At 37.3% G+C, this 283,173-nt stretch overlaps 1 protein-coding gene and 1 long non-coding RNA gene across 2 annotated transcripts; both read right to left on the bottom strand.

Annotated features, from left to right (window-relative positions):
* Nucleotides 1-9,785: 9,785 nt before the first annotated feature.
* Nucleotides 9,786-10,917, bottom strand: B3GALT1 (beta-1,3-galactosyltransferase 1; the record flags this gene model as incomplete). The annotated part of the gene is made up of 1 exon (XM_084209416.1): nt 9,786-10,917. Exon 1 carries the CDS (start codon nt 10,764-10,766, stop codon nt 9,786-9,788), a length of 981 nt encoding a protein of 326 aa, XP_084065542.1. The 5' UTR covers nt 10,767-10,917.
* Nucleotides 10,918-52,779: 41,862 nt separating this feature from the next.
* Nucleotides 52,780-178,411, bottom strand: LOC311155833. Its single transcript, XR_014616304.1, has 5 exons — nt 178,274-178,411; nt 98,587-98,726; nt 56,739-56,842; nt 56,541-56,592; nt 52,780-53,246 (listed from the first exon to the last, which is right to left on the bottom strand). It is a non-coding gene; the product is annotated as an uncharacterized lncRNA (long non-coding RNA).
* Between the last annotated feature and the right edge of the window lie 104,762 nt (nt 178,412-283,173).

The following is a 283,173-nucleotide window of genomic DNA, read 5'->3' as shown; positions in this document are numbered from 1 at the left end:
TGTATGGATTTATATTTTTTATACCAAACATGTAATTTTGGCCTAAATGCAGTGATCTGAGTTCATTGGAAAAGATGTTGTGGGAAGAAGACAGAATGTGTACTACTCCTCCTGAAAATGCTGTTTTTCATCATGGTGTGGCTCCTGATATGATTAAAACTGCAGTTTCACAAATAAGTACTTTCAGAACTGTTCAGATAAATCTGTTGCCAATTGTCTGATGTGTTCCAGGCAGCTGAAAATCCCACAGATGATGATGATGATGTCTCACCCATTGTGAATTAAAGCAAATACATGTCCCGGCATTACAGCGAACTAAGAATAAACATGCAAAGTAGAAGCAGTGGTGTACATGAAATTTCAGAAAGTGTTTAATTTTCTAAAGCTTTGTTATCTGACATAGGTTTCAAAGAAATGAGTATTTTTGCCATCAGCAGTGTGTCGCTTCCACTAAAATTTCTGCAGTTCTCAAGTTTTTTGTCTAGTCCTTGTACATAAGGCCCCTTTGCTCCTCCTTCTGTCCAGGGGTTCTTCACCTCTGGGTGGTGATGATGTGATGTTCTCTTTGCTTCCTGTCATAGAATGGTTTGGGTTGCAAGGGACCTTTAAAGGGTCATCTGGTCCAATGCCCTGCAAGGAGCAGTAACACAGAATCATAGACTGGTTTGGATTGGAAGGGACCTTTAAAGGTCTTCTAGTCCAACACTTGGTCTTTGATTAGATCCGGTTTCCTTGCTCTCCAGCAATAGCGCAACTAGTGAAAGTAATGCATGGGAAAGGGCAGTGCTGCTTGCCCTAATGTCTCCTCATGAGCTGTCACCCATCCTCACAGTACTTGCTGAGGAAAAAGCAAATTTTTCTCATTTTATTTCTGTATTTCATGTCCATGTTGCCAGCCAGCCATGTGCATGCAAGTACAATTTTCCAGATGGATTTTTTTCTGGTTTTTCTTTTAAAAGTTTGCATTACATTAAGCTTTTTTTTTTTTTTCATTTAAACAAAATGCAGCTTTACAGAAATTGTGATGCATTAAAAAACAGTAAATTTTTATGTGCTATTGAAATGAAAGGCATAGAAAAGAAAATAATGAAATTATTGCTGGAAAGGGGAAACATGGCTCGATGGTAGTATTAACATTGACAATTGATTTTTAGTTTACTCACTGATGTGTCTGTCCCAGCATTTGAATAAAATGTTATGTACTCCTTTGAAGTGGTATATCTCTGGTGTTTAGCAGAAGATAAAAAGTGTAAGTTTGTTTTCAATGACATTTCATGCACAGCAATTTCAAAACCATAAAAAAAATTCAAAAGCATTTCATTTTAAATAGTCAGGAAATAGAGGATTTGTCACAAATGAGGTAACTGACTGCTAAAGGTTCACTCTCCTTGGTTCATACAAATCCTAAAATGTAGTATTTTGGGCCACCATAATCTTTTCTCCAAGTTAAAATGTGCTTTTCCCAAGTGTAAAATTTGTGCCAAAGTGTAACCAAAAATCCTGCATGGTTTTTTGCCTGTTTATGCTAGAAAGCTTTTCTAAAATTGCTGCTACAGAGTTTGATGACCATTACTGCCCTACAGATTTTGTTTGGCTGTCTGATACAGGTGTAGTTTGCTGTGGTACTTAATAGGCTAGACATTTTTCTACTTGTTGACTTCAGGGCATTTTGGGTATTCCTGGAGTTCAAGATGAGAAGCAACATCCAGAGCTTAAACCTTAAATTGACTAGAGTAGAGGCGTAGATATTTCAAAAGCTGTTACATGTGTTTGTGGACCTTCTTCCCCGTGTCTCATGTTTCAGTTAATGGCTTTGTCCTAAAGAAGGACAGCAGTAATCATCCCACACTAGATAAACTGCACAGAGCCAGTGGGGTGTTTTTTGGGAAAGTAAGGGTCACCTATTTACATTTACTTAGTCTGATCATTCTTCTGGGCATATGGCCATATGGACATACTGTCTTCAGCTGCCTCTGAGATACAATTATACATCAATATCTATCATGTTAGGCACATTGTCTTGTGTGAATGGTGGGCTTTTTTGATCTTGTTTATGAATTGATAAAACAAACAGCCAATAACTATTTTGTCAAATACTAACTTGGAAGGCTCAGTTTATTTTCCTATAGATACTACATGTTCTAAGTCCTTTTTAATGGAATCTGTGAACCATTATGTAATTTATTGCACCAATTAACACAAGCCAATACCTTTGCAAGTAATTAAATCAGTTTAAAAATGTTGCACAACTCATCCATCTGTTTGAAGTGACAGCTAAATTGCAGTATAATACAATTTAAAAAGTATACTTCCATAACCTCTACTTCTGTGACAGCACCTGCAGTGTGCTTGTATATTCCCCTATTAAAAATATAATTTTAATTACATGCTGTATATATTCTTTATTCTAGCCCATTGCTTTTATCCCCATGTGTAGAAATGCTGAATCCAAGAAACAAGGTAGTAAATATTACTGCCTTTTAATGAGCAATTAAAGCAGCCTATCATCAACTTTGACATCAGCTGTGTTACTAATTCAGAGTACAGCAATGCTTAGAATGAAGCGGTGCTGGGGAAGTACAGGCAGGCTCATCCTAACAAGATGCCACTCTCCAGGGGCAGCAGGGCTTCATTTCATAACCCATCCTGCCAAAGTCATGGTAAATGTAATGCAGAGCTGAGTGCACCTTGCACAATTTGTCCTGAATGCTCTGGGCCTTTTGTGGCCTTTGTGAGGGGAAAGGGTGTTCTGTATGAAACTACTTAACCGCAGACTTTGAAGAGTATGGGTATGCGGGCAGCTGCTGGGGAATTCCTGGCGCGGTCGCGGGGTTGAGGCTGCAGATGGAGCTCAGGGGACACAAGAGGCCGTGAGCCGCCAGCTCCGTGTGACAAGGGGCGCTGGTGCCGCGGGGATGGACGCGGGGACACGGCAGGAGCCGGGGCTCCCCGCGCTGGGGCTGCCAGGGGATCAGAGCCCGGCAGGTCCCTTGTTGGGAGCGCTCCGCCGAGGCGCCGGGTCCGGCTGCGGCTGTGTCACCCCGGGCCCGGCTGTGCCTGTGTCACCTCAAGCCCGGCTGCGCCTGTGTCACCTCAGGCCCGGCTGCGCCTGTGTCACCCCGGGCCTGGCTGCGGCTGTGTCACCTCAAGCCCGGCTGTGCCTGTGTTACCCCGGTCCCAGCGGGGCAGGGTGGCCTTGGAAGTGAGAGCGCCGGAGCCTCGGAACGGGCGCGCTCAAAGCTCCCTGTACAGCACCTGCCTTGTCCGTAGCTACTGCAGCCCTGTAGACTTCGTGTCTGTTCCGGAGGCTAGCGGAAGTTCATCTTCTGCTCTAAATGTGATATTAGTAAAACAAGCTGTCCTGTCTGGTGAAACGAATCTGATAATGCAATTTTTGATAGCTCAAAGACAGCGACAGAGAAAAGTACTGCAGTGTTCAGCCTTCATGCAAATACTCTGGTAACAGATTCAATACCAGATGTCTGACTATTAGGGAGATTTGAGGAGAGCAGAGGCAACACAGAGAGCAGAAGCAGATAAAAAAGTTAAAACATTGAAATTGTAGAAAAAAGTATACTTGATTAAGTGGGAGTTAAAGTGAAACATGAAAAAATGCTGGTTTGAGATCTGATGAACTATTCAAGGTTGTGAGGAAAGGTAAAAGGAATAAGGAAAAAAAGCCAAACAACCTTAGACTTGTGATAGTGATCTCTGCAGGCAGAGGCAAGATGAAAGATGATAAGATCTTTTTTTTTCTCCATATACCTGAACTAGGCAATATCAAAGAAAAGATTTTTGAAGGAAAAACTTCAAGTGCTACTTGTCCCTTGAAACTTGCTGAAATCAGTTTTCCAGGTATTAGACAGTGTAGGACTGTAAACCTGTCAGGTAAGGGCCCTCTCTTCATAGAAACTCTGTGTTCTTATCTTTGTGGCTGGTTTGAATTGATACTTTAAGATGGGAGAATGCTTAGCTATGCAAAACCACATAAAGAAAATGGAAAGAGTTTTGGAAATAACAGGGAAATGTACCAGACTGAAGCAGATAAAAAGGACAGAGCAAGGCTTAGGTGACTTCTGTAAATCAAGGGAAAAGCTTGTAATGATGCTGTAGGGTGTTCTCTGCTTCCCTCTTGCTTTTACTGCTATCCTGAGATACCTAAAGGTCCTGTTTCTCTTTGGAGAAAGATGTCATGTTAGAAAATAGGCCAGAGAAAGGAGCTCTTAAAGAGAAAAGGGATGCTTGATGGATGCAGATGTGGTAGGTGTTAGCCAGCACACCTCAAATTTGGGGTATTTGCTTCACCCAAATAAAAGTTGTCTGCCTTACAAAACCACTGCACTTAATTCTGTCCAGCTTGATATGTAATGCTGCCTTTGCAGAACAAGTGCTCAAGGATAAATCTTGCTTGACTAATATATGCCTCTTGCTCTTGGCTCTTTCAGGTGAGGCAGAGATATAATGCAGATTCAGCTAATGTGCAGACCTAGCAGAAAAATGGATTTTTTTCCTGTGTTAGGCAAGTCATCAGAGGAGATACTTGACACAACTTAATTGCAGGTGCGGTTGAATAAATAAGGTACATTCTTTCTTTTTTTCTTCTCCCCAGATGTCTCCTCTTCTTCCATTTCATAATTTCATATTTTTTAACAAGAGAAAAGGAAGCAAGTGCTGTTCAGTACAATGTTCTGTGTCATATAGATCTTCCTTTTTTGGTGCATTGCTGCTCTAACAGGCCAGTGTCAGCACTTTTAAGGTTTTCTATATACTATTTTCACTTAGGGCACTGCAAATTTCTCTGGAAAATCTATGAGAATCAATTAAGTAAATGAGAAAATAGAATGCTTGTAATTAAGATAATCAAGCTACATGAAATCTGCCCTACTAGTGCTAATATCTGTATATCTCCAAGCTGTCTATTAATTAAACACCATGTAAGTGTTGCAATTAGACTCAGGCTGCTTTGGTGGAAACAAGAGAGATGAAAACGATTGGAGGGGTTTTGCTGTCTGTGAAACTCTTGGTTGCTTTAAAGCATCTCAGTGTGGTTTGTAAGGTTGCTGCATTGCTGCAGACATTCCTGGGCTGCCTGAGGACTCTGTTGCAGGCTTCAACTACTTCTGGTGACCACTTTGGTTTGCAAAAGCTACTTTTCTTCTCAGGGGTGGGGTTATTTTTCCCTCCTTTTCATGAATGAGTTTCAGATATTGAGCTCTAAAGCCAGTGGGAAAGAGGTTAGATGCTTGTTCTATGTAGGAAACTGCAGGGGAGAAGGGGGAGAAGGAAGAGAAGAATGGGGAGAGATGAATTTTTCTGACATTCTTACAAGAAAAAAGGGACTTCTTCCTACTTTTGTATTACTTTGGTTTTTTGCTTTTATTTTGATATGAAGACCCTAAAGTTGCCCGGACTTCCCTGAGAGACAAAACAGTATCTTAAGATAGGTGTGTTGGGAGACAAAGGCTACATGAGACTTACTGGGTAATCTGAGTGTACTCAGACTGTGATTCTTCATTTATTTTCTCGTGCTTTGTGGGATGTGGGGGAAGCATAAGGCTCTGTCATGGTCACTGTGTCTGTGAGAGACCAGGGAGGACCCCTTCCCTCTGTATGGGTGACCCAGGTGGTGGCACAGCAACTTCAAACAACTTTATTGTGGTTTTATGAGATGTGAGTTTTGGGACATTTCTCCTGTTCTCCTGTGCGCAGCTTTTGATGGCTGCAAGCCCTCACGCTAAGACACCATGCCCGTAGCAGAGGAGCCCGGCTGAGGGCGTCAAAGAGCTTTGCCACCTCAGACCAGCCAAACCTGGCTCCACTGGCTGGGGGTGCCAAAGCAGCTAAATAGGGCAGAGCAGAGGATGAGCCCGTGTGCTGCTTTGCCAGATGTTGCCATGGCTGCATTAATATTACTGCTTTGAAGTTCAGAAGCTTCAGATGAAGTAGTACAGCTGATCCGTGTGGACATCAGTTCGATAAAGTTGTGGCACAAATAATGAATAAAAGTAGTATTTTGTTGGGTTTTTCAAATTTTTTTCAATTTTTTTTTTTAAATCTGCTTTTACAGCACAATATTCTTCCTCATGACAAATGAGCCAATTCACTGACACTTGTTTTCAGGAAATACAATTTACATTTCTAGAAAGAGGTGAAGATGAAAATTTACAGGACACCTTCCATTTTTCACTTGATTTTTTTTTATTATTATTTGACATTGATACAAAAAAATAGTATCTTGATTAGCAGCTTTGCTGGCAATCCCACAAAACTGTAAATAATACATAAATCTAAAAGAATGCACTCCTACAGACACTACAGGTAAAACAATATATACAATTTAGACAAATAAATACATAAGTACAGCCAGTCATATATAATGATACACCTAAATTTCGGTTACTGTTGACAAGCTTTTCTAGTTAATTACACTCTTCATTTACAAATTGCCATTGCCATCTACATTATAAAGACAAAAACCCCTCAAAGAATCAAAATTGATCCTTAACATTATTATTAGGAAATGTGGAAAATGAACCTTGAGGCTTCTGTTTAAGAACTCTCACAGTTTTAGCAAAATAAAAAAGGAAAATTGCTTTTGTGAAAAAATTCCTCCTAAAGAGAGGCGCTTCCCCCCCAGCTGCTTCGCTCAATGTGCTTTTTTCATATGCATTTTGAAATCAAAATGTGATTACAATCAAACTTTTGAAGTGACTAGAAGCCAGCATATTTAACCAAGTTGTCATTTGTCCCATGCCCAATGAAACAAAATGACCTTTAAGTAACGGAAATATTTTTTTGATTAAAGGAAGTCTATTGAAAGCATTTGTTTCTTAACAGTATCCCACATGGCACAAATACTGCTGAGTGGAAGGGAGAACTGTCCCTATAAGTAGGGGTATTGCTACCTTTCCATATCCAGGTTCCAATAGTGAAATTTCTGAGCAAAGTGAAAACAATAAATCTAAGTGTAACGAGCTAATGAAATCTAATACAGAAAATTAATAGAAGTAGAAAATTAGGATTTTGTTGTGTTGTTTTAAATTCACTTGACAGCAAAAGAAAAAGTATCTTGTACATTCAAAAGTTAGGGCACACATGCTTAAGGCTCTTGAAACACTCGACAAATATAATGCCTCACTCAGCTCCATGCATAACAGAATTCTACATAGCAAGCAGACTGACACATATATACAGCTGAATACAGAAGAAAATGCCTTAGAAATATGTACATCAGTTTCAAGATGAACATTTACATTTCTGTTGAAAGTCTGTCTATTTATAAATGGCAGGAAATACACTTTTTCAAATACTATTTTCAAGGTGTACCTTGCAATTATTAATGCAGTCTACTTGTATTAGGAGAAATTCAAGGCTACCATGCTGCTTGAGCCCTGAGGTATCTGGATTGGGAGCCCTGCTGTCCTCCTGGTTACTGAGCAAAGGCCACAGAAGCATCAGCAGAAATAAGGCAACCGAATCCATTTGTTTGTGATTCAGAACCCCCAAATTGCTGCACAGTGCAGAGGGATAGCAGTAGTGATTGCAGCCTGTGGGTTCAAATTATTACAAAATATGTTCTGGGCAGGATGGCATCTGTGCTATCTGATTAACCCAAGGGCTGGGGATGAATTCCTCCCACATTTCCATTTATAAACAAGAATATTATGGGACTTGTGTAAGGAAATCTGAACCTTGCCCAATCAGCATGTTATATATTCACTTATGCAATTAGTTGTACCTCGGAAGTTCTGGATTTAATAGGGCATAGCAGCTTTAACAAGGACTAGATCACCTAGGGAAGGATAACTCTTTAATTATGCTGCAAGATTTAGCGTTCTTATAAAAACTACTGGGGTTTTAGTTTGGGTTATTTTAATTTATGAAGGGTACACAAGCTCCTGTTAACAGTAACTCCTGGGCTGCCATTTGTGTAGCTTCATCTTCAGATCTGACATAGATTTGCTTGAGATGGCTCCTGCTACTGCCTTAAAAACCAGGTACACTTTACCTTATTTACAAGTAGTTTCTTTTGAAATGATAGTGCTGCATCTGTGAACAAGACTAATAGATTGCCATGAAACTGCAAACCTTTTAGGATAGCATCTTCATTCCTCTGTTACTGTTGTAAAGTGCTGTGTACATCTATGGCAAAATCAGGTCAAAGTTTCCCTTTAAATTCTTCTCCAGTTAATTTCTTACAACTTTATAGACATTCTGAATAACATACAGACTTAACAGTTTTGCATATGTTACACATAATGCCAGCTGCAATGAATGAGATTTTGTGTGTGCTGAGCATGGTGTGAGTAATCTTCAGCTGATAGTATGTGTGGTGAGTTTTGTTTTTTTGTAATTTGTGTGTGAGTTCTTAGTTCCAAGTTATTTGCTGAGCAATACCATGTTTCACCTCCTTGTTATAAGGTGGTACTGAATAGAGATGGCCTGAATTTATCAAAGAGTTTTCCTGACATTTCATAAACATTCATATTCAAAATATATATATAAGCATGTTATGAAACTTGAGTAAGTCTTGTGTACTTGATCTCCTGAGTGGGAACTCAGGGACTATTGACTGTGATGAGTAAACGGAGAACTTTAAAAGGTTTTTAAAAAGGATAGAATTTATATAGTTTTAATAGTTTTTCCTGAAAAACCCTCTATTTTGCTGTGAAATTTGTACATACATGTTACCTATTCTGTTGTATGTCCAGTCAACAGAAAATTCATTGCATTCTTTAATTGGACTAAATTCCTCTTTCCTACACCATTAAAAATCTGTTAGAATCTTGTTTCTATATGTACTGCAGCAAAAAGTAAAGCTTCCCCTTAAAAAGCTGCTTTTGTGTTACTTGTTTTCAGGTAAATAGTGCACTGACTGATGTTAAAATATGCTGCTTATTCACAATTTTAGCATTCAGTATAATTATATATTGCTATTCAATGTGTTTAATGGAGAATCCATCAATACTAATGAGAGACATTGCCTTGCTTTGAAATTAAAAGTTAAGATAGTCATGCTTTTCTCATGTATTTTAAAGATAGTTTTTCATACATCTCCTCTGTCTTATTTCACCTACAGATTTACTTAATTTTTAAATTGTGTTACGTATTTTATGGGCTATTTTAAGAAGTGTAAAGAAATGGGTTATTCTGAAATAATTTAAAGAAATGCCATTTGGTGGATAAAAATATATTTCAGCGTGTGGGTTTGTTTCTAAGGCCAATGAAACTTTAATGTTCTTACCTGTCTAAATTCTGCTATTACACCATTAGTAAGCTATTTGGGAATTGCACACATACTATAAAATACACATGTCAAAGTAGGTACATAATTTCAGTGCAAATGTATGCTGCTTAATTTATTAACAAGGCTCTAAATAGAGATGGTTGTAGGGTGTCAAAAGAAGAATAAAAGTATGTTTGTAATTCCTCATTTCTTAGAGCCTGAGTCTTATCTCAGAGGCTGGGGTGTGAATTGTTAAGCAGCTCATAATAGTTTATTAGTGTCCTTTTACACACAGATGCAAGAATGGATATGTGCACTAGATGATAATATACAAAATCTGAGATTTGACTCCAGATTCTTTCAGTTGGCATAACGTCCTTATGAAAAAGAGCTTGAAGTTTGTAAACCAGTAGTCAAAGTGAGAATGAAAAATCAGTCATTAAAAATCCTCTCACAGTTAATATCCCACAGTTTAACCTGTAAATCAGCAGATCACTTTGTCAAAAAATAACCAAACTCAACCAAAATTTTAAAAAAGGTATTTACATCTGTAAAAATCTTAACATCTAAGGTGTTTCTTGCTGGACATGTCATTCCAAATTCTGTGCATTTCTTCTGGTGTTATCTGGTGCACTGTGATCACCCTGCGGTACCTGCACAAGCTGTAGGCCATTTTCCAGTGATTGAAGCCACTGTTTTGGAAGGGGTGAATGCCCAGCTTCCGAAGGCAGAGTCCAACGTACACATCTTCAAGATGTAGAAGTCTGGTATGAAGGGAGGTTTTGTAAATCAGTTCTGCTACATCAGCTGAAAAAATGTAGCCAGTGCCTGAACAGAAGGGTGGGTAATTGCTGTCGGGATACAAATCTCTGGGCATGTACCACTTACTGCGAACATCTCTTATTGGTCCTCCATTTATAACGTAACCTGTGAAGTACCGTCTCCTTGGCTTGGTGTTAGGTTTGAGCAGCTTATAAATAAGATTGTCCATATTTACAAAAATATCACTGTCTGTCTTCATAACATACTTCGCTTTTGAACAAAATGTTGCTACCCACCTCATCCCCATCAGCGTTTTCAGAGTGAGGTTATGGTAAGAGTCGATAAAATCTTCCACAATAATGTCATGAAAAATTTGGCTTTCTTGCTCTACCATTTGATTTAACACAGGATCTGCATTTTTTCCAAGAAGAAATAGTGTGGAGATTTTAATTCCTTTGAAGTTGTTTTCATCCCCCCAGGTTTCTCGAATGGCTTGCCTTGCATCAAACTCTTTGTGGGTCGTACTGATAAGAATGACCAAGAACGGGGCGCTCTTCTCGCATTTGTTGGGTTCATTGATAAGGAAGTCAAAGGAATGTGGATTTATAGGTCGAGTTCTTATGTTGCCAAATGAGACGTTTTTTCTGGCTATGGATATGCTACTGACCTGTCTGTGGCCCGTGTAGGAAGAAGTAGGACGAGTTATACTCAAGTACCAAAGAGCACTTGCCCAACAAACTACTGTCAAAATGTATAAACATGAGACCTTTGAAGCCATTGTTCCTCGAGCTCTTCTATTCCATGTGACGAACCGATAGCCTTTGTACCGTGTGTGCACCTGTGTCCTGGAGAAGCCGCATATTATTAATGAAACTTGAAAGTTCGATATAGAAAAGTAACTCTGTAATCATTCATGGATCTCAAATAGGAGCTATTAACCCTGATGATACTCAGCTTTTCTTCTTTTACTGGCAGCGGCTTCCATTTCTTGGAATTTTCTGTTATTTCTGAAAAATATGAAGAAAAATTTTCCATTGCGAGACCATAAAAGCCTAGGGCACAAAAAATGAGCTTATATATGGTTGGCCATTAATAAGATAAGTGTCTTAATGCATTTCTCAGATATTCTTTTTTTCTCCTGAGGTGCCAAAATGCAAAATGCAAGGTAGTGTACTGGAATAGAGCAGTGTAACTGAAGTAATGCTTTTATGATTGGTAATTTCTCAAAGATGGTTTTATATAAAAGAAGATAAGCATGCATAGCATGTTGACCATTTAGATAATTTTAAGGGCATATGAATATAATTTCATGGTTTCTAGCATTTTCTTGATTCTTAGCATTTCCTCCGGCCAATCTTTCAAAATGTCCTGCGGAACATTTTAAAATTATTTAAAGAATGAAAAGTAGTGTACTTTGTTCTAAGATCGGTAGCATCTGTGGCAGCTATGCACACAAATACAAATCTAATTTAGTCTAAATGTTTATGTATGTCCTGCTAACAAGAACACACATTTGGTGAAAATTAGAATGGAGCTGATTGGGAAAGGTACAGAAGAGAGAGAGAGAGAGATTTGTATGCTGTCTTACCCATGCAAAGATCAGCGCTCGAGTAGATTCCATAAAAGTCTAAAAATAAATTAACACAGTTCAGTTATTCTTACTGGTTTCCTTCTCCTCTCCCCCCAAACCAGTCTTTCCATGAGCAAATGTAATTTGTGGACCATGTAAGATGAAGCACGATGGCAGCCTAGTAATGGTGGTACTTCACTGGCTGGTGTGCAGAGAGTTATCTGCCTGGACAGGGTTCTGGCACAGGCAACCCTATTTGGGCTGTTATAGTCTTGCCTCCAGCATGAGGTAGTTTTGAGACTTTCCTGGATCGAGGAAATGTGCCAGCCCCAAACCTTCCATTGCTCTTGGCAATTTTGCTGGGAACCAGTTCAGTTTATCATCATTTTGTGGAAATGAGACAAGCTGCCTCAAGCCTGCCGGCTCAGTGCTGACTCCTCCAAGGCACATCAGTAGCTGGAGAGTGCCTGCAAGCTCCACCTTCCTGAGTTTTACTGTTGCATTACTTCAGAGCTAAAGGATAGTAGAAGCATGCAACAGAGGAGCTTTTTGCAGGAGTCTCAGAAATATTTAACATTTACTTTGGATGGAAAAAAATATGTATTCAGATAAAAAGATAGAAGCCTTGTCTTAGAAACGTCCTCTCTGATTTCACACCACTGACATGTTGCAGTCACACCACTCTCTAGGCAGGCCATCGGAATGAAAGGACTGTTAGGTACCCTGTGCATTATTTCACACTGAGGTTTTAAGAACAGAGAAACAACCTGAACAATTGCTAAATCTGTACAGACTGTATTCTCCTTATAAATTCTTATAGTACTGTTCTGCTAGTCTTCATTACATGCACTTTTAATTGTTTAATGACTGGAACTCACATGCTGCTCTTCCCTTTCACAAACTAGGGTAATGTGAATTTTTTGCCTGTTTCAGAGCTTCATCACTTTCAATTTGCTTTGCCCTATAACTGGGGCAATTTGATTAGCTAGAGGTGGGCTGTGATCGCCTTCATTGCTTCATTGTCACAGGACTCAGAGTTTGCAGTCTTTTCCCATCAAGCAGTACCAGCAAATGTTTGGGAGCAGTGCATTTAAGTGAGACCTTTAATTGCTCCACAGGGCTGCAGAACACAACAATCTTGGCAGGGCAGACACATGTACATCCTAAATAAATATGGTTGTGATAAATTTATACACAGATGCTACTGAAATGCCCGGAGAGGGGATGTATCCTGCTTTAACAACCTGTTGTGATACAGTTCTAAGAAAGGCAAAATCCATCCCTGGTCTGGTATATTGGTTGTGTTTCTGGCTTCACTGTGAAGCTCTGCTAATGCTCCCACTGGAAATGCCAGTGAGGAAAACCATCAAGTATGGCAGAAAGCCATAATATAATGAAGACACAAGAGTGTAAAGTCTAGAAAACTGCGCTAATAAAGAAAGAAATGCAGCAATCGTGGATTGGAGCTGTAGAGCGAGAGATATGTAAGTCAGTGTGTTTAATGGTCTCCAGCATTAGGGTCTCACAAGTAAGTGTAATATTCTGCATATGATGTAATATTTTAGGAAACTGTATATTGCATTATCTAAAAGTGTATGATGTCCTACATCTTTTCTTTCATAAGGATAGGTGCATTAGTTACCATGAGCACTGTGCAGATCTGAGGGAAAGGAAAATTGTAACCAATGCCTCTTACAAACTACAAAATTACATAAAATTGCTTTTCAGTCCAGTAATGGCATGGCTGTGATATCCAATCTTGTGTGCTCTGAAAGGATTAGAAGAAACAAAAACCTTACTCCATTTTGAAAAAAGATTCTGAGCTCTTATAGGGAATTTTTTTCACAGTTATGAAATCTATAGGTAGCTGTGTGGGATGAATGCTTCTTATATTGACCCTTGGATTGCTGGGGCTTGAAACAAATGTACCTTTTTCTGTTGCATATTTGGTGGGGTTTTTTTTGGTTTACTTTGTCTTTTAAAAAGGACAATAGGAGTTGAGATGGTTTGCTTTGGTTTGGAGCGTTCTACACCAACCCTGCAGAATTTTTGAGCAAAGTGCAGGTGAAGTGGTTAAGAGTACACAGGCTGTAGTTTTCCTTATGAGTGAAATTTTGTATTTACTTATTTTTTAGGAAGATTGAAGGGAAAACCAAAATGAGAGCTCCCTTCCTATTCCATCTCTTGTAAGGTGAAAATGTAAAAATTAAAGTTCATATTCCTTCTTTACTTGAGCTTTGTGCCACTCATAGGGAAGAGATTTGAAAGAAAAGAGCATAAGCAAAATTGGCAAATGGTGTGAATACAACACCTGTACAAATAGCTAATGGAAGTAGCTGAGAAGTCTTGGTCTGTAATTTAGGTGTGATTATTTTTGCATCCAGGACTGATCTTGCTTCCTCTGTGTACAATCACAAAGGGGTTAGATAAGTAGCTACGTTGTGTATTTTTCTGGCCACAGGGCAAATGCTCCTACAGATTATTTCTGGTAACATTGGTCCTGCCCAGTAATTTCAATAATGTGTATTTTGTATTTGTATAAGAAAATGCCTAACTTGATTAGGCCAGGAAATATGAACTAAGCAGTGAAATACTTACTTTGTGATGATTTAGCAATCAAGAATTTCAGAGGTTGCCAAATTCTGTTATTAAAGATTATGCTAATTAATCAAGATCCTAAACTAGCACCTAACCCAGGCTTAGCTGCAACACAGGAATAATTCTAGGAATTTTGCAAAACTATTCACAGTATCAGAGTCTGTGACAGCAGACCTTTTTGTTGTCATGTGTTGTGACCTGTAACAAATTTACAGCCTTGTGGGACTTGTATATTAAGGCTGTGAATTATATGGAGTGAAATCAGTGTAAAACTCATGTACTCAAATGATAGTGAATTAAAAATTTTGTGTTAATTACTCATTTGGAAAAGAGGAGGAGTAAAGTATGTGAACTGAGATCACTCCGATCAGACTAATGACTGAAAGCACTTCAATGCCCACGTCACTGTACTTTCTTTAGCAGTTTGCTCAGAAGTTATTCAGAATATTTTTTAACCTGATCAATCGTAAATATTTCAAAAGTTGCTTTTAATATTTAAGTGTAAATTCATTTATATATTGTATTTTAATCCATTTAGATGATGGATTCAGTATATCATCGCTATAATGATGATTTCTTTTTTCACTTGTGCCATGATCTTCTTTAATTTTGTGTTGAAATTTGAAGACTTTCTAACCAGGAGGATATGGGATGTCAGAGGGAGAGTGGAAAGCTTTTATCAGCTTTGGATTTTGTCTGTTGGAACAGACTATATCACATTTGAAGATAATTACACAGGCAAAGGAAGATGTCATGTCCTTTCCTTTCTTCTTTTGAGTGAAAGAAAGCTTTCTAGCAGGACAGTAGCAATGTTTAAGCTCTTGGATCATTGTTTTTAAAATGGTTTTAATTCAATCTGTCCCTTTTTCTAACCTGGTAGTCATACTATAAGTAATAAAAGACTCAAGCATTGAGGATAGATGATGGCAAAAAGCAAATGTTTAGCATTGTGTTTCCGTACTGTGACATGAAGTTGTGCATTTGATTGCGCTATTCACAGCTCGTGCTGTGCAAGCCAGAGAAGCCAGCCTCTCGGAGCACAGAAAGCTGTACTGTGTAACTTCTGTAAGTAATTGTCTTGATGAGGACTGTATTTGCAGAAAACCTTTTATGAGCTGACTGCACATCAAGAATAATCCTCCAGATAATGAGCGCATTTGAGAATCTTGCTAACTGTTCTTGGGCAATTTTCAGGCAGACACCAAATGAGTTCAGCTAATGTCACTCATCAAGGGCAATATTTTGCCAATATTTTGGAAAGAGCTGCTGTCTCTGTGAGAGGCAGTTGATCTTTCTTTCAGGAAAGCCTGCCTATGTAAGTGCAGTTGCAATAACATGTCTAGATCACAGTGGATGCCCGTGGTAGAAGCCACAGCTCTTGAAGCCTGGCTGGTTGCCATAGCTGTAATCCCTGCTGTGCCACTACTGCTGAGAGACGTGCTGAGTGCAGCAGGCAGGATGCTGACTGAGTCCTGGGGATGACCCTGGGTGAGAAGCCAAGGGAGATCACAGCTGTTCATTCTGACACCCAGGAGTCTGTTAGGCAGAACACAACTGAGTCAAATTAACACTGTGCATCTCTGCGAAAATGTACCTTTTCCTTTCCCTGGAAAAAAGAGGGAATGCAGCTGCTAAATTATTTAGTAAATGTAGCAAACTCTTCTCAATTTCCCTGAAGAGACATTTTTGTAAGTTTTCTATGATCATGGCTTTCATCTGTATATAGACCAAGATGCTGAAATGTTTTCAGCATTTATGAAATCTGTAAATTACCTAAGGAAAAGTCTGTGACTATTACTAAATCTTGTTGAGAAGATAATTATACTGAACATTAAGAACACATCTACATGGAAATCCAGGGATCTGTTATGTTCTAGGCTGTATGTTTTCATAGTTTCTGGGGGAAATTTTGGACAGATGGCACAGGTGATTTAGCAGAAGATTGCAACCTCCTTTCTGGGAACTTCATTTGAAGTTTCTTAAATATTCTAAATGCTTATTCTGCCTGGGTGTAATGCATCTGAAACCAAATCAGTGCTGCAAATAAAGACTTTCTTCTCTGTAACATTATAGAAAGGGGCTGTAACAGATGCAGAAGCCACAGTCTTGGGCTGAACTGAGGAAGGTACAAACACTCATTTCAGGTCCGTGTTTTTTAGAAAAATAAATTCTTCTATTAAGAAGGTTCACAGCTGTCATATCTTAAAAGAGGCTGGCTCCTCTTCTCTTCCTCAAAGACAACGAGGACAAATATTTTCTAGATCATTCCTTGTTCACAAATATATTGATGATAGGCTTTACCCTAGGCAGGACCTGAATGTGAAAGCAAGTATTTGCACAAGTACATATTTCATACTAACAGTTCTCTTTTTATGAATGCTGACTTGCAGATGTTTTTTACTGTAGTTCATCATTAAATTGAAGAATTGATCTCTGGAAATAAATGTAGTATTAATAAATTGTTTTTCAATATTTACTACCTGCTTGTAATGTGAACTAAGAGGAAGAATGTACTTTCCATTGGGGAATCTTACCAAAAGCTTCCATAGGGAAAATGCAAGTTATAGAATTTTCAGCACAAGGTCCTGTCCTACTGAAACTTCCCTAATCTTTAAAGAGCTGCTGTGGTCTTTTAAGAGTTAAACGTTCTCTACATGAAAGTAAATCTGCCCAAGTGGGTTTTCTGTATTTTCCACTTTAGATTTTTTCAATGAATCTATGTCTATAAAACCAGGATTTTCTCTTCGTTTTGAAGAAGTGCTGAAACAGCCCACATAAAACAACTAAATGGCAATTTAATTGCTTTCTTTCTCATGTTTAAGAACAAATCATGCAACTCATTTTGGCAGCTGGTTAGTTGTGACTGAGATCCCCATTTATTGGGGCTCTCCTGGTCAGGGCTTTCTGAAAGCATTGCCTTAAGCCTGGCAGTTGGAGCAGTCTGGGCTGTACCAGGTGGGCAGGGCTGGCTGTGCCCCCTCCTGTGCCCCCTGCCCTCTGCTGCTCCCTGTTCTGGGGGCTCTGTCCCACACTGCTCCAGCTGCCACACCCAGCACCTGCAGCTCTGCCCGGGCTTCCCAAGAGAGTTACCTTGCAGAGAAGGGACAGGCTTGGGAAGGGGACTCGCTTGCTCTTTGGCTGAAAAGAGGAGTTGTTGCCTTGGATGTTTGCCTTAAATACCTGGAGTGGCACTTTTCTGCAGAAGTGTTGGTGTGGCCAGCAGCCAGTGTGGGTGTTCACAGGCCCACTGACCTCAGCACAGCTCAGGGCCAGCACTTCTGGCTCTTAGCTGTACATAATTGCTTTAGAACAAAGAAGCAGCTTTCTTTTCACTTTGTCATAACTAAATGATAGATGAGATTTTTCTCAAACCTAAATCAAAACCTACTTTTATTGGGGATTGAACAAGAAAAATTTCTGCTGCAGAAGAGAGGGCATTGTTTTTGCAAAGCTGTTAACATTTGAGAGCAAGCTAGCATCAGATTCAGCTAGCACATATGGAGCATTTCACAGACATGACCCCAGACTATTTGTCAGCATTTAGTTTTCTGAAGCTTGCAGCTGAATAGATGGCTGGGCAATGTTACACTCAAACATTCACTCAGCACAAGATCCCCTATCTCTTATGGCATGATTTTGAAATGGGCTCATAATAACTGGAGTTTCTTGGATGAATCACATAAAGGAGTGCATGCTGTAGTTATTTGGTAAATATATATCCTGGCGAATCCATAGGAGTAAAACTGTCCTCATTCTTCTATGATATTTCAAAAGTGCAGCAACTTGTGTCCTCAGCTGAGAGGATGTTTTGAAAAACACTGTTTGGGATCCTAAATGGGTGGCTGCCTCCTTAGCTGAAGTGAAAACCCATTGTGGGTTACCAGCTATGCCTACCTAGTCCACCCTCTTGCTTGAAAAACTGTTTCTTTATTTTTCCACTCTGTCTCCTTTATGAAAATTGTGAAAACTGTGTTTTAATATCAGTGAAAGAAACTTGGGTGTCTCTGTAGAAGGCAACAGTAAACAGCTTGTCTGTGCTCAGATCAGAATTTAACCTGACTCCTATGAGAATTGTTAAAAGCAAAAATTTAGGAAGTTTTCTTGAAAAGTGTTATCAATTAATATTTGGTAAGAATTTCTTTGTTAATAACTCTTATCTCCCAGCTGGGCAGAATATGGCTGATAATCTTAGGTATCTGATAAAGCACCAGGAAGAAGTGCATTTTGGTAAAGAATAAATCTGAATTCCTGTTCAACTTATTTTTATCACTTCTGTCCTTAGAGATGTCCTCCATGTGTACTTTAAAAGCTTTCTAGGGAACATAAATTTCAAATCCCAGATACTTCTGCGAGCAGTCAGATTTCTTACATCTTTTGTCTGTGGGCATTGTTTATTAGGGGTATTTGCAGTGACTGGTAACTAGGAAAATAGCTAAACAAACTTCTTCCTAATGTTTGTCCATATGTGTTTGTCTGTCTGTCATTAAATGCAATGGGCCATTTCTGTGGGCTCATTATGCTGATAGCACATTTTGTTTTCTCTTTATCCTATTGCGATTAAGGAAGCATAACAGAACTGCCCAGAATAATTGGGAACTCTTCAGCTGGCTCCTCCACCTGTAATTTCATGGTCTGTAGTGGGCTGATGTAGGTATAAATGTAGACTCATTTGTCCATTACTGAAGGATTTCTCAAAACAAAGGCAAATAATTTTTATATAAAAGATAACCTCAAGTCTATTCAAGATTGAAAAGCAAGGAAAACAGTCTTGTTCCTCTGTACTGACTCTTACTGAAACTCTGCTGTGGCACAGGTAAAGTGTGTGATTACAGGACTGCTCCAGAGAGGATGATGCAGCAACTTGTGCACAGTGTTGCTCAGCATTTTCTGTTCCCACTCTTGGCCCTGCACAGCACACCTCAAGAGTCGCACCATGTGCTTGACAGCATTGTCCAAATGTTTCTTCAGCTCAGTCAGGCTTGGTGCTGTGAACACTTCCCCAGGGAGTTTATTCCAGTGCTCAACCACCCTCTGTGTAAAAAACCTTTTCTTGATCTCTAAACCTCCCCTGACTCAGCTTCATGCCATTCCCTTGGGTCCTGTCACTGGTCCAAAGAGTGAGGAGACTGATGTTTGCCTCTCCAGTTCCCCTTGTGAGGGTGCTGAAGACCACAGTGAGGTTTCTCTGCTTTGGTGTCTTGTGCCTTGATTCTGCCTTGACTCTGCCTTGATTCTGCCTCGATGCAGCTCAACAAACAAAATTCTCTTTTTATCACCCACTTTTCTTTAGGATGTGTTGGCTTCTGCTAGGATAGGAGTGTAGTGCACTACTGATAGAAATCAACTTTGTGAAGCAATAAACAGAAAATATATTCTGTCACTATGCCCAAGGGAATCATATCAAACCTTAGTTATCCATGTGTTCGAGGCCAAGCCTGAAGGAAAAAGAGGGTACATGAATATACAGTGTAAAAATATAGATTGCTTCTCTTCACTCTCCATCTGTGGACCTTCAAGAGCTCTATAAACACAAGCTCACTGAGCAGCTGTATACCCCAAGGAGGCAGATAACACAGTAATAAAATATGCCAAGCAATTTAAGGGTCCAAATCTTGATACGTACCACAGGGTTGTAAGAATTAAATAGAGTAGTTTTAACAGAGACACATTCTTTTGGGAGACTTTTTCTTACAGAAGCAGCATAAGATCAAACGCCCCTTTTGATCATTTTCCAGACTTTGGAGGTGCTTAATCTTTGAGCAGAATCAGAAGAGATTGCTATATAAATAATGTGAACCAAGACCTCTGGAGAAAGGTGTTTGGTTCATAAGGTGGCTGGAAACAACAGGGATTCTCCTGAGCTTGTTTTAACTCTTGTGTAGGGCTCCCTCAGCATCCTGAAACCTTTTCTCACTTTCAGCAGTCTCCTTTCAGCATTATTTTAATCTGAAAGATCTCTTGAACAAAAGAGATTTTAAAGCAGTCTTCAATTTTTGGTTCTATTTATTTCCTGGCTACTCTGATATCAAGGGCAGCAGGAAGCAAAAGCGAAAAGAAATGTTGTAATGCAGCTGTAGGACCAAATACTGTGGGATCACACAGGAACCCTGCTTTGCTATGTGACCAAGTGCTCGGTGTGGGACTCAGTTCCATGACACAGCCGGGGTCTGTCTCCACTGGCACTCTGTCCATCAAGGAAGAAGGTGTGCTCAGATTCATTCTCCTCATGTGGAAAAAGGGCAGCAAACATGAAAATTGATGCAAACACCAGTAATACTTTGTCCTGCTGCTTGGGAGAAAAGGAATGACTTCCTGACACTCTCAGGAAAGTGGGGCAAGAGCTGCTGGAGGGGCAGGTGGCTAAAACCTCTTGGGTACAGAGAGGAAGACAGGGAATCCTGCGGGGATTGCAAGACAAATGATCTAAGTGTGCAAAATTTTAATTTATTCTTTAAAAACCTTTCTTGCTAGATGTAATGAAGAGTAATGCCACAAAACAAAGGGATGTAAATAATTTCTTGTTTGTCTCGTGTGTGTGGTAATGTAACCAAAAGCTACCCAGTACTTCTAATGAGAACTTCACTGCTTTGTTATTGTTTCTCACTCTTCCTTTGTGTTTTTCGTTGAAAAAAAAAATTTCCCTGTCTGTATAGCTAGGAGTGTGTGTACTTTGCGAAGATGCTGCTGCTATCTGCCATTTACTTTCCTTTCTGAACTGTGATCTTAGACATATATTTCAGGGAAAAGGAAGTCAAATGGATGAGTTTATTTTCCTTTTGTGTGAACGACAATGCAAATAATTCCAGAGCCAGGCAGTAAGACTGCCTGAAATGCCAACTGCAAATCCCCTTTTCAGCAAGGCATTAATTCATTCTGTGAAAAATATGCTGGGTAAAAAACTCCATTTCAATTCCTCCTCCTGTGCACTGGCTGGATCAATTAAACTCCATACAACAAATTTTTGAGATAAAGTCAAATAATTTTGTACATTTTCTAACCCTTATTCCAGATCATTTTCCTCTCAGCCTCTTGCTACAGGTGCCTCTTGCAGCAGACAGGGGAGCAGTGGTGAGTGCTACTGGACACAGGGCCAAGGCTGCCTGTCCTTGGGTCACTCCGGGCTGCCACGAGGCAGTCTCTCACCTCCAGCCAGGACATGGACCTCTCAGAACCCAGGAACCCCTCAGTGGGTGAGGTGGATTAATGGTTCCCTCCTTAATAGGGAAAGTGAGAGTGTGAGAAAGGGGCTCATCTTGCTCCTCCTCAACTACTTGTGCCTTGTTTTTGGAGGTGAGTTCTTCAGGAGCTGATAAAAAAAACCTACATGAGATCAAGATGGAAAACATTTCTTTGCATCTGGGAAACTAGAGCCATTGTGTCTGTAAGCTGCTACTGCCACAAAAATATCCATGCATTCATTAATGCTTCATGATGATTTTTAGTCAGATCAGTTCCCTGGTCAGATGAGCCTGATGGTCACACAAAAGCCGGAATCAGCACAACCGAGGGGCATCGTCACTTTGAAACGAGAGGACAAAATGGGGCAGGCCCATTTTCATGACCACATTCCTGCCTTAAATGAGTATTAGAGAGCTGAGGGCTCCCCATATTCCCTTGGGAACTGTAGCAATAGCCCCAAGATTTCCTTACACAAAAGTAAGACCAATCACTCAGCTATTTCCTCCTCTTGCAGCAATTGCAAACAAGTAAAAAAAACAAAGAACTTTTTTGCCCGCCTATCAAATATTTAAATTTCAGTAATTACTGGGAAATTTTGGAAAACAATTCAAGGACTTGTGAAGAATTAAGAAAAATACTCTCCCTTTAATTTTTTTTTTGTTTTCCCAATACCAAATAAACTGTTGGATCTTTTAACTCTCCTGAGATCACTCTGAAGTAAAACTGGAAACCTAATTGGATTTTAACAGGAAATCTGATCATGCATCTAGCAGATTTAAGTGGCATGAATAGAATAGCATTTGAGAATGTGCTGCTATTTTGAAGATGGATGTGATTTTCTGATTTTGACAGAAAATGAAAACATAGTGAGAGGCTGTCACAAGCTTCTGAATCAGCCAGATTCTTCTTAGAAGCCAAAGACAGCTTGGCTGAGGCAGGCTATTCTCCCACACGTGTCTTTGCCAAAACAGAGTGTGTGCCGAGGCTTTTTTGCTGTTGTTTTTTTCCTCCAGATGGTGTAAGGAGGGATAGACTGCTGGTTGCTTGCCAAGGGTTGTACAATATTGTGGCAAAATGCAATCCCAGGCTGCAGTTTTGAAGGTAGCATATCAATCACTTACTCATCAGGTTCCTATAGTTCTTGCATGTGGGGTCAAACCTTTGTCATTGGGCCAAGGCTATTAACAAGTTTAGTCCAAATGTTTTGAGAGCGACAAAATTTGGTATGGTTTTCTCTCCAAATGTTGATTAAAGTGTCCACTGCTAGGAAGGTAACAGCCAATATGCAGCTAATCCTTTTTAATAATCTCTGTCTCAAACCTAAATTGCTAAATCCCTCAGGTCAGCCAAAAATAATAAAACTTTGGGTTTGCCTGTGATTTTTTCTATATACATCCGAAGTAAAAGCCAGAAGTTACTTTGTGTCACAAATTATTTTTTTTGGTTATGGTTTGAAACAGATTGAGTTTTTGAAGTTTTAGAAACTTTCTTGCACTTAAATGAAGTTATAATAATAAATAGAGCTAAAGATGAGGATTTTTTACTAAAAGATTTTCACCAGATTGATATCTACATCTTCCTCCTGTTGGCATGCATTTTCAAAATAAACCTGATATTAATTGCACCTTCATTGGGTCGCACAGTGGCAGAATGATCCACCTTCTGGCTGTCAGGGCTTTGAGTGGGATTAAACGCTTCTAGGAGCCAAGTTACCCCCTGAGAGTAGCGCATACACACTATTCAGTCACTGTACATGGGAAAAGCTCCAGTCTAGGCAGGGTTAGTGACCAAAACAGTTGAGGAAGTCAATACACCTCATCATTTTTCAGGTGTAACTTTATTTTACATAAACTGTTCTTGTTCTTGGTGTTCCCTTGACCTTGCAGCAATCCAAGGTGCCCAAAGTAATGGTGACTTAAGTGCACTGGCATTTATGATCATAAAAGTAATTTTAATATGGCAATATGTTGCCATTTTAATAAACTACTACAAGTAGTCTCTCCCTTGTAGCAGGAGAGGGCAGGGTTGGTGTTGGATGACATTTCTTAAAGACTTCAGAATGACAGCATGTATGAAAAACACTCGTCAGAAGATTGCTTTGCTATGAGTTATAAAACATAGGAAAAACTTCTCCAAAAACCAAGATCAGTTTTTAAAAGTGACAAGCTAAGTATGAGTAAGCTTGCTCTCTAATTCAGGCTGTTTGGAAGAAGCATGGGTAAGATTTTCAGTGTCTTAGTGATATGACAACAGACAAAAATCTACAATCACTCTTTAGGTGCCCAGTACACTGTATTTGGACCACCAAAAGTATTTTCTTCCTCAAGTAATAACAGATTATCATCCTGGCTGGCAGGAAATAACCTGTAAATTATATCTATATCTAGCACATATGGAAGAAAAGCCATCAGATAGTATCATACATGAAAAATGGTTGCCTTGCTCTAGTAACTAAAAGTTTAGGCATAACATTTTTAAATTTGAGAAATGATGAAACCAGCAGTAACAAGAATAACATTGCTAGTTTCCAAAAGTAGATCTATTAGATTGAGAGGTAGGCCATTTGTCAGCCACCCCTGTAGATAAAAATGACAAAGACATTTGCTCAATATCACAAAGCCAGAGACTGCAGCACAGTCATTCCATGTCAGTATATAAGACTCCATATTCTAAGGCATCTACCTCTTTTTCTGTATAACTCTAGAGTCACTGAAGAAGGTCTCAAATTTCAGCATGCTCCAGCATCTCAAGTTCTGGAGGGAAAGAGAGATTGCAGGGAGTTCTTTATACAGCTGGCATCCATATCCTTGAATGCCATTCATAAATTAGACTCCTGTTCAATAACAGTGCCCCAAGGCACCTGCTTCTTAAAAACTGCCCTTCAGAGGGACTGAGGAGTCTTCTGCAGGATGGATTAAGCATTTTACAGTGCTCATAAGAAACTAATCTGAAAAAGAGGTACCAAACCAATTAAATCACCTCTGCTGGTGGATCTCTATGTTTTTAAAAACCCACCGTGTGAAGTTCCTTTTGCAGTATGTTTTAGAAATTAGTTTAGCTATAACTTTAAGTGATAGATGCAGAAAAGAAATGTAGTGGGCCATTTCAATTCTGCCTTTCTTCTTTGTTTGGCAGTTGATCTTGAGTGCCCACAGAGCCCATTAAATTCATTTTGCCATAGCTTTACTGTAGACATTTGAGATTAAATGCCAGGGTATATGAAGGAAATTTTTTTAAGGACTATCATTTTTTGTTTCAATACAGCATTGTCCGGACCACAGGACTGTAACAGCCTGCTGTGGTGTGTTATTTCAATCATTTCTTCTTGCCTAGGGAAAATATTTCTGATTAGTGTAGTCCCTTTTTGTTATAAGGTTTATACAAAATTCAGCAGTGTTACTGCAACTGAACTTAATAGGAGCTGTGAATGCTTGGCCCTGGCTTTTTCCTGTTGGCAGTACTCATTTATCTCCTCTTGTCTGATAAGCTACAAACAAGAATAACTCCTTTCCCAGAGCAGTTGTGAGTCTTGGTGCTACAATGCTACAGTAAAAGATTTTTCAGTCCTGAAACAATGGTATTCTCAGCCACCCAGTTGTCCTTAAGTCTGACAGAGATGGAGGCTGGAGTCCTGGGGTGTGGGGAGATAGAATGTAAGAGAATAGAGATAGTGCAGAAGGCAATCACACCCCTAAGCAGTTGCAGCTCTATTAATTACCAAAGATTAGGAACAGGCCTGCCCTTAATAGGTGTCCAATAATGTGGGTTAGCTGGTCGAGGAGAGAGCTGGAGTTTGTTGGCCATGCTGCGAAGAAGTTAGTGCTGTGAGGAGCTGCCCCTGAGAAATCACTGAGAAGGTATGGAACTTTTGCAATAAGATGAAAACACTGGGGTACTTTGGAGGCTGGTCCAAGAGTGCCCACCTGGACTGCCCTCCCCACAGCTGGCAGTGGGAGTGGGTTCAAAAGGAGCTAGAGCCAATGTCTCATGGTGGTTCTGGGGCAGCATCCCAGCATATCTGTCTTAAGGCCTGGGAATTTAGTTCTGAATCTTTCTACAAAATACTCAGGAGAGCCCATGGCAATGGACTTCTGCAAGTGTGGGACACCCATGTGTAAGCTGAACACATTTTTCAGTGTTTTTTCATGCTCTGAAATGATCTGAAACTTTCAAGGTCATTGTGTGGTAGAAGAGGTCTCATAAGGTGTTTGTATAATTGTGATAGTATGCAGCCTAATCACACACTTTCTGCTCTCCTGCTTGATGGAAGCTTTTTCTGATGTCCAATGGATATTAAGCAATTTAATGACTTGATGAGTAAGAACAAAGTGATTGCAGAAGTAGTCTCAGCCAGCTAAAAGTGAGCATGCATCTCTTTGCTGCTCTGCCTTCTGTTTAAATGGTGCATTTAATCATAGGGATTGCATTTGGGAAGAGATGCTTGGTTTGCAGCATATACCTGACAAAGTCATCTGGAGTTTTCTGTTACAGCAAAGACTTTGCTTGAGGGTTTGTCTGAACAATGTTATATTTTGTATCCCACCCAATGCATAAGAAAGGACCTTCAGGGAGCAAACCTCCCCCGGTTCACATCTATTGCTGAGGTCACCTAGACCTAACAGCTTGCATGCAGCTTGGAGCACAGTCTTTTGTTGCTTAGTCTTCTTCTTGAAGGAAACCCAAGATAGTAACAAATACTTCTGAAATGGCTCCACAATGTGTTTCTAGTATGTGTTTTGGCCTTTGGTTGGCTTTTTTTTTTTTTTTTTTCTTTGAGGTATTTTGAGTAGCACCTAGATTTGTTTGGTAGATACAGTGGGCAGTGGGAAGAAATAGAGTTGTTTACTATTTACTATGCTTGCCCCATGGCAGCATAGTTAACTACAGATCAGCAGCTACAGCTATTGACTCCAAACATGAGAAATCCAGAACGTGTTCTGAGGAAAGGCTAATTTACCAAGGATCATTTCAAAGTCCTGCTGATGCCTGGTTTTGTCTCTGGTGTCTGTATTTGGCCTGGGCAATGCACGGCTGTCTGCATCTCATACCATGCCTTGCTTTATTTCTCTGGTAAAGGTTAACTGTTTAACTGATTAATTATCCAAACAGACTAGATTTAGCAGTGGCAGCTCTTGCTCAAAAATGGATTTTGAGAAGATGCAGCACATTGACTTTATAAATGTAGCATCTGGCTTTTCCTATTTTAGCATGCGATAACATTTAAAGAGCTGGTCAGGCTTCTGGAATTTTAAATACCAGATGGGAATTTTATATTCCCTCTTTACTTTATTATGTCTAGTAAATACTGAAATAAGTGGTGGCTGTCTCAAAAAGTGGACCTGTGCTTTTCAACTCCCAAATGACTGGGCATTTATTTCTGTTACTGCTTGTAGAATTCTCATTATCACCTCTGTCCCTTCACCACCCTTAGCCTTGTCCATGTCCAGCATGTCTGCTTATTGTTCCTAACACCTTTTTTAGGGGCAGGAGTGCTGCCTTCTTTTGTTGTCACAGGAGCTAAACTTAAGAGAAAATGGCAGATAGGAACTGGGCTGTGTCCAGATGAAGTTTCTAATGCTCTCAAGCATTTTAATATAAACACAATTATTTTCAAATTAAATAAAGCTTTTAGAGTCTTTACCTTAGAAAAATAAGATAAAAACCAAGCAGACTGCAAGACAAACAAAAACTCTTAAATGCCAGTGGACTTCTGATGTTCCCACATACAAGTCAACTCTTTTGTGTTCTTTGTTATGCTTTACAAGCAGCAGAGAAATCAACTTTACGTAGTCAGGATAAAGTGACTCTTAGATTCTCCTGAAAGAATCTAAGCTGCAGCAGGGATTGCATCTGCAGCTCCTTTATGTCAACTGCCGGATGGAGTCTGCAGCAGAAAGAAAAATGATCTGTTTCTGATGAAATGGCTCTTTATGATGGGTGGTGTCAGCAGTGGAGATGCTGAGATGTTTGTAAAAATAACATATACACTCCAATAAAAAAACTCATTAGATAGTTGCAATAGTTGTTGATCAGTGCAACTGGAATATTTTCTTTAATTTTCTAGCTAAAGATCTACATCTTCCTTAATGAGGATATTGCTTAGAGAGAAAATTAATGATCGGAATTTTGATAGAAATGGATCCCTCAATATTATATTAATTTAGATTTGAATGTGTAGATGTAGAAAATTTTGGTTTAATTTTTAAATATAATAATTTTAAAGGCTTTGAAATAAATAATTCTTATTTTTTTCTTATTGTAATTAGAAATGTAAGCACCACATAACTGGAGAAAGAGTGCCTGTTCACTTAAGATTTGCAGCTCACTATTGCATGCTCAGAAATAAGACCCTCATCTGACCTTCAAACTTTTAAATTTTTGGTTTTGCCTTCTGACATACAGGAATTCCTTTGAAAATATGAGATCACAAAACGTGCATAAGTAGTGCTGAATTCCCTGTATAAAGAACAGTAATCTAGAATTTCAGACTATAATGCCTTTCCCTCATGGTAAATCTGCTGCATAGCCATTAAGTTATTATAGCATTATATAGTTAAGCAATTAAAATAAAAATGAAACTTGTATTATCTGAGATTTTTGAATTGTGGTTTTGATGAACAACACGTAAACAGGAAAAGTGAAAGAAAAATTTTCTATTCCTTACATTTTGCTGACCCTCATCCTTACTTTTAGCTTTTCTGTTAAATATCAAAAGATCTGGCATAACTGAGGATGACAGGAAGCACATCTGACAAAACTCTCTCTTAAGTCTTGTTGAATAAAACATTTGGTGGAAATGGTTCTTGGTACCATCAGGCTAGCATTAGAAGTGTAATAGCTTTGAAGCAAGCCTAAACACCCCTTGACAAATGACAGTTCCAGATTTTAACTGGATTCCAGATTAAGATTACAGATGCTGCTGAAGATACCAAAAGAAACGTGGCCAGCAGTTGCCTAGTGCACTTGCTCATGACAATACTATTTGTCTGTCAGAAGGTCACCCATGCTGGTGATCTAACACTGATGATGCTGCTAATTTCTATATTATGAAAAGTAGGTGCTTTGATAATTTTGACAGTCAACAGCCAAGGTTCTTGGCTTTCTTTTCTATACCAAAAGTTCCCCTTTTAGATTTCTCTAGCGTAGTTGGAGGGACTGTTTGAGTTCTGAATTAACAAATTATTTCCATTTACTTGAAAAGTAGATTAAGAAAACCCCAGCCTATAAAAGCTATTTTATTTTGCTTACTTGTTTTCAATAATAACCATGCTAAATACCATACAGATTTTGAAAGATATAATCCTGGACAGAATTCAAACTACGCTAGGTTGGACCTAGATGATCTTTAGGGTGTCTTTTAACCCAAAAAAATCTTATGTTTCTAAGTTGAAGACTAATATAAGAGAGTAAATTCCAGGCAATTGTTTGGACCTAGCTGCACGTGTTTCCCACACAGGGGTTTAGCGTATGGTTTGAAAAACCATAGACATGGTACGTGCTGAAGCTGACTGCTGCTATGAACTAGTCATTGTGTTTTCATGAGTTTTGTAGCACTTTCGAGCTCCTCCAAAGCCACACCACCAGGAAACATTGTGTCCTTCAACCTCTGATGCTGGCAGAAGTGCCTGTTCATTATGGGCAATTATGAATGCAGAATTCTTTTTTTATTGCTGTATCTAGACACTTAAAATGAAAGACTCCTAATCTGGTCTCCTTGGCACTGGTAAGGTCAGGAAGCATTCAAGGAGGGTCAGAGTCACTGGAATGAGAATGAAGGTCTTGTTGTCACTTATTTTACATTTCTCTTGGAAAATTTATCTTCTGGTAATTATTTTACCTCCATTTTCCAAAAAGGAATATCAATAAAACTCAGAGATCTGAATGTAGATTTCAATGATTTATATTTAAAAATATAAAATCAAGTTAATTGGGCAATCCTGACCAAAATTGTCTTTTGTTTGGTTTCTTGATAACAGAGTTTGGAGATAAATTGAACAGAACATTGCTTAAATTGATAGATACAGTTTTAGATTTAGAATTCTTTTAAAACATCAAAGGAAAATACTTCATTTTGCTCTTAAATGCTCTGATATCAGGCACTTATTTAAAGGTAGGAGTATTTCTTATTCAGAGACAGTTATGGTCTCATCCTTATTAGACACAACTCTCATTGGAATCATCCTGAACTTTGCTTCTGTGACTAGTATGGGTTCAAATGAGACACTGACATTTTCAGGATGCTCACTGTTACACTCCTTCTGTTTTGCTGTATCTTCCCTTCCAGTCCTTTATTGTGGTAGACCTCTTGTCCACTGTCCAAAAATCTATTGATTCTTTTTTTTTTTTTTTAAGAAGAAAAAAAAATAGGGGAAAAAAAAATCTCTGTTTCAAAGGAAATGAATATTTGTGTCTCAGGCAATACTTAATTTTGAAAGTTCCTTGAAAAACTTCAATAACACAAAACCTGAGATATAGTCTTGGTGGACTGTGGTGTATAAATATTTGAATTTTGACCCAATCTGTTTCAAGTGAGTCCATTAACAAGAACATAATGTATTTGATTTTTACATTGGTATAAAACAGCAATCAAATTAGCTAGGTGCTGAATGTATTTAAACTCTAATTTCTCCTTCCAGTAATTCATGTGGTGAAATAATTTTCTCAGAGATCCCTCTCCCTGCCTTCTAACAACATTCTGGTTCTTGCTACTGTTGCAATTAGAAAGTTCTTAGAGAAGAGAAAGATGAAGCTGTATTCTCACAAACATCATCATTTCATGTAAGAAGAGTTTGGAAAAGAAATTCCTTGTACTCTTGGCTATAAATCATGTATTCAATAGATACTTTTTAAATGATACATTGCAGTTTTCACTGTAGGACATCCTCAATGTTTCAAGGATAATAATTAATTAGTTATCTGTCAAGCTTGTCCCACAGGACCTAATAATCTCCATTTTTGCTAATACTACTTTCTTCTCCAAAGGTGCTTTTTCTTTCAAATTTAATAAATGATTACCATAATTAATTTAAACATGGAGATTTGTTTGCAAGCTGCCCTGAGGCTGAAATCTGTGGCTTGTTTCAGGCCTCGCTGGTGTTGTGTACCTAAAATCACATCTGTTCTTTTGTCTGCTATATAAAATCATCTCACAAGCAGTGCTACCTCCCTCTGCAAACTCAGGCGTACTTAGAAAATACACTAATTAGTTTCCATTATCTTTCTACTTTGCATATTTTCCTCTCTACTTATAGTTTTATGTAATTTGCTTTGCTGGGCTTTGGTTTTTTTCATTATGCTGTGAGCTTTTAAGTTTGGGGATATAACTTAATAGGATCTGATTTAATAAGATGCCGGCAGGTAGTACAGGATATAAATAGTTGAAATAATTGTTCATAAATGCTTTTAATGCAAATATATCTCCAGTACTTACTGTAGAGCATTTTATTTCAAATTTTCTATTTTGATCTGCCAGTTCCCTTTGTATTAGACTCTTGCACATCCAGCTCTGTGAAGTTAAGCACTGAAAGTTCTGCTGCTGCCAGGGGGTCAAGGGGAGATCTCACCAGCTAAAAATCTGAGTGGTTTTAATTGCTGTGTGCTACTAATTTGGTGACTTGCCACATATGACAGATGTAATAGGATGTTTATTCAATGCTCCCTAGCTTTCAGGTATCCTTGTCACGTCTAAACAGAGCACTGAAATATTTGTCATCAAGTTTGGGGTTAGAATCTCGAACTTAAGCTAGTTTTAAGCAAACAACTTTGTGAACTTTATGATGATGATTAAAGAGAAAAGAAGTTCTGTCCTCTCCAGATCATTAATGACAGATCAGATAACATCTTCCATCCTAGAAATGAGGTTAAGCACTTTGAAAGCTAAAGCATATCAACAGAAGTGAAATTGAGGTTTTCAGAGCAGACTATCCAATCATCTCACATGGCAAGTGAATCACTCTGTGCAGTGATTTTTATAATGTGGAATGTTTTTAGAGTGCTATTGCAAACTTCATATCATCCTGAAGCAGAAGCCACCATAGGCCTGCTACAGAAATGACCCTATTAGGAACAGCTGAACAAGTGACAGATCTGCACACAGATTGCCAAATGAAGTAGTACAAATTCTGTGAGTAGCTGTGCTATTTAAACCTTTCTGTTTTGTGAAATACACTTCTCTGATGATGCTCATGTTGTTATTTCCATCATAGATTTCATCCAGTCACTTTAGGATTTTAAAGTTAGTCTGGGAAAACATCAAAAAATGGTAATTTATCATGCATTTGCAATCAGCTGTAGTGATTGAATTGACACACATCTCTACGTTCTACAATTTTTTGGATAATTTTTAAAATTTGGTCATGAATTTGGGAAGAGCAGTGCCAAGCCATTCTACGCTCTTCCACAATTGTGCTGGTGATGTTTGCTATCTTTTCTTAAAGAGGAATAGAACAATATTTATCTTCCCAAAATTGAAGACCCACTTAAACAAATTGCAACCAGTTTTTGCACCTCAAACCAATCAGATCTATGTTATAACAAAATTCAGTGAACAGTCCTCACTAAATATCCCAGGTCACTAAGCCTCTGGGTACTTGGCTTTTTAAAACATTCTGATAAAGAAATAATGACATTTCAGCATACAATATTATTTAAATCCAGGCTTGAGCTGCAACTTCTCATGTTTTTGAGGTTTCATACTTTAAAAATCTTTATCTTCCTATTCATAGCCAGGTAATTTTGCAGAGTGGAGTGAAAGGAGGCTATGGCAAACTCGCCAGTAAAAGAAGCGTCATTGCTTTTCAGGATATAAAACTGTGCTGCAAAACTGGAGACTTGTGGAAGCTGTGGCATCTCTTTAGTGTTACTCAGATCTGGTCTTCTGTTTCTACTTTGTGGCCAGCCACAACCATGTGGCTCCAGCGCAGATGATGGACATAGAAAGCTTGTTTGTTTTAGCCAGTTGAGGTTGTATCTGCAAGCTGACTTGTCCTTACTGTGACCTGCTTTATTCTTCTCAATTCTGTCTAAGGAAAACGGGTCTCAATTCCGCATGTATTCTCTAAAGGACTTTGAATGTTTGTTTCATATTTTCATTGGAGCCTTACTGGAGCTGTTTTTAATCCTTTGCAAACATGGTTTAATAGAAAGCATAGAGAAGACAAGAAAGTAATCCAGTCTCCGTGAGGATTTGCATCAGCGATGTAGGATAGGCAAAGGACACATCCCCCAAAGCTGTAGATCCCCAATTACAGGACTCGCCTTGTGCATGCTGGAGCAGCAGAAGCTTTCAAGTCTGCAGCAGCTCTCTGCACCACTGCTGTTGGCTCACAGAGCAGAAGTTGTGTTTGCTTTGAGCTTCTCCTAAAGTTTGATTCCCAAAGGGATCTTCACCCTTTAGTGTCTGAGAGAGGTGGTGGGTGGAGCAGCTACTTCCTTGCTTCTCCTCATTGCCAGGCTGTGCCCGTGTTGGAAAGCACCAGTAAATAGATGTCTGTGTGGGGAAGGCTGAGGGATGTTCTCTTTAAGTGTCTTTCAGTTTTTCCATCACTGAAGCCTGACAGAGACTTCATTATTTATAATGACTGTAATTTTCTGTTGCTGAGCTATAATGCAAAATGCCTGTGTGGATATTTTTATACATTTACACTATTGTCTGGCAGTTGGGGACTATTTAAGGATGCAACTTGTGAATTCTGGGTGATTTTATGAAGCCATTGTATCATGACTGGTTTGATATGCATGTGACCCATGATAAGCTGTTAAGACAGAACAGGACTGAGGGCTGGGTGAGGAGGAGGTGAAGTGGCTGCTGAGCATGTTCTTCAGGACATGGGTATGGGGATGTGAAAATTCAACCTCTAAAGGTTGCCTGAAGAGACTGGAGCAGTTATATCTGGTCACTGGAGTTGCAATAAGCCTAAATTGTACTCATTATTTAGTATGCTAATGTTTGCCTTGAAACACTGTTTTCTTGGTTAATTTCATAGCATGCCTGTTATGTGTTCTCTCTATGTATAGAAAATATTTCCAAGAAAAGTCATAAGATTTCCTTTTCCATTTCCTGATTTAAATTAAACAGGAGAACCTTAATGTGCTGTAGCCATCTTTTGATCTTGCAGCACAGCACTGTGGTAGTTTTAATATTTTTTGTGACCTTGTAAGTTTTCTTCAGTACTAAATTAAAATGCTAACAAATAAAAAACACTGAAGCAAACTCAGTAACACATCATATGTTACTGCTGCTCCTTTGATGAAATGATCTTGTTGTTCTAATGCAGCAGGATCAGCTTTACCTTTCACTTCCAAATGTGATCACATTGTAAATAGCACATGCAGCGTTCTGTGTACATACAGTAATTGCACTTAGGCTTGACTTGTTCTCGTGCTCTTTGTTTCACTGAAGTCAATGAGGTTATGTGGTTCAATGAGAGCAAAATGTACTCCTTTCATTTAGACTAAAATGGCAAATTACACCTGTGAGTGCTTCTGGGAACATAGTGAAAGTCACAATAAAATTTAAATATAATTTATGCATTGATCTGAAATAGGAAACTTTGAGTGCTCACGAATGTTACAGAAAATTGGAGTGACTAGGGTTGAATTTTGGTCCTGCTTCTTCATTGCATTTTCACCACCTCTGTACAGCTCATTACAGAAATTGAGAGCTGGTATTGCTTCTTACAAAAGAAGAAAGCAGTTTTTGTCTAGTGACAAAAAAAAGTGGTGGATTCACTCTTTACCAGAAATAATTTTTTAAAAAAATAATTGAAGGGAATAAAATTATTTTGGTAAGATTTTTTTCTTTTTGAATGCAGATAAGGACTGAAATGAACAACATTTTGTAATAAAACACCAGAGCAGTGACTTACTTCATCATCAATCATCATTATTTTAAATCTGAATGAAGAGGGGCTGTGATTTGCACAAGTCAATACATGTTCATCTGCATCAGATGTGCAAGCAAGACATGGCTTTTTCCTATCTCAGCTTCCTCTGTTCATACTATGGTATTTTCTGCTGTGACACATTGAATAAAATGAAAGATTATATCTTCAAATTCTAACACCCAATCTAAGTGTGAAAAATCACCTCCGTGTAAGTTTTAAAGACCAGATTGTAGGATATCTACTAGCTTTTTTTATCTAGAAGTACAAAGCACTAGCAGCATTTGTGATTTATCAGCCACTCCAAAGAGGCTGATTTCTTAAAAACATTACAGCACTTGTCTGTCGCAGGCCAGAGCTGGTTCTTGGTCCACTGCTGAATTTTCCAATTAGTGGGATGGATGCTGCATCCTCCAGGGGGACAGTGAAGTCAGTGTCCTGATGATGAAGTGAGGAAGGCTTAGACAGCCTCTGAAAAGCAGTGTTTGGTATGATGGGACAGGTAATGCTCTGGGGCATTTGTGAGGGATAGCAAGTGAGGGAAGTGGTGCAGCAAGGATTTTATGTAGATCTCAGAAATCTGGGGAGTTTGGTTTGAGGTATAACTTATGGTAAATGGAACTGAGATATGAATTGGTGATGTGTCAAAAGTTACAGAGATTAATGTTGATTCTCAATAGAAAGGCATGATTATCTCCTTTTCTTTATGTTTTTAGCTTTATGTAAAAAAAAAATCTAGTTCTGAATATCAGTGTAATATTTCTGCAGTAGTGAATATTGCACATAGGAAAAACTGCATGGATAAGCTGCACTGACTCATCTCTACATAAGTACCTACTATTAATACCACAGTGCAGGACCTCGCAGTCAGTGGTGGATGGGTGTGTGGCACTGACCTGGTTTTGCATGTGCAAAAGTGGAACACAGCACACTTTGGGTCCAGTTGCTTTCTCCTGCACTCTCAGAAGCTGTGTGGAGCTTTCTGAATGCATGCTAGGGAGCTATAGTTTCATACAGGCAACTTAGTTCCTTTTGAGAAGCCATAGAACAAATAAATACCCCAAGCTATGGCTCTGCTTTTCACCTCATAGAGACTGGATGTAGACTGGTTAAATGGATGAAAGGGAAATGTAGCTTTTTCTTGTAGCTTGGCCACAAGAAAAATAAGTTTTCTAATTGATTGGGTGAAGAGGACCTCAGGAACCCCTGCTTGAATGAAAACAGAATGTGATTTACAGCAGAGGCAGGAAATCTGATCTAACATAGCTTAAACAAATCAAGAGCTTCAGAGATTCAAGTTAAAACTAGAGGTAAATGTGAATAGCTGAAGCTGTGGTGGGCCAAACTTTGTATGCTCTGAGGCCATATTCATTCCCAAGCTGATAGACAGGCCAAACCACTATAGTTATACTTTCTATGAAGAGCAGCTTTCTTAGGAAAGTGTGCTCAAAACCACCAGAATCTCTCACTGGCTTTTTTAGCTGATCCCTCCACCTCGATGCCAAATCTGGCAGGCAGATAGGTAGAGTCAGGGTCCTGAACTGATTTGTTGGCAATTTTAAGTTGAAATCAATATGAATGGGTGAGGACAGGTGAAGCAGCAAGAATAAAACTAGCCACAGCTTCCTGTACAATGGAAATTGAGGAAATCATTGTTTAAAGTTACAGTTTTCAGGGAATGCTCTTGTATTCTTTCAGCTGCATTTTGCAGAGGAAACTGAACAATGTATTCTTTATGCACTAAGAGCAACCTGGAGTACTGTTGATAATGTAAGCAAAAATCTAAAATCAGTTACTATGCCCATAATACCAAGTATTAAAGCCTTTTATGTCTCCCCATCCCATACTAATGTTTATATCTTTTTCTACAAGTGTTCAGGTTCAAGCCCCCAGTAGGACTCTCCTGGCAGGCAGAAATTGATGCAGCTGCCTCTTGCAGATGCTCATAAACATCTTGTATTGGTCATGGGGCTGTGGCAGGTGAACAGGGTGGTTATGTATGATGAGTTATAGTCTCCACTGATGACCTCGTGGGAGGAGCACAGTCACCTGGAATAAATGAGTGCAAGCAGCTTTCATGCGTTCAGGAGGTGGGGCAGGGAGCCCGGCCCAGCCGGGGGTGGTGTGGCTGCCGGGGAGCCTGGGCAGCTTTGTGTTCTGTCTGAGAGGTGAGCGCTGTGCACAGCAGGAGTGCAAGGGAGGGAAGAACCAGCTGCACAACTATAGAAAAGCAAAATATTAACTCATTTGTATTAATTGTCCACACATGTTTGTGTGGGACAATATAAGTCACTAAACCTATGGGTAATTACCTATATAACACCCTTCTGTGTCTGTGTAGCTGTAGAGAGAGCTCTCTGTAAGTATGCAAATACTGAGGCTTGCTATGGCTGAATGGTGTGACCCTTTATTTTGAAATTTGAATTTTTTTTTTTTTCCCTAACCAGAATATTAATGAGCCCACAGGAAATGCCTCCTTTTCAGAAAGTCTGTGATTTTTACAACAGTTTTCTGTGAATTAATTGGCAGAAACTGATCTTGACCTCATTTTCCAGACCTTGGAAAAAATGAATTTCAAGCAGTTGACAGCTACATAAAAACGACAGCTTTGCACAATAATTTATTAATTAATTTTCCTACTTGGAGATGACTGTCCTTGTACACGAGGGTTTTTAGTATTTTTCTGTTACCTTCATTTTCCATTTAGCCATTATAAGCATGCTATTAGTGTTCCATACACTGCTCTAGTCACATGAAATTTGTTTTTGTGAAGCTGTTAATTATTATTTCTACACAAGTTTTTAGTGGGCCTGCAGGAAAGAATGGTTCTGGTTTTGATTTATTTTGAAGTAAGATTCCTGAGGGCTGGATTCAATAATACAATCCATTTGTCTTAAGCACGGCAAAAGCTCGTGGCGAAGCTCTAGAAATCAATTTTTGAGGGACAGAGAGAAAACGTAGAGCTGTACAGCGGTTTTAGCAGTCCAAAAATGTGAGGTATTTTTTTTAACTAGTCTTTAAATGCTTATAGATTTGTTTGTTTTAATAGGATTAGAATCAAATATTTAAGTCTCAGAATATTAGCCTTGTAGGGAGAAAAAAGTGGCCATCATTTATAAAAGCAAATAAGATATATTAACGAATTCAAAATAAAATCCCGTTAAAGCACATTCATTAGAGTGTGAGATCTCTCCTACAGAACTGGACATAAAACCAGAACTAAAATGTGGCATTAATTAGAAAGAATTTAATTCTGTGGTTCCATTCTGACTACATATGAAATATGAATGGCCTGACTGTCAAGAAATGAGCTTGGAACCAAATTCTGGGATAATTTGAAAGGCTGGTGGCCCAGCACACATGCAGACATGGTGGGGGGAAGGAGATATTTTTTTCCTTGAGTTCAGGTGTGTCTCCAGTGCAGAGCTGCTCGCCCTAAAAGCTCAGCTGGTGGCTGGGACAAGGGAACCTTTGCATCCTCTCAGGTGTCTGAGAGGTGAGGCCCTCCCTGCCTGCCCCTCTGCTGGGAGCTCTGCCTGTGCCTGTCACCCCTCTGCCGCTCTGCCAGGCTCCTCCAGGCGGAGGAAGGTGCTGGCCCCTTCTTGGGGGCTCAGCCAAGTGCTGCTGCTCAAGTGGCCTTGCTTGGTCACCAGTGTGAGCCCCATCTCACAGGTTAAATCAAGTTATAGAGGTTTATAAAGTAAGTCACTTCATGAAATGGTTTCCAAATTTGTGATGCAAGTTTGGGAATGCAGATGAGGTTCAGGGTCCTTTGAGTTATTCAGCCCTTTCCGTAGGGAGAGGAGCTGTGATGTGTGACAGGTTGATTGATTGTAGATTTGAGTAAGGCCTGACTGTAGTCATTCTGGAAAAAAAAATGGTGAAGGTTTTATGGATAACGTTATACAAAACAGAACGAAAGAACTGAAGTATGATTCTGACTTCCAATACAGCAGGGGATCCAAAAGATTGTTTTGCTTTGTTACTGTAGGACAAACACTGGATGTGCAGTGAGTATATTGGTAATATTTACATAAGTCCTGAAAATGTTAATATTGGAGTGGATTTATTTGAACAGAAAAGAGATATGTTCAGTTCATTGAAAGACATTCATTTATAACAAAGCTGAAAAATAATTTAAGTAGACTTTTTACTAAACATGAGAGACCTAATCCATGCTTCAGAAATGTATTTGCATGGTTTGAGAGAACTTCTGGGACTGAAAGATGGTGAAAAAGAGGCTTAAAAGTAAAGAATTATACAATAGTGAGACTTTAAAAAGGCACCAAATTTAATCCTATAAATCCTGTAGGAGTTACAAGGCCGGACTTCAGCTGATAAAAGTTTCTGTTGCCCCATTAAAGTAATTCTTGTGTATTTATGGAGGAGATCTGAAGGTTTATACTTTCAAATTGTATTTCTGTATAAAAAAAATAATCTCTGAATGGAAGTCTGTGATCAGAGATTTTCCTAAATACAGGCTATATGGCACTGCTGTCTCCTTGCAGAGCTGCCCAGGGCTGAGGACAGGGGCTGGGCAGAGCCAGTGCTGAAGAGCAGGTGAGGAGATAGACCTCAATGCTATTTTAGGGCAGGGAAAAGTCAGATTAATCTGAACTAATGATGCACCATCCTCAGCCCATGAGTTTCCTGTAGGAAAGCATCCTTCTCTTTTCCCCCCACCTTCTCAGCTTGCCAGCCCTGGCACAAGGGGTCTGTGGCTGGACATGGGATGGAGCAAGAGCCCTGGGCTGTGCCCCCTGCCCAGGGGGTTCTGCTTGGCAGGGTGTGACAGACAATCCCACCTTGGGCTTAGGGTGGGGGGTGTGTAATGGGCACTTGCCTAATGCCTCAAGAGCCTGTGGCCACTTGCAGCTGGTTGGAAGGGCAGTGTTGCTGTGGCCAGCTTTTGGAGATGGAGCTCTGTGGCTTTTCATTTGTTCTGTGAACTTTATGACTGGTAGAGATGAAGCAACTCAAAGAATGAGATGAAGCTGGAACTTTTAAGATCAAAAATAAACCAGTTCAGGTACTGACTTGCTGCAGGGATTTGATAAGTAAGGATAGGTACTTTTGCTTCCATATCACACTTCTTAAAGAGAGATGGATGCCAGGTAAAAGTTGATATTTAGCAATGTATTATTTGCTAAATTATCAATGGGTTTGCTCCCGTTATCTTGTTAATTTTGAGGCACTAACTGCTAGCAAATTCCCCTTTTTTTGGACTGGTGGCTACTTTTAAAGGTACAAGTTTTGTGAATCATAGCAATACATGAAATTACATATAGATGCTAAAAACTGACATTTTAGTTTGCCTAAAAATTATTAAAATGAAATTCCTGGATATGTATCATCCTAGTTGTTCCTATAACTTGTGGAATGAATAATTTATCTAATTAATGTAGTCTTTTTTCTGTTTGTGCAATATCAATATTTAGGTCATGATTTCTTAAGTGTTCATGTTTATTTGCCAAAATATCTTTTGAGTTTTTTACCTCAAAGAAATACAATTTAAAAAAAAATTGTGCAGTGCTACTCAATTGCGCCTGTTTGCATAAGCAAAAGAGTAGTTCTTTATTTTAACCACTGAATAAATTTATGTTGTTTGTGTGTCTAAATTTACTAGTTTATTTCTATGTATTCCAGTGCATTTACTTTTGAAACTTTTCTTCTGTTTCTGACAACAAGTACCTGAATATTCTAAAAAGAAAATGCTAAGTAGATTGGAGAAAATCAAAAAGGTGATTTAGACTCTGAAATAAAGAACTGGTACTTTTTAAAAGAAATTACAAGAGGGAAAAAGTGGGGTAATAACTAAGTAAATGTTTAGCCTCCAATATTATGTTTATCTCCTAATTAGTATTAAAAGTGAAGAAATTCTGAAAATAATTCAGAAAATGTGAATTGACAACATAATCAATTACTGTAACCCTTAGAAACTGAAGAGAGTATTGAATGCATTTTTTGCATTGATTATAAATTTTCTGTTGAGTTCAGATTCTACTGTTCTTAGTCCTTTGACTGTTGATTTTTCTTCTTTTTGGTGTAGGATTTTCATATATTCTTTTCTAACTATCTAAATTATCAATTAGGTCTCTGAAAGATCCCTTATAAACTGGAATAACTTTACAATATGATCCCAATAATTTAGCAGTTGCTGAAGTAAAATGAGGTTAGGGGTTTTGTTTGTCTTTATTGGGAAATCTTCAACTAAATTAGAGATGAAAGTAATAATAAAAATACTGTTATAACCTATGGTATAGAAATATCTGTTATTGCATATATATGTTATTTTAAATATATATAGAAATGTCTCTTATTTCAGATAAAAAGGTGGGGTTTTTTGCTGAGGACCATTGTATAAGGTGGATCTTGCTTTGATGCTTGACAACAGCTTGAAATGGCTTTGGATTTGCTGGGACAGTTTGGAGCTGTGCTGACTTTTGTGGATGCATCTATAGGTGTTTTTGCTTGTGGGATCCTACTCTGTGGTTTTTAAACCACTCAATTTTATAAATTTCTGATTCTTGCATAAATATTTCATTACATATTCATTCACTATGCAAAAATTTAATGAAGTTAACTTTTTTCCCTTATCCACTCGTGTAGATTTGCTTATCCATATTCCGCCTGTGTCACTTGGAGCTATGGGACACAATGATCACTGACATCCTGCTTTTTCTGTGAGCATCACCTAAAGGACACTGCAAGGAGAAGGACACTTCACAGGCAAGACACCTTTCATGTCCTCTGGCCCCACTTCAGATGGGAAAATCTAAAGCATCAGGTGAGTCAATGAATGACTGCTTTACTATCAGATATATATATCACAATTAGGAAGCCAAGAACAAATGCAACTGTTTCCTGGGCAATGAGGCATGAGATTAAAGGCTGATGTCCAAATGTAAGAATCCAATTAGCAAGTGACTTATGTCTGTGGTACAAAATCAAAATGCTCCTATTTCCGTTACATATTCCAGTACTGCGTGGGTTCCTCTCCTCGTCAACTACAGAAGAGTTTTTTATGAGTAGTTAAATGTGTATCTGGAATAATAATATGTGGTGTTATAAAGAAATGGCATGTGAGAAATAGTGTACAAGTGGTGCTTTCTTCCACTTCATGTTTTCCACACTGAACACTGTACACCGGGGCCTTTAGTGGTGCAAGTTGTTATGGATACTGACAGCAGTTTCATAGCTTCTGTAAGTTTGGGGATAAACCAAATCAGTAGTTATACACTGGGTAGGAAAAGCATGTTCTTGAGAGGATGCTTGCAGTATCAGACTGCTGCATTTTACAATGGTAACCAGTTCCCTACAATCTAATGGTGCTTTGGACCTTCCTGTGATGTTTTTCATAAACCTAAAGTAAATAGAGGGGAAATTGTACTGTTCCTTTGATATATTCCTTGAGGAATGAACCTATGAAACTTAGAGATTAATGTGACCACATTCTTCTCATAAAGTAAAGACTTGAGATTTTGGTGGGGGAAAGACTTGAAGGTTATAGACTAATTTAGATAGAGGCTTATTTCACAGGTCATTTATTTGGATGATTGGGATTTTACAAAAGGAGTCTGGGGAAATACAGTAATTTCTTTGAAGTGACTAAAGTGTATGGTTTTATGATCTCACTTTATTGGGTAATGCACCTTTCTGATTTCCTTTTAACAGCTCCCCAGAATGTATTTACAACTTATAGGATCGTGCTTAAGCTCAGTACCTAAACATGCATGTTCATTGCCTGCATGTAATAATAAATGGTAATGGAAGAAGAATATTGAGCTGTTAGTTGTAGGGATTAGAAACCTCTTCTTTCATGACCAAGAATAAATACAACTGATGGAACGTGAGTTCACACATCTGTTTATCCTCACAGGTGCACTGGGCATAGATTGAGACAAATGTACACATAGAGAAGGGATAATAGAGGACATATGCTGGCCTTTCAGACAATGTAGAGAATGTGCATTTAAACATATTTACATGTAGGTCTGTAAAGTTGACCTAAACACCAAATAAAAAAAAGTCAACCAGATGTGACCCTGTATGCGTCGTAAACCCTACTGAATAACTGCTTTTATTGCTTTGCACACAGTGCCTTGATAAATATGATTATGAGATCTTAAATCCACATTGGTTTAGGGTAATGCAAGAAGAGCTCTGTTTAAAATCAGCAAGTAAATACATCCCATGTTAATAGAACCTACATCATCTAAGCATGGCCTTGTGGTTTTTATTATCATGGTTGCCTTCATCCTAAATTGTATAATTAAAATATTCCTAATTACTTGTGTATTAGAAGGGGCTTTGAATGAAGCAGTTGAGAAATTTGGATGAGAAAATAGAACAATTTCACTCTTTCATTGTTCTTTATTCTTAGTGATGCTTGGTTCATCCTCACATGCTACCACTGTTTGTGGTCATTTTGCTCTGCTCTGTTCTCATCTTGTCATGACATCTGCTCACAGTCTGTGTTATGGATTTCATTAGTGTCATGTATCCTGATGCTGTCAAAGTCTCTTTAAAAAAAAACCAAAACAATTCAGAAGGTAACAAAAGTGAAAGTTAGTGATCAGTCTTTTATGTGAGTTTTGCTTTGCTAGATTTTCTGGTTTTATACCACGAAACAACTTAATTAGAGAGCATGTAGTTACTGTGACCTCTCCTGACACTGTTTGCTGTTTTACAGTATTGCTGCAAAAATTTATAGTGAGAACCTCCTGAAAGTATTCAGTGTCAGTATTAGTCACCACAGTACCATTGACTCTATAGTGCTGTCAGAGAATAAACCCCATTTTTATGGTCCTTTCCTGCTGCATTTTCTGAAATTAAGACCACTGAATTTTCTAGGGAAAATGTAGGATTTCATGCTAAATTTTACCTTACTTCCACTCTTCCTGTTATAATTTAGGGAAATGTACTCAAGAGATTGAGAAGGTGATTCAGGTAAGGTGTCAGATGGAAATGAAAACCAAAAAATTTGACTCTGAACTTAGGGATGAGGTTGTTAAACCTCATAGATAGACCCTGTTCTATTGGTGGTACTGCTTGTACTGTTCACTATGGCTTATAAAAAAGCATAATAGAGAGAATGAGCGGATTGTTTTTTAACTCTTTCCTTCTTTATACCTGGTACTTCATTCTTACAAACCCCTTCTGCTTAAACTTCAGTTTTTAAAATTCCCAGTAGATAATTTTCTTCTGCTAATTAATGTACCAAAAAAAGATTGTCTTTGGATATAAATGCATGAATCCTTGTCTATACAGAACAATTAATAAACTTCTCTGTAAAGGAAGATGGATAAAAACTAAAGATGGGGGAAAGAGCAAAAAGTTATAGGGAACAGAGAGGACAGACTTTCTTGTTTTAACCATCCCAAGTATGGAATGTTTGCAATATTCTCTGTTCAAGAAATTCATTTTTCCAAAATGCCTGGTATTTCAATATCTATGGTAGAGTTAATGTCCTTAATTTCCTAAGATTTCTGCTGTTTCTTGAGATGGAGGGGAAAAAAATAAATTCCTTTTAAGATTCATATTTTCTTCATTTATTGAATAAATCATCCTGACAGGAGAGGAAATAGCTATCTCCCTGCTGTGGAAATAAAGGATACAATCATCTTTCTGCTGAACCTCTATCTCATGCATGTTATTATAATAGACTTTGTTACTGCTGAGACATGAAATAAAGCTTTCACCAAAAGTTTATTTGAAATGCACTAGTTTTTGAAGCCTAAAGTAAGTGTTAAAGTAATGAAATGTTTTATATTCAGCTTTAACACTGGACAGTCATGGCAAAAAGGAAATATTGCTGCATTCAGCCAGGTATTTTGTAATTCATATTACTCATGCTAGTCAGGGGGAATAGGAAATGCAGAGATAGCATAGAGATGCCTATGATTTTCCTAGAATTTTGTTTCTTGGTGGTGTCTGTAAAAGCTAATGTGATTTTAAGATTTTTTCATTATCATTATTAATTTTGCAACTTGTCATTGTTCTGTTAAATATGAATGGTGAAGCTCTGATTCATTTCAGCTTTGTTGTAACTTTCTGCAGAGACGAATCTGGCACTAAGTGCACATCCTTCTGCTATACCTGACTGTATCAGCCTTGAAGTCCTTAATGTCAAGGTAGCTTCTATAAATAGCAACAGTAGTAGTGTGAACAGATGGGAAATGTCTGCTATTCCCTGGAAGTTCACAGTAATTTCTTTCATTCATTGAGATATTTTACCACTTCTTTAGAGAGGTGTGCCTCTATGCAGTCTGCTTGGCATGTAAGGGTGTGATACTGGACAGCTGTAAATGAACCTTTGGTTTAAAGGAGACATTAGGCAGACGGAGAAGTCACTCCTGTTGGACCGTCTGCTACATAAAAACAGAGCTGAATTAATGCAGACTTGAGTAGCTGGACTGGTGGAAGCACAACTTATGAAAAATAAAATATGAGCATTTCATTTCATGGAACTCTTACAACTGGAAGTGCAGAGAATACTGGGAAATGACAGTGCCTGGAGGGGCTGGTACCTCTCAAGGGTTGGCGATTCAGTGCAGCCATCACTTGAATGACTTAGATTTTATTAAAATCAGCAGGCATTTTACCACTCATATTCACTACACTATCCCCTGTGGTATAAAAGCTCTCAGAAAAGTACAGAGCATTTGTCAAATCTCACCATAAATTGTACATTTCTGTGAGCTTGTTGCAGCACATAGTTTCTTTAGAATTTCAGTCATCCATAGCAAACCAAAGCATGTTATCAAACCTTTGGTCAAATGAGTATGCAGTGATGCACAAAGCATGTATTTTAGATTCCGGATTGTCAGGAGATTATGTAGGCTTACATGGACTAATATGAAAGTAAGCTCTTTCACATCTGTCCAGAAACTAATGTTATTTTTAAGTAACACTTCAGTATTCTTGTATGTTTTTTGCTGGCAATGCCTTTCCTGCTGTTGCAGATATTTACAATGCAGTCTTTAGTAGTCAGTGGCTGCAGTCATATAGAAAGTGTGAAAAGAGTTGTGTAAATTTGGTCTAGGTTACAGTACTAGAAGTATTATGTTAAAGGAAGTAGAAGTTTAAAATTTGACATGCCATTGTTCCTGCAAATGTTTAATTTACGTAGACAAAATTTTAAAAGACCAAAAAAAGAAAGCCCATCAAAAAAGCCAAGGAAAACAAGGAAGAAGAGAGTCCTAAATGCTTGGGTCCTGTGAGAGGCAAACTGATTTCTGTTACACAATACATCAAAATAAATTTAAAAATTTCTTGATAAATTCTCCTTTTCCAAGGAACTTGGAGGACTCGGCTTTAATTGCAATCCTGGCTTTGAGACACAGGTAGATTCAGTAAAGGGTTGCAGTCAGCTACCAACAAAGAAAGGCTCTATTGCTGTGCAGTGTGGCATCCCCGATTGCCATCACCAGGCTCATTCACTGAATTCAGCGCTTCACTGTGGTGGTCATGGTCTGTCTCAGACTGGTAACATGGGAGATGCTGCACCAGAGGAAAGCTGCAGATCTCGTATCTGTCCTATGTTTGAAGCCTTTCAGTTATGGTATTCATGTGATCCTTTCTATTCTAAATGTAAAAAAAATAAAATAGTCCTGAAAGTGAAAATTAGAGCTCTGTTCTTAGACAACAGAGCTCGTGGGCTACAAAACTCCTCCTCACTTTGCTTCATATCCATAAATCTCTGCAGAGTGCAAGAGTTTTAACTGGCTAGGTAGGCACTGGGATCTCATGAGATATTGGTGACAGGCCTGGATTTAGGGTGTCTCTAATGCATTTCACTTTGGAAAAGCAAAAGTACACAGCTGGGCCAAACTCGGTTCCCAGGAGGATGTGCTGGACGAGCTGGTGGGGCGGGGCAGGGCAGGGCAGGGGGGCTCTGAGTGCCCCGGGCTGGCCCCGCAGTGCCCCGGGCTCCTCGGGCCCCGCCGGCCGGGCTTCTCCGCCCTCGGGAAACGCTGTCTCCCTTGGCTGCTTCAGGGCGAAAGCCATGAGGCTGCAGTTCCAGGTGTGAGGGGCACCAAAGGTGCTGAGTAGGACCAGAAGAGCCCAGCTCGTGGGAGCCATTGGAGTGGAGTTGTCTGCAGCCCCATGCTGGGTTTGCAGGCTCTGGGCTGAAGTAGTGTCATAGCCTGCTGTTAGGTAGTGAAGATTTTCTCTTAGCGGCTGAACCAAAACCCTGCTCGTTAGCACACACCCAGACCCGGCTTTCTCCGGGCAGACACAGCTTTATTTCAAAAGAATCCACATAGGTGCTGCTCAAGCTGGTATCCTTAATAAAAACCTCACTAGAGGTCTCTATTAAGCAGTGAACTGAACCCTTGCTAACCAGTGTCTGTCAGAAATAATAATCTGAAAAATGGAGATAGCTGCTGCTTTAATAAATATTATCTTTCCTAGAAGCTAAAACAGGAATATATTTTAGGAGATATTAATTGTGCTGTAAGGTTTCCTGCTGAGTTGGTTTATGGTCCCTGCTCTTCTCTATCTACAAAATGTAGGTGGTCTTACTTCATTCAGTGGTTCAGTGATGCTCATGTCATTAATAATTCTCAGCTGCTCCTTGGGAAAGTTGCACAATAGGATAAATCTTATGTGTTGCTGTACTGTTTGTCAGTAGGGAATTCCAGGCTTTTAAAAGAAAGTATTTCTCTATTAAAATGAAGATGGGTCAGGAACACTGATTTTATGATGATGTATGCTGGATGAAAAGCTTTAGAATAGCTAGAGATGTACATAAGTTATGTGCTGTTACCCAGTTTCTCTTGATTCCCCCTCCCCATAATTTCTGGATGGATCTCTTTCTTTGGCAGGCTCCCAGAACAGCAAGTAACTAGGCTGTTGGACATGTGCTGTTAAAACTGATTGTCCATGGCAGTGTTCAGACAATTTATATATTCCCTAAAACTGATTTTAAAAGGTCTTTTTGTTCACTCTATCTTAAAAGCCAGTTTCAACAAGCATTACTGAGATTTTGATTTACTGTTATGAGTGATGTTTTAACTGTGCTGGTGCTACCACAGCAAGATGAAAAATACACTCTTGTGTTATTTTTTTTCCAACCCTGCCTGCGATTTCAGGTGCAAAAGGCAGGTTGTGCTTTTGGTCTACAAATTCCTAATGACATTTAGGTATGGATTAATATTTTGTTGATTGTTTTTGGGCTAAGCATGACTAAATACCAAGTCTGAACATGTTGAAAATCTTATTCAGAGACTATTCATTCTTATTATCTGTAAAAGTATCTCCATTACTTCATTACAGCAAAATAATCAGCAGTTATCTTCCTGAATGGGTTTATAAAATACTAAGAATCTATGAATGCTACAGCTTTGCTAGTAATAGGATTACTAAAACTCTCAGGGTTCTGTCCATCAATTGTTCTATATAACATGTCAGAGGTGACAAATTTGGAGAATACTGAATCAATGCTGAAATATTTGCACTAGGAAAATACCAAACTAAGTTTACAAATATTTTGTATTCATTAAGAATAAAGATATATGGGTATACAGAAAGATAATAGTATTAATCAGTCACGTGCCTCTTCCATCCTTTTTTCCAGACCTTTGAATTATGGACCACCCTGTAATATGGAGTTAGACACTCTTGACCAGCTACCCTGTAACCTTACCATGCCTTTGTCACATTTGCTAAGTCAACTAATAGTCTTTTTCAAATACCTTCTGCTTTCTTTTGACAGAGAAGCAAATGCCTTTATGGTTCAGTGGTGCAGATTTTTGAATAATGAAATTTCTAATCTGTGTGTATTTAGACAAACTTAATGACTGATAAAAGTAGGAAATACACAAAAATTACAGCCCACTGAGAAGCCCAAACATCCAGTCACTTGTGTTGGTGCCTTTTGCTTAATTGTTTAATTCTCCTAAATGCTATGTTGTCCCTGAAATGCACATTGAAAGTGAAGATCTCCATGGTTTAAGTATTTATAGAATAGATGTATAATGGCTGATTCTTAGCACCTTGACTGACATAATCCTCTCATGCAGTGGGCAGAGTTTGATCCTTGGAACCACTGATTTGCATGACCTACTTATGCACTAACATGCACAATAGATGTGCTATGGAATGACATTATAATGACAATATAAGACTCCAGCTACCCTCTTTAGACAAACAGAACTTTCAATTTAATACCTTGGTACTACATATGGAATGAAAAGAAAGACCTTTTCTCTAATAATGTGTACAAAACCTGATATTTTTAACTGTGTGTGTGTGCAGTAAAATGAAACCTAATGTTGACATAGCTCTGAAGTAAAAGAAAAGATGATTATATCATTGCAGGTATTGACTAGTGTGCATTTAAATGACTTGCAGATTACATTCCTCTGAATGTATTCTGTGGTATTCACATTCTCTTTGAAAAGAGAGAGACATGATTCTCTCTCCCAGGATTTTTTCTGGGGAAGGCAGTGAGAAAGCTCAGAGAAAGAAGAAAAAACAATTCTTATCTCTATTTGCTGCTCCTGTTGTTTGGCACATGTGAAATGTGTTGTGGGGGTTATTCACTGAAAGGGATTTGTTAATTGGACTCTGGTTGTTTGGATTGATTGACCAATTAGGTCAAAGCTGTGTTGTGACTGACTGAAAGGGTCACTGGTTTAGTATTAATTTAGTATAGTTTTAGTATAGAGTATGGTGTGTAGTGTAATATAATATAGCTTAATAAAGCAATTGTTCAGCCTTCTGATATCTGGGAGTCAAAGCTCATTGCTCCCTGCATCGAGAGTGCCTTGCATCTATATATTCTACAACAATTCTAGTTGGTTTATGTTCCTTTAGATTTAAAAAGAAATTCCCTTCATCTCTTTTCCTAGGCTGTTTGCAAAAATAGAAACATACCTAAATGTGAAAAATTTAAACCTTTCCAGTAAACATGATCATGCATCTGCCAGAAGCTACCCTGAGGTAGGACATACATACATTATGGTTAACCACAATGTTATCAAATGTTTCTAATCAATACTTTTGTTCTGAGTCACGGTTCCATTAGTGACTTGTGTGATAGTAACTCAATTTTTTGAGCCAAGAAGCCTGTGCCGATCTTAAAGTTTCAACACCTTTCCTGAACACTTAACAATCTATTTGTGCAAACCAGGAGTTCTGGCTCTATGGAAACATGAAGTAGCATTGCAAGTTTGAAATTAGAAAATGACAAATCAAAATTTTTATATCCAGGTAATCAGGCAAGTCAAGGTAGAGGAAGGATGTTAAATGCTCCCCATTCGTAATCTCACTGCTCACTAAGGTCTGTCAGCACTACCTTCAGCATGTTCAGTCACTATAATGGGAAATGTTTTCCTTCATTGCCTATCACGTCCTGATGCAATTTTAATTCTATAGTTATAGTCAGTCCCTTTAAAACTGATGGGTCAGATTCTGTTTTCTTTTTCAGAAATAGACCTGGGATATGTGTTTAAGCCATTTCCATATAATGGCAAGCAGGGCTCATGGGGTCTGAAGTACTTAGTAGCTTCAGTGCTTGGAATAGGGATTAAAACAACGTAACTCTCACAGCACACTGGGAATAAGCAATGTTTGTGCATGGCATATTTCTTAATTATTAATTAAAGGGAGCTTGAAACTGAGAGTATTATTGGTGAATGGTAATGCCCGTCCTTGGCAACTATACAATGTTTGCACCCGGGTGGGAGTTTGAAGCAGGGTTCTCCATGGGCAATTCTGTGAGTTTGTCATTGTTCTGCCCTTTGGTTATTTCATCCAGAGATGCTGTGATACGCTGTGCATTCAGAATGACACCAGATGCACCAAGAATTAAGATGGAATTGTCAATTTCTTTTTAAAATAGATGCTTTTCAATTTCCTGGAACGTTTGTTGATACTCTAGGGGAGGATATATCTTATGATGGTATTTCATCAACATTGTTCTGTAAGTGGGTAGGCATTAATCTAAATGTAATTTATTTTTGTGTTTCAGGATCAGTGTCTTGCACTGTCCAAAATACTTAGGCTTTAGACTTCATCTTTGAGCTTACATAGTAGGAGACATTAAGAGCATTGATTAAGGTTCATTTCATACCTGTTATGAATATTCTTAAGTTATGGTGTTGTGCATTTGCAATGCACAGGAAGTTATGGAATGAACTAAAGATCCAAGTTCTGTTAGACCATTTCTGTGCTAGCTTTACTGGGATAAAAATAACCATCTGCATACAATTAAAAACATTCAGTTGCTCTTTTGTCTATAAAACTAAGAAGGATGTACTGAAGTAAAGTTATTACTACATCTGAAATGTGTCTTTGAGTGTTAGTGTTGCATTGCTTCAAATTCTCTTTTGTTTTTTCTCGAATTTTTCTTAAATAGGATTTCTATTATGTCTGTAAAGAAATATTTGATTTTCCTTATTTGGATTTTGAAATATTTACTTGGTAGTGGTAAAAATGCTCATTATCTGCTGAAAATTAACAGCAGCAGGAGTCCTGTGCAATTAATTTCACCATGGTATTTGATTCAAGATGAAGTAAAAAGTGAATCACATGTCCAATTTTTGCTCTTATTACTTTGCTTCAAATGCTTTATCATATATTGCCAATGCATGTTCTCCTAAGTGAAAACAGTAGTTCAACATACCTTAGCCTGAGGATATTCATCTGGGTGTGATGGATATGCAATACTCCTGGAAGGAATGTCAGCTAGTTTATATCTGAGCTGATGCGTAGTTGACTACTTTTTAACATACTCTTTCTTTAGTGTCACTTTACTTGGGCCAAAATCAATTTTGTATGGAAATTTTTTTACAGCTTCTGTGGAATGAACTTGTGCTCTAGATTTGTTTCCTAATAAAGTGGTCTGGGTTAGTAACTGTGAAAGCTGCCTTTACCTGGCACATTTTATGGTCCTCTTGTCAAGATTAAAGAGATAAGAAAGGCAAATCCTCAGGGAACTACTAAACATGCAGAGTTTTTTAGATTACTGGTGAGAGATGAAGTGGGTAAGTTTGATCCTCATGATGTAGTGTCTGTTCTGTAAACAAAGAAAATCTCTCATCCACAATGTTTGTTTGGACATTTTCCCCAAAAGATGTTTTTATATATGAAAACCTCAGAAATCTGAATGTATTTTGTACCTTGGCAACCAGAAGATATGCAGGCACTGTCAGAGAAATGCTGATCCTACGTTTCACTATCCTGTCTTTAAAGCAGAGGATGCAGTTATGCTGTGGTGTAACTTTTACAGAGACATCAAGGTGCTTTTTACAACACGGGAAGAAGAAAGAAAAGATTCAGCAGGACAGGAACTTTTTAATGTTAGTAGCCAAAACAATAAAATCTGCCCTAGAATTGCCGCTTTTGAGCAGCAGTAATTCTAACAAAGACATAAAATCACTGTTGATCAGCTTATACATGAGTAGATAGGGATATAGATTAGTCCCTTCTAAGGTGGAGGGTGGGGGAAGGGGGTAATGCTTAATGACTGCTACTGGCTGGCAAAATGTTGTTTGTAAATAAATAGAAAGGAGTAATCACTGGTTGACATGTTGCTAGGGTTGTTTTGTTAATTTTAATTTTTTTAAAATTTCATCTCATCTGTTTCCTAAATTTATTCTAAATGTGGAACCTTTTGAAATCCACTTGTAAGTGGTGTATGTACTTATCCTATTATTCATTAAAAGGATTGAGTGTACCTCTTGTTTTAAGCTTTGAAAATGTACCCTCTGGATCCTAAGCCTCCTTTTTTTTTTTTTGCAAATTGATTGTCATAGTCATCCACTTATATGCAATGAAGTTGTAATATATGAACAGACATGGCCTTATGCTGTCAACACTGCTCTGGCCACAAGTTCAAAGCACAGACTGCTATGAAGAAAACTGGCTATGTTCCAGCCAAAACCTGAACAGTGTCTGAAAGGAAGGGACAAAGCCAACTGACAAAGAATTAATCCAAAATAGGTTGTAGTACTTGCCTGACAAAAAGAGAGGTACCAAGCAGTTGTACGTTACCTATAAGTGCTTTGGCACAACAAGGGAAAGAACAGACTGGCCATTAGCGTGGTGTATTTCAGTGTGCCACCAATGGTTATCATGGATGGATATGCAGCCTTGACTTTGCTGAGAACTGGACCTATCTATGGTTCTGTCTTGGACATTTCTGCAGTTCTCTTTAATATATAATAGCATTCAGTGCTCATTTTGCATGTATGGATGTCGGTGTCCTCTGAACTTGTATAAATAAACCAAGGAAATATAGTTTCTTTCTAGCAGAGGTGACACTTGAGTGAAGTGAAATGTCACCTCTTTGCTCTGCAGTGGAGGCATCACCATTATATTGAGTTGAAGATCAGTGCATGTTTGCCTAACACGCTGAAGAGCAATTTCATGCCAGACCTGTGGCCCTCTGCAGAGGACTAACCCCACCATATGTACGTACGCTAAAATTGTAGTTATGTATCTCCTCAAGTTGCCATCATGAAAACTGTAATGGGTTTATTCTTAAATACCTTGATTACAATAGATTATTCAGAAGCAGAGAGACCAGGCACAGTGGAGGTTGCCATCTCTTTTGCCATGCTTGTGGCATCTGGACTGCTGTTTGTAACTTTGAGAAGGTACAGAATGACCTACTGATAATGTTGAATGTGATGGTGCAGAAGTTGAAAAGGAAGAAAAAGACATATCCCTCTGATGACTAAGAAATCCTATTTAATCCTTCCAGTTTATTTTCCTATCTTTCAAAAGGCTATGTAAACACATTGTCAGCATTTCATATTTTTTCTCTGAATCAATGCAAGTGGCTGGTTTGTTGCATCTCCTGCCTTGAGGATTCTCCTCTTTTTCTTCAAGTTCTCCAAGTCATCATTCACCCAAGTTGCTTGATGTGATTACTGTTCTGTTCTCACCTCCAAGATGCCATTTAGTTTGATCTTGAACAGGGAATTTTCCTTTTTGTAATGTAAGCTAAGGTTATTTCAGTTTGTTTCCTTCTTGCCACTCCCCCCTCCAAGGTTTGTATGGTTTTGAAATCAACCTTCTGAAAGAACATGAAACACCACAGACAATCACTGTGTAATGAAGTTATTTGTCAGTGAACTATAATTCTGAAGTGAAATTTTTAGTTAATTAAATACTAGAAAAATACCAAAAGCTGCAACAAGCCCTGCTATTTTAAGTTCCATCTCTTTGAGTCTCAGTTTTTGGTACTATGCAGATTTTCTGCATTAACAATAAAGTTTAAAACCAAGAATCAATGAAAAGCATGTTCTGATCGGTTAACCAAGGAAAGGTGAAATCTGGTAGTTTAGCAGCTGTCTACAAATCAAAAATCATAGAATAAATTTTCAGGTTGCAGTCTCATAGTATTGAGTAGTTTGAAATTAAATAATTGCTGCTGAAATGTATTTAAATGCATTTTCTGTGGTCTAATTTTAAAGCTTTAGCTTTAAATGATCATCTGCATTCCTCCTTTACCATGCCCAATGCATCCACTTAGACTTAGTTGCATAATTTATTTTGCCCTTGCTTTAAGGTAGACCAACATGATAGTGCTGTTGCACTGAATCAGGAAGTTAGGACTAAGAATGAGTGATTTATTTGAAACTCAGCTAAATGCTATTTAGGTTAAGGTCCAGCTGGTGTGAAATCAGTCTCTGAAGGCACACACTGGGACTGATCTAGGCTGCAAGTGCCTCTTGCTGCCATTCAGGGTTCCTTATATTTGTGTAAATATTCTACACTTCAGGGTAGCAGTATATCGCAAACTGAACACGTGCAGTGGGTTGTGTATTCCACCCTAGGCTCTGCTTTTTTGCACATTGTTACATATTCAGTTGCTGTGGTTTATTTTTGCCACAGAAGATGTATATGCCAAACTGGAGTGATTTAGAATGGTCCCTTTTAAAGTGAATGGTGGGGGGAAGGGATAATGCTTACTGCTGCTGCTGGCTGGCGAAATGTTGTATGTAAATTAATGTATTTTGCCTTTTTCTGTGGACAGATGGTATTTTAGGGCAATCCTGAAGGTATTTCTTCCCATTATGATTTTTGTAAAGCAGCGTAGCTAATTGTCACTTTGTACACCGCTCTAATGGGACACGGTTTTTGGCTGCTGGGTTGCTGTGCAGCACTAAGTGTGAATTATTGCTCAGTGCTGTATCCTGGCGAATCAGTGTTTACAAGTGTCTGCAGTCATACAGATCAGATCTCTGAGTGACCCTGCCTGTGAAGAATAATCATTTCAGGCATCTTAATCTCTCCTCCTTTAACACAGGTGTCTAAAAATAAAGGCCATGGTTGTGCTTAATTTTGTGAAATCCAGCATGCAACGTTAAGCTTGGCTGACTTCCTTCGATCCATACAACCCTCTTCCTCTCAGCTTGCAAAGAAAATATTTTTTCCTGACTCAGGTCTGTTGCAGTCCTTCTAAGGGTTCTTTCCAGCTCTGAGTGGCTGAAGGGTCTTCTATTTTGTCCTTTGCCAGCCTCCTTTTGCTGATATATGAAGAGTTGCTATTTGCTCTGAGAAACAGCTTGATATGCACTTCTGCAGTGACTCTGGGGAACATTGCTGTCCAAATAGAGCAGCTGAGGTACGCTTTGAAACTGAGGAGCCTTAACACCCACCTTGGCAGGATTGATTCAGCGTGTTTGAAATTTCAACCTCACTGCTGACCCCTATATTGTGTCAGTTTTGGGGTTTGAAATTTAGCCTTGGATCAGACCTGTTTCTGAAATTATATTTATAGCAGGAGAAGAAAGCAGGAGAATAAAATAATATTAAAAGAAAACTTTTATAAAATTCCTGGGAAGGAATGGATTAGGTTGCCAAGTACTCCCCAAGCCTCTGGTTTTTCAATTATGAATAAGAAAGCAATATGAGCAGCAGCTGATCTCTGTCCTCACTTAAAAGTCAGAGCTCAGGCATTAATTTAGAGGGCTGAATGCTTTTTTTCACTAGAGCCTTTATTAATTCTACTATTCACAGTTAATATTGATACTCTGCAGAGCAGGTAATTTTACTACAGGAAGAATACATCAAGGCTCATTCTGCTTTTAATGGAATTAGTAGGAGTTTAACTGTTTCTCGTAAAAGGAGGAAGATTAGACCAAAAAAGATCTATTTGTTAAATATGAATCTGTATGATACAGATTTACTCACACCGTTTTGACTATATTTGAAAAAAGTTGCCTCTTGCTAGGGCATTGTCTTGGTTTCAGTCTCTCCATAATTAGTTTCTATTTATGTAAGAGATTGAGATAAGTAGCATGCAGATGTCTAAAAGATAGATGTTTTTGCATGTGTTTTCTTGCTTTAGCTTTATGCAAATGCTTAATAATTAATGCTTTTTAAAGACCATGGGAGGTATACAGACTTAAAATTTTTTTCTGTATAGTTAATAACAGCACTTTAGTTCTTTGCTTTCATTTGTAAGTACTTCAAACTCTGCCATAGAAAGGAAGAATTGACTTTTATATATTTAAATACACATAAGGATTAAAAGAATTGCAATGCTCATTTTTCATGATAATGGATCTGTAATATGAAAGCTCTATTTCACAAATACTATTACCATAATTTGTTTCTATTTTTCAACTTGGACAAACATTTTATTTCCAGCCTAAATTCTTACCACATGTTTTCAAGTTTCCTTGTATTATAAACACTTCTGTATCTCAAGCAATAAACTGCATAACCTCTTTTGACTCAAAAAAATTCTTTCAGGCAGTTTTACTACGGAATTTTTAGTAAAATAATGTATGAAATTAAAAAAAAAATTAGAAATGGGGCTACTATCACCCAGATCACAAAGTCGGGTGTTTAAATGTGTCTTCCTGTGCACTGTATTCTGTATGCTAGTATTGAATATTCTGTTCTATAAACTCAGTATCAGTTTAAAGACCTTTGTAGTGCAAAGAAAATTTAACTATTCCCTTTTAATGTGATGCCAATAATGAAGTGTTAAATGCATAAACCGAAGTATTTAAGGCATGTAGGTATTCAAGGTACCACTTTAGTGTGGAGCTGAAGGACCCCATGAAGACTGAGATACTTATAATAAAGTGTGAGCCCTTTTATAGAGTAACAGCAACCTCCCTTCTTGACCAACTTCAACTGACCTCGTGTACCACACTGCCTTAAAGATGGGATAATAATAGAAATAGCCTTTGTTTATATTTTCCTGTAGAACAAATGGGTTTTAGTAGTAGCTTTTGTATTTGTGCTATGCAGAATTTCCAGTCAATTCGTTTCAACCTTTATGTTTTTTGTTCCATTTTGGATTGTAGGAGGGAGTGCTTTCTTAGGTTTTCTTTTCCTGTTAAACACTTACATTTAGGGTAAAGAGTGAAATCCAAATCTTTAATCATTAAGAGGCCAAAGAACTGTTGAAGAATAAAAAAAGTCAGTCAACACAGTTTGATAAAAGCTATATAATCAAATGACATTATATATTAGTGTGCATTTTTACTGTTGTATTGTCTATAAAATAAAAGCAGTCTATAAATTTTAGAATTATGTAGGTACTTACCATTTTAAAAGCAGTATCAAGTGGAATTGGTGAAAATCCCCAGGGTGTAATCAATAGTTGTTTAAAAGAATGAGCCTTTATGGTATTATTTCCAAGTGTACCATCTGAAATCAGAGGAAATTTACTGACAGTTGTATGTTTTGTTGAAAAAGCCATTCAGACCTATATTAACCACAGAATTCATGTCTGTTGCCTTCTACAGAGTACAAGGAGAGTGATTTATTTTTGAAAATGTCTTTTAGCTGGGTAACTAGGTAACTTACACTGTGCTGCATGAAAGAGTTTGGACTGCATTTTGTGAAGCTGAATTCCAGTGCAATGAGTGAAGGAAACAGATGGAGTAAGAGGAGGACAGATGGGTATCAAAAAAACTACAGCTGCCATTTTCAGTACCTGTGCATTTACTGTCATAAATCAATTTATTTTCATTTACTAAAGAAGGAAAATCATAAATTATGAAGCCAAAGCACTTCAGGTCCCAGAATCATTGTCTGTTGACAGCATCTATTTGTAGTAGGTTATTTGGGTCCTAAGTGAGCTACATCTGAGAATAAGTTTCTGTGGATAAGAATGTCACCACCAGTCCAGTCATTCCATTCTGCCAGGGAGATTGAAACATCTCTCATCCCGTGGAGGGAGGATTAGTTGGTTATTAGTTACTATGGTGGACAGCTTTAATGTTTTCCTTGTGGACGAGGGCTGGGCTACTGAAGTGCTGCAGTGAGTGCCAATGGACTGCTCTGCCACAAGGCTTCAAACAGCCTGTGAGGCAGCTGAACCTACAGAGCCCAGAAGCAAGGCTGAGAGTGCAGGAGGCCACTTGCTTTCTCCTGTAGCAGCTTTGCATCGGGAGACATGAAATGGTGGTTGAGAAAATCAAAACACTATTACTATACATATATCAATGCACCAGCGGCCCTTATTTGCTGTGTGGCACAGCTGCTCTGTCACATACTTGACCTTGACCTAATTTGATTATCCCTGTGGTTAAACAGGAAGTTCAGCTGAGAGTCAAGTCATTTCTCTCTGCCCTCACCCCACTAGTTACTGCTAGCTTGTTGCTGGTCCTGTTCCATTTTTATATGAGCACCTGTCCATTAGAAATTGGATGGTGGCCGTCCAGACAATTTGCATTTAATTTAGAATGCCTTGCAATTAGCAGACTCAGAAAATTGTAAAATGCAAATAGAAATCAGCCTTGTATTAGAAATACGTGAGAAATGAAGAAATTCAGGTCAGAATGTGTAATTGCTCTCTATCTTGTTGAATTTATATCAGGGAGTTTTATGCCTAGAGGCACTGCATGAAGTTGCCACTATATTTTGATGCAACTTCTACAAGAAGCAGGAGTATGAAAAGGTCTGTAATTTAAGTATCTTGGAGTTGGTTTTCTGTGACATTTTTATCACAGTTCCTTTTAAATTTTCCTACGAATAGTTTGAATTAAAAATTCACACTTGAAAAATTCACATGCCTAATTTTCTAATTGAAAAAATATTAGGGGTTAGAATCACTACTTTTTGTAACACAACATAACTGAAATGTGGTATTTTCTGGTCATATGTAAAAAGATTGGTTAGCCTTTGGCCCTTAATCTTTTTAATGCAGTTTAGAGCCGAATGTGGTAAACCCTGGAGTTTTTAACCTTTGTTAGCTGTTTGTAGATTACCTTCCCAATATTGCCTCCTTCAAGGTGAGCATTGTAGTGCCAGCAGTTACCCATGCTGAGGCTGGACTACAGTCTGTCAACAACCCTGTTTGAAATAACATTATCTTCTCACACTGTTAGGCACATTTCTGTTGGATTGGGATGTAGCCTACAAATTGGGCAAATAGTTCAGAAGGGGTGTGATGGGATAAAAAGGATGCAAGATGGTTTGCCTTCATTTCATAACTGAAGTGGAAGGGAAATCAGGGGTTGTTTTCCTTCAATTAAGAAATATTAGCAATTTCAATCCATTTTCAGAATGGACTGAAATTGCTCTATTTATTGCAGATTCAAATATAATAGATTTTTTTTTTTGAGCTGAGAATTATAAATTCAGTTTGTCATTATTTTTTTCATTGAGGCTTCTTACAAAATTCTGTCTCTCCATAGTAGTTGAGCTGCTTCTGCTTCCCCACCAATCACTCACTTTCCAGTCTGAATTTCAAATAAGTGTGAAATATTTCCTTTAAGCAGGTGGGAGATAAACTGTAAACTACACAGCATTTTTAAGCTCTGCATCCAAAAGAGATGGTTTAAAATCTTGACCAGGGTCAAAAGAGTGAGAAATTATTTCTGATTTTTGTAGTTTAAAGATGGAAAGGAATTAAACTTATTCATTCTAAAAGCATAGAATTGCTTTATGAATTAAACTCAGACTCGTATTTACAATTTACTGCTGTAATTCTTTTGAAAACAAGCATCCTCACAACACACAAAGTAGTGACTGTTAAATTCCTATGAAACATAATGGCCACTAATGAGTCTGCCCTAATAGATAACCCTTCAGCCCATTGAAATCTGGGAGTATGTAATGTCAGGAGCATCTTGATAGCAGTATGGAAGAGCAGTGTAATTATTTTGGTGTATAAAATTAGACTCAAAGAATCCTGGGAAAGGGAAAAGGCCATGCTGCTGTCAATACTTCTCATCAGTAAGTGTAAGTGATGTGCAATTTCATTTATGTATTTGATTTGTGTTCAGCCCAGGCTGAGATTGCCATTTCTGAAACTGCCTGATCGTTTTGAATTCCCGGGAGGGAATGCTTTTAGACAAGACAGCAATCTTGCACAGTCTCTTGCTGATAGCAAAATCTGGGGCTTCTTACCCTGACATAAGGACTGTAAAAATGTATATGTAGTGCAGAGAAGAGGGCTCTTTCAAAGACCTCCTGGCAGGCCTCAGCTATGATGTGCTGAAGACTGTTTCACAAGGACTCAGACTAATCTAAGTTGCAGTGGAGGAAAACTCTCTTAAGTGGTCAAAACTCAAGTGCTTGGTTCTACCCACTATGAAAGATGGAGTGCTGGTTTAAATGTTTCTTGAAGCTCCCATCGCTGTGGGTTTGGTTGCACTGTTCTGCTCAGGGAGAGGCCATACACTTTAGCTTGTTAAGGTAATATAACGTGCCTGTGAAACGGCTGTGGGGCACTCATGGCAAAAGAAAGGTCACAGTCTTCTTATGAGTACAAATGGTAATGCCCAGTATTCACTGGTTTTGGAGCATCTGTCAAGAGTTCAGTGTCCAGCACAATTCCCATGTAGGGAATTACTCTTCCCAAAGAGTTGTTTCTTCCTGTATTTCTGTCAGGCAAAACTAGTCTAAGGGACTAGTTAGTAAGTTAAGCAAACAGCAGATTCAATTCTGTATATGAAATTAGAATTTTATATTTAAGCTGTAGGTATCACCTGTTAAGGGTTTCAGGGCTTCTGCCTGCAGTTCATAACGCAAAAGCTTCTGGCACTGTCAAGATCCTTTTTGTGCTGGCTGGAAGTCCCAAGGCAGAACAGGCAGGGAGTCAAAATTGCTGCAACAGACATGAAATCCTGGCTCTGCTGACTTCAGTGGGAGTTTTGCTGTAGCTGACAGTGGGCCAAAGCTTTAATCCAGAAGTAGTCCTCCCTTGTTGGTAATCCCAGTGTATGCCCTAGGGGAAGCTTTTGCTTTGTTGCTGCCACCCAGGCTGTGTTTGAGCAGAGAAGATGTAAGTCTCTTACCGTGTCACACTGTGCCTTTCACTATCACAGCATTTCTGGGAATGAAATTGGGACAGAGGAGAAAGAAAAGCTGAAGTGTGGACACAGGCTGTCTAATTGCTTGTGTCCTGAGTCATTCCCAGTAACATGGATCAAGCACCCTGACCTGAGCAAGATTAGCTTCTTGAGACTGCAGAGGAGGGGGTCGTCAATGACTGCAGCCAGTGCGCCTCCCAGTCCCTGCTTCTGCATTTGCAGATGATCCCTTTAGCCACGCTTTCGGTATGTGAAGCTACAGTACATTCATTAATTCAGTCCTACTTAGCCCATGCAGACTGAGTTATCCATGAGATGTGATCTAGTGAGTTCTTCTCAGAGACACTTTATAAATTTTTATGTTAAATGACAGCAGCAAATGGGAATTGTTTAACCCTTTTTTAGTTACGAGGAAGGTGTGTGATGCAGAACATCAGAATTTGTGTTTAATTGGTGCTGATTAAAAGAGGAAATGACCTCAAGTTGTGCCATGGGAGGTTTAGATTGGGTATGAAGAAAAAAGTCTTCACTGAAAGGGTTATCAAGTAGTGGAACAGACTGTCCACTTAAATGGTTGAGTCACCATCCATGGACATATGTAAAATATGTAGATGTGGCACTTCAGGAGAAGGTTTAATTGTGGACTTGACAGTGATAGGTGTTGATGGTTAGACTTGATGACCTTAAGGTTTTGGTTTTTTTTTTTTTGTGATTCTTTAAGAAGAAAACCAGCTGAAAAGTAACTCCTTGTCCTTTGGGAAAATACATTTATTTTTTTTATTTCTGTCAGGTGAAAGTCTTCCTGTTAGAAATACTCTCAAGTTCTCTGTTTTCTGAAAGTATTTATTCTCTTATGCATCCTGTCTAAAACATCATTTTGCTGCTTTGTGAAATAGAGTCAGAGACTTTCAAAATACAGAATTGTTTAGAGTTGTAAATAATGCTCATCCTATCAAGTGCAAAATACTAAACCATTATTGCTTCACAGTGCTGGAAGTAAAAATAATGTTTTCTATGTGTAACTGTTTTAAGTCTACATATAAAAAAAATCAGAAAAGTAATGAAAAACATTTTGGGGACTTTTTGAAGAGTTGGTGTTTGCTGCCTGTCTTAATATATCTCAAATGTATGAAAAGAAATTGCTGTTGCTGCTTCTGTGGTACCAGAAATTAAATTCAAAGCTTGTTTACACCGCTAACAATTATTCATTTCATACTGAAGGTGGAACTCAGTATTTTTATCTGTAATGAACTGGGAAGGCTCGTTAACTTCAAAGCATTGCTACAGTGGTTTATCCCATATCAATGAGAATTTATAGGCACAATACGTGTATCCATTATGCTTATACAAGCCTTGTGATAATTTTACAGAAACCCAAAATAAATAAGTAATTTTGCTATAATTAACTTCACAGAAAATTATCATATTCCTTCTCTTCAGTGTTCACAGAACTTACTTCCTTTCTACAAAGATCATAGGTCGTGGCCACCCAAAGAGCACTTGCATGTTCTGTAATCATAATTTTGGGGTCTGAATGTGAGATACTATGCTAGGTGAGCATTATTCTAGATTTGGATCTCAGTCAGTCCCTTCAACTGCTCTTCAATCTTTGAATCCTACCAACATTCAATTCCTTTGTAAAATTCAAGTATTGATGAAGTAAATAAAATATTTTTGCATCATGCAGAACAATTAAGTGTGTACAAACATGAAAGATGTATTCTGAGATAATGTTTCTGGATTCTGCTATCCTTAGGGTGTATTTTGGGAGCAGAAATTAACTGCTGTTTCTTCACAAGAAGTTCTGTTTGCATTTTCCTTTTCTCTAGTTTATAGAAAAGGCTGGTCTTTGAGAGGACATCCTTCCAGGAAATAGTTTTTGCTTAGGGTGTAAGACCTCTTTCTCCAATATGTCCGTGTGTGGCTTTTACTATTATGTATTTTCTAGTCTGGCACCTCTTTTTTTTTTCCCCCAAGACTTGTCTGCTTATCAGTAATTCCTGTCTGAGCACCTTGCATTGTAAAATGACACTTCAAGTCTCATTAGCAAGACACTGGATGTTTATTCAGAATATTTAATTGCATTTTTTATTGTGATGACCAGGGGATAAAGCAGTTCCCATTCCAGAATAATTTAACTCGTTCTGCTTTTCATGTCAATTCTGATTTCACATGCCTACTCCTTGAGCTATCTGCCTCAATTTAATTTTTGTATGGCAAAGCACTGTACACTTCTATGCAGGTCTATAAATAAAAAGCAATAAGCTGACATCTTTCACCTGTATCAAATGTATTTCATATCTTTTTTTCTGGTATACTTGCTGTCTCTTTATATGTATTGCCTGTCTGCATTTCCCATGTCACTCTGCCCCTTTTCTGTCAATTGACAGAATTTTCAGCTGCAGATGGAGTGCAATACCTCTTCTACCTCTGTGCTGATGGGTTCACACACACATTGCAGACAATTTCTCTGCTATGGTATGTAAGATAAACAGCCACATATTTGCTTTCACACATACACAGTATTGCTTCTTTCAAGCAATATGTCCATATATAGGGAGAAAGTTCTAAATCTGACTAAAATCTGTCTCTGAAATGAAGGAGTGAGTGGGCTGAGATCATTGTGAGCTCAAAAGCTCTCAATAACCTAATCAGGCCTCTTACTACATAACAGTATCTAAGATATTTTAAGTGTTCATGTTATACTTGTACATGGAAATTGTCCTATGTTTATAAAATTCCAATGGAGATGCATATATTCCTTTTTAAATACTAAACTACAGAGGTGACCTGCACTGAACTGGTCTCTCAGGAAGGAAGACTGGTGTCAGACTGACTGATAGCTGCCTACCCATTGGAGCAAATTGCACTCATTGCTCTGGGACACTCAGCAGGTTGCATTTGTCTTACTCACACTGCATGTTACTGTTCCTTGTCCTTGTGCCTTGGATATCATCCCCAATCTTTAGCCCCTGATTCCTGCTCTTACTCTTGAGCTCCCGCTTGCAGTGCAGTCTTGCTCTGGGTTTTGCTTGCTTAGCTCCCTTACTGGCAGTACTCCTATTTCTCATACTCTTACCATTCCATGATTTGTGCAGTTCTTGACTTAAGATCATCTTAACTAGGTCTCTCATCTATTAAACAAAACAGGAAGTTGAGCGGAGACTTTGATGAAGTCTCTGTATAAGTAGTTTAACGCTTTCTTCGAGTTACTATTGTAAACTGTTCTGTCAATCCCTGTTAATGGTGCTCAAGCATTCAGGCTTTTTATAACTTTAGATATTTTGGCCTTAAAAAAGTAATTTGCAAGCTCTGCAACACCTAAAAGGTGCACTTTTAATTTACAACCAAAAGAGATTGACTTGCTTGTAAATGTGTTTGATTGAAGGATCTGTAAACCTAAGACAAATACCTTGTAAGTAGTGTGAGATTTTTAAGAATAAGAAATTATGGTGACAGTGTGGTCTGTTACACCAATAAAAGTGTCAGGACTTATAAATCCAAGTAAAGAGTTACAGAGAAGTAAGAAAAGGAGTACATACTTTGGGTGTAAGCAGAAATATCTGATGCATTTCTGTTTGAATTTTATTCTGATTTAGCAATATATATAAGTAAAGATGTGTCTCTGGGTAGTTTTATAATGTAAATGTGTCAATATTAAAAAAAAATTTTATCATATGAGAGGATGTAGAAAAAGACAATGAACAAATTCTCAGTGATGAGGTAAATTAACATGTCCTGAAGTGGTAACAATCAGATATTCAGGGGTACTAGATCGCTTCTTGTGTATGTGTCCTTTTTTTATTTCCTTTTTCAGATGTTAAGCAAAAATCCTGTTAACTTGGAGGGAAGAATAGCTCAACTGCAGAAACACTTTCTAATTGCAAACATCACTGTGGCTGCTTTTGATATCAATTGAATTCATGGCATTCTTCACTATTACCAGGAGGGGCAATAACACAGAGTATTGCAAAGCCTGGCAGTGTCCAGTATATTGTATAGCATTGGTGTGGATGCGGTGCCCGGGTTTACCCTCAGAAACACAGATCTGAGGCTTCTGAGGCTTCAGATTGATCTGTGATATTAGGGTCCCATGGGCACTACCACACAAACTTCTAATCTGCAGAACTGAAATGTGAGACCATAATCTAAACAAAGAGAAAACGCAAAACCAAACTCACATTAGTTTAGGGCCTGCTTGTGCTTTAATACTTCAGTACTTTGACTAAGTTTGTGTGTGTGTGTCTTTATGAGATGTAGTATTTACTGTGGGCTTGTTTTGTGTAACAGAGTGCTGTGTCACTAATTGTTATTCTTAGTGGGTTTTTCACTTCCTATTTTTTGAAAGCTGTTTGAATGCCAAATAGTAGCAATCATCTGTTGGATAATAGGAATCTGGGATTGCAACTAAATGTAGCTAGTGTACATGCACTTAAATATTAATTAAACCACACTGAGTCTGAGGTCGTAATCTGAGTGATTATACTAGACTCAAATAATGAGCAAATCTTGTCAATATAAATTTTTTTTCATTCCTAATTTTTTTCTTGCATAGAAAATAACTAAGTAGCTCTTATTCAAAAGAGAATTTCTGTTTCAAAATTCTTAAAACATAAACAAAGCCTTTTGAAAAATTTGATCTTCCACCATTGGAATGCTATTTGAAATTGTTCTTGTGTTAGTTTGCAAAGTGTTTCATTAGTTTTATCAGGATTTTTGTAATAAATGTGTGTTAGATCTAAGGCAGGGAACAAGGCTATATTTACAGTTCCCAGAACTTCTCATTGTAACAGTTTTCATTCAGTTGCTAGGAGCTTAGCCAAACTTTTAAGTATTTGGGCTGAAATGTGTTGTATTATGATGCAGACTTTAATTATGTGAGAGCACACTATTCTTGTCCAGCTCTCCCTGCCTGCCTCATTCAGGTCACAAGATGGACAGTACTGATTTAACAGACATTTTGCAAATATCTCATTTAAAGATGAGCTTCATTTGGTTTGTGGCCCTCTGACTCACTGCAGCGTTCCAATCTTTCTCTGAATATGACACTGTTGATTTTCTCATAAGACTGGTGAGCTCCATGAAACTACAAATGTTAGTGTCTACATTTTACAATATTCTTGTGGAATGAGTATTTACTATTATTTCCATTTTTACAGTGTGGTAGTGTGGCACAATAATATATCCTCAAAGCACAGACCAGTTTGAGTGACTCATGTGAAATACTCATTACCTAATTTCTCAAAGAACACAATTTTTAATATTTGTCCAGAGCTGGAGTTTTTTAATACGAGCAAGTCAATTCACTTAACTTGTACCTATGAATTGTTAAAACTTCTGCAAACCTAAGCCTCTGTGTGCCCAGAATACACAGCAGTTTTCACTGCAATGGCGGGAAGCAGTGGCAAAACTTAAAAAATTCTGGTCTCTGCTCTACTTTCTTTAGTATAAGACCTAGACCTTCTTTCATTTCTGTAGAAAAGGAAAGTGGGATTACAAACGTCAAGGTCAATCTCTGCACAGCTGTTTCATCCTCTGAATCTCATATTTTCTGTGTACTGCAGTGACAAGATTTTTCTTTTAAAATTATAAAGTGCTGACTCGATATTTCACAGATGGGTAAGAGTCAGCAAGACATGTTTCATTTTCAATCTTATACCCATAGAAGAAGCTATTTTATTCAGGTAATACGGAAGTCTTTGTTCTAGAGTTAAGCTTAAAGCTCCTATTGACATTTTTGCTCCATATGACATACTCCAGTCACACACAAAATGCATATGCTTGGGACCTACATGAAGAGCAGCCCATGCCATTTTTGTTTTAAAGTTATATCAGTATTTCAGGTCCACATTGATGTACACTGGATTGACCTAATGACACATTCCAGAATTCTTGTCTGGAGATATCTTCAACACTTCTTTACTAAAAAAGTGATTTGATGATAGAAGCTGGAAATTTTTGAATAAATTGCCTTTTTTTTTCCCAGTTCTCATGAGAGCAGCCAAGTTTTGAAAATTTTGAAATACAGAGCCAAGAGCTTCTTTTACAAGGTGGAAAAATGGTCTGGATATGGCGGGCTCTACTGCTGAGACTGTTTAACCACCCATGACCATGTGGTCCTGCCCTTATGTGGCAAAGGACAGCTCTCCTAACTGTATTGTTGAAATGTATACTATACTGATGAAGGCATACTAATTTGGGAAAACAGGTTTTTTCTGGAGAGTTACTCTTAACGTGGATCAGTTCATTACGTAGTTTATAGCAGGATTTCACAAGCATTTACAGTGCTTCAAAGGAAAGGCAGGAACTTCTTAAGCCAGCTTTTCTCAGAAGTCCATTGAATGTGGAATTAAGAGTTAAGCATTGCAGTATGACACTAATTAACATCCTAAATCCTGTCTATTTGTGTGGTTGGTTACAAATTCTGTCCGTTCAGGTCAGGATTAACATTTTGTCTTCTCCAAACCCACTTAGATGCAATCTGTTTTTATGGCAGCAAAACTGAACTATCTTGCTCAGTTTTTATGTATAAAACAGAAAAGGACGGAGATCAGACATTGGATAAATCCAAAGGCACAATGCTGCTGCTGCTGTTGTTTGGTTTGTTTTTCCAAACAGAACAGTATGTTCAGGGACATAAAACCAGTTACACACGATAGTATAGTAACCTAAATTAAGCTTCAGGGAAATGAGTATCAAGAACAAAATGAAAAATTTTTATGCCTTGTCATTGGGAGAATATGAATATGTTGTCAGCTGTAATCCGACTGAAAAGAAATCTGGTCCATGAGATAAAAATGAGAAAATCAGTTTTGTGTGTGTTTTGTATTTGGAAACCTTCATAATATACATCTAATTAATCTTTTAAGTTGTCCCAGAAGACTTTGGAATAAGGCTGCGCCCTACACTTGATTATGAACTGCAGTCCAGGGAGGCACAAGCATGGTCATGAACAGAATATTCAGTACTGTGTGAGTAAACTGAGCCCTGTGGCCTCAGAACCTGGCATTTTGATATTGATAGGTGGGCACAGTGGATGGGTGAAAAGACTTCAAAGTTAACTTCATTTTGGGCAATGATCAATATCTCATATGGCTTTTGCCATCTTCTGTGCCTGATTAATGCATCTCTAGGTCACCAGGGAAAAAGACTACAGTAAATAAGTACAAAGGTTGTTCTAAACATTAAATATCAGTAGGAAGCAAAGACTGGAGAACCTGCATATGTTAGGCAGAATGAAGAGTTTCCTTTTATTCTTTAAACGGTAGTATGGAAAGATGGCTGGCTGTAAAATTACAGGAAACTGAGAAGTTATATTCACATTCTAACAGAACTTTTAACAGTACAGAAAGGATAGGAGAAAATACATGCATTGCTCCCTGGATGCAATGTGGTTGGCACGATCGAGACCTACTCCACAATGATTCCTCAGACCCCCAGTGTGAAACCAGAGCATCTGCTAAAGGGGATGAAATGGAGAGTGGAGCAGAGTGGAGGCACTGTGGTCAGGCTGTGGTGAAATCCTTGCAGGGAGGGGAACTCGATGGTACTTTGCAGCTGAGAAGCCACATAGCAACTGTCAGCCAGGGGAGAGGGGGGAGGATGTCCTGCTGCTGAGCCAACAGCTGTGCTGAAATCCCTCTCCTTGGATGAACTTTGTTCATTACAGCCTAACTGTAATATCAACACACCACTTCCATTCCAAAGTGGTCCCAAGGTACAACCACCCCACTCTGGGAATGTGTTCTATATTTTTTTGACTGTATCTTTAAAAGCAGTGAGAGAACTTTATACCAGAAGTTATGTATGGCTAAAGTCAGTCAAACACCACCTGAACACCAAGAAATTGTATTAAAGTAAGCCAAGAATGGGGGAAAGGTTTGGGAAGACTCCATCATAACTCTTGGGATCGTTCAACAGGCTGAATGTGTTTTCTTACCAATAGGAATGCCTATTGGGTAAGAGCCATACTCTATATGTGCCAAATACTTTTATTGTTGATTAGAGCTTGTCTGTATATTTCTTTAAATATGTTTTTGTGGTCAGATATTATCACTGAGAATCCTGGAACCTTAATCTGTCACAATTTTTATTGATAAAGAGTGTTGTTCTGTCAGCTGCTGGTGTGAGTCCTTCACAGGCACTGGCAGCTGTTGGCAGGGGGTAGCTTACTCAAATAAAGAGGAGCACTCACTAAGGGGTCCTAAAGTGGAAAGACCTGCTGAAGGGTTTCCCCTATGTTGTAGTTGTGTCCCTGAATAAGTCAATTGAGCCCCCCTCCACTCCAGCAGGACTGCTCAGTGAAGGGTCTCCATAATGGGACACTGACAGACTGGCTGGCTGGGCACAAGGGTCTCAGCTTCCCTGGGGTGCAGACAGAGAAATATGAAGAGTGGAGTAAAGGAAATGGTAAAGGAAATCTCCCCTTTTCATGTGACGTGGTGCTAGAATCTGAAGTTTATTACAGCTAAATAGAGATGGTGGTACTAAAAAATAAGCCAGCAAATCATACTGAACTGCACCCTAAAGCAAATGTTTTACTAACAGAGTTTTTAAACTATTATTCAGAAATTCTGCTATTTTTCAATTTTATGCAACAACTTAGTTTTGTAAAACTTTATGGTTTTGTTTTGTATATCCTTTGTCAGTTTTTGTATCAATATGACCATACCCTTCATAAATCATAGAATAGTTTGGGTTAAAAGGGACCTCTAGTTTTAACCCCCCTCTATATATATGTAGATTAAAAATATTAAAAGTAATCTTCCTTGCACATTTAGATAAACCCATTACTGAAGCTGAAAGAGAAGGAGAACCCTAATTTCTCTTTCTCAGTAACAGCTTTCATGAGACTGCCTGAAGACTCTGATCAAATGAAGAGATTTTGTCCTGCTGAGCAGCTGTCAGTAAGAAGGTTCTAAACTAATATTAAATGTCTTTCAGCAAAATATTGTCTGCATCTGAATAAGAATTTAAATTTTCTGTCCAATATTGTAACAAGAAGTATTTCTCTAGAACTAATCCTTCAGCAAGGTTTGGAATTGCCAAAAGCAACAAGAAATCATTTAGACAATATAGAATTGCAAGGTAATACACCATTATAGACCTGCAGCAGTGTCAGCCAGTTAGATATTATTAATTTTTGATAACTTCATGGAGCTTGCTTTAATGCTCAGGAAAGAAGACTGCAAAATTGAAAACACATAACTGGTTGCAAAACCATTTCTATAACCCAAGGAAAAATAACTCTGTCCTGGAAGATTCAAGTCCCAAATGTCTGAGGTTCATAATAAATAAAATACAACTCTCTTTTTCCAGTGAAGCATGCACGTTAATCCTGTGTGTATTCTTCACCAGCAATTAGAAGTAAGCTTGGTACAATTTTCTTTCTGTAATCAGTGTCACTTACCTACATCTCTATGGCAGAGCTATTACAGGATTGTTAAAAGGTTTTTAAACTGCTGACAGATACAGATTGTCCTGGTGAACCTCTCCTGGCAACACTGAGAAAAATACACCTCAAGGAGGTGGACCACTGGACCACTAGAATTTATTTCAAAAGTAGCAGTTTTCCCTGATAACTCCTATATTTCCAAAGGGAACCATAAGTAGGAACAGCAGGAAAAAACCCCAGGATGTGTATTTTGCTTTTAGTACTTTATCTCCACTGCCTGATGACCTGAAGTGGTCAGCAAATGCACCTGAAGAAGTCTAAGCTAACAGACCATCAGATACCCATAGTGAATAAAGTATTTGGAAAGGAGATATAAGGTCTGACATGTTGTGAACAAATACTTGTATTTGTACTAGAAATCACTGTGGTTATTTTTCTTTTAAAGAACAACCGTATTAAAGTACTTTTTAAAGTACATTTTTCTTCATCTTACACAGGCACTCACTAAAGCTTTTCTTTCTGCTTATATAGTGAAAATGATGTGTCTCTTCATAGCATCTTTAACATTCATTGCAAGATTCACAGGCATTCATAGTGTCTTAAAAAATGTGGTATGAACATTAAATCCAATGACAGCACAATCTAAAGTGAGGTTGCAGTGGTGGTACCTTGCTTTGCTCAGGAGCTGATATCAAAATTGAGTTAAAGATACCTATGTTAGACAAGAAGCTTAATGAGGCTGTAAAAGTTTGGAATTTTCAGAAATTGCAGCAAAGTGCATGGAATAGTTTATGATGTAGCTTTCACTAGCAGCCTGTAGTTTCTTAACTGTGGCTAGCTCAATGACATGAAATGTATTACAGTTCCTTGGGGGATGCTGTGTGTGCTATTTTCTGTGGCTTCATCCACACCAAGATGACACATAAGAAAGGGAAAAATCTAAGCTCCTAACCCGGAAGGAAAAAGATCCAAAAATTATCTATATGCAATGCACCTCTGAAGTGATATTAAACAATGTAACCAGTGCATAGATTTCCAGCTGGAAAAAAAGCCTTAACTGTTATAAGATGTGAGGAGTGATGATACTAGATTAATTATTCATATTATTGGGGGAGAGATAATGGCTACAGAATATGTAAAATGTACAAAATTAATACAAAAATATCTCAAAATATTTTTGACAAAAACCCCACAAGTTCTCCCTTCTGGATTGATTTTTTTTCTCATTAAATATATTCTAATTATGGTATTTTTCCACTATTCTGAATCAGTATTGTGCTTCAAATGGTTTTTCATTCTAAAATACTTTTTCCACTGCACCATTCCCATTTTGTAAATACGGCTGGTGCTAACACAAAGGACAAAGCACACTGGTAAGAGAATGTAGCTAGCAATTCCATGAGAAAATGTGAATCAGATCATTGCTGGTATTAATAGTATTACTGCCTTTGACTTCAGATTAAATTAACCATCAAAGGGTAGAATTTATCCCTCTGCAGAAAAGTTTTAGTGAGTTTATTTGTTATTATGATATTATTTCAGTTTTAATTCTTAGTGCTACAGTCCTGAGCAGTAATTTGATGTGTGTTGTTGGGTTACTGTGTGCAGTTGGGCAAATATTTCACCTCTCAAGTTTGTAAAGGAGCTCTAGAACACTGCTGCTTTTCAGCAATGGCAGGTCTCTCGTATTCATTGCATATCTCTCAATACCTGGTGTTTACCTTTAAGTCCCAGCAGCTAAACAAGGATTTTAAAAAATTGTTGGGTCCTTCAGACTGCAAGAAGTTTGAAGATATAAGCAAATGTATGCCAGGTCTCAAAATGTAATAAAACCAGAAAACCAAGTTGAAAAGACTTTAAGTTCTTGGCATGTGATGAGAATCTCTACAAATACTTGGAGGTGGGTTATGTGAAAATTCTGGGGCTCTGGAATAGGTGTGTGATGTATAAACTATACATTCTCATTTTATGTATTTCCCTTTTCCTCTTCTCCTTCCCACTAAAACTCTAGCAGTTTTAGAGTCACCCCGCAATGATGTAGCAATTAAATAAATGATTGCCATACTGCTTCAAGCAGTGCTTGGAATACTTGGAAAAACTTGGTACAAGAAACGTGCAAAAAAAAGCATCTACTTCTGCTACTATGGTGTTCCATATTTTGACTAGGAGGAGAAGAATAGGACCTTCTTGTTAGGTCGTTTTAGCAGGTCAGTAATTGAGATTGTACTGTCTTTTATTGGTAGGCTTAGTTGGTCCTGAAGACAAAATAACCCCCAATATTTATATAGATTTTAAAATTCAGTTGTTTCATGCTGCTCGCTTGTGATAAATGTTTTAGCAAAGGAACTTCACAGGAGTGTTCAAGGAAGAATACAATTTAAGTTCATACTTGAGAAGAGGGTATTTGGAGAACTCATGCTGGTTATGAAAATAATGTTCAGGCAAACACTGAACAAAGTCTAATACACGGCTTAATTAGTTCTACAGACTAAATTTTGAATAATAAACATTCACAATGGGATTGAGCTACAAAAGAGGAACTGTTTGCAGAAATTATTCAGCAAACGGTTGTAATGAATAATAAATACGAGAAAATTGTGATCCACTCATAGACATTTTATTAGTAAGTAAAAAAGGCAAAAAAAATGAAGTAAATTATGAATGGCAAGTAAATTATTAATAATTTCCACAATTTTACTGTTGAGATGATGTGCTGACTTTGAATCAGTGTACATATGTGATTTCTTCTCACTGGTTTTGTGTTATTTTAACATGAAAAGTTCTGAGTTCAAAATGCAGATACTGTTGACATGAGTGATAAACTCCAGTAAATCTTAAATCCTAAGCACCATTTTGTTCTAAAGGCATTTATGTAAAATAAATGGAAGGGATTTATCTAAAATGAGTGGAAGGGTGTATTTGCCTTCGAGCATACAAAAGTGCTGGTTGACTGTGCTGGCCTGTTTATGTATCTGAAGGTAAGCCTGTCCCCAGGTGTGTGCTGGGTCCTGGGCTGGATTGCACACAGGTAGCTGGGACAGACTGGCTGGTGACAGCTAACGAATGAGAAGAGCATGGCCCAAGTTCTCGTTTGTGAAGTACCACGTCAAGTGAGGTACCAATTTCTGGTAGTAACAGTGCATTTTTCATGTACTTTAGCAAGAAGGGTTTACAGCTCTCATTTCACAGAATCTCAAAATAGTTGAAGTTGAAAGGGGTCTCTGCAGGTCAACTGGTTCAACCTCAGGGCCACCTAGAGCTGTTTGTCCTCACCACATCCGGACTGGTTTTGGCTGTTTCCAAGGGTGAAAGGTCTACTTTCAGTGCAGTTGGGCTTTCATGCCAAAGGGGTGACTGCTGCTGCTGGATCACCGTCCTTGGTGGATCCCTAACCATCGTTAGGTTATATCCTACTTACGTGCTACAGAGTGAATATGGAGCTATTTACTGCTTGAAGATCATTCAAGGGAACTTTAGTGTCATAGGAAGTTTCTTTATGCTTTCTTGGCTTTTAATGAATTACCTGTAAGTGGAATGAGTACACACCTGTGGTGCAACGATTTCTCTCTATTTATAATGTTTTTTTGAGAAATCATTCTGAAAATTAGGAATTTGTATATAAATATTTATTATACTACAACACTTGAATGGAACGGTAGAAGAATTCCATTGCTTGAGTCACATATTGCACATAAATAAATAAAAAGGATGGGTTTTTTTCCCATGGAAACATTTATCAGTAAAAATTATTTCTAAAATGTTTTACTGGAATAAACTATTCAGGAATTGGAGCTCTACAAAAATGAATAAATAGTTAAATAACATTCCTTGGGAAATTCACAGGATTTATAGTTTGTGAATCCATAAATTCATCTATGATTATCAATAGGTGGTAGATTTTTGTGCTTTTTTTCACATTCTTATATGCAATAAAGCCAAAATGCAGTTTTGAGGCGATATTTCTTCCCACATGGTACAAGGAGGTATGCTGGTTTTATAACTGACTCTATTACTTTCAGATGCCAGTTTGTATACCACTGAGAGTAAAATGTGTTATTATACATCTATATCACACATTTAGAGAGAATGATAAATGATAGTTTACCACATGTCCTTGAGAATTACTTTTTTCTCAACTTCCAGAAGCATTTATCACGTTACAGTTCCTGAAAAGCTTCTTTGAAAGGTTTAACTTCTTATGCTTTTTACATCTTCCTATATTTAAGAAAGTTTAGATCTCTAGATTAATGTGTTCCATGTCTCAACTTTGGATTTCATGTCTCTACGGTGTTTAAGATGGAAATAGTGGTATTACCTATTACCTGAGATCTTTCTGTGCATTCTTACTGCTGTTATGCCTGTGAACGTTATGCTAGGGCTAGATGAATTTGGTATTTAATAGGAAGGATACATGTTGGTATTAGTGAACTAGAGTTCTATTCCTGAAAAAACTTTCTATTATTTTTCATCTCTCACAGTGGACTGTGATCACAATTCTTTTCTTCTAGTGGAAAATCTTGTGCATGAAAACTTAGTACACATAATGTTCATTACAAGACCAGGTTCTGAAATACACATAGAATGCATGAACAGGCAACTCTAAACTCTGCTTTTAAACATGCATGACAAAAAACAAAAAAAGCTTCAATTTAATATATTCCTGGACTCACTCCACTGTTAGAAGCATGAGAAGCAGTCATCTCTTTTGACTGCAACAAAGAATGAGATAAAAGCTTTTCAATTCTGGGTAACAGAAACTGATGTCAAGAGTGCCTGGCAAGTTTTCTGTTCTTATCTGCTAATTCCCAAATGCTGATCTTTTCACTGTTGAACTGTAATGTTCTTACACAGAACAGAAAGAAAGTGGATGAACTTAACACTATTTTTGCCTCAATTCCCAACTACATCTGTTGATGTTTTTTCATAAAATCTTAAGATAACATCTTAAATTTCCGGCACTGATCTTTGGCAGTTAGGGAACTGTTTGTGTTTATGCTTTGAGACAGTCATCCTTGCTTCTGAATAAATGGAACAGTGTACCCACTTTTGCTGGTAATATTAAGCATTACTGAAGACCAGGACTAACACAGTTTCCCATACAGAAGATCAAAATGCCAAGTTATATTGAATTGTAAAGTTATAGAAAAACTGTACTATCTCTTAATTTTAGATATTGGTAATTACCTATGTTTCTGTTATTATGTCTGTACATAAGACCCTAATAGCAGTTATTTGCTAGGTGAAATGGTGATGCTGCTCCCAATGTTATTTAGCCATTTTAGCCAATGAAACTGTAATGATGTATGATGATTTTAGGTTTGGAAAAATTTCCAGTGGCTAATTCAACTTAAATATAGCCTGATGGATAATGTCAGAAGTCAATGAAGAACTTCTTTCATTTTGGGAATAGTATATATTGGGCATTTTTAATTTCAGTGTTGTGACTTTTAAGTTATTCAGTCTTATTCTTGATACACTGTGTGAAGAGATGGTAAATGAAATACCTGCATGATTCAAACTGGGCTAATTTCTATGTTTTAGCCTTCAGCAAGTTGCTGGCTAAGTAGGTAAATGTGCTGACAGAAAACCAGGGAAACTTCCTTGTGAGAAGCTGGTTCTCTTAGCTTCCTCAGAAGATCTGCTTTTGAATTCTGCTATTTTATTGAAATCATTCAGTTGTCTACATAACGGTTTAATTTTGACAAATTGGCAAATTCTCATTACAAACCTCCAACTTCTGGTTCTCTTTCTCTTTTCTAACTTTGATGCACTTTTAAGGGACGGCACAGTGTAGAGGTAGTGCTGTTTTCAACTACCTCTCCTGTCAGCAGAAGTAAATATTTAGGTGGTAGTTGTTTTCATCAGTGCACACCTGACAAGGCTACTTCTTTTTAAACAATTGTCAGAAATACATATTCTGAATACATACTGAAAAATAAGAAATTGCTAGCCAAAAAGGTGTCAGTTTGATGAATAATATATGGGATATATTTGACATGTTTTCAAGGTTCCATTAAGAGGAAAAATGCTGGGCTTCATAGCATATTATATTTAATCTTATGGCTATGTCCTTATATATTTGAGCTGATAATTTAATAACATACCTAATGAAAGTTCTTTGGAACATTTTTCATCCTAACATAATCAATTTTCAGCCTAGCTCTTCATGTTCATGAATGACTGCATTAGATTCCTGCTATTCAGACTGTGAGAACAGCCCGAGAAGGAATTGTCTCAATACTAGCTTTTAATTCTGAGCCACCTACTCAGGATGAGGGTTTAGTTATTTTTCACAAATAGTTTTGTAATGCAGACCTGATCTCAAAAGGTTACTCTTATAAGTTTCTCACTCTTGCATCTCTTTGCTTTAATTTAAGGCATTTCCATTGGGATGCAGCAGTCAGCTTTTCTCATTTGATATTTACTTTATTTCCGCTGTGATTTAAACCTGCCTACGTGTCAATTTTCTTACTGCTTTTGAAAATTCAGTGATTGCTTTTTCCCTTCCACTAAAATGTCTTGTTTCTAGGATTTTTTTTTCCTCTGGTATAAGTTGGCATGTTTCTAGTGAACTTCTTGGTTCATTGCTTCTTCAGTCATTAAAAATCTCTTCAAAGTTTGAATGTAGGACTGACTTGTTACAATTATTGTGTGCTGAGAGATTAATCAATGCTGAAGTTATATTCACTGTAAATTCCCAGATTTCTTTTTACTGCATATCCGGAGAATGTTAAATAAAGGAGAGACATTAGAGTTGCAGTAAGTAATATGGTAGCAGCAAAATAACTTAAAATGAAGTATAGGCTGCCTTTTTATAGGAAGGTTAAGCTACAGTATTATCCATTCAGCTTGCTGTAAGAGAGAATGAGCCATTCTAGGATTCCTATGAAACAGTTAACATAACAATGTTAACTGTATTGTATTCAGACACAAAGGTGTCTGAATACAATACTTTCTTAAACATAGCTACATACACTGGTTGTGGTTTAAAATGGATTTTGTTGTTGTTACCTCCAGGGTTTGTGCATTGCAGTTGCTGAGAGTTACTCAATATTTAGCAGGTGGGTCATGATACATTTTTTTACCTTACTTTGCTTAAGTTTTTTAACTTTCATTCTTTTTAAATTGACATGTTTCTGTTTTACAATTTCAAAAATTCCAGGTGATAAGGAAGGGCTGACAGTAGTGTAGGTGACAGAACTGCTTAGTTATGGATGCTTTTGCCTTCTGGCTTTTATATTTATCAGTGTACGAATGACTTTTAAGACCTAATGTTGATTACTCACTGGTTCTTACTGAGAAGTTGGTTAAAAGGTACTGCCATAGCCAGTGGAACTTAGTAATAAATACTGGTTTTGTTTTGGTGCTGCTGTTGTGCTCTTCCATTGGCTCAATGTGATAATTTTGCATCTGATTTATATATTTCCTTTTGGCAACACAGACTGTTTCCTCTCCCATTATGAATTTGTTTCAACATGGGATTTGGGCAGATGTGTGTCTTGACTTTGTTAACCCTCTGCACTGGGTGTTGTCGCTCTGTAATGGCCCTGCAAACTTAGATTCTCTTCATTTAAGAGACGAGGCCATGTAGAAAAGGCATTCTGGAGATGCACAAGTGCCCAAGAGATCACTTGGGCTGTGAAGTCACGTTGCTGACCAAAATATACTGTCACCAGTGCTTCAAGTAGGCTGCTGATAAAGATCTACAGAATTGTTGTCAGTGGAGGACACAGCTTACTGGTAATCTTTATCAATCTCCAAACTCAGAAGGAGTGGGGGATAAACTATTGTTTTGTAACTATTGATAACATTTTAGTGCTAGTCAGTGCAAGTTCCATTTCATTATGAGCAGAGTCAAGGTAAGAATTCCTGTTCTACCTTTGCTGTACAGGATTTAGTGGAATCCAGACCATTTCCCTATTCTTATAGCTGAAGTGTCTGAGGCTTTGTAGATGAGTCTTTCTTCTTGCTTGCTGAAGGATGAGCCATAACCACATCAGGTTTTTGGAGGGGAGGCTGGAAGGGTTTGGTTTTGTGTTTTTACTTTTTTTTTTTTTTAATCTCAGCACCTATTTATCCCTCAAAGCAGCTTTATGCATTAAGATGGTTGTAAAAACATTTCAAAGCAATTCTCTGTGGGCTTCCGCCCCTCTCGTAGTTTTTGCCTCCCCTACGTATAGATCCTTATTTATTATTGGTCAAATAATTAAAACTGCCTGTACCAAAATACTTCATTGTTGTAAACTGCTATGTGTCATAGTGATGGATTGCCAAAAAATGTTTTCAATCGTGTAGTAATAATTTTAAAAATTACAAATGGGCATTAAATGAATAGCTAGGAAAGTTAAAAGATTGTACAGTCAAAGGTCAGAATAATTGTGGGGCTGTGAGTACTTTTCAAAAGGTTAACTCATCCATTTTAACTTCAGTGGCATTTTGGTGGCCTTTTAGAGAAGCAAGGAGGTCTGTACCAGTGCAAGATTAAAATACGCTTGACTTGGATTTGAGAATACTTTGGAAGAAGATCATGAAGGAATTTTTATATTCAGATTTCCATGTAATTTAACAGCAGCGTCCCTACATATTTCTGAAATTAATTTAACTTTCTTGGCAAGCTTTTCGTGGAAAAGGGAGAAATTATAATTTTCATAATTGCGCCTTGAGATTTATTTTCCACTCAAGGTCAGGCCTTCTGTTCTTTAGGAAACAGGTTTTGGTCTGGCAGATGCTAAATCTTGTAATTATGATAAAAATCATTAACTGATTGCTCAACCAGTGCCCCTGATCCTTAAGGAACATTTTTAAAAATAAAGCAACATGAATAGGTTATCTCAAGCTGGCTCGTTAAAAATGTTCCTAGGTGCTTCTGTTTTGGCATGAATTAAATTATAAGCAAATTATCATATTAAACAACATATGCATTGTAAGAGATCTTAAAAGTGTGCATATGTATCTGTTCATAAAGAACAAATGAAGCAACAGGATGAAGAAAAGTAAGCCCTTTAAAATATATATGTTCTTCTTTTCAGTAGAGCAAATGAATTAGATTTCTACAGACATAAAAGTCCTGGTCTGGACTGTAGGCAGGCAGGAAAAATCTATATTGTTAAGATAGGAATAATTATAGCAGTTGTGTTGACACTTTTCCTTACCAGGGATATCTTGTTGAAAGGAACAAGTACTGCCCCCAGCTGCAGATTTCAGTTAGGCCTGAAGGAGAACTACACAGTTTTCTAAGGTCACAGAATTTCTTGTAATCTTGCTATTGTTTTGGATGATATTCAAGGACCTTTCTAAATTGTCTTTCTGAGCTGTCCTCATTATTTGTGTAATTCTACTTGTGGTCTGCATTGATGTTGCTGATATTGCAAGCATTGGAATAGATTAGCGCTGATTGCACATTGAGTTCAGTATGCATGTCACAATATCAGTGGCAAATAAATTTCAATGCTTGCTGAGACATTTTAATTAGAATTTTGTGTATCATTAGGAAAATCTTTGCTTTTGCTCCTGTTTCTCCTAGCTGATATTATCTCTGCCTCATGTGTCACTAGAGACCCAAAACTGGGATGGCATTGCCTGGAAAAATTTTACACTTACATATCCTTAAGGCACGGATTGAAAAATGATTCTTATTCCTTGGATGAATGCTCTATCTACACTGCATGGCAGCAAAAGGCAGTGAGTGCAGCCTGTAAAATCTGCTGTTGGACACTCTCTGATCTATCTTATTTGGCCCTCTCCCTGACCTGACAATGGATGAAGTTACAGATCATTGGGAAGCTGAGAATGGTATAAGCTGTTCTCTGTGTCTGATGACTTCCCTTCATATCAAGCTAGGATTTCAGGGATTTGAATTTGCCTAGGGTGTAAGCTGAATGCAGCATATGGAGGCATAGAAGCCTCAGCAAACAGAAAAAGTATTCTTTGCTGCTCAACCAATGAATAAGTGCAAACCCTGTATAAGCACCATGGAACAGGAAATGTGCAGGGTGCCTCTTGACTCAGGACGTGTTGGTCTTCAAACAGATGAGTGAGGTCTCTTTTATCTAAGTAGCTGTAGCTTACCAAGTTCATTTGCCTGAGATGGTGCTGCTGGTGTCCAATCAGCAAATAGTGAGTCAGGCCTGTTTATCCTGGACAGGAGCAAAGTGTAAGGCAGATATATGTTTCTTGAATTTCCATATGCTTGCAGTGTCAGCAAGCAAACTCTCATTTGAATGTTGTCTTCTCTGTGTTGTGCTTCACATACAGTTAGTGTGTACCTGAATTTAACTTGGTGTTATATCCAGACTAGCCATTAAAATGCATGTCCAAATAGACATGGGTAACTGTAGCGTAATGCAGTGTTCTGTGAATTGCAGTCATGGCAGCAGAACAAGGGAAGACTTATTGAACAACACTGAATGAGTGAGAAATGAGAATTGAGAGGGGTTGCTGTTAAAGGTGACCCAGATTAAAAGAAGAGTTGCTTCTATAAATGAAACGTCCTGAGGGCTGCAGGAGGTTCTGTCTAGGGTGTGCAGTACAACCCTGGCAGGATATCATGCCCAACTCATGCTTTTGGAAATACTGCCCTATCCACATGAAATTAACATCTTAATCAATTACAACACTGTAATGAAGAGCAATGATATCCAGCTTCCCATCACTTCATCATTCATCTCTTACTCAGCTTCATTATCCAGCTATTTTCCTTGCAATTCCTCTATGTCCTGTCATTACCACAAACTCACATTGCAAGCAAAGTTCATTTGCCCTTCCTCATGTTTCACTATCAGTTTTTATTTCCAGGTCTGCTGCTGGCTTTTTTCCTGACGTGTCATGACAGGACATTTTCCATAGTATTTTCTTCTCTCCTGTATTACTAAAGCTTTTTTTTTTCTTGTTGCTCTCACTTGTATCCTTGCTGACATCTTGAAGAGCAAGCTCTTTTTTAATTCCTTCCCCCAATCCCCATGTCATACCTGTCTACAACAGTTCTGTTTCCTTTAGTTTTTCCTCTCCTGCTAATCAGTCCTCTCTCCTTCCTTCTTTTTTGATTTTTAAATTTTCTTCTAGTCTCTTCAAATAGACATTCCTGGGTCATGGAGGGGAATGGAGCTAGTGGCAGCTCACCTGAAGGGCCTGTGCTCAAGCAAGAAGGCATGGCCAGAGCAGAGCATTGTGTAAGCAGGACAGACTTTTGCATCCAGCTCCCTAAGAGCATGGGCAGAATGAGCTCAGGCTGCCTGGGGGAGACCCAGCCTTCTGTTTCTGTGTGTTAACCACACAGTAATAGGCTCAACTCATGACTATACCTCACATCAGATGGGCCTAAACAGGAAGGAGAAAAAGAAAAAAGAGGTTTGTTAAACACTGTTTTGGAAGCATGGCCACACTGATATGACTGTAATGCTTCTGTTCTGCCAGGTAGCTAAAATTGCTTTGCATCTTTCTGCAGCAGTGCATCTTTACAAACACACCTGTATCCACACAGCAGTCAATTGGTACTATGTGCCTTCTGGCTTCAGGTAGTAACCAGCTGTGACACATCTGTCTAATCCTTGTTAGGGTCACAGGTTATCACACCGGAGCATCATTTCACATGACGGTGTAGATTAGTCTGTGATAGAATAATCAGTGTCACTGCCCTTCCTCAAATGGCAGTTATGAACATTTTCTATGTCATTGTAGCACAAGTCACTTTTTACATTAGCAATCTCACAGAAGCATTCTTCTGTTTCATATTTTTCTTTTTTTCCCAGGTTCTGTGACAATGCCATTCCTGACACACTTTAAAGGGAGGAATGGAAATGCTAATGTTGCTTTTATTCTCAACGAAATAGAAAGTTTTAACTTTTGAGATAGGACTAGTATTTGTTGGAAAAGGCATGTAGGCATGACAGACTGGATTTTAAAAGTACTTGCATCCCTCTTAGCTTTTTACTTTTAAATAATTGCACAGTCACGGAGGGCAGAAGGTGGAGGATGACTCATATCTGGGAACTGGAATATGTAATGGTCATGAAGTTACCCCTTCCAAGTGAAATGAGTATTAACAGACAAAAGGAGAGACAGTGCTTTAAAATAGTCATTACCATGGTGGCTAAGGTGATGTCTGGAAGGGAAGGAAGTGAGAGCAAATAAAGGTAGTGGAGAAAAGTGAAAATTTTGTTCCAACAGTTTGTCTGACTCCAGCTAGTGAGTTGCCCTGTTCAGTGATATATAGATGTTTGTTCAGGGGGAGCTTTCGGCAGGGAGGTTGACAGTCATGGAGCTGACACATCAGTAGTTCTGATTTACTTGAAAAAAACAATTAGATTATTTTAATCTTACAGTCCAGAAGTGGACACAGAGTTAGAATGAAGTTTCTAATTTGTCTGAAACTTCTTGCTCAGCTTTACTGAGGAATACTGGGCAACACATGAGTGTTTTTTGTAGTTTGTCAGTATTAGATCCTTTCAAAACTTTCTTCTTCACCTTGATGTGATTTTTTTTTTTTACATTTTTTATCAAATAATCAGATATATGCCATGTTTTTTCTTTCGGAATGTAAAACTCTTTATCCATGTTAATAATGTATTTTAGCCTTGACTCCCTAGAAAATCTGTTTCTTGAAAGACTACTAGCATTAAATCTTGTTAGAGCATATTGTAAAAACAGAGTTTAGTGAACTTAGATGGTGTTTTGAATATATTACATTTTTTCAGAAATCGTAATTGGCCTAACAGCATATGTTGTGCTAGATTAATTATAGTCATGGAACTACAGCTATCTTGGAGACAGCGTTTAGTGTTGAAGAATCATTAGCTTTCAGGCACTTAAAATCTTCCTGTCCGTAAACATTACTCTGAAATTTTAAATTTTCCACCTTTCACCTCAAATGCAAGGTTCTTTATGGTTTTAGGCCCTTTAAGTCTTCTTTACTATATCTGTTTCCTTCAACATAGAAATAGCCAAAATTCACTTCTCCTCATTCCGTTCCTTACATATACTTCCAGATATTTTATTTAGTTCTCAGATGAAAGGAAACAGATTTTACAGAAGAACAAGGGGTTCTTTTGGGCATCTGAAGAAATGTACTTTAGTATAAAAGTTGGAAAGTTCAGCATAGCACTCAGAGAGACAGGTTAGGCCAGTTATTCAATGGATAGACAGTCTAAGTGACAGAATGGGTTTTCTGTGACCATGTGGTTCTGTTCAATTGAATGTTTGGACTATAGCTTTAAATAACTGTACCTGCTGCAGGCTGATTTAAAATGACATAGAAAAAGTTGTACATCTTAAAGCAGAATTCCAGGCAATGAGCACATGGAGATGATCTATAGAGACAAATTATTTCTTCAGCTCTCAAGTCACCACTGTCCAGTTAGAAAAGCCAAGATAGCACTACAGTTGCATCACAGAAAAGATGTCTTAATGAGATGTTCTGCAGGGCTACCCTGTTGAATCTTTTCTGTGGAGGACCCTGAATGCAAAGGAATTCTAAAATAGCTACTTTCCTTCAGTACAAGGTCTGTCTTACACTGTTGGACCTTGTAAGGAGGCCAGGATGTCATCAATTACTGACTTATTTATGATCTCCAAGTAGCTTTTATACATTAATTGCTACATTTATGTAAATTCTTATTTGGTTCTCAGCAAATTCTATCAGGATCCTCCAGCTGACTGTGCTGTTGGATTTTTAGGAGTTGGATTTGTTAATTCTGTCTTTGTAGAGACAAAAAATTAATGCTATTTGAAGGTACAGAACTGCTCTATGATCACCATTTTTGTATTGGAGTAGTTAGTTGGCATCTCTTGCCTCCCTTCTTCTCAGAGTTAATCAGTCCCATACAAGTTACAGTGTGCTGGTCCTTCAATTCCTCTGCCCATTTAAGCACAAGAAACTCTTATAAAGATGAACAGTCCTTGTGCTTCATTTGCACAGATTACCTGTAGCCACACTAACTGGACAATGTCAGCATTTAGGAGCTCAGCAGGGTTGGTCCCTCTGGGCTGAAGGGTGTTAGTGGCTGCTGAGAGACTTTGGAGAGACTCTCCCATGGCAGGAAGGTTCAGCTGCTGCCAGGGATATGATTCACCCTCAGAAGTGGTGGCAGTTTTTGAAGTTAATTTTGTTTAATTGGATCTGACTCTGCATTTTCAGATAAATCAAATAATATGTTCATTTGAATTTACTATCAAACTTCTAATTCTTGGTTTAAAAAGCCAAAGAAATTGCATGAGACAAAGTCTTGTGTTGTAATTACTGCTGCATTTAAGTAGAGTTAGGAAATTCAATTCCTGTTTCACAGATAAGTTTTGTTGTTTTTTTAAACAGAAACTTGGCCATAATGTATATAGAAATTTAATTCATAGCAGAAATAGAAGAGCTTGAAGACATAAAAGAAAGCTTATGGGAAACATGAAGACATGATATTAAAATATATCATAAGAAGATAAGAACAAGAAATAAGACAAAGGACAAAACTGTTGCCTTTTTTTGACATATATTGACTTTGGAGAAAAAGAATGTATTGAGCTATAATATCTGTGTGTATAAGAATTCATGCAGTCATACATATGACTGCATTACTTTTGCCTTCCCCAGTAAATACATTTTTATGAACTGCTGCCATGGAAGTTAGGGGTAGAACCCTCATCAGCTTTAATGGCAGTGAATCAGACCTTAATTGTAGTTCATCATAAATATTTTCCAACTTCCCGCATGAGGATCAAGGATGTATGTCTCTATTGAATTATTTCTGTATCATCATAGCCTCAGAACTCAGGTTAGCATTATTTTGAAGCATTTGATAATTTTTATTACTATTTCCTCATTTGAATCTTTAAGGAACATGTTTTCAAAGGAAAAAGTCAGTGGGACTTCCAACACTTGTAGCTGCCTGCCAGTCCCACACAAGCAGGCCCTCCTGTGTGTCAGAAATAACTGTTTTGCACAGCTGAAAGCTGCTGGAAAGGAGTCCATTGCACCTTCCTCTGTAGGTGAAAAAACACTGATCAACGTTTATGGAAACAGTAAGCCCATGGCAAGTCCTCCTGCTGTGGGAAGGGAAACAGTAAACCTGTGAGAAAGGACTACAGAAATGTGCAGTGCAATACTTTCAAGAGTCTGTTTTACTAACTAGCTATTCAAGCAAAATACAAATTTAAATTAAGGCTTGAAATGTGTACCCTTGCTTTATACAAGTTTAGCCTTTTTCAGTCTGTTTCCCTGTATTGTTCATGCCACCTTCACACAGGGAAATCTCTCTCACATTACGTTCATCATCTAGAATGAATAGTTGAATGGGGTCAAAGTGAGATTGTTTTCTGCAAGCACTCAACAACACTTAGTGCACCTTATGCCCAGTTTTTCTTTAGGGTATATGGTGGTAGAAAATTGTAAAATTTTGCAGGGGGACTAGTATTTGCCAAAAATGCTTTTCTTGCACAATATTCTCTCTGAATTCTCTTAGGGAAAGATGAAAATGATAGTCTTATATAAACCTGACTTAATATACTTGTTATTCTAGAGGCAGAGGGTAATTGAAAGGGTTTGAGTATTGTTTTATACCACCATGCAGTGGAACTTGCTGCAAAAATCCTCAAGACAATCCTGAAGTCAGCTGCATTAGTATATTTTTGCTTGGTCTTTCATGGAGATTCTAGTCCAAACCCTGAAGCCAGTTGCTCTTAAACAAGGCTAATTATTTCAGACCAAGCTGTGCATGTTTGACTTTTGGATCCAGATGAGCAGCTAGCTGAGATTTCTTTCCCTATAGTCTGTGATAAGGAGTGTGTATGCTTGTCCTGGAAAGCATCTTCAGCTGCTCCTACATCTTGTCATTCAGTTCTGCCTTGAGGAAGACAAGACTAGATTTACTTCAGAGGCTTATTTAGTAGTGTCACTAAATTTTTGTTTAATGGCAGGTTTTTGAAAAAAAGTTGAGGACTTTTAACCAGTAAATTAAATTTAAAAATGTGAAAGACTATAAAGAAATAAGACCTATGTACATGCAAATACTTTGTTTTGTACCCTGGTTCTTTCTTATTTTGGTCCATTAACGCTACAGCACTTGCAAAAAAAAATTTATGCCAGCTCTTTAACCCCTCTTTCTTTAGTCACAGCCATCAGGTAAGTGTAAGATGACCAATTTTACATACTTTGCTACATCTTATTTAATTTACATGGGCAGTTAGACATATCAGCATGTGAGAAGGCCACCTTCTAGAACAGTTTCTTAGGAGGGGATGCTGTTTCATAAATTGTCAGCAGTTGAGGCAGCCATGGGTGAAATGGTCTTTGTTATTAAATGTCACAAGATTTAATGTCACAGTGTAATTGGAATGGAGGGATAACTGAGCAAGGCTCAGCCTGTCTTTTTCTGGTAACACATTATTAATCTACAGGAGTGTTGAAATATGTCTTATAAAGGACCTATTCTATTGAAAATTGTTGGCTCATAGGAAAAAAAACCCAAACTGTTTTATTGCAGAGCTCATGAGCAACAATTATAAACTTATTTCACAGATAATTCAATTTTTAAGTCAAGTATACAGCAAAATGAGGCCCAATAAGGAATTTATGAAACACATAGTCTTTTTTAAAGAAGCAAAAAACCTACACATATAGCACCCAAGCCCCATAAAACAGGTAATAACTGAAAACTGATTTCCTTTGGAAGTGTCAGCCTTTAACCCTCATTTGAGAATTTTATTTCAGTAATTTGACTTGATATAATTTAGCAAATAGTGTATTGGTGTAATGAATTCCTGGAGAGTTATTAGAGTTATCACTAACCAATCTGCTGATGACGACTTTTCTGTCTGAATAAAAAAGCAATGTAGAACATAAAAGACACTGTTGTGTCTTGAAATTTTAGATTTTTCCATTGCTTTTCAAGTAAAATACCAATAGAGAAGCCTTTTGCAGACATAATTTATTTCTGATTGTTACTTTTTGAAATATAGTTTTTTTATGGGAAGGGTTATATCTTAGAATCCTGGATTTAGGTTGGCAAAGACCTCTAAGAACATCAAGTCCAGCCATTAACCCAGCACTGCCAAGTCCACCAATAAACTGTCCCAAAGAGCATCTACGCATCTTTTAAATACCTTGACATCTTCTGGGGAAGCACTGTCTTACGTCATACAGATTTTGCCATTAAGAAAAGTTTTGAAAGAAAGTTGAAAAAAACCCCAAAATTCCCATATGCCTTTGTTACTGTTTCTCATTTGAAAAAAAAAAATATTGACAAGCAGTTAAAGTACATTTATTTTATTTTCTCTCAGAAAACATTCTTACCAAAGAATGACTTTGCAACAGAAATGCTACATTTCTACACTAGAAGTCAGAAATATTTCTAACCAGAAATATTTTGTGATGAAATTGTATTCTCTAAACAAAACAAAACTACTTTTACTGAAAATTTGAGTGCCACTTCACTTTGCTGTAATTCAGAGGGATACAAAGTCTGTGTGCGTCGTGATTTTCTTTGTTGGTGGGAATATATGAAGTTTTTTATAGCCAATAACTTCAAGTACTTAGGAAGTTAAATCTTTATAAATGTTCTAGAAAAGCAAGACCTACAATTTAAGAGTAGAGACTCTAATTTTAAATGAAAAATAAAAGAAGGTTAACCAAGCAATATATTCTGTCTTCTTCCCTTCAGAGAAATAAAAGAAGCAAAGGGTGCCTGTACTGATTAATCAAAATGATAATTGACAGTAAAAATGTTTAGAATTTGATGCAAATTTACTCACTTTCCAGTTCTTTTTGCCCCTTTAGCCATTTCCTCATCAATTATGTTCTGCATATTTTATCACATTATCTTAATCTATATTCACACTCTGAGTTTACAAAATGTCTTAGTCATGCAGAATGGCTGAAATAAATTGCAGAGAATGTAAGAATACTGCCTTTTCTAAAATACCTGCAGTAGAAAAATATGAAAAAAATAGGAGAGGTTTATCATGAGAGATCCTTCTTACAAAGTAAATGTTTCTATTAAAGGACTTTTTAAAATCTGTCTTTCAAGAGGAAATAAGCAGAGACCACTGGCCAATTTGATAGAACATAACGCTATGCTGTTTAGTATGGTAGCAATTCAAATCTGTTCAGGACTCCAAGCAAGTGGGATGCCAGGCAGAGCATGTAGGTAGAAGAATTCTAGAAGCTAATGTGTTATTCTGTTGAACTGTAGTGCAGCTTCCCCATCTGTCAGTTTTTTATAGGCTGAAAGAACTGAATACAGCCAACCTTAAATGACTAATTTCAAAGTGATGTTTCTGAGTACTGCACATTTAACAGGTATTCTGTCTTTCTTGTTGAACTGCCAGACAGTAGCCCAAAGTTTACACATACTTTGTCTAGGAAGCCTATTTCTACAAGAAGTAGCTAAAGGAAGATCTCCTCTGTAAGGCATCTTCCAGTGATGTAATTCATTTCACTCTGAAATATTGCATAGTTGAAACTCAGAAGTGTAACTCCCTACAGAAGAACCATACAGAAAACTCATTGTTTCTGGGCACTCATAAATTACAGTGCAGTTCTCCTCCTGGTATTTGCAGCTTAGCATTAGAGAAGATGAAGAACTTTGCTTGAAAAAAAAGAAAAATAATAAAAATCAGGTATTTCATTCCAGCTGGCTAAAAAATTCCTTAAAAATTTTGGGCCAGCTTGTGTCCTTGTGAATTCAACTGGAAGAACCCTCATCAAAGTCAAATCCCAATGAATTATAGACAAGGTTCTAGTGGCTTTGGTTGTTTGCTTTTGTGGTATTTTGTTTTGTTTGGGTTTTATTTTTCTTGTTTGTTTATTTTGTTTTAATCTTGGAACAATGTAAATACTTAATACAAATTCTTTGTATTTGTAAGTATTTGTAATGAGAGGAGGGAGAATTCAAGGTGCATTTCTTCCTATTGGAAGGAAAAAAATATGGCAAAGTATCTCAGCAGTAGCTCTTCTGTGAAATAAGGGAGATAAAGTGAGAGTTGTTCTCAGAATTAAATGACTGCTAATTAAGCTCCCTATCTAGCATGAGAAGAAAAGCCTTTTATTCCCCTGTGTTCTTATCTCTACTGATAGTCATACAAATCAGAAGATAAAATCTGCTCTTGTAGAAACAATTTGTAACTGACATAGGCATATCAGGTAAACTTAACAAAGCTGACAAAAAATTTGGGCAAAAATTATTTCCTGAAAGTTGCACTAGTTCTGTATCTGAAAAAGCATCTGTAACTTCTTTTGTTTGGGATGGGTTTTATTTCTTTTGTTTGTATGATGACATAGCTTCAGTTACCTGCAGAATTATAAAGGCTTTAAGTGGCCATTACTAGAGTCCAAAATTTGAAGTACCTCTTAGAGGTCATTCTCATTATTACTTTGGAAACCAGATATGGAAAGTGGGAATAATATGCCTTAAAAAGCTTAATAAAAGAAGATCTCCATTTTGCATGAATTAATCCCAGTCTTTCTCAAAACATCGTATTTGTTCAGAGCTAAAAAGAGCTGAAACATTTCTGTATCTCCTGGAGCAACCTGTCAGGTGTCCAGACAGTGATCCTATTAATGTGACTTCCATTCAGTGAGAATTCATAAAATCCAGAACGCTTCAGGAAAATACTCCTGGTTTATGGAAGCAGATCTTGAAAAAATCTGTTTGCTGGAATATTTCCAAACAGTTCTGTTTATCATGGTTTCCAAGATATCTGGGCATAATTTGCTTAATGCACATAGATGTCAGCAATATTTCTAGTAAAAATGGTGAAAGCACAATTGTTCTTTTCAGTGTGTGCATGTAAATAGGAGCTATTGAATCAAGTCTGGGGAATGATAACAATGTAGTCTTCAACTTTCCAGATGAATGAATTCAAGTGGTACATTCCTGGCGCTGACAGTGTTCCAAGACTGGTTAGTTGTCTCTCACCAAGACTGTCACTTTCAGTAAATGTAAGCAGAATTCAGAAGAGTGATTGATTAATTATTGACTCAGTTATAGTTGTAGGTACAGCCCCTTGTAGGAGTGCATCAATAGTTTTTCCATGAGAGGAGTGGGGATAGCTGCCAGTGTTTGGTGCAATTGTTCTGGTCATTGATACAATCAGTGAACATCGAGTCAAGTGCCACCTGCAATAAAAGTCAAGTCTATAACTCCCTCTCCCACATGCCAAGGAAGTAATTTGACCTGTTTAAGTATGTGTGTGTTTTCAGTCCATGTTCTTCTAGGTTAAAGCCACAAAATTGTTTCACTCTTTAGGAGACTTAGTGCACTTGCAGTTCATTAATAAACTATTAGCAAGTGATGTATGTTATAGTGCTGGAGAGGAACCTGCAGAGAGTATAGAACAATTACCTCCTGCTAGAATAGCTCAGAGGAGCTTTTGTCTGCTTATTGAATGTAAGTTATAGAAAGTAAGAAGAAGGAATCAGAGATGGTTTATGTGTGAAACCCATGCACCTGATAGGCATAGCAATGATGTTAATATAGCAGCTGTGATACAGACATCTGTTGAAAACAGTATAATTGTGTGGGGTTTCCTGCTGTGAAATTATGGCAAATACTGATGAGCCTTCTATTGGAAACTGTAGCCGAACTCTTTTTGAAGTTGTCGTTTTTTGTGGGTTTTTTTTTTTTTTTTGTTTGTATGGCAGAAATAGAGGAGAGGGAATTTTTACACCAACAGTGTAGGCTTAAAGAATCTTGTGTCTTCTGAAGTTCAGGAATGAAGCTACAAACTGTAAGCATAAACACAGCAGGAATAAATTGTAAAGTTTTTGGTTTCTTCTATTAGGTCAAAATTTCCAGCGCTACATTCATTACAATGCTTACGAGTAGTAAAAAAAACCCAAAAACCCCACAAAGACTAAAAAATGCATAGGTTTTAGAGTAAGGGTTAAAGATAATCTTTATCTCTGATGTCTAGTTTCCAGAGCATGTGGGGGAATTCTTTCCCATTTCACTTCATAGTAATATCATTATTTTTCTGCACAAAGCCTAGAATATACAACATCCTCTGAAAAGATGGATCTGCTAATGGTTTAGTGACAGCTTTTCTAGCAAATGTTTTGTCCGAGTTTATAAAACATACTCAGACAACCTTGATTTCATTTGAACAAAAGAGCATTTGTGTGGCCTATTCCTCTTTTCTGCTTCCAGCTTATGTTCTTGCTTGGCTTTGCTGTGCTCAATACTTACAGGTGCTACTCATAGTAAAAAACAAAACAACAGACAATTCTTCAAAGCAGGAAATGCATGTTTCATCTTCTAAATTTTTGCGTACGTATTCTGATGAGTTTTATGCTATTGAATATATGCATATTTGAATTATCTTATGGGCCAAGGCATACTAAAACTGTTGGGCACTTGAGAAGGAGCAAGGCACACAGAAGCTGGGAATCTACACTCTGGAGTTTACTTTAAGGAAATATCTAGTTCCTTTTTGTGTTAATAAATAAAATACTATCTATTGAAAATGATAATTGAATTAACGATATGCATTATATGATGTTGCCAGAAGTTCTTAAGGAAGGCCCACCCGATAAATTCAGTGTTGGATGTGGAACACATTTTATAGGACTCTTTGTTGATATTATCAAACCTGAGCGTTACTGACCGGTGAAAATGATTTGTCTGAATAAGACATTCGAATTGTATCTACAGGCATTGCAATGCCTGAATTTGTGTTTTACAATGGAAGGATTAAAGTTTCATTCAATTGGATCAAAGACTAGAACTGAATTGCTTTTTTGAACTCCCTTGTCCTTTTCCATCAGATTACCAATATATGTGCCATGTACTTTGTTCTTCTTAGTTATGATGTTTTACATCATAATTGAATTTAATGGCTTCTTTTTTTCTTTTTTAAATTTCATTTTCCACATAGCATTGGGAATTGGAAAGAAATTATAAGAAAAACTACTGGTCTAAAAAGCCACCTAATCTATGCTTAGCCAAAATTTACTTTGGGAATTGCAAAGCTAGTTACTTTTTTATTTTAGTCCCAACTTATTCTGCACTTGTTTTCACCTGGTCTCTGCCAAAGTAGAACAAATGCTAATTAGAGCTGTGAAGTGCTAATATACAGCAAATAACTAATAGTTGTATTATGAAAACATAAGAAAAAATATTTTTGAACAGATAGTTCAAAGGCCACAAGTAAAGTAAGTCAGAGAAGTTTTACAATTATCTCTGTAATCAACCAAACTTTCATATTATGATTTTTCCAGTAAAACAAACAAGTACATATTTGGAGGTTCCCCTATCACCAACAGTAATTTTCTGCTTTTGCAAACCTGCACAAACTAATCAAAGAGTAATAAGAAAGGTCTTGATATCCTGTTCTCATCGACTTCATTCTGATTTTAGCATTAACTTGGAAATGTTCACTGGTGGGTGGAGAATTATTACATAAAATAAATTGTGTAATGGGTGGCAGTTTTGACTTGGAATTTTGCTAGAATTATCATAAGTCATTTTTACTGTTGACTCTTTCCTTAATTTAGTTTGCTAAAATAATTCAGTGCTTTGTGAGATGGGTTCTCGTCTTACCTTGCATTACACTAGGATAACTTCCTTGTTTGGAAGAAAATTACTAGACTGAATTAGTTGAATATTCTTTATTTGGGAGGTATATTAGATAATTTTTCTAAGAATAAAGTAAAAAAGTAAAATTATCAGTAGATTTTAAGAGAATGTTGAAATAAGAGACAAAGCAGAAGAAATATTTATTTATAGTATTCTCATACAATTGGTATTCTCTGCATCAGAAAATTGAAGTCAAGGAGAGTCCTAGACAAAAGCACTTATGCAAGTGAAATCAGTAGGTGCCTTCCAAATAAAGTTAACTTTATAAAGTTCTTTCTCCACTTTGTTCCTTTTCCCACTTTGTTAAACTTTGTGGAATGATCCGTGACTTAGATCCTGACAATATAAATGTCTGTGTTAGAAATGCACTGTCTTCCTGAGTGGCAGAATTTTTATTAGTGTACTTACATTTTCAAGATTTATCCTATGAGCATGTTAAACCTCAGAGCCTGCTGCTTTCTCAGTTAAGAAACTTTAGAAATTGTTCTATTAAGTTTTATGTTGTCACATAAAAAAAAAAAAAACCCTTTCCAGTCTCTCACATTAAACTCTATGCACCATTTTGTCCTGATGCAGACAACATTTTCAGTCAACTTTATTTTACATAGCTCTTTCTTTGTCATGGGCTTCTCTCTGCCAGTAATAATTCCTTCTCCCTTCCTGTTGTGGTGCTTTGTGGTGGGTTTTTTTTTTGGCTTTTTCCCTCTTCAGACTGCAGGAAGTTTTGGGTTTTTTTTACTGGAGAAAAGGCCAAAGGTGAGGATACTTCTCAAGTTTGGAGGTAATTCTCAAAAAAAAACTGTATCTTTCCCTTTACTGAAGATTTCCCTTCCTCTCTTCCTACCATTCTGGGGAATGATCAGGTGAGACAATTAGTGTCTGCAGTGTACAGCTCAGCCAGATGTAGTAGGACACTTGCAACTGGGTTGCCATCCCAGGTGTCATTCCAGCTGGTGCTTGATACCAGGGAGCATGAGCTGCTTTTGCATCCCTTAAACATTGCATCTTGCCCATCAAATACTGGGACAAAACCAATGTAACTGTCATTAAAAGCTATCTTTACTGATAAAGACCAAAGTACTGTGTAGTTTTAACATGTAATTGAGTAATTTTAATGAGTATAGAAATTGTAACTCTCCAGATATGCATACATGTAATGAGAGTGATTACCATGCAACAATAAACCATCACCGCTATTATAAAACCATAAACTGTTATTCAATATACTATAAAATTCAAAATCTAATTGTATGTGCTAGTTTAGCATAATTCCCACAAGCCATCATTCTTTAATATTGTGAAATGAATGGGGGGGTCTGTGGAGCTATTAATTGTCACTGACAAGTAATAACCACTCAAATGAAATTCCAATTATCAGCAACCATTAATCACATTTACTGTCATTTGCAATGTCAAAAAAATAATATTCTAAACAGCTAAAAGGAATTTATATCTCTTAGATTTTAACTCACATTTTAGAAATCAGATGGTCTTTTGCTGGGATAAACAGGGAATTACAAAAGGGTATTTTCAGTCCTGCTCAGTCTCATATTTTCCAGTTTGAAAAAAACTCCCACTTTATTGCATTTTGATGGAGGCTTAGGTGCTGTGCAGGTTTCTCTACAGTTATGTACGATTTATACTGTAATTGTTGCTAGCATGATGTTATTGCAGTCACTGGCTTTAAAAATAAGAAATTATAGAGATCATCTGAGCGTGCAGTTCACTAGTTTGTTCCAGGAAAGCAATTAATGTTGCTTTTAGGATGCAGCTTGATCAGGTGTAATGTTCTTGGAGATGAGGGCGTAAAGAAGGGTGGCAGAGTCTTGCTCAGAAAACACTGTTCTATACTTTTCACCTTGTTCATTTTTTGGATTCTTTTGTTTACTTTAAATAATTGTTTTCCTTTGAACCTACCCAGTATGTCAAAACCACAGAGGTACATAGCTTGGAATAAGGGCATAGGAATCTGCTCAGTTCCCATGAGTTGATTGGCCATTTGTGCAGTGTAGACATGGCAGTTAAAAGCCTCGCTTGGAAAAAGGGGTCTGGTTACCGAAAATTTCCCCCCAAAATAACAACTAACATTGCTGGACTGTTAAGGGTATTTTGTTGCCCTTAGTCTCAAATGATATTGAGGTTTCTTCGGAACTACAGAAAATCATTTTGAGTGGTCAGTATTTGAGTCTTTTCCAGTTGTTTACCTTGAGAGTCTGTCAGCATTTGCTGCCATAAAAAGACTTCAATTTAGAATGAGGAAGCATTTTGGAAACAGAATAAGGAAGCAAAACAAGGAAGAGGACTTAAGGAAGAATTTGGAAGCACCAGCTATGAATAACTTCATTTAGAAAAAGCACTGAAATCCTAAATATTTTCTTTACTATACTATTGTTCACTCATGGTTTCAACACTTAATAATCCAATGAAGAGACAAGTACTCTAACACAAATCAGCAGAGTGGGTATAACATCTGTTCATAATGTACTGCAAATATCCAGCAGAGTATCTTTTTAGAAGAAACGTTATAAGAGTTGACAACTGAACTATACATCAAAAGAAGGCAGGCCTAAAATATACAGAAATTGTGTTTGGCTAGGTCTGAGGCACCTCTAAGGCACAGAGCAGTTGCTTATTTTTCAAGTTTTTGAATAGAGGTGTATTTATAAATTGGATTTAGTAGTGCCTCTGGAAGTAAAAGTTAGAGTTGACTGTACTAGCAATTTTATTATTCCACTTATTATTTATAGAACCAGTTTATTATTTACATAACCACTTTTCCAAATTTTCAAATACCGCATTTTCACTAAAAGCAACGTGTGTGTAATTGACAGGATGGTTTTATAGTGGTCAGTGTACTCTTGAATAGGTTACATCTTTAAGATTCTGTCATTTCTGAAATCCTCTTAAGATACTACCACTCGTCAACCTTGCTTACTTAAAAACTGTGGTTGGATAAATATACCTTATTTCTGATCTTCTTGCTGAATGTAACTGAATGTTCTTCCTCTGAAACACAGCAAATTCTTGGCCTACCAGCATTTCCTTAAGCAAACTGAACACATTGAAAGTGAACACATGTAAGAAAATATTATACTATAGTACTGTCATGATCAATTAATCAAAAAAATTAAGTGCCGAAATGAATTGAACTAGCAGAAAAAACTTCATCATGAGAAAGCTTTGGAACATGATTCTTTCCTTGACTTCAACTCCCAAACATTATCATTTATCATTTTCTTGATGTTTTCCTGAGTTTTTCAATGTGAAACATGAATAATTTTGTAAAAAACAGTAAATTTTGTAAAAAATAGTAGTAGAAATAATAACCATGCTATTAGAAGATTTTAGTCTGAAGAATTCATACTGATGTTCTATTTCCCACATTTAATTAAACGTTTCTGTCTTTCCAGAAGAAATTACTAAGTATTTTAAAAAGATGTTTTCCATTCCCAATTTAGAACTGCTGCACTGAAAATTTATCATAACTAATGCATTCATTTATGGTTGTTGTCAAGGTGACAGAGTTTATCGGAATAGCAAAAATCAAAGTATTTAAAATTTAGTTCTGAATTCCCAATGTAGTAGGGTAAGGTAAACACTAATTCTGTCACACTAGTTATCTTTCATTAGTATGGAATTAAATTCATTCTTAGAAGAAAAAATATACAAATATTGCTCTGTCATCTAATAATAAACAGATTTCCTTTAAAGAAGATAATAATAGAAGAATGTTTGGTAATTTAGCAAGTCTATTTACAACCCTGTGTCTTTAAACTTGAACTGTCAGTTAAGTCATATTCAAGATTCCTGCTCACTTAAAAGGAAGAACACCCTTGAGTATAGTAGTGAGAACTGGCTTTTCCCCCTCCCTTTCTTTCTTTATCTCACACTGAATAATAACCTTCATTTAGTGACATCAGTCATTTCTGCCACCAGCCTTTTTTCTGGCTGGAACAGAAGCATGAATGGCACAGACTGAAATGTGTGAAAACTTCACTGATTTTGATAAGACACTGGAGAATGTGTCATGAGTTGGTGTTATCATTAGCTGAAAGATGAAAATGGATGCAGTCATGTGCACAGCAATTACAGCTTGGTCCCTCCTACTATTACTGGGCAGCAAGTATTTACAGATGTTTGCAGATGTAACCAGTGCAGTGGCAAACCTTGAGACTGGTGAACTGCACCCAGAGGGTTTTGGTAGTGAGTACAAGCTAGCAGGGGCCATACAGCCATGATCTGCTATTTACTCTCCTGTGAGCTTCTGTTTTTGTCAAATGACATTGAGACACTTAAATGACTTATTAAAAAAACCCTAATAGCTGGTAAAAACTAACACAAAAGCACAGTGCATAACCAATAATAGGAAATATTTGGAATTAATAGAATTCATCTGATTTAATCCTGCTAGAGTTCTGGCTAAATGGAGTAATCTAGTTTTTGGCTGCTCAAATGGAACACTTCAATAGATGACGGATTTGAAGATGTCATCTGAAATACTGCACAATTATAATGAATAATTTGAAAATATTCTGTTCTTTTAACAGATCTTAAAATGTCTTATTCAATAGATTACGGCATTTAGAGCCAAACTACTCCTAAAACCAGCAGGCCTGTATGTTTCTGGTATTTGGTATTACAATATTTCTCATTTAAAATTTCAGTGGTGACTGAATAGTAGCTCCCAAAGAATGATCTAACCTTGGCTGGATTTTCTTTCAGTCAGAAAATTCTGCTTGTGAATTCTGATATATTGTAAAGAGAAAGCCTTTTTAAATTTGGAGGTTTTGTTTGTTTTGAAATTTCTTAGATCCTAGGGACAGCTCACTTACCTGATTTCAAATGGACACAATTAATTATTGTTTTACTTTAGTTGTTTTCAGGAAATAGCCTCCCACTTTATTGTTTTAATTATTCATTTATTGGTTTTATTATAGCTGTGCTATAATATATATTATAGCTATGAGATTCTATAGGCATGTAAAATTATCTTTGATGTAAAACCATATTTTGGGAATATGTGTAGCATTGCACATAGCATTTGCTGACTTTTTAAGCCAAATCTGCTTTAATGTTGTCTGTAGGCCTCTACATGTAGTGGCTGGCAATTTCTTCCTGTTAAAATATTCCTGATAGAGTTTGTTGCTTTTCAGTAGCTGGGAAGTAGTGTACAGCACTTTCAACTTATTATTTAGTTGCATCTCTGTTTCAGTTACAGACCTCATTGATATAATTAAGAACTAAGCAGTTTGCCCTCATTTTTCTATATGCCTTGAGTGTGTTCTGTTCTTTAACTTTTAGTGCCCTCCCCAAGGTAATGCAAAATAATAAGGTACCATATGGCCAATGGAATCAGCTGTAACAGCATGCAGTGGCTTTTATCGTGTAGCTGTTACAGTGTGACATTCCCAAGTTTGTAACTGATGAATATTGCATGTCTTAGAGAAACTCCAGCTGTATGATGCTGCTTCTCCCATTGGAGGCATCCTTGCTGGTACTCTGCAAGCATGCAGCAGCCATCAGTCAGCAACAACCAGGAGCTGGCAGAATGTCCCAACGTGTGGCAGTCCTACCAAACTGCACAGAGTCATCATGAGCAGAGTATTGTGTTATCATGAATTGTGCAGCACATAATTGATATGTTAACAGTAATAATGAGTTCTGTATAGTTTGTGAGGCTTGGCTAAGGATTTTTGTACGTTCTAATGTCTTTAGAGCTCTTGGGAATTCATAGAATGTGTTTTTTCAGTCGTGAATTTCCACAGCTTTGGAGTCAGTCTTCTGGAACGTGCTGTCTGGAAGCATTAGATGCAGTTCTATGAAAACTAAATATTAGCATAAATGAGGATTTTGTAGATGAGGTAAAGTACTTCTACAGGGCCAAACTCGAAAGGAATTTCTGTTTTGTGGATATACTAAATGGGTGTGATAAGCTAGTGGTGTTACTTAGGAAAGCAAAAACCTGTAGGTGACTGTTTCTTAATGCTTCATATGTTTTCCTCAAAAAGTAAATTAAGTAAAATTTATAAGTGGGGGTTAGTAGGGTATATGTATTGTGTGTGTACATATGTCCTAGACATGTATAGAAGGAATTCTCAAAAATACCAAGCAGTGCAGGATGAGCTATTTGGCACAATTATTTGTACATTTTACACTTTATAGAGAATCACCTGAATTCCTTACCTGATGTTTTAGAAACAGCTCTGTCTTTTTGTCCTTAATTTTTCTTTCTTGCTTATCTGCATCATATCTACTGCTATTCTCCACTGTTTGCTTGTCTCCTTATCACATATGAAGCCAGTGTGGACTCTGTATTGAAAAACCTGCATTGACAAAAATGCATGAGTTACATACGTGTAAATGACAGACTTCTTGTTTCATTATGTTTTTTTCTGTCTTCCATGAAAACAGAGATAGAGCAATTAGAGACTTGGGGTCAAGTACTGAAAGGATAAGTTTGCAGATATGAATACTGGCATAATTTTATACTGCTAACTATTTAAATCCATGCACAAAACCTATTTATATACATTTTTTTGCACAAAATGTACCAACACAAACATGTAGAAATGCGTCTCCTAGAAAATGCATGCTTATGAGAAACAGAGAATACAAGTGTTTGTCAAGTTGTCCTCTGGAAGCCCAAACACACCTTTAGAGTGACCACTCGTGCTTAGAGGTGTCATAGATTAGGTTACTTGCAGCACTGACCTGATTTCTTTTAGGCCTGGTCTTGACATTTACAAGGTGCCTATCTGAGACACTCCTGCAAAGTCCAGTGATTTTCACAGAATTCTGATCAGGCTTGGAAGAATTATCCTTAAATTGCAAATGGCAATTTTGTAAACTGTGGTTTTAAGGTTTATCTGTTCCATTTTCTGGTTTATCACTCTTTGATGTTTTTTGGTGGTGCTTTTTGGTTTGGTTTGTTCTTCGGGGGGTTTTGGGGTTTGTTTGATTGATTGTTGGGTATTTTTTGTTTCTTTTTGTTGCGGTTGTTTTTTCCTCCCAAAATTTATATCTTGGCTTTTTCCAGTTCCGAACGATCCCTCCTCTATCTCTTTTGCATCTTTTCCTCACCTTTGCTTTGAATAATCATGCCTTTAGGTGAGAATTTGTAAATTAAAATTGTACCATCCTGTGGTATGACCTTAACTATTACCAACATTCTTATTTCTAAACCTCTGACTTCCTTAAGTCTAAGATAAACACCTCTTTGTGGCATCTGATGCAGATTATTTGAAACAACATGTTTTTGTCATACAACCAGATATGAAAAATAATTAAAATTGGGAATGTACAATAGTGCCAAGGAATTTCAATTGTAATTAACTGTTGACTATTGGGATGCTATTTCTACAATTAAAGACACATTTTAAAGTAATTTTTATATTCATGGGGAGTTTATTTGCTTGAGAAGGACAGCAGCTGTATTTTTTGACCCTTTTCCAGTAGGATTTGTGTCGGAATGAAGACAAAAAGCATAGAAGTACTTAAAATGGCTTTCTTTAAATGGTTCTACCTTTAATGCAAGGAGTCCCTGAGTGTCCAGTCTCAAACCTCTGCACAAGTGTGCCTGACAGCTGAATGTGGACTGGCAGCCTTCTGTGGCTCAGGCACCCAAATATTGTGCAGTGGACAGAACAGAAGATGTAATTAGCTTAAAAAGAGTAGAATTAGGATTCGTGTTTCCCTTTGTCTGATTGCCAAAAAGCTTTACATATATTAAACATAGGCATCAAAACTCACTTTTGACAAGTAAAAGTTGCCTTGTGCATCATTTATCAGGGAGTTCTGCCACAAGGCTCAGACTCATACACTTTACATGTAAGATGTGTTACCTTTGAGCATGCCACATTTTATTAAGTATCCAGCTTTTCACAGGGATGATATTAAATGAAAAACATTCTTATTTGCCTGGAAATTTATGCCGTAGACCAAATACCAGTTTATGTGTCATTACTTAGCAGGAACCATCTGTCATGTCCCCACCCCCTCAGTGCTGAGAAAGGCAGAGACTGAAGGTGAGAAGTATATTTACTTCTGACAACAACAAAAGCAGCTGCTGGTATTACTTTTAGCTGTAAGGCAAACCTGCTGGAAAAGGTGACTATCTGTTGTGGTTCCAGTACACTGGGACCAAACATGTCTGTTGATGACAGCAAACATCCTAACGATTGGAAGAAAATTGTTTTATAGATTGTGTCAGAAGGCCATGTACAAACACGGCTCATCTGGGAGGTAGAACCAAGAAGAAACTTTGGGCTAGAAAAGTATCAGGACAAAATCAAGAATCTCCCCCTTCTCCTTCCTTCCCTTTGTTAGAATATTCTATTGCAAAAGACATTATTTTTCTCTAATGATAACACAAGATTCTGAAATTAAGCACAGCAGGTAGAAACACCCAGCACAGAATTAAAAAAAAAAATTGCATATTCATATGCTGAAATCTTTTCCAGTGCTGCCAGCTAACTATTCCAAGTGGAAAAGGTACAAGCTCTGCTGTTCATTCTGCCAATTTCCTTTCTTAAAACTCTGGCACTGTGTTTTGAGGGCTGGGTACTCTAATCTCTGTTGTTTTTACCATCATCCATCAGGCTAAGAAAGATATTTACAGAGACAAATCAATTTTTTTTTAAATAGGATTAGAGAAAATAGGTATACTTTTAAATTTATGGGAAAGGAAAAGAGGTATTTCTTTGGTAAAATCACTTAATTCCTGTAACTTTCTTTCACAGTGTACAAGGGGAGCACTGTGTGAGGATGTAAACTACTAGAGCATATTTCAAGACCAAAATATAAACATTGGTGGGAAAGGGCACTTTATGCAAATGTGTTTCCTCAGAGATGGCTCTCCCTCCCTGATGGTTCTAGTAAGACAGAATAATTTGCGAAAAGAAGTGCAGTGCCCTGCCCTTTAGCTCTTTGCTCTTTTCTTGTATATCCCCCTGCAAATATGATTATGACAAAATAAAAGGTTTATTTAGATGGGAGCTTCTTCTAAAGTATGTTCAATATATCACCATAGAAAATGTACAGATAAAGTAGAGCTATAAATGACAACACTTCTATGAAGGGGAAACAGGTCAACATGCCTTACTCTGTATTGCACTTGTTTTCCTTTTACAGCCCACCTGTCAGTCCTGTTATCATTGTCTAGAAAAGAATTTACAGTAAGTCTTTGCTTCAATCAGTTTCCATGGTTACTTGGTTCTGTTTTCAAACCTTTACATAAAGATGGCTTGGTTAAAATGATAATGAGCTGCAGTGCTCGTCCATACCTGAACTACCTCTCCCACTGCTCAAGAATAATCAGCTAGGGGTGTCACTCCATCTGCTCTAGTTCCTTTGGTACCTACAGCACTGTTTCAGTAACCAAGTCAGATCAGCTTGCCATCTGGAAATCTCAGTTTTCAGAGTTATAGGGGGTTCAGGCTACTGGCTAGTGTTTGTACACGATGTGATGTGAAGCAGAGGAAATCATGTTGGGGTCTGGAGTCTTAAGTTCACTGGGGGAGAATCCCTGTGCATGTACAGAACCTGTACTGGGGCTGAAAGCTCCAAGGACCATGGTGTTTTAACTTAAGAACCAGAAAAGGCAGATTGTCTTCCTTGCTGAAAACACTGATCTCAAAGGTATGAACAATAAAATCCCTTTAGACCAAATCAAGAGAAGGAAAAGTTCAGGGGGAAAAAAACAAATGAAAGTTTAATTGATTCTGAGTATTGTGATAATACCCCATCATTATGGATATGTACGTTTTATCCAGCTTTTAGTTATCCCTTATCCTTGTTTCAAGCTTATCTCTTGCACTCATAATTTCTGATTCTTTGGCCCAGTTGGACTTTGTCTTTGACAGTCTTGGTTTTCATTCTGATTACTTTATGCCAATTCTCATCTAGGAGAAAAATCAGCATTTTTAAAATGTAACTTAATAACACAAGTTTCAGTTAGAGGGAAAAAAGAACTTTTAATGTGTATCTGATAGAGCTCTTCAGAAATTACTCTGAAAGCTTGCTGCATTTCATACCAAATGACACCTTCCCAGTGCTATCAGAAATTCTGCTCTTGATAGATCTGCTCTTGTTGTATTGAGTAGCTTAATATTTATATAAGAAGTTTTTTGCTCCATTAGAGGCACTGATAGAATTTATGAAAAAAGTTTTACACATCTGTATCTTCCAGGCAGGTATTTAAAAAGCTGCTGAATGTAGGTATGCACCAGTTAATTTATGCTTGAGTTTTTCCAAAGACTCAGTAAAGATCATGTGTTTCACCGTGGGACAACACATTATTTTTCCGTGGCAAGTGGTTGTCCAGCTGGTCTGTATTAAGCATCTTAAATAACAGAGTCAACTTGGTCATCTGCAGATTCCTTTAGGTAATGTAATCTCCCTGTAATTTAGTTGCCCTTTAAAAGGAGTCAGTATCCTTGTCCCAAGCCAAGTAATATGTGTGTACTAGAAGTTTGATTTAGACCTACATAATCCCTCCCGAAAACATGGGGGAAAAAAAAAAGCTTTCAAATGTATTTTTTGCAGCTCTTATTTTTAACTAACAGTTTCATTTACTCCTGATGTCCTAGCACTGTCCTGTAGTCATTAATTTCTGAGGGAAGGGCATTGTCAAATCATGGTATCATAAATCTACCGAATTCCTTTCATCAGTCATGGCAGTAACGTCTTCACAGTACTCCTGTGTCAGTAAAGCATGACCTTCTCTGACTGATCTGTGCAGACTATGCTTAATTGAACTGTGCTTTTCCAGTGAGCATTTTAACTTTCACACAATGATTTTTTCAACAGCTGACATCCAAACAACTGGTTTCTGTTTCCTGGGTGAGAGAACAAATAACATCTGATGCTTTGTCAGTTGAAAAAAAAAAAGTAGTTCCTATTTTTAGTACTTTTAATATCTTTTATCTCAACGGAACAATTAAGTCTGCTTAAAATGTCCATGTTTTTTAATTCCTTTTATAATCCTTTGTATAAAAAAAAGAGGGCTGATTCTGTGCATCTTCACTTTTGTAGCATTTTGGTATTCATGGATTCCATCCTGATGAAAAAATCAGTGCTCCAGAAATACTGTACCTTGATATGAGAACTGAGCATACCAGCTGGCTGCCTGAGATGGGGCAGTCCTTGTTATACAATGGGCTTTAATACAGTTCTTACTTCATTTAGCTAATCTGCTCATTACAGTGTAATGCAAAAGGCTATACTTCCTTTTGCACTGGAAGTTTTTCAAATATACAGCAGATAAATTGCTAACTGCAAAACCATCTCAGTTATATTATTTGATGTTTCAGGCTCTGTTAAATTTAGAGTGTCTTATTCCTTAATTTTTAGCTCATTATGCTGACTTACTTTTTAAAAAACCTCTTCTTGATTCATTTTTATTTTCCAATGCATTTCGTTTGTCATCTATTCATTATTACCAATTATTTGAGACTACCAGTATCTATTACTAATTTATCTGCTGGTCAGATTCTAAATAGTTAATCTCTGTGCTTTAAATAATTGTATGATTTTTTCCCCTTTTTTTCCTACCCTCATGTACTGCTCTATACAGTTGGGTTTTTTATTGTGTATACAATTAATAGGATTTTGATACCTATTTTCCCTCTCAGTGCTTTCTAAAGACACATATTTTGAAATCTAGTGATTAAAGTAGAACAAACCTGTTTGGATAAAATAATTACAGCTCAAATATTCAGGCATCCATGAAACGTCACATTACAAATCTCAGACAGCTCTGCTGCTGAAGGCTGAGTGGGCTCTGTATAAACAAGTATGTAAAATGAGGATTAGTAGGGTAAGAAGTTAACTGTATTTGCAGTTGCTGCTGGTATATAGTTTTGAGCTGGATGAACTTTGCAATGGCAATATCAGCCTGTCTCTCTCTTTCCTGGTTCCTTTGGTCCTGTCCAAATTTCCACACTTCCACATTATGTCTAAGCTTACTTTCAAGATACCTCTCTCTTTGATTTAATTTTTCTTATGCAAAGTATGTCCTCTCCCTGGTTATATGTGAGAAATCATGTTTTGAAGTGTGTAACACAGGAAGAGATTAGCAGAGGAATGCCATTGGGAATGTTACTGGAGAGGAACCGGAGGTGCAGAGAGAGTTTGGAGAGTGTGAAGACAGGAAAAGCAGTGCTTTGTTTCTCCTCTCTGCTTGCTCCTTCTGTGAGTAGTCCAGCCAAGACAAGAGTTTGAAAGCAAGTTTATCAGGATCACAAAGTTGTTTGCTGTCGAATTATCAAAGTAGAAGGGCCCATAGAACTGAATCAGACCCTTTCCCTTTGGCAGGTGTGGTTTGTTTGAGTCAGAACTACAGCACATGAATAATCTCACACTCTGTTCTACTGCTCTTCTCTTGCCTGCAGTCCTCCTCCTGACAGAGGCACTGGCCTAAATGCTACTGATCTTTATTGTTGTGAGTAGTAAACTATATTTATATTATAATGGTGCAGGACAGGACAAAGCAAATAGCTGCAATGGACAGAAGAGTTAAAAGCTCAGACCAAACCTTCAGGCACAGTTCAGAGATCACCAAACCCTGTTCTGGGGTCTTTGGTCTTTGGAAGACCAAAAAAATATAATCAAAAAGTTTAATTTAATTTAATTTAGTTTAATTTTACTTAATTAAAAGATTCTTGTCTCTAGAAGCTCTTTGTGATGACTATTGACACATGGAACTATCAGATCAATTATTTGTCTTTTAACAGAACGGTTTTAAAAAACACACCCCTTCAGGTCACACTACAATTTTTAAAGTTCCACCTTATTTGGAAGGTAACTGGTAATCATAAACATAATGTTTTCATGTCTCCTAATAGCACTGAAAAAGTAGATATGGATAGTTTCAAACTGAGTTTGCTGTCTCAAGGTGACAAAGACATGGTTAACCATTATGTCTGGAATATAACAGAGTTAGCCTAGTGAGTAGGATTCAGGGAAATTCAGATTCCTTTCATGGCTTCTAGGCTTTTTTCCCTCTTCTATAAAATGGGGACCACGAGTTCCAAAATTGGTGCAATGATAAGAAATACGTTCTAGACTGTGTGATTCCCAGCTCTTATGAGGAGGAATGAGAGTACTGCAGTGTATATAAGTACCTAACCAGTTTCTGGTCGTAGTTTTGTCTTGATTTACTTCATGACTGGAATTTACAACATGAAGATGTTCAATTACATTGCATAAATAAATCTAGTGTAATGTATCATTCTTCCAAAATTTATATCAAGTCCCAGATTCCATTTCTAGAAAGAAATACATGCTTCGCCTGTTACTTTTAGAAGTATTATATAAGCAATTAATTTTCATCTGTGTACTGAGAATCTGGGGTTTGTGGGTTTATTCATAAAATCCAAATTAGCTTGTTTGATTTTCCTCTTCCTTTCCTTCTTTAAAAAAAGTGTAATTTGAGGGAAGCACAGAATCAGATTGAAGAAGTAATTTTGGTCCCTTGAGATTATATGGCAATTATATTTCCTCTTACAAAGGGAAAAGAATTAATCTTTTCTAAATTACAGATGTGAAGAGAGTCAACTATGGCAGTAAATGCTTTAAGCTACAACAAGAAAAGCAGGGTCAATCAACAGAAGAACAGGGTCTGTCTGGGTCTGGCATTGTTCTATAAAATGGGGCAAATACCAATTTAATATACAGAATATTATGAATTCCAAGGTTACACATGCCATGGCTATGTGTCTGATTCACCATCTTTGAAGTCCGAAATACCTTATGGGTGACTGAGCTTTTAAACTGGAAGTGAAGCTCAAAGGGGAATGGGTTTGATAATTTTTGCCAAGATGTCAGTTTAGTCAATCAGAGAATAGCCTAGAAAAATAGGATTAGTAGGATTAGGGTGAAACAGAAAGATTTTTGCAAATCTGTCAATGTATAAATGTGCAAGCTTCTCTAGTCACCTGTATTTCTCCCCATCAACTCCAAAAACACAAGTATAAAAACAAGACTTATTATGATAGTGTAGCCTGTAACATTCAAAGAAGCTCAGCTTTAAAAGAAAGAAAAAAAATAATCATATGAATTCATGTGAAAAAATTAGGGTAAGACTCTCCAGAAAAGCAGAATTCAAAACATGTGCTGAAGAGCTGAATGCTGATCTGAGGCTAGTAAAAACATAAAAAGAAAAAAATATATATGGTGAGTAACTGTCATTTGTATAAGTGATACTCTAATCTTTGTGCTGTTCAGGAGTTTTCCTGTCAAGATTGTTTTGCATTACTTTTCCTCTGTCCTTTTAAAAGGACTATAAATCTCTAACACTGCCTTTAATACATACAAAATTACCTATCTAGCATCTTTTTTATACTGTTAAAATGCCTGGTCCTTTATGGTTCATATTCAGAACTTTCAATAGCTGAGTAAATTGTTTATGCATGACTTGCAGTAGGAGGACACTGTAGTTAGTGCTTAGTGGATTAAAAGCCCTCTGAATCCCCACTCAAACTCAATTGTTTTGATGGAGGAACTTAATAGGCAAGCTTTTTTTTCTAGCAATTTTCTTTCAATAGTAGTATAATAGTGGGACTTGTTGAATTGTTATTAGGATGGGGTTTTTTGTAATTTTTTGTTTGATTTTGAGAAACAGAAGTCATGAGACAATTTTTTTGACTCAAGAAGCTTACTCACTCATGAGAATTTGTTACCTTTGCTACCCTAAAATTTATAAACCCAGTCATTATCGAAGCCGCAAAAATTAAGTAAAATCAACCATGCTATACTTACAAATACCTAAACCAATTTTTTAATACATCATCTCTTTTTATTTTCTAAATGATGGCTGTAATGTTCTCAGCAATGTAAAATTTAGATTTTTAAATTTGAGGAGTGGGAGTTGAGAGAGAACAATGACGCATCCTACAAATGCAAGAGCTCAGTATTTTTAAGGTCACTTCTCCTTGTTATGAAAATCCCTGATGGCTGCCTAAAATCAATTAGGTTTAATATATTCTTGCTAAATTTCTGCTCCTCAGTACTACAGTAACACATTTTATTAACAGCATGAGAGGCAGTTCTGCAAATTCTACAACCTAGAATTGAAAAGAAAGATAATGAAAACAAATGCTGCTTTTCTGTACATACACTCATGGTTTGAATTATGGGGTTTTTCCTCTTAGGTTTGCTTTTCATTTCTATGAATATTAGATTGGGAAATCAACTTTTAGCTATTTTTTTTTGTGTGTGCATTAGATGTCTAGGTGGTATAAGTTAACTACATTAACTTCACCAATGGAATACAGATTTGTACCAGCATGGAATAGAGAGCATGGATGTGTAACATAGCATGGCATAAAACCTTTCTCATCTAGCAGAGATTATCTAGCTTCATGAGAATTTCCAAGTACTTAGTATCTTGGACTAGGGACTAAAAACTTGGTGGGAACTTTGCCACTGCCTTCTCTGGAGCTAATGGGAAATATTCACATAACTCAGTTTTAAGCTACTAGCTCAGATCAGATGATTACACAGAAATTTAGCAAAGGTAAAGTTGATTTTATTTGGTCCAAATCCCTATTTAACAAAAAAGAAAGAACTGTATTCTGTTAAGCTCTTTTTTGAAATTCAAATTATGTTGATACCTTAGGGAAATGTCTGACTAGAGGCTAACAGGGTTTGCATGAGCTCTAGATGATTAACCTACTTTATATTGCTCTCACCACCCTGCACTGGTTAATCATTATCTTCAGCAGTGTCTTCAACAATTAGATAAAACATAATTTATTTCTTTTCTATATTTAGAAAACCTTAAACTAATCTTATTTTCCCTTTATTTTCCATCATGCTTGGCATATGATGGAACATGTATAGTAGAATTAATGTAAGAAAAAACCCCCAGTCTCTATCCTTGACTAGACTCAGATGAGTTAATTCTTTACTGTCCCTCCAGGGCCAGTATCCATTACTGTTGAATCAGATACTATGAGTTTGTAACTGGCAATGAACAAGTTTTAAAATTCAGTCAGGCATTTTCTCACTCAGAATCTGCTTTATCAGCTGTTTTGTTTTTCCTGAAGCATTGGACAATTGAGAAGTCTGGTAAAAAGAAGCCAGTCTGTTATGGTAGTTTTGTGACACAGTTCTGAGTGTATGTGATGATTAGATGGTGTGTTTCCACTCAGAAAACAATTGCACTAGTAAGGAGGACTGCTGGGTTGCCAGTTACTATAAATGGGCTTTCTAATGGTGGCTATACCACAGAGGTTAAAAAGAGTTTTTCAGGTTCATTTCCAGGCCTACCAGCTGTAACCCTGCAGCCACAACACAAGAAGAAATATGTAAACTATCTACTCTTCCATTCCTCTGTTCAGGGATACGAATATTGGTCTTCAGGTTTTCAAGATGATGTTTCAGACTGTTGTCAGTTACTGGTGTTACAGTGACTTTTTCAAATTACACGAGATTTTGCAATGGTCAGTTCTACTCTGAATTTGCAAATCACAGAGGAATCTGACAAAGGGACTTTTATTGGATCAGTAGAAAATTTTCTTTCTGTGTCCTCACATTCTCCTATGAATTTTTTTGTATTTTTATAAAGAAAATACACTAGCTGGTTCTTACAACAGTCTGCATGCTTGACCCATGTCACATCACATGTGATATTTTTAACTTAAGATGCTAAATTAACGAGAATTCAGGAGTATATTCTTTAACACATTTGCAAAAAGGCCATATGTAAGAAAGGAACATACAGCTGTGCTTATCAGTGTGCCTCATCATGCTTCTTTTTAATTTTTCTGGTAGAAAACTATGTCAGCTTATTACTAAGTAGAAATACATTTAGACATTACTGAGGAAATCTTTTGGAGGAAAATAAATATAAGCAGTTCATAAAATTGTTATATATATAAACCAGACATTTGCAAAGAAATTTTATCTTTTCCCACAGGGAATGCCATCATAATACCAGAACATGTAATTTCTTTTGAGGGAAGGTACTTATCTATGCCCAGTTTTGGGTCAGAGTCTGCCTTTACAGCCTCAAATTAAGGAACCAATTATGATGAAGAAAATGCAATAGCTAGGGACAAAACCCCTAGGTTTCAACATATGTACATTTCTAGGTTGGATAGTGGATCTGATTTTCATTAAACTATGTGCTGAATTCCACAAGAATACCTAATTCTTGTAATTTGTGGGATTATAAGCCGCAGGAAAAGTCAGTCTTTTTTATTTTTCTTTTTCCTATGCACCATCAAACAAAAATATGTCTCACTAAAGATAGTTATTAAAAATCTTTTATACTTATTGAAAGCACACAAATCCTTGAAAACTTTTATGTGGCATTGGAAAAGTCCAAAAGACATCATGTGACATCAGCATATCCTACAGAAAAATGGAAGGAGTGCTAGCTGGTAAAAGTGCTCAAGTGACTGAGAAAGAGACTTGTACCATGTGCTGCAGAAGGATGCAAATGAAAATCCAGAGTCTGTCTGATTCTCTGTTAGCAACTTCTTGGCCTATTTCTGCAGATTGATTAACCCTGAGCGAGTAGCCATGCTGCTCTCGTGCCAGACCTCGGGTGCCCCTCAGCCCCTCCGAGCCTCCCTGCCCTGGGCTCAGTCCCCTGCAGCAGTGTGTGAATCTGAGCCATGCTCAGGGGCCTGTCAGACCTACCTGGGTAACAAGGACATCTTTGTGATGTCCTTTGTGAATTTTGGAGACCTTTTTTTAATAAGAATCCCATCACAGTTAAGAAAAGAGCATTAAAAAAAAAAAAAAAAAAGAATTCAACATGCAAAATAATATTCTTTTTAAATGCAGCTTCTTCAAGGAATTCTGTGCTGCATTTTTAACATTTCCCAGACCCATATGTTTCAGAAGCTAGGTATTTAAATATCTCTTTCCCAGAACAGTACTAATAGAGGATTTCATTAACAACATTTAGGAGTTTAAATTATTGCTACAGAAACTGATATATCATAGTGCACAAAGAAAAAGAGAGAATAGTTTCCCCCCCAGCATATTCTCAGTCTATATAGTATGATTTATAGGGAGAATAATCACATAAATAAACTATGTTTTTCTTTTTGAAAAGATACAAAGCTAGATTTATATCCAAATTAGGAAAGTGTTATCAAAATAAAATAAAAACTTCACTGGCAAAAATCCTACATGAATACTAAGTCCATCCTGTATGTTTTGTGCAAGGAATTTGTATTTGAAAAGGTTCAAAGCTATAGAGTTTTAGAAAGAACCTGTGAGGAGCTGCTATAAATTCTTGAACATAAAAGGTTTTCTAATGTGCCATAAAAAATACCTTATGATCATGTGCTTTGTTTTTTTTTACTATTTCTACACAGACTATGTACTGAGATAAATTTCCTTTTCTATCCATCCATCCATCCATCCATCCATCCATCCATCCATCCATCCATCCATCCATCCATCTTCATTTCACTTTGATTAGATTGCCTGCTAGGTCTCATTCATTTAGCACAGACTCAAGTCTTGCGCTTCCCACCCAGTTCCATGTTCCTTGCTGGTAGCGTGTCATGTACTTGCTGGGCAGATCCTCTCCTGATCCTGGACCATGCAGGCTGGAGGTAGTGGATTTACATGGGACAAGGAGTTTTGCCTGCAGTTTTTTGTCCTGTAACACAACAGAGGCACCAGCATTGCACTTAATGGATTTTTTTTTTTTGCTGGGTGTGTGTTTGTGCCACCACCCTTTCAACCATGAATTCCCTCCATGCAGAGAGATATCATTTCCCTGGTGTTACTAACTCCTCTGGTCAGATTTGTAAAACAAAGGAGATCTCTGTGCTGGATTTGAGTATAGTCTTTTAAGCCATGCCAATATTGTTTTAAAATTACATGCTTGTAACAATTAAGATAATGTAAGGCCATCTATGCACGAGCTATTTAATTTTATCCTGCCCATGACCTGTCCATCTGTGTACTTTGAATTGCAGCTAAAGTAACTTCATTTTTGACAACTCGAACACTGATGGTGCCTCTGCTGCAGAAATGAACTTTGTGGGATAAGAATCAGTGTGAGAGCCCATAGTGCAGGTGGTCAGTTCACACTGAACTTGCCTGAACTTGCCTGCCTTTCCCTTGGTGAATTGATGCAAGCTGCAGCCTGCTTTTATCTAGTAGACCTTTCACAACAAAACTCAAAAATTGAAAATCTACATGGTCATATTTTTGTGCTTCAGATGCTACCATTACACAGGCATAGAATGTACCTTCACTGGTAGTTTTCAGCTTTAAAATGCTGTAATAATTCCTGTTGGAAGAATCCACATACTCCTCTGTATCTTTTGTGTTTACAGTGGGTGAGGTAGCTCTCTCAGTGGTTTTGATGTGTTTATTGAAGGTGATTAAATACTATAAAAATATTCCAGCTCAATTCTCAGGTGGAAGAAACAATCCAAACAAGCATACTCTAAAACTGGAAGTGGCCTCAATACAAACCCGTATTGGCAAAATGAGGTACTTTCAGCTGGGTAAGATGGTGTGCAACAGTTGCAGCTATGTTTATTTTGGTCCTCCTTGTTGTGGAGCAGACAGTCAGAAATTCTCCCTTCTGTTGAGCAGAATTTAGTTTGTGTATCCCACTATTGATAGATCCCAGGGAAAGTACACATTGACTTTTTTTACATTTTGTTCCTTTCTGTGAAACTAAGCGTCCATTACAACTGTAAGAAACTGAAACTTCAGCAGTGAATCCAGAGTATGTTTTAAGGCTTCTGTAGGTGTGAAATGTAAAAAAACAAAGGTTAGTAAATGCTAGTTGTATTTCAGCAGTTGGTACAGTGTCTGACCCAATACTCTAGGTGTGCTCTGTTAAGGCTAAGTTGTCCTTCAAGCCAAAGAGGTAAAAAAAAAAAAGTTGATATGACATTTTGGATAGCTATGAAAACCCAACTGTTGGCTTGGCCATGCCTTCATGCTCTAATCAGACTATTTTTTCCACTGTTTCAAGCCAAAATACAAGTTTTATAGAGCATTTTCAATCTCTTAGTGTTTTTCTATTGAATTTTATGACAATATAATTATCAACATGGTGATAATGGCATTTCCTGGAATGCTCTGACTGTATTCAACCTTGTCCTCTCTGAACTTGTGTCTGTTCTGAGAATAAGACACAAGGTATTTATTGCCAGAATCTGAGACCTGCATATGCCTCTACCCAATGCTGTTTAATCTCTTGCAAGTATTTGAGTATCATCATGTTACAACAGAGACTTTAAGCTTACATGATCTGGGAAAGATGCTATGTGCTCTTTTTTCCTTAAGTTCCCTTGCACAGATCTCAGCTCACACATATCTTTATGTTCTCCCAAGTACACTTTTATTGATGAACTTCTAAGATTTCACATATAAAATTATTGTAACAGCAAAGTAACAACAGTGTATACAGGTTATTGACTTTTTGTTACTACAAATATTTAATTGACTTGATAGAAAAAAAAAGATTTTTAGACAGCTAGAAAAAGCAAAACAAGAATTTTATTTAATACATAATTCAAATGAACTCACTATTGGACTGTTTCTGACACAGGTTTGAACTGAGAAATTTAAACATGCATATTTGCTGTATAGTACTAAATATTAAAACAGAGAGCATGCTGTAGCATCATTCTTAATGTACTGCTTAATGAGTGGAAGGGGTAATTGGCACTAGCTGTGATTTCAGATCATAGCTGGCTGCAGCCATTACTGTCCAGAGTTGCATTTTAAGGCTGAATGCTGACTATTCTGTTTGTGAAGAAACTTTCTGTTCCCTCTAATTAAACTGGATAATTCAATTCATGAACTGTTTCTGGATCAGTGCTCTCCTTACTTTAATGGAAATCAATGAAAAATAAGTAGGCTTCCACAGGAGGAAATAAAAGTACAAATTCAATCTCAGAAAAACAGCCCGTGAAGATTTGTCAAAAGTAAAGCACATTGGTGACCTACAGCCTTTTCTGAGCTTAATGCACTGTGCTTGCCTTGGAAATGCTAAGGGCCAGATGGAATTATTTCATGCTACTTCAAAATGAGATATCAAGTCCTGCTGCTCATACGTAGCCAAATAAGCCAGAGTTTTGAAATAAGTTATCAAATCCTGGCACCAATGCACCATCAACCAGTGGATATGCAATAGACTGCTGTGGAATGACCAAAACAAATCTCAGTAAAAGGGAAGCCAGGACACCTCTGTGACTGCAATTACAATAAAAAAGGCTTCAGCTTGCCCAGTGCAGCAAATCCACCACCCTTAGAAACCTCTTCTTCAGCAGGTTTTGCTACTTCAGCTTCTCTTGAAAACTGGAAGATATAGCGGTCCCTACCAAGAACAGAAATGCAGCACCAAATTAGATTTTCCTAGGCCTTTTCCAGTTTCTTTCCCTTTGTCTGTGCAAAGGGCCTTTAAATGATTTGTGTTTCTTCAGTGCTTCTTCTAAAGCATTCTTCCTTTAACAGAGAGAATAGCTCCCTTTACTAATCTGGAGACATCACTCGGGTAATAGTGCATGATGTGTTGCTCCTAGAGGAAACCAAATGGAATTTTGGACAATAAAGCAGAAATTGGGCTCCTTTACTGCTTTTAATAATGTACCTGTTCAGATATAAGTCTCTTTCTTATTTGTTGGCAGAGAGTGTGTAAGTATTTTTAAAATTTTGTCAGAAGATGCAGTAAAGGTGGTTTCCACTTTCTAACATGTGATGTAATTTGGAGAAAAATATTAATAGGTTTTGGTATGAACTAACATTTTCATAACCTTGTAGTTGCTATGATAAGACAACTTTGTTATCTGGAAAGCTAGAGAAGCCCAAACTTAGTGACAGTGGTCCAAATCTGTACTGAAAAAAATCTGTCAAAATTTTAGTTTTAAAATTCTCCAAGAAGCTTTCATATGCAGATTATCTCAGAAATCTGAGTATTTATATCTCATTTAATGCATGTACTTTGTAACTGTCTAGGATGTTTAATGATGATCCTTAGGTTTCTATGAAGAGTTAAGCATGTTGTAGTCCAGCAGCAAAAGCCTTCAGTCCTGCAGGGGCAACAAGGTGGATGGAACAGTCAGGTGTCAACTGCATTGGAATGATGCCCATCATGTTAGGGCTTGCCAGGGAAGATGACCAGGCCTCTATCTTTAGCTACAAAGCACAAGCAGAGGGCATCTTAAAAAAGCTGCATATCATCATGTCTCAGATTCTCAATTTCATCTCGCTATCCATTGCTGGTTTTGTCTCTTCCAGCTGTTTTCCCCAAACTATTTCTCCTCTGTGTACTTTTTCTTGCCTCCTAAGCCTCAATGGAATTAAAATGTTTAAAACCATTAATTGCAAAGGCACAATTTGTTTTCCATGATGTGAAATGAATCCTTCCAAACCTGGACTGTCTAGATGAAAAAAAAGTCAAAATTATCTGTTCAGATGTTAAAAACAATAAGTCAGCCTTAATATTGTACATGATAACACATTCTTCCTCAATATTTTTGAAATTTTCATTTCTTAATGACTATTTCATCCACTTGAGTTAGCTCCTGTCTCTTCTGTGTAGCAGTAGTATTTGTTGCCATCTAAGAACCTCTTTAAAAGAGGAAGGAACTGCTGTTTAGTGTTGAATTGCAGGGAATTAAGAAATTCCCATGAAAACATTTTTTAAATTATGATGACAGGATGCAGGTGAAATAATGACAAAAGGATTTCTTTCATGAGACCAAGACTTGCCTTGCATAAAGAACTGCACCAGAGTATGCCTAAAATGGATGCCTGTGACTCCGTATCTGCCAAAGGTTACCAGCAGTTCCTGGAAAGAGAAGTAGGAGGCTTCCTGGTGTTTCTCTTAGCATGGATTTAACAGTTTAGTCAGAGTCTAGGCTCAACAGTAATTATCTACCTTGGCTGTCACCTCCAAATGATCCTTTAAATATTTATACATAAAACATTTAGACATGACAAATGTAAGCAAAATCCTGTGAAATAATAATTAAAAAAAAAAGACATTAGGGCTGGACTGCAGATTCCTTAACAGTGTGTAACTGATTTTCCCAAGTGAGAGATTACTTAATATCAGACTTAAGATAGTTTCCAGAACTTCCTTGCTTTTGAGTGAAAAAAGCCCTAAAAACCCAAAGTGAAAACCATGCAGAATATAGATCTCTGAACCCTTACTCATCTCTGCCCCTGTATTTGTCATCCTCCTACCAGAAATAATTAGAGCCATCTCAAATTCTGCCTCTTAATCTGACTAAATAATTTCCATGTAGATTTCCCTTCCAGGGGTCTGTTTATGATCTTCAAAGCCATTTCATCTTAAGAAACCCTGTATCTTTGATCATTTGTTTCAAAATGCATCCTATCATTCCAATAAAAGGAAATTAACATTTAGAGGACACCTTCAGGTAATTCAGAATCCTAAAACAGTATAATCATAATTACTTGGAGAAATACAAATACTAGGAGATCAAAATAAGGATCTAGTCCTCTTCTTTGTTTATTAAGGGATGATTTTACAAAGAGAAGAGCCCTTTCTGAGATTTCACATGTATCAATAAACTATGTGGTATCATCTTTCTCTGCCAGCACACAGAGACTGTCAATTTTGGAGAATCAGGATAAAGTCAAGGACATTCTTGCAGATAATCTCAACTATGTCTTTTGTCCTGCATAATTGCACCTCTCTTTTTGTTCTACCTGTAAGTCTGAACAAGACTTCTAAGGCTTGGGAAAGCCCCAGTAGTCATCCCTATTGTGCCCCCTGCCTGTGCCTTTGCTCCCTCAATCCAGTGTTGTGACCTACAAGGAAATTTCCTTCTATGACAATGGTTTTATGACAAGAAAGTCACAGTGAATAGTTGTGATGGCAGCTTTCTTTACTCTAACAGCCAGAGTTATTTCCTTCTGTTACAAAGCACAAATATGCTGTGTCTGTTTGGGAAGAGAGAGTGAAGCACTAAATTGTGGGATTCAGTGTGGCCATATCAGTGCAGTCTGAAGTAATAAGGTAACCAAAACATGGATACCTACTTTGCAGCTAATAAAATCTGACTACTACTTCAAAATCTAGGAGCAAACAGAATCAGAGTATATGCCAAGTTATCACTTTGCCCCTCTATTTTTTTTATAAGAATTATATTGTTCTGTCCACTGAAACTCATTAAGGAACAAATTAAAAGTTGTGAAGGAAAGTCATCCTTCATTGACCATTCATGCTGTGTTGTTGAAAGTATTTTTATTTATGATCTTTCCCTGCTTTTTCAATCTACCATATATCAGACAATTTATCAGAAAGTTGTAATGAACTCATGATTTGATACCATTAACAGCTGCACAAACAACACAAGCTGTAGATCTTCAGTTTCGAAAATTCAATTTTATGTTCAAGCCACAGATTATCTAGAGTTTAGACTTTAATTCATCCTGCCAAAGGCTATTTCTTTGTATAGTATAACTGATTCCTAGGGTACTTTCTAAAATTAAAAATATGAGATTTCTGATATATTTTCAAACTTGACGCCTCAGTGATTTATACAATTATTTTGATTTAAGGAAGTACTAAAAAAAGGCTTTGGTTGATTCTTGGGGTCACTACAAAGTTATAGCTCTCTCTAAACTCAGTTAACCAAAATTGTACTATCTTTATACACATCCAAATGGGAATGGGAGGAATACCTGTTCTGTTCTCTCCTTTACTGCTGGACAGTACTAAAAGCTATTCTATATTCATACCAGCAAAGGCAAAGAGACTTGAAGGACTCTTTTGTAAATCAAATTTATCTCTCCCTACCCTAATATTTGAAACAGTATATTTTGATAAAAAACATTCATTTTGTTTCTATGATACACTGTAAACAAAGACTCAGTTTTAACCAGTAATGAAGTTTTTGTGTGAAGTAAAAGGAAATGCTACAACTATTTTGAAAAATGCAAAGGATCGGAAAGGATGTCCCTTGAAAAGGTAGAAAGTAGTAGTGGAAAGTATTTGAGATAATGTTATAAATTGAAATCACCCCAATACAATAACTATTCATGGATAAATAATGACTATCCCCATAGTGCCTTATAGAATTTTAAAAATGGTTTATTGCCTTCCAATGAGTAAACAGTAATTCTGTGAAAACAATGTGATGGTATTACTTTTTGTTCTGAACAGTCAGCCTTTTTTTATGCATACTTTTGAATAGGGAGTTGTAAGGATAATACTTTTTGAAATACTGTATGTACATGCCAAAGAATCCATTTGAAAGCACTACTCTTTGTGATTTTACACTGCCATAAGACATAGCACTTTAAACTTGCTCTGTCAAATACACCATTTGTCTCAGAGATTACACAGCACAACCTTTCTTTTTAAGCTTGTTAGTACTAAGTATCCTTCAACACATTGGGGATGGTATTCAGCACTTTGCCTTTTACCCTGAAACCACTCTCTGAAAAGGGAATTGCTTTGTTACAGATAATCCATAGTAGATCCACATACTTTAATTTTAAAATATGGTAATTTACAGCATAGAATTACCAGTACCATCAAATATTTCCCATAAGGATAACTACGATGTTTGAATTAAGAGTACCTATTGTAACTCAAAAAACCTTACATTTGAAAGTAACAATTAATTATAAGAAGCTTTTCCTGTATCATGGTTCAGTGAGAGGAATAAGAAATTTCCTTTAATGCAAATGAAAAGCAAATGTGAAAGTGCAACTGTGAAGGGCTATAATATTTGCTGTCCCTAAGGACAGAAGGGCAAACTGAGAACTGATAGTTTCTACTGAGAGGCTGTCGTGAGCCTGGCCACAGATTTGTGTCCATGGTAGTCTTTGCAGGTACCTCACTGTGGCTTTCTTCCTTCCTGTGGTAGCATAGTTTAAGATATTTTCAAGGCCTTACTTCAGTATTCTCTCTTGAGAGTCCCCAGTTCAGTATGCAGATAATCTGATAAGGGTACTGCTACAGGGGTCTGCAAAGACACAAAACTAATAAGCAGTATAGCAAGAAAGAGAATTAACTTTTTTCCCCCAACACATTTAGTAGTCTAAATTCCACAGAAGAATCACACACATAGACAATATTTTTATTCCCCATCTCATATTGATAAATGCAGGAAAAAATTAGGAGCTTGATTCAATATCAGATGAAATTTAGGTTGGCCTTTGCAGTCTTCCTTTTTCCTTTGCTCTCTATTCTCAAATAGGCAAAATGCTGGCAACTAGAAATCAAATTTGAACTCTGAACTGTAACTTTATACTGAATCATATTAAAAATTTAAAGGTTATAAGCAGGTCATTGTAATTTTGTTATCTAGGTACTTAATTCCTTACTCTTCAGTCCGACAGGTTTGGTGTAGCTCTCTTGCCTCCTTTTTTCACACAGTTTTCCCTTTTGTCTCTTTGACTGCAATAGTAATAGAATAACCATTGTATTTTGTTCAGAATGCATTTTTGCTCAGGTAATTCTGTTTTCCAAGATTTCTTGCATCTCAGTGTGTTTTTCTGCTGGGAAAGAACCCATCCCTAGAGCAACTGGATTTCAAATAAAAACATTTTAGCTAAGAGGCCTTTTATTATTCTGAGTTCCAACTGTGTAGTGTTCTATTTTCCTTGGACAGCAAGAATAACTAGTTGTTAATTGCATCCTTCTCTTTTGACTCCTAATCCCTATTGTTTTTGAAAATTGTGGGCAAGTTAAATAGCAGAGAAGAGGAGAAATGTTACAGGAAAACAACGTAAAAGGTTGTAGGGGAAAAGAAAATGAGAGAAAGAATAAAGAAAAATTACAGGAAAATAGAGATTACTGTTCTTTTCTTGAGACTTTTATATGAAGTCTCATAGACTGAGCGTGATCCTCTCCCCTTTCCTTCCCCTTTCATTGCAGAAGAGGTACCAAGACCATACAATTCTAGCACAGCTCCAGTCCTGCACCAGGATCCCACATGCCTGGGTCTGCACTTTTGTGACCTATCAACCAGACAGTCTTTCAGCTTCCAGGCTGAAGAGGCCAGTGCAACTTTACAGCCACAGATCCTCCTCCAAGCTCCTCCTTCTGAGCATTGCCTTGCTGAGAAGCACAGTCCTAATGCTCTCAGCTGTTTTTTGTCACATGACAAGGCAGTCACAGCATTTCTGATTCATAGGATTGAAAGCCTGCATCCAACATGGGTGAAAGATAACAGATACCCACAACTCTCTGTTGTGAGAGCCAGTGCTGAAGTTCAGTGCATGGAAGGAAGTAGAGAATTCAAACCTTCTATAAGATCACAAAATTCCCACATAGGGATTATGCCTCAGGGAATGTTTGGGGCAGGAGTTTCACATGCACTGTTGGCTCAATGCCACTTCCATATGGGATCAGCCTCTTACTGCCTTCATTTGCAGCAGCAAGAATCTGATATTGAATGTTTTGAGAAGCTCACCTGAAAAAAAATTCTTCATGCTCATTCTGATATCTGAGTTGAAATGCAGGCAGCATTGGCATGCCTCTAAAGATGACTGTGCTGGCTGAACTGCAGAGCATTTCACACCTGGTAATTAGACTCCAAATGCATTGAGAAGAACAGCTAGGTAGCTAACAGGTTTGAGGTTTTTTAGTCTCTTGCTTATCTCTGCCACATTCTTAGCTGGATATATGGCAACCAGGTTATCAGTCTAGGCAGATTCAACAAGGACTTTTCTTGCAGGGAAACCCTACCCTCATTTGCATTAGAATTAATTCCTCCAGCTCCACGTTTTCGGCATGCTGGTACAGTGTGCTGGGTCCTTCAGTTTATAAACAGCATACTGCTCTCAGATCAGTGCCTCCTGAAGAACACAAAATTCACTAGGGAGAAAAAGAAAACATTGATGTGTTTGGGTTTTCAGAGACACATCTGATAATTTCCATAGATGGGGGGGATTTTTCAAATTACAAAATACAGTAATTTCAATATTCTGCAAATGGCTGAGGGAGATACCTTACAGAGTGATGGAAACTTCATGCAGTTTGAGGTTTTTCTTCCATAGTGAAGTCAAAGCTGTTAGTGTATTTTGAATCTTTCCACAGATGGTATGCAAAATTTGTCCTCTGCCATCACACCAATGTGATACTTGGCTCTCTGTTTCCTCTATTTCTTTAGTTGTACATGTAGCACTCAGTATTATTACTTCTCTTTTCTTTTGTCTTTCTTATTTATTTTTCTCTCTTATGATTCATGTTGCACAGTATTCTGGTAGAGATAGGAATTTTCATTTGTTCTGTCACGTGAAGCCTGACTGTACGATATTTCTTTGTTCAGTCCTCCTACTGATTCATTCCCAAATTGCAGAAACAGTGGGTTTCATATGTATTCAGCTATCTTCTTGTCTAAAGTATCAATACAAATGCATTGTATTTAGTTGTTAAAGCCAGTAATTAATTCTGGTTTAAACTGCAACTTAACACATTTAACACTAAGCTAAATTTTAAATGAAGAGTTTTTGAGATTCAATATAGAAAACAAAGTGTTCTGAAATTTGTCATGGAATAAATCCTTATCCCTTCCAAAATCAGTTGGTTTTAATCAAAGCATTTTCTATCAATAAATCCAAAAGGATTTTGACCTTTTAAATGACATATTTTATTTACAAATTTCTTTCCAAAAAAGCTGTTTCAAAACAAAGAATGCACAGCATTTTGTTTGGCTTGTTAAAAAACGTCAAATTAGGGCATATTCCTAGTTGAAGTAGTTAAATCTTTAATTTCAAGAGTCATCACTTTGTTCTTATAAACAATATTTTCCAAGTATTTGTTGTTTTACAGATGATGATGTACATGTATTTTCTTCCTAAAAAACATTTTGTCAGAACACTTTAATCAGCTCTGTGGAGAATGCAAATGATTATGATGTTGCTCAAGACGCCCCTAATCTAGACCAGCTCTCACAGTGTCATTGGCCATATCAAGAGGACAGAAAACATCCTCACTGAGACAAGGACAATTTCTCTAGCATTCACTTTTCTATTTCTCTAGCATTCAGGCTCTGCAAAGTAACTGTGCCAAAAAGCAACATCAGAAGTATTTTTTGGAGTTAAACTGTCAAAGAGATGACAGGCTGTGTCCTAACCTTCTAACCAGGTCATTTTTATGGCTGCTTACACCAGGCTGCCTGCTGCTAGAAGCTGTTTTTCTTACGAGTTACCTCTGGGAAACAAAAAATCAGAACAAGATTTTTTTTTTTTTAATGGAGGGTGCTGAATTGCATGCAAATATATATCATTTTTAATATATGATACATTTATGTATCTATATTTTATATATATAATTTACATTATATTTATTTTATATATATTATATATTGATATTATGTTTTTCAGGTTTATACTGTAAATAACAAGGCTTTATCATAATTGAATAAATTAAAGTTTTTGGGTACTTTTGGAACAAGTTACAAATCCTGTAGGGGTTGTGTATACTTTTGATGCTTATTTCAAGTACTGAGTTGGCAGAAGGGTTGTGTTTCACCACTGGGCTTGCATTTTTCTAGGAAACTTTACCATAGCAAGAAACCTCACCATGCTCCAAATGTTCTGGTGTTCTCATTTACTGAGCAGTATTGTAAAATGTAAGAGTAAGCACGGGTGTCTTTATAAGGCTGTGTCATGGCTTCACCAAGGCAATGAAGAATTGAACTGTATTCTCTGCTACCTCTTCAAAATGTGACATTTCCTTCAACACAGCTTAGTTTAGCTAAGGAGAAAACCAGCTCATCCACAGTATATCAGGAAGCCTCTATGCAACTGTAATGATGCCAGCACAGAGATGCTTGCATCTGCCTAGACATTTTCTGTCTCTATAGTGATAGTTTAAATGTAGTTTGAATCAAATAATTACAGCACACTGCTGTGATTAGTGCCTTGAAACTGTTTTGATATGGAGACAGAATAAGCCACCTATTAGAATTTACTTTTCCCTTAAAAAATGTGAAGTATTTTCATGTTGGACTAATTGGCAAGTAAGAACTCATGTTTCCATGAATGGCTGCACCCTCCACAGGCTCCCATCACAGAATCATAAAAAAATGATAATAATTGTGTTCCAAGTATGAGCTCATGGTATTTTAAACACTGCACAGCATGTTTTCAGGTTTTCTCTTTCATCCAGTCCTCCATGTTTTGATACATTATTTATTGAGAAAATTCTTATTTCAGTAATGTTGGAATTCTGAGTATATTTTCTACCCTGTTCTTGCTGCTGCAGCATCATAATAAAAGACAGACTCAAGTCTGTCTTTTATTAAATCCCTTTTGAGGGATTTACCTGAAACAGTAGTGTTCTAAGACATAAGCTCTGCACAAGGAGCAAACAGTCTCCTGTAAACATCAGGATTCTGCTACTGCTTCAGATGATGTCTCTCATCTCTGAGTGTTCAGGCTATGAGAAAACTGGAAGTTTGTGTCTCAGCCAAAATCTGCAGGTTTTCTATATACTAATAGCATTACCCTCCTTTTTTTTCATTTGTGATATTAAGTCATTCTTCATTTGTTGAGGAGTTAAGAAACATCATCCTAGTCCTTATCTGTCATATGGGGAATGGACAATAGCAGAACTCTAGAAAGGCACACTGGAGCACAGTTTGAACCAGAGTACCAAATTCAGGTTAGGAATTGGCCAAGAAAGGAAAAAATCCTAGAGGCTTACTCATGTCTCACTTTTGCTTATCTTCACTGGAGTGCTCCATGAAGTTACATAGGCTGTACCTTACAAAAGATAAATGCTACCAAAGAATGACAAATGCTCAGCACTTCTGCAAATTGTATTGTGAATATATGCTGTAGCTATTAATATTAATTACATTAAAACACATGTATTACAAAACAGTAGTATTTATTGAATCATAGAATATGCTGAGTTGGAAGGGACCCATCAGGATTATCACAGTCCAGCTCCTGGCCCTCCAGAGCTGGACACTATCCCCAAGAGTCACACCATGTGCCTGAGAGAATTGTCCAAATGCTTCTCGTACTCTGTCAAGCTTGGTGCTGTGACCAGTTCCACGGGGAGCCTGACCACCCCTTAGGTGAAAGACCTTTTCCTGATGTCCAACCTAAACCTCTCCTGACACAACTTCAGGCCATTTCCTTGGGTCCTGTCCCTGGTCACCAAGAGAAGAGATCAGTGCTGCCTCTCCTCTTCCCCTCACAAGGAAGTTGTGACTGCAGTGAGGCCTCCCCTCAGTCTCTGTTCTCCAGGCTGAAAGACCAAGTTGTTCCTCATACAGCTGCCCCTCAAGCCCCTTCCCCATCTTTGTTGTCCTCCTCTGGACACTCTCCAAAAGCTTAATGCCTTTTTTATGTTGTGGTGCCTAAAACTGCATGTAACATTCAAGATGAGGCTGCATCGGTGCAGAGCAGGAAAATCACCTCCTCTGACTGGCTGATGATATATTTATTCAAAAATAAAAAGAATTTTTACTTTGAAAAGAAAAATAAAAAATATTTACTTAAGAAATGTAATTTAGCATTTCTTAAATGTTCTGAATATTTATAAGGCCTTTCGAATCATTACTGGGTAACAGAAATAGATGAAGCCATCCTCTTGTGGATTTCAAATATAGAGGCTTGCAGAATGTAATAAATAATTAGGTTTTTTTTAAAAAAATGTTGATAAACATTAATGTCTGTATCTCAATGGCTGCAAAAGTAGTATTTTTCATGTGCTATATTTTTTCTTTAGATTTTAGTATTGGCATTATGCTCTATAACTCACATTAATAATTCACAATAGAGATTATCCTACAATATGCCTACTATGGATTTACTTTGGGACTATTCCCCCTACAATTCCCTTAATGTTCTTCTCTCCATGCCTGATTGTATTTTTTTTTCTATGTTTGTTTTTTCTTTAACCATCCCTTCAGATTTCTGTATTCTTTTTTGATGCTTTTTAAACTTAAATAGTTTATAGAGGTGCAGATGATAAGAACTCCATCACCTGCAGTTTACTAGAAACCCTGACCTGAAATATTGAGTATCTGTGAGCTGAGTGCTTGTTCTGCCTAGAGGATATGTTAGGAGCTCTGCATGAGTAAAGATGTTTTCATATGCGTATACTGCATACTCATTTGGAAGTTATTTATAGATGTGCTGTGCTGTTTCCATTTTCTATCCCTTTATCTCTCTCTCAAGATTACTATTGCTTTCTGCCTCCCTCTAAATGTGAGCATTTCTGTCATTGTAATTCTGCTGCTCTGATCCATTATTGTTCTACCTCATTTATTTAATACAAGTCATTAATTGACCTTCATACATTTGGGCAAAAGGAAGAAACATGATACAAATGGATTCAGTTTGAAAATTTAAATTCATTGTTCACTGCCAAGTGTTTGGGGAATATATGGGATTAACTTTGTGGTGAGTTAACCTCATCTCATTCTCCCTTCTTCCTTTTCTCCATCAAGTCATGATGCTGCACTTCAGCTGTAGCTGAACAGCCACCTTGACCTGTTTGGAACGCAACCCCTCGCTGAAGGTGTGATTCCCATTGCTCCCTTTATTCATGGCCAACACTCCATCACGCCACTGTCATTTGTACAGCCAGATGACAAACTGGATCATGGACTAATCTGGCTGAAAAAACCCCAAACTATCAAAAAAAGAGCAAAAATCAGTTGGCTCAGTCAGATGTACTGCACTGCCACGCAAATCTGGGAAAAGAAGGTGCAATCACACTTAGCAGCAGCTGCCCATATGTCTTGCAGTAGAGCAGCCATGGAATTGTGTCAGTCAGGCAGTAGTCCTGGGGGATGGGAGGGAAAAGCCCTATTGACTATTTGAGCTAGAGATCAGGGCTTCCCTTTTCACAGGTTTAGGTGTCTCAAAGTTAAATCACGAAGGTGGCAAGAAACATTGGACTTGCATGAAAAAGTTTTTGCATTACAGTAGACAAAAAACCTTTTTCAAAACAATACTGTGAAAATCCCATTTTATTTTTTTCACTTAAAAAACCCTTACTAAAGTGAATAGAGAAATACTAATAGAAAACAAAATCTGTCTCACAAGATTTAATACGTGGGAGAAGGGGAAGTGACGTAGTACTAAGTTCATCTTAGCTTACAACAAAAGCTTAGTAACAAATTGTTTCAACAAAACGACATGAAGGAAGGAATTTGAGTTCTTGAAACAGTGGGAAGGGAAATTGAGCTGCTGGAGGTTGAAACAAATTGGTTTCTGGGGCTCTTGGGACGTCATGCCAGCCCTGTGAGCAGTACACTGTGCCTTGCTTTTGATATTAGTCTGTTTGTAAAGAGAATAAAATACCCAGTGACTTTATCTACTCAGTTTCTTCCAAACAGGAAATAATCCTTGCTAGAGCCATAATTGTCCATAGGACTTGAAAGTGATGACAATATGGAGTACATTACTATAATCACAAATAAAGCATTTTACGATTTTCAGCTGAATGCTTTCAAAAAAGCTGGACACAACTTTTCCAACACTTGTTTTTCAGAAATAAGAAGAAACCTATTTGAACTTGGCCAGTTCAAAATGTACTCTTGGCAATGGAAACTTTGAAAGATGCAGCATATCTGGCATCATTTGTATCTGTTGGCTTATAGTACTTCAATATATGCATTTCAAACAAAGATAGGATGTTTTCTTAGCTCTCTTGGAATGTTGACATTAAATCATCCCTAAGACTAATTCTGTTTTTTGGAACCAACAAGCAATCAGCAGTCAGAAAAAAAAGATTAATATCTAGACAACTAGAAGGGTAAAAGGACCAGGAAAAATGAGGAGTATTAAGGAATGCAATGTTATTTTGGGGGAAAGAATTTCAGATTGGGATCCTATGGAGTATTTCTGGGTATCAATCTTAGCCTTGTAAAATATTTGAGCATTTTAATTAGTTACATTTTATAGTATTATCTTCTAGTTAGATATATATGTCAAGCCTATATAATGAATCTTAATAGCATTAAATTCTTCTATTAATATTTTTAAATTCTTGTACGCATTGAAATACTTATTACATTAATATTAACAGAAGCACAAATGCCAGATTCTGCTCCCAATCATGCTGGAATCATGCAATTCACTGCATGGAGATACCCCAGTTGCAACAGGATCACTGAAAGTAAGACTGCACCATGCTTTTTTTGTTATAGTCAGTTAAAAATTAACTCAAATATGACATAGGCAATATGGATTCTTTTTCTCCATATCAAAGATTAAGGTTCCATACAAGTGCTCAGGTTCCAGGGGAAAAAAACATTCAAAATTGTGTAAATTTTTTGTTGAGCACAAAATGAAAGAAGCAATCCCTACTATAAATAGGGGGGAATTTTTTCTCCCACTATTGATACATTATTCATCACTAGATTATCCTTACTAGACCTTCTGCAATTAAGGAAATGTCAGGATTTACTCATACATCTTTTGAACATAATATCATATTAGCAAAATATAATAGTAAATGATACAATATTTTAAATTAAATATAATAAAAATATATAATCAAAATATAATATATATAATAAATATAATAAACCACAAAAAATTAGCAACCCTCCCCCCTTCCCCTGCTATTACAGAATGTGGTATCATTTAAAACCACTGAAGGATTTGAGTGCAACAGAGACCTTTGAGAGAAAGTCACACCTTTGTTCTTGGTGTTACTTACTTAGATTGAAATGTCAGGCTAAAATTTCACAAAAGAGAAGAAGTCCAGCTGCTCTCAAAGCAGGAAGAGGCAGGGCCTGCTTCACACCTCCACCTGGCAGCCTCCTTCTTAAGATAAATGAGGGAAAAGCAACTGAAAGCCAGCAGTTGCATAGGAACATTTTACAGTTTTTGCTCTGTGCTTTTTGCACAGATATGCAGAAATGCAAATTTTTCTTCAGAATATGTTTTCAATCACCTTTAAATATATTGGTAGTTTGATGCACCTACAGTTTCCATTATTGAAACAATTTCATATGATTTGGTTTTCAGATTACTAGCAGGTAGCATTTTGTTTCCACACAATTGGACTAGAAAAATAGGCAAATGTAGAGAGCTCTTCTCAGTGGCAGAAAAGTGACACAATTCTTCACTTAATTTACAAGAGTCCCTTTTTTGCCAATATATTTATACATTTATTTGTATTTTTAAAATTAATACTGTATTTAGTTTTGACATTATAAATACTCTTTTCTTTAAATATATTGCTTAGGCTAAAACAGTGCATTCAAATAATATTTGCTCTTTTCCTTTTTCAGTGTTTTGTTAACATTTCTAGAATTGTTCTCACTGTTTTCCTAGAAGTATTGCATTCTCATAACTTCTAATATTATTAAATATTAGTAATTAGTAATTTTAAATTATTTAATAACTACTTAAGAGGATCTTTCATTGAAAACCTTAAAGCAAGAATGTTTTGAGAGTAGGAAATATTGTTGCTATCTTTGTGAAGAGCTTTGGGACTCCTTGTCTTGTCATTCATGTTCCAAACCAAACATACTAGTTTTCATGGGCTAAGACTTCTTGTTTCCTCAGCTTTGTTAGTGATATCTTGTGGAAAAAAGCCCTGATTTTAGCTCCGTTCCATTCATCACAAAAAAAATAAAAATTCCCTGCCTTTATACAATGGCAGAATGATTGCAGCCATTTCCAGCAGCTTACATTGTAATAAGATTATCTATATATGGCACAAACCCACATTTCTGTAATAACTGGAAAAATGGAGGAGGGTAGAATTCATGCCTAAGTTTATTTCCTCCAGTATTTCTGTATGTGCTCTGTAAAGCTTATTTACTGATCTGTTTGCTGCTGCTGATGCTGACATTTTGAGGTATCTACCAAAAGGAGAAAAAAGAGCAAAGAAAAATTTGAAAGACAGAGACTGTAGAACCAAAACTCAATACATCCATTACCTAACCATAAATATAAAGGGGCTTACACATCGAGCCTATCCTACCTAGAAAAGCTAAATTGTGTTACAGTACTTTTATTTGTTCTTGCAAGTCCTCCTGTATTGTCAGTGCACTTGCATTTAAATTCGAGAACCTTTGCATAACATGCTGCAATAATTTGCTGCCTATTAAAAAGAAGTTCTATCTGTAAATATTTTCCAAGTAATACTATTCTTCCCAGCTGTAAAAATAACTGGTGTAAGCTTCTTTAGAAAGAAAGCAGTCATAAATTGAAAAATTACCGATTGTCTTAAAATCATATTGGAATGTCTGTTCACTTAAGAGGTGCCCCTGTGAGTTCATCATCTTCCTTTTCCTTTTTCTTCTTTTCTTTTAAATCTCTTTATTGAAATTGGAAGCAGTGCATTGATCATCTTGAAAGATCAGAGGCAGTAATGAGTATTCAAAAGGTATTTTTCATATACCTCATACCTGTAAGCTTTCTTTTGAACAGACATAATCTGGGTTTACTGTTGTCCTCAAAACATCCTTGTGGGTTTTCATTTTAGCTCTGCAAGGAGTGCCCTTGGTCACAGAGTTGATCAGACTTAACACACATTTTGCTGCACAGTAACACTCTGCCTTTTAGAGTCACAAATACTGTAACTATAGTTTTAGTCTCCTTTCACTTGAACTTAATTCTAAAAAAGAAAATACAAACAATGAAATGCATAACTGAGCTAGTGGTTTCCTTAGGAAGACTTAATACTGTCAATGTTTTCTGAAAGTTGTACTCGAAGAGATCTATAGGAAACAAATGTTTTAGCAATCAACATGGTCTTAGATTTACCTGGCATACTAATTTTTTTTTTTTTAAAGTGGGGCTATTACTAATCTTATTTTACTATCAAGCTCATGCAAACGTTGTTGCATCACCCTTCAGAGGTTATTTTCTGTGACAGGTCTTTGCTATTGAAAATGACTCTGGCAAAGCAACTGAAATCTGAAACCCATCCACTGTTTTTCTCTGTACTTGGGTTCCCTCAGTAATAACAGATCAAACACAAAATGAAGTTTGTAGGTGAATTTCTTTTGCCTTCTCCTAATGGTAAATGGATCAATGATGTGTTTGCCTTGGCTATTGCAGATGATGTTTAGTAGCCTGTTTCCTTCTTGAAAATAGGTTGCTTCATGCTCTACATTTTTTATCAGTATTTACATTCTAAAAGTTACAGTGGTTGAAGGTCTTGCTGTCAATATGAGTTCCACTATACAGGACCTCTGTCCCTCATCTGAGCAAGCTTGGAGATCCCAGAGCAGCAGCTTAGGCACACAAAAGTACCTTATGCCAGTTTCTGCTTCTATGAAAAGATAAAAGTATGGAAAGCAAAAATCTTCAGGTTTCCTTTACAATTCTAGTGAACTGGGGAGCAGATTCTGGCATCCATTCTAAACACAATTCAAAAGAACAATTACTGTTGGTGTAAGTATCTTTATTTCCTCTATTCTCATGTGCTTTTGAATGCTCTTGTAAGTAACTGATTAGCTGATGAGAACTGATGTTCCCTTCAGAGAGTGTGTATCCATCAAACTGTGATGCAAGGAGTTCTCTCCAAAATGGATTTCAGAGCCCAAGGCACCTTTGAATACAAAAATTTTTCTCCTTCTGGATTCCTCACATATTCTGATCAAACCTGCTGCTCTTACTGGGTCTTGCAGTGACATGAAGTACAAAAAGAGTACGCAAAGTCACCCCAAATCTTACAATGCCTCTTCAACAGCACATACTCTGGCTGTCACATCTGCTAGACAGCAGGTATTTAAATGACTGCAGTGTCACTGCAGAGTCTTAGGGCAGTAATGTCTTCTTAAGTTGCTAGTAGTTTAATATTCATGATATTTTTTACTTCTTTTGTAATGTCTGGTGCTTGACACACATAGCAAACCTCCAGTGCTAATATAAGTTACCACACTGCTCCTTGCTTTAGAGGTTCTACTGCAAGGCAGGACCCAGATGCTTTTCTGGAGATGGAGATTAATTGTTAGGTCCTTATCTGGAATAATGCTTGAGATGTGTCTATATTATTTCGAGCTCTTCTTCTTAATTTTGATCTTCAGGATTGATTTTTTTGGTGCAGCTGCTGCTGCCTTTTCTATCATCTTCTCACTCTTGGGTCCTGGCTGTGTATGTTTGTCTGAGAAAACTGTTCAAATGTCACCACATTGAGCCATGGCACAATACTACTAGAGACAACTATTCCTGCACACTGGATTGTGAAAAGAAAATTGAGCCTATATATTAAATAAGGCTGTTCTCCAATCTGAATAAATAAAAAACCCCTATTTTGATAGGTGTGGATCACATCTAACCTGTCCAGCATTATTGCAGCAGTCAGAGCAAGCCAACTGCTTTATCATATTTCACTTCTTTTAGTGTAGGTCATTTTATAAATAGCATTATTGGTCAAGCTGTCAGCCAGATTAGACAAGCATTCGGTGGAGTTGTGGGTTACATATTACTGGGTTCAGGCAAACTGTGTTTGGTACTAGATGATTTACTTAAAATATTGTGACCTTGTATTCATGAAAACCACTAACATCTTCATCTCCAGACACATGCATCACCTTGGAACTCATTTTATTTGATATTAGATATGCCCTGACTGTCCCAAAAATGCGTATGTACAAATGTCTCAGCTCTTGTATTTCCAGCATTTGCAATTGCTAAATCCTGTTCCAATCCTAGCCAATCAACAAGGATAATCTCTGGTTTTACTCTCAACTAGCACCTCAGATAAAACAGCATATAGGAAAAATATGCTTCTGGAGATCATGCATCCTTGGCATATTATATGACTAGTTTATTTCTCCATCCTAGAAATGATTCCATCACCCTGACAACCCAAAAAAGAATCTATGTCCCTATGTCTGTCATACTTGGTTCTCAATTTTGAGCTGCAATGATCTGATAAATTAGTTTTATCCAACTGATGTTTTTATATTTTTTACTGGTATGCTTCAGGTATACTCTTTGACTGTTATATACATCAGCTGTAAACATTTTCATTTTTTATTTTGTTGTTTCAACGTTCTAGTAGTTTTAAGATTTTGGAATAATCTCTGCCAAAGTTACGCCTAAAACTACAAAGCCTAGAGATCCAGTTATGCACCAGCCTCAGCCCTATGTGTCTTGTACTCTCTCACCTTGGGATAGCTCGTGCCCAGCTTGCTTCTTTCTTAAGTCATTTTACCTAATCCAGCATTTGATGAGGAACAAACTGTGTAGGAGCATGTAACCTTAAATAAATACTGGTATTCTTGACTACCATGATAGTTTTCTTTTACAGCTTTCTTCATGATGAGTCCAGAAATTTTGAAGATGATTAGGTTTCCTTATATTACTGTGCTAATGTAGTTAAATTTTCATTAATAATCTGAAGCTAATGGTTTGCCGGTCCAGCATCTTAATTTTCCAACTTCAAGACTTGACTGTTCCAAAACACTGAGGTTATTCAGTGGATACAGAACAAATCTAATTCTCTTAGATCAGAATTTACATGATATTAGATATGTTCTGACTGCATAGTGTTAAGAGTAAAAGAAAATAGTGTGCAGAGCTGTACTGGCTGCATTCATGTTCATATTACTTTGGGGAAGATTTTTTTCCCACTGAAACTTTGAGTTTGAAGAACCTCCCACAAAATGCAAATAAAAGGAGGGGCGTGGTTCAAATCTAATCTATCATGTTTGTTACTATTAACAAGCTTCTGATGTCATCAAAGTCATAACAAGTGGTTTGGATATATTATGATTTATCAGATAAGAATTCAGGCATATTATATATAAAAAAAAAAACAGGCATTCAATTAGTAGCTGGAATAATGTTAATTAATACACACGAATCAAATTTTTTTTAGTAAAGATCTGCACACAGCATAATATTGACTTACTACTATGAATAAAATACCATACTATGATCCCCAAAATGTACAGAAAGTTTAGCCAAGTGCATTTACAAACAGCAGAGCTGTCAGACACCAGTGTGAAATAGCATTGCTGAATTCCTGGGTATCTTGTCTTTGGCTGGTTTTTGACCACGGGCTGTTATTGCACAGGCCACGGACAGATAGTTGTGATTTGTGTTTCTTCACATCTACTCACAGCTTTGGGAACTGGAAAATTGCTGACTGGACAGCAGCCAGCAGCTGCCCAGGGCAGTGCTGGAATGGCCAGAAACTTGGGAAGGTAATCATTAATGTGTGCCCGTGCTGCTTGGGCAGATACCAGGCTCCCTCACGACCTGCCTAGGGCACTGAAGAATTAGGATTTCTGACAGAGGCTCAGTGTTGCTCCCTCACAGATCTGAATGCACTGGCAGGGCTGATGCCAAGCACTCAGCCATCAGTAAAGGATGCAGTAAAGAATCCTGAACAGAAGTGAATATATGAACAGAAAAGAGTTGGCAGAAGTCATTGTTTAGTTTTGTTTCTTTGCCCCAGCTTCCTACAGACGATATTTTTTTAAACCCTTCTTAAGCTTTTGAATCCTTTCCCTGTCCATGTTGTCAGCATTATAAAGATTTCTTTTATGTATTGGTGTCCCTTTTGTTCATGTTCCAGCCTACCATAGGCAACACCAAGTTTTCTTCCTAGTCTTTGGGCTAGAGACAGCTGCAGATGCCTCAAAAGCAGTGTCCTGAGCCCTCCTGTGAAGTGCACCGTTGTGCTTCTCTGCAACATCCCAGCACTTCAAGGGATTTAGGCCAAGTGAAAAGGCACAGAAAGCTGAAACTCAATTTTTTTGAGGCTGGACCACTGTCACCTTGTGAACTTGTCCTGAAGCTGATATTATATCATTAAACATGTATGAGCTTGCAATATAGTCTGTTGTATCTGGGCAATTGATTAAATGGATTCCACAGAGAAAATCTGGAGATTCAGGCACTTTGGACTTGAAGCAATTGCATGTGTAGAGCAGGAGTTGTAATTCCTTCTCTTAGGCAAAAGATTTGAAAATAACTTTTCACAAAATGAAGCTCACAAAGGGGAACACAGGATTTATTTTTTCTTGCATGTATTAAATTTCATTTTTTAAGCAGTTGTATTAATAAAGGATCACTGGAGACATTCACTGTTCTAAGTCTCTAGTTTTAGGAAGCTGTTCATTTGACCTTAGAAAATGTTAAGCATTACTTGTGGTCTTTGATCACTATATTTTAATAAAACAGCTCAACCCTTCTGTCTTCTATCCTCTGCTTCCTTGCTCCTGGAGTTGTTTTCCTAGTTCACCTTTTCTTCTAGTATTACATTATTTATATACATAATTTCCACTGTCCAGGTTTGTGGAGCTTTCCTTCCAGTTTGACTACCCAGGAAATTACATTCCCTATTAAATAAGGACTAAATTCAGTTCATTCAACAATCTCCACAAGGCAGAATATTTAACAGTGCAGCCAAGCCATGAAGTCTCCTGATCTCTCTCCAGGTTCCCTTGTACCTTACGACCTAGTTGTGGTGTTGGGGTCTCTGCACATGTTGTTGCCTGCACAAAGACCCTCACAGTAAAGACTGAGCTCTCGCTGGAGAACCTGGGCTGATGTAAAACCTGTATGTGTTTGCTCATGAAACATAAATGTGAGTTCAACTCAAGGAATGTTTGTACACAATCCTCTAACAAATCTGTCTAGATATAAATCAAATTTGATTCGGTTAATTTTGAACTGTGATTTCTAATTTCTGTTCCTCACTTGTGAAAAGGTATATATGAACAAATCTGTCAGATATTTTCTGCTCTGTCCATTCAGAAATTAGGTTTTACTTTCATGATTTCTACATCGAGCATCACTGACAATAGTACTGAGAGTACATTATTGACATTTCCTTATTACACTTTAAAAATTCTTGTTACTGCACAAAATTTGCTTTTAAAAATGTTATTTTAGCTTTCCTAGTGTAAAGCATTGACTATATTTATGTTTAAAAATATCATTTGAGCTGATAATATTATATCCATACCTTGTAAAAGTAGTATTTAGAAAGTTTTATGACATAAACCCAGTATAATATAAATAAATCCTGTAGGATAGATTATTTTGTTGGAAGTATTCAGAAACCTGAGTTCAACATGCATGAAAAGATTAACACTTCTATTTTTAAAAATTATCTTTCTGCTTCAGAACAAATACCACATTACATCACAGTTAAGACTTTTTGAGGTATAGTCCATGAAAAATAATCTGCTTATAAACCAACCACAGTCCAAAACCTACAGGCATCAGTAAATCTGTGTAAGAAAATGTACTTAAACACACTATTCTGACAATGGCATGGGGTATTTTCAGACTCCTTTAACACATGAAAACCAATAATTAGAAAATTTAATAATATAATTACATACATTTAATCACTTTATGTAATAGAATGACAGAACTTCACTGAAATGTTATTAGAGCTTTTAATTTTAAATTGCTTACTGAATGGACTGATTTTGACCTTTAGCCAAAGATAAAATTAACCATAAAAGCAAAAGAATAAGATCTTCAGGTCTGCAATTTGTGATAGTTACTACAAGGTCAGCAGAGCTTTGAAAGTTTATCACTCCTGTCTACTCAATTAATTCAAGACATCTGTTTGGATTCTAGATGTACCAAAAGACCTAGTGTAAATGAAGTAATAACTTTACAGAGATAATATTTTTTATTATTTTTCTAAGCACTGAAGTTACTCCTGAGTTTTGTATTAAAAACATATTATCTGTTGTTCTTAAATTCTGCCTATATGGTAAACCAATTACAAGTTAAATTTTTAATGTATTATATTTTGCATATCTAACTTCACTAAAAAGACCATCCAGAAAACTGCAAATAATTTTTACTTTATCATTTTAAAGCATCCTACTGGAATGGCCAGTGGACAATTTTTTTTTTCCTGTGGTTTTCTGTTACAGAAAAGCTCTCTCAGCACTTGCTTTTGTGAGGGTTCAGTATCATTCAGTAAATGCAGTTAGTAAAGGTAACAGTGCTGTGGAACTGTAGATGTTATTAGCCATAAGAAGTCCTTTTGTTGGTGATCCAGTCTGTTCAACATGCACATTAACCCTTTGGGGTTTACAGCCCAGTACAGAAGAGCAGCAAATTCAAGAGCAAGTAACACACAAACATGAGAAGTGCTCTGAGCCTTCTCAGTGGAGGTGCATCCAATTTGATTTAGTCCTGCTGCCCAGAGATGACTTAGCATAGCATGTTCTCATTGTGCATCATTTTGTGCTGACTTTCGGTCTTTGTGATGATACAGGTCCCTTTAAAGACTATTTTTTCCTCATTTATTCACACTATGGGCATAAAATAGTCACAGCACAATTTTCACTAAATTTTCTAAAATCCATGCCTAATTATAGTATTAAAACCTGTTCCATTCCCTGTAATTTCCAAACTCTGTAGTTTAGACTGTAACTCCCAATGATGACCCCAATTTTTGCAAACCCAGACATTTCTGCCTTTCGAAGTTTACAAGAAACAATTTATTAGAAAGCCATATGTGCCATTTTTTTATATGTTTTCATCAACTGAGGATGTCTGCATTTGTCCATTTGCTCTTCAGGATTATAGTTCTTTAATCATATCTGTGTTTCTAATGAGGCATGTTTCATTAAAAAGACTAAAAAACATGTTCAATCTATGCAATTAGAAAGTTTATTTCATTTTTTTGTTTTCTATTTGATTGATATTTTATGTATGGGAAATTTGACAAAATGGCTACCTGTAAGTGCTTAATTAGGGAGACTATACCTGCTTATAAAGTGCTCTTGCCCATGGTATCTCTATATTTAGTTCTATGAAGTCTTTAGTCAATACTAACTAAAATTAATCACTTTAAAAATGAATAGCTATGTCACACTGGAGACCATAATGAATTTCACAGGTAAGCACCATTTCTGTATTTCAAAGAAAGGTCAAAACTACATATAGTATTCTCAACTAGACTGCAATCTCATTTATATATAATGAGTCTCAAAAGGTTATGACTTTACATTCATTATGCTGTCATTACAATCTGTATATTCTTTCTCTAGGTCCCAAGATCTATACATTCTTCTAATGGAGTCAGTATACATTTATTAGTTAGAAAATAATTTAAATTCCTATTGCACTTGACAAGTAGTATAAGCTGTAGGTGTTAACAACACCCTGTATTTTCCCTCTTGGTTCCATTTGTCTGTAGTGTACCAGCAGTATGCACAGGCCTGCTGTTCACATTAGAGGAAAGCATTCCCAGAACTAGAAACCATCAACAGGAAATTCTGAGATGAGGGTGTACCTTTGTGCTGCTATTCATTCATCTCCTTTGTCATCTAGATAATATTCAAAGGCAAATCCAGATGTATTTCTAGTTCTAAACAGAACTTCTATCATAGTTGAGACACAAGCTGCACTTAAAATGCCTTTACCTTTCAAAGGCACCCTCTCCTCACTGCAGGGTTGTGCCATTCTTGTTGCAAGCCTGAGTGCCAAGAGAGGCTGTACTGTCCAGCTGTGGACCTCAGCTCCCTCTCCCCCTTACCTGCCTCTCCCAAGAGCCAGACCTTGCGGGTGCTCCAGGATGTCTTTCCTGTGTCTGAGGGAATCCTGCATTACCACCCTCTCTACAATTAGGATGGCTCTTTACACTTATACTGTTTTTCACCCTGATAATTCTAATACCTGCATGCTGGCCAGTCAGGCCTTAAGTAGATGTTCACTAAAATAAATGCTTGTTTCCAATTCTTGATATTTTCTGCCCTGTTAATATCATAAAGTCACAGAACACTTTCCTACCTTGAACCACTGATTACAGATTACTTTTCCTAAACATTTTTTTTTTACTTTAGCTCTTCATCATCAAACAGGGCAATATAAAACAGATAAATCAATGTCTGTCTACTTTAGTTGCATGTTATACTGCATGGTATAGCTGTATCTTAGTAGGAAAAAGGAATAAAAGCTGTATTTTGAGGACATTACTATATTCACAGACTATTGTGAGGAAAGAGATTAAAAGCTATTAAATTATTCAGTTGTATGACATATTTGCACAGCTCTATTAAACATCTACAAGAAATATTTCTTGGTTTGTACTTCACAATTTCACGTAGTGGATGTTAGAGTTGATGGACAGACAAGAAGAAAATCTGGCAAGCAAAGTAGCTTTTGAAAAATACAGAGAAATGAAATGTAGTCTTGTTCTGGTTTTGCAAAAACACAGACTAAGTTTCAGGGAGCATGTATTTATTTTTTTCCCTTATCCCTAGTGGAAGTCACAGTCCTGAAATAGGTATGAAATTTTTTCTGTGCTATCCACAGGGATTATGAGATGTTTTAAAATGATTGCTACAGTAGCTAGTCTGCAGGTTGGATGTGGTAGCCTCCTGCATTTCCAGGAGGGAAATGGAGACTTAAATCCATCCTATCCTAAGCACATTGTTTCTTAATTCTAGGCTGAGGAAAAGTGCTATTTCCATCTAGAATTAAGACAGCTGAGTATTCACCTCTGAGCTGGGTCTAATACAGATATTATACCCTCTCAAAAAACATCTGAGAATCTTTCTATCAATTAATCCAATGATCACATCACTCATTTTCTAAGGAGTTAGAAAAAATAGGTCCAAATTTGGAATTTAGCACCCTGCCTAATATCAGATTCTTACCAGGGCATGATAGTGTCAGCACTCTGAAACAGACAGAGACTGCTGGACTTTGCGTTAAAATCAAAATATCAACTGTAGTGATGAGATTGGTTGAATCCCCCAAGCTTTAGGGTATTTAGTATTCACAGCTTTCTTCTGCAAAATACTCAAGCATTAAGGAATTTATTAGTGGACAGTAGGGCACAGAAACATTCTAGATGTCAGCCTGGCAGGGACACAGGTGAATCCAGCTCCTGTCTGATGCTGGGGCAGTGATGTGTACCCACGTGTGCACTCAGCACCATCGGGAGCGCCTGCCTGCTCTCACCTGCTCTCCAACAGCCTCCTCTGGCATCAAACAGCTGCCTTGGATCAAACTGCCTGGGGGATGCATCTTCAAGCAATGCATAACTGAGGATTACATTGGTACTTGATTAATCCTGACACACAGTTTACATGCACTGACCCTGACAGGAAATTCTAGCCTGATTTGGTACCTACCATTTTTGGTGTCTCCTGTGAAGCATGTCTCAACATGAAAATCTACCCAACTTTGATATTTTAAAGAACATATACATCTGGCTTTGGAATTGAGACTGGTCCAATGGTTAAAGCAAGACTCAGGGTGTAAAAATAAAGACTTTGAATAGTTTCTCTGGAGAGGGTAAAGTGCAGTAATTGCTAGTAAAAAGAAGCAGAGGAAGGCATATAAAGACAGAGCTTAACAGGTAAATGTTTTCAGACGTTGATCTTGTTTTACTGCTAGCACTGTGGAGTTTTTCCAAATGAGAAATACATTGCAGTCTGGTTTTTGATTAAAAGATGTGGAAAGCAGACTGGTAGTAAAGCTGCCAGTATTATTTCTGCCAGGTGAATCTTGAGACTGCAGGCTTTCTACAGTGATGTTTGTTTGTTTTTCAGTCCACAGACAAAGGAAGGCTGTGCTAAATAAAATAAGGTGTAATTACCTGAAAAATTAAGATGTATCAGGACACTCTGAAATACACATACTATAAAATGTAGATATTATCAGAAAATTACCACCTCACTCACTAAAAAACCCTCTATGAATTCTGAGCACGAGTTCTCATTTTACTGGCAAAGATTTATTTTTTAGCATTCTCGCTACTTTTAAATATCATGTTTATTGTAAAACATGTACTTGCTGGGTTAATATAAGGGATTACAGTAATCAGTTATATTTTAATGTCATGTTGGTTTTCTAAGCAGCAGTTTATCATGAATTACTTCTAGAAAATGTAATTTAAATGAGTCATTTCTTTCTCTTACGTCAAAAAGAAATTCAGACTAAATAAATTTTTGCCTTTTAGATTTTCTACTATTATTTTCATGAAGAAATCCTCAGACCCCTACAACCTGATATAAAGACAGCATTTATCAATTAGATCTCCATATTATCTAATACTTGAGTGTAAGCAAAATGTCCCAAAAAAAAAAAAAAAGTAGCGTTTCATGCCCTATATCTCTCCCAAGAACAATGACATGGACAAATATTTCATACTTTAGACTATCAGTATAAAGTTACTTGGAACTATTATTAACTCTTCTCCCTGAGGTTATCCTTCCCTCTGTGGCCTCATTGGACTGTTCTTTTCCAAAACACTCCAGCTTATTTCTTAATAATACTCTGTTGTATTTATTAAGGGAAATCATGGCATGTTAATGACAGTAACATCTTTTTTCAGAAAAGCCAAGTTAAAATCAGACATCTGGGCAATTACCAAGATTTTTGTTTCATTGGTAATCATGAAATCTGCGTATCCAAATTCTCAAACCAGTTTTCATTTTTCAAGCAACTAAATTCATACCACGCTACATAATTTATCACCTGCCTTCCTTGCTGCAGAACAAGCAATTTTTCAGTTAGCAACCATCTTGTACCTTGCTAGCATATATGGTGCTGTATTATGTCTGGATAGCCAATGCTGTGTCAGTTAAGAAGCAGGAAAAAAGTCTTCACAGCTACTACATCCATCAGCTTTTTTTATTAATTCTCTTATTATTTTCTTATTATTGTCTTTTAATTAAGTAACTTTGCATCCTGACATGAATATGGACTATCTCATGTACACTGCATTGCTCTACTTTTTATACAGCATTTGATAAAATTTCTGCTATGTGTATGGTAGGGTTGCTCTTCTTCTTCAAGCCAATCTGCTGGCCAGTTCTAACTTTCCACTGTCATCCTCAATAGCTTTATGTGCTAGTGTAAAGGAAGTGAAAGAAATGCTGTTCATCATTAGAGTCTGGAGAAATCTCCACATTGTTAGGAACTTACATTTTCAGGCTCTCTTTTAGAGCAAATGAATGACACAAAAGGTGTTGTCAACAGTGTAAAGGCAGACCCTAAAACAATCCCCAGGAAGGTCTCTGAAGAGAGACAGTGAGTTTGGGTCATGTACAGCATTAGAGAAGATAGAGGGCAGAGATATTTGGATTCAGAAAATCACTCTCACATGAAAACATGAATAATGAAGTGCTATTTGATGCTAAATGCTGTCATATTGTTGCAGTATCCCTCATGGTAATATTTTAATATGTGATTAACTCAACTAGGTAAATGAGGAACTAAAATGCTGTTCTTAACATGTAAAATAATTTAAGAGAATAGTTGAGTGATGGATCACTTCACATACATCATAGGAAACATGAACACAACCAGCATTATCTCCCACTTGAACAGTAAGTCAGCTGATTTCAACATTAAACCCTCCAGAATTCTTTGAAGTACAATACTGCTTTCTTCTGGGGGCACTATAGGTTAATAGCATACTTAAACCAAGCTAAAATAAGACAATGTTTCAATCAATTCAAATGACATAGAGCTGAAATTCTCAACTTAGTGTCTACTGAGACCTCCTTTTTCAGCTTGAGAGTTCTTATCTCTCCAGTCAAGCAAAGAAATCCACTTTCCTTGGAAATATGGAAAGTCTGTAATCACCCTAATGCCCTGACACTTGCTTGCCACTCCATTGAGCATTATGACTCTTTGGACTCATATCCTTTGAGACATGATGGGAGTTTCTTTTTTTTTGTTCCCCAGTTAGGCAATTAGACTCTAGTGTAGATTAAACCAGTTGAGTGCACACCCAAAACGAGAGCGAGATCAGTTCTTTGGAAGACCTCTCCTCTCCTCTCAGCCTGACTTACAGATGTTCAAGAACTCAGTTTTCCTGATCATTAGGTAGAGCCATAAAATCCATGGTAAACAGAATTGTTCCACTTACTGCCAAACAAGGACATAGAGTGTAAGAGGTTTTTCCACTTGCCTGTCAGTTTACCTGAAGAAATAATTCTGATGACCAGGAGCTGGCTTACCCACAGCAGCCACTCTCAGACATATACTATTTTGGAAATGCAGGTAGCAAAGTGATTTGCCCACCATAGGGATCCACTTTTGTTGTAAAATAAAACAACATGTAATAGACTAATTCTTTTGAATTGATGTTAGTTCCTTGGTTTGCAGAAATCATGGCCTCTTCCAAGCTTGTAAAAATCCCTAAAGCTGCCAGCATACATACAGAGAAGTTGCTACCTCTGATTTGTTACCTAGACATTGTCTTAAAACACAGACTCTGAAAGGGGCAGTAGTCTCAGGCAACAGCTCAGCATTACAAAAGGGCACAAGTTAATAAAAGTAGGAATACCTGTTCTTTAAATATATTTGTATATATAAAAATTATACTTCTATATATATGCAAAAATTATACTTACATATATATGCAAGTCTCACAAGAAGAGGCTGAGGGAGCTGAGGCTGTTTAGGCTGGAGGAGAGGAGGCTCAGGAGAGACCTTACAGCTCTCTAGAGCTGCATCGAAGGATGTTGACCCCCTCCCCCCTGCCAGGTGGGGGTTCAGGCTCTTCTCCCAAGTAGCAAGCTTGGAGAAGAGGAAATGGCTTCAAGTTGCACCAGGGGAGGTTCAGGTTGGATATTGGGACAAATTTCACGAGGAAGATGGAAATTGAAAATTGAAAGATTGAAAACTGAAATTGAATTGAAAGACTGATTATCAAGCAATGAAACAGGCTGCCCAGGGAAAGGGGTTGAGTCACCATCCTTAGAGATATTTAAAAGATGTGTAGATGGGGCACTTGGGGACATGGGTTAGTGGTAAACATGACAGTGTTAGGCTGGAACCTATGACATTAAACATCTATTCCAACCTACATGTTTCTGTGATTCTATATACTTACACATATACCTATAGCTATACATACATTAAAATCTTTTTAAAAAATACACTATTTAAACATTGTGTTTAATATAAAACTTTGCTACTTCCCCAGGAGGCAAAAATTTCTTAATCCTACTGAGTTCAGGAAAGGTAGACCAGCACAGGAGGTGACCTGTATGCACAGATAGGAACAGAATGGTACCTACACAGCCAGTATCCCCATTTCATTGAGAACTGGGAGTGTCATCGCTACCAGCTTGTTACATCCCCATTTTTTTCTTGACTCTTCCTATTTTCTGTGTTTTACTTGAGAATTGTCTGCTGCATCCCCTCATTTTCCTTCTCACTTTTTTTTCCCTCTTTGAACTTTTTTTCTGCCTTCTCTTTGACTTTACCTTAAGTAGCAGTGAACTTTCAACCACTGTCATTCAAATCGGATCAAAATGATCCAGAGAAGGACCTCACACCTCCCTAACATTGTGTGTTTATAGACAATGACTTGACTTCTGGCTTCTCAAAATGTAAATGCTCATTATAAAGGGAGAAATATGTCACAAAAAATGAGATACTAAAGAAAGTAAGAGGTTTTACACTCCCTCCTTACTTCTCATGCAGTTCACAAAAAGTGCCACATTTCATTTCACTCTAAACCTGCTCAGGCTTTGATCTGAAAAGATCTGGAATATTAGATTTGTGTCCTTTGGGTCATCCACAAGTGATCTGGGATTTTCACACATGTTATCTGTGAAATGCCTAAGGAATACAGAATACTGTATTTATACAGAATATTACGCCAATATTAGTGTCAAATAAGAATCTAACAAAAGAAAAAAGGATCTTGAGAAACAAACCCTGAAAACTGTGTACCTGTGTAATCTTTCTGTTCATTCATATATTGTGTTAAGAGATGTATGAAAAAAAAAATCACATTTTTTCTGTTCAAAATGATTATGAAGTTATCCATGTAAGGAGGTTTCTAAAGAGTCAAAGCATGTAGATAATGTTTCTTCTTTCTGACTTTAGTAATCAAATAATTCCAAGACACCTGAGCTCCTCATTTACTACTATAAACTGTTGGTGTGTTGATTTAAGATAGCATTATTGTTACCATCATATTTTGAATTCATTAACAATCTTATTTTCAGGCAACTGTGAAATTTTTAAAGACATGCCAACAAAAACATGAAAATCTTTCCTTCTTATAAACATAGAACTTCAGCTCTGCTTTAATAATTATAGACTAGCATGTAGAACACTTCTGACCTTTTGTGGTATAAGTATCACTTACCCATCTCTCAGCCAAAACTATTCAAATAAGGAATATTATTTTTCTGTTGTTGACCTGAAAAGCTCTAAAGTATTTTCTGGTAAGATCTTGAAGGATGAAAACAAAGAAAAAGAAGACTGAAAAAAAATGAAGGAGCCAAAATAGCAAATATTCTTGCCACACTTCTACTGTACTCTTAGGAGATGATAACTAGTAAAGAAGAATTACTAGAACTATAATGAATAACTAAAACGGATGACTGAGGAACAAAGAGATAAAGAAGTTCCCAACAAAGCACTCTAGGTAGCTTTCTTGTAAATCACATTTTCAGAGTTCCAAATAATTGCCAGCACTTTCTGCCTTTGTCTATGTATGAGACACTTGTGGAAATAACACTGTTTAATTCAGTACAGAAAAAGTCATCAATTTGTTCAGCTGATGTCTCTGACAAAAGACTGTTAACTGATTACATATGCCATCTTGCCTCAAGTCTCCTAGTAGGAAACTACAGGAGAAGTAACAATCTCTGTCATACACAGTTTTTTGTGTGTATGAATCATAGCACAATTCTGAATAAAGCCACCAGCTGGTGCAAACGTATGGACAATGGCAGGGAGCACTACATTGTTCAGGTTTAGCATTTAGAAGAAAGATTGATGCTGCTTTCATTTTTTCTCTTTGTCTCCATTTTTCAGATATTTCACAGAACTATGTTCATACTTCTACAAAACTAATTCCAAGATGTTCAGGAACTCCATTAATGATTTATGCTAGCATCTTAAAAGGAGTACAAATGTTGACAATATATTGAAATTAAAATTCCTCAAGCATTGCCTTATTTATATTATTTAAATAGCTATATTACAAAATCTGTGTTGTATTCTGATCCTCCTATCTCTTGAGAGTATATTTACCTAAATAAGTTTATTCAGCTTTCCAACTATTTTAAAATTTACTAATTTCATCAACTCTTCATTAATCCATATAACAGTTTCCTCCTTCTATTTCTATCTCCCCTGCAATCCATTTATAAGAGCTTTTATCCCTACACTGCCAACTGGGAAAACCTTTAATGAGTTGAAAGCTGTAGTAAGAGATTTCCTGTTTTGTATCAATGCCTGCTGGAATGTTCTTTGTTTGATGAGTACAAGGACAGACCTAAAGAACAGCGACCTGAATATGTGGCACTAAACTTTCAGGGTTTGCAATTGAGTTTTACAAAATCCAGTACCACTTATTAGGCTTGAATGAGCTGCAGCTTTCGCTCTGAGAAATGGGGAGTTGATACAGAGGATTTTAAACAATAAAGACTGCACATATATTCTCCAAATATTCCTAGCAGCACATTGTAACTCAGTGATCTTCAAGAACTACCCCTGGGTTTCCTGGTGGTCTCTAGTCTTGTCTAGCCCAGTACTGCAGCACTACAAAATCAAGCTGAAGAGAATTTATTTGAGAGGAGTTACCTGCATAGGGGAATTCACTATTTTTTCTTAGTAAGTCTAGAGATTTGTTCTGCATGACCTTTGCCTTCTGTTACTTATTTTCTCTTTCACATGCCTTTCTCCATCACCCAGTTTTCTGCATCCTGAAATAACAAACAGTCTAAATGTATCGTAGAATTAAAAAATTATATGAAAAACAACTACCTAAGGAGGGCATTTCTCTTTGCTTTTTAAATTATGGGAAATAACTTTTTTGCAGCAGAATAATCTTGGTTTTCTAGTTGTCTCTACCTGTCCATGAAGGAATTTGATAGGTGAAACTCCAGCAGAGTCAAAGCTATCTCTGCTCCGATGGCACCGGTTTTACATCTCAATTCTTATCAGTCATCCTAAAAGCGATCCTGCAATTATCTTACAGAGAAAAAATGATTAATACTAATGAAATACTAATTAAAATCACTTCTGTTACACTTGAAGACAGAGGAAACACCCCTGTGGATGGCAAAGAAATGCCAGCGAGTGAATGAAATTTTGTAATCCCTATTTTAAATATTATCTTACCAGAGAAAAGTCAATCTAACACCAGTTACATATTACAAATGAGGGTTGGGGGATTTTTATGCATAATTTTTTCTCTAATATGAAAAGTTATGATGATATACCTGCTATATACAGCTCATTTGCACTGAAATCTTCATAGCAGACTGGGCAAATAACGATGAACTTCTGTTATTTCTTTTATGAAGAAATATTGTTTGTTGAACAATTTTTGCAAGGTATGTGCAATAGTAAAAACTTATGACTAGAGACACCATACAAATTCCTCAGGACTCTAAATGAAAATCAAAACTGTGACAGGAAAATAACAGTTTGAAAAACTACCTTTTCCCCTCTCTTTTTGGAGCATTGACTGTTCAAAAGCAGAAAAAGGCCATTTTCAGTAATTAAACTAGAAAATATATTGTGTCTAGTACGACCTACTCTATACACTAAAAAAAATCAATAATATTAAGAAGCACCATAAATCTCATTATTGATTATTTTATATTTCTTTAATAGCTCTATAAAATGCACAGTGAAATTTTTTCTTTAAATCACATTCAGCATACTTTGGTCATAGGATTACCTCTTCATTTTATCTGAGACACATGGTTAGTATTTCACCTATACTTTTGTAGCTATAAATAGAGGCAAACAGGAATGCCTGGAGATTTAACCTCAATGCTATTAGAGTACATTCTTATTAGTGAATGGTAGCAGTTATGTTCTTTCTAGAGGTGTGAGCCTGCACGTTTTATGCCTGACCTAATTTAGTAGTATTCCATAAAATTAATCTTAATAAGAAGAAAGCATTTTTTGTAAATTTGCTGCTCATGTTAGAAATCTCAAGAGTTCTCATTAACAGAAAACTACATTCATGCATCAAGAAAGCTTTTGTCATCCTGCAGATGAAATAAGCCTGTGTGGAGTCATGAACTAAATTGAAACAATTTGAAAAAGCAGCTAAAACAAAAGGAGGCTTTCTTCTGATGATCTGACTAAAAGGAAAAAGGAATATCACTATGAAAACCGATTGTTCATGCGAATGGATAGTTTCCATGAGCAAAAAGCAGCTAACAAGAAAGTCCAGACCTGGCATTGAATGTGTCCATAGTGCCTGAAGCAGAATTTGTCCCCTTGCTGCATGGTCTTCGTTTGACACACAGGCAAATAGCTCTTACAGCAGTCACTTGAATGCTCCCACATGCAACAAAGTCCTCTTCATTTGTACACAAATGGAAGCCTACATGTTTTTCTATTATTAAAAGCAGTCTGGCATATCATGAGGTGGTGTAGAGTCCAGTTGGCTTCCTGAAATGCTTAGAAGTTAACTACTATTAGTAATATATAAGTGTCTGCATTGAGCACTCCTGGGAGACAGCCACAGGTGGCACACCAAACTGCAGCAGTGGAGCTAAATTCTAACTCAGTCTGGGAAAGAGAGCTTCTTCCAGTCTGTTTTTGTTACAGAGAATGGAGTGTTGACTTGATTTTAATGCTTCAGAATTTTTTATTCAGCCTTACTGGAAACCCTATAAATATTATTCTGTTGTACAATATTGAACAAACTTGAATGTGCAAACCCTGCCAGTTCCAAAATGAGATCATTAGTGCACAATAAACATCAAGAACTTTACCCAAAAAGTTTCACTGTTACAAATTACCTTAGAACATCTGCAGAAATTGCTAATAGGTTGCTGAGCCATTGTCTCAGCACAGATGCTTTGCCTTCTTCCTCAGCCATGGCCCCCCACCTAGATCTCCACTGGACCACCCTAGTAAATGGCCACAGTCCTGTGCACCACCTGCCTGAAATGTGATTGGACAGAATTAGCATGGAATTAAGAGAAATAAATCTAGTTCTTCTAAGTTTCTTCAAAATACTTTCTCCCACAAGGATCAGTACTGTGTAGCCATGTAGACTATCTCAATAAATTGTGAGAGCTTATTTATAGCTTTAAAATATAAAAATATGCTTTTGTATTATTCTGATTTTACATAATTGAGCACAGCCTGTTCTGGCAGAAAAGAACAGCTGTCTGAAGTAACTTCTTGTTACATCTCCAATGGCACATATTTTTCTATGTAGTTACAGATAATTATATGCAATTAAAACATTTTAGTAATCTTTGTGAAACAGCTAATTTAGTTGTCTCTTTTTTGTCTTTTTTTTTTTCTTTTAATTCTCTCCCTTCATATTCTGAAGAGTAATATGAAATGCAGAATGGATTGAGAAAGGATTTCACAACAATTTTTAATAATCTTACATGTGGAACATCTACAAATCCCATCTTTACTGCTACAAATTTTGTCCAGGCATTAGAACACTGTATTGAGTACAGCTCTCCTGTGCCTTGTAAAGAGTTTTCAAACTTTTCTGTCAGAAAAAATCTAACCAAATGGAGTCAATGCACGGTTCAGCTAAATTGACTGTTCATTTAAAACTCCAAGGAGCCAAAGGTCCCCTCTAACTCTTCTCAGGACTTTCCCTTCTGAACTGCCAGTGGAGCAAGTCCTTGCCCCTAAGTTGCTGCATGTGCTGTACTGCACCAAAAAGAGGCCAGTGCCAAAACTGCAAGGTGACTGCAGATTTTCTGCCTGTCATGCACTTCAGTCTGTGGCCAGGTACTAAAATCCTTCTACACTGCAAGTGTGTGTGGTCTTTTTAACAAGTAGGCACAACAGAGTATTAAAAAATTTCTTCATACAAAAAAAGAGAGTAATTTATTTGTAAATTTTTATAATACCTTAATTAGACAAGCTAATTAATGCTTCTGGAGCTTCTGAATTCTGCCTTTCTCAAGTAGGGGAAATTAGAGAACTGTAGATCTCTTTGAAAATCTTGGCCTTTACTCAAATTACTTTAATTCCTGTGGGATTTCTCCTTGAAAAATGGAATTTTTTCCCCCCGAAAACCTGCAGTGAGTCCCATAAGGCAGGTACACAGAATCATACAAAAATGAACTAGCTTTGATTTTTCAGTGCTCAGCAACCAGAAAGAGAATCAAGGTTAAATGGAGATGCAAATATTGTATGCCAGAGCATTTCACTAAAGCCAGCCAGTACTGTAATATTACATATCATTCTTGCACTTCCAAATAATGGGATGTCTATCATCCTTGAGTATTTAATTTTGGTAAAGGTTTACTAATCTACTGACAAACACATGCAGGTTAGTTTTCACTAGAGCTGGTAAAACAAAGCTTCTGGACACAGGCTACGGAACAGACAAAAGGACGGTTCTGGGATTTCTGCAATTGTGTGTTTATATAGTGAGGAAGTGAGGAAGGAAGTAGTAAATAAGGAAGCTTGTTTCAAGTAGGGTCTCTATAAACAATTTAGTACATTTCCAGCATTTAAAGGGAACTGCAATATAGGGACAAGAACAAATGTAGGGTTGTAGAAGGACATTAACTGTTTTCCTCTGCTGACTGCAATTTGAAAAATGCAGATTTCTACTGTTCTCTCAGTACCTGGGAGAGTATTTTCTTGCTAACAGGAGACTTTTAAGTTTCAGCGCCAAAAACTTTAGTAGATTATCAGCCTTTGCTACAAACAGCACTCAAGCAAACCAACTTTCATTTGTAGTTTAAACTACCCAGCAAACATAACGGAAAACAAAAACAACATAGCCTCGTAACACACTCAAAAGGATTCCTAGGTAGACTTCATACACCTTTTAAAGGCATGACAAATGAATTACTATCCTTGTATAATCAAGCATTTATAAGAAAACTTTCTGAAAGAAATTGTTTAGTAAAAAATGAAAATATTGTACAAGTCAGCTGTGAAGAATTCAAAAGGGTTTCTGTGTATGCAAGCACAATGCCTCATTTTTCATACTGTCATATGCCATAAATTTAAGTGCTCAATATTGGACCAGCCAGGTGTCAAAAATGAGTAGTGAACCTGGCAGAAGAGATGTTTTCCATTTCTTAAGCATCATCCTTGTCCATGACAGAACTGTTTGGCTTATTCACATATACTGATACTACTAGCAGAGGTAAAATACAATCTCTCTTGAAATAACTGTCTTTAGACCAAATCTGTTCACTTCAAGTGAGTTCCCTATGATAAATACTTTGATTTTTAAAATGATAAATGATAACATTTCTAAAATGATAAAAATCATCAAAACATTTAGTACTATTAAGTTATTTTTTGAGAGTAAACTTCCAACAAAGGGTTTGCTTTAGAATTTAAGCCTAATGTAAGCAGTGTGCAGTAGGTTTTTCTCTTTTTTCACTGGTACTTGACCTTTACTTCACTGAATGGGTATCTTAATCTATTAGGCACTGTATGTTGTTTCCTGTGGGAATTTGAGTTCTCAGTCAGACTTGATTGCTTTCCATTATGGTTTAAGGTGTTAGGAGACTCAACAAGACTGTTCCACTCTCAAACACTGATCTAAAAAGAGCTTGTGAGTGATTGGTCACTCTTTAGCAGTCTGCTGTATGATGTAGCATTTCCTATGATCTGTGGATTTTGTGATCAGTTTGCATCACAAATTTGAATCACATTCCAGTTATTTTTTTCTTCTGTTGTGTTTCTCCCTGCTGGCCAGCCTATCCTGATGCCAGCGTGAGACTCTCATCAAAGGGTCAGCATTGCTAGGTGAGTCATCTGCCATTACACAGAGAAAAATTTAATTGATCAATCATCCAGGTCAAATCCTTTTCATGATTTTAATAGACCTCAGTAAGGTTGGTAATTGAGAATAGCTTGCCTCAAGATCAGTCTCTGAAGTGAACTTGTTAAAATCTTTAAAGGATGAACTTCTCAAGTCTCCTTTGACATGCATCCAGTTTTTTAATTAATTCATTTAGCAGGTACCTGCATAATTTGGTCATATGTTGGCACTGAGTTGTTGTGATTTTCCTCCTCCTCTGCTTTATCACTAAAATCATAACATAAACTGTGTCACTGATCCAAAGTCATCCATCTCTTGTGTCTTTTGTAGCCTTGCAATGAGTAGGCAATTTTGCTGCTTTCATTGCAAAGAGCCATATTGTGATCAGGAAGCCTTAGGAAATTTTTCTTAACTCCAAGTTCAGAAAATGTGTTTTAAACCCTGCTTGTTGCATTTGAACCATAGATAAATCAGTGAATAATGGAGGGAAACTACTACTAGGATACTCAAGTTTGCCATGGTTGTGGTTCCTTCTTTCATGACCTCAGTGTTCACTTAAGGTACCAGTTGTATGTTAATATGAAAGAAGTATTATACTGACTATAACAAAACTAAAATTACAAGTTGCAAGAGCATTTTTCTATACATTTTGGCAGATATTTTAAAACAATAGCAGAGGACTACCACTGATTTCTCTGAATAAAAAGATTTCCATCGCCCTTACAACATTTTCTCATCTTCCATTATGATGCTTTCCACAGCGAGCTGGCAAGATAAAGGTATAATTATGCAAACATGAGTAACTGTACAGTTCTCTTTAAACAGTAAGTTATCTTCATAACAAAAAGGATTCTAAATCTGTTTCCAAAAGCATATCACTCCTGGGGAAGGTTTTATTTCCCTAATTACTCTCAACAGCTCCATCTCAGGATTCTCAGCACATAAAATAGTTTTTATTTGGAAAATACCTATGAAAAGCCAGCTGCAGCTCTACAAATGCTGCATATTGTCAGATTATATAAATTTAGCTCTTAAGGTCCTGCCTAGAGAAATAAATGGGTTCTATGTCTTCAAAATCTCAGACGAGGGTTTAGTCATAGTCATTTGTTTTAATACACAGTTGTGAGGTCTTTATGTTCTGTACACTTCAGTGATTTCTTATGAGTTTCATACAGCACTGATGCAAATAGTCCAGCCCTGGAATGAGAAGGGAAAGGCACAAATGCACCAGCACAGCCTGCTCATGTCTGGCAGTAATAGAGCAGTGAGAGCATCAGGCAGACGGTCCTGTGGTGACTCAGAGACCCATGGTGCACACAGGGGATGCTTTGGGGCCCCACTGCTCTCTTCAGCAGTGCACAAGTACAATGTCCTACCTCAGCCAGAGCTCAGCTTCTGATTTATTAAATTGTAGTTATTTATTCTGCTCAACAAAATAATAAATTGTGGTTTTATGTTGTGCTGCAAATAAAGCCACTGAAAGAGCTGAGTGGCCATTTCAAATTATTTCTCTGAAAAATGGGCTACAGGCTCCATCCTTAGCAGATATTACTATATTCTAGCTAAAGAAACAAAACATGAAAAGGACAGAATAGTGTGTCTATGTTTGCATCTGTTCTAGCTAACAAAGCTACTATCCAGAAGCCAGTACATCCACCAGCAATAGTGTTAGGATCATAAACAGTGATTAGTAAGAGTAGGCAAGTACAAAACATTTGTATTGTGAAAGTCAGCCATATTGCTTACATGCCTGCAGGGATCACTCTGGTTCAGTTGAAAAGCTGATGGTGAAATAGACATTAAAAAGTTCAAGTTATTGATTTTATTGATTTTATTGATACAACAGGAAAGTTAAAAGCCTAATGTCACATTTCTGGGACCTTTGGGAGGGTATATTTGAATAAGTGACAATGCTGACTCAGCTTGCAAATCTTGACTTTTGTCCTTTTCAAAAATAACCTGCTCTTACAGGCTACCTGCCCCCTTCTAGGTTTCCTCCTTGGTCTCACTCCCATCTTCTCATCACAGTTGCACAGCTCTTGCGTGCAAAGTACGAGCAGTCTGCTTAGGAAACACACCCCAGCACCTCCAAGTTTCGTTCCTAACCTCCTTGCTGAGTTATTAATTCTATTCTCTGGGCACTTGTTTTTGCTCAGTTCTTTTAATGATCTCTTGCCACCCTCTCCTGTTTCCCTCCTTCCTTCATAGTACGTGTATGTACACACACACAGACACACACACAGAGACATTAAATATTTCCTGGAGCACTCCCACCCTCCATCCCTCTGTGTCAGGTTCATGTACCAGGATCCTCATTCAATCTTTATTGCTTTCTGTTTCTACTTATGAAGGGAAGATGCTCTGGTTCTCTACTATGAATGAAACACTTATTAAAGAGAAGTTGAAAATAATTCAATTTTCTTTTTTTACTTTTATTTCCATGTGTTTTGATTTGCATTGTGCAGAATTCAGCAGATAATAGGACATAACTCAGAATGAACTAATTTCCAGCAATATAAATTTATATTTGATAATTTTCCATTCTTTCCAGTAATCTATTCCCTATTTAAAAAGATTAGACGTCTGTATATAAATTTGGTTTTTTTACCAAACACATGAGAGGCTCACAGAAGTCAGTAACAATAAACAAATAGAAGGAGAGAGAGCACAGCAAACAACGAAAACTGAAAATTAATTTGTTTGAATTCACTATTATAGGAAGTGACACACATGAGGATCCCACAGATGAGGGTTGAGTGCCAAGTGAGTACACTGGAAAATCACTGAGCTTTCCTTTTGTTTCACATTGGAAAAGGTTATATACTTGTTACAGTATGATGTGCAAATTTTTTTTTTTTTTTTGTATGGCTAGATTTCTTCCTTAGTGTGTTCTGCTTTTTACTCAGGTATTCTATTCAAATTCTGCTTGACAATGGCACAACAGGGATGCCTTGACAAAATCCTAGATTAATGCAAAAACTGAATATGTACTAAAAATATGTGGTTAGAGTAGTGCCCATAAAATGAATGGATATACAGCTATTTTTAAAAGTACATATTAAATACATTCTCCTATTCCTAAAAGCCCTGCTTTCATTGTTACCATTTGAGATACACAGTTAGAGCACCAGGAACCAATCAGTCCATTGAAGCTCATTCTTTCACATGTATTATTAACAAGAAAAGGATTCTTACAGTAGATTAAAGGTACAGTAAGAACTTTCACTATCTCCCTGCATTCTCTGAATGCTCATTGATGCTTTCAGAAAAAAATAAAAGGTAGACTGAATTAAATTCTACCCTGTTTCACTCTTCAGATTATAACTGGCATTAAAAGGTATAGAAATGTTTCCTTTACATGAATCAGGTGACAGGTTTGGTAAGAGCAGAGTAAAAAGAGTGCCATTTTTATGTAATAATACAGAGAGTTGGGTTGTTACACACCCAAAGAGGATATGACATTTTACTGCAGCTCTGGAGTAGTACTAAGGAGGTTTGAATAATACCATGCTGCTTTAGCCAGAAAATTCAAAGCTGAAAAGGAGCATCAAGACTTCATGTCTTTTTTTAGAAATTAATGCCAAGAAATCCATCAGCTTCTTCCATGCCTCCTCCAAGAGGAATATCCTTGGGGTGTGCATAACAGAAGAGGATGTCTTCCCTACTCATTGTAACACAGCCTGACTTTCACCTGGGACCAGTGACCTGTAGTAAATTCGTGATGGATGGGATGATTCTGGAAGAGCATAAAAATAAACAAGAATAAACTCTAGAAAGTGATATATTTATATAAGTCTTCTAGATTTTAGTGTAGAACCTTCCTTGGCAAAATGTCTGTGAATACAGTCAAGAAAAAGATATTGAATTACCAGAATACCTCATGAGCAAACTAAGGAACTGGCTGCTTTAATAAAGTATTTAAATGTTGGTTTAGATAATGGAAGCCTCTATTTCTCCCCTTTGCCTTCTGTACCCAGGATATATAGGTGTATAGTTAGCATACAGGCTTCAAGAATAAAAAAGTCAAGTTTATATCAGGAAAAATGGTAAAGACAGGTGTGAATGACAAGACCAATTGCCCAGGGGGAAAGCAGTAACTTTTTTTGTAGATGATGATGACTTGGATACGAAACATCCTCTGTCTGACCTTATCTGCTAACTGCAAGTCATTCCCACTGCAAACAAGCATTTGCCCTGTCAGATTGTCAATACCATCTATCTCATTTTATTACAAATTATCCTTTTTTCACTGTGCTGGCTTTGGGTGGAACTTTCTCACCTCAGTGCAAGAATGTAGCTGAATGCTGTCTTCCATGTCTCTGACACTACACCTCAGCATGCCTGGGGTGGGGGCTGATGAAGAAAAGGACATAATAGATGTTGACTGTCTCCCCTACATAAATAATGTCAGGAAAGTTGTTCTGGCAGTGCTTTTGGCATTAGATTATCTAATGGTGGAAGGGTCCTGGTTTTTCTTTTGTTAACATGCAAGTAATTCCTTTTACATGGAAATTAGAATAAAGCAAATGCAGTATCAGGAGAGAGCGTGTGCAATACAGCTTTCCTCATTTCTGTGCAGCAGTATTACCATTTGGGGAAGAATAAAGTGTGATTATTTTTCTTAAAGGCATGACATGATTTATTTCTTCATCCAGATGACAAGGCAAAACAAACTAGTTTCACTTTTCCCATAGGCTTTCAAACCAGAAAACTGTCTGTCTTCCTGGTAGATTTTCCATTTTCTAATGTAGGCAAATAATTTTGTAGAAAGCTAGAGAATGAAGGAATCTTTATTCTCAGAAGCTACCTAGAACCAGACAGAGCTTCAGCTTGGTGTCCTGAATTTACCCAAATGCACCAACAGTGTTACATGATGATGTTTCCAGAGGTGCTGGAACATCATTTGTTCCCAACAGTGAGTTCATTTGTTCCATCAGTTAGCTGCCACAACTAAAATTCACAGACTTTCAGTGCCAAACCTGGCTTTGAAAGGGGAGTATTTGCTGCTGCATTTAGCAGACAGGCTGGTGAGTGGCAGAGGACAGGAGGCTCTGCTGCTCTGCAGGGTAGGGCTGGTCACTCAGCCAAAGCTGCAGGAGTCCTGCTGCATCCTGGGAGCAAGGCACAGCCACACAGCTCCTGCTTGGCTGGAAAAGGGGCCAGTGCTGGATTATCTCAGCCACTGGGGATGGCTTCCTGAGTGGGACCACAAAAAATGCTGTACTTTATTTACAGGGACTGTAAAACCTTACCCAGGAGAGAAAAATAACTCCTACTGCCAGACAAGCAAAAACAACTGGGAAAATGGTTGTCTTGACTTATATTTCTGTATTTTCTCTTACTGAAAAACCTCAAAGAGCCTGCTCCCCACACTGGGCAGAACGTTTAGCAGTTATTGTCTTGTAAATGCTTCTTAGAAATGTAAGCTTCAATATATTTCTAGTTATTGAATAAGAAGCTACAAAATTTATCAGTATATAATGTCCTTCTTGATGTTCTGGGGTAAACCAGGTAAATGAAACTGTCAGAAATAACATGAATATAATTCCAATCCTTTTAATTTAGTGAATTGGTTCAAATTTAATACACAGATCTGAGATTACTTGTAGGTCTTATTTGATGATGATTTCTTTGAATTTCATCTTCACTTGGAGATATTTTATTTCTTATTTTTGCCTAAGAACATTTGTCCATATGACTTATCTTCAAGATAGGAAGATGATAATTCTTTCCCATTGTAAATATGCCCCATAACTTTTAAAGTTGTAGTACTATTAGTATTATTCCCATCTAGAAATGTATGAGCATGCAAGCAGCTCAGTTTAAAACAAACCAAACAACCCCCCCACAAATTCAAGCATGTTTGTAATTAGCATAATCCTGAACAAAATACAGTTTTTCCTTCCTATATTACATACTGGTTTTTTGAGCTAAAACAAGTATTAGTGAGCATGAGCTGTCTAACAAGTCAATGTTTAGAATACTATATGGATATTTTTCTTTTTTTTGTCAGACTTTGATTACTTTCCATCCAGATTCATCTTAAAAGTGTGGTGGTTGATTACAGAGGTGGGTTGAAGCAACAGAGTCTGAATAGGTATTTCCTCAGAGATCTGCACGGGCTTCTCTGAAGAGGAGCATGGGATTAGAAAGTAACACAATTCCCTGTACACTCAATTCAATTCAGAGCGAATGGACAACTGACCATATTGTGTCAATCAATGAAGATCCCAGAATCTTTTCAAGGATATTTATATGATAAAGTTGTTAGACTCCACTGATTCCATGAAGGGCTGAATGCTTCAGTTTGCACCAAGAGCAAGCTGTACTACTCTTTGAGGTACAGAGCTCTAGAGGCCCCTGGAAAAGATCAGAAAGAAGGGGAATGCATTGAATGGTTAATATCCTGAAGGGGAATGCATTGAATGGTTAATATCCTGAAGGGGAATGCATTGAATGGTTAATATCCTGAAGGTTAACAGCAGCCTGTTTTGAGGCCAAAACCGTAACACACTAGACTACAGATGTCACTGGCAGCAATAGAAGGTGACACAGAAAATTCCAGGAGGTTTAATTTGATAGAGCCACAACACTAGGAAAATTTAAATACAGCTTTGATATACAAGTGAAGGTGGAAAAGGTGCTTGTACAATCTGGCAGCTTGTGTAGACTTCAGATGCAAAGCACACAGACCCCTGTGCCTCCATGACTGCACTGGTCATACTGCTCTGCCACCTCCTGAATGAGAGTGCATCCAAATATTTGAGGGGAAAGATGTAAAAACTAATGAAGATTGAGTTGGATTTTGTTAGTTCATTATAGTTTGAAATTGCAAACTAAACCACAGTTGGGTAGTGACTGACAAAACCAACATTATTTAGGTGCATTATAATATACCTTAATGCAATAAAATCTTATTCAACAGAGTAGCCAGTCTTGTGATGTTTAACTTGGCAACAGGAACTTCAGAGAGTGAGAGTAAAGTAACAGTAAAGTATCCAAACATGATTTTAGTTTTTAAGGACTGATATAGTAAATCTTTTAATCCTTACTAATTTTAAATAACTTTATTTGTTAACCCAAATAATAAAAGTTTAATGTTTATGAAAATTAAAAAGATACTTGTTTCTAGTATCACAGTTTTCATTGCTTTTAATATTAATTTGGCTTTAGTTTTTATCTTTATTTTTAAGAAAGGTGACAAAAATTGCTGTATTTAAAAAATGAATGCTCATAAGGAATGCTTTAGCTGGAGGAGAAGTTTTATTGATTTTTAGGGGTGGGATTTGATAATTGAATTTTTCTGGAGCATAACATTTTATTTACTGGTGGTTAATAAACTGCAGTGTCACCTGCCAGCTGGCTTCAGTTAAAGAAAGCTGATTGATATCCCAGTACGTACATATGAAGAACAAAATGATAAAAATGGTAGAAACTTCTTTTCCCCCCCCAACAATTACTCAGGCTAAGTATTCCTTTGGCTTGAACAGGATCATTCTTATTATTTATTGCCTGCATTATTCTAACTCTTATAGGTACCAATTGCCATTAAAGTTTCTGTCTACTAGGCTCTTAACATTCTCTGCAAAAAATTGGTTTGGACACACTCTACAGTCCCTGAATGCATATGATCATGCAGTGGGGTTTAGACATTTATCCAAGTGTCACTGCTATTTCTTGCCCTTTGTATGAAGATGCCTGTGTTAGACAATGTACTCCAGTGTTCAGGAGTAAATAAAAAAACTGAAAATCATTTCATGTTAAATGCAGAGGTAGAAAGCAATAACTTTTCCCTGGTGGGTTTTTGGTTTGGTTGGGTTTTTTTTAGTTTCTTTTGGTTTGGTTTTGCTTGTTGTTGTTGTTGTTGTTTTGTTTGTGGGTTTGTGGGTTTTTTTGAGGTTTCCAAAATAACCTAATGACCAATTCCTTCCGTTTTCTATTCCCTCTGACAAAGGAACAGTCACATAACCACATGGCTGTTTCTTCATTGCTCTGCCTTACCTTAGTCTGGACCTTGAATCTTGCCTTAAGCTTTTTCATGCTTGCTGTGGTCTGCACACAACTGCTTTTCACACCTATTAATCCTGTTTCTGACTTGTGGTTTGAAAGAGGTCCTTCTGTCAAAGGAAGATGCCCTTCTCAAAGGGTCAGAAACCCATCTCCACCTGGCAAGTTTTCAACTTGAGTTAATGATAAAGGGTTGGCAGCAAGGCCAAGGAGGCCTGTACTGTCATACCAGTATTTCATACCCATCTTTTCTGTCATCAGATGTCTAACAAAGAATGCAAGTGGCAGACAGTAATCTTAATTTTAATTAGTATTAACAGTGATCTATTATTTCAATTATATGTAATTTTCTAGACCACAAATTTTGGTGAAAAATAATGCTTAATTAAACTGCTGCTATCAGAAAGGTGTATCTTTATCAGATGCACTTTTTTATAATTTCATGGGGCTGTGAACAAATTCATGAAGACTACAAAATATATATGTATTACAATTGTTCTGTTTAGTTTTGAACACCTAGAATATATCAGATTAGACCACAGAAAATCCTTGGAATGTTTGGGGAAAATGAGCCAGACATATGGGCACAAATCATTCATTACTGACAAATGCTTATGAGAAATTTGACTTTAGAGGCCTCTCTCTTGAATACAAGCTCTCATTATTCCATGCCAATTTTCTGTCCTAGGAAAGGGAAACAACAATCTGTTATTTACCTTTAGGATTCTCTAATGCAGGCATAGAAGAGATCCCCTATTGAAAGATCCTTGTACAACCTCACATTCTACTGGTGAACAAAACTCCCCTTCCTATCCATGGAAGTCTCATTTGTCAATGAATGAATAATTGTGGCATACCATCCTGACCCCATATCTTATGGTACCAAACACAGCACCTGGAGAGTGGGAAAGTGCAAATAAGTCTGCTTTTTTGTGGATGCTATCAATCTGAGTGGTGCCATACTTCAGAAAAGCAGACAAGGAGCTCTTAGTTGTTTACTTCCTTCATTTATCATCAAGGAAATGCTGATCTCAAGTTTCCTCAAGATTAGTTGGCAGTTAAAAAAACCCCAACAACAAACAACAGAACCAAGTCTGCACTAAACAATCATAACCCACATGGAGCCTTTGAGGCCTGTTCAGCATCTCCAGAATCTGCAAGAGTCACAATGATGTGACTGCAATCTACAATGATGCAGCTCCTCGGTGTGTCTTCTTACTTGCCTTTAAAAGCAACTGCTAAATTAAGACAGTGTTACTGATTTAGGTACCTTCATCAGTTTAAAAAAAGGCAAAACCAATCACAGTTCTCAGCTTCATTCCCAGAGGAATGCACAATCACAAAATCATTGATGTTGGAAGGTCCATCTAGTCAAAGCCCCCTTCCAAAGCAGGATTACTTAGAGCAGGTTACACAGGATCTCATGCAGGGAGGTTTTGAGTATCTCCAGAGAAGGAGACATCTGCCAAAGGACACTATCCTAACAAAGCTCACTTGCAGTGCAACTCCTGCAACTTTATTTACATTTAAAAGTTGCATAAAGAAATCTTGGCAACATAACTTTATTCATGCCTGACTTACAATCCTTAGAGCTGGAAACAGGGGGTCAACCAAGGTTTAAAACTTGATGCCACAATACAGCCAGCTGAAGGAAATTGCTTCTTGGTCAGTCTCTGCCAAGTATAAGAGTCATTGAAAGCCTTTCCAACACAGGTCTGTGGATTTCTTACACAGAAAGAGCAGCTGGTCTGTGCATAGGGAGGAGCAGGTAGGAACTGCCTGGGCAGACTGACACTAGTCACATTTAACACATTTAACACAATTCACCTTTAATTATTCTTCACTGACTGAAATGCAGCTATTTGCTTTGTCCAACCTCACCTCCATCTTCAGGCAGCTGGAGACAACCTGGTCTCTCTTGCACAATCCAACCATTTGGTGGGATTATCTAATTTATATGAACTACGCTGTAGAAGCATCTTTTCTTTCAGGAAATAGAGCTATGGGGGGGACTAAGGGAATTTATTGAGTCAAAGGTTTGTTTAAATCTAGTATTTGCATGATGAGCAGCAGTAGTAGAGTCTTTATTAGGAGGAACAGGATTGTTAGACCTTGGCTGTGATTCACATTTTATTTTGTCTTGCTGTTCTAGGTTATTTTCTTTTTCTTACAACTTGAATAACCAATTTACAGCCATCCCAGAGCTGGGTGGAAATGCTGGTATAAACACTGTAGTGAAAATTAAGGGTGTAATGGCAGAATAAGATGATTCACTATTGTTCAGAATCTCTGGATCACTTCTGCACAGCAAAGACAAACTTTTTAATGTATGTGTAAGCACATATAGTACCAAAATTAAAATGTAGAGGTCTACTGCTGTAGGCTATATCCTTGAGTAGATACAGTGCTGTCACCTTGAAACAGCTTCCAGTCCTGGCTTGTGATTCCAACATAAAAGAGCAGGGAAGGATCATCCCTCCCACAGTCGCTGTCTGTGGGCAGCCCAAAGTCCATTCAGCCTTTTGTAAACATGCAGGTACTGTAAGATGTTCATCAGGAACAATGTAACATTGAGACTACAGAATATATGGCACTAAAGAGGCCCTGATTTCACCTTGAAATTACAGCTTTGAATTCCTCCACTGGCCACACAATTGCTATCTCTGGACATTTGAAATTGTATTTATGTGGTGTGAATCAGCCAAACTGAACGGACACAGCAGTTCAGCCAGCTCAGACACACTATCTATAGATATCTATTAAAGGAGCAGAAGCAGCATTCCAGTGCTTTCCCTATGCCACACCTCAGATTCCTGAACATTTTCCTCAGAGGGCTCAGGACTTGCATATAAGTGCCTACAGGTTTGGGGTGACTGCTTCTCTGGAAATAGACTGCTCCTCTGGAGTTCACAGATGTTCACTTTGCCTTGTGTAAATATCTGAGCTTTAACAGCCCAGTGCCAAAGCCTACTTAATTTTTTTGTTCCAACAAAATCAACAAGAAGTATCATGACTGGTAAAATTAGAACCTACTACTATTACCATATTGTTTTCCCCTGTAGTAGTATTTAAAAATGAAAAAGTACAGGAAGTGCCAAGACATTGGCAGACAGTAGCAGGACATCATAAATCATGGTGACTTGACAAATTTTTATTTGTGATGAAAACCTGAATTCTCAGTTGACCTAAGAAATCAATCAGAAGATTGTCAACAATCCCATCAGATTAGAAACTAAAATCTGTGAAAATACAGCTTACTAGAAGATATTTCCCTCCCTTTAAAAATGTTTTTGTTTGATGGCAGGAGTTACAAATTACATCCCATTTAAAGATTTATATTCCAGTTCTAAATCTATTTTCCAACTTTTGCCCCTTCCTCCCATAAGACATTAGCTATTTGGATCCAGTACTTTGTATCAAATCTGCTTCAGGTTTGTAAAGAAAGCCCCAATGAAACTGTCCTTTCCACAGAGTTAAGTTAACTGGAAAGCAAACTACAAATCTAATACAAAAAAGTTGTAGCAGAGGTGCAACTTCCCATCTGATACATTAAATAAAATAGGCATTATCCAGGGCAAAAAAAAAAAAGACTTGAAAAATGCCAAACTACAATTAATGATTTTCTTGCTGCTCTAATGCTTCAGAAAGAATGCATAACAATCTCTTAGTCCTAGGTAGTTTTTATACAGAATTTTCAAGGTTATTTTAGAAACTGTTTATATGGGTATTAGGATCATTACTGGTAAAAAATCCCAAGAATCTTCTTGTAAGTACCAAACATTTCAACTGAAAAAAATTATCTCTGGGAGATAAGCAACAACAGACATTTAGAAAAAAACAGGTAGATATTTTCATTGTACCAAGAAAAACAAAAGTATTTGACTGTGCCTTGGTATTTCCCATGCCCATTGTCCAAGTCTGAACACTTAAATTGAATAGAAGGAAAGAAGGAATAGAAATAATGTACTTCATATTTTAAGAGATAGATTAAAATATTTTCAGACTGTTTCTTTACAAAATATTTCTCTTTGTGTTACTAACAGAAATGCATTATGCTATTTCAGAAGTGAAGTAGAACAAAAGTGGGATAGCAGACAACTATATACAACAGCAATTACAATGTCTAGTCGTGTTTTCTTTTGAATTAATAATTTTACATCCTTCATTCACAAAAGCAAACCCAAACAGCTAAGTGAAAAACATGTGAATGTATATCATAATTACAGATTATAAAACTATAATCAATTATATAAAAATATAAAAACTGCAGAGGGAAGTTATTGTATTTTATTTAAAAAGAAACATTTCAAAAATTAGAAACTGCTTCTCAGAACAATGCATGGGGAACAAATCTATTCAAAAGAAGGTATCACTTAAAGACTGTACTGTGAACAGAGCCTTTGGAATCAATTTGAGATGTTTCTTCAATACCAAAAGTAATCTTTGGGGAGAAAAAAAGTTGGACCTTTGTGAAAAACTTAGAGGAGCTAAACTGTTGGAAGAGTCAAAGGCTAACTAGAGAAGGAAAAAAAACCTCTAACATTTAGAAAAGGTTGGAGAAGTTAATAAACTGCAAAAGCAGATTATGAAAGGGTTTTTTTTTTAATCTTTGGCTAGTGTAGCTAGTGAACGTAACTTCATTAATTTCAGCTGCATTTTGATAGTATCTGTTCACAAAGTTTTGTGAAGGCCAAGTCCAATGGGTTTCAAATTGTTGTTGGGAATAGCATCATGTTTTCAGACAGCTTACTGTGAGATTGTTTATTGAATGCATCTTTCAAGGTGAGGCAGCTGAGCCTGGAAGGATAAATTACTTGAAAACTATAAATATTTGCCATACAGGATTTCAAGAAATAGCAGACCCTTTCATGGCACAGTACAACTCATATCCTGTCTGAATTCTGTGGCCTAAAAATGCTAAGGAATACCTTTTGTTTTTATCTGAACATCACACTACTTGCTGGGTTCTTTAATCATTTACTTAAAGAGTATCCCTAACATTTTTGATTTTCTAATTAACTTTGAACAAATGCAGTAATTGCTGAGGAAAACACACTCAATCTCTGTGTACAGTATGTGAGACAAACTTGCACCAGTGCTTAAATGAGTGAAGAAATTAACTTAAAGACAGTATCACTGTATTGATGCAGTAAGGAAAAAATATTGGTGAGATTTTAACTATTATATGAAAATGGAAATCTACAGCAATATTTTGATAATTTTTGGAAATGCTTAATGCTTGCTATAAAAGCAAGTAAGCAATCTTATAACTGTATAATTTATGTGTTGCATTTACAGTTTTAATAATATTGGACTGTTAAAACTGTGTTTTCAACCAAAATAATTCCAATTTGACAGATTCTGAAATAAAATTACAAAGTCCTGTAACCAAGTAATTATAGAGGTTTATATTAGAGATGTTGACATTTCATAGCTAAGCAGTTTTGTTTCCAAATGCATTTTCACTTTGGAGCAGGGCTACTCAGATCCCCCCCAATTTCCCCAGCCTCATTTTGTTAAACAACGTGCTACTGGTAGCACAGACCTCCAGTCAAGTGAGCTGGCCTTAAAAGAATACTGCACTATTTGGGATTCTCAGGACTTTGCTCATTCCAAAGATCTGTCAAATACACAAAAACACAGGTTTTCCTTCTTCTCCTCTGCTGTGTTCTTTCCTCCCATCTAGCCAATGTATTAATTTTCTGCTCACCTAATCATAGCCCCACCTAAGGATCGTGTAGCACTGACATGCTCCTGTCAGCCGACTGACGTGCACTGTGCCTTGTACACCACTGTGGCTCTGTCACCTAACATTACTAAGAACATCCATCTCATCTTCATTTTTTTGTACAATGAGATGTGCTCTGTGAATGTAATATTCAGCTCTAACCACTCTGAGGTAAATTATCAGCATAGTGCATTTTACATGACTCACATTATATCCCACAGATACAGTGTAAGCTGCTCCCTAGCAACTGCAGCAAAAATATACCCCTTTAGGCATTTTTTTCCAGCTAAAGAAATCAACTTTCTGTTTGATGAACTTCATATATAAAACAATCTTGGCTACCATCACCTCAAACTGTTCTGACTAATGGTCCTTAAGATGCTTTTTTAGCCCTTTGCCTCATTTGGGTTCTGATGCTGAAGTTTCTTTTGCAAACCTTCCACTTCAATGATTTTAGCACCAAAGAAAAAATAGTATTTTTCCAAACCAAGAAATATCTTCCCAATAAAAATGAACCATTTATACAAGAATTATAATCATGAGCTAGACATCCATTTTAGGTGGAAAATATAACTCCCAGCATGCTGGAAAGAGTGAAGACCCTGGATTTATTTTGTGGAATCCTGAAGTCTTTTGTGACTTTCAGTATTCACATACTGAATGGAATTGCAATTATTTTCAAAGAACTATAAGCTTTTAAGTAGACTGTTGCTTCTTGTGTCATCCAGAATCTATTTAAGTGAACTTAAGAGAGACAGAAATTAGTCCTTGTTTAAAAACAACTAGCCTCATGCTTATGCATCACACCTCATGAATAAGATGTGGCTGCTGTGACATTGCTATTGATTTTAACACACCATAAAATATTTTAAAGGTAATACCAGAATAATAACAGCTTTTCCCAAATGAACAGAACCCTCCACCAATATTTAGGAATTTCCTGGCCTGTGCTAGGGAAAGGGTGTTACAGCAGACAGTTAACTAACTTCCCCAATGGAAGCCAAGCCTTCAAGTCTAAGGCTGCTCAGGTGAGCACATTTAGGCAGAGGCTACTTTGCTATTTTTGTGCTGATCTACATCAGCCTCCACTGGCATGCAGCCCTGTGCATAGTCAAAAAGACAGCAGTTCTAGGACAGAAGAGCAAACAGCACCTGTTAGCTAGTCACAGAAAATAGCAACAGCAGAACAGCATTGGCCTTTTCCTTCAGGAAGTTCTGTCTTGGGAACTGTTACAGACCTCTGAAGGGAATGAAATCTGTCCTTTCAGTTGAACAGGACAACAACCAACCCCACTCTGTTGACAGACACCACTGATAAAAAACAAAGCATGTGTTATGTGACTACACTTCAAGCATCTTCTTTGGAACCCTTTAGTGAAACTGACTCTGCTAAAGTGTAAATAAAATTCACATAGAAGTTTATACCAATTTTTTACATGACCCTAGAACAGAGCCGGGACAGCATCTCACATGGTGAAGCAGAAATGCTTTTTCTAAGAAGTTCTGTGTCACCACCACCTGAAGTCAAATACTATACATAAACTGGCATATTTAATAAAATGCCATTGAAATAAATCCTGGTTAGAACAGTGCTAACTGATATGCCCAATTCCTGAACCAATGTACTCATCTTCAGTCGCTGGGTAACTACTTGGCACACAAATGGCATTTCTGTTAGAGCCATGTATTCATCACTTCCATACTAAATAAACACTGCAGGTCAAACTGCATTTCCATCAGTGCAGTATAGCTGCTAGTGTATTGTGAATTCAACCTTGATGCAAATTTTTATTAGTAGCAGTACAGTCTTTTGTTCAGTGAGATTCTCATTTCATGAACAAACCTCCTATTGACTTTTCTGTGACATTTATGTAATTTAGGTCTGCCAACTCAAGTCTTCTGTATACGTCTTAATGACCTAATTAAAAGAACTATTGTCATACCACTATATAATGTAGCAAGAAGAGGGGGCAGACTGTTTCCTTTTTAAGCTAGCAGGAACAAAAATCGGTAGGTAACAGCTTTTAGTTCAGTTCTGAACTTCCTCATAAAAAGAAATAACTGGGTTATATGAATGCCCCAAATGATGAAGGAGTTACATATTTTAAAGGAACAAAGAACATATGGATGTGGCATGCCTTCCTATGTGTGAAAATCTAGCTGGGTCAGAAGAGAAAAAAATAAAAGCAGTTTTACAAACTTTACACTCAGAGAAAATAAAAAAAATAATATACAAGCTTTCTAGCAATGCTCAAACCATCCTTATAAAACAGAACATACCATTTTATTTCAAATCTCCTTTAGAACATTAAAATGAATGTCAACTTATAATATGACCCGTATTGCCAACTTAAATGTCTCACCAAACTCACAGCTTTCACTTTTTTATCTCTCTCATTATTTCCAGAACAAATATAGTGCAAAAACTGAGCAAGGTGTTCCTGGCAGTAAACAAATTCAGTACAGATACTATCCCAATGACGCCCCAGGCTACAGTTTTTGTGGAAAAGGAAAGTATCAATCTTTGCAACACTGTATTCTAAAGAAAGCTGTTAAATACACTGAAGCTACCTAAATCCTGAAAACTGGATTCACTGAAATTCAGGGAAGTCCTGGCTTTTCATTCTTAGGGAAGAGGGGAAGGAACTTAAGACTGACTGAATTTAACTGAGGTGCTGGAGATCACTTTTACTTAGTCCAGCAGGCTTTGAATAAGGATATTAATGTGAAACCCACTTGGCAATCAACTACTTTTACTTTTGAAAAAATATTTTATTTCTATCTGCATACTTATATCTTAGCCCACCTTTTATGCATTTGTTAACATTTAATATGGCCAATTCATTCTTATGGTTCTGTTTATTTTAACTGTTCTTTGCATAAAAATTATTTAAGCAGAGTAATTATACTGTTTGAAGAATAACTCCAGAGAGCTATAGTTGATGTTCTTCTCTAAAGGTGTGCAAGGTTATTACAATATTTCATTAGCACAAAACAATACATCTTCAGATAGAGGCAGTATTAGCTTGTAATGTTTCCTGTTACCATGCTACGAACCTTTGCTTGTAAAGCAATTTAATCACTTCCATATTATACATGAAATATTAGTGCTGTGCTTCACAGGGAACACCTCCTGCATTTTCATTACAATCTAACTGTATTACTTACAGAGTCAGAAAATCTATTTGTCTTTAAACATGTCATTGCATCTCATTGAAAAATTTCTAGCCTAAGTTTTACTAGTTAAAGAAAGAAACAGTCTTCCAGGTTTAAATCCTCAATTCAACCAATCTGGATTTCATTATTTTCTAAACTCCCCATGTCATCTCCATGGCTCTTTTAGTTATCTTTCATATTACCACCTATTAGAACTGCAAAGATACTTTAAGTCATAGTCTTCAGAAAGAGAAAACAACTCAAAAATTTTAATATCCTATGAGATAACCTGGTACTTATACATCTAACATTAAAATTCTTATCTAGCTACTGTATAGTAAAAGAAATTAAGATTGCAACGATCTTCATGGTTTTACATATGAAAGATGTGGTCATCATCTTCAAAAGATCAACATTTTATTTTTCAACAATGAAAATATATGAAAGTCAAACAAATTGCTTTATTTCCCTCCATTAAAATAGTCTATCAGATAACAAAGAAGAGATACTGTTATTAGTACCACGCCCTTCTTGACAAATCAGGCAAAAACGTCATCCAGTGAGTTATGAAATCGTGGCACATAAGAACAACACATACAAAATGGAAGCAATTACAGAATTCTGAGGTAGTACACAAGACAGCATAACAGATTAACAATGTAGGCTTGCATAAATACATATACAGCATATTTAGATATTTTTGAACTGAGAAATGTTGAAACGAAACTTCTGATCAGTATTTTTACTGTCATTTTGGAACTGCTAGGGCACGCTCTTGAGTCTCTGAGATTCTGCAAGAGGAGGAGGCTGTCACAAAACCAGTTAACAGCCACTTGAGTCTGTAGTGTCCTCTCACAACTGTGGGGCCACCAGCAAAGGCTCAGCCAGGGGACCCAGCTGTAGTGTCCTTGAACTTCACCCACCCAGGCACGCACAAGTGCCACCAGGTACCCTGTATGTCCCTGCACCTAAAAACACTTCCCGACCCAGCGGATCTCATCCGCTCTCCCAGTTGCTCTCCAGTGGCTGGGACCAACTGTTCTGGCCATGCCATGTGCACAATGTAACTGAAACAGATCCAGCACATCCAGCCAGGACTGCTGCTTTATCTCTGGTCTGAGCAAATCTGCTGTGGTGTACACAGCAGCAGGGAATCCAGGAGCCAAACCTGACACCATGTGTGTGCTGCACTGTCTGCAATCTTAACCCATTCTACAGATACCTCAGACTCAAAGACTGTTTCTCTACTAAAAGCATTTGTACTATAACTGATACCAAAACTGATTTCTGGTATTAATCATCATACTTTTTATTCAGGGGATGTTTCAACATACAAGACGGTAATTGCTTTGTTCTACCTGCCACACATGTTTTGTCTATAAGAGACTTACAAAACACTTTCTAAAATGTAAAATCAGGTATTTTTAATACAACTGCTTGAAGTCATGTTGTTAAAACCATGACTAAAAATTATTTCCAAACAACTGCATGTTGTGTAAGGGGAACCTTGGCCCAACAACATAAAAATTGATAGTTCGAAAGATGGGGAAACCCCTTAATTTTTAAAAGGTTTGGGTAGATCTATAAAAGTTGGAAAAAAACCACAGAACCTTTACTGATATCTTGATAGAAAGAACTGCATAAACAGTAATTGTAATAGCAGGTCACATGCAGTCAAAACCACCTGAGCCCAAAAGGTCTCTCACAAAATTACAACAGGTCTGAGTCTTCATTTCACTGACAACTGTATGAAGTGCATAGGAATTGCTCAGATGTGACTGATTTGTTTGCTCATGCCAAAAGTCTCTCTACAGAGCAATCACCTCAAACTCATCTCTAGCAGCAAAAGGAAAGCATGCAGTAACTTGGCTGAGTGGCTGCTCATACAACAGGGACATAGATTACAAAAGACAAGATTGATTAGCACTTGCAGGTTGCTTACTTTTATGAGTTAGAAAGAAATTTTCCTTTCTCACCGTTTTCAAATTATGAAGGAGATGATTTCCAGGTGACTTCAGCTGGGTTACATTACTTGATATATGACTTCCCCAGACTTTGGGGTTAATATAGTAATGTATCATTTAAAATGATATAAAATGATCTAAAATCTGGCTAAGGCTCAAACTCCTATGCCTTGGTGTGTGCCTCTGAGTGGACCTGTGGTCCCACGACAGCCAGCCAGAGTGATCTGCAATAACCCAGCCAGCAACAGAGCCTCAGTCAAAAGCCCCTGATGAAATGCAACAGCAGGCAGAGATTTGGGGCAGTTTTCCATCTCCAAGTGGGCTGTCTTTGTTCTGATAAGTCCTTGCAGGGCAAACAGAACCTAGCAGAAACCTTCTGTGACAGATTGCTTGATGCACCACTTCTGCTGCATCATCCAGTTCATTTACACGTTTGACTGTGACTTGATGCATAGCCTGACACCCAATACAAGTGTAACACCTTCACAGAAAAGCCTATTGCTTTTGACTCCATTATTTTCTGTGAATTTTTACTGAGCTGTTTTGCAGTGTCATTTTACATTTTACATTCTTAAAAGAATTAATTTTGTTTCAGAAAACTGAAATGAAAAAAAAAGTCTGCAAGTGGACAGCTGATGCTATGCATGACCTTCCCAAAACCTGCAGGTGAGCTTTTCTGCTTTTACGACTAAATTCTCCTGCTACCTACTTTTGTCATGATTGTTCATAAGATTAAAGCTCTCATTGTGTCAGATGATAAAAACCAATTTTAGAATGTGAGCTGCAGTACCAAAATCAGCTTGCAGGGGACTTCACCTGGTATCAATACCTAATCTTAAAGACAAAGAGTTACTGTTTCTTCTCTGCAAATAAAAAACCAATTCATAGTAAATATCTTATTTTGCAACTTATCAACAGAATTGAGTCTGTTTATGTTTGGCATCAGCAGCAATAACAGGAGTATTTAATTTATTTCCCTATTGAAAATGAAATTAATAAACAGTACAGAACTTCTACAAATTAGTTCTTAGTTCAACTAGTATTTTGTTTGATGCCTCTATGTTCATGCACACATGAGCCAAAAAAAAAAAATTATTTTTTCCTAAGAAATATTCAGAATAAGATACCCATAAAATGGTATCTTATAAGTAGGACATAATATGTTAAATTCTGCTCCTATTGACTTCTAATTTCATGAATTAGATAGAATACATGGATAAAAGAATTTTTTTCCAAGTAGCAGTATATCTTCTATGTGAAATGTTTAATATCATCCAAACTGGGTGCTCAAATTCTATTCCAGACTTTTATGGCCCAGATCAATCCCTGATAAATCAATGGGAATGTTTGACTTTGTACAGTAATCTGAAATCTGCACATGAAAATCACCAGCAAGGAGGCCAGTCTCTTCAGGGTTTACAAAACATTTTTTCACCTTAGCTGCAACACAGCAAAACATTTGTGTAAAAGTATTTCAGAGCAGAAGAAGTAATGTGCTCTTTAACAAACTGATTGGGTAGAGGTGAATCCCAAACAAGTAAATTAGAGACATCAGACTCAACATGACCGAGTTGCCACTAACTCGGTGAGAAACTTTGGTTTGACATTTAATTCTTGTGATGAAAACCTCATATATTTGAATCTTTTAGCCAACTTTTAGCAGTGCTTTCTTACTGCCTAGCTTATTTTAAGCAAATACAGTATAAGCCACATATACCAGAATTTGGTTTATGATTATATTTGCGCTATTTTCTGTGGCCTTTTAACAAAAATCTAGCACACTCATCAGCTTGGCGAAAAGAAAAACCAGTGGCTTTACTACAAAGTCTGAAATTCAAGTTAAATGTATTATTTTTCTACATGGAAAAATATTGTAAATGCTGAAACCTTTAGGTAAACATTAATATAATAGATTTTTATAGTACAGTGCTATCACTGTACTAATGCCACTCTTGCTAACTGCCTAACAGACCTTATGAAAAAGTGTACCTTTGAAAGAAATTAACTCAGTAGAATATCTTTAATTTACACATACCATTGTACCTACAGCTGAGTATTTTTTCTAGGGAAGACTGTAGCAAAATTTGGCTGATGATTTTGAAGTATCTTATAAAAATGTTAGATGAATGCACACATCTTAACACAAGAAGATATTGTCACAATTGAACAATGGAACACAAGTTCCACTTTTTACAATGATAGTCTGTTTAAGGCAGATAAGCAGCACATTTGGCACTGCTCTATCACTGCTGCCAAATGTATTCAGCACAGATTCAGCAATTATCACCACTGTGGCCTGTAAGTACTGGGGAAAAAAACTGTGCAGGCTGACAGTGCTCATGTCCATCCCTGACATCCTTGCAGGCTACCATGAGCTCACTAAACTAATTTTGAGCTGCATCAGCCAACAGAAAGCTGTTTTGACTTTGCAGCTACTTGTACACATGGACATGCTTGTCTTGAAGTAGCACTGGGTGAGTTTCAAGCACACCATGCAAATGGAATACACCAAACCCTTTTTCTTTGGCAAAATGCCTTGTTTTGGTTGCTACAGATTCCAGCAAACAGCATCAATTAAATAGATCAGGAATATAACTTTAAACCACCCCTGACAAAAATCAAGTAGTAGAAATACATTTGTTATGTACTTGAATGCATGCTAATTTGAAAAAGCTGTTCTGATGAACTATATTACAGAGCAAAACAAAATGAAAGAAGAATCCTATTGCTGCAGTCAACTACAGTTGGTAACAGTCTTTTAGACAACCAGATTTACACAGCATATGACCTCATAAATTGGTAGTAGAGCAGCTGGGGCCTTTCTTCAAAGGAAGTAAAATGTAATTCTTTAAGCTAAATATTTAAATTAACAAAGCAATAGGCTGCCTACTAAAATAGTCCTGTACTTCTGCCAAGTACTCCAACAACAATAAATCAAGAAACAGAACAGCACTTCAGACTGGGGTTTGACAAGCACATATTATTAACTGCTGCTGTTCAACCATCTTGCTCTCCTCTTGCATTTACCTTCATAGTTCTACGTCCTCCCTTGCACAGCCTTCATGAGGTCCTCTGTGAAGCAGATTCAAGCTGGCAGAAATGGGTTTCTGTTTTGTTTTGGCTTTTTAATCAGTGGCCAGGGCGGAGGAGTGATCTTCTGCCAGACTTATGTGCTGAAGTAGTTCTGCAAAGGGTTAGGAAGGATGGTGTTCCTGTGACTGGGAGAAGGGAGAACAGGGTCATCACAGACAGGCTGCTGGAGTTACTTGCCCTGCTGTGAAACCACATTTATTCCTACGTAACACTAAGTAGTAACACAGCACACTAATAATACATTTCTGATGTTTCTTTAAACCTCACTCTCAGTGCTGTTGGCAGTGCAGCAGCTTTTCTAAGTGGCATGCTTTGAGTGTCAAATGACTAGCCTGGCTTTGAACAAGGAACACGGAGAGATCCTTTCTATATGGCGGGCTTCCAGCCTAACCTCTAATACAACTGGGAGGGAGCAGAAGAAAAGCTTTAGTTATTATTTTCATCTTACTATGAAATGTAGTTCACAAATGAAAGGTGATTAATTAGATAGCACTGGAGTTAAGGCTGTTGTGTATTGAATCCGTAGAGAGGCTAGGGAAGCATTAAAGGTATTTGAGTAAATGTCGCTTTGCACTCCAATATTTTTAAAAGCTTCTTTGGTTTTAATTAAAAATAATTCTAACAGCAATCAACATGGATCAAATACCATATACCACCATTCTCACTTCTCCTTTCATTGCAGTTGGAATAAGTGCTAGGAGTGGCATTTTTTGGAGTTTTCTTTCTGTTTTATGTGGTCCGGATTTCTGGACATTGCATTAACCTGTCTGAGTTTACTGAGGTAAAATAAAAAAAAAAAAAAGACAAAAACCCCAAACCAAACAAAAACTAAACCAAAACAAACAAACAACAACAACAAAAAAAAAAAACAAACCAAAGCCTAAAATTTAAAATGAGTTTTAAATCTATGAACACCCTTGTCTGATACGCCATGGCACTTTTATTCCTCACAGACATACATGGAAAAAACCTCATAAGGTATGATAATGGAGACAAACACAAGAAGTTGTCTTTGAGCACAGAACTAATGCCACCATGGTGGCAAAGAGCTCCAGAAGCACTGTGCAGGACTCAGAGTGGACAAAAAGATGACAAATGAGTTTCAGTATAGATACATGTAGGCTAATACATCTCATGGAAAATAATCTCAGTCACATACACACCATGCTGACAAATGACTGGAGAAAAAAATCCTTATGTACAACAGCATCCTTATGTACAACAGCAAGAAAACCCTTAGCAAAATATTTGGTATCATGAGGAAAGGCATTGAGAAGAAAACAGTGCACATGTACACAACCTTGGTCCATCTACGTCTCAAGTACTTCTGGTCTCTGCATCTCAAAAACAGACTCTGGGCAGAGAACAAAATACCGCAAGGATGGAGTGCCTGCCTTAGAAAAAGAGACTTGAGGGGCTCTTTAGCTAGAAAAGAAGACTGAAGCAAGATATGACCAATCAAATCATGTGACAGTTAACAAACGAATGTAAAGCTGCTTGCTAAATCCTTTAGTAAGAGAACTAAGGGACCTTTTACAAAGCTAGCACAACATCAGTTTGAAAAGAATTAAGCGGTTTTTTACAAAGGTAGTAGTAAGCTTCTGGAATTTGCTGCCACATGAGGTTGTGAAGATAGTAAAGCATCAGCAAGTTTGAAAAGGTTCTTGGTCTGCAGGTCCACAAATGGGCTCTAAAACCACTGAGCAGATATATACCCAGGATCTGTAATGTGACAACAAGTATGCAGGAAGAGTACAAGAGAACAGGTTCATAAAACAGCTAGGTTTGTGTATAGTCCCTAGCAGCATCCCTTAATGTCACTGTCAGAGACTGAACCCTAAGCATGAAGGTCCACTGATCTGACCCAGCACAGCTTTTCTGATGTTCTTCACTTCAGTTGCCTTTAGTATCTTCTACTGAGCTCTGAAAAATCCACAAAGGTTACACCCCTACTTCTTAGCAGCTGTGAAAGATGGAGGTCAGATTTGAAAAAGAGCAGTCCTTCAGCATAAATTCCAACACAACATCCTATGCTAAGCAATAAATTAGAACTATATCTTTAAACAAAAACAAGGATCAGACCCAGGAGGAAATATTTGCATTACTCCAAGCAGTGTGACCCCAGAAAGCCACAGATGTTGTTCCACAGCAAGATCAGCTGTTTCAGTGAAACTGTAGCCACCTGCTGAGGGACAAAAGAAACAAACATCAGCCCTTCAAAGAGCTGAGCTGCAGAACTGCTCAGAGGGAAGCAAGGTTAGCCATGTAAGTCATTCACGTTTTTACTTAAGTAAGTCTCAAAATACAGTAATAGTTAAAGCCTACTGGTACTCAGATGGCAGTCTTAAAAAACTGAGTGCAAAAGCCAGTATCTATCGGGTGTTTTCTGCATTCCTCTACAGAAACTGTTTGTACATCAAATAGGCATATTATAATGACAATATTTTGAGACTACTGATAATACAGAACACCTGCAAAGGGAAAAGGTATGCTGGCAACACTCCACAGAAATGAATCAATGTAGCTCAACAGTATTCTCACATGATTTCAGTTATATAGCATTTTCTTCGTTCACTGCACTCTTCAACATTAGCTCCCTCACCACTATTTGGTAACAACTTCTAGTGCAAAAATGCATACTTATGTATTTCATAAATATTTGTAGTGATACATTAAATTATACACTTATATAAGCATTAAATTACACTTTTTAATCCTTAAGGGAATAATAGAGTTTTGATGAGTAACTATTGCAGATACCTGGATATTCCCACTAGTTTGGGAGTTTGAATTGAGAGCTACAAAAATCAGAATGCAAGAGGGTTAAAAAGTGTCCACTCCCCACTCTACATGCAATACCTGGCAATTTTATGTTTTAGGTGGTGATACAAGAAGAGGGGTGTCTTGTAATTGAGATCTGTAATTCATTCATTATCACACCTTGATTCATCTCCATATGAAAAGTAGGCACAAACAGGCCCAAGGCTCTTGTGGATCCTTTCTTTCTCCTGGTTGTGCTGGGGAAAACTGATCTCTTCCACCAATATATCTGCAGTCTGTCAGTCAAAGAACAACCTGCTCATCTTTGCCTCTCTCCCTCTGTTGGAGAGCTGTGTTCTCAGCACTGGGAGCTGAATTCCTGTTTAACAGTATCTTCTCTAAGTTCCTTGAAAGGTATTCTCAGGAGACAGAGGTGCTCAAGCAGAGCACTCTTGGTCACTGTGCCCATGGCACTGCTAGGCAGCAGCAGATACTGTCACTGTTTGGAAACATCTGAGGCCTGTGGGTAAGCAACAAAGGGAACACTTAGGTGCTGAGGCATTTTATACTTCTGTGTACCTGGAGTTCTGCAGAGCTGCCACACATCAGCATTTAGAGTTGCTGTGTTTGATGGAGACTCAGCTAAGAGCTATGAGTCCATATTTCCACTGCAGTTCAAAAACAGCATTAGCTTTTCCAAAGATCAGCGTACCATTTGTATAACCTAATACAACTAGGAGATACAGCATTCATTCATCTTTCCCCTGAGCTTCTGCATCTCTTCATTGGTTCAACTAAATATGTGCTTATTTCTAAAATACACTTAGTTCTAAAAAGCATACCACTTGTTCTCCCTAGCTGTAGTAAAAGAAATATTTTTCCTGCTAGTCATGGCAAATTACATCAGTAATATTTTATTGATGTAATGGATCATCATTATTGATGTAATGATCCATCTTTATCTATTTAACTAAATAAGCAACAGGGTGGAGAACATGACAGAATTGACTGTTTCAGTTCCAGATTTCTTATTATGTGACCTATAGTGAAACTTATTACTACAAAAGCAGCTTAGGAAAATTCAGGATATCTCTGAGTGTTGGGAGGTACACAGATGGACTAATTTTCTTTTATATAGAAGAAAACTGTGAAAAGCAAGCTAAAAAATTTCCAAAACTTCTGCATTCTCCTCTAACTTTTGACTAGGTATGAGCATTATGTAACTATAATACTTATTAATATTCATAAGTCTACAGCTGATTAATATTTTTTAACAAGTAACTACTTAATACACCTATATTGACTTCAGTGGTGGAATGACTGCTGCTCCAAAAAGTTTCATTATTTACTAGCAGACAAAGAAGATGAATAAACACTGAATCGAGCACCCTTCTGAAATGACAGCATTGAAATATTTTGATGTTTTACAAAAGATTTCTTCAGAATTGTGCATGGAAAAAAGGTATTTAAGACAAAGATGTAGCAAATACACTGGCATACATTCTCCTGCATGCATGTTCTCTTGGGAGCAACCCCACTGAAATGACTGTCACAGTCTGCTCATGTGCTGAAGGTTCTACAGTTTACCCATTCACAAACTAAATTTTTAGATTAAATTTTGGTATCACTCACAAGGCAGGGTGGGGGGAAAGCTTAGTGTTTTCAGCCTGTATTCTATAAAGATTTCACTGCTCTCTTCAACAAAGCAACCACAAAAATTTGGGATTTTCTTTCCTAAAAAAGCACATAAGGTAAAAATGAATGATGTTATGAGACAGATGAGCAAAACTGAGTGCATCTCAGACATTACATCGTGGTTGTGTGTGACATATTTGGATGAGGATTGTTCTCTACTGCAATTTAAAATACTCTGATGACACTGAATCAGGTTAACTAACTGAGGTTTCTGAAAAACTGATTTGACAATATGATATTTGCTGAACCTCTATAGATCTATCCTATAGATCTACCTCTATAGATCTATAGAAATGTACAAGAACTGAAATTTCATTAGCAATTTATATTCTGCCAAAAATGTTATTTAATGGGTAACTATGCAGGGAGGGAACAATATTTAACCTGTGTCAGCTCGAAATTCCACACCTCAAATCTTTTACACTTACTTGTGCCTTCCCCACAGCTGTAAAAACGGGCTTCAGCTCCCCAAAGCAGGGCATGTATGTGTTACAGTGGTGGTTGCACTGGTTATTCACCCTTGCATCTCTCATGATTTAAAACATTTCTGAAAACACGCTACACATCACGTGACTGAACACGTCCTTATAACTAACTAATCAGAATACTCTATCAAGAAAGAGTGAACAAGATCAATACAATCCTAGAAAGTAGAAGAGGAAACTTAAAGGTACAGAGGAACCAAAACAAACCCCAAATCAAATTAAGAGCTCTTTACATTTTCTGCAGACAGTGTTTAAATGTTTAAAATACCCAAACGCAAGAGATGCAAAATAACCAACAGATAACATGAACTAATTTCTCTTGGTCTGTTAATTGTGGGTGCTGTCCTGCTTCCTACCGAATCAATGTCAAAACTCCTCTTTATTTCCATGACTGGAAGATCAGGTTCTTCATCACAAAGTCTGGCAACATCCTGGCAGATTCCTTGTAATGTTATATAATCAAGATACTTAATGTTTACAACGACATCTCTAAAGAACATCTAAAGGCTATTTTTATCTAAATTAAGAAGATTTGACAACACTTCAAAGCCTTCCAATATTGCCTTTATCACTAAAAGTACAGTAGGTTGAAGAACAATGGAATGGAGTGCATAGGGATAAACGGGATTTCCTCTTTCTAATTCCTCCGTCTCAATAGCCAGTGGTCATCTATCAGCGGTCGCCGATACGCTTACTTTAAATAACTTTTCTTTAAGCTAACTATGTTAACAACTTTAAGATCCAGTCTGCGGCCACACCACCACCGCTGCCGCCTTCGGTTGTGTGACCGTCCCCGCCGGGCGTCCGGGAACCCTTCGAGTAAAATCCTGCCTAGAATGGAAGTTCAACGCGCCGCCCCAGGACCGGCGCGGCCGCGCTGAGCGCCCCCAGCGCGGGCCCGGGGCGCGTCCGCGCTGCCGGCCGCCGCTACCGAGCGGGGCACAGCCGCGCCCGGGGCAGCGCCGTAGCCGGGACCCGCGACACCGCCTTTCCAGCCGGCACCCCCGGCGGCAACGCCGGGGCCCCCGTTCGGCGGCACCGTTCGGCGGCCCTCCCGAGGCGGCGGAGCGAGGGGCAGCGCCGCAGCCCCTACTGGAGGGCTGATGTCGCCCCCCGCCGCGGCGCCCGCAGGCACCGCCGGCCGCCGCCAGCCGGGCGGGGGCAGACGAAGTTCCCACCGCACCGCCGGTCCCGCCCGGGGACCTCCGCGCCGAAGGGAACGGCGAGGGGCGGTGGGGGACCGCGCCCGCCCGCGACCCCTGCCCGCCGCGGCCCAGCGCCGCCGGCCGCCCCCGGCATCCCGACATCCCGCCCGCTCGCCGCTCCGCCCGTGCCGGCACCGCTGCCCGGCGCTGCCGGCCGCCCCTTCGGCACCGTACGCAAGGGATGCGCGCGACGACGGGCATCCCCCGCCGGACCTTACCGGCCGCGCTCGCCGCCCTCGGCCGCCCGGGCTGCCGCCGCTCCGCGCCGCGCTCCCGCAGCCGGGGCGCATCCCTGCTCCGCCCGCAGCCGCACCAGCCGGCAGAGCGCGCGCCGCGCGGGAGCGCAGCGCGGGCACCGGCGGAGCTCGCCCTCGCCGACTGGCACCGCCGGCAGCCAATGGCCGCCCGCGCCGCGCCGAGGGGGCGGGACGGCGTGACGGGAACGGGCCAATGGGATTCGCTCCGCGCGGTAGCGCCGCTTCCGGGCAGCGCGAGCCGCTCCGGGGCCGTGCCGCCCGTGTGCCCGCGGCCGGTGTCCCCGCCGGGCGCTGCGCTCCGGGTCCCCGCGGGGCAGCGCCGCGGGCTCTCCGGGACGCGCTGCAGCCCCGGCAGAGGGTGCCGGTGTTGGTAACGCGCGCGGCTGGGCCAGCCTTGCTCATCCCCAGCCGCTCTGGAAAACGGGAGCGGGCTGAGGGCCGGCCGTGCCGGTGGGGAGCGTGTGCCTGCCCGCTCCCCGCGTGCACAGAAGTATGGAGCTTCACACCAGGGCTCTTTGTTTAAAATAAGAAAAATTTAGTGGAAGAAGATGTCTTTTTTGCAGGGAAATCCCACTGAGCTGAATCCGTGTCCGCAGGCATCATCCCGCAGCTGCTGCCGGCTGCCGCCGACCTTGGCGCGGCCCGGCGGGCACAGGAGCGCGTCCTCGGCGGCCGCCTCGCTGCGCTGCGCTGCGGGACCCTCCATCGCCGCCGCTGCGCTGCGGGGCTTGCCAGGCCTCACTACTTGTCCCGCTGGCTGTGCCCCACCTGCCCGCACCTGTGTTTAAGTTGGTTCAGCTGTAGCAGCGGTTTTTGCCAGTGGACCGGGTGCCTGTTTCTAACTTTTGTTTCCGTGGTGCTTCTATCGGTTTGCATTGCTGTTACTCTGGGCAGAAGGAGGCGTTCTGCGCGCTCACCGCAGTGATGTACTGTAGAGGTGTTCGGGTCTGCCCGGGTACCGCAGGCCCCGGAGGAGTGAAGATCGGGGATGGACCATAGAGGATTATTGCTATAAGGCACTAAGGGAAGCGGCATGGGCTTGGTGCTGGAGACCCGTGGTGATAAACAGCTCACCTGCGGTCACTTAAAGAAATGCAAGTCTGGAACTGGATGAAAGTGGGTTTGGAGGTTGCAAAGAAACAGTACCTGACGTATCTAAAAGGTAACATATTAAATTCAGGTGGAGAATTAGAGTTGCAAACCAGTGAAGAAAGAAAAAGGTAGAAAAGTGTGCTTGCAGAGATAAAAATGATCTCAGGGGGAAACTAGAGGGGGAGGAAGAAATCATAAACCTGAATATCTGACTTCTCCTGGCCAAGGACTCCAAATAATCACTGTTATCACCCCTTCACATTAGGGTGGAAGGAAACTGATCAAGAGATCCAGGGGAGTAGGGGAGGGGGAATGTAACAGCAAGAGAGGAGTACAACATCTTCAACTGCGTTACTACTACTCTTCTCTAGAACTAATAATGATTAGTTTCTTAAGATTTCAGTTGTACAAAGAATAAATGTCTCTTCCCTCTTTTCCAGTCTGTCTAAAAAGCAAGGTGGAACCCTTGAAAATGTTTCAGAAATGTATTTTACTGCTGGGTTCCTTTCAGAGTTCATGGTCTTTACCCACTGTTTTGGAATTTGCTTGTCAAGTAGAACCCCTTGCCTAGTTCTGTACTTTCTTTGCTGATTCAAAAGGGTGTGGAGATTTATTGATTCCTAATGGCTTACCATTGCATTTCATGCCTAATAAGAAAGGTTTCTAACATCAAATAATCTATCAAGTTAATCTGGCCTAAGTAAATGTTTGTTAATTCCTTAATGAAATATTGTTAATGCCAATATTAGATCCAATTTATAGACAGAATTCCTTGTTTAGTTGTACCAGATGCAGGTACCCTCATCTGTGCTGAGTTCAGAACTGCTAGTACTGTTAAACAATGTGAAAGTCATGCCCTTTACCTCACACTCTTTGACAGTTTACTTTTTTTTTTTTTTCTTTTGGTGGCAATTGAGTTTGCTGTGTCCAGTGTGAAGAATCAGTGCACCCACTTTTGTTTGGAATGAAATAAGGACAAATGTTTTTAATGCTCATGTGCTTAGACACTCTGCAACATCTCAGTCAGAGATGTTTTTTTCTAGCAAATGGGTTTTATTACTTCAGGAACTGATTCAAGCCTTGAGAAAGTACATTTTTAATAGTAGCACTATATACTTAAGAAAAGGTATCAGGTCTTTTACTCTTTGTTAAAGCAGGGTTTTTTAAACTTTTGATATCAGCCATATTGTTATCTTGAAAGAAACCCAAAACCCAACACATTTTATTTACTGTGGACAGTTTTACAAATAATACAGAACTGACTAGAGCATTGCATAGTTATAGCTCTATAACTCCTGCAGAGAAGGAGGAAATATTAAAAATAATCATTTTAAAGGAATCTCTTTCTAGTAAGAAGAACATACATTAGTCATTAGTTCTAATACTTTAAACTTATCAAAAAATGTAAACAGAAATTCAGATAATCATGTCTGAATTTTATGTTCATGTTAAAGAGTGGACTTTAAGGTTCTACTGCAGCTTTTTGCAATCATATGCACATGTCAGAGTGTAAGTGAGCCAAATCCTTAAAAAGAAAGACAAAACACCATGTTTCAATTAAATATCCTGTTTATGAGGCGAAACAACCAAGGAAGATGTTGTTACAGGTGTGGAAGCACCCAAAAATTAAAAACAGAAAAGAGATGAGGAAAAAAAAGCGGCACACCTGAAATACAGGTCTGTTCATTAAAGTGCTTTACACTACACATAATGTATTCTAAAGTTTAGCAGTCCCCCTGATAAACTAGGGGGATTTTTTTGTATCTCAGCCCACAAAACTGTAATTTAGCCTTCAGTCTCATTAGAAAAACAGTTTTGTACTCCTGGGAAGCACTAAAGGACATACGTGAACTGAGCTGCTCCTGCTGATAGCTGACACAGTATAAGGAGTATAATTTCCCTACAGCTCTGTGAGCAGGAGTCCTTTCTGTCCTGGATCAACAGGTGGGATACAAGTTAAGAATCACACCTACTAAAATCATTGTTTTAGCTGTTAAGACAGCCAAAAACATGTGAACTTTGGGCTAAATGCTGGTGTTGGGGATTCTGGGAGATGGTGGGAACTATCCTGAAATTCCTTTATGAAAAAAAGAAATCCTCTAGATTTTAACTTCAGGTTTTAGGAGAACAGTACTGTAGTACTGGAGCGTACTATAATTGGCAGATCTTTTACATCAAACTGTAAAATGACCTCTTAGAGATAAACATTATTTCATTCCTCCCTTCTGACAGGGTTTGAACACTTAACTGATGCATGGATGCAGCGCTGCTTTTGTAGATCCGGGGGAGGAATATTTGATTATTTATTTTTAACTGTGTTACAATTTGCTAGCATTATTCAGCCTCATTTGGTAACCTTTTTGTTAATATCATGTAGATGTATGCTGTGAGATGCAAATCACAGTTATGTGCCAGGCGCTGTACAGACAAGTAAGGAGACAAAGGCTTCTTGCCCCCACAAACTTGCCCCCTCATGCACTCTCCCGAGGTGCATTGGGATTTGATTTCCCACTGCATGACAAAGTGTTTCCTTTTGTTATCTCCCATGTATTATGTCAGCTGGAGGGAGCTAATCTCCTGTAAACAAAGCAAGGCAACTTCCTTTGTGTGCAGAGTGAGTCCTTCAAGGTATTTGTTTATCTGCAGCGATCACTTGTAAACGCAGCTTCCATTTATATAGCGTCCTTCAGAGCAATGTCACTGTGAACATAATGAATATACTTAAAAGTATTTTAAGATTCTGTAGATATATATTTAATTGCAACTGCCTTGAACAGTGATGTAAGAGGCCTTTTGTGTAGAGGAATGGATGGGTGGTGAACCATTTTTCAGATCCAAGTAATTCTGCTTTGCATGAGTTACCAGTTCATATAAAGAACATTTTTTCCCCCTCCATTGATTCAGTCAGTTTGAGTATTTTTATCTTTGTTTTAAATATATTAAGAGTTTTTATTGTTCCCCACCCCATATTTAATTTTGTGGTGGATCAACTGTTTTGACAAATATTTGCACTATTACCTAAGAAATTAATTATAAAGAATTAATCCAGCTCTCAGCAGGGTTAACCAAGAGAGATGAGCCTTCCCATCACTGTCAGTGGCTGAATCCAGCTGGCAAAAATCAATGTGGTTCTGTTTAATTATGATTAATGTTTTCACTTATTTTATAATTTTGCATGCAATTTTCTTTTTTTTTTTCAATTTTTCCTCGTCTTGGAGGATGATTTGGCAATTGCTGCTTGTAAACCAGAGAGATTGGTTCTGTGTCATCTGATTGCTTATCAGCAAGAGGACGAGACCAGTAGTGGAATGTGACTGGTCCTTAATTTCCATTTTCTTGAAGTACACAGCTACCAGAATACAGGAGTCATTTTCCCTGGTACTAACACTGCAAAGCTTGGAATTGTCATCACTGGGACTATTTTATGATTGACACACAGAAAAGTTTCTGTTACCCTTATTTTCGTTGAAGAGCATTTTACAAAAAATTACATATTTCCGCTGGAGTGGCGTCCTCATAGATAAAGATGTCTGCCCACTGAGGAACTGAGGATATTGGTACCTAAATTCATTCAGAGATAAAAGAACTACATCAGGAATATTTGGCTGTGTGCTTTTTCTTATCATCTGGAAGAAAAAAGTTGCCTAAAGTCTCAGTCCCAAAGAGCATGATAATATGATAGTAGAAGAGCAACCAAAGGAAGCACAGAATATGATAGAAAGAGAGAGAGGGGGAAAGCAGTGAAGCCACCACGTTATGAAGCAGTTTAGTGGCTCTGAGCTTCCTAGTTCTATATTTACACAGCTGGTGTTACAGTAATTTGCTGATTGCTTGTGCTTCTACTTATGTATACATGAGTCTCTATATATTTATGTGCTTACAGATGTGATACTCTTGTATTACATTAAGAGATCATTAAGTTTGAAAATGCGAATGCTTGAACTCAAAAGCTATCTTTATAGTCTTTAATTTTGTGATTGCACTGTGTTTTTCTTGGGGCTCTTACCTTAGAAGGGATGAATCCTGCTACTTGCACAATTATTTAATATTTTGATTTCTTGAATAATTGAAAATATTACCTCAGGCTTTATTGATTACAATCTCCAATTTATCTTCTAGCTGCTGCATCAATTCAGGAAGAAGTCCTAACAAAAATATTCTCCTGGCTGTATATCAAGAGGACATGATTTGTACCATGAAAAAATAATGTGACATGATGAAATGGAAAGCTATATTGCAAATATGGTCAGAAGAGAACCAGATCAAAGTTGAGGCAATAGATTGATTTAAATTTTTTCAGCTGAAAGATATTTTTTTAGAATGGGAAAAAACCTATGCTCTTACCAGGTATTTTTCCTGGAAATGGAAAAAGCCTTTTGGTAAAGCTTTAAAAGTAAGTCAGTCTGTCTGTTCTTTCCTAGGTGCAGAAAGCTTCTCCCCAAATGGATAACAAGACAAAATTATCAGCAATCAAAAGATGCATTTTTTAAATGGCAAATATGCAAAACCATTACTAGAATGGCATTACATTTTCCCACAATTAAAATACATACCTGCCTGTGTAGGATAGAATAAAACATAGACTTTAACATTACAGCTTAGCTTGAGTAAGAGTGTGTAATTTACAGAAACCACACCAGACAGGTGTGGGTGGAGATTTTTTTCTGCTTCGCCAAAGCATTCAATGTGTGTTAAAGAAGAATCATTCTAGAAAGTTCTTGAAAATGCTGTGATTTATTCTTTATCATTGAAAGACTTGAAAATGGGGAGGAATTACCACTAATATTTTAAAAGTCCAGAAATCCATAAAGCATGATACCTTGATGCTGGTCTTTAACAGTTTCCATAACTTTCAAGTTGATCCAGATTTTGAATTTCCAGAACTCAATCACTTGAACTGTATGTGGCACATATGTAAGTATGTCTTCAGCAAATATATTAAAGGAACATTAAAGTTTCAAAATCCAGCAGTCAGTTGTTGGGCAATGGTAAAATTAAAGTTGTCTGTTTGACCTTATTTCCGGACCCTGTGAAGTATAACTAATTTTTAGAAATTAAGGTCAGTAATGAATGTATCAGTAATATAATGGGTATTAGGAAATATAGGACATTTGAACAAACTCAGTAAAGGTACAGGAGGTGCAGGATTTCATTTGTCAGTCATCTTCTCTCTGTAGCTGGGTCTTCATGTCAAAAAAAGCAATGCTATGCCACTTCTGTCTCTTGTAGGTGGTTAAAGAAAATGCTTTGTTTTCTGGAGTGCTGCAGTAGTCTTGAAATGGCACAGAGCATGAATGTCTGGATACTTAATCCAAACCCCACCTAATTGGTTGGAATTTATTTGGAGGAAGTTTATAAAGCTTCTTTTTTACAGGTACTTAAAAATAAGGTAAATTAGCCCTATTTTTTCCCTCATTTTTCTTTCCTTCCTATAGTGCACATATGCTTTCTCTAAAAATAAAAAAATAAGATAATGGTGCACTCTGCAGTATGTTAGTTTATAACATTAGTATTTTCAGATATAGTTTGCAATACATCATTAGACCAAAGTTTGTATCATGATGCCTTCAGAAACATAGAAAGGTATTCTTCATTGTTGTCTTAATGTTTTATTTTGAAAAAAAGAAAAGGTTTAGGCTTCCTAGTCTGGCCCAGGACGCTGAGTCCATGCTGTTGCTGTTTTGTGGCATGCTGTCAGCATGGATAGCTGCCAGTGCCTGGTAATGCAACTTTGCATTGCCTTCTCTCTGGGCACAGAAGAACCACTGCTCGCTGCTGGCAAAATGGTTTTCTCAGTCAAGGCCACCCAGACCCAATCTGTATAGCAGTACTGTCCTACTAGAGCAGAAAAGCAGTTTATAGGAGATAATAAAAAGATTCTAAACACTGTTTAGAACAGTATATGACACTGTTTATGTGCTATTTCCACTCTAATATTGTTTTATGAAAAGCTGTACAAAAGCTCTTAAGATTGGAACTGCAGAATTTTTTTCTGTGTCTATCTGCACAAGCTGACTTTATAGCTTTCTATTTCTTCCTTTTTATCTAATGTCCTGTAGAGGTCTTAACTGTGATTACAGAGAGAAACTGGAAGCATATTATAAGTGGCAAGAGGATATTTCATATAGAGTGTTTTTATTTTTATTATATGTGCACCAGTATTACAATTAGGGTGACAATCTAATTTACCAAGCAGTATGTTGAAGTACTTTGTTTAGTGGTCCATCCCCTCATGGTACAGCAACACCTTCATTCCCCCTTATTTTAACTATTTAATCTCATTTACTGAAAATTAATCTCTATTTTTCTTGAGAGATAACTTCTTGATCAAGAAATTGTGTTTGGTCTTTTTTTTTTCCCTAGTAAGGTTTAGTGGAAAACCAGCCTGCTTTTCAATTTGGAATATACAGTTTCTATGGGGAAGGAATGGCTCCTTCATAGGTATTTGTTGTGACAGGACATTATTCCTTGTCAGCATCTGTTACAGGTACCATTTTGTCAGGCTAAGAGTAATTTTATATGGATACTGATAGTGATGGCTGCAGTGTCAAGAGTAAAAAGGTAAAATGGGTTGAAACTCTGAGGTTCTCCTAGGTTTTTTGTTATTTAAACAGATTATGTCATTTTGCAAATCAGCTGCTGAAATGTGTAGTAGATTTTTCATGTATCTTTTTTAGCAAAATTACAATGTACTTCGTTAATGACGGTCAGATTAAAAATAAATTTTATTTTTAATAGACCTTATTCTTACTCTCTCATACCCTATGTTAGGAGAAGAGAAGTGAGGGAGCAATGGGAAACAGCAGTTTCTTTCCTCTTTCCCCAAAGTAGTACGTTACAGAGCTGCCTTTTTTTTTTTGTTTGTTTAAGGACTATACTGAAAAATTCAGATCTTTCATGGCTGAATTGTAATTTACTGTTTTAGAAATCCCAAAAGTAAGGTCAATCTAATTATGTTTCTAAGCCAAATTTAATGCAGATCCTCTCTTTAAAACATTTAAAAACACTTTTCATGTCAAAATCATCAAATGTAACCCACATACAAGGTGAAATGTTTGAGAAAGGCAATAAAATTTACCCAAGGGATTTAACTTAGGTTCCTCTTAATGGAAGAAAGCATGCAGAGAGCCAAAGGCTTTAATATCTGTTTTTGTTTCCATGTTTTCCTGTTTTTGTGAGTATACCCAGGGTAGTTAATGTTGTTGCAATTATACCTATCAGTTGGAGGTATACTTGGCTGAAGCGACCCAAATATTTTATAAGTAATTCTGATAATTATCCTGCACTTTGAAAATAAGGCCTGAACTATAATTATTTATGGGAGGGATATTTCAAGACATACTCTGTTAGAACAAGGCAGATCCATAGCATGAATTAGCTGTCTACCCTGAGCCATGTGTCATAGTTAAGATAACTAGTGTAGGCCTGCCTGTTGATATGTAAGAAGGAGATGAGTGCTTAACAGAAGACAGACAAGGTATTCACACACTTTTCCAAGTCATCCAGCTTTTGCATTCAGCAAGTCCTTCACTTAGGAGGAGTCCACTTCAGCTGTACAGCCTAAGTGTTACTTAGGGCTCTTTAGAGTTTTGAGGATGCCCTACTCTACAAAGGCTTCACAAGAATTAGTTGATATGCCACACCTATAAAAACAATTTAAGTAACTCTAAGTAAGTTTTTGTGTCAGTTATGTTAATGAAGTTGCAAATGGACTGCAAATTTAGAAGCCCTCTAAAATTCAGCACTGGCCCAGCCATTAAAACAGGCTCTTTAATCTCTCTAATTGGTGCTTTTCATTATTGAAGAATACACGAACCCTGCTGTTTCTAAAAGCAGTGGAACATCTTCACTAGCCAATAATAGGCAGTGAAAATATACTTCTCAGACTGCAAGTCTCCTGTACTAAATAATGATGTGGGCAAGTTTCATTTCACTGCTACTTGTCAGTGCAGCTTTGCTGTTGAACAGTGCTTGGCTGCAGCTGTGCTGCAGATGGATCAGCTCTGCCCTCCATGACTGTAAGGTCCCTTTTTTAGGGTGAATATCCTGTCCATGGGATGAAACTTAGGCGTAGCCAGAGGAAGCTATCCTGCTTAGAGAATAGGAGGTTCAGTACCAGAATTCTTCCCAGCAGCCACCAAGCAGCTCCTCACAGAATGAGACTTTTACAGACTGATGGCTGGTTATTAAAACTCAGGTAGCAAAACTTAGAAAGCCTAGAGGATAACTTGAGCATAGTTAGAATAGAAACTTCCCCTCACAGAAATACAACTCTAAGGGATGCTGGTTCTTTCTAAACCAATATAGTCCAGCTCCTTGGCAGCAGTAAATCTGTATGGGTTCACTAAAATGCATGAGGTTTTTTAGCAGCTAAGGGGTTACTATTCACTTAGTATTTCATTTACAGAAAACCTTTAAGGTTGCTTCTTTCTATGCACTTTATCTCAATCTCACTTTCAGCTGCTATGTGCATTCTCTCCACAGTCTGACTTCTGCGGTGGCAATGTATGTATACATCAGGGTGACATCTCCCATCCTTTTGCCTTGGAAGGAAAAGAGTTTAAGACTCAATGAGTTCAAGCCTTGTCTCATCTCTGATTATTTCTACACTAAGCTTTTGGCTGAAGTTCTGAAGAGCTCTTCTACTTAAGTTTTTTTTTAGGTTATTTACATTTTTCTACAACATTTTATTACCCATGGCTGTTAGTTTTCTAGAACAAGCTTAGAGCATGTCTTTATGATTTGGATAAGAATCCCAAAACAATATTATAGGATTTGTGCTTCAGATAAATAATTCTGCAATAAACATTCATCCTCACTACTGGTGGAAGTAAAAAAGCCAGTCAGTAAGAGAAGAGAATGCAAAGCTGGTGAATCCACTAGAGGAAGGCTCTGCATTTCTGCGTCTGTCCCATACTAAACAGAATCTCAGTCATGGAATATCCAAAGAGATTTACCCCATATGGTGTGTCATTTATGTAAGTTGACTTTACATAATATTCTCTCTGGAAGTAAAAATTTCAGTGTAGTCTTGCTTTTTTGTACTGTTTCAACAAAGCCTTTGTTTTAGTCATATCTAGCTGGCCTTAAGGAACACACTTTTTCTGTGACTCATTTTTTTTTTGTCTGGGGGAAGCTAAAAGGTCTATAATTTCCAAGGATAGTTTCAGAGGTGCTGATTTCTTGGTGTGAATTTTTATTATCATAATTGACATCTGTCACTTCTCTAGATTGTAATATATACAAAGTTAAATTCATCAAGATATGCAGGAGGATGAAAAAGGGCATAGGACTGTACTTCAGGTACAAATATTGAAGCCATGTTAGCTTTTCACCATTTCACCTTCAAGTCCTCTTTCCTAACTAATACAGCCAAAACCAATCTTCTGTCTAATAAGAAATTTTGATAAATGGGGGAAATTTAACATTTTGATTCACGTAGAAGTCTAAATATGCCAGTCAAATTCCCTTTGTTTTCTTCAGGCATGCATTTTCTGTTGTGTTTTTTTTTTTTTTTGTTTGTTTGTTTGTTTGTTGTTGCTGTTGTTGTTGTCTTAGCAGGAATTTTGTTGATGTTATTTTTAGATGTGTTTTCTGCTCATAAAAGAGAGCAAAGTCATTTAGTTTTATGCAGTAATCTCTTGGCTTTTTAAAAACAAATTATGATGGTTACACCCAAATGGGGGAAGCAATAACAGAGAGAGAGGAATCTTGCTGAAATGTTTCTAAGGTGTTCAAAGGCAGCTGTAGGCTAATGCTTTTTAATAAAGTTCTCAAATACAGTGGTAAGTTCTCAAATACAGTGGTATTGGAGTGTCTTGTGCAAAAGGCTATTCTTCTGGTAACATTAATTTAAAGAGATCTATTTCTTCATTTACTGAGAATATTTGGAGCAATATGCTATTGAAGTATGCTCGAGGAAAAAATGCTGTTCATGGTTTTCTGATGTGTGTGTATAGTTTATGTTCTTTCTGTGTAGATATAGAGGAGTCACTTGTGGATTTCCCACTTAACCACAACCCTATTGCTTTGGGCAGTGAGTTGTAGTGCAGATAATGTTTTGTTCTAGAAGTCTGAGGCACACTTTCTTAAATGTTTTAACATCAGGGCTTGTCTTTCCTGTAAATTATTTCAAATGCCTGGGTCCTTCAGGAATTATTTTGAAAAATGTATTTTGATTATGACACTTTTCTCTCTGTCACTTTGGTTTAAACTAGTCATTGCATGAAGAATTTCACAAACTATTTAAGGAAAATAGTATGTATAAATTAATCTGAAAAAAAATCACAGAATATTTTTTGTAAAGTGCTTTTTTATTATGTATTGTCAACAGTTAAATGATATGTTGCTGTTTCATACAGGATGGAATAGTGTTAAGTGAGCAAATGTTAATCCATAAGTGTAGGTTTTAAGGAAAAAAGTGGTAGATCAGCATAAGTTTGTACAGGTTTAAGTATGACACTGGACAGCTGCTTCAGCTAAAATGACTTTGAACTAATTACTGAAACCACCACTAGCCTTCATTGCCCAGTGTCCCCCAAGCCTGTTTCAGTTCTATTTAGAATGTTTGGTTTAATCCAATGTTACAATTTACACATTTTTCTCCCCTGTTACTCAGTATAACTTAGTAGCAGCTCTAGGAATATGCCAAAACAGTGCTATTCACCAACCAGCTGTGGTTACAATTCAGTAATGATCCATTTCAAACTAAGTGTTGCATGATACTGCAAAAAGAGAAGCAAAAAAGATTAACCCCCCTAGAATCTCAACCAAACCCCAGATTTTCTAGCATGAGCTAACACAACCAGTGTACATAATAAGTCATGGAGCAACAGCTCAATTAGAGTCATAACACATTAGAAAAAACAATAAAAGTATTTTTCTTCCTTTGTGCACACCAGGTGCTTCACATCTGAAGTCGTTACAAATAATAAATATTGAAATGGATTATGTTTCTTCAGGACAGTGTAGTAAAATAGTCCTTGCAATGTTCAGAAACATGGAAAAACAAGGGGTGTTTCATAATTACAGATGGAATAAAAATCTACGTCTTCATTGTCTTAAATATAAACTAACTGAATAAAATCTGGGTACTACAATCTCTGGATATTAAATTCTTCATAAAAGACTAAAATGAGTAGGCTGAAGAAATACCTATTCATGACATACTTTGTAATGAGTGACAGACATAGCTGACCACTTGGGTGTTTTATTAATTTTCATCATAAAATCTATTTTTTTAAATTTCTTCATTTGCAGTGAGCCATTTGAACTTGACTTTCTTGCCTTGGAATGATGAAACATCCATATGTCTTGAGCTCAGTAAATCTAAGCTTGTATTTATGTCAGTCTTTGCCAATTAGATTATTTCACTTTCTTGAAAAGTGTTAATATAATTCAGTTCTGTATCATAATTTCCATGTTCTTTTGAACATGGACTGCAGGATTTTTTACTTACATCTGCAGAGTCTATTAGACCACAGTTTAAAACCAGGTTGTCTTTTTTAAGAAAAGATGTCTTCAGAGTGTCAGATAAAATAGTATTTAGCTTTTTGTCTTTTTTGTCATATTCTGATTCTTCTCCAGTGTACAACAACTCAATATCAACAGACAGTGTTGTGTTTGTTGCCTTCTTCAAACTGAACGTGCTGCTAGTACGAGACTTCTGACACGTGGCATCATTATTAAATTGAGCAAGACTCTTAGAAGTAACAGCATTTTCATCTTTTGAGTTCTGTTCATCCTGTGCAAGTACAGCATCACTAGAATAGCTCTCATGAGGTTCATACATCTCATATATTTTTTCATTTCCAGACTGATTGTCCAGCTTTGCAAAGGCATGCTGTGATTCAGTGCAAATAGCATGGCTTAATGCTGTCTTTGGGATAGACACAGCTGAGAGAGTTGTTTTCTGTGTACAACTATTTTGATGTGAAAAAGTGGCATAATTATTGTTGTTGTTGTTGTTGTTGTTGTTATTCAAGCTGCATTCTTTGTGATTCTTTTGTACTGTTACATCATCAATGTTAGTAACCTGTACAACTTCTGAATTGTCAGTTTCATTAATTTGTTTCTCTTGCTTCCTCACAGTACTACCCACAATTACATTAGCACCCTCATTAATATCCTTTCCACTTTGCTCCCTATTCTCTGATGCTTCTAATTTATTCACCTTATCTTGCACATTCCCAGCTTCCTTATCCTTTCCATTATTGCCTGCTTCATTTTTTTTTGCTTTACCGGTATTTGTACATTCTTTTTCAGACAGAGTGGATGAGTGTTGATTTGGTTGTGAATTTGTGGTGGTTTTTTTATTTTGCTCCATCACAGTGGGATTTTTCTGAGATTCCTTTCTGTTGCCCAGAGGTTTATTTGTATATAAATTAGAATCTTCTTGAGCAAAACCTTCTGGGGGCCACTTTGACTTATTTACTTTAGCTGATTCTTCAATAGAGAATGTTTTCTTAGATGTTGCATCATCTGTTGAAGGAGGCCATGTCATTTTTAATTTACCTCTTTCTGCGGTTTTCAAATTATTATCCAAAATATCAGGATGAGCACCTTCAGTACCTGAGTACAAGCCTTTATCAACTTCTGTAATTGGTTTAGGATCAACAGGTAAGCTATTAATGGGATTTGTTTCTTCAGCTTGAGTTTTGTTAATTGAACTAAGTTGATCTTTAGAATTCCATAATTCCTTATGCTGTTTGTGTCCAAAACCTTCATCATAATTTCCTTTTGATTTGAAAAGTTGCTTAAAATGGGGTTTACAATATATTTTTCCATGGAGAGATGCATAATTTCCCAAGCTGCCGAATGAAAGAATATTTGTTTTATGCTTTTACATATCATAAATTACCATACACCTCCCCCTTTCTCCCCCCCCCAAAAAAAAGTATCTAAAATCTTTACTTGTGAATTCCCATACAATTTCAAAGTCAAAATGAAGGAGAAGAGTCATGCTTGTAGATTTAAGAAAGAACATAAACTCATTTGGTTGTTGCACAGAATAAGCTTCGAATAGAAATGTTCCACAGCACTTCTGGGCTTTTTGGACCATTTTTCTTCATCTTGTTAAAGTCCAAATCCTCAGTTTTTCTACAAAGTAGCATCAGCATTTAGTCTTTGTGCTAATTATAGAAATTTGTGTTTGATTTATATTTGGATTCTCCCAAATGAAGTAAAGGAAATGTGTGTAACTAACCCAGAGTGTGTTAATATCAAAATTGTTGGTCTTTGCAGTCAGATAGGGCCATAAGTTCTACATTTTATATGAAGGCTACAGACTGATTTGCTAATGCAGAGAACCATCATAATTCATTTTATGAATGAGGAAACTTAAAGAGAAAATTTGGTGTTTTGCAGAGATCTTAAATTACACCTGAATTCCTGTGTTTTGTGCCTCTGTTTCATGCTGTCCTGAAGTCTGCAACAGTCTGTAGGAAGCAATATGGGGAAGAATTTGAAAGGTACTGGGACAGAACAGTTCTATAAGAAATTTAAAGGACTCATTCCATGTCACAGTGCAAATGTTAGGAGCAGAGAAGAAAAGGAGAACTCAGAATACCGCCCTGTCAACGCAGCATCCTACAGGCTGAATAATCCTACAGTTGAAAATAATTTTACCATCTGTATTTATATTCAAAAGCAGGGTTGTGGGAGTGAACGTGCAGTTGCTGCTTACCTTAATTTACTGCCACAGTGGTGACATCGGAAACACGATTTGTGAAAATTCTGCTTATCGGCAACGAGACATTCCATGGGGTAAACTCTCTGTTGACAGAGTTTGCATGTTTCATATTCCTGAATCTGCAGTTTCTACAATGACATATTAAAAGGTTAAAAAGTAGTCTAAGCCACATGTTATGATTTGATTTGAACAGTAACAGTCCATATATTTTGTTAGAACATTTACCATTTTCTGTTAACTGATATCTCAGTTGTTTATTGTAGGGCTTCCTTTTTGTTCAACTAACAGTAATACTTGGAAAGTTAAAAACTACTTACCTTTCCCTTTGCAGGAATCCACACATTTGAAAGGATTTCACCAGGTACAATATCTTCCATTTATTTGTAATAACTAATTATTGTGTGAAATGTGGTAGAATAATAGAAGGTTTTCTAGCAGAAGTGGAATTTAGTATAAGGTATGTATAATCTTTGAATGTACAATGTGATTTAAAGATCAATAAGTAGGGATGAATGTTTGAAATTCTGATGAGGATTTTTTGCTTAGCCACGCCAAATGCACAATAGGGGTTACTCCTTTTGTGGTAACCTGCAGACTGTGCACTCACATGGGCCAAATATGCTATGGACATAATTATTTATGGTTTTAACAATTGCAGTTGTCAGACCTGTTACTTTTTTCAGTTGAATTTTAATACTAAGGTAGCAACATTTATATTAACAGCTTTATAACATCTTCTGTGAAGCATATTTAATTATAAAGAAAACTATTTCTCTATAAAATACAAAACATGAATAGAAAGTTTCCTACCAGTAAGGGGCAGGCATACCAGAAAGGGGCAGTCTGTATGCACAGACCGCTTGTGAGCCGAGCACCAGCACTCAGCTGAATATTCTTAGGCACACTTGTATTCTGAATGTGGAGAGGGAGGAGAGGAAGGAGATAGGGTAATTAGGAGGGGAAGAAAGAAATGGTGACATGTATCCTGGAAAACGGTCTCGTTGAATGCTTAATTCATTTAGTTGGATAGTTGATGGTGAGTGTTGTGCCTCAGAAGGCAAGTCAAGAGAAGAGGAAAGCAAAAAGGGAATTGAAGGGAAATTTATCCCAAAACAACTTCCAGGACTGAATAGTGAGGCAATATTCACCTCCTTGAAATTGAGTTGTGTGTTGTGTGTCAGTGGCACAGTTTCGGTGGCTGGGAGCAGCCTCTGTGAGGAGCAGCAGGGCCTGCCCTGTGCTGGGCACAGCCAGCTCTAGATGCAGTGTGTGGCAGGGCTGCTCAGCCATGCTCCTCCTGTCTCTGGGAAAACGTGTTCCAAGAGGGCAAAAAAGCTGCACATGCAGCCAGGACTGAGGGGAAAAAGGGTCAGAAACAGCCCTGTGAACATCAAGGTCAGAGAAGAAAAGGGGAGGAGACGCTGCAACAGAGATGCCTCTGCAGCCTGGGGAGCAGACCAGGGGAGCAGGTACTTCCCTGCAGCCTGGGGAGAGGACCACACAGGAGCAGTCAGCCACACTACAGCCTCTGGGGAACACTACAGGGGAGCAGCTGGGTATTCCCAGAAGGAGCTGTGGCATATGGAGAGCCCAGACTGAAGCAAGGGAAAGGTATGAGAAGGAAGGAGCAGCAGAGAGGAACTGGTGTGGACTAACCCAGCCCCCCATTCCCCATCTCCTCTGTGCTGCTGGGGGTGGGGAGGGACAAGGAAGAGGCAGGAGTAAAGCTGAGACTATGAAAAAGAGGGCAGGAGGGGATGTGTTGTAGTGTTTGTTTCTCACAATCTGAATCTATCTTAATTGGTGATTATTTTTTCCCATGGCTATAAAAGTAATTGGTAAGTGTCCTTATGTTGTTCCCTGTCTTTAAATTGTTCCATGAGGTTCTTCATCTTATTTTTTCTCTATATCTTGTCAAGGAGGGGGAATGGGACAGTGGCTGGAGGAAGCAGGTCAACCTACCATATGTGAATGGTCCTAGAAAATCAGTGAGAAAAGGCTGATCTGCTATTTGAGATCATCAATATTTACCAGATAGATTAAAAAGAAAATCCAGAGGGTTAACTTCTAGAAAACTCTATTCTACTGGAACTGGGTGTTTCTACTCACTTCTAACATACTTGCTTTTACTGAGACTATTGGGGATGCAGTTGTTTTCTTCATAGCAGCCCATGCAATGCTGTTTTGAGTTTGGGCTCGTGCTGATAACACACAATGTGTTAGCTGTTGCTGAAGGGTGCCACAGTCCCTTCTTCCTCCCGCTCTGCCCTCCTGCCCACTCCCAAGCAGGTAGACTGGGGATGTGCAAGAACTTGAGAGAGCACACAAACAAGAGAGCTGACCCCAGCTGACTGCAGGGATATTCCATAACATAGGCATCATGCTTAGCAATAGAAACTTGGCAGGGAAAGGGGGAGGGACATTCAGAGTGTTTGTCTTTCCAAGTCACAGTTGTGCATATTGAGGCTGAAGTGACTGGACATCAGTTCCTTCTTTTGCTTTGCTCATGCCCCAGCTTTGCTTTCTCTATTTACCTGTCTCTTCCTCTGCCAACAGGCTCTCTTGCTTTTGCTCCTCTGATTCTTTCTCCCAGCCCACTGTGGGATGTGGGTAAGTGGGTGTGGACTTGGCCGTCAGTGAGATCCAGTTCACCGCATGAAGTATTTTGTTGGATCACCGCTAGGCTGTGCCTCGTTTTACAGGCTGACAACCTACTCATGTTTAATTCTGCTCCTAGTGTGATTAGAGGTAGCACCCCTCTCTTGGTGCACAGTGCTGGGAATCCCAAAGCAAAGCTCTCTCCTCAGGAGTTTTGCTGGTGCAGGAGCGTTCAGCTTTGTTCTGCTGTTTTCTCCGCTTACGAAAGCGTAAGCATTCGGTTCATCTATCAAATGGCTGAAGCTATGGCAACATCTGGTCTTCCTGCAGGATCCCATCCCTATTCAGTGCCCAAAATAGATGCAAAAAAGGAGGACACTGATGTTGATCTTTCAGTAGCATATGTAATATTTTCTACGTTTCAAATGCATAACTTTGCAATCTAAATGCTATTTTAATATCATTTTTAAGTAAAACATGCACCAAAAAAAGAAGTCATGCTTAATTTTCCATGTTTACTTCATATTCAATTATAAATATATACATATTCACATCATATAGTTAAAAATTTTGTTCAATATGAAAAAAATAATGGGCTTCAGCTCTTTGACAGACACACTGAGCGGCTTCACTCCTCATTGATGTGAAACCAGGACCCTGACATCTCATTTCATTGCCTAAATTCAGACTAGAGATTTATGAACTGCTTAAATCACCTCGCAGGAAACAGCAGTTTGGTTTTTTTAAAAATTTCATAGTAATTTTTAAACCATTTCAATAATTTTGTATTTTACTGAACTAAAAATGGATGTGCACGAAACATGAGCATTATTTTGTCTCTACAGCTGTTTTACACAGACATTTTACTTCAGTTTAGAGGATGTTGTGTTAATTTTAAACATGAAAAGTGAGGTGCATTCTGTGCACATGTTCCAGCATGTAATGTATTTCAAATACATCAGTAATGCTATTTTAATTGTAATATTTATTTTTAGTATCTTTTTATTTTGCTGTATGTAATTCTTCAGGATAGATCTCTCAATGTTAACCCTAAATTCCTGCATCTTCAGCTTCTCAGTCTTCTGGACTTTGTGGAAATCTATCTATTTGAATTCCTATGTCTTGTTTTTGTACTACTTGGGTATCATTGCCATGCAATTCAGAATCAGAAACTGTGCTTTGCTCTAGTGTTACAGTGGCTGCTGCATCTCTTGTGGGACCTTGATCTTGCTTGTCTGATTTTTGTAGTGGATGTTTCAGCTGGACTTAATTCCTTTGGATCTTGTGTGTGTAAAGGCTTTATTTCAGCTTTTTTGCCATGTGTCTAGCACTGTTTATGTTTTCCTCCACTGAGATTACACTGAGATTAGGAGTTTCACAGGTAAAAGCTGCATTCATCTGGTGCATTATTGTGTAATGCCTCTTTTCAGTGTTTTATCCATGGACAGCTTCATTCTCCCATCTTTGAAGCTCTCTCTGGTAATACATGATGGCTGAGGTTCAAAATACATCATACTTCTCTTTACCCTCCTGGGAGTGTCAGCTTCTCTTTCAGCTCGGGCGTTGTCTGCAACAAGTTAAAGGAAATAACTGGGTTGAGCTGCTGAAGTTCATCCATGTTCTGTGTTTCCAGCATGTCCCACAGAGTCTTTACAGCGCCGTTAGAAACTTCTTAGATGCATGTTTCAGCTGATACTTGTTCCTCTCTGGGGATTTTTATTCACATGGTTCAGTGGCTGCATTTCAAGCACCCATCTGCTCACACCAACACCTCCTCTACCTAATGCTTGTCCAGAGTTCCTGCATCAGGAGGCTGCATCTGAAACATTCAGGCTGAGTATTTTACAATTTCTTCCTGCAACGATTCCTTCTCTGCAGTACTTCTAGCTTCATCTGGGTCTGGAGGATCATCTTTAAATGGAAAAAAAAGGCTTTTTCTCACAGACCTTAGAAAGAGGACCTCTCTTCTCTGGATTTCATGCCACTAAGCATTATTTTTCTTGTGAACATCTGAATGATGAAGGCAAAGCCATTTAGATGTACCTGCTGCATATCTAAAATCATATTCTGTGTTTCAGATCCATGACATAAAATATTAGAAGATGTTTTTCTAAGTGTTTTCTTAATATTGGGTGTAAACAATTGTATAAATGTCTTAGTTCACATAAATTGCTTTGGGTACAGATCTGTGGACAGTGGACTTTGTTGAAGAGCTGGCTGGTCAAGTGGACTCAGAATATACTGACATTTCCATTGGAGCTTTTGCATAAGTATTGGGAACTTTTCCTATGCTCCATGTATCAGGAGCAAATAATGGCAGAGGTAGAAGCTCCATCCTGTTTTTTCCTTGGTGTAGAAATTTCCTGTAGTCTGCTTGTTGAAGTTGTAGCAGTAGCAGATGAACCGTTGAAGTCAATGGGATTTCCTGGTACGTATTTTCCATCTTTAGGGGCAAAAGTTTTGGGTTTTCTGTGGTTTATGGTTGCTTTTTCCTTCTTTTCTTTTTTTTTTTTTCTCTTAAGCACAGTAATATAGAAAACAATTTTTCTATTCTGCACAAAAGCTGGTTCTGCAAGCATCCAAGCAATAGGATTATAATAGGATCTGGAAAGACACAATCTATCAGCTATTGCTTAGAATGCATGAAACCAATCTTTTGAGCTAAGAGCTGTGATATTTGCATCATAGAATATATGTGAAAAGAAATGTGGAATTCATGCAAAATGATGATTGAGCAGTCTTGGAGATTTTGCTGCAACAAATGCAGACTTTGCACTATAAGCATAACAAACTTTAACTGTAGCTTGGGTTCATTTTAATTTCTTTTGAAAGTGGTATTTTCTGGGCTTCTGAGAGTCTGTGGTGACAAATTATACATATTTACAGATTCAAAACAAGGAAAGAGGAGACTATTCATCAGAGGAAGAGAAAATGCAGAAGTTTTTACCTTGAATTGTTTTTGTCACATACTGTACGTACTTATGGAGCTTTCTAACATATTTCATATTACATTATGTGCACTGAATTCCTGAAGTTTATATATTCCCACCACACCACTTACATAAGTTACATTTTTAATCATAATTATTCAGAATAGAAAATCAAACAGCATGACAGACCAGTGTCTTAACTTCTAATTTGCATAAGTAAGATCGCTCTTATTAAAAACACAGACCTTTACTTCTTTAGCAGATGTTGTGATCTCTCTGTCAGAGTGAACAGCCTTTTCCTGAGCTGCCTTCTCAATCTGCTGTTTTAAAATCTGTGTAACAGTCTTTGGGAACTCTTCATTCTGAGCTGAATTGATTACTGCAATGGGAAGAAGAATAAAAAACATTGGTTTTTCTTCAACCTGCATTTTATGAAATTGACTTTTTCAGTGAATTATAAAACGTTAGTATCTTGGAAAAATTGTGTTTAGCCTTGTAGAAATCTAGAGAGTCACTTGATCAGTACAGAAATCCATAGAGAAAATGTCAGAATAATTGTTAAGGGACATGATATAAACTACTGTTTTCCATACCTGAGTGATGTGTCAGGGCCAAAGGTGTGTGGGAGAATGAAATGCATGAATTCTCATTCAAGGGCCAAACTGCAGCAGCAGCAGTGTCTTAACACTGTGATCTTCACTGTGATGTTCTGCAGGTTATTCAGGTCAGCTACAAACTTCCCCATCCAGAGCTTTGTATGTACAAGGACTGGTGTTTGCTTATATTTTCAGACAAGTTGTCAAGTCCCCTGTCCTTTCAAGCAACTCAGACTGTACTTAAAACCACACCCTTATGCAAACATAATCTCTTCATTCTGAATTCTGAATTCTAACTCCTTTCTGAAGTCCCATTGAAGTTAAGGAATGAACTGTGCTGAGAATTCGGAGCAGTGTGTGTTTTCATGTTTAAATGCTTAGAACATTACATTGTGGGAGTAAAGACATTTGCCATTGCTCATTTGTGAGCGTTTATTCTCATGCCACTTCTTACCTGGGTCATGCTGAGTGAATGTAGAAGCCATTTTCATTTCATGAATAACTTGCTCGTGAGGAGAAACCTGTGCACAAAACCTTCACTTTACTCATGACTTAGTGCAATGCCTAAGAATTTTACATACTTCTGAAACCATATTTAAAATATTGCATCGATGAAAAATATGGATGTAAATATGAAATTATCATGAGGAAACAATAATACATTAAAAACATGTAATGAAACACCTTTAAAAATTATTATGCACTGAGTAATGAAATAAGCTCTCAGCAGAAGATCCACATCTTGCTGTACCAAGAGGTAAAGGAGGAAGAAGCAAAGCAGGTATGTATCAGTATCAGTGTAATTTCCAATGAGATAATTATTAAATTATATAATTACCTCTTGTGTTTGAGAGGCTTCTGTTTGACTTTCTTTGGAGGTCATTTCATTGCGCTCAGCTTCCCTGGTGCTACTTGATACTGTGTGGTGCCTGCTACTTGATGTTTCCTCAAGACAAACCAAAAAATTCACATTAACAGCTAACAGTAAATCAGTTTTTTGGGTTTTTTTGTTTTTTTTTTTTTTTTTTGCCTGAAGGGCTATCAGAAATTAATTCTAATGGAAATAGTGTAACTAGAGCAGCCATTTTACAGCAGAGTGCCATTGTTATTATCTTTGATATTTATTGCTATCAACATTGGAACTGGCTTTTTTATAACACAGAAGATGTCAAGTCTTTGTTACTGCAGCAAGATGCTGGGCAGCAGATATGGCAAGGTGCATGAATAGATAAAATGCATAATTGGACTGGGAGGGGGCAGAGGTGACTAGGAGGACTTCTGGCTTTATGTGCTGTGCCTCTAACTTGCCTGGCAGTGGATAAAATGCTATTGCAACTTTTTAAAAGTGTAATATGTCTGTATGAGGTGATGCATATGCTTTATAAAGTTCTTCCAATACAAAAATCATGCTGAATTGCAATTGTGAAAAATACAACCCATAGAGTAACCAAAAGATCCTGTAAAATATAGAGGATAGAACTGTAACTACAATCCTGACAGCTGCAGTGTAATAAACAGAGTGTATCTTCAGGAGTTTATAGCACTGTCCAAGATGTCTGTGTAAACTGATTTCTGAGGCTGTGTTTGGTTTGGCTTCAGATTCTGACAGTGATTTGTTTTCTTATTTGAAGCCTGCCATCGAACCTGTGTTACATCATTACCAGTGTCTATGGGGTACTTTGAGACTTAGTGATTAGAAGAAATAAATCTGAAAGATTGATATTATTAAGCAGTCCTGGGCTTCCTCTCCCATGCACACAGAGCCATCTAACAAATAATTTCACTCATGTCAAATTATATTTTCTTCTTCATTTGTTAGAAGGAAGCTTGTCTATTAGTTTCTACTGATAATAAGCTTTCAAATGAAAGGAGCTTCTGGTCCCTCCAGCAAGAGCTTCCCAAGTGTTCAATGTAACTTGAACATGAATGAAGGCAGTGCTGTGTTTCTGAGATTGCTGGTGTACATCTAGAGCAACATAGAGCTCTAAGCCTCCTGCATCTCAATTCCTGATTACTACTTGAAATTCAGTTAATTGGGGGGCAAGAAATTACTTCTTTCTCTTAGTCATGCCATGAGAAAGCATATATTTATGGGATTTATTGCACCTTCAAACTGAGGAATGCTTACACAGCTTGTATCTCCGTTAATACTTCTGCAGAATCAATATAGGGGTCATCTACTGCCTGGCCTGTGATTCCTGCCATGCAGTAGGCAGCAAGGGTTCTTAGATCTATGGCAGAGAAACAATGAGCATTCCCTCCATGGGCTTTAGAAATTGTTTTCCACTTCTGTGCTGCCAAATCCTGTTTCAGGTATAAGATGAATTAAAGTTGTACAAACAAAGGGTAGAATAAATTTTCTTATTGCTGGCCCAGTAAATGATTTAGTGCATTACCAGTTTCAAAAGCAATCCTGTCTGAACTGTCAGAGTGCATTCAGGCTTGAGGAGAGCAGGTCACAGCATGTCCTGCTTTTCCAGGATGTCCTGTTTTACACTTGCAGGTCCTGTGTACATAACACTTGTGAGGGAGCTGCACAACATAGGAGGAGATGTAGCGCTAACCACATACCAGGTTGAAAAGAGGCAGTTCAAAAAGAATGAAGTGCAAATTTTTCCATCTATTCTCTGTTTAATGACTGTGGAGGTGTGTGTCTAATATGCCTTTTCATTCTGTATGGATATGCTTTTTAATATATTTATGCATATATATGCTTTTTTCATTTAAGATATGCTTTTCTGTTCTAATGTGCATGTTTTAGATATGTAATTCAAGCTCTCATTACTGGAAAAGCTCATTCATGAGACATGAAATATGTTCAGAGTACTCATTATGTGTCCTTTGAATGGTGTGGGGCATTAAAAAGAAATATAATTAGACTTAATGTAGTCAGGAAGCAAATGTAATCTGAATGTCACTAGTGCTTTATTGCTGTAACTTTGGTACTGCTTATGAAGTAGTTGCCATATTGCAAAAGACCATAATAATTTAATGCTATAGCAATGGCCATCGAAAATGCAGCCCAAACATTATGAGCCAGATTTTGATGATATAATTACACAGCCTTGCTCTGGGCATGCTGGGAGGTAGAGGGACATGGAGGATTTCTTATTTTGTGTGTCAGTCAAAATGGATAATTGAAATTCCAGTAACAGGGTGTTAAATGCTGCTTGTTTATTACTCTGCATAAGTGGGGAGTTAGACCACCTGTGATTTCATCCCTCTCTATAACTGCCAGCTGTTGAATATAGCATTACTGTAGGTAGAATTAATTTAGTCTACCCCATTATGGTTTGTGGCATATTTTGTAGATCCCATGGACTTTGTAGTATATTCTATAAAATTGGTCAGTTACATTTTGTTTATGGCATATCATGAGTAAGCTTCAGAAAACCCTGTCAGCTGGATGACTGTTGGCATGCTGCTTGCTCATGGATGGTTTCTTACAATTTTTAAATTTTCTTTCAGACTTCTTTATCCTCCAGTCTCCCCATTTGTTTCCTGTCACCCTTTGTGTGGGCTGCTGGCCTTCCTGTGCACATCTGTATGGTGCTTAACAAAGAGCACTGTAGTGTGCTGGTGTGTCTCTGGGTAATAAGTCACTCCAACCTAAAACAATACCTTTTAAAAGTAAGCACGTAAGTCTGAGAGTAAGTCTGTATAAGTTTTGTTAGAGGAGTGGTTTTTTTATGTAGGCATTAGATGAGTGGTTTTTTATGTAGGCATTCCGATTCTGTTACTGAAGAGAGCTGTAATTGCTAAACGCGTTTTATGTTTGCGGCCCGTGCAACAACTTTAGTGCTTCTGTACTGCAATAATTTGGATAGAATTCTTATTGAAAAATGTGCCAAGATTTGAATTATCAGTAATTGCTCTGTTTAATTTAGACCAAGGTTTGCTTTTTTTGTGTTGATATTTTTAGTTTTCTTCCATTTCAATAACAATTAAAACATACTTTCTCTTTCAAAAATAGAATTGTTTTTCAGCTCAGAATATGTACACTACGTTATATGTAAATGTGCATAAAACATGTATACAGTTCTCTATCTATGACAGTATGTATTTCAAGGGGATCAAATGGCTCAGAGGTTCATCCAAGCACAAGACTTACTATCTCACAAATGATGCATAATGTGTTTAGTTGAACTGTACATTATGGTACAACATATAATCATATCAACATAATATTATATCAACATATAGTCTGTCAGAAGATGGCTAATGTAATATTGTTTATGTATTGACAAACTTAGAACTTTCTGTTCTGAATGAACAGTAGGTACAAACTTGTAAGCAGCAGTTCAAGTAAATTGTGAGCCTGAATCTTCAGTTACAAATTTAGTAACGATGGAATGACTGTTTGGCATGGATCTTCATTTCTTCCTCAAAGCACTGTTTTTTTATCTATTTATGTTCTTTAGCACAGTCTCACTGCACATCAGCTCTGTGAGAGTCTTGCAGAAATTTCATATAAGAACTTCACTTATCTGCACTTCATCCCTATGATTTGTCAGCCTTGTTTATTTGTGTGTATATACTTAGGGTGTCTTGGGCACTATATGAAAGATTTTCATAAAAATGTGAGGTTTTCACCATTCACTGACATTGTCCCATTATTCAGTCTTACTCTCTGCAATTGCTAGAAAATTGGCAATTGCTACAGTGGCCATCTTAGAAAATTCCTCTGGAATGACTGAGAGTGAAGGAGGGGTAGCTGTGCCCGTGTCAGTTCTGACATTCTGTACTGTATGGGTGAGGGAATATCAGATGTTTCCTCTGTATTCCACTCCTTGCTGTGTTGGAGGTTCAGCTCACTTGCCAGCTAAGGCTCGTTTCTGACACTGGGTACTGAGGCTGTGCCTGAGCCATCAGGTAGCTGAGTGGGTAGCAAAGCCCTCCAGGCTGGCACCTGCCCAGGTGTGACAACTAAGCTTATGGCCTCTTCTCATCTTGGTGGCTGAACTAGAAGGTGCTCATGGTGCCAGTGGTCAGAACACAGACCAGGTCTGTAATCAGACTCTGCTTGAGTTTGTGAGCACAGGGCAAGTCTGGGGTCAGTTTTCATTGCTGCTCACCATTTTGGACATGAGTGTATTGAGCTCTACTGGTATTACGGCACCTATTACAAGGAACCAATTTCCAGTACAACATAGAAAGCTAAGAGTGATGGCTGCTGCCTGAGAAAAACAGGAAGATTAGTAGTTATTATTTGTGCATTTGGTGACAGTATTTTGAATTAAAAGTCATGAACTCTTTATAAAATAATTGGATATGTAGTAGAATGTTCAGCTATTTAGATTAATTTTAAAAAATTTAATTGCATCCTTATTTTATCTTGGATTAATAGTTTGAATTTATCCAGATCAGGAAATCTGTCTTCAAACTATGTGTTTTCTCTGTTTTGCCCCAGGATGGATTCAGTGACCTTGAATAATCTTTCAACTACTTAAGTGCATAATCCCATTTTCCATGAAAGTGCAGTTATGTTACATAGAAATGGGATTTTATGGTCTTGCAGTAAGTTATTTAACCTAAATTTAAAGATGGTTCCATTTGGTCTGAGTGATTTCATTTTTCAGTGTATGTGGCTATTTCTGCTGATGATTTGAGAGAGCCTCCTCAACTAGCCACAGAGGAAAAATACGTGGATAAGTATGCTTTGAGGTCACATCTTGGCTGGAGAAATGCAATCATTCTAGTGGCTTTGTGGAGAGATGGATGTCCTGGGAAAATGCATCTACATCACAGAAATGAAATTATTGGGTTCCGCGTAAGAGAAAAGTCACATAATTTCTGTACAGGGTTCTGTATTCCTTCCCCCATAAAACTGGCAGGTAGAGTGGGCCATGTCATCAGAAAAGGATGCACATTGCCCTTCCTGTGGGCATAGATTATGCACCGCTATGGGTATGTCCTACTGTAGCATTTTTCTGCTTGCCTAGAGAGGCATTAATACCCCTGCAGCAAACTGTGTCTTCTTCTCTACAAACTGGAGTTTTGCTTGTTGTCTGTGCAAATTGTTGATATAGATATTAACGTATAAGAAAGGAGAGATTAGTGGTAGATATGATGATACTTACTTAGCATTAAAAAGAGCCTATGGCAAAATATTAATGTGTCTTTTTCTACAAAGCTGGGAGAACAATATTGCTTAAAAATCTCTCCAAGAAGTGCAGGATGGTAAAGAATTGACTGTTTTTCAGAGTGCACAGGACAGATTGTACAGCGTTTTATTGCAAGGGATTTCACATAGTCCAAAATCATTATCTCCTACAACAATTTTTCATGGTATAGCCTAATGAAGCAATGAAATGTAAAGGTCTTTTGTCTGAAGTAAGACTAAGTTACTGCTTTGTTCTACTTTCATGTAATGTCTGGGTTTTTCTGTGCAATTTTTGATCTGTTAAGGGAAATTTATTAGATTTAATTCAATGGAAGCAGGAAACTCCTTTTGAAAGAAAATGAGTTAACATCAAGTGCAATAAATGCAAAATATCACCATGACACATGATAGTGTATAAATCACAGTCTTATAGACAGGTTTTGGTATAAAATACTGCTATAGTAATAATCTGCTTTACTCAGTCTAAGTCTAGTTGAGTCTCATCTATAGTGAGTGTTCATCTGCATAAAAAATATATGAATCCTGTGGTACATCTCAAATATAAAATTCTACGAGTATGAACATTAGAGAAATGTTGTCTTAGTCATAATGAAAACTCATCAGTAAAGCAAGCAATCATATTTTTTTCCTCAGGTATCTAGCAGGGCAGACCTGATTTGTTAGAATTAAAATGCTGTTGTTACCTGTTGAGATCTATGCTGGTGCTGGTGCTGAACAAAGGTCTTTTTTGGAGACATCCTTTGTACTTTCTCAAATTGCTTCCTCACTGCTGCCAGGCCACCAGGCACAGTACAGAACTTGCTCTTCTGTGAACTCTAGTGATAAAATAAGATCAGTTGTTTTCTATTTGCACATATAGCATACTTCTATGACCTATTTTTTTTTAAGCTAGTTAACGGCAGTATGCAGGAATGACTCAGAGGATCATAAATACTGTTTTTGCCAAATTCATAGACCACTGCACAAGAAGCATACTTGATGATTTAGACAACTTAAAGGTATGTTTGGCCTGAACCTTGAGCACCAAAAGAAGTAAGTCCCATCTGCTTCACTGGCAGTAACAACCACTTTCCAGAACAAGCTTTCTGCTGTTCCCTCTTCTACTTCTCTCTTCTGAATTCTGTGACATTCAGAGTTGCCACCTGGTCCTCTTTGTGTTTCCAGTGGGTATTGTTGAAAAACATGCAGAGAGCTTCAAGCAGGCCTTTATGAGATGACATGTCTTCCCCAACAACAGCAATGAAGGTCACAAGAGGGCACTTACCCTCAGGCTTCCTGTTCTAGTTCTGTCCCTTTTGTTATACTTTTTAGACGGTATTAGATGAAGCCTTCAAAATTCTAATTTATTTATCTCTATGCAGAAAACAACCCACCCAAAAATCAGGAATACATTTGTAATGAAGCTACTAAGTAAAGTTAGATGTACTGCTAATATATGAGTAAGTAAGCAGATCATATAAAAACAAGTTTTTTTTTTTCCCTGTGATGAAGACTGCATGATTATATATGTACATGGATATGTGAGTGTGGAAGGTAATTGTTTTAATGAATGAACATTTCAGGCCCACCTTAACAGCCAGCCATTTGGAAATATTTTGAACAGGTAAATGCAGTTATGGATCCTCTAATGAAATGTATTAATTCCCTTTAATGAAAACAAATATAAAGTTCCTTTTTTCAGGCAACCGTCCATTTCAGCAGGAAATTGCAAGATGTTTCTGAGTATAAATGAAATAGTTCCTATGTGCTCAGCACAGTTAGGTTGGGTCAGACTTCATGCAGTTCTTTTCATTGTGAGAGAGAGAACTAACTTCAGCAAAATTTCTAATTGCTGGTTTAGGGAATTGGGACCTTCTCAGGCAGGTGAAAGGCAGGAATCTGCTCCAAATACACACCAAGCAGTTGGGTCACCAGGCAGGAGTTTGATGGCTGGAAAACACCTGGACTCTGGTGCTGTTTTCACTATGTGGTTTCTGGATTATCCAGGCAATGCCAACCCCTTTTTCCTGGACTAAAGTGTGGGTAAGACTGGGAATCCTCTACAACTGTTCTTGCATATGGATGAAGATATGTCTGCTGAGAGCTGAATTATAGTTTTTCTTTTGCCAGGTATGGTCTCTGATTTGCAGAAATTACTCTGGCCTAGTTTACAGTGAGAAGAATGTGTTCTTTCCATGTGCTGAAAGTTTAGTGTAAACAAAAGACCATTGTCATTCTCCCATTACAGCAAGCCCTCATCATGTCTTCCTTTCCTTATACAAGGGATCTGAGCTGCGACTTCTAGCTGGGATTTTAGGATATGGTAAAACCACACTTTTAAACCCTTAGTGTTTCTGCAGAACTGAGGAAGATTTTCCTGGCTGAGATCTGAAGACACAGTTTTCAGATATTCCTGACTGATAATTCACTGTGTAGTGAGGAGGTCTACTTTACTAATTTACAAATTCTGTTAACCAAGTACATTATGTGCTGCATGGTATCAATATTTTAAAATTTGCGGTAAAATACTTAATCCTATTGATAGACATTTAGAGAGATGTAAAACAAAATTAAGAAGTTTTTTTTTCATAACTACTTTTTTATATAATGCTGATTTTAAATTTTATTACAAAAAATACTTATTCATATGCCTTGTCTCATAGAGTGACTATTTTAAAATGCAGCAATTTCAAATTCTTTAGTTTGAACACCAAGAGGTCTAAACTTAATGTGCTTTTGAATATGATTTTATTATTTAGTAATAATTTTAGTAATGCAGAAGCTGCTGACTTAAAAAAGTAATGCAGAAGCTGCTGGCTATCACAAGCCTATAGCCCTGATAAATGCAGCTCATGCAACAGTGAAAGAAAAACCCAGTCCTTCTAATGAGCTAAAGAGAACTGTCCAGATGACCAAAGCTCTGTAGCATGAAAAATCTCCCTCAGCAGAGATAGAGACTGGTGCATCAATGAGTTTGCTGAGTAGGTTTATTAATTTGGGTGTAAAATTTTGATCCCCATAATGGTCCATCAGTCAGCTTGGGTAAATAAAGAATGCAGGATATGTCACTGTGCAAAGCAAATGGAGAGGTAGGAAGGTAAGAAACCATTGATATCTTACATGGGCAAAGGACACAGCAGCCTTGTACATAGCCATTCTTTCTTTAAAGGAGACAGTCTCCTGGAAATCCAGCAGTATGTTATCAGCCCTGGGAGTGCTCTCTTTAGATAGTCCTCTTACAAGTTTGCGAGACTCCACTGTAAGTACAAACAGACATGATGATTTCTAAGAGAAAAATAACTACATTTTTCTAAATCTTGAAATAAAAGCAGTAGCAGAAAGAAGAAATATCATCAATATTTAAACAAGTTTGTGTTATTTTCAATGTAGAGCTTAGAGAGTACAGAAAAATTTAAGTCAATGAAACTTTTCAGAGTGGGGGAAGTTTCTTGGGAAAAGCAATAAGCATTTTTAATTAAAAACTTATAAATTTAAACAACCAGCATAGTATTTTTCTGATGTGTATATTTGCATTATTTTTTATTGTAAAAATAATTTTAAGTACTACAAGTAGTCCATTATAATTAGATATATTATGTTCTAATTAGTCTTAGACTTTATAGTAATAATTTGCTTACCTGAGTCTGTTCTGAGTCTACAGTAGATTTCAGTTGTTTACCGATCTTACATTAGGGTATGTTTTAGTTGGTTTAGTATTACTAAAACCTTGTAGAACATTATCTCCATTGCTAACTACATTTTAAACTTGTTTCAAGGTGTGAAGAGGTTATAGACTTATCCAGAAGTATTTGCAATTCAGCTACAGTGCATGTGGAGACAGCAGCTCAGAGGATGCCTGAAAAAGCAGCTCTGAGTTACCAGCACTAGGGGGTTCTTCTGCTGCTTTCTGCACTCATTTGACTGTGTCAAAAGAATTCCATATACCCCAAAAAGTGCCTTAAATTTAGGAAAAAGATCTTTTTCCTTTTTTTAGACAAAAGGAAATAGTACGTTGTAATCATCTCTCTCGTCTGTGATAGGAGAAATGCAACAAAAAATAAGTGACTTTTGAACAGCAGTCTGTTCCTCTGGCACAGAGCATAGTGCCAGGAAAGGGGTATCCCACCAAACAGATAAGATTTCCAAGGCATACCTGGCCTTTCTGCCTGTTCCTTCTAAAGCTGGCATAAGTATTAGAGGTTCAGACATAGCAAGCAAATATAACAGGTAATTCTTATCTTTAGTAAAAATCAGATGCAGACGTGCATAGAAGAGTGATCTCAGTGCAAGCATTCTCAGTTTCTGACCCTATGTTTACCTGACCCTTCTCATAACTTACACATGGAAAATTTTCTTTTCTATTATGCTTATCCCATGCAGTAATTTTTCATATTTCATGTTATCATGGTAGACAAAAGAATTGTACAGTTCAAGAAATAATAATAGCAGCAGTGAAAGAGTCAGTGAAAGTCAGCTGAAAGTAAAAGAAAGATTTTCAGGGAAAGTAGAAATGAGAAGAGAGAGAAAACTGCTGTTTTTCAAATAAGAAGTCTGTGCATTAAACCAAAGCTAACCAAAACCATGGTAAAATTGAAAGTACACTTTGGCAACACAGAGGGATAGTCCACCACAGCCAAAAATTGTCAGTTTCTTTTTAAAGGCAGATTGAATTATGTAACATACCAGAATGAAATTTAAGCCATTCCTTTAATTGTTAAGAATGTTAAGGAGTTAAAAATCTTTCTTGGTATTTTGGTTCAAAAAGGGATTTTGGGATTGTACATAGTAATAAGCATATGAATGGTTTCATTAAGTGCAATGGGAATACTCATGTGCATGAAGTTAGATGTGGTTTAATTCCTTGCTGATATGAGGCCAATGAATTTAATGGACTGTTTTAAAAAACATTTTAATAGATACATATTATTAACCACCTGGGGAGTGAAGGTAATAGAAAGGATTCTCTTGTTAGCTTTAAAAGGTTTAAACAGAAATTTTTTTGTCTTAAGAAGCTAGTTAGTTTATAACATAATGTGAAACTCTTTGTAGTGGTATGAGAGATTAAATGAGCTAAACCTTTGCTCATTCATTTTGCTCTAAGCTTTGCTCATTCAAGTGAACTTGAAGGTGTAATATATTCTGATTCTTTCAGAGATAAATGTGTGTTTTAAAATGAAGTAGTTGGTAAGAAGAACCTTATCAAGTTGAGCTGTGCCAACAGAATCTGTTTGCCTTTGTCATATGGGGCTTGTATGATAGTATCTGTTTCAGAGAATCTGTTTCAGAGAATTTAATTCTTTTATTAGTCATGAGTTACATTAATTCTATTAAATAAATGATGCTTGACAAATCATTTGTGTGTAATAGAACTTGAGAATTCTAGTTTTTTGCCATTTTTTTCCCCAACAATATGCCTGCATAGCTATCCAATATGGGCTTCTCCAGGTTTTCATGGCAGGCTGAACAGCAATAGGAGCATTGCCTTCATTGTTTTTCAGTGGAGACAACAGAAGTTATTGGTACTCAGTCACAGAGCAGTAAATTTTGCTCAATACCTCTTCTAGGAAAATAAGATTTTGGTCTAACTGGAACATTTAGGAAAAACTTCCATAGCACTTTAGTGGTTTGAGGGTATTGTTCTTGCTGAAAAATTGAGGCAAGTTGGCATATATTGTTAGTGGTTATAAAAAACTCAAACCTCATGGTGATGGGAGAAATAATCTATGGATCAGCATTATCTTATTTTTTCCTGGACCTGAGTATTTGTTCAAGTGCAGAGTTTCAGATTTCAGTGTCTGACTTCAGCTATTAGAAGTTTAAGAGTTTTCACCAGTGGTTTCAAACTAAAATGAGTCTATAGGGAATTTACTTCTCATAAGACTGTCTGAATCCAAAATGGGATATTATGGCTCTCACAGGAACATAGAAAAACATTATCCCCTGTGGGGCTGTCACATTTTTCGAAAAAGCTTAATGTATACGAAGTATGAATTGTTGACTGTGCATTTTTGCATAAATCATATTCTTTGTTATTCCTGGTGGATCAAAAAATGCTTCTGAAACATGCTGTGCCATATTTAGACTCAAAGGCAAAGTGCATGTGGAATGGAGGATTCTGTTTTCTTGTCAGAGAGGAAAGAATAAAAAGGCTTTGTGCTAGAAATCTCTAAAAGGAGAAGTGGAAAACACCCCAAAATAGTCCTTAAATCCAAAGATACCTGAAAAACTTCAGAGATACAGAGAAGTGGCACAGAGAGAGCTGTAGCTCTGTCTAGTTAATGTTAGATAGTTGTGGAGTGATATGATCATAATATGCACTTATCCTTCCAAGAAGAAATGAGCAGGTGTTAAAGGTCTCTTTAGTTCGGTAGGGAAAAAAAGGAAAACAGCCAATGGCTGAAAGTTTAAGTTGATAAAAGAGCAGGTCTGTAGTTTGAACAATGAGCTTAATAAACTTAGCAGCATTAGCTAGAAAAGGTCTTATGAATTCAAATTGCCCTTTTCCTTTAAAATTCTAGAGTCTGACATAGATAAATAAGCGGTCGAAACGTTTTCTGATTAAAAATGAGTGGAATCAATAATTGTTTGATATGATGTAGAAAGCTTATTAATTTTATTGGGAGACTGGAGAAGTCTTTTAATGCTATTTATTTGGGTAATCTGTTATTTTATATAAGGTCAAGTCCTAGACACTCAGAAGTCAATAAGTGGTTTTTAATCAGAAAACTTGATTGTGCATATTCTTTCTCTGTTAAAGCAAACCAAAGCACAGATATAGCCACTTTTTGATATCTTCATGCATTGGTCTCCAAAGCAGAATATGTGCCCCCCAGGGGCTGTGCAAGACAATCCTTTGGGGTGCAGGAATCTCATATTTTTTCTATGAATAAATACTTTTACAATATTTAATTTTTCATCCATCCTACTTTAATTTTGTTGTATGTTGCCTAAGGTTGTACTAGTAGAATAGTACAGGTACCTGATTTGTAAATAAATATACAAACATTGGGAGGGCAGACTCAAACATTTTAATGGTAGAGATGACCATCAATAAAGTTTGGAGAGCACTGCCTTAAAGCAAGGTTCTCAGGTCAATGTGGTAATGCTAACCTTCAGAGCTGTTGCTGTGGCCATTTTCTGATGACATCTTTTCAAAGATTGCTCTCCCCCTTTTCACACTAGACTCCTCCTGAGAAATGGCAGAATGGTTCCCAGGCTGACTCTTCAATGGTGATGAAAGTGAATTTCTCTCACTTTCTGTTTCCTGTTAGAAGACATCAAGAACAGGATATGTGTTACATGTTATTAATAGGAAAGAAATGTGGGGTTTGGGGCAAATGAAGTGTAAGACAGCCAATGGATTAAACACCAGTTGCTCTTTTAAACACTTTTTGTGCAAAGAGGTGACAGAGAGGATTTTATTAACTTCATTTATCATTATGTAAGATACATAAAACCAGCAAATAATGTCTTGGAAATCAGATGCAGATGAGCATTTGTACTTCAGAAATTTGATTTTCAATTCTGCTGTGACTTATCAACTGAATTTAGGTTATCACAGCAGTGGGCCAATGTTCCATACAGATAGTTTACACAATATGATTAGCATCTCATAATCATTCTGTTGCCTCAGCCCTTTGAGGAAAAATGGGTAAATTATTACTAAGTTTATAATGTGTGGCAGTTTGTGTTTTGGGGTGCTTCTCCTTCCTTCCATGCAATGTGCTACTCAGGATGGAGTTGGACACAATGGCTGTAAAATCTCATCTACAGCTCCTATGTTAAGTAAATAACTGAAACTGCTGCAGTAGCAAAAATAAACTTTTCTTTTTGCAAGGGAGTAACTTGAAAGGTTCACTGCATGTCCATTTCTATCATCCTGGAAAAGAAGTACAGCATCAAAATAAGAAGTGACTAGGTGGTTGGTCTGGTGACTGCATAAATCTCTCCAGCAAGATTTTGCAGCCCTTATCTGCTAGAGCCCTAATTACTTAAATGGTAGAGGTTTTCAAAATGTACAGGCTTCATTGGACTACTTTCTTTTTATTGTTTGCAGGCAGCTTTATTATTATATACAAATTTCAAGCTATTCTTGTGTGTGATCTCACTGAGTTACTTCCAACTGCTTTTAGACTTAGATATTATGCATGATTTGTGTAAGAAGCAGAATAATTTGACCCCTGAGTTGATTATCCTAGGTTGGAGAGTATTCTCCTGTAACTACTGAAAAAAAGAAAAAAAATATAATGCATTGCAAATTAGTGAATTCTCAAATAGAAATCTTACAAAGGAAATAATGAAAAATAAATTGTAAAAGCCATTTTTGCAGTAAAGTGTAAGCAATTTATATGTGTTGGATTTTATGAAACTAAAAGTGAACAAGCATTGGAAATGTACTTTTAAAATGAGGGCATCACTGGCAATCAAGGACAATTGTGCTTCACCCATCTTTAATAAATGTATGCTTTTCTCAGACCTGCTGCTATTTTTTTATCTTAAATATGGGTTGTATTTCACATCCTGACCAGTAGACATTCATTGCAAGAGTGTTCCTTCCAGCACATGTACAATAGGTTATGTCTTGTGGAAATCCATCATTTTTAACAGTCTGTCTTCTTTTGTCACTTACGGTAGCTCTTGCTTGACAGCAACAGGAAGTTTTTGCATGATATGTAGGCATTGAAAAAAATTATTAGATCACATAGGCTAAAGGTGTTTTATTACCAGGAGTATTGTAAAGCCCACTTTTTTGGTAAAAATACCCAAGGTATCACCAATCATCCATTATCTTGTTGCATCGGTCTGTCCCCTCTTCCCCCTCTGTTCCTCACAACAACCACAGCTGCTCCTGAATGGAATTTGAAAAGTGGTCTTGGATAGTGGGTAATTTTAGCAGACAGGCCAGGAGGTACAAACAATACACTGGAAAACCTAAACAAATTTACCTAAACATGGGCCAGGGGATCTTAGCCACTACTGTGGGGTTTGTTGCCTTTTATTTATCAGTTTTACAGATTTAATAATATAAACCAAACATAATTGGTTTAAAACTAATTCTAATTTTTTAAATTTATTCTAATTTTCTAAGTTTGATTCTAATTATTCTCTTATTTCTTTTATAGTTAGAAGTATACTTCCCTTTACTATTATGGAAAGTATTTTTGGAGGCTAAAAGCAAGATCAAGATTTCTGGAGTGAAGGAAGTAGCTGTTCCATGACACTTCCATGCTCTTTTCTCACTAGTCAGTGGCTCATCTCAGTTTGTACACCCCAGTCAGAAGTGACACAGTGGCACAGTGCCAGAGAGACGAGCTCTGTGAGCAGGCTGGGGTACGATACACAGCACTAGGGGTGGCAGTGGCAGCACAGGTAGGAGAGAGAGCTTGGCCAGAGTGGGGGTGTGCTGAGGGGAAGGACATGCTTGTGTGCCAGGGCCAGCAGGAGACAGCACATGGCTGAGAGGAATAGGGTATTTTGTGTGGGAAGGGCTATGGCTTAAAGATGCTGTTAATTTTGTACCCTTTTTCAGAGTTGGTTATAAGTTACAGTTACAGCCTAGTATTAATTATGGTATTTTGGTTTAAAACCACTCAAGAGCTGACCACTATTGTCTTATGGACAATCCATGATGCAGAAATGGCTCTGCAGAGGAGAAATGAAGGATGAGGAGGGAGAGAAGTAATTTAAAAGAAAATGCAGCTATGCATGTTGTTTGATCACATTTGGCTCCTCCAGGTGCTGCAGGCAGCCAGTACCTGGCATAAATGAGAACAGCCTCAGGATCATTTTGACCCAGCACTGTGGGTGCTTTCCCAAGTGAACACCAGAGAATCACTTCAATGATGTTCTAACTTCTACAGTATTAGAACAAAATAGAAAACTCAAAATATACTGTGTTTTCAATTACCATTGGCATAGTTGAGAACAAACTCATCTAGGTTGGGTTTTTTTTGGTTTTTGTTTTGTTTTGTGTTTTTGTTTGTTTTATAATTTCTATTTCTTCTTTTCCTGTAGATACCAGTAATAGCTAAAAACTTCAGAATTTACTGGTTTTTACTCTTATTCTTGCAAACCAGGGACTAATATAAATTTGATTTGCATTTCTCTTAACTCTGAATTTAATTAACTTGTAGCATGTATCGATGATGTTTTTTCCAATTTACATCTCTGTAGTAGCAATTCCATTACCTATAAAATTTAAATAACAGTATTTTACACATGAATTTTAATAGGAATTTAGAAAAAAATAATGCATCTTTTTGGACCATTTTTAATATGAATTACAGGAATATTGGCCCTACTGAAGAGGTTTTCATGTAAATTCTCTTATGAAGAGATTTCTGAGATGTGGGCTACTATGGCAAAAGGTACTTTCAGTCTCAAGCTGCTCTAACCCCATTGTGCAAAGAGCAGCCCTGTTTTAGTGGGGGCTTTGTGGTGATGATTTTCTTGCGTGATGGCTCCAGCTGCAGTGCTAGAGCTCAGATTTATTTTCAAAATTTCACAGTATTTCCTACTGTGAAAAAGTTATTGAAGAGAGTTATGATTACCATGAACTCAATTTAATCAGGATAAATTTAATTTACATTCTTTTCTGTTGGGGTATCTGTACAGATAACCTAATGACAGTGGATGTCAAAGACATCTTCTTAATAAGGATAGAATTAACATTTGAAAAGGCACTGAGGTAGTGCCAAGAGGTGCTTAATTAGAGGCTAATACATGCAACTCTTGCAAATCTTGCCAAATGAAAAGTAAAAGATTTTTCTTTTTCTTTCTGGTTAGTGCAGCATTCAGTTCATATCAAGCTTTTGTAACTACATGTGTGGTATTGGTGGGATCAGGTATTTAACTGGGATATAAACTGTTCTGTTGAGCAGCCTGTTAAAAGCATTATACAATTTCATTTTTGTTGGATATAATTTGTTGAAGTCTGTTCATACTCAAGTAACTTCCTGTCATGTAATTACTTCAGTTTTATGTACTGCCTATGATATTATATTCTATTTTTGCATGTACTTCTCAGAAAAAGGTGACACAAGAAGCTATTTTTATGTTCTGGTCTCATACTCTAGACATGATGAAAAGAATAAAGCACTGGAGTTCCAAATTTCAAGGAATATGCAATCATTACAGTTAGAAATGCCAACAGTAAAGATTCCAATTCCACTGGCCTACTGAGTGGCTATGCTTCATTTAGATAGTGAATTTTCCACTTGCTATCCAGTCCTGCACTAATCTAAAAGTCAGTAAGCCAGAACACATGAAGGTTTAAATAGAGGAAAACTATTTACCAAATTACTACTACCTTTTCTGCATACATAGAACTACCTTGGATTGCAAGAAGAATTTGCATTCAGCATATAAAGTAGATTTTCAGATCTACTGTTAATGTTCAAAGTATTGAATAATTTTAAAGGACATCTTTAAATGTATTCAATAGATGCATTCTTCCTCATCCTGTGTGTGCTAACTTCATTCATTTCATTTGCTACCTAAAGGAAAGCTGTCTACCACCTTTCATTTTTTATTGTGGTGTCTACTAAAAGGATGCATATGCAAGAATGGACAAAGAGGGGTAGAAGCAATAGGTCCAAAGAGAAAAGATAAAAGTATAAGCTGAAAGGAAAATAATAAATCTGTAATTGTATGAGGAGGTAGGAAATTAGTGGAGTAGTAGGATAAGTGTTTACAAATCAAGTCTTTTGCTCTAAAGTTAGATAAAGTCTTGATTTGTTAATGCATTTTACTTGGGTTTTAATTTTAAGTTAGGATTCTATTCAAATAATTGTTTCAATGGCAATTCAGGTTGCACTTTGCAGAACTGACTCCTAACATTTGCTAACATTTACATGGCCTACAAAAAGTTGGCATCTCTAATTCTAATTCAAAACAAGAGGCTGCTTTGCCAGAGAGTACACAGAAATTATTTGAGGCTAATTCTTGTGCTGAGCAAGCTGATAGTATCTGTAAATCCCTCAATCATAGTGAAATTAAAAAAAAAAAACAAAAACAAACACACAAACCAAAAAAAACCAAAACAAAGATAAAACAGTACAATCTTGTCCTGTCTGGAAAAAACCTTTGGAAATACCACCATGACACAAGCCTCTTTCTGATACATTTCTCATCTGTAATTAAAATTGAGGTGAGAATCCATTCTGGTGCAATGGGAGTGCATGGAATCATGTTTACCATCTGCTGGAATGCTGATGGCATTATTAAGATTGATGACAGACCCCCTCAAGTGACTATTAGAGAGGAGTGCTGATAACACCTGCTGCATAAACTCTCTGAAGCCAGTAAGGAAACTATTGAGACAAAGCCATGGTTCTTGGCTGATGCTCTGCAATGCTCCATTTCACTAAGACAGAATTTCTCTGGAGGCTTTGAAAAGAATCCCTGTAGCTGCCTGGAACCTGCTCATTCATCTTATCTCCAGAGCAGACCCAGAGATGCATAACCTTTTCAGCTGAAGATGGTTTTAAAATAAGACTGTTTTCATTTGGAGGAAGGGTATAAAATAGCTGTGCTGTGTACATGAAACATAGGCCCTGAAAATAGCTTGTGTCCATCTGAAGAAACAGAAGTTCTATTTGCAGAATTGCCATCTCTGCTGGTTTTGGCTAGGATACAGTTAATTTTTTTTCACAGTAGCTGGTATGTTTTGAATTTTACTGTAAACCGTTAATGTGATGCTAATGGGATGTTTCAGTTTTTGCTGGGGTCACACACAGTTATATGCAGCCAATTGTATTATACTGATTTGAAATGTTGCAGCATGGTAATGAAGATTGGTGCTGAATCAGCAGCTAGACAATGGATTACATAGACAACTGGAGGACATACAGTAGGTGCAGAAATTTCCCTGCCTAAACTAATCCTGTGCAGTGGTCCATATCTACTGGTATTACTAGCAGTCAAAATACTTGTGTCTTTTATAAGCACATAAAGAAACTGTGGCCACAGTCAAGTAATATGACAATAGTCAAGTTTGAATAAGCCTTTTTTAAGTATTATGATACTATAGTGATTGAGTAACATTTTTTAAAGCAGGGCATGTAAAATATCATTAAAAAATAAATCAAGATAAAATTTACGACGACTAAAAACTAAAAAAACCCGCTAACTCAGTAGAAGTAAAATTTGCTGCAGCACTTGAAAATAAATATAAATCAAATCCCATAAAAATCAAAGAGAATTTGTACTAAGTGTGTACTAGAAGCCTATATAACTAACTAGCAGTACATTTTCAGAAAAAGATGCAGAATACCAAGTCTGGATCTGAGGCAGCTGTGCTTAATATGAAATATATTAGAAAGAACAGCAACAAAAGACTATAGAGAGTACAGACAGCATAGCTTTCTGACCAACATTAACAGACTACAATTTCCAGGCTTGGTTCAAGTCATGGAAACTGTTTACTAAACCAGTGTTATTAGTAACCAAGAATATTATGAGGGTTTTTCAGAATCCTGACCTGAGGCAGCATAAAAGGCTCTCCACATAGGAGGCACAAACTGAGCTTTGAAACACAGCGAAAATTAAACATAGTGATTTTCTTTCTTTATCTCCTCCTGCCTTTTGAAATCTACAGATATATACCAAACATTTGATTGGAATCAAATATAACTGGCACATTGTGTTCATGTAATTCCAAAGTAATTGGAAAAACATCTACCACAATATTAAATAAGATCCACACCCACACTTTTTTTTATAGAATTCTTTTTTAGTGCAATAAAGTTTTATTTGAAGTGTCCATAAACTTACGATCTTCTTTGCATCGCAGTTGTAAAAGGAACACTGCTGTTTATTAAATTCATGTGTCAACTTAAGTTTATCCTTTTTTTCTTTATTGTATTTCTCTTAAATAGCATACTTAAGGATGTAATTTCTTATCTCTGTGTTTTCACCTGTACAGTGGAAATTTAGTAATCTTTATCAGTGCTACTGTTTGAATGTATGCAAGTAGAAACAAACATTTTTTGGGGCTTTCATGAGAGCATGTGGGGGTTCCAGCTTTTTGTTTGTTTCTTATAAATTCACAGACAATATTTGCTTTTCTTTGCACATTCTTGCTGAAATTTACTTAGATACAGAGGCCTATCAGTTTAGACCTCTCAACATTCTTAAAATGTCTCGGTGTGTGTCTCTGCCTTTCAGCAAAACAAAACAATGATTGTGAAAGGGGTGTTTTCTAACAGAATCATTTTGTGTCTAATACTGCTGCAGACATTTATATTCTTTCTGCTGTCATTTTCCACAGTCATTTGCTATTTCATGATTTTTATAATTATTTTAAATAGCTGCAAATTATTAGAAGTATGTTGTAGCGTGAAACAGAAACTAAAATACAAAGCAGAAACAAAGGCAGTGGGGAAGCAAATGGCTTACAAAATGGCCAGTATTTCTGGCTTTTGGTAGGCACACTGTTTTAGCTGCACATACTCTCTTTCCTCAAACCTCCCCTCTGTTTCCTTCCAAAATGTTGCCTGGGTGCTAAGATTTGACAATTTCCTGTGAAGCTGGTTCCCAGATTTCACTGGTAGTTTTGAAGTGGACAGAAGTGTTTTCTTTAGTTGTTCAAGCAGCTGAGGCAGATCTCTCTGTTGTAGTCAAGAGCCATTTCCCTTAGTACAAGGGAAGACTAGCTGCAGTCTTTCCCTTAGTACAAGGTCCAAGGAGCTGACACATTATCAAGGCTGGAATGTATTTATTTCCATTAAACATACGATAATTAAAAAAAAAAAATGTGGTGCATTCTCTGATGTTCTTTCCAAAATTACAGAAAGTAATATATGTGCCCAGCATTTGTCATTTATTCAGGAATTATACAGGGTACCTTCAACATAATTTGCTCAGTATGTCCCCAGAGAACTGCATGCTGGGAATTTTGGTGGTCAAAGCGCTCATGAACTTAAAATTCCTTGCAAACTTTTTCTCAATGAGCTAAATTAAGTTTTAACCCATGCTTTTTAAAATTATTATTTTTAGTAGAATAGTTGTGTAGGCCCTAGATAGCAGCTATCTTTAGCAAAGGCTTTTTTTTGTCTAATATTCAGTGCATGTTTTTAAATTAGTTTTTTCCCTCACAATATTACTATCTATAAAGGATAGTAAAATTGTGGGTTATCAGCATTCACTTTTTTAGGAAATAGCATTTTATTTGGTCAGATAGTGGACTAATGCTTGAAAATGAGCAATAAGGAAAAATGAAACATACTCAACAATGGATGATTAACAATGAGCGTATAAAGAGGTTATTATGTAAGAGATGCAGCTGCAGGGAATTCAAGATGAGCTATAAATGATGGAGTTTCTGAGTTAATGGGTATAATTAGGGAGAGTCTTAAATTTAGTATTACTCTGGACCATTTTTGTATCCACAGTCCAGCAGTGATATTTAATATCTGTGACAGAATTTCATATAAACAGCTTTAAAGAAATACAGTGCATAGCTTGAACACCCCTGGGTATACAGAGCTCACAGTAACATCTATTATTCCAGGCTTGTTAATCAGAGGTTACAGTTGAAACAAACATACCATCACATCATGACAGGAAAAAGAAACAGGGTTCAAGTATGGCAGTGGTATTTTCATTTAAATTTTCATTTCCCATTTGCTAAATGCCCCATCATTGCTAAGCTTTAGGATAACATGCCATGTTGCTTTAAATCTAGGCATTGAACATCTGGGAAGCATCTTCACAGCAGGTTTTTGAAAGAGACAACAGAGCAAGCAGAATTGCTGCCAACAGGAAAAAGACAGAGCCAAAGGAGCAGAAACAGAAGCACACAGGTGAGATCTTTATAGTGAAAAGGATTCCTGAGGGATCTCTTCTGTTATGATGGCTGATGTAGTGAAGTATATTTAGCAGGTGATTTGGCCAACATTGACATCTACCCATAAATGGTGCTACCTGTGCCTTGGACACATAAAGATGGGAAATCCTCTGTGCTGTACTTAGAAAATACAGAAACTGTTCTGCTTTCATGAAGATTCACAGCAGTAACATGCAACTCCTGAGTATGGTTTGTTTGGACCCATTCCCTTCAACCTCCCAACTTAAGAAGCACGGTGAGTCCATTTCTCTTTGTACGATATGCTGTCAGAGAGTAACAGAATTTTTAACAGTTTCTTCTCATAACTGCTGTTTAGGGTGGAGGAAAGAAAACACAATAGACATAGTGGAGATTTTATTTTACATGTAATATCCTGTGGAAATATTAATTATGAGTATGGTGCAGATGCTTTTTTGATTAACATGATCATGTTCACTTGACACATTTCATGTTGTACTCTGCAAGCTGTTGCACTCTTCCACTCCTGTTTAATTTATGGATATGCTCTCTCCTGCATACCAGCATCTGTATGTATGCCTGATTTCTCAGGCTTTAGGTCACAAGCTTATTTCCTTCCTAATCAACTCAGTGTTATGTTTTCCTACAAGTGCTGTTTCCAAAGACATGCTAGTAATGACATATTTACTTCTCATCTTTCCACATCACTTTCATGCTTCAAGAATTGATTGAGCTACCGCAGGCTGGTAAAATGTTCCAAACAGAGCGGACAGAAGGAAAGTGAAAATATTTTGAGATTTATTCTGACACACAGGATAAATAATCAAGCTATTTAGGATAAGAAGTATTGTCTATAAAATATTAGAAATTAAACTAAATGTGGAGATGAAGCTAAAGAACATGTTATAAATAAAACATACCTTTCCAAACATCACTTTCTGGCCACTGACTGTGGGAAGGAGCTGTGCCTTTCCCTGTGCTCTGTGGTCAGTTTCCCACAGAGGTTATCAAGCTCTGATGCTGCTGGTTAATAGGTTGGAAACGGTACAACAAAAATAGACTTGGCTAAAGCGAGGTATTTACTGACTTATGTGTCAGAAAGGGAAGAAGTAATTTTTTTGGATGACCTAGAAAACTCAGTCCTTCACCCTCAAGATCAAACTGTACAAAACACAATGCACATGGTGATTTGTTTCTAAGTTAAAAGGTGCTAGCTTTACTGATCCCTGAAGATTTAGAAATGTTAATAATTATTTCTACAACATCCAGTTTTTGGATAATTTATAAGTGATTATATCTTTAAAGAATGCTCTCATGACTTTGTGTGTGTGTGCACCTTTCTCAAGAAATCCCAAGTGTCATATTCCTCAGTTCCCCATCCTCTTGGTGTGCTTATTTAATAACACACAGTCACATAAGAGATAGCATCTGCACATGAAGGCAGAGCTTTGCTTTTCTCTGCCTTCTGGAGACTTGAGCCAAAGAATTGTCAGTCTGCTATCATCCTGAATTTAGCAGAAGGTAATTTATAAATCAGGCCCTAAAGAAATATAAAAAATATCAACTCTCCTCTCTGTTTAGAAAGAAACTACCATTTTTTGAAAATGCAGTTAGCTAGTTGTAAAATCTAGTTTCTTGTTGCAACCACCACAGATTTTTTTTTTTTTTAATTAAAATCACATTCCTCTAAATCCTTCTAAAAATGTGGAGGGAGAGCAAAAGGGAACATGGTTGTATTTATTTCCATACTTCTTGTTCTTTCATATGTTTCATGTAGAAAAAAACATAGATACTTCTATTCTATAAATAGATTTATATTACAGTACTAGCCTATGGAAAGAAAAACCCAACCTGATGCTTTTCTTTTTTTCAGTTTTCCTGAGGTGAATGAGATTCTTCTCTGTTTACTCTATTTAATAATTACAAAATTCAATGATATTGCTCTTTAACATCAATGGTCTTTACTGAAAGACCTAAAGGCAAAACTGTCATATCTGCAGTGATGCGGGTTGAAGTCCTGTCAGAAGCCTTTTATTTCTAAAAAGTCTTTTGTGTCTTTTCATTTTCTAGACTTCTACAATACCTGTTAATCTGCTGTATATGTATTCAAGTTTGTAGGGATATCTGTTACCATGTAATTATGGTGTTTAACAGCATTAAAAAATTTGGACCTAATCTCCTAGAGAAAAATGTGCTTTGTGGTTTTAAACAGTCCTATTTAAATATTTCTCTGTTCCAGAAATAACTGTGATTTTTGGACTTCCTAGGAAATTCAGTCATCCTGAAGCTCAAACAGTAGCTTGTCTCCCTGTGAGGAAAAGGGGATGATTCTACCCTTGCAAGGTGAGATCCCATTACAGATTGTTTCCTCTGCTGTCCACACCTCCAAATATAGCACAAAATGATAAAGCTGAATTGAAAGCAGAAGAATAAAAGAGTTTTTAAGGAACTGCTAAAGAAAAATATGATGACTTTTTATTTCGAACTCATTCAAATGTTTGACCGAAGCACAGTTGCTTAATAATTAGGCACGTAGTGAAGCAAGTTGCAGGGACCTCTAGGGAAAACAGTTAACAGGTATTTGGGAGGAGAAGGTTTGAAATGTTGATGTGTCCCAAGTGTGAATCATTTGTGCTCATTTCAAATCCAGTTTTGCATGAAGTTATACCAGCAAGTGTAATGGTGTAACTAACATGTAGAAAATAGCTCAGAGGAGCTGAAGAACTGACGAACTGCAGGTGATGAGCAGGGATGGAATGTGAGTCTGTGCCAATTCAACAGGGAGGAACAGCAGTACATTAAAGAAGACCTTTGTGTGTCTGTGTGTGTACAAGTATATATACACATACATGCATAACATACTATAATAGTTTGGGAAACTCTTTGTGAACAAAGGAGGGTTTGGGAAGCTTCATTTTTGCCATTAGAGCAGCTGCTTTTCCTAGTGTAAAACATTGTAAATTCCAGCAAGAAGTCTGATGTACACTATCTAGAAAGGCAAAAATTTAATACATCTTCCAAACTGTGAAAAGCCAGGCCAGTTTAGAGATGAGTTAAATAGGAATAACTAAAGTGAGATGAGGATTGTTTTTTCAGATGCTTTGTAAGTTACCTGTCAAGAGCTGATACATTCACTTAGAAACTAAAAGCACAGGAAAAAGCTTTCCTCTTAATGGGAAGAAAAAAACCCCAAACCTGAATTTCACCTAAAGCTGTTCTTCATGATCTGCAATTTAAGTTCCTTTAATTTGGTCTTTTCTTGTGGAATATTTTGACATTTGAAAATGTTGATGAAAACAAAAGGGTAAATGCACGTGTCACAAAAAGAATGAGTTAAGGAAGAGATCCAAAATCCACCTTTATGCTTCTTTCTAATCCATCTATGCTTCATGGCTGACCATAAAGCACTCCCCTTGATAGCAAGCTTTTCAACTAGGGGAATTTTGGGGCCATCCTGTGTACTAACTCCCTTTCATTCTTCCATAGCAAAAATAGAAATGATGTGAGTGCTAACTGAGTACAAAACCGACCTACAGTTTTCATGGGGTTTCCATTCTTTTCCACATTATATGGCTATGCTAAATTAATAAAAATATTTCTAAGAGCGCTAAGGGAAAAAAAATATGTTGCTTGTTTAGACAATTTTAATGAAGGTCTAACCTTTTACATTAAACATCAGTTGCCTTCATTTACTTTCTGGCAGAAGTTCCTATGTTTTCACACAATTTTATGACCATATACCAGATTATTTAAAAGAATGGTTTTAATGAGTTCTTTGAATAGTTTTCTCTAAGAAGCAAGCATGAAATTACTTCCTCAGTTGGGATTTTTTCCCATATTTTAAGAAAAGCATACATAATTATTTTGCAGAAAACACAGATCTAAGTTGCTTTAGCATTTCCATGCCTTTATGTGCTAATAAACTAGTTATTTCATATGAGTGAGACACCAGTATAGTACACTGATGTTTTAATATATTTTTACTTCCTAAGAAACATTATTTTCAATAGAAAAGGGGAAAGTACTTTTCATTTTAACAGAATGGAATTATTTAACAGTTTATGTCTAAATAATGAAAAGATGTGGACAGGCCTGATACAATAGGCCTAAATTAAAAGGCTCCAAAATTAGACTTGATTATTAACTTATTAAAACTCCTAAGAAAGAAATACATCCAAGTTCCACTGGAATAAGCTCAGGTGAATTCAAAGTAATATGAATTCACCAAGTGATTTAGCTTCAAAATTACTATACTTGGTATTTACTGTTTCATCATTTTATATTATTTATTGCAATATGAAGTATTAACTTCACCCAAATAAACAGGATTGGGCAAAGTCTTAATATATCTGCAGCTGTCTATAATGATGTCTTTCACTTCTGAAGCAGCAGAGTGTTCTTTATATGATTGATCTTGTTCTTTAAAAGTGGGTTTATGGTTTAGTGTGATTTAGTTGACTTGACTTTCTGTATTTATTTTGTACATATAATAATAATAGCACTGCAGCAAAAATGCAACCTGAAAGAGAGATTTTAGAATATTTAATCAGCAGTATTTTGCCTCAGAATAAAATCTGGTTTTCATATGGAATAATGTTGTAAAATGGGCCCGGTGTTGAAAGTCTGGTTAGTCAAGAGATAGTCCAAGCAGGGTTCCAACATTTGGCAGTCTTTTCCTGAGTATAAAATTAGTAAAGTTTGTGCATAAGGTAACTGATGTAGTTCACTGGAATTTTGTTTAGACATTTTGTTTAAATTTTTCAGATTTCACTGTGATTACTATGGCTTTGACTTAGTTTTACATATTGCTGCTTCTAATTTTTTTCTAACCTTCTTTATGGCTTCTGGGTGAAACCACTGCAAAAATGCAAGGAAAATGCATAATCTCATTCTTCATTCTTCCCTCTTCCTGCCCATGGAAATGTACTATGGCTGAAAGAGATTGAATCTTAAGCTGTCAGAGCACTGAAACCTTTCCATGGCCTTTTATTATATTGTGATATAAGTATCCTCTTGTGTCAGTCACTACTTGATGATAGAAGTATAGTCAAGATGTGCCTTCTGAAGGCATCCTAATACAAATTCTGTTGTTTTTCATGGGAAGTTTTTTATCTGGTGGCATAATATTTAACTACTAAAATACTTAGCAGTCATTAATATTAATAAACACCGCTGTTAACTCTGACCTCTTAAGCCTTCAGCACTAGCTTGATGCACATCAAATGCTTAATAGGTACCTTTAAATATCTTCGTATTATTTAAAGAAAAGTCTTCAATTCTCTCAAGAGAATAATGCTGTTTAATTCCAAAATATTATTCTTTCTCACTCAATAAGGAACTCTTTGTTCCATTAAGACTAAAAATAGAACCAATTTGCTCCTAAAAGATTGATCATGTTTGCAATACTGAATGGTTTGCTGCATAGAAAGAAAAGGTTTTTTTGCTACCTTAAAAAAAAATTCTAAGTTCAGCCAAAAAAGTCTCCACCTTAAAAGCATTTGAACATGCCACTTAGAAGCAGTCTATGGCTATTTTATATGGTCTTTAAAGTGCTCAATAACCCCATAAAGTTTTAACCTTTATTTTATTGGTTCCGGTTACTTTGTGTGTTATATGTTTAAAGCCAATGAAAAGATTTTTTCATGAATCACATGAATTTTTATTTTACTGTTCACATAAAAAAGCTTTATAATACCTTTTAGTACCTCCATTTTGTGTATGAATTATATAATTGTCAGCAGGTATTATTCTGAACTGCAGTTTCTGGACCAGAAAGCCATGTTTAAAACACCCTGGGCATTAAAGTGAAGTGGGTAAATGCCTTGACTGCATGCACTGACAGGGTCATTCTGCAGCAGAACACATTATGAAATCAAGTATTAATATGTCTTTAATTAAGGCGGGGTATATCAGTTATTCAAAGGGGATTTTTAATTTAATTTTTGTTTTTAAACTGATAAGTGAACAAAAAGTGAGGAATTAAAATGTGGGAGGTATAAAATACTCCATCAGCAACCAAACCTTGCAAGGGCATTTCAGGTTTCATGCAGAAGAGGTAAAACTTGGTGAAAGACTTTCTAGCTACAATAATGAATGGAGTCACTCTATCTTAAAAATTACTAACCTTTTCAGGATCCTTTACTTCTGTGAAGCATTTTTTAAATTTAAAAAAAAAGTCTAGCTTCTCCCCACATGATTCAAAGAAATCAGAGATATTTCTCAGACAAAAATCTGATGCCAAATAAAGGTTACAATTTGGCCAGGCCTGTCATGTTCAATGCCAATGAAAGTCAATGTATAAAATGACAGCTGTTTCTCATAGAAAGGGAATCAGTACTGCTCTACAAATAAGAGGCAGATGCTTCAGAAAGTTTTGCAGTGTTTGTAAATAGTTTCATTTGGGAATTCTCTCGGCATTAATATGAGACCCTGAGATTCACTCAGTTGGTCAGAGTATGGTGTAATAATGCCAAGGTTGTGTTGGCTGATCCCTGCTCAGGCCATTAACTTAAGAGTCGGTGATCCATGTGGGTCCTTTCCAACTCAGATTATTCTGTGAAATATCTTGGTTATTTCCTCTTCTAAAAAGCACAAGCCAAACACAATTTATATGCACACTTATTTACCTGCTAGCTTGGCAATTAGCACCAGTGAGAAACCATTAAAATGAAACAGACCAATAAATTACACAGTAAGGAAAGCTGCAGATAATAATAGATAATGACAACCACTATTTGCAAACTGACACAAACAGTTCACAGGGCATCCATGGGAGCTGTGGCCAGTGCTCCCCATTCCCAGCAGGGCACAGCAGAGGGGCAGTGTGAGGCTGGGGAAGCCACCCTGGGCCCCCTCCATTCCTTCCCTCGAGGTGCCCAGGCACTCACCTTCCTGCCACCCAGCGCCTCGAAGTGGCTCCGCAGCTCCTCCACTGTGACAGGGACGTGCTCCAGCTGAGATCCACCTGGAGTCTGCTCCTTAAACACGTCTGCCCTCCTGCTGTCTGATGGCATCTTCTCCAGGGCCATCCTGTCTGGCACCAGGGATGGTGGGAGTGGCGAGTGCTGGAACATCAGGCCTGGTCTGGTCACGTTGGCAGACTCCCATCTCTGCTTGAGGAGCTCCACGGAGCCCTTCTGCAGGGGCAAGTCTGCCAGCTCCACCATGCCCTGCCAATGCAACATGTACCTGGGGTCAGAGGCCGGTGCTTGGTGCCAGCAGAGGCCACCACAGACTGCTTCAGGAGCCCTTGTGGCTCGCAGGACAGGTTGGAACACAGGCTGGTGCCTGGGACAGAAGCCCCTTCCCAATGAAGGATGTGAGATCCAGTAAGATCAGATCCAGTAGGAGTCGGTGAAAGGGTTCAGTGTGTTCATACAAGAGGAATGTATGAATTATAGAGTGAATTAAAGGTGCTGTTCAGACATCTTGTTCTTAAGCTTGACAGCAGAATTGCTGTCTATCATGAATGGAAAAGGAGCAAGCATGCAATTAGTGAGAATTCCAAACAAAGTGGGGTTAATGAATGAGTGCCTGGTAATCAGTGTGTGCTGCATGAAAGCTGTTGTGACAGGTGACTGCTGATTTCTTTAAGACCTGATACAGCTGTCTGTGTTGTGGGTTGAGTCATAGCATTTTAAATCAGCAGGGAGAGAAGGGCTAGTGCATTAGCTGAGAGATTGCTTGGGTAGCCTGGAAACACAACCCAGGGTAGTTCTCCTAATTGCACTGTAACTCTTGTCAGGTAAATTGCTCAGTGTTGATATCCAGCCTTTCTGATCAGTTGACTGTGCTCACAAAGACTTATTCTGTCTTTCTTACAGTACACTTGGGAAGGAAAATTGCCATTCTGTTATTTTGCACCAGTTGATGAATTCTGCTCCCTTTTTCCTGAAATCAGCTCCCAACAGATTTGATTTTGTTTCTGCCCTGTAGTGAATACTCAAATGTAAGTTTTCATGTCTCATTCTAAAGGAGATTTACGTAAAAAGAATGTGAATTTAAAATAGAAATGAGAAAGAAGTGTTAACAGAAACTGCCGCCCAACTAGTAACTAAAATCTCAATTCATGTGTCCCTTTCTTTTGGAAATGAATTCTTGTGTGTGTAGCTGTCCTTTAATAGGCTTATGTTTGATAGAGTTTAATTTAATCTGTGCTGTTGGGAGTTGAACTTTGGGGGTTTTCAGTAATTTTTTGACTAGAATTAATGTGGTCTATAATATTTTACTTAGGAGTTAAAAATACATGAGGAGTGCTGGGTATCTGATGTATTCCAGGAATAATTTTAAAAGGAGACTTCAAGGTCCACCTTTCTTGAACAACATGGAAAGGAGTTTCTTCACTCGCAGTTTTCATCTTCTCTATAACCAGAAGTTGGCCCAAGGCTTCTTTCTCCTTTAGTTTTTTGTCAGAACTACATTGTGATTATGGTTGACATCCTGCTAGGTTTCCTTAACTGATACCACTGTAGAATAATAACAGTAATTTATGTCGTGAAATATTTGAGAAATATTTTATATCTAGGAGTGTAGTTTCTTTTCATTGTTATCTAAGCTTTTTAGCGTCTTTCTGAAATGTAGTGCCTTTCTGAAAATGTAGAAGAAAAAAAGGAAATGTAGAAGAAAAAAAGGAAATGAGAAAAGCACAGATTTTGACCTAAGTCATAATTTCATACTGTTCTGCTGATTGTAGTTTTTAACTTTTACTGTCCATCTGTAAAAGTTAATTTACTTTACAAAGTATCTTATTTGAGTGACAGGGAGATAAGATACTGCTGCTTTTATCAAGTATCAGAACTTTTTTCTTTTGTGTCTGCTATTTTTGGCTCTCAGCTGTCTATATTTGTCCTCTGGCCTATTTACTTCTCCCCCAAACATATCTTGTGTTATTATCTCATAGTGACAATAGATTTACTACATTATCCAATTAGCTGAAAAGAAGGCAAATTTGGATCTGTGGGTCTGTGATTTTCCTCTTCCCAGGAGGTGCATAATAGGAGCCCACCCATGAATGGGACTGGTGGCAAGGCAGAACTTAGTCTGTTACAGTCATGTTTTCAGTCCTATCCCACCTGCTCATAACAGGTAAGAGCCCATAAAAATGAGCAACATATTTATTGTTAATGTGACAGGATAAAGTTTCAGTCAGATTAAAAGTTTGCAAGGAGCATTGTCCTCTCATTTTCCTTGGTTTGGAGACTCAAGTGTGCTTCTGTGGCAGAAAGTGCAAAAGTGAAGATTACAGTATGAAAAACTAAGTTAGTGAGCAGTCATTCTGGCAGAAATGGATGATTTGTGGAATTTTTGTGAAGAAAGTACCTAAAATGCTATATAACATTCACAGGTAGGTCTTTTTGAAGGCTACCTATAAACCTTTTGTATTTGTTTTATGAGGCCAGTGATGGTATAGCATTCAAACACTGCACTCAAATTGTAGGTATTCTTTTTGTTTTTTCTCTGGGATCTTTTGTACCTCTCTCCTATTAATTTAATAAGAGGCCTACAGTAATTCTTCATTTCATGTTATAAATCTGATAAATTGAACAAACAGCAATGGGAAGGATTTTGTAGACTCGTGAATTGCAGGGATCTGGTAAATGTCAGGATTTTTTTAAAATCAGAAGTTGTTGATAAATCTGTCTTCACAGTAGAATACTGAAATGGTACTGTTTTTCTTGCACTGTCAATGAGACATACCTTCCTCTACTGTTCACAGACTGTGTATTCCATTTGTAGATAATCATATGCATTCAAGGAAAGCTATTGAGGAAAACTATATAAGTTCTGCTCTGCATTCCTTTGGCAAAATGGCTACTGCTACTTGCATTTTTGTCATCTTCTTGCTATCTTAAATGCTTCTTGCATGTAAACTCTTTCCTTTGTTCGCTTGTGAAGGAGAAATGGATACAGTTTACTTGTAGAACATTTGTGAATAGTGTTGCTTGTATCCCCATGGGATGATACCATCATGCATATTGTACTGCTAAATCCTCTACTAACTTGAGAAAACAGTCTGCTGTAAAATAGCTGGCAATTGCCACTGCATATTGAGCTGGATTTCCTTCTCAATTAAAAAAAAAAAATCAAAGCAACAAAAAACCCTAGCAAAAAAACCACAATACAAAAGAGACCTTCATACAAAAAACCCCAAAAATCTTTTGAGGACAGGATGTGACAAGTCCTTTTCATGATCTGCCATACTACTTCATCCAGTTCTTACATCTTAGACCTCCCTTTTGGTTTCACCCTGATTCTAATTAATCTGCACTCCCAGGAATCCCTGGCATGAGGCTCCATAGGACATTGTGGGATAAATTTTGAAAAAACAGCACATTGCAAATGAGGACTGTATAAAATTCAAGCCAGTGTTTTTCCCAAACCACTGAAGAGCAAGCCCCAGGATCCAGAGGAAGCTACAGATCAACAAGCAGCTGACCCCTTACTTTGTGGCAATTCTGGGAAGGGGCACAGAATTGGGTAAAAGAGGTGATCAGTATCTGCCCAAGTTCTCCACTAAATCTAGTCAAGAACAGAATAGAATTGTTCAGTTGGAAGGGATTAACAGCAGTCCTGTATTCCAACTGCAATATTCACTGACCACAGCATTAAATAATCTGTCTTCTGCTTCGGACTCTTACTATGTGCACACAATATCTGGGCACATTTCTGATGCTGTTGCTTGAAAAGCTTGCAGTTTCTTCTGCAGGTAAGCAGAGCCTCCAGTATCTGTAACATTTCTTCATTTACATTTCAGACACTTCTTAACAAAAGCCAAAAGCAACTCAGGCAAGTTTATGAAGAACTATAACAGTTCTTTGTTACTATAAAGTGTAAAGCACTTCCAAATTCCTAGTCATATTTTGAGAAAATACATTATTTGGGGCTATCATTTAACATGCCAACCTTTATCCTAATACAAATATGCATAGGTAAATAATAAAACTTTAAATGTTGTTTCAACTTCAAATTATGACAGACATTGTTCTAGCTAGTGTAACAAGGTTCCAGTATTTTAAGGCAAATCACACTGGAATAGTAATTTCTCATACCTTACCAGCAAAATGAACACATTTTATCATCTAATAAGAGAGGACTAGAAAGTGCCTAATTCATATTCATGGGATTGAGGAAAGACATGCTTATTATTTTTCCTTTTATCACATCATTCTCATCTATTACATGGGCAGTATTAGGCCCCCCACTAGACAGCCTATTTACAAAAACAAAACAAAAAAAAACCCCAAACCAAGCACAAATTGCATATTTGCAGCGAGGTTCTTACCGCTGTGTTCTTTTCAGTCAAGTTTTCCAGTTGGGGCTGTGCTGCACTCATTTTGAGCTAGTTAAAGAAAGACAATTTTGAACATTCTCTAATTCATTGGTCTCATTTGACTAACGAACATGAGGCTTGATAGACACACGTCTGGTAGTAGTTACGAGACACCAAATCTCTTGCGTGCTTGCGTTGCCAATGTATTATTTAGTGAGGCATGGGGGTAAGGTATGCTTTCTGCCGTGCCTCTGGCTGTGCTGCGTGTGCTCACCTTACACTGCTTAGCACTGGCAAAGGCTGCAGGCAACAGCTTTTGTTTCAGTGCTCTTTGGCAGGAAACAAAGCACCTTCCAGTAAAAAATTGTTGGTTCTTAAGTACCTGGGAAGGGTTTGGAGAAAAAGGACCGTTGGTAAGTTGTAAGTCAAATGGATAATAAAGTACTATGCCAATTTGTACATTCAGACCATCTAAAGATACCACGTTCCAATGCAGCTGGCTTTCTTAGTAACAAACAGAATTGCTTTTAAAAAGTTTCATTGTGAACCAAAAGTACAGAGTGTAAGTCATATAGGAAAAATGTTAGAAGGATTTTCGAAGATCTTCCACTCCCTTTCACTCTCTTTTCATCTGCCATGTTCCAGGGCTGGTATTTGGTCTTTTTTTCTCCCCTCCTGTCCCAGTTCACATCTGTCACAACAATGTTAGCAGGTGAAGACTGTGGTCAACAGATGCTGCCTTTTGACATTTACCCACCTCAGCACTGTGGAAAAACACAGCTGAATTCTGGGTTTTCTGGGCTGCTGACTGGTGGGCAGGCATGAGCTCCTCAGCACAGCCAGCCTAGACTTCAGAACTCCTTTTCCAAGGACTACAGCCAGGAGGACACACACAGGGACAGAACATGTTCTGCAGCCTCTCCCCAAAAAACTTGGTGTCATTAGGGACATATTTTTTAGGGGGACTATGCTGTAGATAATAAAAATACCCACACATAGGCAGCACCTGTTTTTCTTTGTTCCTCTCAGTTACTTGGCTAACTTGAGATTTTCTTGCATAGCCAGCTGGGCAGGAACAACTGTTTGGTCAGCTCTGGTGTGCCATGCTGGTTTTCTTTGATTTGCACAAGTTTTTTCTTTCTTTAGTGTAGCTGAAATTTTTTTGACTTTCAGGCTAAAGCTCCTTGTCCAATAGAAGTTTAAAGGACTCTTCAGTGAAGCAAAGGGTCACTAAGGTTCCCTCTTGTTCCACTCTTGTGCCACATTTTTTATAATTCATAAAAATGATTAGAAATCTTACTTCAAAAACAGAAGACTATGGAATGTACAAAATACATTTATTTAAAATATCTAAAAACTCTTTCAGTTTTCCCCCATACCTTTGAAATAGTGATAAAACTTACTATGCTACAAATTTATTATATGTGACTCATGCTTCAGTCTAGTGTTTAATGAGAGGTGGGTGAAAATCTGTGTGCAGTTATATTTATTTATTTGTAGTTAGTACAGAGAATTGCCAAATCACTGTGCAGGCTTTTACCTCTCTCAGGTTTGATCATGGCTAAATGACTACAAGGCAACAGGGAATTGTTGTTTCATGGTGTATTTTAAACTGAAAGTTCAGAAAGCTCATGGCAGATATTGCTGAGCATGAAATCCCTGCTCTGAGGATCATCCATCTCATTGCTACACCTCCATAATTTCCACACACTCTGCCAGGTCTGTCCTTGGGAACTGGTAGAATGCTCTTATATACTTTTAAAGCTCCTGTAACTGAGCAGCCTAACTGGAGCTACAGAGGAATTTAAGCAATTTATTGCGTTTAGATTTTGCTTAAGAAAATCTGTTTAATCTCTTACATTTTTTAACAATAGGATTATGTTTTAAAATAAGAATTTTCTTGATTGATATCAGCTTTTTGTCATTCCAGATAAGTCTTCAAGCACAGTCATTGTGAGGCTATTTTATGTACATTTCAGTCCGCTGAAAGTGGCTTTCTTTGTTAACCTGTTCTTAGCAAAAGTGGAAGTGGAGAGAAATCCTACATAGACCTCTTTGCTTTTGTAGAGAACCAGGAAATGAAATCTATAACGACATAACCTGGATTACAGTGACTTGTTCCTCATGGTTATGATTAAGGTGACCCAGAGATGCACATTACCTGTCTACTTTAGGGTACCATCTGTTCTCCATTTGTAGTTGGCTGACAGTTCATAAATGTCCTTTGGAACATATTGCAGGAGGAGGGTGCATGAAAAAAGTTTTTATGTTGATTTTTAACAAAAAATCTCTGAAACTTGAGTTTAAATAAGAAGTTCTGAGTTACATGAAAGCCTCATCACTGTAGGCAGTGTTTTGGGAGCCCTGAATTGCAGCCACATGTAACTGTTAGAGCTTCACCTTGGCAGGAATATATGAAGCAGCACACAAAGCAGTATCACTTTGTACACTTGTGAGCAGAGCAAGCCTTGGCAACATGTGTTACATATCTGGGTGAAATTCCCAGGATTATGGTATGATTCATGCAAGTGAGAGAACTCTTTAATTGGTCAGTTATTTTCAACTTGACAAATTGCAACTGGCTAGCTTGTTGGGAAGAATGACTTTGTTAATAATAATTCCATTAGTATAATTCATTGAAATTAACCCTTATGTGATTGCAAGAGACAGTGGCATCCATTAAAAGCACAGCTGGTGACAGTGGATGACCACCCCTCAAACTCTAGAGATCACAGCTCACTGTGCTTACTCACTCACCCTCCATTATAGAAAAAATATTTAGGATGCCTTAATTTTGCATTTAATGTCTCTCAGGGATGGCTGGTGAAATGATGTATGAGATTGTTTTCAGCATGAGGGATTCTATTAATAATTCTGCTGCATCTAAGTTAGAAGGGAGTTCCATACTGAGAGATCTTGAAACAAGTATACTGTAGTTATCTCAGCCATCTTTCTGAGACTGTCATGAGAAGGATTTCTGGTTAAGTTTTCCACATGAAAGACAGTATTCATTTATTTATTGTTGACATTATTTCTGTTCTTTAAATAGTTATTGCCGTATGCCTTCATAAGGGAAAACAAAGGTTTCACTGGAGCAGTTATTACTCTTTTGAATAGATGAATATTTATTATTATTGCATCAAATTATTATTATGATGAGCATGTGAGTATCTCCTGGAAGTAAATGCATTTTGTATTTAATCTTCCAGTAGTTCAGCAGATGGGAGCTTCAGTGTGTTACAGTCTGGTATGCTGGGATCAGTCAACACGAGCGTAGCCTTGGTTGGCAGTTTGACAATATTAAACAATTTGAAAATGATTGGGTGATTTAAAATTTGATACTATGTAAGAAACAGAAATTAAAAAGGTCCTACTTTTTTGAGGGAAGCAGAAATCAATGTGGACAGTCCTTGAGCTGACCTAAGCAATTCACCAAAGCTCAGTGCGAAGACTAAGGCTAGTCCAAGTGCATTGGGTAACATCTGTGCAATAGAAGAGTGATCTGAATGAAGTATTAGTATCAGGACAGACCTTAAAGACAAAGTCAAGAAAGAAAACAAAGTCAAAAAATGGCATAAAAGGCGTCTAGTTTAATTTGCTTCATTACTGGAACTATCTCGGCGGAAGGGAAAGGGTTTGTGCACCTTCTAGATGGTCATGGTGGGGAGCATATTTGCTCACTGGGTCTTTCCATTAAACTTCTGAAAAGATATTTGGATTGAAATGCCACTGAATTCACTTTCCTGCCTCTGAGGTAATTTGCCTCCTTTCACCTTCTTCCTCATTGAATAATTTCATCATAAGTCACAGCATGTATGTATGCTGGTGATGCTCTAACAGAGAACCTGTTTTCCAGTATCTGCAATGATGTACAATGCTTTTTTGAATGAGATTAATTTACAACTTCAGAAGCTGCTTATACTCCTGTCAATTAAGCCTGATGTGTCCTTATTGTCAAGAAAGGCGGTCATAACTTTTGTACTCTAATTAATAATTTTAATTTATATTTCTAATTTATAAATTTTTGTAATTTAATTTATAGGGACAATGACTTCTTCTTAAGAAGGCAAATTATTTTGTGATTACTAATCAAAGTTATGGCTAATTGATTTTGGTTAGCTCACCAATGAAATATTAATTCTGTATAGCCACAAGATAATTAAGGTGCTAGGAGGGGAGAAGGAGCTCTGTGAGCTCTTAAAGAAAAGCCTCCTTAGAAGCAAAGGACAGTGCTAACTGGAGATGGTGGTCCTTGGGCATTACATGTGTTTAGGGCCTCTCACAGAACACATGAAAGTGCTCTCTGGTCTCTGCTCACACAGAATGAACATTTCTTTGAGAACTGGAGGTAGAGGGAATGCTGAGCCTAACCTTTTAACAGCATTTAGTTATACTCTTTTAAGCAGGTCACGAAATAATATCCACAGTCTGGTTAATTTTCTGCAAGACCTCCCACCTCACAGACCCAGTGTGGTGACTGTATAGGCTTAAAATTGATTGGATGAGTGAACTCATTTGTAGGACCTCACAATTTTGCTACTTTGTCATTTTTACTGCCAGTCCATGATATTTTTGCTTTCAACTCCCCTTCTGTATTGGAGGGAAAGGATTTTTACAAGAATGTGATGAGTTTTCTGCAGTGTGCTAATAACCCAGTGGAGCCAGTGGTCCTGCTGGGAATCAGAATTCTTTTAAAACCTGAGGGCTGTTATTTAGAGTCCATGGGGACATCAGTTCAGACATTAACATTATTTTGGTATTAAAAGGAAACCTTAAAAAAAATCCAAGAAGAGTTTGATATCAGGATTGGGATTTTTAGCTTGCATCAAGGCTTCCCTTCTTGCTCTTCCTTGCTTTCCCAAACCATGCAGATTGGCAGCAATGCAGTACTGAGGCAGCTGTGCTTTGAGTGTGTCTCCTAATCCTTGTCAGCTGTGGCAGGCAGTCCCCACCACGCTACCACACTGCCTATTTTATTTATTTATTGCTGCACTCCCTCTTTCTTTAATTAGAAAAACAAAATGTTTGGATTCGCACAAACCTATTACAGATTTCCTTGTTTTCTCTAATAAGGTTTAAGTTCAGAGTGGTTTTTCAACAAGGAGACTAATAGGGAGAATACTAAGTAAGGAAAAAGTAATAATTCTGTGAGTATGGCTTTCCTTTCAGCTCAAGTTGTTCACAGGCTGGGGTCAGCAGCTGCCTGAGGATTGTGGCAGGGAGAATACACCATAGCATTTATCTTAAGACTTTAAAAATAATAGTCTGGCTTGCATAATACAATAAAGCTTTAAAAAATGAAAGAGACCTAAGGCATTAATATTTAATATTTTCAGGTGAATTTGGTAATTTTTATCATGCATTTCTAGTCCTGTATTTGTGTGACAACCATTTGTTCTATTAGGGCCTGTTGTGCATTAACCCCAGCCAGCAGCCAAGCCCCAGCTGCTGCCCCACCAGCAGGATCAGGGAGAGAACTGAAGGGTAAAAGATATAGAACTCAGGGTTTGAGGTACAGACAGTTAATGTGTACCAGAAAAGCTGTGCACACCAACAAAGCCAAACAAGGCATCCATCCAGCAGGTCCCATGGGCAGGGCGGTGCTCAGCCACCCCCAGGACAGCCAGGGCTGCACCACACCTAACGGAGACTTGGGGAGACAAACACTGTCACTCCAAACATCTCCCCTTCTCCCTTCTCCCCCCAGGTTTGTGTGCTGAGCATGGCACCCTGTGGTGTGGGATATCCCTGTGGTCAGCTGGGTCCTGCCTGTGGTGTCTCCCAGCCTCCCATGTACCCTCAGCTTCCTCTCTGGCACGTTTGTAGGAAAGGCAGAGAAGGCCTTGTCTCTGTGCAAGCCCTGCTCAGCAGTAACAAAACATCTCTGTATTATCAACCCCGTGTGCAGCACAAAGTCAAATCCAGCTCCCCACCAGCCACTGTAACAAAAATTAACTCTGCCCCATCTGAAATCAGCGCAAGGGCTTAGTCTCTAGCAACAATCAAGGATGTGCAGCTTTTTCAAGTGAAAAACCCTTCCAGCTTACCCAGAGGATGTGAAAGGCCCTTCCCCTACTCATGCACACAAGGCTGTCTGTGCGGCAGTGCTGCTGTTTGGTGCAGATTACAGCCTGCATCTGTCCTGGTGAGGAGAGGCACGGCTGGCCACTGCCACCCACAAAGGCAGCAGCATGTCAGGAGGGGAGCCCCCATGCCAGCACACAGGGAGGCTGCCTCTTTTGACTACATCATTCCCCACTTGGGAAACTGCAAACCTTTTTCTGTAAGGATTGTTTGTTTTTAGTGTAAGTTATCCAGCCAGACTGGGATGGAGACTGATTTAGTATTTGGCCAAGGGCTTTGATGTAAATGACACATCCTGCATTGTAAGAAAGCCCCTCATCCCCTCCCATCTGTGCAGGTCCCAGCACCTCATGCTAAGGCCATTCTGTCACCAGCGACTCCTGAAATAGCCACATCCACAGAGCTGTTGGGAAGTTGGGACTTCGTCAGCCCAGAAGTTCTGTGCTTTTAAATGCAGAGTGTTTAAGTGGTTTAAAATTAGTTCAGTAGAACTGTAATCAGAAGCATTTATATCTATGTGAATAAGTACTTTGCAAGGCTTGACAGCAGTCGGGCCACTCAGAGTTGTGTGCCCAGATCCTCTAGGAGCAGAGTGTTCTTTTGTAAGCTCCCTGCCCTGGAGACTGTGTCCCTAATGTTTGTAAAGAGCCTGGTGTAAAACTGCCGTGAGCCTCCTTGGAGCTTCTCTGATTTGCTGTTGCTTTTGTAAAAAAAATGAAGCCATAAAATGAGACCGATGGCGTGTAACCTGGGGACCAGTCTTTTACAGGCATTGTGATTTTATTTAGCATTCATAAAGTAAACGTGTCATTAGCATGAGGCTGCTAAAAAATTCTGGTTGGCTTTATATGAGAGAGATGCACAAACAGAAAAAATACCTGCCTAGGATGTCTGTTTTCCATTTTATCAATGGATAGGTAATGTTTTTCTTCCTTTTTGCTGCATTAGGAAATTCAAATGTAAAAGAAAAAACTGAAAGCTGGTTATGTGTGCAGTCTTTTGGAAAAAAAAATCTCAATTTAAATTCCTATATTTAGATAATTCAGAGGGAGAGAGAGACAGCGTAGAATAAATTCAAAATTTGACTTTAATATGCCTAAAGGGAAAATACACTGATGAAGAGTGGAGCTTTTAGTCAAGAAGTAGATGTCATAGGATTCAGTGTGCCAAAGCAACATTTTTCAATAATGAGTAACTGAAATGAGTAACTGCCGTGGAGTGATAGGAATACAGTGGTATGGTCTGTAGAGTTTTGCATGTCAGGTAGCATTCTCTGTGCATACACCCCACCACTGGTGTGTTATTTTGCTGGGCTTGTTGATGTTCCTAGCTGAAGGTTTATGTGAAACATGTGAGCAGTAACAGATGCTTTTTAAAGTAAAACTTTATAATATTGTTTTTTGTAAATCAGACAAATTCTCTGATATAGCTTCTGGAGTTGTTGGAAGTGAGAGACACCCTTCAGGCAACAATATTGTAGTACAGATTTCTGATGTCTTTGAGCTGTACCATGAGCAAATTGCTTGCAATGTCAGCAATATATATGTATTCTGTGTAAGACTCCAGAATGTCAGGACTTTGAGGCTTCTTGAATGCTTGAAATTTAACTCTATTAGTAAAATGTTGATCCAGTTATGTGTGCAATAAAAGTGTTGCTGAAATCTACTTAGCTGCAACTCTGTGCTGCTTTCCTCTTGCTAAACCTTCAGTGATGAGGTGCAGCCTTCTTGCTAAAGAACATTCATGTTTCAGCCTGATTAACATTTTTAAAATATTCATGAAAAAAAATCCAGAAATTTTGCTGACACTGTTTTTAGAAGAACTAAATGCTCTGGAGCACATATTGAATTGTATGTGGTTGCTGTAGTAGAAAAAAAAAATACCCTGGAGATGTCTTTTTTTCTGGGCTCCATGACAAATTTTACGTCCATCTGCACTTTAGTTTCACAAGAACATAAATATCAAACTATTTTAACTTGCACCCAGCTGGAAAGTATATACTTTATGAGAGGAATGACATTTTTTAACAGTACTGTATTCATAGGTTATGGATCTCATGTGGATTATAAACTTGAACCCTACACCGTATCTAGTATTACATTATGGAAAAACTTGTCATTCAGGGAAGTTTTTAGATTGTGTCCTTGCTTTATGAAGAACTCAAAAAAAGGACAAAGTTTGCTTTGTATATGCTTGTAGTTAATCCTCAAAAGCCATCTGAATTTAGAAATTATATTGATGCTTTCCTATGGAATTATGAATTATCTATTTATACACATAGAACTGGTTACATCTTCAGAAGGGAGAGAAGAAAGAATTCTCTGTGCTGGTCACAATTAATTCCCCTCACTTCGCCAATAGAGTAATTAGCTCTGGGTTTGCCAACAAAGATACAAAAAAATATTTTGTGTTCCAAAATAATGCAAAGTAAAAAATATAATACAAATGCAAATTATTGCAAAGTGAGTACAAATTTGGACTTGATGGTCTTAGTATTGACCTGGCACTAAAAACACCAAGGTTGTGAGCTCAATCCCTGTATGGGCCATTCACTTAAGAGTTGGATTTGGTGATCCTTGTGAATCCCTTCCAGCTTAGACTAGACTTTGCTTCTGTGACCTTGAGGATCTTTTCCAACCTTAATGTTTCTATGATTCTATAAGAAAATTATGCCAAATTATCTTGTCTGGCAAAATGAAATATCAGTAATTTAGGAAAATACACTTTAACAGGGAGAAAATAAAAGAATATAGAAGGTTAAAAAAAAACAGTGAAAAAGACAAGAGGAACTTTAAATATGGAGAATAGGAACCAAGAAGAGAAAGTCAATTAATGAGTTAAGAGACTGGCAGCTGTCACTGCTGTGAATTTCCATGATTTCTCTCATAGACTAGCTTTCATGGACAGAAAAAAATGGTAGAGCTAAAGCATATGCCTGTTTAGGAAACTGAATACATTTTCAGTAGAGTGATAAAATATCCATTTGTTGTTTTATCTCCCCACTTCCCCCAAGGCAAAACAAACAATAAATTACAGAAATGCCTCCAGCAGAATTTACCTGTCAGCATTCTAGGAGTCATGCCTTCTGCAGACAGGTTGTGCTCCTCTTGCAATTCAGACTTTTACGTATGATACTCATTGCCTAGGGAAAACACTGTGTGTAAATCGATTTAGTTTTTGTGTAGTCTTTTCACCTTTCAGATGTTCCCATCTACTTCCATGCTCAGCTTAAAATCCTTCTCTCCAGCTCTAGTTGCATTTTACTTTTGCTGACAACAAGCTGAGTAGTTCTTCTCCAGCCTCTGATTCTATAGGAAAGATTCTCCTGAGTTTACTCTGAATGTATTTCAACTGTCTTTAAAAACAGAGAACATGTATTTTGTCTCTTCAAACATAGTTGAAAATATTCCCTTCATTCTGGTCTAAAGAAGATAAAAATTAATGGAGTCTGAAGTCTGTATCAATGCACTGGTAAGGACTCAGATTTCCTTTGAAAGCCAGAAAGTTCAAAGTGTGTGATTCTTAGGATAGTAACGTTGTTACATATGTAAAGGCAGAGTTGATCACACAGCAAAAAGTAATGTCATGTCAAGGTCATTGGAGTGTATAGGTGAGAAATAAGTATTTCTGATTTATCTCTTACAACTCTGCAGTCTTAATGTATCATTAATACAGATTTCCACATGTAAGATCTCTAAGTTTTAATAAAGAGTGGGAAAGGGCCAGATGATGACATTAAGTTTCATGAAGGGCTTAGGGTAGCCATAAATGTGTGTATGGAATTAAGTATAGAAGAAACTAATTTTATCTTTCCTCATTAAGTATTTCTAGTGGATTTTTCATTTTAGTGTGAATCAGTGTGATTAGATAGCATTAATAATGTCTTATAGGGTCTTTTTTCTTTTATTGCTGTTCTTTGATATCAGATAATCTGTATACTAAGAATACTGCATGAGTAGATATTTCAAATACTGTCTCTTTTATGCCCTTTATCCTTTCTAGTTGTCTTTCATGTAAGCAAAAAAGTATTCTGAAAACCTGATTTTGTTTATATTAGCCCTCTTTCATGTAACCCTCTTGTAAGGGTTTCAGGATGAAATCTTGGACTTTGGCTTTTCCATCTGTTGTTTGGAATAAAACACCTTTCCAAACAGTGTAAAAATTATTATATATCAGTAAATCTTTAATTGAAAACTTTCAACGTGCACAATATGGCAGTATGCACACATGATACAGTATTTCTATAATTTTATCAGGTTATTTCATTAGTGTATCTATCAAATATTGTCCAATTAGAAGAGCAGTTTGTTAGGTAATTGCCCCATTGGAGCCCTTCCCAGTCTTTTAGCCCTAGACTTTACTGTGTCTATGATGTGTGGTGCAAAGCATAGTGTCCTTGCTAGCCTAAAGGCAAGACTACACAGAATTTCAAGAATGTATTACTAAGGGTTTGTTCAACTATGGGAGAGGGCAGGAAAGGTTATAACTATGTATTATCAGTCTAGAAAGCTACAAATACATGAAAAATACAAAAAAAGCGAAAAATCTTTAGGAATCGCATCCACTAATTTTCTTCTGGATAATAGCTATCTATATAGGTTTTGAAAAACCCGCCTCATAGATTTAAGATTTTTATTGAAAAGATGGGATGTTGAGGCTGACTCCAGAGACAGGAAACCAGAATCACTTTGATAGTCATGGCCCAGATCTTGCTGTGATTCATACTTGGATTTTCAGCTGTTGTAGGAACTGCATTTTCTCTACAATTCTAGCATTGCCCTCAGCATGGTAGTGGTGTTTTGTTCTGTGCATGTTGGCAGCATGTGTTACAGTGGCCAGCTCTTCTCTACAGTAAAGAATTTCTATTTTATGGTCAGCAGAAGGGGAGATGCCTTTCTTGTTTCATAAGCAGATCATCCCACTGTTAGATCATTGAGGGTAGATTCAGAGCAGTTCTATTTTCCTGGAGAGGAGCCAGCCTAATCACTGCAGAAGTGCAGTGTGATTTGGGCTGTGCCTGACCCTGCCATCATCTCACCCTGTCCTGGAGTTGCTACTGCCCTTCCTAGTTCCCATTGGTGCAGTGGCTGGTGCCAGCCTTGCTGCTGGGCTTGTTGCAGCTCAGCTCCCCTTGCAGAGCAGCCACCCCTCAGTTAACCAGTTAATATTTCTACAATCCTCTGGTATTGAGGGGGAAAACGTTTGTGCATAATGTTACTGGCTGATAGGTGTGATTCCAATCTGTGACTAATGGCAAAGCACAGTTGTTATTCCCACATTGCCATTAGGGATGAATATATTATTTTAACAAGTTCTCCACCCACAGAAGTTTCTCAGTCTCTTCTAATTTGCATGGCATTTTACAAACAGCTTTTTAGGAAAATTGAGAGCATTGAGGAAAAAGAAGCTTGGTGCAAAAGGCTCGTATTGTGTTGCCAGCCACAAACAACAAAAATTGCAAGTTAGAAAGCAGCCTAACTGTTAAGGAATTAAAAGTAAAGGTAAGCATCTATTTGAGGGGTGCAGTGCATCCCATAATCATTATACATAACTGCTGCTCTGAGCCAAGCAGTATTCCAGCAGAAAGAAAGGGAACAGTTCAGTATGTAGAGACCCCTAGAGAATAACCCCTAGAGAATCTAGGGGTTATTAAAACTAGCTAAAGAAAGTATTCTCTAAGTCTGCCTGGTTTGCTTGAGATTAAAGCTCAAATGTGATGATTAAGGGGGGCACCTAATCTCTTTTCCTTATTAATATTTTTAATATTTTTCCTTTGAATTAAGATAACTTGAGATTTCACATTAATTAAGACCTCCTTTATTAATGCCATTGTCAAATTTTCATATTCAAAGGGCTTGAAAGATTTTGAAAATTGCAACAGGAAGAGAGATTGAGTGAGCAAGAAGTAGAATACCTAGTAACTAATGGGTCAAAACTGAGAAAAAAAAAATTGGAGTCTTTGAGTTTTGCAGTCCCATTTGATTCCCAGACTAGATTTCTGCCAACTCAATGTAGTTTGGAGCAGTCTTGGAGATAATCTAAAGTCTTTCAACCGTCCTCTAAATAACAGCCTGCCAACAGGGAAGACAGAAAGTCCAGCAGTGCCCCTTGTGCTTCTGTTCTGTGGCTGGAAGCTGGAATAGAAGTGCCAGCTTTGTGTCTGCCAGAGGGACTCGGTATGAGTTCTGCAACCACAGGGAAGTTTTTGGCTGGGGAAATTGAGTTTGTTTCTGATCTCTGTGTGGCTAGAGCAACACAAAGGGATTCTGACTCACTTGAGGGACTGAGATTTTCCGCCTCTTATGTATATTTGATGCATTTTGTGCTGTCTTATTTGGAAATAAATCCAGGCATGTACAGAAAGGAGCTGTTCAATGTTACTTCATTGACAGAGCTCCAGCAGCTTTCTTAATGCTGTGCAATATTTTATGAGTTACTGACAAATTCACGGGTGGACACGTCAGGCTGACCAGATGGTTGGCTTTAGACAAACCTACTAGTTTATTTGCTGGGTCAATTTTTTGATTGATTAAGGCAGTATCAGTTAGCTGAACTTCAAGTTCAGTTATCTCAGAAAACGCTATTTTCTGGAGCAGCCTCCAGGCTGGCAGCAACAAACACCTGAATTGAACTTAAGTTCAGCAATTTACCTGGAAAGTGTCAAGTGAACAGCTGTACTAGGGCACTGTGGAGATTTCACTCATCTCCCTAGTGAACATGGCAAGTGGGACAATGTTGTGTTATACTCCAGAGAAATAACACTTGGCGTCAGGTTTAGCTTGTTTTTCTTTATCCTCTTTCTGTGGTAGTACATAAGAGGACATAATTTATGCGTTGTGTCAAAACATAGTGGATTTATTTTGACTGTCTGTTGTGATGCCTCTGTAGTTGCTCCAACTTAGCAGCATTAGTGTTCTGACTATCAATTTAGATTCCTAGTAGGAAAAGAGGATCAAAGTCTTCTACACCACAGCTTTTCTTCTTGGTCCCTGCCCTTTCTGGCGATCAGACTATGAGTGAAAATGGGAGTGATGACAAACTTGCACTTGTTCTGTGGCTTGACTTTTATCCTCCCTGTTCTCTCTCCTCTGTTTTATGAACACTTGAGGCCTACTGCAAGTTGTATTACTGTTCCCTATCCTATTGGACCCCAAAGGAAGGAGGACACCATCTGTATGGTAGCTACTAAGAATCATTTTTACATGATTTGAGACCCCTGTGCTATCTGATATAAATGACCTGAGTGAGCCTGCTCTCCAGCTGTCTGGGAAAGACTTTATATTTCATTTTATGATTTTATGAGCAGCAACAGCTTTTCCATCAGTTATGATGTACCGTAAAGTTAGTGCCTAGTGCCTTCATGTCATCTGAGAAAATGTGCACATAGCCTAGGATTCTGTATAAGGATTTTTTGAGTTCCATTGCTGATTTATTGTAGGCAGGTGCTACTTGAATATCAAAAGGATGATAATGAAAATTAAAGGTATTATTACAAGATTAGGCGGGAATGGTCTTGGACAGCTGAATCATATTTGAGATAGAAGGTAACTTGAGTCAGCTACAGTAGAGGTACCCTTGGAACCTACTGAAGCAGAAAATACTACTAATATGAGTGAACTATGGCTTCCTTTTGGCAATTCAAGAACATCAGTAATGTGTATTGTGAAGTTAGGTACTGTGTCACTTGCCAAGTGTCACTTAGCAGTCTTGGGAATACTGCTGATTTATTAATATATTGTCTGCTGCTGTTTATATGATCAGTCATCTGCTCTCCTTGAATGTCTAACATCCCTCTGGGAATTAATGCTGTATTTCTGCTCATGCTAATCAAAAGTTGGTATACAAAGTATTTCTGCTGTCAGGGGAACTATAGTGAACAAGAAACATTAAACATGATCTGTCTGTGAATCAGCTCCTACATGTGTTCTCCTTTTTAGCTTTTTAATCTTTATTTTCTCCCTCTTTAACACTAATCATCACAAAGTAGTTCTTCAATCAATTATTATTTTAAAGGAAACAGGAAATAAATGTGCATTTTTAAAGCAAGGACAAGAGGCACTTGTCTCTAATTCATCAGAAATTTTGACCCTTTCTGGTTGAAACACTTTTATAAGCTTTTTAGACATTCTTGCAGTAGTTAGCATATGCATTCTGAAATAGTGATCATTTCTCTAATGTCAGTGTTCTTGCCTACAGTGCATTACAGATACCCTTACACAAACAATTTCAGTCACCCTCAGTTAGTAAGTATTCAAAATACTGGTTTGGTTTCTACTATGGTGTTGTCTTAGTTGGGTAACTTTTCTCTGCAAGGATTCATTAAATTCCTTAAAAATGTTCTATTTTATTCTGATCAAATATATAGCAGTAAAAATATAGTAACTTTTGGTAATAAAATAGTAAAATAATTAAATTACTGTGAAATTTTTTAATGTCAGTTATGCAGAGCAGGTTCAGCATAACATGGATTAGATCTGTTGTTTCTCTTGTATTTTAAGATCAGTTCCTAAAGCCTTATGGTCTCTTAAAGCAGACAGTACTTTTCTTTTTGCACTATCCAATGTTTGGCTTTGGCTCAGTGGTAAACCTATCACTTCTGTACCTTTAGAAGCACTTCTCTATTACAACAAAGTCCTACCAGGTGTTTTGTTATTTGGAGTTATTTAGCCATACCAATGGAATATTAGTTCCATACATGAAGGTGCAATTTAAAAAACAGTTAGCAAAATTTACTATTTTTCCATCTTTATCACATGTATTTTTAGCTGTTGCTGTTAACTGCACAAAGCAAATGTTCTGTCTAAAGCTTCAGGCTAAATTTTGACAGTGGCTAGAGATTGTATTCAGATTCCAGTCTTAAATTTTGACCCACGTATGACTCAGAAAATTCTTTCAAACTGTAGCTAAGCAGTTGAATAAATTTTTTAATTAAATTGATTCAATTATTGTTGAGGTTATTTTTTTCAGTACCTTTAAAGACTCTTTTATTCTTTCTCTCCAATCTTCCTCAGTTGTCTTTTGGCCACCATGGGGGCCAAAAATGTAAACTTGACAGACTTTTCATTTATCCAGAGCAGTTCTGGGATTTGCCTGTGCTCTGGATCATTCCTGCTCTCTTTGACAAATGGAAGGGTTTTATTGCAGCTTTTTCAGTATTACTTTACTCATTGGATGGTGGGAATGCCTGGTAAAGCACGTTGTGCATGAGGTGAGGTGTTCAATGATTGTATTGTCCAACATTTTTAATACCCATTTTCTGTTTCAAGGGCTGATTTTAAAACAGCTCCTGCTTGTTCTGAAGATCCTCACAAGTTACAAGTAAACAGCAAGTGATTGGCCTTTGAAGGTATGGTTGGTTTTGTATTTATAACATCCAGTCAGTATTCTTGCTTCAGTAGCAATGTAGTCAACTTTCTATCAGTAAATAAATGTAGGAGAGTATCTCATTTGTGAAACAAAACCTGTAATTTCCTTTGTAAGTTAGGAGCCTCCTGGATTCTGCATAGGGGTGTCATGAACTTTGACCGATACAGAATTAGACCTTGATGTGTTATTTTTTGGTATTTATTGGTCAGTAATAAATTTGGGAAAGAAATCAGAAAAGGATTTAGGAATGTTGTGGAATAGGCTAAGAGGCTGAAGGGACTTCAATGTCTTGCATCAGGACAGAGCTTGCTAAAATGAAACAGATTTGGTTTAGGAGAGAAGGGCTCGTGAAGCTGAAAATCCTAACACATCTAGATCTTGCAATAAATAAGAGTAAATTTAATAATGTGCTGTGTATGTGATTGAGTTATCTCCCTTGTACTTGATTTTAAATTCATGGCTAATTAACCTATAAAACTACTTTTATATTGAAAAAGCAAGTGCAAAATTATTTTATCTTGTCTCTATGCCTTAGGGGAAGAGCACTGAGCACTGCACAGGACTGTGTTTATACTAGAGCATGTGCAGCTGAGCTGGTTTTAGAAGTCTTTGACCAATGTTGGCTTGGATGTTAGCAATCAGGCCACTTGACAGAAACTTGTAATGATTCATACTAAATACTTTCAAAACAATTGTTTGAAAAAGGCATACTGAACAGAAGGAAATTGCCACTTGGTAAGTCCAAAACAATTGAGGTCTGAGATTTAAAACACAGAAAAAACTTATCAGCTTTAACAAGAATCAGAAAGTAGAAACACTGCACTGTAGTGATAGAGATAAGTATAAATGTGTAAACTAAACCATTATAAAGAAATGAAACATTGTTTATATTACGAAGCAGAAATAGTTCTGTGAGTAATGCATTTTACAGCAGGGACCTTTGTAGTCCTCCACTGGCATCATACTCACTGAAGCAATAGTTGTTATATAAAGAAATGACATAAAATGATACCAAAAAAAGGTTTATGCCCCAAATAAATAAAATTCAGTTACAATCTGGTTTAGACGCTATACAACATATAAGCTTACAGAAAAAAACTTAATTTATCTGGTCTACACAGCAGACATAAAATAGAATGCATCAAAACATCATGCAGTTTTCTCATCTACTTAATCTAGAAGTCAGAGAGACCTTCAAACTAAATTTTCAAGGGACATGAGATCCTGACAAGAAGAGAAAGTAATGGTTGTAATTGTTGCTTCTGTTGAATCTCTAAAAATAACTTCTATCTTCTTGAGGTGTACGTTTGTATATACAATGCCAATTTCAGAAAAATTGGTGCATCAGAATATGTGTATTGTACCCAAAAATGTACATGCTATATTGGAATTTTCTGCCCTCCAATTTCTTTTTTGTTGAACAAATTCCTGTTCTTTTGTACTTAAACAATGTTATATTAGAAGCTGAGTTTCGTTTCTATGAAATTTTTATTCTTAACAAAAAAGTGTTCAAGGTTCTCTTGCTGAACGTAAGAGAACCATAATTTTCTTTTTAAGTTTTTCATTTTCTTCTTTTTTTTTCAGAGAGAGTCGAGATATAAAAATAGAAATGCATTTAATGGTGCAAAGTGCCCAGGGGCTTACATCCTGAAATTTAATGTTTTATTCATAATTTTCCACAATAATTGTAGTTATTTGTTGATCTTCATACAATTCTTTTCAATATTGCTTTGAATTTAAAATTAATGACATGAGGTTTTTTCCTGGAGTTTCAAGATCAGTTTTCCAGTCATAAAACCAGATATCCATATGCAATTCACAGTGAGCAGTTTTTGCAAAGTGCTCAACTACATGAATTATTGAATACTTTACTCATGTGTTCTGTTTGCGAGGACTGCTTCCTTTCTGTAGACAGTAATAACCTTGATTTCCTTTTCATATGTAATAAGTCTAACTTAGTACTGGTTTGGTGAACTGCCTTAGGTTGAATGACAAAATAATTGTGAAGGTCATAAAGCAGAATCACACTTTGCAACTTAACCTGCTCTGCAATACTTAAAGTGTTCTTGGGGTTACATTCAGTGATAACTTTTCAAGAACATAAAATTAGGAATCTATTTCTTTATTATGAGCAAGATTGCATATGTACAATTTAAGACTATCCGGACTTAGTCTCTTCCTAGAGCTACAACTGAATGAGGATTCAGAAAAAGGACTTCTGGATGATGATGTAAAAAATTATTCACACCACAGGAAGACTGGGATAGAAAGAACTTAGCTCTATTTAAAGCATGTTATGCTTGGATGGGATCAGGTGATTGGGATATGAACTCTCCCTTTCCCTGCCTTTAAATGTTTGGGTAAGCAAAATACATTGTTAGCAGTTAACCCTGATTGACTTCCGAAATTCTAGCTGGTTTTTATTCATCTTCAGTGAAGTATTCCTACAGTTGGTGATTTTATGAAGAGACCATGATGGTCATTTTTTGTGATGTCTTGTTTAACACAAGGTATATTTTCTCCATGATCACCACCAAACTGTAGACAACAAAGCTGTGCAGTTACTTTTATCTTAATATTGTCCTGTTTATCTTAATAAACAGTCCTGTTTATCTTAATATTGACATGAAATTGGCTTATTTCCATCCCTATTAACTAATGTATCAATTATTAACAGCTATACAGAGAACTTGTCAAAAAGGTGTGTGGGCACAATTTATCTGAAGGAGTAAAATTATCTCAATCAGTTGGAGGTAAATTGCAATGGTTGAAAGAACTGTCCAGGTGTAAGAAGAAATTGATAGAATATTCTATATGAGATCTAACATGTAAAAATGGGATTGTTATTTAATTCTATGTGGGTGTTTGATTTTTTTCTCTTCCTCCTTTTCCTCTCTCCCTCCCATCCTTTTCCAAATGTGATAAATTTTGCATTGAGATGCTGAGGATGCTAAAGCTGATGTGGCTCAGGGATTAACATTTCAGTGAATAACGTATATAATTGTTGTGTTTATAGAATTGTTTTAGGTCTGTGCTAACTGTGTAATTCTAGTATTTCCTCTATTTCTGAATGGGGAAAATTAAGACAGAAGATTCTTTCTGTCTCAAGCAGTGAGACAGAAGAAGATTCTTTCTGTCTCAAGCAGTGAAATGCATCCAGTGTGCTGGGGTTTCAGGTAAATATGTGGGTGTTAATCTTGTTTTGTCATACTCAATTCCTAGTTCATTACTGTAAGTCAGAAAGTGATGTTAAAGGTCTTCCCTAGCAGGAAAACAGATTAGTTAATCTAATAAACCTTCTGCATACAAGTACTTCATGCAAAACAAGTTATGAAATCACCTAAGGTTAAGCTGAGCCATATTACATACATTGAGTGTGGAAAACAATCTAATCAATGACCTGTTCTTTCACTGAGACAATGATCAGGGAACATACAAATACATAGCTCTTTCCTGAATTAGATGCTCAGTCAAAGAATGCATTTCAAAATATATTTAACAGTTGAGTAATAGTGAACATATGGTAAAAAAAAAAATACACATGGCAAGAGTAAGTACTGAGAACAGAGATTGGCAGATCATTTGAAAATGGCACTCAAAACCAGAATATATCTTAAAGCATCAGCAAGAGAACTAGATTGGATGTAAAATAAAATTTTCTTCATTTTCCACAGAGAATCATAAAAAATACTGAAATCAGTGACACATTTTATTAAAATGCAGCAAATGCCTCTTGAATTAAATTTTCGCATAGGAAAAATGTCATTGTGAGCTTCTATGTGAAATCTTACTCCTTAATAATTTCTGTCAGAGCTATAAAACATTCTAATAACAGATTCTTTATGTTAGCAGTGCAGCTTTCAAAATGGAAAAAACACACAATACTACATAATTTTAAAATTAATGCATGATCTTTGTGTTGTCTTTTGCAAAAATACTTCCAGAAAAAGAAGTCATTACGTAAAATAGGATGGTTTGGGAAGATCTTGTAGGTGGTGTATGTTTACATGGTAGAGCAATGTCAATTTCTGCTCTACTCTACATTCTTTTTGATAAAGTCCCAAATGTTGCGACAGATATGTGAGGGCTGTTTCCTGTCCTGTGTTAAATTTGTACCATGACTATATTGAATATGAATGCAGTTTTTTTGCCAACAGATTTATAGGGGAGGGACAGAGCAGTAACTAGAAAATATAAGAGAGAATTTGGTTATCTTTCCACTCAGAAGAGAAACTTCTGCCCCTATGAAATCACAGGTGTGAACACAGCTTCTGTTTATATTCCGGGCAAAATCCTTAAGTTCTTACATGCACAGTGGAGGTGCTTTTGGTAACCAGAGGAGGTGCTTGAACTTTCTGGTTCTGTTCAGATTCCTAGCTTAGGGGTTTTTTACACTTTTTTCCCACTTGCAAAGATTAGCGTTTTGGATGTTCTGGAATGAATTCAGAGTTTGTAGCCTCGTTGAAGATAAAAAAAGTTATCATTGGCTCATTTTTTGTTTTTTTTAAATTTTTTTTCTCTTGGAGCCTGCTATTAGTGCAAACATAGTAACTGCGTTGTCCCTGTAGTGGGAAATAAATGGAACACTCCAAAAAGCATTAAAATAACCCTATGATCTTAAGGATGTATGCAGAAAGAATACATCTTAACACTATTTAAATGTCTGTAGTGCACATTTATGTTTTGGGGGGTTTTGGTTGTCCTGTTTGTTTGGTTTTTGTTTGGTTGGTTGGGGTATTTTTTTTGGGGGGGGGGGTTGTTTTGTTTGGTTCTAGGGTGGTTTTTTGGTTGTTTTGTTTTGTTTTTTCTTTTTGCATTAAAAATATATTTAAGAATTAGTTTCCAGAGCCAGAATTAGAGATCATAAATTTTCATTGAAATTATTGTTTTCTAAAAGCAGCTGAGCTGCAAGGGTGGAATGTTTGCAAGATTTCATAATGAGGTAAAAAGATAATATTGTTCCGACTGTAATCCTTTATGTTCCTATCAGCATGGGTAGAAATTTGATATTATATTACCTTTGGGCTTCCCTATATTCTTTGACCTTCAAGCTTCTATTCTTTCTTTCTGGTGTCAATTATAGGTATGCAAAGGGAACTGATGCATTGATGAGGAAATATATATTTTTTGGTTCTTTTTACCAGTAGTAAGTAATGGAATTTTAAAAAATCTATTCCCATTATGAGTTAATTGCTAAAAATTACTAATGACAGAATGGCTTTAGGAAATGTTAAATACACATATCTATCTTAAGTGGTTTGCTGAAGTACTTTCTTGCAGCCACAAGCTGCAACATCATCAGATCCTTCTTCAAATTAGTGGGTAGCTTTGAGGTCAAATTATCATGTACAATGGTAATATTCATAGAAATATGAAAGGGATAAAAAACTCTGACTTAGTTGAGCACTAGAATTTGAATTAGGCACTTTTCTGAAGAGCTGAGATGGCTCTTGTGACCCTTTCCTGCTGTAACACGTCTGATCTGATATCATACTCCACTTCATCCTTAGTCTGTGCTGCATTTCTTAAAATCTGTATTTTGTATTTATCTTGAGGATGGGGAAAGAGAAAAAAATCCATGTGTTTTGTCTTGTAGTAAGAAAATTGCTTTGATACATCTTGTATGATAGAAACTGTCAAACGGAGTTATCAAAGGGGACACATTCATTTAGCTGAAAACACTATTGAAAATTAATGGCAAAAGATTGGAAATTAACAGTGAAAAATGTAGTTGTCAAAGTAAAACAAAGCTAGCAAGTTCTTTATTTGGTATTTTACTTAATTCTTTTATGAATTAAAGAACATTATCATTCCTTTTAAAATGCTGCTACTACAGCTATTAAAAAAATTAATTCCTTGAGTTTTTGCAAATTGTCCTATATTAGAAGGATTTTTAAATTACTTGGTTAAAGAAATGTATGTACCTAATAGGAATTGTTTATAAAGGAAAGTAGCAGTTATTTGCAAGACATTTAATATTTGAGTGTGCAGATTTAAGATGACTGATGCTGACATGAAAATGCTCCAGTCATCTTTCCAATTTGGCAGAAAGAGAGTGGGTGTCAGGCACTGAATTGTCAGGGTCCCTGTCTTCATGGATACTGTCATACAGAGGACACAATGAATACTGTTTGTAATTATCCATACCGACAGACACAGATGGAACAATGATACTTATTTTTGGTTGAACGGTAGGAAATGGACTTTGAGCAAACTGCTTGGAGTCCTTAAGCCTTCCCACACAGTATAGGGAGGTATTGTACAAAAGGCATTTTCTTTCCTGTTAATTAGAGAGATGGAGTTAAAATATGTTTTTTCAGGGACTCATGTATAGATAATGTACAGTGATGTGGTTTCAGTCCAGTATAATGAAATTTTGACAAGGTCAGGGGTTCTTAGGAGTCCAGGCATGGGTGTGGTTCGAAGCCTGCTGAGTGTGAGGCATCACATTGTCAGAATACCTACAGCTTTCACAGCAAACAAATCTAACCATTCTTCTTGTTACTGTTTCTCAAAAGAACTGACCCAAAATTTAAAAGCTCAGTTGTAAGTATTATCTGCTAGTTTTTCTGTGAAAATATGAGGGTGGATTGCTCTTCTCTTTAAAACCTAATTTAGCACCAATGCATCATGCACCTGGCCACATGCTCTCTGTTCTTGCTCTGGTAAGCTTGCCTAGAAGCTGATCTGCATTGTAGCTAATCAAGATGCTTCACTTCACCTCGCCTTTGTCAGCATACAAAAGCTCCTGTCAGGAAAGCTTTCAGAGGTAATCAATCCAGAAAAATAGATCAGCAAAAGGAAAACATGGTGAATAAATATTTCATTGCACTATGTAAACCTGTTGTTTTAAATAGCAAAACAAACAGCTTAGGCTGTTTTCTTTACATATTTTAATTATTCATTTATTTTGTATACAGGCAATATTGATGTGTTCATATGCAAGTATCATTCCAATAATTGGGATGATTTTTGCAGTGTTCAAAAGCATTTAAGTTCCTTGACCTCTGTCATATTTTGGTAACTGCTTCCCGGAATGGAGTGATATGTCATCATCTCAGGGTATTAATGCACTCTCACTGGAGCACCCTTTTTCATTAATGATTATTATGGCCATTGCTATTTGTCCCATCTTACTACATTTAGATGGGCCATGGGCTTGGCACCAGAGGTGATACAATCTTGGCATCCTAAATATTATGGATTTATGCTTACCTTATGCTTATCCCTGCCTCACACTATTAGGAATATCATTCTCAAATTGGGACTCAATGGTGGGCATGCACACATATGTCCAATGGTGGGCAAACACATGCCTGATGTTTAGTGAGGAAGTTTCTATGGCCTGTGGAAGATTATTGTGTGGGTCTGCAGCTAACAGGAACATATATTTTCCAAGAACTTTTCGGTGGTGCCCAGCAGAACAACAAGGAGCAATACCCGTAAACTAAAATGCAAGAAATTCCACCTCAAGATGTGGAAGAAGTTTTTCACATTGTGGGTGGCAGAGCACTGGAACAGGCTGCCCAGGGAGGACATGGAGCCTCCCTCTCTGGAGGCACTGAAAACCCATGTGGACATGTTCCTGTATAACCTGTTTTAGGTGACCCTGCCTTGGCAGCAGGGGGTCCAGAGTTCCCTTCCAGCCCTGATGGTTCTTTGATTCCTGCAAAGCACCCAGTACATCAGCATAAGTGTGTATTTGTCCAGTGGATTTAGTCATCCTGATTTTACCATGTCAACAGTGGTAGTTTCTATCTTCTGCTGTTCTCATCCTTTTCTCTTTTACTTCCAGTTGTAGCCCAGTGCATTGGCTATATAGAAAGTCTTGAATTAAAGGAGCTAATATATTCCATACAAGCTACTATTTTTGTCCTGAAGATTACCTTGTACATTATTCCCTCTTAAAAAAATTCTCTGGGAATTACTCCCTCTTCTGGACCTTGTAGGGCTTTACAGATTTTAGGTTAGAGTTCTATCTACCCTGCCATACAGATTAATTTTAAATCACTTCAGGAGGGGTTAAGGAGTGTAAAAGAGTCTTCTTGTCAGTGGATTTCAGTGATTCGGGCTTTAGTGATTTGCACTAATTAGAATCCTTATGTGAGTAAGCTGTAAAATGAAAATGTTTGTGAGCTCCCAATTATTTACACATTTTCTCTGAGAATATGTCTAGCTCCAACCTGACAAATTATTCTGCTCAAAATTTTCTTATGACACTGTCTGATCCAATTAGAATCTCTCCAGAGGACATTAATACATGTATCCCCTACCAATACTGAGGGAAAAAAAAAAAAGATGTAGAAACCTCAACCAGAAATTTATATCTGTGGTTAAATGATGGGATTTACTCTGGTAACCAAAGGGTTATCCATTCAAAATTCTCTACTTAGTGACCATGGGATGGCTGATCCCCCTAAATCACAGGAATTTAAATTCTGTCAGGTACGGAAAGTGAGCTGTCCCCAGCAGTGGGGAGGTTTTGACTTAACTCTTTGATTCAGTTGCTGAGGTGTGGTGATCAGTTTGGGACTTGGATAAAGTATTGTCTGAATGAGGACTCTCTGCTCTTTATCATTTGTCTACAGGCCACATTTGAGGTTGAGTCTCCAAATTCCAGAGGATATAATTGCCAAGTATAGTTCTGTGTTTTCAAAACCCAAGCATACACCTCTGTGCATCTTAAAATATCTAAATAGCTTTGCAGTGTTGTCTAAAGAAGCTTATGTGGCTCTAGATGAAGTTGAGGGCAGAATTGGGAATGGATCCAAGATCATTCAAGGCTTAGTCCAGCACATCAGCACAAATAATCTTCCTCCTGAAATTTACTTCAACTGTGCCACAATTCTGTGCTCAATTCATTAATTTTTAAAAACAGGTTACTATATACCTTCGAGTGAGTTTAAGATTTGATATCTTATTATTTATTGATGACATTGAAATCTTCATTAAAAACACGATATGGCCCTGAGTGTGCCCTTAAACTTACTTGAAACCAACATATTTTAATGACTTGGCATAGTTGCTCCCATTTTCTCCAGTGAGAGAGCAGTTTCATATTCAGTATGTCCACAGTATTATTCAAGCATTCCACTGACAGCACTCCACAAACAACATTTGTAAACAAAACAGTAAAGGAGAGAGCACTTTTTCAGACAAGGCAGTCTAGTGAAACCAGTAATAATTTTCAACAAGTGCACATTCTAAGGCAGAGCAGACATACACAGAGGACATCCATGGTTTTTTTTAAATCTGATCATATCCTGTTTCTACAAGTGGTGCCAAGTGTTTTGCCTCCCATTTTCATGCTTTTAGAATTAATTAGAAGGCCCCTGGTAGTCCTTTCAGTATTTTGAACCTTCGGAAAAAGTGTGTCTGAAAGAGTATAGTTTACATTACTATAGTTTTCTCAGGAAAAACCTTCTGTTTGGAGAAAATTGATATAAGGTACTGACTGTATACAATCCATGATAAGTTGCTGAAACTGCAACAAGCAGTTTCAAGCATTGCAGATTCATTTTTTGTGATAGTAGCAATCTGAGAGCTGGATACAAAATGAAGAGCTTCTGCCATCAAGGTCAGGTGATAGCCCAGATTTTATTTTTATCAATTAATCAGTCTGAATGCCTAAAGACCTTGTGTCCCTGCAAAATTAAAAATTCTGGACTGAATTCTCCAGGGCAATCTTTCAGTCCTGTTGCTGCAGGGATAGCTAAAGTTTTACAGCTGGGATCTTTCTCATTCTCAGAAGAAAATACGGTAATTCCACAGTATTGGAATTACCTTCTTAGAAAGATGTAATTAATACCTTAATTAGACTTGTGAAACTGTGGTAGGAATCATGTAAAGTTCTACACAACAAGACATCAAAATATACCTGAGATTGGGAGAAAATTCTCATTCAGAAAAAGACACATTGCAAAGGCATCAAATATGGAAAATTTGAGTAGGTTTGTAATAATTAACACAGCTTAATAGAGAGGACACATTCAACCAATCATGGCTTTATTTGAGGTCACATGCTTTTGATATATAAATATTTTAATATATTTTACTAAGTCTAAATAAGCTATGTATTATTCTAGGTTATATATTTGGAAGTCTGAAGGAGTAGTACTGTAAAATTTTACTTATATGCAGTTGAGGAGAGCTTAATAGACCAAGTTGTGTGTGGAAGATTTCCTTCAGCATTAAAAGAAGTTGTGATGTCATTGTTCATCTCAGATAGAGTTGGATTAAGACTTCATTTATCATAAATGGCTACTCCCTGCTCTCATGTTCCTCAATATGTCTGTGTCACAGGAGATGTTGCCTGAAAATTGCCTGACAATTGCAGAGTTTGAGGCTCCTAGGACCATGTAAAACTTTTTTTCAACCTTGACCAAAGCTTCTCAGATTGCTAATACTTTTTCTTTCTTTTCTTTTTTTATTTTTTTGCCCCTCAGATCCTGGCCTGATTAAGAGGGTGGGTTTATCACATATGATTTTGTAGTTAGGTAGAAATGGAATTCTCCCTTGTGGAGAATATGAGCATTTGATTCCTCTTTCATTCAAAACTCTCCCTTAAATTCCTTTTATTCCTTTTGTGGTATGGCTGAACAATAACATTGGTTTGAAGATGTGTGGGTTTCTTTAAAATAATATTTCCTTTCTCGCCCTTCCTGTTTTCAGATATATTCATAACCTGAGACCAAGGCAAATCTGAATAGTTTTAGAGCCAACTTTTTAATCAAAAGTAGGATGTTCTGGAATTTCAGTGCACTTCAAGGAATTGCAGAAGAATAGACTGGATAGTGCTGAATTAAAGTGTCAGCTCTATTGTCTTCTGATCAATAAGATCCCTTAAAGAACCCAGAGACACTGGCAAAAGAAAAAAAGTGAGTCATTTAGAGAACACTGTAAATGCAGCAGTCATGATGGTTTGAGTGCAAAGCTGTGAGTAGTGCTGCAGTAAAAGAAATGGAGGCACAGTCCCAAAACAAATAAAATATCCAGAAGATGTTGGATTTTTTTTATTTACTGTGCTATATACTACACAAAATAGCAATAAATTATTTTTTCTTTGTATACTAATTATGATATGAAACAGGAAGTAACACTGAATGGTTTGATAGATGTGAGACAAATGTTCAGTGAGACAAAGGATAGTAATGAAGGGTAGTAAATTACACTGCTGTTTTAATTGCCTGTCACCAATGGGATGTACTAAGGCCAAAGGAGGTATTTGTGGGTGAATGCTTTATCTTCTTAGGAAAGAGAATGTAGTTGGATGACTCCTGACTAAACTTGTCATTAATTAGATGTAAGCCCTTTCTATGCATCAATAACAAAATTCTTTGTCCTTGACCTTTCTATATATTTTTCATTTCATATTTTTGCAGGAGAAAGGGGTGGGAAGGAGTCACTGGAGAGAACAGAAATGGAAGGGGAGGATAACAGGAAAGGAGATGGTGTATTTGACAGATATTGAGAAAATATCTTTCAAATATACCATCTCCTTTCCTGTTATCAGAAATATTTCCTGTTTCTGCCACTAAATTTAAGTGTGACTGGACTAGTAAGATACTGTGTTGAGCTCTAATATGCTGGAGTCTGTGTCTCAAGGTATTTGTCTAGGTACATGAAGAACAGAACAGATGCAAATAATTAAATCTCTTGTTTGTGAGTGGCTTAGACTAGCCACCTTTTTAATGGCTGCTCTTGTAGATTGAAATGAACCTCATTTGGGTTCTGATCCAGAAAGGTCCTGAATTTCATTGTTGTCTTCAAGCAAGAGTTGGGTTCAATGGGTCCATGTTCAAAATTAGAGCTATGCCCAAATGAGTGATTGAATGGCTGCCTCATTAGCAGTATTTTGAACTGCTTAAGAGCTTGAGTATTTCATGAGTCACATTTTGAATAGGTACGTTTTTTAGAATTAAAGAATTTTGTTCCATCTTGCATGTAAAAAAGAAAATAGACTCCTAATACTATGCAAATACACTTTATGATTCATATCTGCAATAATACCAGCAAGGAAAAAAAAGACTGTATAAATTGAAAGACACAATAAGATATGTCAGATAAGATTTTAAAAGCTTTGCCAGTGAGGAAGAACTGAAAATCCTACACTTGAAACCTAATGATAGAATATTGGCTCAAGTGTTGTAATTACTTTTGCAGCATATTTGTCAAGTTGTTACTAGAAAAATATGGCTGCTATTCTTCCTAGAATCTGCGTCACTTTGGTGGTTTTCTCTGTTCTGCATATAGGACTGTGCTGAATTTTAAGAGATGTGAATTTGGCTGAAGATGAGCAAGCAGCTGTTGCCTTGAAACATTCTTCTCAAGAATTCTCCAGGAGGTCTGAGCAAAAGAGAGTATCTGATTAATCACCTCGTCCCAAATCAGCCACAGGAAATCATTGCTTCTGGTATGGCTGGGCTTGACAGATGTCTATTGGATTATTGTGCATTACTGTTCGAACATCTCTGAAATTTCCAAGATACAGATGTAAGATGCAGCATAAAATGTCAAATTCACACTTTTTTTGTAAGATATAGAATAACTGAGAAAGTGACATGAGACAAGAGCCCTCAATATGTTAAAAATTTTCTTGAATATTTGACTTTTCCGCGTGTTAGTATTTCAACTTGTTACAAACCAACAGCGTGAGACACTGCTTGATGTTGGCTCCACAGAACAAACTTGGAAAGCAAAGCACAACAGCAAAGATCCTTATCTGACTATATGGGACACAAACCTCATTTTTTAAGAACTGGCTCTGTAGCCTATCTACATCTTGACAAATGATTAAAATGAACCAGCTGCTGGTTTCAGATACTTCTTTCCATGCTTTAATAAATTGCACAGTTGCTGTTCAGAACCTTTATGCAACCAAATGTATTTTTCAAAGTGTAGAAAGAAGACTGGTCATGATGTGCAGGATGGGTCTGACTTTTGTGATAATGTAGGGATCAAGAGCAGTGACAGTAGCAGCTGAGCCAGGAGGGAGCCTGGCTGAGCCCAAAGGTGCCCAGGGGGAGTGATGGGAAAATGGCAACCCCACAGCACTTTTGCTCCCAGTGGTAAACACCTTTTGGGGGTGAAACACCTCCTCTTTTTGTAAGGTTTTGCTGTTAATGTTGCTGTTGTTATTGGGCATGTCTTATCCTTGCTTTGTGCTTTCAGTAAATTGTGACCCTGACCCATATTCTCTGCTTTACCTGAAAGGGTGAGAGAAGGGGAGTGGATAATTTGAAGTTTAATTTCTGTCTGATGCTAAAACCAGCACGAAATGTCAAGCACTACTGTGAATTCACATGGACTTTTGGTAGTCTTTCTGTCACATTGGCCAGTGGGCTTAAAGAATGAGTTGGACAGAAAGAAATAACTAGTTTTTCTTTTGAAGTCTCTGGTGTGAATCTTTCAGAAGGGGAAGGAAGCAACTAATTTCAATCTAAATAGCCATTCATTTATTAAAAATTATCTTACTCTCAATGTTAAAAGGCCTAATGAGCATGGATAATTTTTTCCTTAATATATGGCCTTAGAGACATTTGATTCTTTCCCACTCTCCCTCTTAAACACTACATGGAATAGGTTAGGGCTGGATTAAGAATTTGAACAAAATCTTTGATTTCACTAAAAGCCCTACAGATTTTGCCATTATTTTTCTTTCCCTGCCATCCCTTTTCTACTTGTGCTGAACATTGGTTTGTAAAGAACTTTTCTACTGTGCTTGATCTATTCTGTGTAATGAATAAATTTATCAGATAGGATATAATTTTAAGTAAAATAGTCATGAGCAATGCTTATTTGGTGAGATCCCTAGAGGAATATTTTTGGGGCAAGAATAGGGCCAGAACTGTTCAAAGTGGGTATCAAAGGAAACAGTAAGAACTCAGACCCAGCACACTTTGCAGTTTGAATTTAGATAAATACTAAAACAGCTACAAGAAACAGACAGAGAGACTGCTGTATTTCCTGCCTGAGTAGCAAATCTTCCTAGGAGAGGCAAAATATCACTGAGGTAGTGGTGGCTTCTAATAAAAATGGTTGCAGCAGATCTGAAGTTCTGGCAATCCCTTTATTAACAAGGTGTTTGACAACTTTGTTTAAAATTGGACATGCCACAGAACCGACATAGCTCTAGATGTGTATTTTTTATTCTGAAAAAAAACATGTATGCACTGCCATAGCATGGCAATGAAAATCTTTATTTCCTGATGTTCACACATGTATTTTTCCAAATCACATTCAAGTACCTGCATAGTAGAACTGAAAGATTATAACAGAGAAGAGTAATTTAAATTCAGAGATTGTATTTTAATGGCAAAAATCCCTTTCAAATGGAACCACTACTCCCTGGCCCAATTAGAGGAACAATTTCTGAGAGCACAACTTGGTGGCTGAGTAACTGCCCATGCCAGTAAAAAGTTTATGTAGTTGTTGCTTTGTAATAAAAGTAATGAGCCCTGTGTTGCTATTCTCTGTAAATATCAGATAACAGTCTGGTAAAATCAATTTATAATTAGGATATAAATTATCAATAGGTAATTTGCTGGTTTGTATTTAGGGTTTTTTTTTCTTAAGGTTTCTTATTTGCATTTTGCACTTAAAATAATTATCATAAAATTTAAAGTTTTTTTTGCAAACTGTTAATTAATTCCTGTTCAAGCAAGAACTCACAAGAATAGTTTTGATGTTGTTCAGCTTTTTCAGTAAACATTACATATTTTTATCCAAACATCCTTTGTTTATATTTTCTGTGCTTTTTTCTTGGTTCAACACAGAAATACCTATGTTCAAGGTAGTCAACACTGAAGTGGTGGCTCTTGTTTTGAGAATCCTTTGGACTGACCCTCTGGTAAGATCGTGCCTTGTTCATAATGGGCAAGTACTGTTTTATGAACAAGATACTGAGTTGAACATTTGAGATCTTAGTTAGCAGTGTACACAAAGTTCTCTTTATGGCATTCCTTCACACAGGCATGTGATATTTCAAGCCTATAATTCAGTACTGAATCTTGATTAGCCCTGGATTCCCATCTGATTTTGTAGATGGGTCTGAGACCACCTATAATAGTTAACTTCATTTTTATGTCAGTCTGTATTAGGAATCAAAACAAATTCAAGCAGAAGATCTCAAAAGAATGAGATAAGGTGATCCTCTGATCAGTTTTAATCATATTTTGACTTTATAAAGTCAGTGGCATAATTTCTGTTGCAGATACATACTCCCCATGCCCTTACAAACAAAAGTCCTACTGGCTTCAGTTGCAAAAGAAATGCTGAAGGGTGAGAATCTTTATGTGAATTTCCTAGAGAAGTGTAGGAAAAGAATACTTCTGGGAGCCTTGAGAAAAACAAAATTTAGGGGGTAAACATTGTAAATGTGTTCTTTTGAGAATTGGATCATGGCAGGAATGTTTGCTGGGAGGCTCTAAATCTCAGCGTTACTCATCAGTTTATGAAAAATTACAGTATTTAAAAAGCCCAGCTGCTTTTAAAAGATATATAAGGCCAGAAAATCAATTAGTGAATCAAGATAAGCAAGCATCATCAGCCTGGCACTTTGTTGGGACTTCAGTTTTTCTTTACCTATGCTAACAGCAGAGACAGTAATCTCAAGTTCATACTCTTGATTTAGAAGTAGACACTACGTATCTGTAAAACCCAGAAAGAGCATTTCTGCCCAGGTTGTTTGACTGGGGGAAATTAATCCAAACAAACAGATTAGCATTACACTCCCGTGGCAGTGAATGTAGTTAATGAATATGACAATAAGCTGAAGCACATCTAATCAAATTGAAATGAAATCATTATAACCAAATGATAGTGTATAACTCCAAATTTTAAACGGAATTACATCAAATAATAATTTAACATGAAACAGAAGGATAATTTCTCTTGGACCATAGTCAAAGATGAAAGTTTTCTGTTTTATTATTCACTTTCACAAGAAGGGTGTCAAAATTCAATCACCCTTTTGTTTTATTGATAGCCAGAATTCCATTAGACCTGGCCAGAGTAGAGGGAAGATGAAACATGCCAGCTTTTTATCTCTGTGTTCATACTTCTTGCAAGTAAAAGCATAAAATGGGATTCTGCAAACCTCCTTGCTGTCAGGATTCTGATATGCCTTTCTACAGTTTTAGCTGCTAATCTATGTGATAGCTACAGTTGCAAATTATTGTTTGCATGTTTTGCTATCCTAGGTCAACTGCACTGGTACATCCAGAAATTTTTGTCCATCATTTGGCATGATTCTCTCCTGACAAATTCAGCATTTAATTGGGAAGACCAAGAATTTAAATCTTGATATAATCAGGCTGTTCAAATAAGAAAATCTCCTTTTCAGCCTTTCTTCTGATGGCAGCACTGCACCAGTCATTTCTGATGTACAAGGGTCAAGAATAGATATGTTATTAATGCTACTAAGGATCAGTGTAGTCAAAGAATTTAGTGCTCTGATGCTCTTGAGCACTTGTTTTGGCATAGTTTAGCATCAGTCAGTCTTCTGTATGACATCAAGGATTTTTCTGATTGCTTGCATTCTCTTTAGATGGTTAAAATGTAACTAAAACAATTTTGCAATTTGGACTGTGTGGATACAGTTTTGTCAATATTATCTTTGCCCAAGATACTGAGATACCAGTTCTCACCAAATGCCTTTATAAAAATTTCCATGTAAATGCCAGTTTTTTATATAGATACATGAAGTCACAGGGCTCATCTTAATCATAAATCCCATCCCTTGATATCAGCCCTTTTCTCTCTCCTTTTTTTTTTTTTTTTTTGGTATGTTTGGCAACCTTCTTTGTAATTAAACATTTTAGTTAGTAGGACAAAGTGCCACATGAAGTGGAACCTTCTGAAATGCAGTACAATTATTGGAGACAAATATGAGTATGAGGATCCAATGGCCCAGAAGCACCTGAAGACAAAGTGCTTTAATGGATATATACCAGGTAGTAGCATTGAATCAAATTGAGATTCTTTTTTTTTTTCATAATTTGTGTATCTGGTGTCCATGTTATGATAGAGAGTGAGCAATAGGACCATGCAGACATGCAAGAGGGGAATACTGGTGCTTTGTTGGTACAGCCCTGCTTCTGGCTCTGCAACACTGACATCACAAAATGGGCCAAAGGAAAGAATACATGAAAAAGCTTTTTTTGTCTGCTCTAGATCTCCTACCCCTTACTTAGTGCTAGATTTATTTTTACTTAACATCCATATTTACTACATGCAGAAGAGCGATAGAATGATTATTTAAGAACTGAAAATATTTTCTAGATGTGATTTCTAGAAGAGCGTTTAAAAAATTTTCAGGCTTAAAACAAATTTAAATTTCTAATCTTCACATCACTGCACAATCAAATATATGAATATATAATTACTGAAAGTTGGATATGCTTTTCTATATATATATATATATATGTAGTGTTACAAGGGAAGCATCAACTCAGTGGGTTGCTTTCAGGTGATTTGGACAGAGATACTTGAAAGTCAGATTTCTTTGTGCCTAGCAAGAACACTTATGTATGTTAAAGAAACAACAGCTGTATAGAGCTTATCTAAAAGATTATGAATAGATAAAAACTCATATCTTTCATCTCTCATATAATCTCCAAATGAATAATCAAGAACAATGTGAAGCAAAGGGCAGTGGGTGAAATTCTTTAGCCTCTTAAGTCACTGGGAATTGTATTATTGATTTTAATGGAACCAATATTTTAACTTATACATTGAGGTTCCAACCCTTATGAAAATGCCACAGGCAGGTCATTAATCATATCCATGTAGGGTTACACTAGTACAAAACTGTACATTGACTTATGATATGAAAATTTATTGTTTTATTTGTGCCTGTAGGAGGGTGTGGTGACAGTACTCACAAAAAAGTTAAATTAAAATGGGACTTCTTATTCTGGACGGAAAATACACGGTGATTGCAGGAAGAACTACTTCTTTTTTTGTCTTTTTTTCAAGAAATACAGTTATAACATACAAGTTATAAGCCACAGCCTAAGCCTGAATCTAAAAACATTAGCTTATTTCTTCATATGTCCTACAGCTCTTTTATCAACAGCCATTACTTTAAGGTTAAGACACATACAATGCTAGATGTGAAATTAATATGGATTATTTGAAACAAAAAGGTTATTTTAAATTGCCACTGTTCACAAATATGTTAAATCTTTAAAACTGAAAGTATGCACTTTTTCAAAAGAACTATGAAATGCCATTAGTAATTTGGAAGCATTTCCTGCTGATAGCTAAATAACACAAGGGAATATTAAATAACTTCTGAATCATGGGGTTCATTCTTCATTTTCCATTGCAAATTTCTGAGGTAAACTAGATGATTTTCAGTTTTATGAAAGTACTTTAAAATGTTTTATTGGATGCTAATAGTAATTACACTATTTCTGTAACTGCCAAGCTATAAAGTAGGACAATAATAATTACAAAAATAAATGCATAGAAAATTAAGGGAGTATCTCAATAATTTTTCAAACTGAATTTTTAATATGCTATTTTTCTAATGAGTTGTCTATTACTCCTTTTAATATTAAACAGATTCTTAGAAACTATGATGATCAGAATGATATAATTATCCAGGATAACACACTGAACTTTGAAAGATAAGAATGGCTTACATAGTATTGTTTGCTGCCAAACTTGAAACAATAAAAAATCTTGAATATGCTTTACAGGCTAAAAAGATATATCCTGGGAAAAATATTTCTCCATTAAACAGTGTAATTGTGCTAGGATATAAAAAGAAGTTCTTCTCCACTAAATTGTAAGTATTTGCAGCATTCTAAATTTCATTTATAACATTCAAATAAAATAATCTTCTTCACTGCAAAAGTATTCAAATATGCAAAATTTTGTCATATATCTTGAAAATTTTAGGTCAGTTTTGAGCTGTTGCCAAAATCATGGAGAGACTGCCAACTTATTGTAGGAAGGCAAAAAAATAATCTAGTGTAGCTATATGAAACCCTTTGAGGGGATATAAAATAAAATATAGCCAAATAATACTGGTGAATTAGTCAGGAAAAATGCATTTATCTTATTCTGTCTACAGATTCATCTACAATCTTCATCACTCAACCTCTTCATTTGGACACAGTTGTAAAAATAGCTGTCAATCTGAAACACTAAAATAGCTGACACAGCCAGAAGAATGAAACTTTCTCAGTGATTCTGTGATTTTAAAAGGATATTATGTAAAATTTCCAACAGCAGTGGAAGAAAAGCAATCTTCAAAAGCATTCTGCCCCACTTCCTTCAGGCAGTAATAAGTGTTGTGATTGATTTTGTCCTTAGTTTACTAATGATAATTTCTGCTATGAAAAAAAAGAAGTAAATGGTGACAGAGATATTATTCCATTGTGTTTAATTCATGAGAATAGATGCAGGACTCTACTGTTATTCAAGTACAAAATGCTTTAGCCATGAACCAATAGAGGAAGATGCCTGCAGTGAAGACAATTTCAACCCATGGCAGCAGGGTTTCACTACAGCCAGGCAGATAATGAAATGTCACCAAGTAGGAATAGTAAGAAGTAAATAAGATATGTTCAAGTATCCAAAACGACTGTAGGACAAAAGTTCTTTTCTGTATATGTAATGTTGCTTCTCTCCAAAACTGTTACTCCTGTTAGAACATGGCCACAGCGGAAAAAAATCAGGCAGAAAGCACGGTTTGAATTTTGGTGCAGGTGACACCGTGCTCCCAAGATGTGCTTCTGATCCAGCTGAGCTCCCTCCTCGGAATGCTGCTCAGGCAGCTGGTGTATCCTGCCACTGTGCCATGCTCATCCATCAAACTCAAGGAAAAGGCCTCTGAGATTTCGGTCTGGTTGCTTAGGTGCAGACCCAGCTTCATGGAATTGATACAGTTCTTAGGTAATGTTACCTCCTACTCTGACATATCAGCACAATTACTTTCAAATATACTTGATTTGAACATTTTGATGGTTGGCCATAGAAGTTAAACAAAGACACTGCACTGTTATCATTCTGAACCATGGCATTGCCCTTCAAGGTCTTTCACATAACAGAGCATATAGAGGCTGCTTCAATCTTCATGCAGGAATTACATGATAATTAAACCATTAAAAAAATTTCTTTTGTTCTTGGTGTCTTTGAAAACCTTTCACATTTTCATATTCTGGTGACAACAGGGATCTTTTCTGTTGACTTGCTAGCAAGAAGCTGTGCACCCAACACTTAGGAAATGCAAGCTTGAGAATTTCTTTCCCCTCCTTACTCTTCCTGTATCTTACAGCTTCTTCTGGGAAACCCTTGCTGCAGAGATCCTTCCTGTCTGATTACATCAGCATAAACTTCTTGGGCAGGTCAGAAGGGAGCAATCTTTCAGTTTAGTGGTGATTCATGAAGTGATAGATTTCCTTGGTGTATGGGGGCTGTGACCTAAATTTTGACATTTTAATTTTTTACTATTCATCTGTTTTACATGTGAAGCTCGTGTATTCATGTAATTTCAAAACAATGTGGGTTCTGATGTTGGAATGAAAGGTGGGTTTTTAGTTCATTAAGTATTGTTTCTGCTCACATAGCAGTTATCAGTAGTTTTTGTGATAAGTTCTTTCCAAAACTCTACTGGAGATTGACATTCTTGCATGATGTTCCTAAACATGGTTAACATGTCCTTCTTGTTTGGAAAGTCACCAGCGTGAATATAATTTCTAATTTGGATGTGTGATATGCTGAAGTTAGTGGAAAGCTGTGTGTGTTTTGCAACACTCAAAAGTCTTAAAATAAGCCTTTAATGTAGCCCTTTAAAATAACTCTTTAAGTATCAATTCAAACTAAAACCATATGCTAGTCTATATTTGTAACTCTTTTTCATAAGACCATATGCAGAGAGATAGTCTACTAAAAAATGTAACAACAAATATATCTGTGTGCTTAGTTGCTGGGGTATTAGAAACAGCATTTTTGGTTTATGTCAGTTTAACATTTATTCTTGCAATCTCTTTTCTGTTACATGTATTTTTTCCACAAAAGGTACCAGTAAGGACAGTGAACAATTTTTTTTTTCTAGTTTTTTTACGCTGTAAGTTGCCCATGAAGCTTTGGTGAGAGAGCCAAATCTTGTATAGAATTTTTGTGAGCCTCTGGTTCAGAAGGTCAGAGTTGAAATTCTACTCCATTTCACAAATGTATGGCCGTATGCTGCCATCTGTCTGTTCTGCAGCTGGGAGTTAATAGTGCACCATTAATGTTATGTACCAAATTGCAGCTATTTTCTGTGTTTCTGAAAAGCTGTTAAGACTTCTGGTTTATTATTTTATCCCATTTTAAAGCAGTTTTTTGGTCTGCTTTGGCTCTTCGTGGGAAAGCAAATTGCAAGGCTGAAAGGTTTGACATCTCTAAGCAGGTAATTTTTTTCTCTCCAAGACAGTGTCATTTTTATAGAATGCAAGAAGAACTGAATTAGTGTTGTCTGCGATATTTGTCATGCTAACAACTATCATTGTGCCACCAAATTCAACAAATTTGGTACCAAATTTGTGTATCACCAAATTCAACGTACTATGAAATGTAAATTCAAGCCAAAGCCAGTGATGTAACTTATTTACTGTAAAAGTCTTGAGACTGAATTGGGACTGACTAGCAACCTACTAATTCTGTACATGAAAGATTATTGCATCTTATTGTTGTGACAAAGATTGTAAAGCAAGAAAGAAATTGTGTTTTTTAGTTTAAAACCAGCTGGAAACTAAGTACCATGCAGATGGCCACTCACTCCCCTCTGTGCCTGCCCCCTTTGTGGGGAGGGGAATTGGGGAAAAAAAGCAAAACTCATGGGTTAGACAAGAAAAGTTTCCTAATGGGAAAAATTATAATAATTTTAATTAAAAAAATAACAATTATAACAACAATAATATTAATTAATTGATATTAATTTTTAATTGTTAATAATAATTGTCATGAACATGAGAGAAAGAGAAGAATTACACCGAAAAGAAACAGGACACAGCTGCTCACTGCCCTCTGAGGGATGCCCAGCCCACCCCCGAGCAGCGATCGGCCCCTCCTGGCCGACTCCCCCAGTTTCTGTGCTGAGTGTGCCCTCCCATGCTCTGGAATATTCCTTTGGCCTGTCCAGGTCAGCTGTGCTGGCCATGCTCCCCCCAGCTCCTTGTGCAGCTTCTCACTGACACAGCATGGGAAACTGAAAAGTCCTTGACTATGGGTAAGCACCACTTAGCAACAAGCAAAACAAATGTGGTTTGTGTTGTCAAAATTGTTTTCATATTAAATTGGAAGCACAGCACTGAACCAGCTACTATGAAAAAAATTAAGTCTATCCCAGACAAAACCCAGATATGGAACAATATTAATTTATAATTTTCTCATAATATAGTGAGAATGGCACTGCATGTTTTATAAATTTATTCAATTTTTTTTGGCAGGTGTTAACATTTGAATCTTGCTTAGGTGCCATTTTGTCCGTTTGAAGTTACAGTACATGTCCAAGGTACATGACCAAATACAAAGTGAATACAAAATACTTTGTATAGCTCACATCTCATCCATGTGTTGACCACATCAACAGTAAGAAAAGATTTGATAATTTCAAATTAGAAAAATAGATGATTTGACAAATTTTGAAGTTTATAAATTGCAGTCTTGAAATTGTCAATACAGTCTTTAATATTTATTACCTAAAATTGTACTGTATTTTAGTGAATTCATGTCCTCAAAAAATAAGAAATGAGAATATGTATTTGTCAGGCAAGAATACTAGTTTTTATGTAGATCCTGTATCTGAGATTTTTATTTATACTCCAAACTATTTAATCTAAAAAAAAAGTGTTTATTATGCAAATACTAAACATTTACAGATCTGCTTCAGACATTGCTTTTCTTTATCTAAGCCCTAGATAACACCTTCAGATTAAAAGCAGTTATTTGTTATTGCAATAATCATAAAGAATAATAGTTACAGTTTCTAAAATAGGAAGGCAACTTGGCAAACTGTGCATGTATTTCCGTGTTGTCAGGCATTTCATGACAGTAAAATCAACGTTAGTTCTGAGGTTTTTTTAGGGACATATGCTCTTAATAGTATTGCTAAACTTAATACACAGGTTGTTTTTAATTAGAAAATTAAACAGAGTTTTTAATTTTGATTTTTTAAAAAATGAGAATTATCAATTAACATGAATGCTTTTCAGTGAAGAATGGTTCTGTTTCAAAACAGTTCCACTTCCTGCAAATAACACAACCAAAGCCCCTTGATCATTATTGGTTTAGAAGAAGGTAATTTATTGAATATAGGTTTGTTGGTGTTGTTTAATATCCTTTTTTCTTTCCAAGTAGATCATGTTCCTTATGTTTCCAGTATATGCATTATGAAAAATTCACAACAGAGACCTGTAAACCCTGGGGAAATGTTATTCAAAACAGACTTAAATGGTGTCATTTTAAGTAATTTTTTTACAAACGATATTTTTAGTGGTACTCACCCAGTAACTCTGTCTCAGTGTATTTTTTAATGAAAATCATGTGAAAGGTACTTCTTTCCTAGCTAGAGCTTGATTCAGAATGCAGTACCTCTAGCAATAATAGCTTCAGCAGTCGCTTGAGTGCCTTCAGTGTTTAAACAGCTGCACAGTCAATTTCACTCAGTATAAAAGTATCCATCATCAGCTAGTCCATTTTGGTTAAACAGACAGTGGATGTTACGCAGCCTAAATAGCTGGGAGGCTAAATCACATAATCAAAACGTGGTTCTAAAGAATATGGCTCATCTGAAACTGTTTAATCCTATCTTCTGAGGCCATTGTAACAAAAATTATGATTATATTGTATTTATCAAAGCCACTGAGAGTTGGGCTACTTTCCGTGGAGACTGCATGCTTTTCCTTTGTTCCAGGTCTTGTTTGGTAAATCCATGGGTAAAATTGCATCCTTTGCTCAGTAGATTCTGCATGTAGCACAACTTAGAGTTACTGTAAAAACTCAAGAACATGTCCAGCACAAGAGTCTGAATGAGAACTTCTAGTACTTGAAAGATTCCTGCTGCCATGATCTCTGTGAAGAGTCTTGCATCCTTAGCCTTGTCTTTATCTGTTCTTCATTTCTAGGTTGCCTTCTTCACAACAGCTCTCTAAGCACTCTTGCTCATGATGTGGTTGTAGTGTCAATGCAGTGTTCTGCAGTTTAGGGACCACAGCCATACTAAGAGATCAGTAGTGGATTTTTTTTTTGTTTTTTCCTAGGATCACAAACTCTGCTAGTAGATTTTCATCAGCGCTAGGAATTAAGTCACTAGAAGGCGTTACAAAGATGGAATGGAATGGAATGGAATGGAATGGAATGGAATGGAATGGAATGGAATGGAACTAAATGAAATAAAACTAAATGAAACAAGACAGACCTAATTTCATACCCATGGGGAGCTTCACAATTTCTAGGTTTTCTTTTTGATTAAGAGTGAAAACCTTCCCAGCAGAATGAAATTTGAAAAGTCTGACCAGATCTATTTTGAAGTCATCTTGAACTGTGTTCTCAAAAAGGCTCCCAATTACATGTATTTTTTTTTCCTCCTCATATCTTCTGTTTCCTACCAAAAAATTGTGTATTATTCTTTAATTTTCCTTCAAGTCTTCCTTCTGGTTTGTTCCCTCAAACTTGCTCTACACAGTTTTCCTTCAGCCTAAGTACAATCCCCTTTGATGTTCTAACTGTCCTCATAACACAACGCTCCATTTATTTTTGTTTGGTTTCAGCCTCTGAAACAAAAGCTAGCCTAGGCAGCCCTTGCTAGAAAGAAAACTCCTGCTGGAGGGACTGCTAGGAAATAGTGTCTCATTAAGTTTCACCAAGACTTTCAGCTTGCAGTTACTAGAAGAAAACTCAAAACAGCTCACAACTCTCCTACACACAAGCCTTTAAAAGTGTAATCCATTTATAAAACAGGCTTGGTTGTTCCTGTTTTCTTTAATGTGGGAACCCTCTTTGTCTCATGACCTGTGAGTCTGCTTTCCATGCATTTGTATGCTTCTCTCTGAAAGCGTGAGACCAGTTTAATCATAAATGAGTATTCTTGTCAGGCTTTCCAGTTGCTGAGCACTCTTAAAAGCAAGGCGAGATGTTGTACAGATGAAAGTTTAGGTCTGTTGTATGAAGGTTAGTACTCTGGCCTGATAATATTGGATAGGCTGGAATAATTAGTGCAACAAACAAACAAAAATATCTGGAATAATTGGTGCAACAAACAAACAAAAATATTAAAATATTTAACCTTACTGGAACCAGAATGGTTGTACCATTGATGTGAGTTACCTAGTGGTGTGGTAAGAATAAACAGTCATGTCAATGTGGAATATGGTATAGCTGACAGGTACTTGAAAGAAGATGAAGTTCCCATTTGGTAGATGCTGTTAGTAAAGCCTCACAGGCACCATTTAGCCAATCCCCTGCCATATGCCTTCCTGTCCTACTGCCTGAACTGAGTGAAACCAAGTGAGACTTTTGAATGTTCAGTGCTGGAAAGAGGAAAGGCATAAGCCAAGACAGGGGCTATTTCTTCCCTGTCTTCATTCTCTCACATTCCTCCAAATTTAAATTTTATAGCAGTCCTTTCAGCTCACCTGTCAAGTTCCTGTTATTTTTATCTTTCATGTTTATATAGATAAGGTGTGTAATCCACCTTTGCTGCTTGAAAATAAGATGCTACTCATCTCTGGGTAAGTAGGTCAAATTCATCTTTTTACGATCACTGCCAACGTCTTTATGGCCCTGGTTGTACTCCTGTCAGCTGTAATGCACATGTGGAAGCATTCAAGGTAACATTAAAGATAGATGGGACAATTGCTGCAGCCTGCTGCTGCATTGAGATGTAGTGCTGATGCCTCAGGTTTAGCTTTTGTATTTTTCAGATTTTGTGCTGCTTTAGTGTGTGGGTTTGGGCTTCATATTAGGGGATAGTAAGCTCTCTTCACAGAATAGGTAGACAAAACAATTCCTTCTCTAGCTGGGGGCCCATGGACAACAGATGCAAGTCTCAGGCCCAAGAGCATAACCAACTGTGGACTGAAGAGAGAAAAACAAGAAGGATGGGTCTTCATGGGCTGCAGCTGTAATTGGACAATTAGCTCCAATATGCTGATGGACCAAAACTTATAAAAGTGTGAGACCCTATGACGGGTTGCCCATTTTGTGACCGTTTTGGGTTCACCTGGGGTGTAGCCCTGGCTGGGCTCTTGTGCTGCCCAAGGTGTATCCATTGAGGCCTCCTAATAAATACCTACTTTATTCTTTAACTTCATCTAGTCTTTGTTCTAGGTCAGCCTTCACAAGGCGTCAGTGCCGCTGCCTTTTCAGCGCAGGTCAGCTTGCAGTGGGCACAAAAGCATTGTCACCACATCTGCCTTTGATCTCAGGCTTGAATGAGTAAGTATTGAGGCTGAGCTATCTGTCTGCCCAAGGTTCCCCCTTATCCTGGAGATAAGGAAAGCTTGCTTTGCTGTAAATCAGAGTTTTCCATCTTCAGGAAATCAGTGCAATGCCTTGCAAGACAAAGAAGGGCTCCGTGGAAGTACATGAAGTAAATGTACCTCGTAAAAGTACAGGAAGTAAATGAAGTACATTATCAATTGCTGGTTTTTTTGGCTTCATGGGTAACCGAAGTGTTTTGCATGTTCTTCTTGAGGAAAAGGGAAAAATCTAACACCATGTAACAAATAATTTGTTTCATATTTATAGTAATAATAGTTGTAAGTTTCTTAGGCTACTAGTATTTTTGTCCTTTTAATGTAAATACTGTATTACACATGTGGTTGTCTATCACGTGTTAATAGTTATATTTTTTAACAAAGACGTAACAAGGATGATGATGGAAACAAAATATACAGAAGGAAACAAAACATAGAGTGTCATCTGTTACAAATGTTTGAGTCTCAGGTGTCAATTGGTGCAGGTCTTACTCATTGTAGATATATTTTCCTGTTTTAAATACTCCTAAAATACTCAAGGTTCCCTAAAACTTACTTATTTTTGGTCTTGAAAGAACAGCCACAGCTAGTTCTTTTTTACTCCTATAGCAAGAGGGAAACTTATTAAGGAGTCTGGAAAAGGCAATGGTCTTAGAATTACAAATATTAGTACAGTAAGTATTGTTAGTAAATAAATACCATTTTTTGCTACCAGATATGTTTGTAAATAGTTCTAATTTTCACTTCTATTTGATTTGAGCCATTTAAATAACTGTGTGTGCCTTGGTCTAGTGGGAGCAGAATGTGGAAAAGAAATCAGGCTAAAAAAATATTAAGACAGAGAAAAGTAATTAACAGTACACTGCTAAAAAAAAGTGAGAAAAGGTAAAACAAGCATCTAAAGAAACTGTTACACAGCTTAACACATCAGGACATGAATTTCCTTTCACTTGGCGCATTTTCTGGCAGCAAATGGCAGCAATTGGAATTAATAATCCCTAACAGGTTATTAGCTTGGAAGAAAATAATTTTCCATTAAAAATTGGTAATTATATTCCTAAAACTCATCAGAGACAACCAGCATCTTCTGGAAACAATACAAAACAAAAACAATCTCTGACACTAAAAGTTATGATTAAAAATTAATGAACAGTTCAAAATCAAGTAATTGAATTTCATTCTTATGTAAAAAAAAATTTCAATACATTTATTATTCTATTCACATGTTAAAAGTTTTCTATTAATTATGTCTGTGATTCAAGGCATGGAAATGACTGTCATTTTTTCCATTTTTTTCTTAAATCAGTATTGTTTTTGTTTGAACTACTGCTATTCAATAGAAGTGCATCAGAGAGTCATTAAGAGTGGCTCCCTTTGGTATTTCATAGAAATGGCAGAAGTCTCTTCTCAAAAGTTAGTTAAATCAGGAGTAATCATATACTGCTCAGTGCAACTATATCTGTAAATAAGATCAGATTCTAAATGTACAGGGACATAGACAAGGCAGTGGCTACAGATCAGACTTGATTTTAAGGCAAGAAACAGAGGGAAAGCAGTACCTCTGTAGATCTCTCTAACTACAGATTGGCAAAACCAGAAAAAACAGTGGAACCTTTTGAAATTCAACAGAAGCAAAGGCAGGGCCCTGCACCTGGGGAGGAATAGCTCCACACACCAGCAGGGGCTGGGGGCTGACCTGCTGGAAGCAGCTCAGAGAAGGACAACCAGCTGTCCATGAGCCTGCAGGGCCCTCGTGGCCAAGAGGTCAGTGCTGTCCTGGGGTGCATTAGGAAGAGCATTGCCAGCAGTTCAAGAGAGCTGATCCTGCCCCTCTGCTCTGCCCTGGTGAGGCACATCTGATGTTCTGTGTCCAGTTCTGGGCTCCTCAGGACCAGAGGGACATGGAGGTTCTGGAGCGGGTCCAGCAGAGGGCTACCAGGGTGAGCAGGGGTCTGGGGCACCTCCCTCAAGGCTGAGGGAGCTGGGGCTGTTCAGCCTGAACAAGACCGAGGGGAGCCTCATCAGTGTTGGTAAGTGTCTGAAGGGAGGCTGTCCAGAGGATGGATCCAAGCCCTGCTTGGCACCTCCTGTCAGTAAGACAAGAGGCAGGGGCAGAAACTGATACACAAGAAGTTGCACCTGAACACAAGGAGGAACTTCATTGTGAGGGTGACTGTGCCCTGGAACACATTGCCCAGAGAGATTGTGGAGTCTCCTTCTCTAGAGATATTCAAAAGCTGTCTGGACACAATCCTAGCAGTGTGCTCAGGGGCACCTGAGCAGGCAGGTTGAGCTCAGGACTAGGTGACCTCCAGTGGTCCCTTCCAGCCTTACCCTTCTGATCCACAGTGGACTTGGCAATGTGTTCACTGGTTTGCTACAAAGGAATGGTACAGCTTGTCTTACCTTCAGTGTAATCTATAGAAAATGCTGGTAAATACTTTCCATAGAATCACAGTCATAGAATTGTAAAATGGTTTGCATTTTAGATCATATAGTTCCAGTCCCCTCTGCCATGGGCAGGGACGCCTCTCGCTAGACCAGGTCAGAGCCCCATCCAGCCTGGCCTTGAACACTGCCGGGGATGGGGCACGGAGTGGCTTTTTCTCTCACTGCAGTCTCCAGAGGGTTTTCTTCCCTCCTGAAGCTTTTAGGCCGTTCTTAAAATACGTTCTGCTGTTAGGTGAGGGTGCCCCCCGATGGATTCTGTGAGCACACAGTCCTGGTGATTCCCAGATGATTTAGTGGGCTTGGTAGACTTGGTTTGTTTTACAAAACAGCACAGGGGGCACAAAAACTGCAGCAGGTAGACTAACAAAATGTTACAATGTAACGAAATGTTTAATTTAGAAAATAGACACTTTCTTTGAAGTAATCAGTTTGTTTCTTCATAGTATGGTCCTCTGAAAATCGTTCTCTTTTTTTGCTTTTGATTTCAATAACAAATTTCTCTTTATTTTTCAAGTATAAATTGTGCAAGTACAATTAAAACTTATGGAGACAAAAATTATTCAACTTATAGGGAAAAAGACAGTAAATGTCAATAGCTAGTGTAAGACTTGCTTTAAAAAAATGAATTTTGAAAAGCATCTAATCTCTGCCCACATTAATTTTCAATATTAATTTATTAGCATTTATTTAGGTTTTAAGTCAGAATACATACAAACATTTCATATATGTAAAGTATATCCAACTTCATCTGCATTAGTATGTGTGTTTTCATGTTGGAAAATGAGATAAATGCTTACACTGATGTGGCTGTGAAATGGAGATTTTTACAAACCCATTTTATGAGTAGAAGTAGTTTCTTAATTTACTAGTAAAACTTTTTTATTATTAAATACATATTTATTTCTTTTCATTCTTTCTACTCTAAAAGTGCTTATAAAATGCCAGTTAAAATGTTAATGATATTTTTCATCTATCCACACTTTTCTGGTCTTTTGTATTCCATCCTCTCAAACATAACAGATGTCACAGGCATACACAGCAATGCAGAAGATTTTTCTTCTGGACATATCAGGACAATGTGACTGGAAAGATATATGCAAAATCCATGTCACATCCAGGTGAGATTTTATGCTCTCATGCAGGACAAACTAATCAGTTATGATACTGAAATACTGTATTAATATTTATATTAATATTCAAAATTAAGCAGTTTTGTTTAGACATTAGTGTGGAAATGAATTGTTTAGCCAAGGTTTAAACAAAGTATGTTTTTCTGCAAAATATTTTTTTTCATCCACTTTGTCTTGTCTTGTTTTATTGTGAAATGGCAAAAGAATGTGTTTCAAAAGTAAAATCAATAATCAAATGCTGCAAGTGTCAAGCTATTCAGTGATGTTTTGCACTAAATGCTTAATTTGATCTCTCTACAGTGTTGGCTTAGTCACTCATATTTAAACCAAACATCCAGCAATACAAAAGATGTTCTAAAAATACTAATTTTCTTTAAAACTTCTTATAGTCAACAAGAAGTTAAGAAGTTCAATTAAGCCTCCTGTAAACAAGATGCATTTGTGGATGGAAATTCCATTAAAATAAGAGAAATAAACCAATATGCAAGTCTTGAGCAGGAAGTTGGTGACCACTGCTGGTGGCAGGTGAAAGAGTGAAAGCAGTACATTAATTCCCTTAATTCAAACCAGTGTCTTGAAGCAGTGTTTTGTGTGCATCCTCTGAGGCCACTGACACTGCAGCCCAGTGAGACCCTTCAGATACTGCTTCTACATTGCTTTGGAATGGGTGTACTATAGGAAAATGTGTAATTGGAAGTTTTGACTGCTGCTTATTTTTTCAATTTTTTGTTTTTTTATAGTTAGGTAATTTCATAACCACATTTTAATTCATTAGCAGATTTTAAAACATCTTAAGACATTGCTGAGAATAGTCCACTATTTCTTTAGTTCAAGCCAGTGGTAGATATACTGTGGAAGAGCAATCACACAGACCAACACATTACTTTCTGCAATTAATAAGCAGGTCAGTGAAACAGCACTTCAGAACACTGTGATTTTGGCTTTATGGCTAATTGTTTACATACTGTGTATTTTGGGATATATATTGTCTATGATAATATTGATTCATTGCATTGAGAAACATCTTGCAAATGGCTTATCTTAAAATACAGAATATATGGTAAAGGAAAGTCAGGAGAAGATAGACAATATAATGCCAGAAAGAAACACCTAACTGGACAATGTCAGTAGTGAAGTCTGATGGTACAATTTTTGTAGAAAAATCTAAAGCTACTAATAAAGAGGAAGGGAAGATTAAAATGAATACAAGTTAAAAATTTCCAATGAAAATCTTTTTCAGACTGTTGAGGAAGTTGCTGATCTTGGTGCACTGCAGAGACATCAGTGAAGGCGCCCTGAGACAGCAATATTTCATTACTGACAGAAAAAAGGATTGCTGGAGAAGAAAATAGGATAATTTTAATTTCCCAGATATCCAATCCTTGTGAGGAAGCCATGACATTAATACAAGCATTGTGACTTTGACATGGCTGAATGCCAAGCCAAGACTTTCTGAAACCAATTACTGACCATCTCCTTTTGCTGATCACATTGATGAAATAAAGGTTAGCAGATTATGTTGTGTAATATTCTCACAGTGGGAAGTGTGGGCAGAGGGTAAGTCTGTTCTGTTCTTCAGGATGATCTATTGTAAGTAGCAAAGTAGAAAAGGAACTAAACATGCCAAAAAATATGTCTTAGCTTTTGGAGAAAGGATGCTGGTAAGAAACTGCAGTGATTTCCATCCTGTAAATACTTCCCTATGGGTCATTTATATCAAGATAAGTATTAAACATTTTTCTTCCAATATCTTTATATTCAGCACATTTTATCCATGCTTTACTTCTCTCATGTATAAGATTAATAAGACTATAAATAGTGCCATCACTGTTTTTCTTCAGGTGCCAGTGCAGCTGTTAAGAAATGTACTGATTACAAAGTCATGTCCACTTTGAACACTAAGTGGTGCTATCATATTAAATATTGCAATTCACTCTTTTCCCTTGGAAACAGGTTGTACCACGTGATAAACCCCATCACTTTTCCATTATTAGATTGCAATTACAGTTATACTCATAGTAATAATTGTGGTATCAGTTTTATTGTTGTTACTATAGAATTGTGCATCACTAAAACCTTGTGAAAACAGGCACCAAATAAGTAAAGCAGCTGTAGTGTACTTCTTGTCTTTGCAACTCTAGCATTGAGTAAGTGCAGCCAAGTAATAAATGACAGTAGATGTTTTTCTGTAAACAGATGAAAAACAAGACTGCTGTGTAGGGATGCTTTTGAATGACCTATTTCAATTTAATATCACAAATTATATATTTAGTCTTAATTTAGCATTCTGTGTTGTAAGAAAATCTATTGGTTGTATAATGCATATTAGTTTTAAAACACTGTCATTATTTGCTGACTACATAATATTCATTCTCTGGAATATCACAGGGTTTTCTGTCCCTAAGACAGACATGACTATTCCAGTAATATATATAGAAATATTACAGATTTCAGCATAGAAAAGGCATTCAGAAAGTAATTGTGTATCATCACTAGAATGTGGAAATGATGAAGAAAAAAAAATTGGAAATAATTTAACATTGAAAAAGGAGAAAATTCTCTTTATTTGGGTTGAGTTTTGAGAGATGAGGGAAAAAAAATTTTTTCCTCTGTGTGTGATTTCTTTCAGTTCAACATTAAATTTTAAATGCACGTAGAAATCAAAAGGATTTCATTTGTAGACACCGAAACCAGGTATCTCCTGTATAAGTTACAGCTTCTCAGGATATACATTATCAAATAGTATTGTAGAGTGTTACAATAACAATACTGCAGGGAAAGAGTGCCTTTTTTCCAGATGTAGTCAAGGAGCTGGTTTCTTGCAGTCTGTAAGGAATAATATGGATACTGTTTCAAGCAGGTTCCATGTGCCTGGCTGCTGCTACCAAATCAGGTAATGGGGAAATGTCTTTAGTGTGCTATAGAAACTTGTGAGCTGCTGTGGCTGCTAAAATAAAAGAAGTGAAGAGGAGAATACCTTCTTGGCATCTCCCCCTCCCTGTCGTGGTATGCTAGTGCTGCATCTAGAATAGTAAGATTCTGGGCAAGAAAACATAAGCACAGAAATCAGATCACATAAGAACATTTTCAAATATGCTTGTGAGTTTTGATAATTTATTGTTCTAATGGAGGTGAAGATTTATTTCCAAAGAGTGGAAGAACAATTGGGATTACAGAATTGGCATTCTGTTTTGACAGATATGGTATATATGGAATTTTCATACTCTGTTGACAAAACTATCTTGTGTTTCCCTTCCCTGCTCTGTAAGCAGCAGGGAACTCAAGGTATTTCCAGTGACTTGAATGGTTTTACCATATGACCACAGACAAAACCTACAGCTGTGACCTATTTATACAGCCCTCAGGATGCACCAAAGCTTTATGAACAGTGGAACAAGGGAATCAATGCAGACAATGTGCCCAGGCCACAGCAGGACGCCTTCAGGAATAGGAAGCACTGGTAGTGAAAAGTGCTGGACAGCATGGTAGGCTGGCATTGTACCTGAGGGACTGAGCATTTTAACTTAGGCTTAGCTGTGGCTTCAGTTGCAGCTGGGGATCTGTAACGGGTTTAAATACACATTGTGAAAACGATGCTCTATGGCTCTCATGCTTAGTGCTCTTCAGGTGCTGATTTTCCCCTAAAATCTGCACAGAATTATTGTCTGTTGTCCACATCCAGAAGCAAGGGGGACATTCTCTAAACAAGAGAGGAACTCCTCTGAGACACTTCCTTGAGTAATGTATCACATAAAACACCTCTTCTCTCACTGAGCTGCAAACTAGCTTGTTTTTCATTGCAGGTTTCCAAGAGAGATTCAGAAGATATTAAGAGTTAGTCATCAGTAGAAAAAACACGCATAAATGCTTGTAAAAGCTCATAAGGCAAATTGTATTATGTTACTACCTTGAATTACAGCCAAGGACACCATGGCTTCCTCTCGGAAACCCGTTTGGCGTTGGACGTGAATGGGTGGCCGAGGGAAGTGTGGCTGTGCGCTGACTGGAACCGACCCACGCCGCCACGGAAGGGGCGCCGGCAGAGGGAGCGGCGGAGGCGCTGCGGGCAGGAGCGGGGACGCGGCCGCCCCTCGCTCTCCATCGTCCCGGCCCTGCCCCCGGCCCGGCTCCCGCTGTCGGCGCTCCCCGGCCCTGCCGCCCCCGCCGTCCCCGGCGGCGGTAGGACCCCGCTGTGCCTGCCCCGGGACTGGGGTCGGGGCGGGCCGCGGGGCGGCCCCCGGAGGAGAGGCGCCGTCCGACGCTCGCGTTCCCGTCCGGCTCCGCCAGGGGGCGCTGCGGCGGCGGCGGGGCCGGGCGGGGCCGGGCGGGGCTCCCCGAGCCGGCGGAGCCGAGCGAGCGGCGGCGGCCGGAGCGCTCCTACCTGTGGCATGGCTGAGGTGAGTGCGGCGGGCCGCCCCGGGCCGGCCGGGTCCTGCCCGGACTCGCGTCTGAGCTCCCTGGACTCTCCCTGGAGGGCGGCTGGAGCCCTTGAGTAAAAGTAGGTAGGGTGTTCGGTTGAGCCTCTTGTCTTCTCTTTTCTCTTTGACATCCCCGCGGTATCGGAGCTTTCTCCTTTTTTTTTTTTTTTTAATTTTCCTTATATTTACTTATGTGTTTATTTACCTGGCATTAGCGTTTGGGGAGCTTTTTTACCGGCAAGTTTCAGGTTCTCCTCCAGCTTGTTAAGTTCTCTCCTGTGCACCCACCAAGCAAAGAAAATTCGTCTCACATGAAGCTAACATATGATGTACCGCTTGGTACCTCTGCGGTAACAAAGAAAACATATTTCTCCTAATTTGCTGTGAAAGGTAGTTTGCTGCTTTGTAGGTGGAGCAGGGTGAGCTCTAGATGGAGGATTTTCCTCTGTCATCATGTCCCCTTGGTTGCTAAGCAGTGGTGACCACATCTGTGAAAAGATGGAAGAAGCACAGAGGAGAGAGCAACAGGGAGAGCCAGGGAGAGCAGCAGAATCTCCTCTCGGGCAGCCTTATCTGCTGGGTATTCTTGTAGAGAATTAACCCCAGTGCATTCATCCTTCTTATGTGCCTGTTTCCTTTACTCTAAACTTCTGGCATTCCAGCTTATAAATTCAGGTGCAACTAAGTTATTTTGTTCAACCGAATTGGTTTGTCATGACTTTTATGCAAAGAGAAGTCATTTGTAAAAGTAGTTTGTGCTTCCCATAAGTGGTACTGCTTCAGCCTCAAAAAAAAAAAAAAAAAAATCTTGATAGGAAAATGAAACTGTAAGGTGATTTATGAAAAGGAAGCTTTTAG

This window comes from Fringilla coelebs (genome assembly GCF_963513975.1).
Source record: "Fringilla coelebs genome assembly, chromosome: 7".
Classification (NCBI taxonomy): domain Eukaryota; kingdom Metazoa; phylum Chordata; class Aves; order Passeriformes; family Fringillidae; genus Fringilla; species Fringilla coelebs.
This window is presented reverse-complemented; position numbering and strand designations above follow the sequence as displayed.